Raw genomic sequence first — 281,134 nt, forward strand, 5'->3', positions numbered from 1 at the left:
ATGTAAAGAGTAAGGCCCCTAGAAAGGTATTGTATAGGTGAATTATAGCTAAAGAGAGACAGAGAGAGGTTTGTCTGTGTGTTTTATATATTAAATTTGCATACATATATAAAATATTTTAAAATTATATATATATAAAACACATACACATGTATTATCTTCCAATTAAGTTTGTGTTGTCTCTACTTTGCCTTCGAAATCTATTTTTTTCTCTTTATTCTCTTTTACCACTCTGATCCCTTTTTTTCTGTTTGATTTCTCCATCTTTTCCTATACGTCAATTACTGTGCCTTCAGCAATATCTTTCTTTCCTCTTTGTGCTGCTTTCAGTTGGTCTTCGTTTCGATTGTTCTTTATTGTCTCAATATATTGTCCCTTAGTTCTCTTAATTTATGGAGGTCATCATTTCACTGAAATTTTTTTGCTAACACTTTATTGTGCCTTTTTTCTGTTGAGTGTTAAGTGCCTTTTTTTTCCTCACTCCTTTCAGTTTTAAATGCATAGATCTTTTGTGGGTCCTGGAATGCTTCCTTTCCAACTGGTGCTCACTTTTAATGAGATGAGCATCCTCTGGGGCTGCCATTTACAGGAGGTATTCTGGGAGGAAGGACCCGGGGCATATTCAGGTGGGTTGGAATTCTCATTATGGTACAAGGCTGTGTGAATAATTCTTTTAAACATCAATTCAAAAAAGCCAACAAAGATCACTGCAGAGTGGCTCACAAATCACAGGTTCTCTACTTTCTTTGCCTTACCAACAAAATGATGCCAATGGGCAACAAAATGCTATCAACGTGACTGGGCCACAGGGTGCCCAGATATTCGCTCAAACACTATTCTGGATGTGTCTCTTTGGATGCTTCTGTATGAGATTAAAATCTGAATCTAAATTGTTACCCTTCCTAATGTGGGTAGGCCTATTTAGTCAGTTGAAGGCATAAATATAATACAAAGACTGAGTAAGTGGATAATCATCCTGCATGACTGTCTTTGAACTGGAACATTGGATTTTTGTTTTTATATTGCCCTCAGACTTTATCTAAAACATCTGCATGTTCTGGGTCTCAAGCCTGTGGTGTTTTGGATTGAAGCTACACCATCAAATCTTTGGATTCCTTGGGATGGAGTCTGGAACTAGAACATCGGCTCTCCAACTTACCATCTTGGGACTTGTTAGCCTCCCAGATTACATCAGCTGATTGTTAATAATAATAATTCTTTCTCTCTTATCTATCTATCTATCTATCTATCTATCTATCTATCTATCTATCCATCATCTATCATCTATCTATATATGTGTGTGTGTGTATAACCGAAAGGATATCTCTTTCTATATGTGTGTGTGTGTGTGTGTGTGTGTGTGTGTATAAGCTGAACTTCATCAAAATTTCAATGCATGAGACTTTGCACAAAACACTGCCAAGAGAATGAGAAGTCAAGCCACAGAGTAAGAATATGTTGGCAAAAGACATATTTGATAAAGGACTGTTACCAAAACTATACAAGAACTCTTAAAATTAACAATAAGAAACAACCCGGTTATAAAATGGGCCAGAGTGTTTAACAGATACATGACCAAAGCAGATATACAAATGGCAAATCAGCATATGAAAGATGTTCAACATTATATGTCATCAGGTAAGTTAAAATTTAAAAAAAATGAGATAACACTACACACCTATTCAAATGTTTAAAATCCAGAACACTGAGAATACCACATACTGGTGAAGATGTGGAACAACAGGAACTCTCATTCATTGCCTGTGGAAATACAAAATGACATGGCCACTTTGGGAGACAGTTTGGCAGTTTCTCCCAAAACTAAACCTACTTTTACCATACAATTGAGCTATTGAACTCATTAGTATTTACCCAAATGAATTGAAAGTATATGCCCACCTAGAAACCTGCACACAGATTGGTGTGGTTTGGATTTGTGTCCCCACCCAAATCTCATGTTGAATAGTAATCCCCGATGTTGGAGGAGGAGCCTGGTGGGAGGTGATTAGATGATGCGGGCAAACTTCCCCCCTTGTGTTCTCATGATAGTGAGTGAGTTCTCATGAGGTCTGGTTGTTTAAAAGTGTGTAGCACCTTCCCCTTCTCTCTCTCTTCCTTCTGCTGCAGTCATGTAAGATATGCCAGCTTCTCCTACACCTTCCACCATGATTATAAGTTTCCTGAGGCCTCTCCAGAAGCAGAGGCCTATAGAGCCTGTATAATTGTGAGCCAATTAAAACTTTTTACTTTATAAATTATCCAGTTTCAGGTATTTCTTTATAGCAGTGCGAGAACGGACTAATACACAGATATTTATAGTAGCTTTATTACCAATTGCCCAAACTAGTGTGAAAGGAAAATAAATCTTGGGATCCCCAAATCACTAAGCTAAAGGGAAAAGTCAAGCTGGGAACTGCTTAGGGCAACCTGCCTCCCATTCTATTCAAAGTCAACCGTCTGTATTCACTGAGATAGACGCATATCTGATTGCTTCCTTTGGAAAGACTAATAAGAAACTCAAAAGAATGCAACTATTTGCCTCTTAGCTACCTATAACCTGGAGGCCTCCCTCCCAGCTTCAAGTTGTCCCATATTTCACACTGAACCAATGTACCTTCTTACATATATTGATTGGTGTCTCAAGTCTCCCTAAAACGTATAAAACCAAGCTGTTCCCCAACCATCTTGGGCGCAGGTTGTCAGGACCTCCTGAGGCTGTGTCATGGTGTGCATCCTTAACTTTGGCAAAATAAACTTCCTAAATTGACTGAGACCTGTCTCATATATTTGGGGTTCACACTAGGAAGCAACCAATATGTCTTTTAGTAGGTGAGTAGTAAACAAACTGTGGCCTATCAAGACAATGGAATAATACTCAACACTAAAAAGAAACGAGCTGTCAAGCCATGAAAAGACATGTAGGAAATTTAGAGGCATGTTACCAAGTGAAAAAAGCCAATCTGTAAAGGCTACATATTGTATGATTCCTGTTAGATGGCATACTTTAGGCACAATTATGAAGACAGCAAAAAGATTATTGGCTGTTAGTGGGGAACGAAGGATGAATAGGCTTAGAATAGAGGATTTTTTAGGGTAGCAAAACTAACCTGTATGGTACAATAATAGATAAATGTCATAATACATTGTTCAAAATCCATAAAATGTACAAAACTAAGATCAAAACTAATCTGTATGATACAATGATGGTAGATAAATGTCATAATACTTTGTTCAAAATCCATAAAATGTACAACACTAAGAATGACCCCTAATGTAAACTATGAACTTTGGATAATAATGACATGCCAATGTAGCTTCGTTGGTTGCAACAAATGTACTGCTCTGTTTGGTGTTGTTCATGGGCAAAGCTATGAATTTGTTTGGGCAGGGGATATATGCTAAGTCTTTGTATCTTCTGGACAATTTTGTTGTGAACCTAAAACTGCTCTAAGTAATAAACATAATATACTTTGGCTGAGTCCCCAACCAAATCACATCTTGAATTGTAGTTTTCATAATCCCCATGTGTCATGGAAGGGACTCAGTGGGAAGTGATTGTATCATGGGAGTGGCTTACCCCATGCTGTTCTCGAGATAGTGAGTGAGTCTCATGATATCTGATGGTTTTATAAGCATCTGGCATTTCCCCTGCTTGCACTCATTCTCTCTCCTTCCGCCCTGTGAAGATGTGCCTTCCACCATGATTGTAAGTTTCCTGAGACCCTCCCCAGCCATGCAGAACTGTGAGTCAATTAAACCTCTTTTTTATATGAATTACCCAGTCTCAGATATTTATTCATAGCAGCAAAAGAAAGGACTAATACAGTAAATTGTTACCACAGAAAGTGGGGTGCTGCTATAATGATACCTGAAAATGTAGAAGTGACTTTGGAACTGGGTAATAGGCAGAGGTTGGAACAGTTTGGTGGGCTCAGAAGATACAAAAATGTGGGAAAGTTTGGAACTTTCTAGGGACTTGTTGAATGGCTTTAATCAAACTACTGACAGTGATATGAACAATGAAGTCCAGGCTGAGGTGGTCTCAGATAAAGATGAGGAACTTGTTGGGAACTGGAGTAAAGGCCACTCTTGCTATCACAAAGAGACTGGAGGCATTTTGACCCTGCCCTAGAGATCTGTGGAGCTTTAAACTTGAGAGAGACAATTTAGGGTATCTGGCAGAAGAAATTTTTAAGCAGCAAAGCATTCGAGAGGTGACAGAGCATATTTGGAAATTTTGCAGCCTGATGATGCAGTAGAAAAGAAAAACCCATTTTATAGGGAGAAATTCAAGCCCTCTACAGGAATTTGCGTAAGTAACAAGGAGGTGAAAGTTAATCACCAAGACAATGGGGAAAACGTCTCCAGGGCATGTCAGAGACCTTCACAGCAGCAGACCAAGAGGCCTAGGAGGGAACAATGGTTTCCTGGGCTGGGCCCAGGGTCCCCCTTCTCTATGCTGCCTTGGAACACGGTGCCCTGCATCCCAACTGCTTCAGCTCCAGCTGTGGCTAAAAAATGTCAAGGTACAGCTCAGGCCATTGTCTTAGAGGATGGAAGTACCAAACCTTGGTGGCTTCCATGTGGTGTTGAGTTCACAGAAGTCAAAAATTGAGGTTTGGGAACTTCTGCCTAGATTTCAGAGGGTGTATGGAAACACCTGGATGTCCAGGCAAAAATTTGCTGTAGGGGTGGAGCCCTCATGAAGAATCTCTGCTAGGGCAGTGTGGGAGGGAAATGTGGGGTTGGAGCCCCAACACAGAGTCCCCACTGAGGCACTGCCTAGTGGGGCTGTCAGAAGCGGGTTACCGTCCTCCGGACCTCATAATGGTAGATCCACTGATAGCTTGTACTTGTTAATTTGCCTGCTTTAATCATTCCACAATGTGTGTGTGTGTATACACATGTATAAACATCATATTGAACTTCATAAATTTATATTCTTACTTTTTCAGTTAAAATAACATTAATCTTAAAACAAAAAATTTTGTGGGTTTTGGCAAATGTATATCATTATTTCATCACTACAGTTGTTTCACTTATTCACCTTGCAAAGATCTATTTTCTTTACATACAATCTTTATTCAGTTTGTTGAAACTAGCCTGCTGGGATTTGTACTGAAATTATGTTGAATCTATACATCAAGTTAGAAAGCAATGACAGCTTAATAATATTGAGTCAATTCAATTAATAATATTGAATATGTAATACCCCTTAATTTACTCACCTCTTAGATTTCTTTAATCATTATTTAGTAGTTTCTACCTATAGCTTCTTTTCTATATATTTTGTCAGATTTATGCCTAAGTCCTTAATCTAATTGTGCTATTGTGAATAATATTGATTTTTAATTTCAAATTTCAGTTCTTTATTGCTGGTATATAAGAATGTACTTACTTTTTGGCCAGGTGTGGTGGCTTACACCTGTAATCCCAACACTTTGGGAGACTGAGGCAGGTAGATTGCTTGATTCCCAGAGTTCAAAACCAGCCTGGACAATATGGTGAAACCCCATCTATACAATAAATATAAAAAATCAGCCATGCATGGTGGCATGCACCTGTAGTCCCAACTACTTGTGTGGCTGAGGTGGGAGGCTCACTTGAACAAGGGAGGTTGAGGCTACAGTGAGCTATGATCATGCCACTGCACTCTAGCCTGGATAACAGAACAAAACCCTGTCTCAAAACACAAACAAAAATGAAACAAAACAAAACAAAAAAAGAATGTGCTTACTTTTTACAGTAACCTTTTTTAATGCAGTTTTGCCATCTTTGCTTATTATTTCCTGGAGGTTTTTGGTAGATTCTTTAGAATTTTCTACATAGATTATAATGTCATATGAGAATAAAAAGCTTTATTTCTTCATTTCTGTCTAACTTTTATTTCTTTTTCACATCTTCTTGATCTAGTTAGATTTCCAGTACATTATGAATAGCAGTGGGAGAGGATATGCTTGCCTTGTTCTTAGTCTAGGGGAAAAGGGTCCAATCTCTCAACATTAAGTGTGATGTTATTAGCTATGGAATTTCTCTAGACATTCTTTACCAAGTTTAGGAAGTTGTCTCTATTCTTTACTTTCTGAGAGTTAATTTTTTTTAACTTGAATGGGTGTTAGGTTGTGTTTTATACCTTTTTTGCATCAATTGTTGTAATCACTTGATTTTCCTTTTTTATTCCTTTGATGTAGTGGATTGCATTGATTGATTTTCAATGTTAAACTAGGCTTGCATATCTGAAATATATCCCACTTGTTCATAGTATATAATTCTTTATATACTTGGTTGGATTCAATTTGATAATATTTTCTTAAACATTTTTGTGTCTATGTTTATAATAGGTATTGATCTGTAGTTTTTCTTTCTTGAAATGTCTTTATCTAGTTTTAATGTAAGTGTTATACTGGACTCCATATGATGAATTAGAAAGTGCTGTCTTGCTTCTATTTTCTGAAAGAGATTGTAGAGTATTGTTGTCATCTCATTTTTTAAATGCTCCTAGAGTGAACCAATGAAAATATCTATCTCAATGCTTTCTTTATTGAAAGGTTATATATTATTAATTCAATTTATCTAAGAGGTATATGGATATTCTGACTGTCAATTTATCTTTGTGAGATATTTGGTATTTTGTGTCTTCAAGATTTAGCCCATTTAATCTAAGTTTACAATTTGTTTTTAATATGAAAGTCCTTTAAAATTTTAATTTTAATAGATGAATAATAATTGTACATCTTCATGAGGTACATAGTGATGTTTCTAGGCATATAATGTATAGTGATCAGATCAGGGTAATTAGCATATCCATCGTTTCAAACATTTAGCTTTTCTTTGTGTTGAGAACTTTCAATATCCTCCTTCCAGCTGTTTGAAACCATATACATTATTAACTATAGTCATCCTACGGTAGTATAGAACACTAGAACTTATTCCTTCAAAGCAGCTGTAATTTTACACCTTATAACAAGTCTGTCTCTATCCCACCCTTCCCCCACCCTTCCTGTCCTCTAGTATCCTCTGTCCTACTTTTCACTTCTCTAAGATCAAGTTTTTTAAGCTTCCACATATGAGCAAGAATGTGTGGTGTTAACTTTCTGTCCGTGGCTTACTTCACTTAAGATAATGTCTTCCAGTTCCATCCATGTTGTCATGAATGACAAGATTTGACTTTTTAATATGGCTGGATAGTATTCCATAGTGTATATATACCACATTTTCTTTATCCATTCATCTGTTGCTGGACACCTAGGTTGATTCCACATCTTGGCTATTGTGAATAGTGCTGCAATAAACATGAGGTTCAGATATCTATTCGATATCATGATTTCCTTTCCTTTGGATAAATTCTCAGTGGTGAGATTGCTGGATCATATAGTAGTTCTATTTGTAGTTGTTTTGGGAACCTCCATACTATTCTTCATAGTTGTTGTGGTGGTTTATATTCTCACCAGCAATGTAAAAGAGTTTTCTTTTCTCTGCCTCCTTGTCAGCTTTTGTTATTTTTTGTCTTTTTGATGATAGCCATCCTAACTGGGGTGAGATGATAGCTCATTGTAGTTTTGATTTGCATTTCCCTGTTGATTCGTGATGTTGAGCATTTTTTATATATTTGTTCGCCATTCATATGTCTTCTTTCGATAAATGTCTGTTCAGATCATTTGCCAATTTTTAAATTGAATTGTTTGCTGTTTTGCTGTCGAGATGTTTGAGTTCCTTATATATTCTGGATATTGTTGGATGAAGACTCAACAAATACTTTAGTCTCATTCTGTAGGTTGCCTTTTCACTCTGTTGATTGTTTCCTCTGCAGTACAGAAGCTTTTTAGTTTGATACAATCCCATTTGTTTATTTTTGCTTTCATTGCTTGTTCTGTTGCGGTCTTATTTATAAAATCTTTTCCCAGACCAATGTTATGAAGTGATTCCCTTATGTTTTCTTCTAGTAGTTTTATCATTTTGGGTCTTACATTTAGGTCTTTCATTCATTTTGAGTTGATTTTTATATAAAATGAGAGGTAGGACTCTAGTTTCATTCTTTCGCATATGGATGTTCAGTTTTCCCAGCATCATTTATTGAAAAGGCTGTTTTTCTCCCCAATGAGTGTTGTTGAAAACTTAGTCAAAAATCAGTTGGCTATAGAGGTGTAGATTAATTCCTGGGTTCTCTATTCTGTCCATTGGTCTCTGTGTCTGTTTTTATGCCAGTATCATGCTATTTTTGTTACTACAGCATTGTGATATATTTTGACATCTTGTAGTATAATAACTTCAGCTTCGTTCTTTTTGATCAGGATTGCTTTGGTTATTGGGCATGGGGTGGTGGTCTTTTGTGGTTCCATACAAATTTTAGAATTTTTTTCTATTTCTGGAAAGAACATCATTAATATTTTGACAGGGATTGCATTAATCTGTAGATTGCTTTGGGTAGTATTGTCATTTTAACAATATTAATTTTTCCATTCCATGAGCATGGGATATCTTTCCATTTGTTTGTATGTTCTTCAATTTATTTCATCAGAGTTTTGTGGTTTTCCTTGCAGAAGTTTCTCACCTCCTTGGTTAAATTTATTCCTGGAAATTTTATTTCATTTTTATAGTTATTGTAAATGGGATTGCCTTCTTGATTTTTTTAGCTAGTTTTGTTTTTGGGTATAGAAATGCTACTGGTATTTGTTTATTAATTTTGTATCCTGCCACTTTACTGAATTTGTTTATCAATTCTAAGCATTTTTGTAGTCTTTAGGTTTCTCTATATAAAATATTATGTCATCTGCAAACAGGGACAATTTGGCTTCCTCCTTTCCAGTTTGGATGCCTTTTATTTCTTTTTGTTGCCTAATTGCTCTGGCTAGGACTTCCAATACTATGTTGCATGAAAGTGGCAAGAGGACAACCTTGTCTTATTCCAGTTCTTAGAGGAAAAACTTTCAGCTTTTCCTTGTTTAGCAATATGTTAGCTATGGGTTTTCCTATATGGACTTTATTATATTGAGGTACTTTGCTTCTGTACCTAATTTATTAAGAGTTTTTATCATGAAGGGATGTTGAATTTTATCAAAAGTTTCTCTGCATCTGTTGAGATGATCATATGGTTTCTGTCCATTCTATTAATGTGATGTATGACATATATGCATATGTTGAACCATCCTTGCATTTCTGTGATAAATCCCACTTAATTATGGTGTATTCTCTTTTTGATGTGTTGTTGAATTTGGTTTGCTAGTGTTTTGTTGAGAATTTTTGCCTCTGTATTCATCAGGGATATTGGCCTTTAGTTTTCTTTTCCATGTTGTGTCCTTGTCTGGTTTTGATATCAGGATTATACTGGCCTTGTAGAATGAGTTAGGAAGAATTTCCTCTGCTTTAATTTTTTTGGAATAGTTTGAGAAGGGTTAATATAGAGACAAGTTTATAGCAATAAGTGCCTACATCAAAAAACTAGAAAGGTTTCAATAAACAACCTAATGTTGTACCTTGAGGAACTAGAAAAACAAGAAAGAACCAAACCCAAAATTAGTAGAAGGAAATAAATAATAAAGATCAGATCAGAAATAAACAAAAATGAGACTAAAAAATACCAAAGATCAAGGAAACAAAAAGCTGATAAACAAAATTGACAAACCATTAGCTAGACTAAGAAAAAAAGAGAGAAGATGCAAATAAATAAAATCAGAAATGAAAAAGGAGCCATCACAATGGACAACACAGAAATACAAAGGATCACTAGAGACTACTTATGAACAATTATATGCCAATAAATTTGAAAAACTAGAGGAAATGGGTAAATCCCTGGACACAAACAGTTACCAAGATTGAACTAAGAATAATTAGAAAACCTGAACAGATCAATAACAAGTAATGAGGTTGAATCAGTAATAAAAAGTATTCCAACAAAGAAAAATCTAGGAGCAGATAACCTTACTACTGAATTCTACTCAACATGTACAGAAGAATTAGTAACAATTCTTCTCAAACTAAGCTATCAAATTTCCAATAGAGTTGTTTGTAGTATTTCTTTGTTACATTTTTAATGCCCATGAACCATAAGATTTTAATTTTATTTAAACCTATATGGATAATTTTTAACCTCCTTTTGCTGTATTGTTATATTCTAGATAATTTTTCTTATCAATTATTTTCTTTTTCATTATTTCTCAAGGGTACATATATATGCGGTAAGATTGCTTAGATTTTGGAAGTCAGTCTTCACCTTTCTGCTGTCAGGAAAGTTCTGGGGAGAATGTGAGGAAGTGCCAATGTGAGAAACTTCCCATATTGCTGGGGGAACTTTTGGAGATGAACACAGTTGGATGCCAATACAGCAGGATCCAGAAACACCAGTATAATCCAAGAAAATTTCTTCAGTGATACAAGAATCTTAGAGTTAGGAAGATAATTGTCACTCATGGAGGTAACAAGTACTGAAGTGGCCTGGGGACAGGACAGGACCTTGAACCTTATTCTGAGTTTTCCCTTCTCCATTCATAGAAGTTAAACCAGGACAGTTCACACCAAAGAGAAGAATAGGACCATCTCTTCTGAGCAACATGGATTTGGTTTCTTTGGATCTCTATCAGAGCCTTAGGCTTGCTATCTGTGGATCTCTAACAGAGCCTTCTCCTATGAGAAGGAGGACATTTTTTTCTTCTACTGTCTTCACTCTTCAAGGAATAAGCATCTGAGTTTTGGCCTGAGTCTTTGAGCTCTTAATTTGACCAACTCGAATGTCTCCAACTTTTCCCTGTTGTGAAGATTCTTGTGATGCACATCTGTGTGCATACACCTTTCTGAATTTGTTCTATTTCCTCAGGATATATTTCTAGAAGTATAATTACGGTTCAGTGTATGCACATTTTAATTGTGCTTGATACATGTTGTCAGGCAAGTTTCTTGCTTATGAGGGCAATTATAATGATTAATCACATATCTGATTCTTTTGTCAAATAACTTGCTCTAGTTGGCCGAGAATATGTTTCTTAACTGGACAATTAGGCTGAGCCCTGGCGTAAGGGGAAAAGTGGTCCTGGAAACCAAGGCAGAGGGAATGGGATGCTAGTTCCTGGTATGGTCAGTTAAAACGGAGTGGACAATGCTGGTGGACCAGATGCCTCCCACTCCATTTGCCAAAAGTTCATATGGAATTTGATCTAGAAATACACTCTGAATGTCATGATACCAAGCTGAAGTTTGATGAACCTCTCTAAAGGAGGGGAGTTATGTGTATAAAGAATAGATTATCTTTTAAAAACAACTATTCACTTATCAGATAAAAAAGTTTAAGCCCAAAACTTTGGCCCCAAAGCAAGGCAAAGTAAAAGAATATATTGTATTATAAATCTGCTTTATTTAGCAATTGCAAACAGCGAAGAGCACAGAAATCATCACAGAGATACAGGCTTTGTACATCATAGGACTAGTCACTTGTGCTTTCATGGATACTGCCTGGGTGGGGGTTCACAACACTTATAAGTTAGAGAGTTTGAGAGCCAGTGGAAAGTAAGTGGAAGTTGTTCTGAAATAAGCCCCTGGCAATTTTCTGCAATGAAAAGGAGCAGAGGTCATTTTCTTATAATGCTCAGCCTCAGAGATAGAACACTGGAGGCAAGAAATTAATAATTTAGTAACAGTGAAGCTCCAGTGGTGATTACATCATGATGTAAAATCAGAGGTTGATCTGATGGTGAGCAATGGGTGCTCAGATGGTATAGAGAGAGAGAGAAGAAGTGAGGGCACTAAGCATCCATACCCAGCTCTACCTGGGACAGCAGGGGAGACTGGAGGCCAGGAGAGGAAAGGCAACCTGAGGAGAGGGCTCTGCAGCCAGAGAGGGGCCTGAGGACTGTGGGACCGAGAGCTAGCAGACGCACTTTAGTGCTTATAGCTCTTCCTGCTGGAGGAGGAGGTGGTGGTGTACTTGATGGTGGAACTGCCGCCTCCAACAGAGCTGAGGCCACCCCCAATGGCTCTGCCACTGCTGGAACTGAAGCCACCTCCAACGCCAAGACCACTGCCATAGGAGTAGCTGCTTCCTCCACCCAGGCCTAAGCCACTGCCGACACCACTGGCACCGCCATAGCCACTGGAGACGGTGGACTGCACCACAGCTGTGATGGGGAGGGGACAAGGACACAAGAAGCCATGGTGAGCTCATCCTGTCAGCCTGAGCCCAGTCAGAAGAGTGCGAGGGCAGGGGAGGAAGGCAAGCAAAGGTACTTACAGATGTTGACTTGTCCAACGCCTTCGCCATTCAGCCTGTGGAGAGGAACACAGGGAGGGTGAGACCTCAGAGAGCTCTTCCTTCCCTGGACCAGCGTGGGCAGCCTCGGTGGGTGGAAGAGTCCATGGGAAACTGCTCTTTTAGTTTTCTCTCAGGAAGAGCAATTATGGCCATGGGCAGTGCACCTTAAAGTTGTGCTCAGTGCCAGGAACCTTGAAGATGGACTCAGCTGTTGAAGGAGTTCGTGTCAGTTACCCACCTGCACTCCTCACCCTCCAGCAGCTTGCGGTAGGTGGCGATCTCCACGTCCAGGGCCAGCTTGACATTCATCAGCTCCTGGTACTCCTTCAGCAGCCGGGCCAGGTCCTGCTTGGCCTTCTGCAGGGCATCCTCCAGCCCTTCCAGCTTGTTCTTGGCATCCTTGAGGGCCATCTCCCCACGCTGCTCAGCATCAGCAATGGCGGCCTGCAGGTTGGCGCACTGGAAGAGGAAAGGAATAGAAGAAACTTGTCATCCGGTCTTCCAGAGGAGACTAAACCTGGCTGGTTATTTCCTAGTGAAGGGGCCAGGAGCCCAGAATTGATGGTGAATGAGCTCTGACTCTTCCTATCTATTGTTTTTTTTTTTATTTTGCAGTTTTTGTCCAGTCTGGTTCATTTGACAAAAACTCATAACCCTTTTTGTGAACCACTCTGTGGGAGAATGTGGATATTTACTAATGGGAGACACTGCAGTGGACACATACACTGGAAGAAATGTACCTGCTGGTTTGTTTGGAGTGTTGTCTCCACAGTCAAATCAAGACCACTTATGATTACCTCATATAGATGCCACACTAACATACACAAAATTAAGACCATCCTGAAGTGAGGTGATGAGTCTTCACATGAGACTGCTGAGACCTTGCCTTCCTCCCCCTCAGAATCTCTCATCTACTGTTCTTTGTCCTTTGCCCTTCCTCTACTCTCTCTTTCACCTTGAGTCTTGAGCAGATTTGAAACAATGTTCCTTGTGCTTTCTTATCTGCCCTTTTCTTTTTCAATTTGTTCCTTTGCAGTTTCCAAGTCAGTCTTCCTATGGAAATAAATCCAATTCCTCTAGACCAAGCTTGTCCAACCTACAGCCCACAGGCCACATGCAGCCCAGGATGGCTTTAAATGCAGCCCAACACAAATTCTTAAACTTTCTGAATACATTATGAGGGTTTTTTCTTTTTCTTTTTCTTTTTGAGACAGAGTTTTGCTCTGTCACCCAGGCTGGAGTGCAGTGGCGCGGTATCGACTCACTGCAACCTCCACCTCCCAGGCTCAAGCGATTCTCCTGCTTCAGTCTCCTGAGTAGCTGGGACTACAGGCACGCTCCACCATGCCCGGCTAATTTTTATGTATTTTTAATAGAGGCGGCGTTTCACCATGTTGGTCAGGCTTGTCTCTCACTCCTGACCTCATGATCCACTAGCCTCAGCCTCCCAAAGTGCTGGGATTACAGGCATGAGCCACTGGACAAGGCTGTATGTTTTGTTTTGTTTTGTTTTAGCTTATCAGCTATTGTTTGTATTAGTGTATTTTATGTGTGGCCCAAGATAGTTCTTCTTGTTCCACTGTGGTCCAGGGAAGCCAAAATACTGGACACTCCTGCTCTAAACCATGTTTTTGCAGCTCTGAGCATCGTGACTGGTTCTCTCATGTGTTTGTGTCATGCCATAGGTAGGATCTATGTCTCCTAAGCAGCAGGTACCCACTAAGGGTAGGAAATGATAGCCTCCTCTCCCTGGTTTTGATAAGTTCCAGGGGATTTTCCCTAATATAATGGTTGATGGCTGCCTGACGACCTGACAAGGAAATGCTTCTCTCCTCCATTGTCCCTCACCATACCTGCTTCTTGACGTGGTCGATCTCAGATCTCAGCCTCTGGATCATGCGGTTGATCTCAGCAATCTCCTGCTTGGTGTTGCGCAGGTCGTCCCCATGTCTGCCTGCTGTGACCTGCAGCTCCTCGTACTGCAGCCCAGAGGTGGAGAGAGAGACAGTGTCTACGGGTTCTTACCTGGGAGCGATGACTTTCACTTGTGTATCATGCATGTCATGAAGTGGACCTAAAGGCTTCTCCTCAAGAAACTTGAGGAAAAGTTGATATTATGTGGTTGGTGGATACTAAACACTGGAGTCACAGACCATCCTCATTATGGCACCACTGCCTGCCTAGTTTCTTTAGGGAGTAGAAATGTTCTGTACCAATTTCTAAAAGCCAGCAATCAGGGTGAAGCTAAATGCAGAGATGACTATGTCCTTGTCTATGGTAGCTTTCCTCCTGCATTGGGTTCTTTTTCCTTCTTGACTTGGGCATAAGTTCTGCAAATGTCTACTCTAATAGTGCAGAGTGCATGTCCTGTGAGAGGACCCCAGCTTCCTGTCAGGGGATGTCCCCAGTAAAGTCTGCAGTCCTCTGGTATTCAGGGATGGCACAGGGATTCCTCAGCGGCTGCCCACTCCCTGCTCACCTTGGTCTGGTACCAGGACTCAGCCTCAGCCCGGCTTCTCTGAGCAATCTCCTCATATTGGGCCTTGACCTCAGCGATGATGCTGTCCAGGTCCAGGTTGCGGTTGTTGTCCATGGACAGCACCACAGATGTGTCTGAGATGTGGGTCTGCATCTGGGACAGCTCCTGCAGAACAGAAGGTCATAAGATCAACTTCACTTCCGATATTTACAGAGATACCCAACCCTATACATCTTCTCCCCTTTGCAGACCCCATCAGAGTAAACAGAAGGATGGTGGAGATGCTTACTGCATCATACAAGGCTCTCAGGAAGTTGATCTCGTCTGTGAGAGTGTCTGCCTTGGCTTGCAGTTCAACCTTGTTCATGTAGGCAGCATCCACATCCTGGGGAAAGAGCCAACAACCTGGAGTTACCTGAGCTCACCTTTCCAATCTACCCATCTTCTAGTCTCCATGCCAATTCTCCTCTCCCAGGGGAGCGAGGACACAAAGCCACTTCTCTCCTTCTAAATGAATTTGAACCCCCGGCTTCATCTGCTCACCTTCTTCAGAGTCACAAATTCATTCTCTGCTGCTGTGCGCTTGTTGATTTCATCCTCATATCTACAGGAAGAAAGGCATGGGACACATTTGAGCCAGTGGGTAGGATGAAACAGAAAAGCAGCCTGGGATTCAACATTTTCCCGAATGGAATATATTCTAATTGGGCTTTCCTGCCACAGAGAGCCTAAGAGACGATTTTTGCTTCTGCTAAATTTGCCACTTCTTTAATCTCCCCATCCTCCCATAACCATCTGTGGTTCTTGCAGGTTTGCTCCTAGGGACTAATTTGTGCTCTTCATTTCCACGGACATGGGTTGTTAGGAATATTACCCCCTTCTGGCCCTGGTCACCCAATAGTCTTGAAGTGTGTGCTGCAGGAAACTGAGTCCATTTCTCCTGTTTAACTCACTTGTTCTTGAAGTCCTCCACCAGGTCCTGCATGCCTCTGAGCTCTGAGTCCAGGCGGCCCCGTTCCCCGACAATGCTGTCCAGCTGCCTCCTGAGGTTGTTGATGTACTGCTCGAACAACGGCTCCAGGTTCTGCCTCACAGTCTTGGTGCCCTGCTCCTGCAGCAGGGTCCACTTTGTTTCCAGAACCTTGTTCTGCTGCTCCAGGAACCGCACCTGAAAGAGAGACAAGATGATCATTTTCCAGGCAAGGGAAGGAAGAAAAAGTGTCTGGTATCCGGTTTCCTGGCAGGTCCGGGAGGTTCCCATGGTGCTGGGCTACTACAGTGCATGTAGAGAGGCTCAGGCTGAGCTCTGCTCCCCCAACCCCTTCTCCTTTGTACCCCACCAATCTCACTAGAGGAATTGTCCCACGGACCATTCAGGTGTTCTCACTCTCTAAGTTATTGGACATATTAATGAGTTTCAACATGTCTTTTCCTTCTTTTCCCAGCCAAAATTACAAACATAGTTATAAAATAGTATTCATCTGATAAATTTTACACAGTTTTTATTACTGATAGGACCTCAGTTAGAAGAGATGTTAAATGTTGCCCAATGATTTGATTCCCGTCTTATTTCCCATTTGTGCAAGTCTCTCCTCTAAAACATCCTGATGTTATGGTCATTCTTTGTTTTGAGGATTAATTAACATTTCCACATAACGTATAAACGTTTTAAGTCTTTTTTTTCTTAATCTAGCCAAAATATCCTTTCTTTTGTTTCCAATATTTTTTCCTCTTATCCAGACCCCAGAGTGTAATTTACCAGCCCGTGTACTCCTGGCATTTTCTTTGACGCTTCAAAGGGAAGAGTTAACCTACTCCATTCTCTGATGGCCTCATCTGTGCTTCAGGGTTATGAAAAGTTATGGTTCTCCCTAGGCAGGAGTGAGGGCCACTCCAGAGATCCCATGGGGGAGTGATGCCCATCCCTGCTGCTTGCTGGGCACCAGCAGCCATCTGCACTCTCTGCAGAGCTGGGCTGAGTCCTCTTCTCCCTCCCTCCTAGGTCTCCCTGGCAGGAAGGTGTTGCTCCTCTGGTCTGGGGACCCTGAAGTGCCCCATGGAGGGCATGGCACTGGCTCACCTTGTCGATGAAGGAGGCAAACTTGTTGTTGAGGGTCTTGATCTGTTCACGCTCCTCAGCCCGCACCCGCTGGATGGTGGGATCGATTTGCAGGTTGAGGGGAGTCAGGAGACTCTGGTTGACGGTGACCTCTTGGATGCCTCCAGGGGGGCACACAGGGAAGCCAGGGCCCCCAAAGCCACCAGCAAGGCCGGCTCCACCACCCAGACCAAAGCCAATGCCGGCTCCACCACCGAAACCAAATCCACTCCCGGCGCCACCAAAGCCATAGCTGCCTCCGGCTCTGCTGCCATAGCCGCCACTGATGGCACAGCTGCCCCCTCCAATGGAGATCCTCTTGGAGCCCCCCAGGCCATACAGACTGCGGCTGCCAAAGCCAGCTCCTCCACATGCACCACCCAGGCCACCACTGCCCCTGGAGCGGGACACGGAGACGCTGCTGAAGCCAGAGCGGCTGACCCCAGGGAGCCTGGCTGAGTTGGCACTGAAACCCCGGCGGCTGCTGCTGTGGCTCCTGATGGTGGTGGATGTGCTGGCCATGGTTCCAGGAGATGAGAGAGCTGAGGAGAGTGTGAGAGGCTGGAGGAGAGAGGGAAGAGAAGCAGGACTAGGAATCAGGCTCGGGGCAGCAGCTTATATATGGAGAGCATGGGCTGGGCCCAGTCCTGGAAGGTGAGCTTGCAGGTTGGGAAGGGCTGGGCTTTACCAACAGTGAGATCACACCCAGTTTCTAGAAAGGTATGAAATATGAAGATTGCTTTTTGGCTTCCTTTAGTCATAGAGAAATTCTCCTGCCTTCCAGCCTTGACTTGATCCTAACACAATAAGCCCGGGTATACATTCACTGAAGTCATGAGTTAGTCATGTCCTCAAACAAAGGAGACAAGGAGCTGATCTGTGATAATTGTCCCCTCCTTCTTCTTCATCAGACACTCCCTGTGTGCCCCCTTCCCACACAGGTTTTCTACTCCACTTGCACCAGCCTCACCCTCTGAGTGGGATCCTTCCTGAGGGCGTATGGGCATTTGCCCGATGGCCTGAGCAAGAAGTAGCCTGTTGTGTTTTTTCCACTGCATTTGGACCAGTTCTTCTGGAGCTCCTGGCTGTCCTCCCTTGTGTCCTGGACATAGGAACGGGGTCTGCTTTGGGGATCTAACCCTCCTTTGTCAGGCAAGAGGGACAGAGGAGTTGAGTCTTTACACTGTAGGAGCAACATTTGTTCTGTGTACTGTGTGATCACCTGCCCACATGCCGTTTACCTAAAATGAAGGGAGCAGACATTGCCCAGGGTGCTCAGAGACCTGACTTCTGCCAGGAGTTTCTTTCCATATCTGCACCTCTCTCTCCAGTGCTTGCTTTCCTATTGAGCTTAGTCTCATGTAAATCTGCCTTTCCAGTTGAAATTTATAGACACCTTCTCCCTGCTGTTTTGGAGCATTTACATAGAGCTTAATTTAAACAACGGAAAATGAGTGATATAAAAATCATTAAGGAATTCACTGGATTTTTATTCCCACAGATTTTGACATTTCTTAAGAATCAAGAGTCAGACAGTTTAATTGGGTGTGTAGGGAAAGTCAAGGGGCATATGGAAGCTGTGAATCATAAAATTGTGCCCTTACAAGTGTGATGATGTAACATGTCAATTCCACATTTTAATTTCTGATCTCAGTGCTTGAAATCTCAAATCCATATACACCTTCTGGGAGGGTGGGCAGGCTGACAAAGGTGAGTGTGCTTGGTTTACAGAGGAATGAGCTTCACTTCTCCAGTCCATGCATTAAGCACTGTGCATGAGGAGAATGGAGAGCAATCCTGGGCAATATTGTTCTGTGAGAACCTATGGATAAATGAGCAACCGCAGGAGGAAGAACAAACTCCCATGCTAAGAAGAGCCTCAGGAAAGCTCTTGTTACTATTTTAAAAGCAGTCCCATTTCTCCAACATTTGGAGGGGGGGACACAGCATCCAGGAGAACAGGGTGTTCCCTGTCTAAAGGAGGTGCTAACTCAGCGTCTGGCAAGAACGAGATACCTTCTCAAGACAACGGAAGCAGCTCCCCTCCCTCCACCCTGGTTGCACAATGGTTGACCAAGAATGTGCTTCCACCCAGTTCTGGGAAAGAAGTGTTCCTTCTGGTATGTGCTCCGACCCACTCTACTCTCTTGGGATAGAGGCTTTAGGCTTGGCATGAATGATGCTAGGATGGGTAAGAAGGGTTGGCAATTCAGGTGGGAGCTATATGCATTTACCCAGTGTCCTATGTCTGTGTCAATGTCCAATGTCCACGGCTGCTTTCACACTACAAAGACAGAGCTGAGTAGTTACAACAGAGATTGTATGCCCTGCAAAGCCTAAAATAGTCACTATTTGTCCCTTTAAAGAAAACATTTGCCAACCCCTGGTTAAGAGCATGGACTTTGGAGACAGAGGGCTCAGGTTCATGACCAAGCACCTGGGTGTCCCTCTGCACTTTCTTAAACCCTTTGTGCCTTGTTTTTACACCTGTAAACTGGGAGTGAACATAGCACCGGCCTCAAAGTGCTATTGTGAGGCTTCAGTGAGATAATTAATTGAAGGTCTTAGCAAGGCATCTGGCATATAATTTCTCACCGAAGGTAAGCTAATATTATCATAGGAAAGTATGAAGACATTTTGTATGTAGAGGCCCACAAGAAGCGTCAAGAACAGGGACACAAGTGCAGGGTATGTGTGTGGGGGAGGAGGGTGGTTCAGAGACCGGTAAGAGAAATGAAACCAACATTGCAGGCTTGTGCCACATTAGTAAGGACTTAGGAAGCCATGTATAGAGGTTTGCCCTGCTCCCAGATGCCACACAGAGCCGCAGAAGGCAGAAGAGCAACAGGATCAGAAGAGCAATTTGCAAGCTTGCAGCCACTCTGCTGAGCAGCAGCATGGGGCAGACAGAGCTCCGCCCAGTGGGGGAGGCAGCATGTTGTCTGAGTGATTGGAAGGAAAGGTGGTTGGAGAGAGGATCCAACCTCTGAGTTCTTGGCAGGAGCCCAGAAGACTGCTCTCCCTCTTATGGAGTCAGGTTCCCCTGCCCATCCTCTGCTGGGTCTCAGGCTGTTCTCTGGGGTACACACACAGGGGCAGCTGCTATTAACCAGCAGTGCCAACTGCATCAGTTCCTTTTTCACTAATGAGTTCCTGTCTTTTTAAGTGTGGGGGTGAACTCATCCCTGAATAAAATATGTAATGTAATTCATTTAGTCTATCAGAGGATGGTTTAACTTCAACATCTTATTCAATCTAGGCTTGGTGTGTGCATCAGACAGCACCAGCAATATAAAGTGCCATGTTTAATTTCCTGACACCAGTGTATCTCCTTTTGCTAAATTTATATGACATTCTCTTATATATCTACTAAGAGGTTTTTTAAAAAAATTCCCATTCCCAGCTGCCAGGCATGCTCTGGGAACCAAGTCCAGTGACCCCATAGAGTGAGGTCAGCTGGGAGGACTCATGAGAGGTGATGAAGGGCTTCTAAGACAGTGGAGGGGGAGTTAGAGAGGAGGGAATCCTGCTGCTGCCGGAAGATCTATTTCTGATTCCACTTCTTCCCAGGCCCCACCACCACTAAAAGGGGAAGTTTGCACCTGGCTCATTTGCCATTGATTGTCTATGTCTTTCTTTGTCCTGGTGTGGGAGGTGCCTGTTGTTCCTGGCCTGCTTTCAGACAGCTGCCCTAGGCTGGGCCCTGTTCTTTTCTCTCCTGTGAGTCCAGCCCTCTCTGCCTCTGAGTCTACCTCTGCCAGCGACCACCTATCCCAGGAGAGGGTCATGTTCATAGGCAGGCCACCCTATCTACCCTGGATGGTTATTCTCAGGTGAAACCTCTCTGGTGACCATGGCTCATGTCCCATGGTGGTGCCCAGAGGTGTTCTGTTTCCCTAGAAGAGCCGAGTGGGGAAGGCACAACCTTCATAAGAAGATTAGAACAAAGGGTGATGGTTCAGGCAACTATGTGAGAGAAACCAAAGCACGCAGGATGAGTAAGCAGGATGACAGCCAGCCTCCTCCCCAGGGGACAGCTGAACCCAGCCTCTTCCTTCTGCCGGGAGAGCCTCCCTTCAGGTGGGAGCTGTCTCTGATTGCCTTGGAATGCAGAATGCCTTTGTTCCAGGCCCAGGGATTAACCTGCACTCTTGAGTTGTTCCCAGTGTGGAGGGAGGACAGGAGGGAGCTCCTGAAGCCTGAGCTCATGGAAAGTCTGCCTCAAAGAGGATTTGCCTAGGCGTTCTGCCTCCCAGGGTGGAGTTGGCAGATGAGAATGAGGGAGAGGCTATTGTCATCATCATCAAAAGCTTTAAGATTCAGTGCCTAATCTTGCAAGCCACAATGCAGGATGATGCTGCTCAGAGGGAATCCCAGCGAGCCAGGCCTGTCCCTAGGGAGCACCCACTGAAAGAGAAATACTGGCAGCCACACGTGTAAGCAACATAGACAGAAGCACGAAGGCTAGTGTGAGATGTGCAGCCTTCTATGGTAGACCTAGTGGTTTAGAGAGTCTTGAATCCCTCAAAATTGTTTTACTTAGTAATCATGTTGTTTATGAATACTCAGTATGCACCTAGCTCTGGAGCTTCCCTTCTGTTTCTCAATTTTCACACACACAGTCCGTTTATTTTTTTTTATTTTTTTTTTGCAGAGAACATTGACAGCATTGCCTATCTGAACATGATCCATGAGTGGCTTTCTCTACAGCTGCAGGAAGTCTCACAACTCCATTTTCCAGCGGGATGGGGCTCTATCTCAGGTCAGTTGTGGAGTCCAGAGGTCACTGGAATAACATTTTGCACAGGCCAACCTGCCCTTAAAAGTGTGGTTCCTAAATCCCCAGATGTCACTCCATGTGACTTTCCCACTGAGGATACATCAAGAACCTCTTCCTCACAGACTTGAGGGATGGAGGGAAGCATTGTAGCTGCCACTTCAACCATCAAAAGTAGATTATATGCCTGGAACGGTGGCTCACGCCTGTAATCTCAGCACTTTGGGAGGTTGAGGCAGGTGGATTACTTGAGTCTAGGAGTTTGAGAGCAGCCTGGGCAACATAGTGAGACCACATCTCTACTCTCTACAAAAAGTACAAAAATTAATGGGGGATGGTGGTGCACACCTGTAATCCCAGCTGCTTGGGAGGCTGATGTGGGAGAATTGCTTGAGCCCGGGAACCAGAGGTTGCAGTGAGCTATGACCATGCCACTGCACTCCAGCCTGGGCAACAGAGCAAAACCCTGTGTCAAAAAAAAAAAAAAAGTGGATTTTGACAAGGAGCCTGGAGTGAACTGGAAACAATCATTAGCCTACAGGATTGATGCATGTTCTGTGCTTCGAGGGGCAAATATTGAGTGTTTGCACAATTACAGAAATTACTCTGATGGCTCTCTACACATTGAGTTTGACGCATGTTCATATAAAATGTAGTTACCGAGTGACATATTTTGCATGTGTCCAATCCGTCTTGACTCACCCTGTGCATGCTGGTACTGGGTAAGTAGGTGCACTTGGATGTTTACATCACTGGAAAGCGCACAACTGGGCTGGGCACTGACGGGCATATTTGGAAGAAGGGGACAACCTTTGGCTTTCCTGATCCGTGTGGGGACACTAGTTAGAGGAGGAAGAGCAGTGTGTATCTTATGAATGAGGCATTTTGATGATGGGAGGCAAGAAGGGAGGTTGGAAGTGCAGAGAAGTGCTTTCGGAAAGATGAGAAGGCGAGAAAGGGACAGGCTGCACAACAGGACAAGGCAGGAACCCTCCTCTGTGAGCAGGAGATAGTGTGCAGGTGAAGGACCAGGCTCTCCTTCTGTCACGTGGCTGAGGTCCTTGATAAGAACAGGGTTGAAGGGAGCCCTGCCAGCCTTCCAGAGAGACCGGTAAAAACTGCAAGAAGAGTTTCCAATGGACTGGTTTCCTTTTCTCTCCACTGCCTTCCCCAGTTCCCATCTCCCTTCTTATCCCATCTCCACTTTGAACTCTGGTTTCTACTTCCTCACTGCTGCAAGGCTCCCCTCACTACACAGTCTAATTTTTTTTAAGTATACTTGGGAAAAAATATTTCAACTATCCCCCAGTGACATACCCAGGGCCTGGCTTAAATAATGTAAAAGATAGGATGAAGTGAATTCTTACAGAGGGATGTCTCACTCCATCGGCCTTCTGGTCAAACACCCTTTATTTCAGGAAAATATCTGGTTAATTCAGGAAAATATTTCAGGGAAAATATCTGATTAATTATGAGGTAATAGGTAATTCCTCCACATTTGGAATGATCTGGAGTAATTCCCACCTATAAAATTTACTTTCAAATCATTTTACTCTTAGAGTACAAATACCCTAGAAAGCAAGCCAGTCTCCTCTGAGATTTCCTGGAATTTCCTGGCTGCTTCCATCTGTTAATCTTGTATAATTTCACTTTAAGCCTAGGGGCAGGATTAGCGACAGATCATTGATATTCTGGCAGAAGTCTGTGGAACTCATGTTGCAAGTGAGGCCTCAGGGGGATCTGATAAATTTAATTTCCTTCTCTTTTTCCTCTTCCCTTCCCTCAGCTGTTTCAGGGAAATAGCCTGAATTTTTCCAGATAGGCACAGAGGAACACACAACATGGCTAGGAAAGTCTGGACCTTGTGGCAGAAACTGTAGATTGGCTAATCCATCCACAAGGAGGTTCCATTCCTAACACACGTCTTTCTTTCCTATCTCCACTATAGAAAGAGGAAAAGTGAAATCTTCTTTCTCTCTTTATTTTTATTTTATTGCATATCATTTTATTTCATTTTTTAGAGATGGAGGTCTTTCCCTGTTCCACAGCTTGGCTTGAAGTGCAGTGGCACGGTCATAGCTCACTGCAGCCTCCAACTCCTGGGCTCAAGTGATCCTCTGGCCTTAGCCTCCCAAAGTGCTAGGATTAAAGAGAAGTTCCACCATGCCCAACCACTTTCTCTTTTTAAGAAAACAGTTTTGTTTATTGAGGTAGAATTTACATACAGTGAAATGTGTAGCTCTTAAGTACAGAGTTCAATCTATTTTGAAAAATCCATGCACCTCTATAAGTCACACCCTATCAAGGTATAGAATATTCCCATTACTCCAGAAAATTCTTTTGTGCACCTTCCCTATGAATCCCACTGCACCAAGCAAATACTGTTTTGATTTTTCCACCAAAGAATCATAGGGTGTATGCATACTGCACATGTGCCATTTATATACATGCTGTATGTGTCTGGCTTTTTTCACTCAACAAAATGTTTTTGAGATTCATCCAGGTTGTTGTTCGTATCAGTATTTCATGCTTTTTTACAGCTAAGTGGTGTGCTGCTGTATGAATATACCACAGTTTGCTTACTCATTCCTACAGATGAGTTCCTGGGATAGTTCCAGTTTGGGGTTACTGTGAATAAAGCAGTTATGAACATATTTGTGAATATTTCTGTGGGCAAATGTTTTCATTTTGCTTAAATAAATACCTAGAAATTGAATTGTGACATCAAGGGTCAATGTGTATTAGCTTTCCAAATTAATTGTACAATTTTTTAAAATAGACTTTATGAACAACTTCAGGTTCATAGCAAAATTTAACAGAGACTACAAAGAATTCTCATATAAACCCCACGCCCACACACACACATGCATAGCTTTCTCATTATCCACATCCCCCACCAGAGTGGCAGATTGGTTACAATTGGTGAATCTACATTGATGTGCCATTGTTATTCAAAGGTCATAGCTTACATTAGAGTCACTTTGGTTTTGTACATTCTATGGGTCTTTTAAAAATGTGTAATAACATATATCCACTGTGGCAGTTTGCCACGGTTACCATGGGACTGAACCAAGGGGGACGAACGTAGAAATGAAAACTTAAGACAGAGAAACTGTTTTAAAGAAGGAGTCCAGGGGAGAAGAGAGCTCCATGTTTCTAGTGAGCAAAGGCAGCCCGCTGAGCTTCCACAGCCCTTCGTATTTATTGTGTAGAAAGAGCAGGGAGGAGGAGGTAATGATTGGTCAGCTGCTTAATTGATCACAGGTTCACATTACTGTTAACAGGTGTCAATTATGCCTAATCACGAGAAACACTGCCAGCGTGACTGCCCTCAGCATTCCTTCTGGGTGGCAGATGCAGTTTGTCAGTTTGCCAACAACCTGCATTCATGAGACTAGTTTGCTGTTTACTCATACAGCCTCCGGTGGTATACTGAGTTGATCACGACCCTCACTCTTTCAGCCTGCAACAACCCACCATTATAGTATCATACACAATAGTTTCACTGCCCTAAAAATCCTCCTGTTCCACTTACTCATTCCTTCTTCCCCCCTAACCATTGGCAGCCACTGGGCTTTTTATGGTCTCCATAGTTTTGCCTTTTTCAAAATGTCATGTAGTTGGAATCATACAGTATGTAGCCTTTTCAGACTGGCCTCTTTCACTTAGCAATATGCATTTAAGGCTCCTCTATGCCTGTTCATGGCTTGATAGCTCATTTCTTTTTAGTGCTGAATAATGAAATTCTATTGTATGGATGTACCACAAATTGTCTATTTATTCAGCCAATTGTCTAAGCACCCATCTTGGTTGCTTCTAAGTTTTGAAAATTAGGAATAAAGTTGCTATTAATATATATGTGCAAATTTCTATGTGGGCATTAGTTTTCCATTTCTTTGGGTAAATATGAAGGAGTAAAACTGCTGGATTGTATGGCAAAAGTATGTTTACTCTTTTTTTTTTTGAGACAGAGTCTCGCTCTGTCACCCAGGCTGGAGTGCAGTGGCGCGATCTCGGCTCACTGCAATCTCCGCCTCCTGGGTTCAAGTAATTCTCCTGCTTCAGCCTCCTGAATAGCTGGGATTACAGGCAAGCGCCACCATGCGCGGCTGATTTTTGTATTTTTAGTAGAGACAGGATTTCACCATGTTGGTCAGGCTGGTCTCAAACTCCTGCTCTCGTGTTCCGCCCACCTCTGCCTCCCAAAGTGCTGGAATTACAGGAGTGAGTCACTGTGCCCGGCCAAGTATGTTTACTTTTGTACAAAACTACCAAACCGTCTTCCAAAGTGGCTATACCATTTTGCATTCCCATCAGTAATGAATAAGTGTTCCCATTGCTGCATATTTTCACCAGCACCTGGCATTGTCAGTGTTCTGGATTTTGGCTATTCTAATAGGCATGTTGTGATACTTCATTATTGTTTTAATTTGTATTTCTCTGATGACCTATGATGTTGAAAATCTTTCATATGCTTACTTACTATTTGTATTATCTTCATTGGTGATGTGTCTGTTAAAGAATTTGGTCCATTTTATAATCAGGTCGTTTCTTACCGTTAATTTTAAGAGTTATCTAATACATTGTAGTTTGAATAAGAGTCCTTTATCAGATATGTCTTTTGCTAATATTTTCTTCCAGTCTGTGGCTTGCCTTCTCATTTTGGCAGTGTGTTTTGCAGAGCAGATTTTAATTTTAATGAGGTCCAGCTTATCAATTATTCCTTTCATGGATCATGGCTTTGGTGTTGTATCTTAAAAGTCATCACCATACCCAAGGTCATCTAGGTTTTCTCCTATGTTATCTTCTAGGAGTTTCATAGCTTTGCATTTTACATTTAGGGCTATGATCCATTTTGAGTTAATTTTGTGGAAAGTGTAAAGTTTGTGTTGAGATTCATTTGCATGTGGGGTATTCAATTATTTCAATAGCATTTGTCTTTGCTCCCTCATATTGCTGTTGTTTCTTTGTCAAGGACCAGTTAACTATATTTGTGTGGGTCTAGTTCTGGCCTTCCTATCATGTTCCATTGACCTATTTGTCAACTCGTTCACCAACACAACATGGCCTTTATTACTGTAGTTCATTGTAAGTCTTGAAGTTAAGTATTGACAGTACTCTGACTTTGTTCTTCAATATTTTGTTGGGCCATTTTAGATCTTTTGCTTCTTCATAAAACTTTAGAATCCATTTTTTGGTCTACAGAAAATAACTTGCTGAGATTTTGATTGGGATTGCATTGAATCTGTAGATCAAGTTGGGAAGAACTGACATCTTGACAATATTGAATCTTCTTATCCATGAACGTGCAATATCTCTCAATTTATTTGGTTCTTTGATGTCTTTCATCAGAGCTTGTAGTTTTCCTTATGTAGATATGTATATATTTTGTTAGATTTATACCAACTATTTCATTTTTGGAGGTGCTAATATACGTAGTATCATGTTTTTTATTTCAAATTCCTATTGTTCTTTGCTAGTACATTGGAAAGTGATTGACTTTTTATATTAGCCTTGTATCATGCAACTTTGCTATAATCACTTGTAAGTTTGGGTAGTTTTTCATTGCATCTTTTTTTCTACATAGACAGTTATGTCATGTGATCAAAGTTTTATTTGTTCCCACCCAATTTGTATAACTTTCATTTCCTTTTCTTGTCTTATTTCATTAACTAGGACTTCCAGTTATTTTGAAAAGTAGTGATGAGAGGGGAAATCCTTGCCTTGTTCCTGATCTTAGCAGGAAAGCTTCTAGTTTCTCACCATTAAGTATAATCTTAGCACAGGTTTTCTGTAAATGTTCTTTATCAAGTTGTAAAATTTCCCCTCTCCTCCAAGCTTACTAAGAGTTTGCATTATAAATGGTGTTGGATTTTGTGAAATTGTTTTTCACAATACACCTATTGATATAATCATGTGTTTTTTTTTCTACGGCCTATTGTTGTGATTGATTACATTAACTGATGTTCAAATGTTGAACCAGTCTGTCATACGTGGAATAAATGTCACTTGGTCATGGTGTATAATTCTTTTATAATTCTTTTTATGCATTGTTGGATTTGATTTGCTAATATTTTATAGGGGATTTTTACAGCTATGCTTATGAGAGATAATGCTCTACAGTTTTCTGTTCTTGCAATATCTTTGTCTTGTTTTGGTATTAAGGTGATGCTGGCTTCATAGAATGAGTCAGAAAATGTTCTCTGTGTTCCTATCTTTGGAAAGAGATTATAGAGAATTGGTACAATTTCTCCTGTCAATGTTTGGTAGAATCCACCTGTGAACCCATCCAGGCCTGGATGGGTAAATAAATAACTTTTGGAAAGTTATTTACTATTGGTTCAATTTCTTTAGTCTATTTTTTCTTGTGTGAATTTTAGCAGATCATGTCTTTCAAAAAATTGGTTCATTTAATTTAGGTTATCATATTTGAGGATGTAGAGTTGTTTATAATATTTCTTCATTACCCTTTCAATCCCCATGGAATATATAGTGATGTCGATTTATTCATTTCTGATATTAGTAACTTTGTGTCCTTTCTATTGTTTTCTTAGCCTGGCTAGAAGCTTATCAATTTTACTGGTCTTTTCAAAGAAATCATTTTTGGTTCCATTAATTTTCTCTATTAATTTCCTGCTTTTAATTTCATTTATTTCTGCTCTAATCTGTATTACTTTTTTCTTCTACTTATTTTGAATTTAATTTCCTTCTTTTTTTCTAGGTTTCTAAGGTGGAATACATGCATTCAATATAAATTTCTCTCTAAACTCTATTTTTGTTGCATCCCATAAATTTTGGTGTCATATTTTCATTTTTATTTAGTTCAAAATATTTAAAAATGTATGTTCAGATTTCTTCCTTGACCCATGTGTTATTCAGAAGTTTGTTGTTTAATCTCCATGTATTTGGGGATTTTTTTTTTTTTTTTGAGATGGTCTCACTCTGTTGCCCAGGCTGGAGTGCAGTGGCGTGATCTCGGTTCACTGCAACCTCTGCCTCCTAGGTTCAAGCAATTCTCCTGCCTCAGCCTCCTGAGTAGCTGGGATTACAGGCATGTGCCACCACGTGCAGCTAATTTTTGTGTTTTTAGTAGAGATGGGGTTTCACCATGTTGGTCAGGCTGGTCTCTCACTCCTGATCTGGTGATCTGCCCATCTCAGCCTCCCAAAGTGCTGGAATTACAGGCATGAGCCAACATGCCTGGCCGTATTTGGGGATTTTTAAACTATCTTTCTGTTATTGATTTCTAGCTTACTTCTATTGTGGTCTGAGAGCATACATTGTATGATTTATATTTTTTAAAAAATTTTAAGGTATGTTTTATGGCCACAGTGTGAATGTTCTATGTGAGCTTGAGAAGAATGTGTATTCTGCTCTTGTTTGGTGAAGTGTTCTAAAGGTGTCAATTATATTGAGGTGATTGATGGTGTTTTTGAGTTCAACTATGTCCTTACTCATTTTCTAATAAAAAATCAATATAAATATTTTCTAATATAAAATAGTGTTGAAGTCTCTGATTAGAATAGTGGATTCCTCTGTTTCTCTACCCCATTATTCCATTGGTTTTTGCCTCACATATTTTGATGCTCTGTTGTTAAGCACGTACATATTACGGATAGTTATATCTTGGAATTAAGGATTATTATTGACACCTTTATCATTAGGTAATGCCCCTCTTTCTTACTGATAATTTTCCTTGCTATGAAGTCTGTCCTGTCCCAAATTAATACAGCTACTTCAGCTTTCTTTTAATTAGCATTAGCATGGTATGTCTTTTCTCCATCCCTTTACTTTTAATCATATATGTCTTTATATTTAAAAATGGGTTTGTTTTAGACAGCATACTGTTGGGTTTTGTTTTTTGATCCATTCTAACAATCTCTATCTTTAAGCTGGTGCATTTAGACCATCACCATTTAAAGTTATTATTGATATAGTTGGATTAATATCTACCATATTTCTTACTGTTTTCTAGTTATTGCTCTTGTTTTTCGTTCCTTTTTTGTCTCCCACTCTTTTTTCATCTTTTGTGGTTTTAACTGAGCATTTTATGATTCCATTTTCTCTCCTTTTTAGTATATCGGTTATACTTTTTTTTTTTTTTTTTACTTCTTTCAGTGGTTGCCCTAGAGTTTGCAATATACATTTACAACTAATCCAAGTCTACTTTCAAATAACACTATACTGCTTCATGGGTATTGCAAGTTCTTTGAAATAACCAAGTACAGTTGACCCTTGAACAACATGGGTTTGAACTGCATGGATCCACATATATGTAGAATTCACAAGATGCAATATCCAAGTATTATGAAGGGCCAACTTTTCTTTTCATGTAGAGGATCCTACAGGGCTGACAGTGGGACTTGCGTATGCCAGGATTTTGGTATATGTGCAGGGTCTTGGAATCAATCCCTGGCATATACCAAGGGGTGACCGTATCGCTAATTCCTCCCTCGCATCCTTTGTATCAATGCTGTCATTCATTTCACTTACACATAAAGTATAAACATTGAAGACATTGTTGCTATTATTATTTTGAACGAACATTTATCTGTTAGATCTTATTTCTTCTCTAATGCTTTTCCTTTCTTTATGTAGATCCGAGTTTCTGACCTATATAATTTTCCTTCTTGGTGAAGAGCTTCTTTTAACATTTCTTGCAAGGCAGGACTACTGGCAACATATTCTCTTCATTTTTGTTTGTCTTGAGAAAGTCTTTATTTTTTCTTCATTTTTGAAGGATAATTTAGCAAGATATAGAATTCCGTGTTGCTGTTTTCTCACCCAACAGTAAATATTTTACTCCAGTCTTTTCTTGCTTGCAAGGTTTCTGTGAGGAAGTGAGATTTAATTCTTATCTTTGTTCCACTATAGATAAGTTGTTTCCCCCCCAACCATGGCTTCTTTCAGGATTTTTGTTATCTTTCATTTTCTACAGTTTGAATATAATATACACAGGTATTTTTTTATGTCTGACACTAATTTTTGGAAATTCTCAGTCATTACTTTCTCCAATATTTATTATGTTGCTTTCTCTATTTCTTGTTCTAGTATTCCTTTTACACAAGTTACATCTTTCATAGTTTCCCCCACAGTTCTTGCATATTCTGTTCTTCTTTTCTCAGTCTTTTTTTATTTTTGCTTTTCAGTTGAGAAAGAACTGAAAAAACAGTTCTATTGACATACCCTCAAGCTCAGATTCTAATGTCAGCTGTGTCTAGTCTACTAATGAGCCCACAAAAGGCGTTCGTCATTTCTGTTATAATGTTTTTTATCTCTAGCATTTATTTTTTATTATTAGAATTTCTGTCTATCTGCTTTCATTACCCATCTGTTCTTGCATGTTGTGTACCTTGTTCATTTGTGCTCTTAGCTTGTTAATCATGGTTGTTTTAAATTCCCGATCTAATAATTCCAATATCCCTGCCATATCTGAGTGTGGTTCTGGTACTTGCTCTGTCTTTTCAAACTGTTTTCTACCTTGAAGTATGCTTTGTAATTTTTTTGTTGAAAATGGATGGAAGAAACTGATAAATAAGCTTTAGTAATGTAGTGATGAGGTATGAGGTGAGGGGAGGTATTCTATAGACCTATGAGTAGAATTAGGTCTCAGTCTTTTAGTGAGCCTGCGCCCCTTGGCTGTGAACTTCACAAGTGCTTCTGAGGCTTTTTTCACCTCTTTAAGTAGGGTCAGCATAGCTGGAGGGAGCTGGGGTTGGGTATTTCCCTTTCTCCAGCTAGACCAGGCTCTGATAAAACCTCAGCAGGGCTGCCTGTGGTTAAATAGTTGTTCCTGACGGCAGACTGCCTTAAGAACAGAATGCTCTGTCTATTTCAAAATGGTTCTTTGTCTGCTCCCCCTACTGGAAGCATGAGATTCTTCTCACATTTTCTCTGTGAGGACCTGGTGGAGCCCCTGGAGTAAAACTAAGTATGCTTCTCTAAGAGTGGGCTCCCCTGGAATTCTCAACACTCAAACTTATCCACACGGAGCCTCCGGCAATTTACCAATTATGGCTCAGGGTTTTCTACCCAAATACTGGTTCCTGTGGAGATTTCTGCTCATGGGTTACTACTCTGGTAAGTTGGGATTCTCTGTAATTGCTTCTTTAACTCTCCAGTTGGAAGGCAGTGGTTTGCCCTGTAATCTTAGTTCTCTGACAGATGAAGAAGAGTTGTTGCTTTTCATTTTTTCCATTTTTTACTTTTTGTTAGAATGTAGTGATGACTTTCAACCTCCTGAAGTGCCAGACCCCAAACTAAAAGTCCCTCTAGTCTCTCTTGCTCTTTAAATCAGAGCTGAGGTTTTCTACCCTTTGTTTCCCCTCTGTGCTGATACCTGTTCCACTGAGCTCCCATTGATCACCATCAAAAGATCAACGGTCATTATCACACAGACATGCAAACATCCTTCTCATGCTTCCATCTTATTACAGATACATGAGTCTGCTGTAATTCTGAGATGAAAATGACATATGCCACCCACTAAAAGCTGAAGCTCAATCTGGGTCCAGCTGCAGAGGAGCAGTCCTCTCTTCAATTCCCAACAGTCCTGCCCATCATAACTACACTCAGGAGTTCCCATCTGACAAATAAGTTGTCCTTATCTTCCCTTGCAGTGTCCCTGAATGGTGTGTGATGTACCTTCTGATGCAGTCTGCATTTCTGCACTGCTTTTCTTTGCTCTCTTTGCCTTCTTTTGTTCTGTTGAATAAAGGAGATTGAGAATATGAACTTTCTGTTAGATTGCCTTGCTGACCATGTGCTGGTTTAGAAACATTCTCATCCCACAAACATTCCTCATCTTTGAGGAACTGCCCCTCTCCACACCGACAACTCACCATGCTCCACACCCTACTCTGTCAGTCAGTGATTCTGGAGGACACTCTGGGTGGACGATCACCAATGTTGTATAAGCCCCAAAAGCTGTTAGGACAAGTTCCCGGTGTGCCAGGCAAAGTCTGTTCTCTTTCCCCAGCTGAAAAGCTCCAGGACAGCAGGCTACTGGCAGGATACCTCGCCAGCCTCGAGTAAAGGCCAGACCCTTACCCAGATCTGAGAGACCAACTAGATGCCAGTTGGCTTGAGACTTGGAGCAGGCATTGCCATCCCAGTCACTTGTGAATAGGGTTGTTCAGACAAAATAGAGAATGCCCAGTTAAATTTAAATTTCAGATAAACAACAAAAAATATACAGTAAGTATGTTCCACATGTTGCATGGAACATACTTATACTAAAAAAAATTATTTATTGTTTCTCTGAAATTCAATCTGAACGGCACATCCTGTATTTTTGTTTGCTAAATCTGGCAACCCTGCCTATGAAGTCATCCTGCCTTTATATGGAATCACAGACAAGGGCACAGGTTGTTTACTGGGCTACTGCTTTGGATTTCTCCTGTAAGGGGCAGACAATAGACAAGGACCAAGCTTAAGACCCTTCCTCCAAATCATCCGCATTAACTAACCCATAGGTTGCTTAGAAGTCTTGTTCAGTTTCTAAATATTTTTGAATTGTTGAGATATATTTCATTACTGCTTTCTAATTTAATATGCCATGATCGTGGAACATAGTCAGTATGTTTTCAATATTTTGAAGTGTATTGAGACTGTTTTATGGCTTAGCATATTACTTATCTTTGTGAATGTCCTTTGTGAGAAGAATGCTGTTGTGGGTACTGTTTTGTAGTTCTTTGTATATTCTGAATACAATTTCACATATATATAAAAATTATGTATATATATAATATTTATATATATTCAAAATTTTGCGGGGTTGTGGCTTACTGTTTTGCTCTCTTCATGTTGTTTTATGAACAAAGTTTATCAATTTTTTAAGGTAAGCTTTTTTCTATCCCATTTAAGAAATTTTTGCCTATCCTCACTCCATAAAGATATCTTCTGTTTTCTTCTGAATGAATTATTGTTTTACCTTTCACATACAGGACTATAATACAACTGAAAATGATTTTTATCTATGGGATGAAGTAGAAATCGTAATACATTTTTCCCATATAGACAGCCAACTAACCTTGCACCATTTATTGAAAAGACTATCCTTTTTCTATTGCACTGTAATAGTACCTTTGTTGTAAATCAATTGAGTCAATATGTAGTTTGCTTCTAGATTCTATATACTATCTCATAGGTCCATTTGTCAATCATTTCCCCAGCACCATACTTTCTTAATTACTACAACTTTATAATAAGTTTCAGTATCTGGAACTATAAGTCTTCCAACTTTATTCATCATTTTTTAAAATTTAATTTGATACTAAGTTCCGGGATACATGTGCAGGATCTGCCAGTTTGTTACATAAGTAAACATGTGCCGTGGTGGTTTACTGCATCTATCAACCCATCACCTAGGTTTTAAGCCCCGCATGCATTAGCTGTTTATCCTGATGCTCTCCCTTCCCCCAACCCCTTTGATAGGCCCCAGCATGTGTTGTTCCCCTCCCTGTCTCCATGTGTTCTCACTGTTCAGCTCCCACTTATAAGTGGGAACATGTGGTGTTTGGTTTTCTGTTCGTGCATTAGTTTGCTAAGGATAATGGCTTCCAGCTCCATCCATGTCCCTGCAAAGGACATGATTTCGTTTCTTTTTATGGCTCCATAGTATTCTGTGGTGTATACGTATCACATTTTCTTTTTCCAGTCTATCATTGATGGGCATTTGTGTTGGTTTCATGTCTTTGCTATTGTGAATAGTGCTGCAGTAAACATACACATGCATGTATCTTTATAATAGAATAATTTCTATTCCTTTGGGTATATACCCAGTAATGGGATTCCTGGGTCAAATGGTATTTTTGGTTCTAGATTTTGAAGACTCATCACACTGTCTTCCACAATGGTTGAACTAATTTACATTCCCACCAACAGTGTAAAAGCTGTTCTTCTTTTTTAGGGTTGTTTTGACTATTTTAGCTCCTTTTCATTTCCTGTCTTAGTTCATTTTGTGCTGCTATAATGGAATAGCTGAGTCTGGGTAGTTTAAAAAACCAAAAATTTATTTCTCACAGTTCCGGAGGCTGGGAAGTCCAGGATCAAGATACTGACAGGTTTGGTTGTCTAATGGGGGCTACATTCTTTGGAGGGGAGGAATGCTATCTCCTCAACTGGCAGAAGAGTAGAAGAGCAACCTAACTGAATCCTGTGTGAAGCTTCTGAACTCTGAAAGTCCCCATTTCTAAATATCATTACATTGGCAACATCCAAATTTTGGAGGCAATACATTCAAATCATAGCATTTCAACACAAATTTTAGAATAGATTTATCAATTTCCACAAAAAATCTGTGAAAATTTGATTGAAATTGCATTAAACCCATAGTTCAATTTGGAGAAATTGATGTATTTACAATATTAAGTTTTCCAATCCATGAAGATATCATATACCTTTGTTTATTAGGTCTTCTTTAATATTTTCAAAAGGATCATTTTAGTTTTTTGTCTTACACATCTTTGGTTAAGTTTATTTCTAGGTATTAGATTTTTTATGCTACTAAAAATATCTTTCAAATTTTGTTTTCTAACTGTTGTTTTCTAGTGTACAAAAGTATAATTGATATTTGTATATTGATTTTCTGGTGACCTTGATACATTCACTTATTAATTCTAGTAGTTTGTAGATTATTTTAATTTTCTATATATACAATTATGTCATATGTGATCGCCTGCAGTTTGCTTTTCTTCTGATCCAGAAGATGCTTATTTCTTTGTCTTGCCTTATTGCAATGGCTAAGATCTCCAGTATAAAGTTGAGTAATCATTGTGATAATAGTTATCCTTACCCCCTTTTTGTTCAATGGAAAAGTTTCATTTACTATTAAGTATAATATTTTTTGTTTTTTTGGGCGGCCATTTGATTTATCTCCCTTTATTCTATTCATTTTGTATATTACATGATTTTTTAAACATTAAACCATCTTGACTGCACTGATGCTTGACTGCTGACAACTTCTAAGCAAGCCCCTTGCCTCCCTTTCCTATTATGCTCATTATCTGGAAAAACTGATATGAAAACCGAGGTGTTCCTTCCTTTGGCAGTGATAGCAACTTCCAACTTCAAACCACATGCAGGCCCCACCCCTAATTACCATAAAAAACCTGATGCTATAAAAAACCCTGCTCACTCAAGCCACTTTTGGACCAGCTTGGAAGTCCTGCCTTGCTTTCCTCAGAAAGCCTTATTATTTGAGTTAAATATCCGTTCACCCCCTCTTGGAGTGTGTGGTGTGTGTGTGTGTGTGTGTGTGTGTGTGTGTGTGTGTGTGATGTCATCAGTCTCAACAGCTAAACGAAATTTTGTGTGGCTGTCCATCTTGCCTCTGGAAGGTGGTCATGACAATCAGCACTGTGAGCCTGCTAGATGTCTAGATGATGACTGCTTCCACCGGAGTCTTTTCTTTCTTGCTTTGGCTTCCAGTCTGGCTCTGCTGTCTTGCTCTGGGTTGCTGTGTGCTGACTAGGGGGCTCTTTGAGTTGTGTTGCTGCCTGCTGGCAAACTTGCCCTTTGAGCTGTGTTGCTTTGGGCTGCATTTGCTGAGTTCTGCTGAGCCTCTGTTACAGATTTAATTGACCCAAGTCAGAAGTTTCAAAAACTGGGATTTAAGGACAGGAGTATGGGATTGGGGGCCCTCTTAGGGAGGCCCTGAATCGTGTTCCTCAGCCCAGACCTGTCTGTATATACCGTATTGAATTGTATTTCTTGATTCCAGCATAAACTGGGACTGATGCTAAGCTAAGGGGAATGGCTCTTACCCCGTGACTACTGGTTGTGTGTCTCAAGCGGGTGCCGGCCCTCATTCTACGGAGTTTTCAGGGAAAAGACTGATATGTGGTCCCTTCTGGTGGTCACTCATGTGGAAGAAGAGCAGTTACTACGTGGCATGCTGAAGCCACGCTCCTAAAAACAGATGGCAGCCAGGCGCGGTGGCTCACGCCTGTAATCCCAGCACTTTGGGAGCCCACGGCAGGTGGATCACCTGAGGTCAGTAATTTGAGACCAGCCTGACCAACATGGAGAAACCCCGTCTCTACTAAAAACACAAAATTAGCCGGGCATGGTGGCGCATGCCTTTAATCCCAGCTCCTGGGAAGGCTGAGGCAGGAGAATCACTTGAACCTGGGAGGAGGAGGTTGTGGTGAGCCAAGCTTGCGCCATTACTCTCCAGCCTGGGCAACAATAGCAAAACTCTGTAGGAAAAAAAAAAAAAACAAAAAACCAGAGTGCTTACTAACTAGAGTCCTGTAAAATGTCTTGGCTGCTGTTGCTGCTGTTGCTCCTGTTGCCACCGCTGCCGCTGCCTATGCCTCTGTTACCAGAAAAGATCCTCATCCTCCGGGTTATAGGAGAAAACACACATGGCACAGCCAAAGGGTTAATTCAACTATTTCCATGGGGGAGGCCTCGAGCCCTGACAATACAGATTTGAGACTCCTTGGAGGAATAAATATATAAATATGGGCAGAGTAGAGAGAATTCCTCTCCTGCCAAATTATATTCAGAAACCACAAGAAAGATAGAGAGAGAGAGAGAAACCTGAAAACAGGGAGAAGAAACAAAAAATTAAAACAAAGATCCATAATTTGATACAATTGGAAATCCAAAATTGGCTAAAATAATTTATACATCTAAAAGATAAAAAGGTGTGCAGGCTGTCTTGGTGTCTCCACCACATAAATTCTGAATTTACTTTCACATTTGCTGACATACAATAATTGACAATTCTTCATGGTCTTAATCCATACTGAAGCTCAAATAATACTTATACCTGGGGATCCTATTAAATTTAAACAAGGTACCCCTGTAATCTTGGGGAAGTTAATGAACAAAAAATAGAGAACAAACAGGCATGCCTCACTTTAATTAGCAGAACTACTGACTTGCTTAAATTTCCCACGATCATAGCATCCTCTAACGTTTCCCACAATGGGCATGGACAGTCTAACCCAATAAGTCATAAATTAAAATTAAATCAAGTCCTTGGCATTTATAAATTGGTTTGGCAAAATGGGACACCATGGGCCTCCCCAAGCCCTAGTTAAAATAGTTAATATGCCCCAGTGTAAATTAAAACAGGACCTTTAAGGAGTGAAGCCCATTAAACAGGATCTATTTAGAGAAGGGTTGTTTATATCCATTATTTTTCCATCAACAACCTAATTTGGCCTATTTTTAAACTTGGGAAAAATGAATGGTGCCTCACAGTGGATTACCACAACCATAATGTCATGGTCATGCCTACTAAGGCTCCATACCCAATATTACTGAAATTATTGACTTATCCAATTGGCAGCTGGTAGATATTTCCTTCTTATGGATTTGGCTGTCAAATATTCTGTTGAATGCCCGTTGCAACAGCTTCTCAGTCACAACTCGCTTCACCACCAAGGCGGCATGACACAGCTTTCCCAGATACTCAGGGATTGCCTCAGCAGCCCTGCCATGACATGCAATTTTTGCAGTCAAGCTCTTAAATGCATCTGACTTTCTCCAGGAGTACAGATATGATTTACATTGCTGAATCCTCCTCCAAAGAGATGCATTTGATACACGCGTTCAGGACATATAGATACCAAGGAGCTCAGAAAAAAAGGGTTTGCCGTTGTCCCACAGGTCATGCAAAGTCCTGCCACATTAAATTTCAGAAATTATTTGGTAAACCAAGAGCTACTCCATCCCTGACACTGTCAAAAAATAGCTATTGAGCATCTTAGCGCCCACAATATTACAATAGGACCAACATCTTTTAGGTCTTTTGAGGTCCTGAAGGCAACATATTCTTCATTTACAAACTTTACTTAAGCCCAAATATGCTGCTACTTGCAAATCATCTCACCTTGCATAGGGCCCTCTTTAACAAAAGGCTCTAAAATCTGTCTAAATTGTAGTACAATGCACATGCCCGTTAATGCCCTCCAGAGACTCCTTCATTGCAGAGACTTTATAATCTCTGTGCTTCTTGGAGTCTCTGGGCCACCCCCAATAGCCACTTTCCCTTAAATGTTATCCCATTCTCCCTGTGAATCATCAAAAGAACCAATCACATCTGGGTAGACTGACCCTCATGGTATCTCTAGGCTGATTGTAAACCTAGAAAAAAAAAACAATTCTGCACACCAGCTTATATTATAAAAGCATTTTATTGAACACATTCTGGAGGTAGTTAGAACCAAAACAAAATTTGGGATTGGGGTGGGGATTCTGTTTTGATGATTTAGATTTGGGAAAACTTTGGGTTCTCGTGTCAGCAGGGGCCATGCTGTGGGAAACCTGAAGGCTGATTTGAAGCAGAATATAGAACTGCGGCACGGGAGACCAGGGGCTGGGAATGGGGCTCTCCTGGGAACCAAAGAATGTGGTTCTGCAATTGGCTTGGTCTAGACTACTCTCCAGAAAAGGATAAAACATGGCTTGAGCAACTGCCTAGAAGAGGCAATCTCCATGGGCTGGGTTGCTGCACTTGGAAGGCAGTGACTTGCAGCAGGTTCTTAGCTCTTGAAGCTCTTCCGGGAGGAGGAGGTGGTGGAGACAAATTTGACGCTGGAGCTGCTACCCCCGCCACTGCCAAAGCCCACCCCCAGCCCTCGGCCACTGCTTGCACTGAAGCCAGAGCCCCCCACACTGAGCCCACCACCTAGGCCGACACCCCCACTGCTGCTGGAGTAGTAGCTTCCACTGCTACCTCCGGCAAGACCTCCACCGAGGCCGCCGCCAAGACCTCCACCGAGGCCACCGCCATAGCCACTGCCACTGCCATATCCAGAGGAAACACTGCTTGTGACAACAGCTGCAGGGAAAGGAGGGAGGACTCAGTGAGACCATCTGCCAGGCTGATCCTGCATGGCCCATTTATTTGATCTGCTGGTGTTGGAGCACTCTACTGGACCCCCTTTACAGAGTAGCAAACAAGGCCCGGAAGAACTGTCATTTAATTAAGGTCCCTAAAAAAGTGGGTGAGTGTAAGAGGCAAGGTGCTAGGTACTGAGAGGAGCTAGGTACTGAGGGGAGCTAGGTACTACAGGGAGCTAGGTACTGAGGGGAGCTAGGTACTGAGGGGAGGAGCTAGGTACTGGGGGGAGCTAGGTACTAGGGACAAGGCAGGGGACAGGGTCCAAGAAGCATAGGATGCATGGCTTACCCTTTAAGAGATGAGACATAAGCCACATTGCTTCCTGTCCCAATCTGTCCTTCCCCTCCACCACCCACAACTTACTAAGTGTATTATTATAAATAACCATATGCTGGGATGGGAAAAGTTTGGATCTAGAAACAGCAGAATTCTGAGTTGGCACTAAATATATCCCATATTATTGTCGTTGTTAATGTCTGTTCAAAGCTACTTACAGATGTTGACTGGTCCAACTCCTTCTCCACTGAGTCTGAAAGGGGAAAAATTGAATTAAGGGTTAACAGCTCCCAAAAAGACAGCATTAGTCTATGTGGCTAACTCCCATCCTCATGATTCGAGTTCATTCCATAAGCCAGGAGTCTGTACACCCAAAAGCTGCTTAAGTTAAAGGAAGGGAGAACTCTCCAGAGGGATTTTCCAATGAAGAGGGATTGACCTAGAAACAAGTTGTTAGGAAAGAATTATAATTCACATTCTTCTCCACCCACTATGGGGAAAGTATAAGAGATTTGGAAAATGTGATTATGTCGAAAGCAGTTTTTGCCTTGTAGGAGTTACATTCTGTGAGAGAACTTGGCACGGACAGAAATTCCTCCAACAGAAAGTAGGCAATGGGCAATGTCAGAGGTTGAAGCAAACAGTAGTTTGACAATCCAAAGGTAGCTGAGTTTAACTCAGCTGGAGTAAACATGAAAGCCTTCCTGAAGGAAGGGGTACTGGAGGACAAGGGTGGATGGAGGTGGGCATGACATGGATATTGAGGTTGAGCAAAGGACGTGAGCAAAAGCAGAAAAGGCACAAGTGTCAAGAAGATTGCTGAGTTGCTCAGGTGCTTGGAGGACAGCCAGTGCCCAGGAACACCGGTGGGGGAAAAGAGACCAGAAAAGTGAGTTGAGGTCAGCTATATGGCCATGAGTCAGACTGAAATAGTGTTGATGATGTGTCATTATCACGCACAAGTCACTGATCTCATGTATGTGTGTTGTACACCCCACAGTAGAGCAGCTTCGCTTTATCAGCTGAAGGCCATCTTGAGTTCATGCTGTCTACTCACCTGCATTCCTCGCCCTCCAGCAGCTTGCGGTAAGTGGCGATCTCCACGTCCAGGGCCAGCTTGGTGTTCATGAGCTCCTGGTACTCACGCAGCAGCCGGGCCATGTCCTGCTTGGCCTTCTGCAGGGCCTCCTCCAGCTCGGCCAGCTTGTTCCTGGCATCCTTGAGGGCCAGCTCCCCACGCTGCTCGGCATCCGCAATGGCGTTCTGCAGATTGGCGCACTACAGATAGAAAGGAGGAGAGTGGGGTTGCTTGGGACCTGAGGTGTCTCCTTCTGAGTTTCTGGGTCAGACAAACCAAACTATCATGAATCCCAGAGAGAAACCAGTACATCGTGGGTGGCAGGACACTGAAACACTGGTACTGGATCTAGCTGCGTGTGTTTAGCAAAAGTAAAACAAAATAAAACAAAGTAGGTGTTTCTTTTAGAACTCAGGCCCCTTCCTTGCCCTCTTTCAATCTCACCCTACCTGTTTCTTGACATTGTCAATCTCGGCTCTCAGCCTCTGGATCATCCGGTTCATCTCAGAGATCTCATGCTTGGTGTTGCGGAGGTCATCGCCATGCCGGCCAGCTGTCTGCTGCAGCTCCTCATACTGATGCAGCCAGGAAAGAGGAAAGATTCTGTTTATATGAGAATGGGAAGAACTTTCCCAAAGTTCACAGGCAGTGAGTACTAAGTGGTGGCAAATAGTGTGGGGCTGGTTCAGGCTTTTCCAAGGCTGAGCTAGTCTAGTGCCTTTGCTCTCCTGGAGACACTGGTGTGAGATTCAGAGTGAGATTATTTCTCAGGTCCTTGGGTTTAGATGGAAATTGTCTACACAGCCATTCCTATAAAGCATCCCAATGGGCTTCAGCAGGTTCCAGGAGCCCCATTCTTAGTGTCGTCATGGCCTAGAATCCTAGACATGGGTGTGTCCCCTCACTCAGGAGACAGTCATCAGAGCACCCACCTTGGTCTGATACCAGGACTCGGCTTCTGTCCGGCTGCGGTTGGCAATCTCCTCATACTGGGCCTTGACCTCAGCGATGATGCTATCCAGGTCCAGGTTGCGGTTGTTGTCCATGGAGAGGACCACTGAGGTGTCAGAGACATGCGTCTGCATCTGGGACAGCTCCTGCAGGGAGATTTGGAGTCGGTCATCTGGTTCTGTGTTGTGTTATTTAATGTCAGTTCCATTCAAATCTTTCACTCATTGTGATATGACAACTTGAGGAAAAAAAACCCACCCATGTGAAAAATTTAGATAAGTTTCTTACCGCATCAAAGAACATCTTCATGAAGTTAATCTCATCCATCAGTGCATCAACCTTGGCCTCCAGCTCCACCTTGTTCATGTAGGCAGCATCTACATCCTGGGGAAACAGGGATGATTGGCACTGCACACACCGTCACCCTACTCAAGTGAGCTCCACGCTTAGAGAGCATAGCTGCAGGCTGCTGGTTCTCTCCCACCCACACGCACCTTCTTCAGCATCACAAACTCATTCTCAGCAGTGGTACGCTTGTTGATTTCATCCTCATACCTGGTGGTGAAAGGGATGGGAAGTGTTTGTCAGAGGATGAGCAACAGGTAAGGGGTCTTTATTATGCAGTCAACTGTAAGCCTACTTTTGCAGTGGGAAGGGGCTTCTCCTCATAGGCAGAGAGGGAGGGGACACTGGTAGCATGAACCTCTGGCCAAGGTCCCTCCCCATTTAAATACTGCTTTCTCTGTAACTGCCTACCATATAATAATTCTATTATTGCTCTAATTCAGTTGTTTCAAGCAGATTCCTGCAGAAAAGCTGTGCTGTTTCTCCCCAACTGCATTACCTAGTCAATTTCTCTAGTGTTCTTTTTTGAGCTTTCAGAGGCTTTAAAAAAAAAAAGAAAAGAAACAAAATTAAATCTAGCATCCTAGTTGCTGGTTCATAAGACTAAAGAAATTACTTGAGCCACCAAGCTGGGTTATGTCACCAGCTCCTGCTTTGAGACAAATCTATCCAAAGGCCCATGTACCGGGGAGGAAAGTCCCAGAGAGCAAGCCTTACATCAGGGCAGATTTCACCAGGTAGTGCCAAGGGCACAGAGCATGTTGCTCTGGCTGTTGACTAAGTTCCTTGCAGAGGGCCTGAGCCTGGGGCTGGAACTTTCTAAACATGAGCCTGGCTTGTGTATTTGTTTGTTTGTTTTAGTACTGGAGGTGTCCATGGAAGGTATATCCTCCCAGCCCCAAAGGAAGGCATGGTAGTAGACTAGTAACAAAGCCCATCTGGTACCAAGAAGACACCACCCTCCCCTGTGTCCACCCTCCACCCCAACTCACTTGTTCTTGAAGTCTTCCACCAGGTCCTGCATGTTTCTCAGCTCTGAGTCCAGGCGGCCCCGTTCCCCCACGATGCTGTCCAGCTGCCTCCTGAGGTTGTTGATGTACTGCTCGAACAACGGCTCCAGGTTCTGCCTCACAGTCTTGGTGCCCTGCTCCTGCAGCAGGGTCCACTTGGTGTCCAGAACCTTGTTCTGCTGCTCCAGGAACCGCACCTGGAGGGGAGCAGGGTTTGAAGATAGAGAAACTTGGATTTCATGTTCTATGATCAACTCACTAAGGTGCCTCCCACCTCTTTCCGTCCCTCTAAAGCTTTTCTGTGCACTGTGCCTGGCCCTGGGCCCCAGGAGGGGAGGTGCAGACTGAGGCACCCAAACTCACTTTTCCAGGGGGAGATAGGACACCTATCCAGGGCACAGAAAGCACTAGGAGTGCTGCTTGGAGTGTGTCCCGGCTCAGGGGTGGCTGCAAAGGCACTCAGGCTGCTGCCCATGCACTTGTCTACCTTCCTGTACAGTCAGCCCCTTTATATATGGCATGAAATTCATCTCTCTGTCCAACAGTTGTTAAGAGGCCCTTGTGAGCTAACCTCTGAATGGGAAGAAATAATTCTCCCTTCCCAGCTGCCAGTCTAATTCAGAACGTGTCCACAAATCCAGGGCACAGAAACAAACGGAAACACAGAACTGTACAACTATAAAAGTATTTGCACAAAGCCAAAACATCTTCCTTCTTTCTCTCTCTTTGGCATTTATTTCAGACCCACAGTGATTTTTTACAAAAGATCGTAGCTCACCTTGTCGATGAAGGAGGCAAACTTATTGTTGAGGGTCTTGATCTGCTCGCGCTCCTCGGTCCTCACCCTCTGGATGCTGGGGTCGATTTGCAGGTTGAGGGGAGTCAGGAGACTCTGGTTGACAGTGACCTCTTGGATACCTCCAGGAGGGCAGACAGGAAAGCCAGGGCCACCGAAGCCACCTCCAAAGCCAGCTCCGCCACCGAGCCCAAAGCCACCACCAGCTCCACCGCCGAAACCAAATCCACTACCGGCACCACCTCCAAAGCCATAGCCGCCTCCAGCACCAGCACCAAACCGGTTCCTGAAGCTGCCACCACTAGTGCTGATGGATATCCTCTTGGAGCCCCCCAGGTTGTAGAGGCTCCGGCTGCCATAGCCACCCACTCCACAAGCACCCGCAAGGCTGACCCTGCCGAAGCCACCACCACCGCCACCCCCGGACCGGGACACGGAGGTGAAGCTGGTGCGGGAGACAGACGGGGTGATGGCAGAGGCGGTGCTGAAGCTACGACTGCCCCCGCTCCGGAAGGACACACTTGACTGGCGAGACATGGTGGCTTGTTCCTGGTGGAGCAAGAGAACCAGGCACTAGTGGGTTGGGAGGTGCTGGAGAGAACAGAGCTCAGCAGGACGCAGAAGGTGGCTCTGTTACCCAGGAACGGTGATGCCCCCTTTTTATCCCTTCCAGAACTGGGCTGGGCGAGAGAGCTGTCGAGCTGTGAATGATTAAGTGGGCTGGGCATGCCTGGGGGGCAGCTGTGAGCTCACCGGTCACACCTGCACAGTGGTGTGGGGTGCAAACGCTTTCTTCCTGGCAGGCTCTGCTCAGTTAGAAATAACCTTGCCTTGCAGCACTGATCTCTTGGCAGCAAGTTGGTGACGCTGCTAGCAAGTATGTCTTCACCATAGAGGCTGGGGGCTGTGAGCAGCCCAAAAAGGATGCCAGGAACTGAGGGGGCATTGGCATGGCCAGTGTCCTGGGGACTCTTACAGGACCAGGAGTATTGACAACCATCCCAGTACGGTACATGCTGAGCACCTGCCCTTCCAGCTTGGGGAAGCTGTCCATCAGCGGGGGGCAAACGATTCCCCAGTGATCTGCTCTTACACTTTTCCAGGCAGCAGGTTGCTGCAGGGTTTTCCCCTCTGGGAAAGGCAATCTGTAGCCTTATATTCTTGGTTATGTGCTAGAGGGAAAATAGAGTTTCATCCTTTTCTGCACAATTTTTTTCTTAGGGAAGGCACAGCTATCCCAGAGCCCACTGGGCAGATCTGCCTGCAAGGTTTAGGCCAGAGAATGTGGGAAGCCCTCAGCGCCCCCTATAAACCACTTTGACCTCTTTAAGGCCAGGTTTATCCTTCCATAGCTCCTCCTAACTCAGCATTTTTTCTGCCCTTTGACCTTTTCCTTGCTCTTTGGCCTGGGCAGGACTCTGTGGGGGGTTTAGGAAACCCGGGGATCCCATGCAATCCCTTAAAAAAAAACCCTGAGACTCATGGGCTATAGCGTCTCTCTTTGGGGGTAGCTACTCTGCCGGTTCCCCAGCCCCCCAGGTGTGTTCCAGCAAGCTCTATTCCACTAGGGAAGAAATGAGTCATCGTATGTGTTGATACAGGCTGAAGGCCGCCACAAACACATACCTGCAGGAGCTTCTAATCTCATCAGGAACATGTTGAGAGTCTGACGGCCTGTTATAACGGCGAACCACCCTGTTCCAAGCAGCGGGACTTGCTCTGCTTTCTCTATGCTGTAGCCCACAGCCTCCTTCAGGGCCAAGGCAATGGAAAACGGGATTCTAAGTCTATGGATTGTCCTGCCAGAAAGGCTAGCCAGAGCAGGCCTGTGGGCCCAGGCAGCTGGCATGACAATCTGCCAGCTGCTTTAGGGAGGGCCCTTTGAGATCCCCTCTGCAAAACTTGTCTGGGGGGTTGTGGCACCAGGTGGAGGAAAGGGGGTTTCTGATGAGGTTTTAACACACGTCTGTTCTAAACCACACCCACTCTTTTTGGCAGCAGATCTGAGTGGGGCCACCTCTCTGCCGTCCCCCAAATAGAAGCAGGGCTCTCAGGCAGGACAGTGCTTGGGCTGTTCAGAGTTTCGGGGGCGCCCTGTGGCCCGAGGCTGGAGGTAGGAATGCAATGGGGATGGCTTCAAAGCCTCAGGGAGGAGGGGCTATATTCTCAAGAGTAGAAGAACAGGACCAGACCCAGGCTCAGGAATCTCTCACCAGGGCCTGCGGTTGGCCACAAGGAAGCCAAGGCAGTGGGAAAATGACTCCCTGGTGCTGAGGATCAGCTGAAACAGTGACTTCTCACCAGAGGGCTGCGATGAGCAAGCAGCTGACAGGTCAATCTCGGCAGACAGACCAATGGCCGGAGCCGGTCTTACAGGTCTTGAGCAAAATGGTTTGGGTGGCCTCCCTGGCTGGAGCATTTCTGAGACCCTCAGAGATGAATTGTGCTGAGCTCACCATTTTCACATTTGGTTGCTTTCTGGAGAACAGATGTGAGTGTCCTGGAGGCCTGAGACATACCAGGGGACCCTCGGCTCCTGATAGAACAGAACAGATCCAAGCCTGAAGCAAGTGTCTGAGGACTCGTAGTGGGATGCTCCTGCTCCACTCAAAGATCGATATCGGGGTATATCCCCACCACCACATACACTCACAGGTCCCGGGTACAGACCTCACTGCCCTCAGGGAAGCCCCACCCCTCCTGAGACACTGGGACATTCTCTTCTCCCCATTCATTCTCCTCCCAGCTGTGTTGTGAAGAAAGAGGACTTGGCAGAGCAGGAATGCGTTCTGGCTAGTCTGAGGATTGCTAGAGTGTGCCAAGCTCAGATCCATGTGCCAGGGACCAACGGTGAGTGTGTGGTGCTCCATGGGAGCAGGGAGCATGTGGGTGCTCCATGGGAGAAGCAGCAGCACTCTTCTATCCGAGCTTCGTGGGAATCCTCCCATGAGCAGGCAGGGCAGCCCCTCCCTCAATGCCAGACCTGGACAGGTATAAATAATGGAGCCGCTCCTGGTGGGGAGCCAGGCACCAGCACCACTGCAGCTCGGGAGAGTCCCACCCCAGCCTGGAATTTCACTGTGGCAGGAAGGGAGGGATTGTGTTAGGCTCACCAGGGAGCTTTCCTGCTGGGCACCCCACAGAGGCAGTTCCCAGGCTTGGTGGGACATGTTGCTCAGCTTCTCCTCTGGGTGCTGCTTTCCTTGTCAGCAGAAGACAGTGCAGGGCCCGCCCTGCTGCTCTCCCCATCAGAGAAAGGACAGTAAGCTGGCTGCCCTGACCTCTCTCGCAGAGCTGTGCAGGGAATGTAGGACCTGGTCAGCATTTCATACATGGAGAAGCCCTTCACAGACACCAGGGAGAGGGTGGTATCCATTCGTGGAACAAGGGTTAGGCAAATCCTGCCATCCCAGCCCAGGATTCCTTCTCCTCAGAGCCTCCACTCCAATCTGTAGGGCTTTAGTAGAAGATACATTTAATAGAGCATGATAAATAGAACATGTTCCATAAAACAGCATTTGTACATATCCTCTAAGTCCCCCCCAGCAGGGCAGTCTCCAAGGTTAGGGAACATCTCTGCATGGCCCACACCCTCAGCCCAGCCTTGGGCACTGGAAGTGTTCTGCAGATATTTTTTGGAGTGAATTGACAGACAGAAAATCCTCTTCCTCCGCTCCTTCCCCAGATTGTTATGTGAAGCCCACAATGGCAAGAACCTCAATTGCTTTTGCACCAACCTATATCTACACCAACCTATGTATAACAGAATGTATATACATTATATATATTCACATATATTTCTGTGAATCCTCCAGCCCTATGCTGAGTCTCAGAGTCTTGTCCATCTGATTTTGTCTCTCAGTCCGTGTCTACAGGATGAGTCTGTTGTCCCCTTCACACTGGGTATGCTCTGTGTTTAGGATTTAGGATTTAATCTAGCATTTAGGATTCTTTATTCCTTAGGCTTCCCTCCATCCTTCTTCTTCCCTCACCCTTATTCTGAGGGTGTTCTGCATCTGAGCCCACTAACAAGTAGCCTGCACGTGCCACCCCAGCCCCCAGGCCCCTCCAGGAGAGAAAGAAAGCTTTAGTGGCCTCAACTTTGCAGCCCTTCCACCTCACGCTTGTTCAGCACAAAAAGTGGGGAGCAATAGTTGAGGTGTGAGTCACCCTATTCATTGGGCTATGGTTGGCAGCCCCATCAGGGAGCCTGCAGCCAGATTCGCAGGATGGGGAAGGGCAGATGGAACAGCGGGCCAGCCCAAGATAGCTCTTCACAAAGCCCTAGCCTCAGGGGGAATTGAGGGAAGAATTTTCCTGCCTCCACCCAAAGCCAGCGGAATCTTGCCCCCATCCCAACCTGGGTCCCAGCTCTGGTCCTAGCTAGATTCTCAGAATCACAGGGCCCTGAGGGGAGTGGCCACTCTGGATCTGCAGAGCTGGACACACCACCCCCTCCCTCCTACAGCCCAATGTCTCTAGGGCTTTCAGACCCCAGTCTGAAAACCGGACTAGGTAGAAAGGCAAATGTCCAGACATAAAGCAACTGCTCAGCCTTGGCTCAGAGGGCCTTTGGAGGTGAGTCCCTGCTGCCATTATTGAGGTCATAGTGACAAGTTACCCCCTGGAGTTGAGTTTTTCTTGTGCACGGGCTTCGCACACATTGTGGGTCACAGCATAGGTGCAAAAGCATGTGGCACCACTCCAGACCATGTGTTGGTCCTGACCCAGTCCTTGGATGGGTCTGGGACCCTGAGCAAGTTGCCTAACCTCTCACTGCATAGTTTTGTCCAGTGCAGCTGGGAGAGAAGGGAGGGGCCTGGGCTCATTGGAGGGGCCATGCAAGCTGGAATTTTAATTTTGAGCTGGCTGGGGCTGAGCAGGAAGGGAGGGGCAGGCCTGCAGGGGGCTGTGGGGAGCAGCCTTGGCCCCCATCCCTTAGATTCAGCAGCCGATTGGCCCTGGCAGGAGAGGGTGCAGAGCAGAGCCCTCCGCTTCCCTCCAGCAGGCCCCTGCAAGTCTGAGGAATGTTCTTCCCTCGTATGAAAGGTGTTTTGCTCATGGCACACCAAACTCTTTGAAAATCCCCCTTGGTTGATTGAAACTATGGGCTGGAAATCAACAAATACTTTAATTAGTCAGAGGGACTAAAAAAGGATATACAGCAAAATCCTCTGCGCTTTGCTTTCTCATAGAGGGTGGTTTTATTTTTTAAATAAACACTTACGTAGGAGTGACCATGTGCCAGGCACTGCCCTGCACACTTTACATATATGAATATGAAACTAGAGCATGCAAAGAAGGGCTCTTAGCACTTCCTCAGCTTGGCTGTCCAATGTAGGTGTCAGTGTGTCCCATACTCTGGGGATTTGCAGCCTCCCTCTTCAGTGGAGAGGCAGAGACATGACTCATTTACACCAGGTTGTATCCCTGCAGCATCAGAGGTGCAGAAGGAAGCTTGCTGACATCCCCAACTCACCCACTGTTCCATTTCTCCCTGCTACTTTCTGTTCTCTCACCAGTAGCCACAACTGGGAACGGGGAGGCAGAGGAGACGCTACAGCTGCCCCCCTCCCCAAGTTTGTGTTTGGCTCAGGGCTTCCTGGTCCTGGGAGGGAGGGCAAGTGCCGGAGACAGAGCCTTATTCCATCTGGCTTTCCTGCTTTGGGTGAGCACTGATCATGGGTGGGGGGAAGGTGGGGTGAGTCAGGTGAGCTCTGATCATGGGTGGAGGGCAGGTGGGGTGAATCAGTACAGAAGGTGGTAATATGGTGAGGGAGAAAAGAAAGTAAATGACAGCATTGAGGCTGGAGCTGTTGCCTCTCCCAGGGCCACCCTCAGGAAATGCACTCGGCATCTGCACAGTCCTCAAGGCCATGGGACACCTTGCTGGCCCCAGTCCCACCGTCTATGTGAGACTGTGACCCTGTGTCCTTCCCCATTTCCTCCCTCAGACTCCAGGACACACTCGCAGCTCCCATCTTCATGTTCCGTGAGCACATGTGAACACTGACCTGCTCACTGTCCACTTGGACCAACGATCACTGTTGAGGGTTTGTGAAAACAGGTTAAGGCTTCTTCCAAGGGAGACGCAGTGCAAAAAGCAACTGAGACAAGAGAGCGTGCAGGAGTGTTTCAATTCATGCCAGTCATTGAATCAGGTCCTGTTCCACATGTGTGACTTGGCCAAGGCAGATGCCATGCACTGGACTTCTGGACTCTGGTTGTGTGACCCTGTACCCTTCCCCATTTCCTCCCTCAGACTCCAGGACTGCGAACAGGGCTGGGTCTCCTCTAGGATCTCCTTACCAGACCCAGGATGGTGGCCCACACCACTTGACAGTGACGGGTCACTGTGCAAGGGCCGGGTTAGGGAAGCTGGCCTGACTTGGTTTCAGAGAAAAAAACCAGCCCAGTGATCCATCCATAGAGGAACAGGCTGAGTTCAGGGAGGTGGAGCCTAACGCCAAGCCCTTGGCAAGGTGAGGTGAGAGCCAAGCCTGGGTCCTGGTCCTGTCCCACACGCTGTTGTTGCCCTGCACTGCCCATCTGGGCCTCAGCAAGAGCCTACTTGTCTCCCAGTCCAAGGCTGCACGTCTCAGTCCTCTTCAGAGAGCCATTTCCCGAGGGCTGTGTGCATGACAGGGCTGACAGGTGACTGTGATGGGTGAGGGTGTTTTTACTGCTCCCCACCCCTCCCCTGTCCAGAGCCCTCATGTCCAGGTGCTGGTCTGGGTCTTTCCAGGGAGCAGACTGGCCTTCAAGCCTAAGTTAGCACCGAAGCCTGTTCCTCCAAGGCATTTGTCTGCTCTAGGCCATGAGGTCCCACCAGTCTGCAGACGCTGATCGCCTCTACTCCAGTGGCTGATAATAAGGAGTTAGAATTCACACATGACTCCCTCTGCCCGTGCCCAGAGCCTCACAGTACTTAGCTGGGCCTCCAGTCAAACCCACATCCTCTGTAACAGTTGTCAAGGACTCCCACTATTTCTTGCTCATTCACAAGTCCCTGGTCCCCAGGGCCTTTCGGCCTCACCTCCACTCTCCAGCCAGGTGGATCCCTTCACAGCCTCAACCCCATGTCGGCCGGTTCCCGATTTAATGTTAGAGGGTCAGTGCTCAGTGCTGGTTCTGCCTGCTCCCTCCCTCCCTACACTGTGCCTCCCCACTCCCATCTTCTCTGGCACAAAACGTGAAACAAGGACCCAGATGCCTTCTCTGGCAGTCTCTTGCAAATGGGGGAGATGTGGAGATGTATCTGACGATTTCTAGGCAGCTTGTCTCTCTGAAGTTCTGGACTTTCATGATCCCCAAAAAGCTCACAGCATGGGATGAGCCTGAGCCCTCGATGTGCTCTGTGGCTTGGTGAAAGATGACAGCAATCACCACACTTGAGTGGCACTGACTGTGAGCCAGGCATGGTTCTGGATGTATCAACTCATTTACTCCTCACAGCCTCGTGGGGTGGGCCTAATATGATCCCTGTTTTGCAGATGAGGAAACTGATGCCCTGAGAGGGTAAGCAACTGGCAAGTGACAGAGCCTAGGTAAGAGCCCAGGCAAGGGTGTCTCCAAAAGCCCTTGTCATCACCATTGTGGGCACTTGGATTTTCAGTGCAGGACTTGTGATTTGACTCTGAAGAGGATGACTTCAGCAGAGGCCTCAACCTCCGGATAGTCTGTGAAGGCAGCAAACAGAGAGGGCCCCAGATACCACTCAGCAGTCAGTATACCATAACATCTTCCAGCAGCCCCAAGAGAGAGGGACCCCTGCCCTGGAGTATAGACAGGGGAGGTGCCCTTGGAGACCCCCTCCCTTCTCTGAACTGCCAGAACCCAGGGCAGGACCACTAAGACTCTGGGGCAAGACTCAGGGGATTGGGGTTCCCTATAAAATCCTATACAATGTCCTCAAGGGGGAAGCCTGGGGATCGCCTGACACCCATCTCCCTCCTACCCTGGCACTAGGCCCAGGGCAAAGCCCAGATGCTTCCTGGGGCAGTCCTTCCAGATGCATGAGACGTGGCTAACAACTGCTGATACTTCCTAATACCTTGGGAGTAGCCCAGTGTCTTGGCCCAAGCTTCAGCGATTCGCTCTATTCCTCCCCTCTCCAAACCCCACAACCGCTTATGGCCAAGACACTCAAACAGGGCCCTGCAACACTTTGTTCAGGATGAGCAGAGGCCATGATCAGGAGAGTATGAAATGGAATAACCCAGCCTGAGCATTATTTGGCATTTTGGATCCTTTGGGATGGGCCAAACCACCCTGTGGCCTCTTAGAGACTGACCAGCTCCTTGCATGAGGCTGCCCCACTTAGAAAAGAAATTAGCACCATTCACTGAGATATGTAGCCTCGTTGCTTTTGGTGATACTGGACCTGATTTCCTCCAGCCCTTCTTTGAAGTGAATGGATACTGAGTGCTTACTGTGTGCCTGACATTGTGCCAAAATGTAGCATGCGTTATCTTACTTACTATTCATCCATATTCATCCACAGGTGATCAGCACTACTATTTGTCCCGTTTTCTGAGCCTCAGAAAGGAACATGTCTTACCTAAGCTCATATGGATAATATTTGTCAAAACTGGAATTTGACCCCAGGTCTGGCTGCTCCTAGAGCTTATGCTCTCAATCAGCACATAAGGGGAATTGCTGAGGGGACCCTGAAGAGCCAGTATCCCCGTCAGCAACATCAGCAGCCCATATACTGAAGTCACGCAAATAGACATGCCACTTAAACAAAATGGTATGCTCCTCTGCAAACCAGCTTTGACACAGACCTGCCATGCCACCGCCCCTCCTAACCAGATCGCCACCTCTAAGCCCCAAGCCCTACCCAGGAAGAAATTCTGGGGGTACCACTAGGGTCATCAATGCCACAATGCCCCCTGCAAGATGTAGCTGCGAGCTCTCTGGGTCTGTGAGGCCCAAATGCTCTCCATCTCTACCCATCAGCCTTCCCAGGCAGGGCTGTGCCAAGGAGTGAACAAAAGCTCCATTCACCATGACCCTCTCCCCGCCCCCACCATGCCCTGCTTCCCTCCTCTCCCTGCTTCTCTCCTCAGCCACCTGCCCCAGGAGTCCCAGCCAGTTTCTCAATCTGCTCTGAGGCCTTGACCCAGCCATCAGCCTCCTCATCCCCAGGCCATCCTGGAAGGGAGGGCCTCAGTGTCCAGGGCTAGGGAGACACTCAGCAGCCACTGACGCCACGCAGCAGATGCCATGACCTGTCTAGGCCTCTCGGGCAGCTGACCTGGGCATCCCTGAGGGCTGGGCCCCCTCACTCTGGCGTCAGTCATGGCCTCCTGCAGGTTGGCACGCCACCCTCAGCAAAGAACAATAACACGTTATGGTCTGCAAGTCCTCAGGTACAACATGGCTCCATTGTTCTGAGTCTGGAAAATGATCTCACTCTCACCCTGAGAACCAAGGTTAGCCCCAGTCCTTCGGTGAAGCAGGGCCTTCCTTTGCCCAGGAATGCACAGTAGCTTCTTATTGGCCTTATGCTCAACAATTCGTTCTTCTGGGTCCCCCTTCCTCATCATCCCTCCTACCATCTATGATAGGTGGAATAATGATCCCCAAAGAAGACCCCATCTTAATCCCCAGAAACTGTACATCTGTTATGTTACATGGCAAAGAGACATTAAGGCTGAAGATAGCATGAAGGTTGCTAACCACCTGACCTTAAAATAGGGAGATTATTCTGGATCATCTGGGTGGGCCTAATATAATCCCAAATGTCCTTAAATGTGGAAGAGGGAAGCAGGAGATTGGAGTGACACCGTCTGGGGTGAACTTGATCCCCTGTTGCTGGCTTTGATGAAGGGAGGAGGGCCATGAGCCAGGGAATGTGGGCAACTTCTAGAAGCTGGACATGCAGGGAAGCAGACTCTACCCCAGAGTCTCCAGGAGAAGTCAGCACTGCCAGCATCTTGATTTTTGCCCAGAGAGACTGTGACCTCTAGATCCATCACATCTCAAATCTGTGCCGTCTTACCAGAGTTTAGGGTAACTTTACTACAGCAAGAACAAGAAACAATGTCTAGACACACCATCTCTATCTAGATTCGGCTGCAGCCAAGAGAGTCTTCTTTTTCTCTGCCACACTCTGGAGACCCTCTTCCACCTTCATGGTCTCCTCCCCTGGCCCTGCCTCCCAGCCCTGCCTGCCCTTCCTTCATCGTGAATTCTGCTCCTGGAAGCTCCCTCCAAAAGGTGGCCTCCTCCTGAGGACCGCTTTTCACCACACTTACTTGCCCACCCCACAGACCTCGCTGAGCACCACTGTGTAGCCGCAGGCATTGGACTAGGTCTATGGAATAAGTGAGCAGGCAGCCTTCACCATCCGCTGGAGAATCTGCCAGGACCCTCTGCGGGACGTGTGCTTTACTGACCCAGCGTCTCTATGTGTTTGAGGGTTTTGTCCACCGGTCTCAGATAGAAAGCTCACTGTGGATTTGGTCCCTGAGTCTACCTTCCTCAGTACCGACTTCCTCTCCCCATCCCTCCACATTGCTTTGCCCCAAGGCTTAGCAGGAGCTGTGCCCTGTGCTGACTGCCAGGCTTAGGTGCTCACTCTCTGGCTGAGGGGAGGAAGAACTGGTGCTGGAATTAGACCCACCCTTTGGCTACTCTTTGATAGCAGTGAGCCCTCAAATCCATGCCTGCTGCACCCAGAGGTCTGATGAAGCACATCCCACCTTCCCAGCCTTCTCCTGGTTTGTGGAGGGGATTGGTCTCCCAGCACCTCAGTGGCCTCATTTCCCAGGCAACTGGCTCCGCCCATTGCTGCTTTTGTCCACTTTTGGTTCTTCCCCCATTGCTGGCTGCTAGGTACAGGTTCTCACTCTGGAAAGACCAAGGAAGGCAAGATGGCAGCTTGCAGGGAATAGTCTGGTTGGTGAGGCATATGTCTGTCCTAGAATATGACACCATAACTGGGATTTCTCTGAGGTCGTTGCCCTGGCAGACAAATGTAGACATTTCCTGAGAGGCCCAGCTCCTGTGGGGAGGCAGTGAAAACCAGCCTGATGCACACCTTCCCCCCAGATAGTCCCAGAGGACTCAGCCTGAAAGAAATGGACCCTGTCCATCTTCCCAAGGCCCCATAGCCTTCTTAGTTGGCAGAGAACTGTGGCACCCTTTGTGTAGAATCTTGACAGAGTCTACTGATTGAGGAGAAGAGGGGCATGCCACATAGGTTTATCTCATCATGACCTCAGCAGGGAGCACAATCTAAAGACAAAGTATTTGATCTGAAAATAGCTTTGGGCTGCTCAGCAACTCTGTCCTGCACTTCACCCTACACCCTCGTGAGGGCTCCCACAGCCTGCACCCTCTCCACTCCCCTCCAAGAAATGAGCATGGCGGGTCCTAATGCTGGGGGACAGCTCTAGATGAAAGTGGAAGGGAAAGAGTAGACAAGACCTTGAGTTTCCTCCCTGAGGAAGCCAATCCAACATGGGAGTTCTAACCCCCAATCCTGGGGTTCACATTACCAAATTGAGCCCCACCTTGTGAGTCAGTGGGGCAGGTGCCTCCCAAGGCCTCCAGCGCCATGGATTACCTGCCTCGGTCAGGTTCTAGAGCCCAGCTTGGCCTTGGGCTGGGCAGCAAGTTGGCTCCAGGCTTCCTTCCTATCTGCTCAGGTCCAGCCTGCAGTTGTTTTCCATGGACAAGAATCCTAAGATGGCTGAGGCGGGCCGTTTCCAAAACCCTCCTGAGGGCTGAGGGCAGGAGCTTGTCAATCAGGCTTCAGAGTCTATACTCCCTGTTCCTATTCATCTTGCTCTGAAGCAGAATTGGCCTTTAACCAGCCTGGGAAGCATCTCTCTTCAGCACGTGGCTGGGCCCTAAGTGACACCGGCCGCCTGGTCGCAGACATGCTCCTCCACCTGCCTCTGAAAGCAGAGTGGCTGTGTCTCCCTTCCACCTCCCCTTCCTGGAGCACCACAGTTGCACTGTGCTTGCCGGGAGGCACCAGAGAAATGGAGCTCACCACATACGCACCAGACCCACCGTACAGCTGCTGGCGGTTCTCACGGCCAGCGTGTTCTTCGTCATTGTGAGTTGAAATCTGCCTCCCTCTAACATCCACTTCCCCATCGTTGTTCCGCTCTGTGGAGTTTCACAGAAGAGGATCAGACCCTCTTCCTCTTTGACAAGTATTTCTATGTTTGTGGACATTTCTTGGTCTCCCTTCTCCAACTCCAAGGATGCTGACTCCTAGGGAGAAGACATGGTTAAATCCTAGGCTGCTTACACCGGCAGCTTCCTGACCCAGCTCCTCACAGCCCTCAGGAGTGTCTGCAGCCCTTGCCACTAACGCAAGCCCAGTATGGCATTGCTGGCCTCTCCAGCGGTGCCCCTTCAGCCCTCTTTCACATTTATATGAGTCAAATATTTCCCAAGCTACGGTCATTCAGGGACCACCAACAGAAGTTTGCCTGTATCCACAAACCACTTGTCCTGTTATTTTCTTTAATACGTGTCTTGTTTAATTGGCTTACATATTGACCTAGTATATTTGTTTGATAAGGAAACTCTGTTAACTACTGACTTACATATTTTCTAATTACACCAAAATCATGCCATGACCATAACACAGGCTGTGCCATGCAACCTGAAGTGATTTTGTGTGCCTGCAGCAGCATACCCTTTCTTCCCAGGGAGCTCGGCTTTACCACATCTGCCCTCCCCTCTGCCCCTCCTCAAGCCTTGGCCCCAGACGACTTCTAACATAGCTCTGGGCTCCTCCTTTGAGTAAGTAGTTTTAGAGATAGACCTTTCTTGTTTCCTGGGTCCCTGTTCATTCTCCAGCCTGGAAGGCCAAGCCTTTCCCTTGCTCTCTGATCTCAGGCCTCTTCTCCCACCACACAAGGAACCTCTCCTGCAACACTTAGGAGAGGGCTGGGTTGTGGGGCCAGGGTTCATGCCTGGGCCGCCTTAAACCTCTGAGTGTCCAGCTGTGTGCCTGGATGAACACACACCCCTGATGCAGAGTCAGGGTGGCGTGGGGGAATCTCTGTAATGACACCATCGAGGGGCTGGAAACCACAAATGAGCACTTGGAAAGTTGTACTGCAGTCCTTAGAGGGTGAGAGGGTGAGTGTGGCAAACTGCAGCTTCTGACCAGGCCGTCAAAACAACAGGGGCTGTGGGAGGTTCAGCCTGGGTGTGTTGGGGAAGGGGGAGAAGGCTGTGGTGCCCCACCCTACCCCACCCCACCTGTGATAGGTGCTGCCTACAGAGAGATGCTGGGAACCACTCCTGCCGCCCTCTGGCAAGACCTGGGACAAATACCTGAAAAGCTTCTCACCCTAACGCACTTGGCTTCTCCCTGGGTCACTGGGTCACTGGGCCCCTTGCTTGGTTTTGACCGTCTCTGCAGTTCCTGCCCAGTCCCAAAGGCTGACTCCAGCTTCATCCTTTTCCCTCCCAGACCCTTACTGTTGGCCCCACACAGAGTACCCCTCCTCTCTGGAAGCCCTAAGGACCCTTGCTACTCCAGGACTTGGACCTGTGTCTTCAGGTGCTGGATCTGGGACAAAAGAGGGAGACAGTAAAATTTCTCTCTCCCTAGGTAGGAGAGAATATGGCCGGCCACTTCACCCTGGTGGCCCTAAGCATGTTTCATAGTCCCTCTGGCCCTAAATTTCCTTATTAATATAAATTGGTTGGGGGGGGGTTGCTAATAGGATTGTTGAGGATTTAATAAGAAATATCCTTAAAGAACGTAGCTCATGGCCTGACACACAGGAAACCCTCAATTAACTATAGCGATGATCACTATTCCCACCTTCAAGGTTTATCTCTGTGTTTATTTCCCATTCCCATTTCCTTGACGGGCTCTGCACCTCTCCTTTCCTATCCCGTCCTCCTGTCTTTTGACACCGGAAGCTTGGCCTGGGTACCTGGTTCTCCCCCAGTTGGTGTCCCAAGTGTGGGTGCTGTCTCCAAAGTCCCCTTAGACTTGGTCAAGAGGGGCCCCTGCCTTGGGCCTTCTAGTTGCCCTTGTTCCACAGAGTGAGGAGTCTGCAGGGCCAAGGGCCATGCTCATGGGGTCCACACTCCCCTTCTAGACCCGCTCAGCTACCTAAAACCCCAGCATTCCCTCCCCAGTGACTCCCAGCCCACGCTCAGGCCTGTCCTCTGGAGAGCAGACTGCCGGGTGCTGGGCACACCTCTAGGCTGTCTGCAGATTGTGGTTGTGTAGGCAAGGGAGCAAAGCCAGGGGTAGGAAGAGAAAGGGGCAGGCTGCAGGCCAGGAGCTGGGAATTCTCTCCATGCTGCCACATTCCAGAGTTCTGGAACTCTGACGAGTCCAAAATTAAAATCTCCAACTGAGCCTGGCCTACTGGGTCCGTCTGTGGGAGACTCAAACCTCTTGGTCCACTGGCCTGGAGACATTTTAGAAGTGGAGGCTTTGTCTCGGAGCATGGAGGGGATAGGCCTGCCTGGGCTCCCGGCCTGCTGACTGTGTTCTGCTTGACACCAGGCCAGCTGGGCTAAGCGTTCAGATGTAAAGAGGAAGCTGCTGGGGCCTCCTGACAGCAGATGCAAAGCTGAGGTACCCAAACACCTCGACCTTTCTCAGGGGCTCATGTAAGCAAATTGCTTTATCAGCTTTATCAGTTTTTACATTTTCCTTACGCATTTTCATAGAATTTGCCCCATATTCCATGCCATTTTCTCAGGACATCCTTTTGAGCATCCTGGACCCAACCGTCTTCATATAAGAAGAAAAATTTTAGTTTTGGTTTCATCCATGATTATCCTAGACCCAAACATTTAGAAATAAGTTGTTATATGGAATAGCCACCCGAAGGTGTGAGTTTGGGCATAAAAAGCACACATTGCATATATCCTTATCTGTATAGAGTCACGTGGACCTGATTCTGCCACCTTCTGGCTGCGTCACCTGGGGCAAGTTATTTAACGCCTCTAAGCCTCAGGTTCCCCATCTGTAATCTGAAGCCCTGGCCTAGTAGATCTCTAGATAAACTCTAACATCACTCCTACCCCTAAAACTCTGGTACTTACCCCCTTTACTCTTCCTTCTTTATTTTGCATTCAGCCCAGGGATCTCATCTTCCCAAAGCTTCTTTCATGTTCCTGCCCCTTTTACCTTCACAGTTCCTGACATTGGAGAAGGCAGTGTTTTAAAGCCCAGCTCCAATGCCCTTTAATCCAGAAAGCCACACTCTTCAGTCGCTACATTGGAAGACCCACCTTGGAGGCTGGACGGAAACCTGGGGGTTCACCCAGCTCAACCCCCTCATTTAACAGGAAGGGAAACTGAGGGCAAAATGAGGCAGTGACTTAGAGACAGAGCCAGGTCTGGAACCCAAATGCCCTTTAACCTTGCCACCTCTGGGATCCACAACCCTCAGGGCCACCATTTTAACTTGCACATATTATTATTACTGTGATCATCTGTGCTTCCTTAGAACCTTAATACCTCTGAGGGCCAGAATCACATTGTGTTCATTCTGTAGCCACCCTGTCCTGCGCCAACCCTCCAGCATCATCCCTGTACCAGATGGTACCTCAATAAGTGTCTGTTAAGTTTCACTAAACATAAATCCCATTTTGATCGTTGCAAAAAAACCACGTCTCATTTGAAGACCTCCCTGTGTTCTTATATCTGACTACTGTTGTGGTAGAGCAAACTGAAAGGGTTTGCAAAAGCCGATTGTTAAATTTTGAAGAACGTTGTGAGCTGTTATTAAACATAGCCATAATTCAAATTAAATTATGTAAAATTATAGTTAAATACATTGCATTAAAAACAAAGGGAAGAAATGTTTAAAACTCATCATTTTCTAATTTTATTATACTTTACTTTGATATATTATCAAAGTTCTTGTGGTTGTTGACATTTATTGAATCTACATGCAGAAATCCCCTACCATGGTGTTCACATCTCTTTCCAGCCTGTAATCAGTGACATCATGTTGGTAGCTTGAAATCACCTTTGTGGGAGAATTTACCCCAAGCGAACTGGCAAGCACTACAAATCAGAGCTTGGTTTATTGTTTGGTTGATTGTCTGGAGCTGCACAGCCTCACACAGCTGCCACTAGTTCCATGTGGCTAACTGAGCACTTGAAATGTGGCTAGTCCAAGCTTAGATATGTCATATGTACTGGATATTGAAGATTCAGAATGGAAGAAAAGAATGTAAAATATATCATCAAAAATGTTTATATTGATTATCTATTGAAAGAATAGTGTTTTCTATATATTATGTCAAATATATTAGAATTAATTTAGTCTATTCCTTAAATGTGGCTACTAGCAGATTTTAAATAATATCTGTGGCTTTCATTGCATTTCTACTGGACAGCTCTGGTCTAAATTTAATAAAGTGATGGGGAAAATGTTTATAACGTAGATTAAAATTAAAAGTATGTTGTGCCCATTGATAATAACATTATGAATAGCCAAAAAATACAAAATAATATCCCGGTATTTAAAACCCATTATCTGATTCAGCCAAAAAGTCACTCACATCATTGAGGAGCAAGTAAGTTCCAACATTCATCTTCATCATTTCACGTTCATCTTAACTGTGAAGATGAACATGGGAGCTAACATTCATGTGGGGGCTATGCTGGTTTGTTGGTTGCAGCCACTGGCCAGCCATGGGCATAAGAGTTTGTCAAAAGCCAACTGAAAGCATTCCATGAGGGTCACTTGGCTGTATCAAGTTTATAATAAAGAGTATTGTAGGGCTGGGCACGGTGGCTCACGCCTGTAATCCCAGCACTTTGGGAGGCCGAGGTGGGTGGATCATGAGGTCAGGAGATCGAGACCATCCTGGCTAACATGGTGAAACCCCATCTCTAATAAAAATACAAAAAATTAGCCGGGCGTGGTGGCGGGCGCCTATAGTCCCAGCTACTTGGGAGGCTGAGGCAGGAGAATGGCTTGAACCTGGGAGGCGGAGCTTGCAGTGAGCCGAGATGGTGCCACTGCACTCCATCCTGGGCAACAGAGCGAGCCTCCGTCTCAAAAAAAAAAAAAAAAAAAGACTTGTAGATTTTATTATTATTTGTAAACTGTATGCTACATATCTAATATAGCAGTAAAACTTCTAGTAAACTTATAACATAAACATAAATACACATTTACATGTATATATATTTGTATATATACACATCTATGCATTTTTTCAGAGAGCTGGTTGTTAGGCTCAGCAGCACACTTTAGTTACCAGCACACCACTGTCTCCACCCCTCTCGCTACCCTGTGAGCCCATTGCCCAGGCCCTGTCCTTTGTGGCACTGACAGCCTGTCCCTTCCCTTCCTTCATTTTCCAAATCCGCAGAGTCTCAGAGGTGTGGACTAGAGGTCCCTGCGCCTCCTCTTCCCCTCCTCCCTTTTTTCCACTTTGGACATCTTTTTCAGTCTATTCTCCACTCCACTGTCCTGCCTCCCATCCCAGTTTGTAGACACGTGCCCTGGATAGTCAACCACAGTGCCACAGAGATGTCATTCCCCAGGTTGGCACTCAGCCCCAGCCCTGCCTGCCTGCTCTTGCCCTTCGGTACTGGCTGCTGACAGGCCTGGCACTCAGGATGTCAGGTGGTGACTAGGTCTCCCACCTGTCTGCTAGTCTTTTCTAACCCCATCAAAGATAGCTCTGAAGCAAGACCAAGGGGTGCCTACATCACAGAGAGGGGAGTCTGTGCCAGTGAATGGTGTCCAGAGCACTGGGGACACAGCTCTGCGGCTCTGCAGGTTTCTTGTAATCGCCATCATCGCAAACACCTTGTGCAGCCTGCAGCAATTCTGCCATGAACACCACACACAAAAAACACTACACCACCCAAGCTGTGCCCACCAGGAACCTCCAGGATGCAGGGGACACATTGATCAAGACTTCCAAAGGTCGAGGAGGGGGTACTTGGGGGTAGAAGTAGCAATCCTGTTTAAAGTAAATCATGAACTTTGGAGCAAGGCATGGCCTTAGAAGGAGACTCCAAGAGTTCGGTTCAGGGAGAAGTACAGGGGAAAGTTCCACTGCAGTGGGGTGAGATGGAGAAGGAAGTTAGAGACTGAAGCTCTGATTAGTCCCCTGGAGGAGGCAACATTTCAGAAACGTGGTCTAAAATACACTGGTCTAGGGCACAAGAAGAAGGAGGAGGAGACAAGTACTCCCGCTGCTGGGAAATCGATTTAGGACTAGAGTCCCCAGTGAACCCCTAAAAATTACCCACAGTTTCTAGGGTAGGTATTATTGTATCTAATAATAGTAATCATTTATTGCTATAGCTAACATTTATTGAGCTCTTACTATGGGCCTGGGATTTTATGTCTCAAACAAAAAGATGCAAAGAAGTAGTTATTATTATTATTATTACTGTTATTGTTATTATTATCCTCACTTCTACAGAAGCGAAAAGAGACTCAAGAAGATTAAAGAACTTGCTAAGTGTGGCAGCCCTGCTGGAGGCTGGGCCCAGAGCCAGGCCCCTCACCCCTGCAAGGCATCGCTCCTGCAGGATCGTCGTCACCCTCATCATCGCCATCCTTGTTCCTGACAGGCAGGAGATCCTGGTATTTTTCTGTGTGCTTCCCCTTCTCCATCCCTTTTGGTGATTTTCTGAACATTGTGCAGTTGACAGTGTGGTCATATTCCCATCGTGTAGATGAGGACCCTGAGGTACAAAGAGGTGACATGGGAAATGCTGAGACAGGGCGCAGGTTTGATGTGTTTCTCAGTAGTCTGAAGCAATTGAGAAAAGTAAGTGCAATGCAGTAAATCTTTCATGGGGCTAGCTTGACTTTATCTAAAGGGCTGAGCTTAGTCTGAGAGAATGTCCTTCCTACTGTTAAATTGTCCTTTTCTTTTATGAAATGATGACGGTAGTGGGTGGTGATTGTTGCACTCTTAATGTCCAATTTTGGCAAAATAAAAGGCTGGCTCTCTGGAGCTCCAAATCAGCCCCAGCAGCTGATGTGAAATGCTGTTTGATGATGGTTGACTCCTAACGTCTGACTGTAGTGGTCTGGAGGCTCTGGGCCTGGCTCAGGGCTCCCTCACTGCACATCTCTTCCAGCCAAAGCATTTACCCAGGGACACCTACGCTGCTCACAAACATGAAGGATGCTCAAAGGTGTGGCCCTGCCACCTCCATCTGAGTTGGGAAAATGCCTTCCATTACCCCTGACCATGGATTAAGGGGTCTCAGATCCAGAGAGCCCTGAGGCTGAGCTGGACTTGCCTGGGAGGATGTGCAGAGGGAATGCCCCAGCCTTTCTGGCTTCAGAGGGTGCAGTGTCCCCACCAACTCTCTTTCCAAACCTGCCTCAGCCTGCATGGGGCCCCTTTCCCTGGTACTCACTTTGTTTGCTTTGGGGAGAAAATCGAGAAAGAATCTTCCCTCTACCCTCCCTTGTCCCAGCCATCCCTAAAGCAGTCCAGTGTTATGATTCATCCACCTTTTATTTGCTTCAAGGATTTTCCATGGCATCTCAGAGGCCCCTCTCTTCCCATTTGGCTGGATTCCAAGACCATTAAAGATCTATTCAAACAAACAAACAAAAAAATCTGGATCGAGTGAGGGCAGCTGGTTCCCATTTGGCTCAGCTGTGATCCTGAAGTTTCTGTGTTATGGTGTAGCCTTCATTTCTGGATCATCAGTGGATTTCTCTACCGCTTTCACTAGCACCAGCTGTGGACTGCAATTGTACTCTAGTCAAGTATGGAGGGAATAAGAAATAGTTATGGCAGAAACCTGGGCTTGAAAATGCATCTCTCCTTGAGCTGGCACTTTGAGAAGGCCACAACTGAATGAAGGGACATTAGAGAGTGAGCCTCAGGTCAGGCTGCAGGCCTGGGAAGGCCAAGGGTAGAGCCAGCTGGGAAGAGACAGTCCTCATTGCTGGCCATGGAGGGAGTGAGCTGTTGGGAGCAAGGGCCCGTGTGGCTGGAGGGTGAAGGTCAGATGTAAGGTAGAACTTTTCTAAAGCCAGGATGGGAGACAAGATGGCCATCTCCAGCCTGCTGGACCACCACACCAATGTCTGAAGAAAGGCCCGTGCCCGGAAGAGGCCACTTGCACGGCCAGCCCCATCTCCTCTCTCCCTCTCCAGAGCCTTCTTGCTGGTCTCAGGTTTCATTCTGATGGTTCTGCTCCCAGTTAACTCAGCTCAGGATAAGCTGTCCACCCCAGTCTGCTCCAACCTCTCTCCCTCCAAAGTCACGCCCACCCTCCACACCCCAGTTCCACCTCAGTCCACCACCTCCTCCCTCTCCCAACTCCTCCCTGTCCCCATTGCTTCCTGTGGGTCCCACACCTCCTGCATTGCTCTAGCCACCTCTGGACCAGGGCTTCAAGGAAGGCAAAAGTGGAGCTGAGTCCTAGGCACTGTCCAGACACCCCCAACACTGAGAGGATCCACCTCCACGGCCTGGAAGTGACAACAGGCCACAGCCTCTGCGGGCAGCATGCAGTAGGAAAGCCCAGGGAAAAGGGACCCAGCCAGTGCCTGGGACCCAGAGACATCAGGCTTTGGCTGATGGAATATGATAGAAGTGCCAACAGAAAATGGGCAGGGAGCCTGCAGGACATCAGGGGAGGGTGGAAAGGTGCAGCCGCAGGGGCACAGAGTTCCCATCCCGGGAGGCAGGGCAGTGGTGTGGAAAGAGTGTGGGTTATGGAGAGACAGACCTCACCGGATTCTGGCTCTGCAGCCCTGGGATTGGTATGTCTCTGCCTTGGGAATAATAACACCCACCTCAGAGGGATGATGAAGGAGCTGTGCCCAGCCTCCAGAGCCTGGCCCATGGAAGGTGCTCCACAAACATCAGCTTCCGTTTCCCCTGCCCAGTACTCTGGGTTTGAAGTGCAGGACAAGCCATGGGGGCGAGGCTCTGCAGATGGAGAGAAGGAGCTGAGCAGTGGCCAAGGCTGGGAGGCCTCCGCCACCTAGGCAAGACGCCCAGGTGCCATGGGAACCTGCTGCTCTCCTCAGCCCCAGAGGTGTCCTGAGGGTGCCAACCTCCATGTCTACAGCCGGCTTGACCCCCAGCAGCCCCTGGTGGTTCCCTCTCTGGGCTGCTGTATCTGGCTTGGACTGCTGCAGGCACCCTCCAGTTGGGTGTCCTGAGGACCGGCTCCTGTCAGTGTCCGCAGGGAAAGCCTGGAGTCAAAGCCCCATGGGGAGGAGAGATAGGCCATCAGCTCATGCTGAGTGCAAATGGGTGCCAGGCATGTGCTGGGAATATGAAGGTGAAGGCAATCCAGTCTCTGGTCACTGGCACTAGGATAGTTGCCAGAAAGGACCAGTAAGTCCTTTCTGTGGGAGTAACTGGAAGAGAGAAGGGCTCTCTCCCAAGTGGCAATTGTCAAGCATTGGGCCTTCACTGTCTGCACTTGAGGAAACAGACTCCATAGCGAACAAACTATGACTCCTCTCCTCATCTCCCATAGTCCTGCAATCACAGCCCCCTCTGTCTTTGGATGCCTTCTTCACCCCGGCCCCAGCCATGCAGCCCCGCCCCCAGGCTCCCTCTTGCACAAAGCGCTCCTGCTCAATGAAGCTGTCCAGTTGCTTGTAGTGCTGTCTTGGGCCAGTCTCTGTCTCCAGCCCAAGAGATCCTCCAGCATCTCCATCTCACCTTGGGATTGACCCACTGACATTTTGTTCCCACTGGTAAACTAAACGGAGCAATTCCTGCTATACAGTACAGAAGCCACCCCCCATCAGGACACCAGGGCCTTGTGAAGAGTCCCTGCAGCACTAGTCCTCTTCCACATTTACCCTGCGATGGCCTCTTCCTGGAACCTTCCAGCTGGGGGAAGCAGGCAGGTGGCAGCACTGCCAAGAACAAACTCCTGTCCAGACTTGCGAGCCGGAGGCCTGCACCCACTGTTCTCCCCGTGGCCCCCTAAAAGGCAGACAATACACAGGGTATCCTTGAGGTCTAGCCCAGGGTGGCTATAAATAGGCTGGGGCTCTGATCCTCAATTTTTTCATCTGTATAATGGCCGTAACAACAGTCCTTCACTCCCAGAGCTGTTCTTAGGCAATGGGCATGAAAATGCTTTTTAAACTGTAAAGCAACAGGTAGGCACCCATCAGAAGAAAAATATGCACTATCACTTCCTCCACTGGTGACCGTGGCAGACATTACTAATCGATCAAACCATTCTTTCCATCTGTATCTGGATGCCACCATAGCATCCCCCAAATCACAGTTTAGGCTGATGGCTCCCGGTTCTGGCTGCTCATTAGAACTCCGTTGCTGACTTTTAAAATACACCAGTCAGTGCTTAGGCCCTACTTCTGGTAGCCTTACTTAATTGGTTTGGAGTAGAGACTTAGACAGCAATATTTTTCTAAGTTCCTGGGTTATTTTTCAGCCTGTTTAAAGAACTACTACTCTTGGCAGCCATAACCAAATTACCATGTAGATTCACATGGTGGACACCTTGCCTGCTAGTCATTGTCATTATTTCCTTTCCTCAGAGCCCTCACTTGCTCCCAAAATTGTCCATCAAGCCCTGCCTTCTCATGCTGGAACCTGTCAAGCTGATAGCTCAGGCCCCTGCCATGGGCCCCAGTGCTGGGTTTCTGAGTCTCCTGCAGGAGGCTCCAGTCTCCAGCACTTGGTTTTGTGGCTCTAGAAAACAGACTCAGAACCCAGGATAACCCTGCCCACTCAGGAGAACTCTGTGAGCCCTGGGGCATAAAGGGAGTTCTTCCCTCCCTCCTCAAATCTGTGAGATAAACCAGCATCATCTAGAGAAGCCTCCACCTTCACATTTGAGAATCTAGCCATTTCTTTTAGCCTCTCAACTGGAAAGTTCTTTCTGCTATCCAACCTCGGTCCCTACTGTTGCAAAGGCAGGAGGCTAGCAAAGGCAGCAGGTGTGCATGGTGCCTTCACTGAGGAAATGGCAATGTCTGTGCCCAGTACTGAACACACACACACACACACACACATGCATGCACACACACACATGCCTCATCTTATCAATCAAGGACGCAAACATGTTGTTGAGTCTTATTCCACTTACCCACCTGCTAGATGACGGTGCTGACAGGTTGATGACAGCCAGGAGTCTCCGGCTCTGACCATCTCCTGGGCAGGGGCTTTTGAGCCTTGCCCTAAGCCCCAGTCACTACTCTAAATGTCCTAGATGTCAACTCAGACCATCCGTCCCTTCCTCCGGACCCTCTGTCTTCCTCTTCCATTATACTTGGTCTTCTTGCCCCAAACCTTCATCCTCTGATCCCCCTCCAGCCCAGCCCCAATACCAGGCCTCCCTGCTCCTTTATGAAACTGAAACCCTCTTCCTTCCCCCAGATGACGTCATTAGTGTGGCTACTGTGAGACTAGGTCGCTGCCCACTCACTGCAAAGACGTTGGCTTCCCACCCACCTGCAAATGCCCTGAGCCTCCTACACCTCCCCTCCCCACCCAAGACACAGAGCTGGCCTAGGGAATCTGTCTGTTCACTCTCCTTACACCCCTTACCAAGGCAGGACTGGCCATCACCATAGTGGTTCTGGAAGGTGGGATAGGAGTATGTCTGGGGCAGTGCCAACCCCCCAGTCACTGAAATTCATAGCCCACCCCCACCCCATGGTGGGACCCCAGCTCACTCCTCCCTACACCAGCCCCAACTTCCAAGACTTGTTACTTATCTTTCCATCTGAGAAGCCAAGAGTGTGGGACTCCCACCTGCTGACCCCCGCAGGAGGCCAGGCCTCTGAGCGGTGAGAAAAGGGCTGGACAAATGCAAATACCTGTGCACTAAGCCCACCTTCCAACGAGGAAAGGTGCAGTCTCAGAAAGAGGCAAGGTCAGGTCAGGAACACGACCATTTCTCTGTCACTGGACACAGTTTGTGCATGTCCATCTGCTGAAGCCTCCAGCCAGTACATGCACACGCTTTCTGGGCTTCTCCTTTCCTCCCTCCCTGCCCCTCCTCCCAGACCCTGCTCCACACCCCATTTGCCTCCTGAAAATTAACACAGACATATAGGCTGCATGGGCAATACACAGTGATGTACTTGTGTGTGTGTGTTTGTGCTTCATGCATTCATGAATGTACATGGTGCGCGCTCATGTGAGTGAATTGAGGTGCATGTGCATACTTTGAATACTCAGAGACCAAGCCATGAGATTGTGCTGTTTATTGAGGTTGCAACAGAGGAAGGCCATTAAGAATAAAGGAAAAGTGAACAGTGCCTGCTTTTCTCTGCTTCTGGGTGCAGGTGAGTGGAGAAAAAGGCCCTGAATTGCACTTGGTCCCACTCAGATTTGAGACTGAGCTAGATGTGGGGGTGGGGACTGGGCCACTCTTGGTTGTTTGTCCTTCAGTCCTCCTTTTCTTAAACACAGAGCCAGCTCCTGGCATAGGCAGGAACTATGCTAGGTCCCAGTGTGTGCGGGGCCTTGGGCAGAGACCCAGGGAGCCCAGCAGAGTAGTTAGCGACTGCGCTAGAGGCCGGGCAGAGGAGGAAAGCTGGCAGCCAGGACCTGGGCTGGTGGTGTAGCTGGGGGACCACAGCCAAGGAGTTAATAGGGTGTGTACAGGGAGGAATTTCACCAAGCTTGGTCATCCAGGCCTTCCCAGGATCAGGAAGACACAGGCTGGGAGAAGTGGGTGGCCAAGGCCAGTGCCAGGTGTATGGGAGCAGGACCAGCAGGGTGGAGATGGAGCTGAGAGTGGGCTGTGGGAAGTACAGTGTGGGATCCAGAGCCGGGTCATGGAATGAGGCGGGGCCCGGGGCAGTCTTCTCTACCGACTGGTTTTCTTGGAGGGTGCACTCAGGCTGGAACCCTTCCCTAGGGTGTCTTTGTAATCGTTGGCACTGCCCCGGCTCCTGCCCTCCCCGCCTCTCACGCTGCACACTCCAGAGATGCAGTTGCTGCTGTTGGCCACATAGCCACCGCTGACCATGCTGGGCCGGAAGCCATAGACACTGCCGCCACTGGTGCTGCTGATGATGGCTGCAGGAGGAGCCGAAGCCAACACCCACTCAGGCAGAGAGCTGGGGAGGCCTCCTTTTCCCCAGGGCAGACAGGGCTTTTCTTGGAGAAGCTGAGTGGGGAGGTGCACACCCGCTCCCTCTCCCTGGGGAGAATGTACCAAAGACAGCTTCCCTAATGCTCTGTCCTTGGCTTGTTCGGCTTATATCCAATCTGGCTGAGTCTTGCCCCATTAATGCTCAGAGGCCCTACTCCTTGGTCCAGGTACCAATACCCCTACCTGTCCTCCTGGACACCCACCCATTGCCCTTTCTATTAGCCTTTTTGCTAAACTTCCCAGCCTCTAACCTCTTCCTCCTGCTAGCTGTCCCACAGCAGGCATCTTTCCCAAGCTCTGGTTTAACTCTTTTAGCCCTGCTAAGCAATGCAGTGATCTGATACTGCCAGCTTGACCTCTAAGATCCCTCATTCTCTCATTCCCTCAGCCCTCCCTACTTCCCAAGCCCAAGTCTGGTTGCAGTTTGCAAACCTGACTCCCTAAGCCTCACACAGACCCATGCATCATTTTTCTACAACATAACCCTTGCTTTCCCATGACAATAGCTTTCCATTGCTGCCATCCCCTAGGAACAGAAAGTCAGAGGGATAAGAATAAAGGAGGCCTGGCCTGGGAGTCAGGAAAGCCGATTTTGGCCATGGCTCTGCCATCTGGCTTTGTGATCTCAGGCAAAGCTTTTCCCTCTCTGGTTCTTAGATCCCTCATCTGCACACAGAGGGTGTCACTAAGGTCCTTTCCAGGCTGCAGATTTTACAATTTTAGGTGAAAGTATACAAATACTTACAGATGCTGACAGGGGAGGGAAATTCTCCTGACATCCTATTAAGGAGAGAAATAAAATAAGAGGAGAAGAGAAGTCATCCAGCTCAGTCTCTTTAAAGCTACTGCCACCATCAGCCTTATGTGGGTTTTTGGACCCAACAGGCACCTGTGGAAATTCCAAAGCTTCTCTGATGCAAGCAGAGCCTGAGAAGTTTTGGAGACTACCCCCAAATCTTTGGGGTAACCAGACAACAACCCTAGTCAAACAATAGTTTACAAAAGGTGCACACGTAGGGGCAGTGTATCTACCTCCCACGTGTCAGGTCCACACACCAGCCTGCCATCCCTGTAGAGCCCTGGGGAAGCTGGGGTGGCTGCCCCGGCACACCCCCAACAAGCTGCACATGGACAGATCAGGAAGAGGGAACAAGAATGCCTAATAGAGTAATGGGGTTTTGCAGGGAGCAGGGCGGTGGTTGTTTCTAGTATGCCCAGGAAGAACGAGCAAATCTGCATAGCTTACTACATAGCATAGTGCCTGCCATGAAGCAAGCTCTCACAGTCTACTGAGTGGATACTCATGTCCACTCATGGTAGTATTGTTAATTACTGTGATTATTTCTATCCTCATCACCCCATCACTTCCTAAGAACTCATCTCTTCTGGATTGAGATGTGTTAGGCTTTCTCCTTTGGGTCTTCCCAAACCCCTGGGGCCCTCCTGTCTGGGCACGCCCCGCCCACCTGCACTCCTCGCTCTCCAGTAGCTTGCGATAGGTGGCGATCTCCATGTCCAGGGCCAGCTTCAGGCTCATGAGCTCCTGGTACTCGCGCAGCATCCGCGCCAGCTCCTCCTTGGCCTGGTGCAGGGCGCCCTCCAGCTCGTCCAGCTTGGCCCGGGCATCCTTCAGGGCGTTGTCTCCCCGCTGCTCAGCATCAGCGATGGCTGTCTCCAGGTTGGAAGCCTAAGGAAGGAATTGGTGAAGTCGAAAAATTTGGAGGAGCCACTGCAACCATCCACATCCAATCCCTCTGGGTCCTTAGAGTGGGGCAGAGTGGCCCGCCTCCACCCTACACACACCATCACACTTCCTTGCAGCAGAGCCCCTTCTGGGGCTGGCACCTCCCTCCTTAGCTCTAGCCCCATTCCCTGTGTTGGATGTGTGGGTGATGGAAATCATGCAGCCATGCCCTCCTGAGCGCCACTTTAGTTCAGCATAGAGACATTTATTCAGCCATATTGTGCCAAGGGCACGAAATGAATGACAGCAATACTCTTGAGTTGTTTAGGTCTGGGAGGAGAGATGGTCGAATATGCTGTGGCAGACGCAAAGGCAGCAGCTGCCCAGGAACAGGGCACCACAGTCGAGGGGGACAGGGAAGGACACACCCCGGGAGCAACCGTTATTTGCCAAGCACTTAGTGTATGCCAGCACCAGGCTCAATACTGTACATACCATTGACATAACTTAACGCATTTAGTCCTTGCAACACCCTGTGAAGTGAGCAGAAGTAACCTGTCCAAGATCACAAAGCAACTAAGTGTTAAAGCCCACAAAAGAATAGAAGGAGCACTGGACTAGGAGTCAGGAGACCTTGGTTCAGATCACAGCTCTGCCACTTACCAGCTGTGTAACCCCCTTATCCTCTCTGAGCCTCAGTTTCCTCATCTGTAACAACAGCGAGGGCAACTGTTGCCTCTCAGGGTCTTGGTGAGGATGAAGTGCGATAGAAGAATAGGTGCCGCTGCCATTGCTATCGTATATGTACATCTTGTGTCTCACCTACAAGCCGAGGCTGCATCCTATATTCCTGGGAGTAGTCCCTAGTCAATCCTTAACAATGCACCTTAATGGGTGCTCCCTGAGCCCATTTCTCCATCTCAGTCATTAACTCCACAGATGTTTATCAAGCTGCAACTATGTGCCAGGCACTGTGCTAGATGCTGGGGAAACAGGGTACAAAGCAGCCAGCTCCCTGCCCCCTTTCAGTCTAGTGGCAGTGTCAGTAATAACAGGAAGTGTGACAAATACAGGGAAGCACAGGTGCCAGGAGGGTACATCGCTGGGGGAAGGTCTTAGCCCAGTGCCGAGGAGGCTTTCTAAGGAGGGGCTTCGAGGCTGAGGTCCTTGGAGTGAGTCAGAGATGAGTAGCCCCCAGGGACGTCCTGCTCCAGGTGTTTGAGGCAGCGACCTCACTGGCCTTCTCTCTTCTCCCAGGCAGCGATCTGGGAGGCCCATGTTCTCAGCAGCTCATCTCCCCTCTACTCATGCTCCCCTGCACTTGACCACAGGCCAAGGCCAACGTGCTCTCACCTGCTTCTTCACGTTCTCGATCTCTGAGCGGATTCTCTGGATGAGCCGAGTGAGCTCCGAGATTTCATTCTTGGTGTTTTTGAGGTCGTCCCCATGCCTGCCAGCTGCCAGCTGAAGCTCTTGGAACTGGGGACCCCAAAGCACAGAGTCATGAGTGTGTCGTGGGAGTGCATGTATCTTGGGATCAGAACACAACAGACACTTACTGGGACACTGCTTCTATTCTGGGCACGATCTGTCTCCATCTGCTGCCCGCTGGCATCACCCTCCCTGGCCCCACCTCAGCCCAGCTCACCTTGGTCTGGTACAGGGCCTCAGCCTCGGCCTTACTCTTCAAGGCAATCTCCTCATACTGGGTGCGGACTTCGTCAATGATGCTGTCCAGGTCTAGGTTCCGGTTGTTGTCCATGGACAGGATGACAGACATGTCACTGATGTGGGACTGGATCTGAGTGATCTCCTGCAGGGGACACAGAAATGGTCTCTCGGCTCAACTGCTGTCGGAAGCCAACCACCACCCCCAAACAAGATGAGCAAATTCTGGTGATGCCATCTTGGAGGCTGGAACCCAAGGCTGCTGCCATCCAGGGCTGTGTGCTTTGCGGCAAAGCAAGTTCCCTGCTGGGCCCAGAGAGATTCCCACTGCCGTGGAGCAAGGGCCTGGCCGATTCCCTTCCCACTCAGAGTGTGCAGACCTAGGAGCCTCGCAAGTCTGATGCGGGAGATGGTTGGCTAACTGAGGGGTCTCACTGAGGGCTGGGGCCTCCATGTCTCCTGCAGCCCCTAGAATAGAGTTTAACCCACCAGCCTCCCCTAGATGAACCAAGTGGGCAGACAGACTTACGGCTTCAAAGAGACACCTGAAGAACTTGATCTCCTGGTCCATGGATTCCACCTTGGCCTGCAGTTCCACCTTATTGGCGTAAGCAGCATCCACATCCTGAAAGATGCCCCCACCATCCCCTGTCACTGCTGGTACAGCCAAAAAGGCAGCAGCCATCCCTGCCTGGGTTCCCTGAGTGAAGAAGGAGTCACTCTCTTCTCTTCACTTTGCCTTGGGAAAGGAGACAAAGGAGCAAAGGCCCAGCCCTACCCCACCCCACCCTGGGAATCTGTTCCCTCGGCAGGAATGAAGCGCCTGTGGTGTCTGAGCTGGGTCCCGGGGCTGCAGGGGAGCCCCTCAGTGTTGTCCTCTGTATTCTTCTCCGTGTTCAAACCACAGCTGCATTGGACATGCAGTCAGGTGTCCTCTCACTGGCACCCTCCCTGCCTTTTCATTCTTTTTTCTGGATAGTCTTTCATCAAGTTTTCTCTGCCTTCACCTTGCTCTTCCTGAATCAGTTCACCTTGAGGGGGGCTAACAGAGCACCTTGGCAGGCTCTGTTCCTCCAGGTCCCAGGCCAGCCCCCGGGACTCAGGGCCTGCCTTCCCCTCACCTTCTTGAGCAGCACAAACTCGTTCTCTGCTGCTGTCCGCTTGTTGATTTCCTCCTCATACCTGTGGGAATGGCGAGGGCTCATTGGTTAATATCTCACTGAAAGCCCTTGCTTTCACAGGGCAGCGTTGAGCAAGGAGCAGCGTGTCCATCAGAAGATACAGGTGCTGGGGGCCGCAGAGTACTGGGCAGGGGTAAGTGGGGGAAGGCTTCCTGGAGGAGGGAACATGCTAACCAGTTTGGAAGAATGAGACTGTTAAAGATCCAGCTTGGCAAACGAGGAAGGAGCACATGGAGCGAATGCCCTGTGGGACTCTCAGAGGAACCAGGATGTGAACTGCCCTCCCCAAATTTGAGTACAGCTTTACAAATGACAAAGCGCTCCAATCTGCATTTCCTCAGTTACCCTTGAGAGCAGTCTTGGAGCCAGATGCACTTAACCCTCCTCTTACATGGGAGGAGAACGTGAGTGGTTTCCCCAAACATTCCCTAAACCCAGAGCCAGAGATAACCCTCTGCCCACTGCCCAGCTCACTGGGCATTTGTCCTAAGAGTCAGGCCAGAGGCTGGAGGAGCAGAGAGCAAGTTCCAGAGTTTTGTTGGGGTGATTCTGCTTGATATGACCAAGAACAATGCCCTCCACTGACCTCCAAAGCATTTAAGCTGGGGTGACTGCCAGGGGTCCCTTGGAGGGACAAGGGCAGTTGTCCAGTTACAGGGGGACTCCTCCTGCTCACCTCTTCTTGTAGTCCTCCACTACGTCCCGCACATTCCTCAGCTCCGAGTCCAGCCTCACCCTGTCCCCAGACAGCGTCTCCAGCTGCTTCCGCAGGTTGCTGATGTAGCCCTCGAGGATGGGCTCCAGGTTGTTCTTGCAGTTGTTCAGGTCCAGCTGCTGCAGCAGCTCCCACTTGGTCTCCAGTACCTGGTTCTGCTGCTCCAGGAACCGCACCTGGAACCCAGATCCCAGAAACTGCTGAACCCTTGCAGTAATAGTCACACGTGTCTCTCACAGGGCATTGTGTAAAGCTTCTATCTGCATTTTCTCCTCAATAGAGCTGAAAGAGGTGGGCAAATCATTACCCTCTGCTATGGAGAGAAAACTGAGACACAGAGCAACTTCGGCTGTTTCCAAGGCCCAACAGTTTAAGAAGCGGTGGAGCCCGGAACTGAATCTAGACACATGTCCCTGTAACCCGTGCATGCAATCACCCAGCACCCTCCATGGTTGCACCAACTCAGGGCTTGGCTGTGATTGAAAATACCAGCAGAGAAGCCAGGATGGGTCCACCATTTTGGACAGGTTGACCATCCTGAAGAAAAGTCTGCTCTTCATTTCAGGGCATGTCAGAGCTCAGTAAGGCTTGGGCCAAGGGCTTCTAGGTATTTTAAATGCCTGGAGCAGGCACCAGCTTCATCTTTGCTTATAGCCCCTCCTCTCCCTCCTTGGTCCTGCTCCCCAGAACCATCTTCTCTGCAACAAGCATGGCACATGGAACATGATGGACAGATGGAGCTCCTGATCCCATTGTAGCCCCTCACTGAGGCAGGAAACTGGCCAGAAGGAGATGTCCATACACACCTCTTGTTTGGTTTTTGGGGATGGGGAGCACAGTTTTTAAAATGTGACTTCCCTTAATCTACATGAGCACAGCTACTGCTTGAATAAGGTTGTCTTCCCCAACATCAGAAACACAAGACATGGGAAAACTATCTAAGATTCAGTGTCAAGATAGAATTATTCCCCGAAAATTTGTCTCTAGCCCGTCTTCCAGCATTTGGTCTGGTTTAACCAATCCTGAATTTTTCATGTGATCTACGAGGCTGAGCATTAACCACAGAGTAAATCCTGCATCTGAGACACCACAATACACACCTGCACTACTGAACACATCTGGATGCCGAAAGGATTTACCCGTCTTCTCTGGCTGCCTGAGGTTAAGGGACTGATCTCTGGAGACTGAAATTATTTGGGAACTGTCCAAGCCTTTCAGCCTCCTTCCCCTCCCTCTGGGCAGACCATCTTTATAAACAGGATGTGACCCTCCTCATGTTCATCTTTCTTCCCATGTCTCCAGACTTTATCCTTCTGTAGGTTTTGACCAGCCGAGCCAAGAATCAATCAGTCCACTCCCATCACCCAGACCCCATCTCAGAACACTTTGATCTTGCAGATATGAAAAGGCTTAGAAGAATAAGAAGCCGCAGAGCCAGTCCTAGCCCCTGAGGCTGAGCCGAGGGCAGCAGGGACTCCTCCAGGCAGGAAGTCTGAGCTGCAGGAGCTGGCTAAGCTCTGATGGCCACATGACCGTCTCACCCATAGACTTTGTCCTGGGTTGACCCGTCCTTGGTGCCTGACTGCCACAGAGCCAACAGAACCCTCCAGTCTCCTCCTCTGGGTCTGGAGGCAAAAGGCTGAGGGTCCAGCCTCACCCTTCCCTTTCCCCAAATGACCCTGGGAATGCCATTTACCTCCATGCCTTCAGTGACTCATACGATAGGGATAATCATTTCTTCTCTGCCAGAAGTCAGGGGCCTATCTGGACTGTGTCATCTCTTCAGGTCTCTAGACACCTTTGATTCCTCCCCTGAGCTTCCCTCCCCCACATTCCAGAGATAAGAAATGAGAGTCACAATCACAATCATTTTTGGAGTATTTAGTGTGCGTCAGGCTTGTGACAAGATCTTCACCTGCATTTTCTTTTATAAGCCTGACAACAACCCCAAGACAGAAGTTATTATCTCCATTTTAGAGATGAGGAGATGGCAACACAGACAGGCAGATCACCTTCCCAGAGCCACTCAGCTGTGGCCAGCAGTGAGCACAAGAGCACCGTGGAGTCCCCTTCCCCAGTGCCCTCTTCTGCCTCTCAAGAAAGTCTTCAACTGACTGGAGCAAATGCCCAATCAGAGGGCCTGAAGCGGCCCCTTCCTGCTGCTCCTGATCCGCTGGGCAAGTGACCAGTGGGCAGGGCAGCATGCCAGGGGAGGAGGACAGCTTCCCTGCTTACTCTGGGCGAGACTGGCTCTCACAGGCCTTTTCTGCACACGGCCTGCAGGCCTAGCAATGGCACCAAGCTAGCCCTCAAGAGGAAGGACCACATCTCTTGCTGGGAGCCCTGAGAAGCCTCTGCCAGTAGAAATTGACCTGCCTCTGTTTTCTCTCTGGAAAGACAACACAGAGAACCTTACACAGGTCACCCTGTTGATGGGATGTACCTACCTTGTCCACAGTAAAGTCTTCCTCACATCTAACCTCAATCTCTCCTGCTGTAACAAAATCGTATGTTCCAAGAAGAGAAGAGGAGGGCTGTTCACAAGTTCCCCAGGCCCTAGAAGACCCACCTTGTCGATGAAGGAGGCGAACTTGTTGTTCAGAGCCTTGATCTGCTCTCGCTCCTGGGCACGCACTTTCTGGATCTCGGGGTCCAGCTCCACGTTGAGGGGGGCCAGGAGGCTCTCATTGACGGTAACCTGGTGGATGCCTCCAGGTGGGCATACAGTTGGGCACACAGGCCCCAGGGCCACACTGCCAAACATGCTTCCAGCAAAGCCACTGGCCCGGCCCCGGCCAAATCCATAGCCTCCACTCTTCCCGCTGCCACTGGCCACATTGAGGCTCCGGACACCCCCCAGGCTGTAGAGGCTCCGGCTGCCAAAGCCCCCACTGAGCCCTTTGCTCCCTGCCCGGAAGGAGGATGAGCTGCCCCCTGAGAGCACAGCTGAGCAGCCACTGAAGCCCCCCTTGGCGGCAGCTCCCGACTTGCAGGTGAATTGGCGGCTCATGTTGCTGGTGGAGACAAAGCTCAGATGCAGGAGGGAGGAAGGCAAAATCCCAAAAGGTTCTGCTGGTTGTAGTGAGGACTGGCAGGTGCCTTTATATGTGCTTGGCACTGGGGCTTGTGGATGGGCAGTCAAGAGCTTAATTCGTGGGTTTGGCTTGCCTGGGAGCAAGAAGTCATTTTCTCTATGCTGAGCTAGAGATCAAGCCCTCTCCACCTCTGAAACAACATGAAACCTTCAAATTGCTGGGCTTGCAAGCTTTGCTCATGTAATTTGGGTCTTATCTAATTAACCTGCTGTTATAGGGTAATTTGCCCCAGGCCCTGGCCTCTCCAGGGGGATGTCACTGGCACTGCACCATCCCTATCCTGATTAATCTTCTCTGGGTTGTTGGCTTCCTCCTGGGGATGCAGCAGGTGAAGACAGGATGGACTTTCCTGGATAGTTCAGGACACTGGGTAGAGTACTGGGGCCTCCAACTTCTGTTCTCCTCCTTCCTGGAAAGGGACTGATCAGGCATTACCTCTCCCCAGGCCTCCTGGAAACATAACCCATAGAGGGCAGCTGCTCTCACTCATGGGGTATTAGGAGGTGGAGTGACCCTCTCGCTAGCATGGGACAGAAGCAGCCCAGGCCAGAGCCAACCACGGGCACTATCCTCACTTCTCCCCCCTCAAACACCCATAATAAAGCAGGCTGGAGGCTTCAAACACTGGAGAAAATGAGGACGAGAAAAGGAGGATGGAGTTGGGGCAGGTGGCTGAGAAATTCAGGGACTTGACTGGAAGGAGGTACAGAGAAGACAAAGACAGAGGCTGGCCCATGGCCTGGAGGGTTATGGAGATTCCTGGGTGGTCCACTTCCTCATTTCTGTCTCTCCTCCAATGTGTATCTGCTAATAAGACTAGGAACAACTTGAGGACAGTAATCATCTGTTTAGAGTTCAAATAAAGAAGCTGTTATCAACATGAAACTTAACTCCTATTGCCTCTGTCCAGGCCCAAGTGAGCCAAGAACAAGGCTGGCTGAGCCCTCCCCAGGAGTGCAAGCCTCCAGGCAGGCTCAGACCAGAAAGACCCAATGGGGGCGACCCAGTAAGCACGATGTCATTCTACTCCAAACAGTCCTTTGATGCCAGCCCCAGAGACTCTGGCTGCAGCCCCTGCTTCCTAGCCACTGGCTCCTGTGTTGGGCCCCAGCTACTCCCATGATCGCCATTGCCACTGTGGCCCTATTCAACCCAAGGCAGCTCTGTCCCTGAAGATCACCCTTGCCCAGAGATCCCTGCTGGAGCCCCATGGGTGAACAGCAGCTCTTTGCTGGGTGGGGCACAGGAGGGAAGAAAATCTGGAGACAGGCTGGTTTGGGGCTCTCTCTCATATTGTTTAGGGGAAGAGCCTGGACTCCAGTCCCTCCCAATCCTCTGCATTCCTTCCTCTACTCTTGCCCCTGCCATTTTGTCTTCTTTGCTCTTACTGAAACTACCCGAATTTTCCTATCCCTGCCTTCTCTCTTTCTCACCTTCTCTCTCCATCCCTCCTCATCCCTCCCATCCATCTTCCCTCCATCCTTCCCTCTCAGCCTTTCGCCATCTCTTGTTCTGTCACTTCCCCATCCTGCTCTCCTCCAGGAGGTCTTCCTGCACCCACACAGGCCAGGTCTGAGCTCTCCTTACCTCCCTCCGCTCTGAACACATCCTTAGCATGTGCTGGTGGGGCTGCAACTCTGTGACAGCTCCCATGGGGATCCTCTGAAGCCATGTCACATGTCATCTTAGTTTTTCTTTGTAAGGCTAGCAGAGTCTTCTCCAGATTAGAGACCACCTAGTGCACTCTGAGATGGAGCAGGGACGCCCTCGTAGGGGCCTTCAGGTCCCCTCAAGCATGGAAATAAAGGACAATCTTGAGTTCCTTCAAGGGAAATTCTGGGCACCTTGCTAGCCTGGAGAAATAAATAAGCAACCTGACAAGCAAGAAGATAACAGTAGCCCAAAACAACAGCCACGAAAGCTGGAATCGTGGGATGTTTGGTTCCGCCATAGAAACTAAAGATAGCACCTTAACATATGTCCCAGAGTTGTTTGTCAGAAACCCAAACCCCACCAAAAGGGATGCCTGGGCACATAGACCTCAGATGAAGGGACACTGGGCACTGAGCTCTGACCACCACTCTTTGTTCTAAATTTCTTCCTGAGGGGCCTGAAGAATGTCACACCTACAAGCCAGAGCTAACACTCTTTTCTGCTGACCCCAAATTTTTAAACAAAGTTTCTCTTCCTTAACCAATTGCAAATCATAAAATCTTTGAATCTGTTTATGACCTGTGAGCTCCCACTTAAAAACATCCTGACCAAACACCGCATGTTCTCACTCATAAGTGGGAGTTGAACATTGAGAACACATGGACACAGAGAGGGAAACAACACACACCAGGGCCTGTTGGGGGGTGAGGGGTGAGGGGAGGGAACTTAGAGGATGGGTCAATAGGTGCAGCAAACCACCATGGCACATGTGTACCTATGAAACAAACCTGCACGTTCTGTACAGGTATCCTACTTTTTTTAAGAAGAAATAAAGAAAAAAAAGAAAGACATCCTGCCCTTTTAGGCCAAAGCCAATGTGTAGCCTTCATGTATTGAATTTCGCCTGTAACTTCTGCTCTGCTGAAATTTACCCCGCCTTTAAAGCCTCTAATCTTCACACCATCAGGGAGGTTGGGACTTCAGCATTAGCTGCCTGGTCCCTCTTGCTTGGTGCCCTGCAAATAAACGCCTTCCTTTCCACTGCTGCAAACCTCGGTGTAGATATCTGGTCTTCCTGGGCCGGGCAAGTGGACTCCAGTTTGGTTCTAGAACCCTTGCCTCCCTCCCACCCTTCCTTTCTTCCTTTGGTGGACTTCTACTGAGTGCCTGCTGTATGCTGGCACCATGCTCAGTGCTGGGGACACAGGAGTTGGTGGTGTACACTGAAGATTTGAAGGTTTTCTAGAGCTCTTGCTTGTGGTCCTCCATCTCTGGCTCTGAAAGCTGCATTTCTTGACATGCATGGCAGAGCCCTAGCCCAGCCTTTAGTGTCCCTGCCGCTGCTGCAGCCACCCCAACCCATCCCACAACCTCCTTCCTCGATGCCCCAGCCAAGGACATCTCACCCACTGGCCCCATCTTCGACTACCTCCAAAATTTTGCCAAGCTATTCTTATTCAGCCTGGAACCCCTTATCTCCCGATCTCCTCTGACCCCAATCCCACTGCTCTTCTGAACTCCTGCTTAAAACCCTGGATTTTGCAGTCTCCCCTCCCCAGCGTCCCGACTCCTCCGTCCCTTGACACCCATGTGCAGGTTGCTGTTTCCTAGGGCCTGGGTCCTGGGTCCTGGGTCCTGGGGAGGGTCCCATGTCCCAGTCAATTCCTCCTTCTGTGCCTTCCCTGAGAGCCCAGGACCAGCCTCTGAACATCCCCTCCCAGGTATGGGAGAATCAGTGAATAGCCCCTTGTTGGAGAAGCAACAAAACAGAGCGGAGTCAGGGCATCTTTAGGGGGCTTCTAGGCCTGTTGTCCACCTGGAGTGGCACCAGGTTGGAGCCTAGGCTGCTGCAGGGATCTGAATTCCATGCCACCACTCAGCCGCACAGTTTGCTCGGTCTCTCTAAGCCTCAACTTCCCCAGCTGTAAATGGGAAATAAACTCCTGGTGAGATAGTTGTGATGATAACCTGTTAATCCATAGAAAGTGCCTGCTTTATAAAATACATAATAAATGTTATCAACAACTAAAAGCAGAGAGCTCAGTAGAATTGGGGAATTGGCCTGTCCTCCCCTCTCTCCTTTCTCTCCTCTGGACCAGCACGTTCCCACGCAGTGTCATCTGATGTTGTAGGAAAGGGAGGGAGTGGGGTTCCCTCAGGCCCCAGGCTCAAAGAATCTGCCAACTCAGACCCTCCTTGATATTGGAAAATTTGCCATTAAAAATAAAAATTGTAGGCCGGGTGTGGTGGCTCATGCCTGTAATCTCAGCACTTTGGGAGGCCAAGGCAGGAGGATCACTTGAGATCAGGAGTTCAAGACCAGCCTGGCCAACATGGTGAAACCCCATCTCTACTAAAAATACAAAAAAAGAAATAGCCGGGTATGGTGGCTCGTGTCTGTAGTCCCAGCTACTCGGGAGACTGAGGCAGGAGAGTGGCGTTAACCCAGGAGGTGGAGCTTGCAGTGAGCCGAGATCGCACCGCTGCACTCCAGCCTGGACGACAGAGTGAGACCCCATCTCAAAAATAAATAAATAAATAAATAAAAATAACAGCCACCATCTAATAAGTGCTAGCCAAGTACAAAACTCAGTAGGAGGCACTTTACGAACATTATCTCAGATTTTTTGGTATTGATCTTTTATCAAATATTTATTGGGTACCTACCAAGTGCTGAGGGGGGCCATAAAAAGTTTCCTGCCCTCAAAGGATTTAGTCTCTGGGTCCCTCCAAATGCAAGCACCCCTGGGAGAAGAAGCTCATCAAGCTATTAACAAGTGGTTAACACCTTAGCATGAATTAGTTAGTCAGACACTGGCCATTAGGCATGAGACACCCAGTGTTGTTGATGAGGCCAGTGATAGAGGAGGAAGGAGAGTTGGGGACCTCCCACAGGAAGGGAGGGCCTAGGTGGGGCTCCTGAGGTGCCTGTGTTTTTCGGGAGGGAAAAAAGGAGAGACTGAAGGAAACCAGGACAGGGCCACAGCTCACTAGGGGGACTAAACCCCCAATCCCCCCAGTCCCGCTTTAACTGAGATCTGGGAAGATTTAGGGGTGGGAGGAGCCAGCACCCCTGCTTGGGGAGCCCTCTGGCCTGGTGGGGAGGCAGGATCTGAGCTGCCCGTCTGGCTCTGTTTTTCTTTCATGCCCTCCATGGGAGGGGTCTAGCTTTCCACATGAGAATTGAATTCTGAGCAATGTTTGGGCAGGCGTGGACATCTCTGGGCCAGTTATACCCATCTGTGAAACAGTCGGGGGAATGCGTCATATCAGAGGATCAAACCCCTAAGATACCAGGAACATCTGGCTTGGACATTCAAGAAAAAAATTAAATGGCATGTTACATTACATTTGTGTGGCTCTTGGTTTTATAGCCACATGTTTTATTTGGCTTACATGTATAATTTGTAAGTGTCTTTGTATTGTTGTTTCTGTGTCTGTGATCATGACCAGTTTGACACATTTGTGTGTGAACCCATGGCTCTAATTTGTATCTTGCTCTTTCCTCTCAGCACTCTTGGGTCGGATAAGTCTGGAGAGAGAAGACCTCCAAGAGCAGGGCAAGACAACCGAGTACAATATAAGAGGGTAGTTGCTGGGTGAGAGGAAAGGGGAATGCATAGATGTGGGGACACTAAACCTACAAGGGCTGCCTGGAGGATGGAGTTTGGATCCCAGTCTCTTAAGGGAAGAAGGCTTGGATGGACAGGCATGGAGGAATGAGGAAAACTGCCCTGGGTGGCAGAAGGCAGGTCATTTGTGAGGAAAAGACCCACCAGGCTGGAGCAATCATGAATAAAGGACGACTTTGCGGGGGGGGGACTCTGGATGCCAGGCTGTGCACATAATGGGGAGCCATTGAGGGCTACTGAGCCAGGGAGGGCATGAGCAATCCATGTTTGAGGCAGCAGAATCCAGGTGCTATGTGGACAGGGTTGGTGGGGGTGGAGAGAGGCTGGAGGCACCGAGAGAGGGGCAGGTGGTTCTCTGAGCAAATAATTGTCTCCAGAATTAGAGAGAATGAGCTGAGCTATTTGGATGACATCAGCCCAGGTCCTGCCAGCCCTCCTCAGCAGATGAACCCAGGAAATGAGCATGTCATCTATGGATCCCCCAGAAGCCCCCCTCCTGGCACCCCCTCATCTTTCAGTGGTTTCAGATAGGCAGGGTTTTCAGCCCCAGCCAGCCGGATGGAGCGCAGTGCCGGGGGCCTGGCCACAACCCACCATTCATTGGGGGGCAGGACAGCTGGTCAGCATTTTTGCAGCTGCCAAGGCTGAGGGTGTGCCCACCCCAGAGGAGCTGGGATATAAAGGATAGGAAGGCTGTCCTTCCAGGCATGGCTCCCCTCCCATTTTGCCATATTTCTGACAGAGAGGGTCATCTGGGGCTGCCCCTCTCCTCATTTCCTCCTCACTCAGCTCCGTGGCTGGGAGCACCTCCTTTGAGCCATGCTGCAGCCCCACGCCAAGCCTCTAGCGAAGTGCATGGACTTGAGACTCTGAGGACCCAGGTCCCAGTCTTGCCTTGGCCACTCATGAGCCGTGTGACTGTGGGCAGGTCTCTTACCTTCCTAAGCCTCTGTTTTCACATCTCTAAAAGAGGGGGTGCCAACACCTGCTCCACCTACTCCCCAAGGTGGTTGGGAGGCACCTTGTAAATAAGAATAATGGTGACAATGATAATAATAGCAGTGGTTAACACATATACAATGTGAGTGCTGTGAGGCATCCTTCTAAGCGCTTCACATATATTAATTCATTTAATTCTCACAACAGCCCTATGAGGTAGGTGCCATTATTGTCCCCACTTTACAGATGAAGATGCTGAGACACAGGAAGTTAGGCAGCTTACTCAAGAGAGTACTCAACCAGGATTTTTTTTTTTGAGATGGAGTCTCACTCTGTCACCCAGGCTGGAGTGCAGTGGCACGATCTCAGTTCACTGCAACCTCTGCCTCCAAGGTTCAAGCAATTCTCCTGCCTCAGCCTCCCGAGTAGCTGGGATTACAGGTGTGGGCCACCACACCGGGCTAATTTTTGTACTTTTAGAAGAGACAGGGTTTCACCACGTTGGCCAGGCTGGTCTCAAACTCCTGACCTCAAGTGATCCACCCACCTTGGCCTCCCAAAGTGCTGGGATTACAAGTGTGAACCACCAAGCTCAGCACTCAACCAGGATTTGAGCCAAGGTTCAAATACAGGCATGCTGGCTATAGTCTGTGCCCTTAGCCTCCACACCACCCTGGCTTTCTTGAGTACAAATGTCTAGTGCCCCTGCGTGTCCTATTCCCAGGTGAGCATGCCCACCTCTAACCCTCACCAGCTCTGGTCTCTGCTCTCTCCTGTCCCTCCAACACTTGAACCACAGTGTGAAAAGCTGAGCTCATCACTTTCTGTCCCTAATATACCCTCCCACCCCATCAGTGCCCACGCCCTCACTCACCCAGGTGCTCCGCACTCTCAAGAAGTCACCTGCCATCTCTTAAGGCAGTTGCTCTGCATCTATCACCACGGCATGGCCCAGGCTGCCCCTCATCCTCTCCCCTCTGGAATTCTGGCAGCAGCCTCTTGGGTGGTCCTCCTGCCAGCCCACCCTATAAGCCTCTGGTTTCCAGGATTGACATTTCATACACTCCTGTCTTCCTGTCACAACCCTCCAGCCAGCCACATCTGACCCCTCAGTCCCCTTTTCAGCCTTCTTTGCTCTTTTGGAGAAAATAGATGTGATTTCAGGACCTGGGTGAGGATGGGGTTGGGGATGCTTGTGAGGCCCTGACATGTTTCTTACGGGCAGCTTCCTTTTTCCTGATGTCATGCTCTGGGCTATTCTCCCAGCCTCCTGCCTACCAGGCAGGACATAGCTACTCCAAGAAGCCTCCCCTAAGCCCTTCCGAATTCCCCTGGTTTCCACCCCTTCCCTGTCAGGGTCAGGCTGCAGCTTTCTCCTGCTGCTCAGGTTCTGGGCGCATCCCTCCACCCCAAAATGACCAAAGGCTCCAGGGCTTAATGCATGAACTGTGAGCACTGCATGTCTTACCAGCTGACAGACATGTTCCAAGGCATATCAGAAGATGTGTGTGCACATCTGTATGTGAATGGCTGGGAGCAGAACAGGTGTCCAGCCATTATGAACATGGCTGTCCTGGTTGTCCATGGCTGACATCTCTGATTGGTTAGTGCCTGCTTGTACCAGCTGTTAAATGTTTTGCATCTTCCATAGACATCAGCTTTGTGAGCCTGCAGCCTCATGTCTATGCATGCGTACATGGGTTTCTGATGACATTGCACCTGATAATTGCTCCCATCTTCTATTAGCTGTTGCTTTCAGACCCCTGAGTCTCCATTATTCTCCATTAGTGGTTTCTAACAGGGAGCTGATTGTCCCTTTTTCATATATTTTCAATATATTCTTTTTCAATAATAGCCATGACGGGAGGGAGCAATGCAGTGACTCCCAGCTGGTGACCAAGTGAGGGAATCAAATTCATTCATTCATTCATTCAACAGCTCTGAGACCATGAAAGCAGGAGAAGTCATGACAGTTTAGACCTGAAAGAACATCCCTTCCCCAGGGCAGGAGGATGGCCAAGGTGACTTTTCAAGGTCACAGAGGATGGATTTCAATGAGACTTTCTCTACCAATGAACACAGATTACTCAGTTAAAGCCTCCTGCTACACTGAGTTTGGAACCTAGAGAGAATGGTTAGAAAAATCAGAAAATGGGAAGGTCAGAGGCAGAGGGAGAGGCATAGGAAGAAGCTGCAGGAAAGGGTGGATGAGGTCCCAGGACACAGTGCACAGACACTGATTGCCTTGTTCTTTTGCATTCAGTGATCCCATTTGACACTTACTAAGCAGCCTCTCTGTGCCAAGCGTTTACCACATACAGGGATAGAGGAAGACACCAGCCTGCCTTTGAGGACTTCTCAGTCCAGCAGATAGGTCTGCCATTGCAGAGCCTTGTAGGTTTCATTAAATCCCAGGTGGAGAGAAGATTCCAGTAGCAATTGGGTTTTGTGCTCACTTCAACTAATGAACCAAGATACAGTGAGTTTGGGAACTTAAGCAAGATTTTGGGTGTCCACTTAAAATCTTAATCCAAGTCACTGTGCAGAGGCCATGACCCTGACAGAGAAAAAGAAATATTGCAGTTTTTTGGCCTCAGATGCTTCAACTCAACAGGCATCAGCAAGAGCTATGAGAGCCACTTGAGGGCACTGAGTTGCTCTTCATAACCAAAGTCTGAGACTCAGGTGGTTAGTTAAGCAAGCACTTAATTAGCCGAGAGAGAGCCAGTGGTTGCCCTCAGCTGGGTGTAGCGGCCAAGTGTCAGAGACATGGTCAGCTCTTGGCTATCAGAAGTCCAGCTCCCCCAGGCTTGCCTTGGCCAGTCAAATGAGGGTAAGTAGTGTCTGTCCCCCTGCTGGTCATGGACAACTCTGTCTTTATGCCAGGTTGCTATTTGCCACACGGTAGGGAAGGCAGAGAGCAAAGTCCAGGGATACAGTTTCTCTGACCTTTTCCCTGCTGCACTCCCAAATTTTATTTTATTTTTTATTGGGGTAAGATTCACATAACATAAAATTAACTATTTAAAGTGAACAATTCAGTGGCATTTAGTATGTTCACAATGTTGTGCAACCATAACCTCAATCTAGTTCTAAAACATTGTCATTACCCCGAAAGAAAGCCCTGTGCCTACTAGCAGTCACCCCCATTTCCCCTTCCCCAACTCCTGCAACCACCAATTTGCTTTCCATCTGTATGAATTTACCTATTCTAGACCTTTCATATAAATGAAATTATATAATGTGTGGCTTTTTTTGTTTGGCTTCTTTCTCTTAGCATAATGTTTTTGAGATTCATCCACATTGTAGCACATATCACTGAGTCATTCCTTTTTATGGCTGAATGATATTCCACTGAAAGTATATACCACAGTTTTTTTTGTTTTTTTTTTTTTTCATTCATTGATGGACATTTGAGCTGTTTCCACCTTTGGCTATGGTGAATAGTGCTGCTGTGAATATGCATGTACATGTGTTTGTTTGAGAAACCTGGTTTTAATTTTTTTTTTTTTTTAATGAGACAGGGTCTTGTTCTGCCACCCAGGCTGAAGTGCAGTGGCACAATCACTGCTCACTGCAGCCTTGAACTCCCGGGCCCAAGTGGTCCTCCCAGCTCAGCCTCCCAAGTAGCTGGCACCACAGGCATGCATCACCATACCTAGCTTTTTTTTTCTTTAAGAGACAGGGTCTCCCTATCTCCCTTGCCCTGGGTTGCCCAAGGACAACCTCCCTTGCCCAGGTTGGTCTCAAACTCCTGGGTTCAAGCCGCCCCCCAGCCTTTGCCTCCAAAAGTGCTGGGATTACAGGGATGAGCCACTGGGCTCAGCCATGTTTTCAATTATTTTGGCTTTCTATCTAGGAGTGGAATTGCTGGGTCATATGGCAAATCTGTTTAACTCCTTGAGGAATTGCCAAACTTTTCCACAGTGGCTGAACCAGTTTACATTTCCAACAGTAATGTATGAATGTTCAAATTTCTCCATAATCTCACCACATTCATTATTTTCTGTTATTTTTATTATAAATCATCCTAGTGAGTATAAACTGGTGCCTAGTTATGATTTTGGTTTACATTTCCCTGATGAATAATTATGTTGAGCATCTTTTCCTGTGCTTCTTGGCCATTGTGTATCTTCTAAAGAAAGTTTATTAAAATTACTTGCTCATTTTTTAACTGAGTTGTTTGTTTTTTTTATTGTTGAGTTGCAAGAGTACTTTATATATTCTGGATACTAGACCCTTATCAGCTCTATGATTTTCCAATATTTTCTTTCATTTGGCAGGTTGTCTTTTCACTTTCTTGATAATGTCCCTTACTGTAAAGAAGTTTTTTAACTTTGAGGAAGTCCAATTTATCTAGTTTCTCTTGTGTTGCTTATGCTTTTGATGTCATATCTAAGAATTCATTGCCAAATCAAGGTCACAAAGATTTCCCTCTACATTTTTTCTAAGAGTTTTATGGTTTTAGCTCTTATATTTAGGTTGTTGATTCATTTTGATTAATTTTTGTATATGATGTAAAATAGAGATTCAACCTCATTCTCTGGCATGTGGATACCTCGCTGTCTCAGCACCATTTGTTGAAGAAGCTATTCTTTCCCTTATTGAATGGTCTTGGTACCCGTGTCAAAATGGCCATAACTGTAAATAATTGAAATTAACAATCACCTCTGGTCCTGCCTTCATGATTTCTCCTCTTGGGCTTCAGGGGACTCTGAGTCCAAAAGCAAGAGCACAGTCACTCCTGTGCACCTCTCAGCATCTTCATAATCCCAGATGGCAGAGAATCTCTCCATTTCTCAGGTGGATAAGCTGCAGCCAGAGAGGCTGCTCCTTCTGCCCACCTCAGCACTCTAGTAGAGGACACACTGTATCACATCTGCTTAGCCCTTCATCCCTGCATCCAGAGCCACGTTTGCGTGCAGCCATCACAGCCCAACAGCACCAGCTCAGGTGTGCCCAGTTGTCAGGGGCATGCTGCACAGCAGCCTTGAAAGAAGTGATTTCACGGAGGCTCATGTATTAATACTTCTCCAAATGCTATTTCAGGTTGTGGGTCTCATTCCCTCTCTCACCTCAGGCCCTCTTACTGGGTCCCTCACTGGGAATGTGGTCTTTTGGGAAAGACAGAGCATCAATGCTAGGAAGGGCCTTAAGGGTATCTGGTGCAAAGGCTCTTAACCGGTGGTTCATGACCCAGGGAATCCATGGATGGGCTGTGGGGATCTGTGAACCTCTGGACATGCAGTAGACCCTGTCCACATTTCAGGGGAAAGATCCATGGCTTTCATCAGCTCTCAAAATGTTCATGACTTACAAGGTTAAGAACCACTGTGTGTAACAGGTGACTGGTTAGTGGTAGAGCTAGAATGGAGCCTCCCACTCCCAGGGCACTAGTTCAGTATCCACAGTGGCAGCAGTGGTGACATCAGAGGGAGACATTTGGGCAGAAAGCCCAACACACTCTTGGGCTCTTGTGTTTCCCACGGTTTACTGCACCCTGGCACACACAGAAGAGGACCTCCTTAATACATGAAAGCCACAGGGAGGTGAATGGAGGCCACTACTTAGGCCAGAGTCCCCATCCTCCCAAGGCCTGTCCCCATTATCTTGAGGCCTGTAGAGGTGAACATCTTTGGGCACACCCATGACACAAGACAAATTTGAAAGCTGCTTAGACAGCTAGACTCTGCCGGCCACAGCTGAGGGACTTAGAAATCCACCCAGCCCCACTGCAGATTAAGCATCTCTAATCCAAAAGTCTGAAATCCAAAGTGCTCCAAAACTTTTGGAGCATTTTATTTAAAATTTGTACAAAATTATCTTTAGCCTACGCAGAAGGTATATATGAAACATAAATGAAGTTCATGTTTTGATTTGGGTTCCATCCCCGAAGTATCTCATTATGCACATGCAAACATTTCAAAATCCAAAGTCAGGAATGTTTCTGGTCCCAAGAATTTTGGATAAGGTATACCCAATCTGTATTGACTTTGGAAAATCTGAGATCTCCCACCCCCTACTAAATAAGCACATGAAAGCCTGTGTCCAAACTACTATGTTGCTGTGATTTAAATTCCCTCTCCAGGAGCCCATGTGTCCATCTTTCTGGTTATTTAATTAAACTCTCCTCCTCTTCCAGGAAGCCTTCCTTGCTTAGCCTCTCTATTCCAGTCCCTTACTAGCATTGCTGCCTTAGGCTGCCCTTCCCTGATTTACATGAGTGTGTATCTGTCTCTTCCAGCAGCCTGAGATTGCCTCCAGAGCAGCCTCATCTGAGTTGGCCTGCAGCTTCCCAGCAAGAGTCCTGCACGCTTGCTGGGGAGAAATGGAGGGTGGCACATCATCACTAGAGGGTGGAACATTTGGAAAGATTAACAGACTGACAGAAGCATACCTCTGACAACACTCAAGGACAACTTAATGAATATACAGCAGAAATTCAGAGTCTTTAATTCAAACAAAAGAGGAAATAGATGCTGCCATTCTTAGGAATATTTACACCCTGAGCCACGACATCTGGACTAGGCAGTAGCACTCAGCGACAGAAAAGCCAGCTCCACTCACTGAGCTCAGCTCATGGCACCAAAAATTGAGAGTCAGAAGCTATGTAGGACACAGCCCCAGAGAGACTGTGGAAGACAAATCACATACCCACAGTCCTGACAAAAGGCAATGTAATTACGCTGCCCTCATCAAAAAGAATGGTGACTTTGACAGCCCTTTTGTTAAAAAGGCAGTGACACACCACAGAAAAAGCATAGATCCTTGTGTCGGCCAGGCCTGACTCTGGCACATAGGTGGGTGACTGGGGCCAGTTCAGCAGCCTCTTGGGATCAGGCTCCCAGTCTGTTCCAAGGATGCTCATTGCATCTTCTTTGCAGGAATGGATGAGAACAGGAGGCAATATGTGTAGGGTGTCTGGCATCTAGTAGGTGCTTGACAAATGATGGTAGCTATTGCTGATAATGAAGGAGGTGGGTGGGTGACACAGGCTGGCAGAGAATCCCCAATACACCTTCACTTGGCTTTGTGGAGATGGGTGCAGCTGGTGGTCTACAGATGTACACGTGGTGTCCTAAATATTGGCGTCATCCTGCAAAGTTGTTTCTGATGGAGCAAGTAAAGGCTGTCTAACTTCTCACCACCTGCTTACAGGTCTCGTGTCACCCCACCATGCTGGCAGGGGATGTAAAACCTCTCAGACAGTAGCTAACTTGGCCTAAGCACAGAACAAACCAGCCCCTCCCCTGTCGTCTCCTGCTCCTTCCCTCTTTCTAGGGATGATCACAGCTTCCTTAGGGCCAAGAAGGTTATAATGGCTTGTGCCTCCAAAGCCTCCTGCCAGCCAAAGGCAGCGAGGAAAATGAGAAGTCGTTAGTCCACATGGGACCTAAGGAAACAGGGAAGGTGACTGTGTCAATCAGAGCTTGAAAGTAAAAGCTAAACCACGATGCAGACAGTTGAGTGTACTACAGACAGTTTTAAAACTCAGGGCCTGGGAACTTGGGTGTGGCAGACACCTTTGGGGGTGGCAAAGTCACCTCTTCTTCCAAGTGCTGAGGTGGGTGAGGCCATGGGTCTAGCGGGTGGCTTTCCTTGCTGGGATGCTGGCTGGGGTGCTCTTGCCCTGGGTGTCCTTGAGGTCTCCCCCTCGCGCCTCTGTGGTCTTGGTCTGCCCGCTCTGGGTGCTGCCAGAGCTGCCTGCCACAGCGCTGGCCCCAAGGTCAACACCCGCAGAGCTGGGGTGGTGGTAGCTGTAGCTGCTACTGCTGATGACAGCTGAGGAGGAGGGGCCAAGAGCAGGGGAGAGGAGCAGTGTCAATCAGCAGATAACAGCTATGGTAACGGCTGTCCCCAAGGGCTTCTCCACAACAACACCTCATTTAATCCGCAGAACCACCCTCAGTAGTCAAGAAGCACTACAGAGATGAACTGAGAGCCTATTACGGGCCGGACTTCGTGTGAGGTGAAGACCCCATCAGATAGATACAGTCCCTGCCCTCCTGGAAATGCTAGGAAAATCCATGTCCACCAACCCTTTCTCCAAATGACAACGTCCCAGGGGAGAAACAGGAAGGGAAAAGGGTGGGCATGACCTCAGTCACCATTTCACAGGATGAAAAGGGAGAACATTTCCTTTGAAGCCCAGAAACCTTCCCAAGACAGTAACAGAAGCTTCTTGGGAGGTGAGACAGTAAATGGAGGTGACATCACTTTGTCCCAGGGTCCCTGGCTTTCCCAACCCAAGGCATCTCTCAAGAATACTCACAGATGCTCACAGAGGATGGATTCTCACCAGACATCCTGTGAGACAGAAAGTTAGAGAAAGATAAAAACTCAGTGTCGAGATTCCACTAAACATCAATGGGCTCCTGCTTTTATACGTGCATCATTTAAACTCATCCTTATAACAACTTACGAAACTGACACTATCGCCTTCATCTTACAGATGAGAAAACAAGAGTCCTGGAGATACTAGATGATTTACCGAGACCACACCACTAGCATAGGATAAAGCCAATAATTAGCCCCTGCTGAAGAGCCAGTCATTAGCCCCAGGTCTGTCTGAGCCCCCGGTTCTCATCACAGCAGCACACGGCCATCTACGCTTCATGGCTCATGTCCAACAACCCCTTGCAGGAAGCTGCCTCTGAGTTCACGAAATCACCACATCTCTTGCTTGTATTGGCACTAACCATGTTGTTCTCCAGGTGGCCCCTCAGCCAGACAGGAGCCACACCCCAGTCCCTTCTCACACTTTCCCCTCCACCCCACCTACCTGCACTCCTCGCCCTCCAGCAGCTTGCGGTAGGTGGCAATCTCCATGTCCAGGGCCAGTTTCAGGCTCATGAGCTCCTGGTACTCGCGCAGCATCCGCGCCAGCTCCTCCTTGGCCTGGTGCAGGGCGCCCTCCAGCTCATCCAGCTTGGCCTGGGCATCCTTCAGGGCATTGTCTCCCCGCTGCTCAGCGTCAGCGATGGCCGTCTCCAGGCTGGCACGCTGAAGGGCAAAGAACAGAGAGACCATCAGAACAGAAAATTACATTTAGCTCATACCAGTTAAGTAGAACAATGCCCTCATTTTGCAGATGGGGCCCTAGGTGACAAGGAGTAAAAGCTGCAAAGCCAACACCAGAACTTTGTCTCTTCTATTTTCTATTGCAGAGGAGTATTCAAAGCTGTTATCACATGAAGCTGTGGAAGCAGTTGCATTTCAGGAGGTCAGGAAGAAATGTCGATGTTTGCAAAGTTAGATAGTGCCTGAGACCGGAGGCCACCAGTATCTACAGATTCAAAATACTACAGGTTCAGGAAAATCATGCCCGATCCCCTAGCAAGGCCAGCCCTGAGGATGAGACAGTATGCCACGGTCCCACTGTGATCAGATTCCTGCTGCAGGACCTCTCCCCATTGGGGATCCTTCTGATCTGTTAGCATCCAGATGAGTGTTTCTGGACTCCAGCACTCTGGGGAGAGTCTGTGTGAAGGCTCCCACATCTGGCCTTCCCTTAGAGCAGGAGGATAAGGCCCTAAATTATAGGCACAACCTCAGAAGCTGGACTCTGATGAACATCTGGGGGGCATTGCGATGCCTGTTGCTAACAGAGAGGGAGGAACTATGCTCATGGAATTTGTGAATCGGCCAAATGTAGAGTCGTAGAGTTGTCCCTGTGTTTGCCTGCAGAGCATGGAGGGTTGTGGGGGCACCAGAAGGAGAACAGGCTCAGATCTTTCCGCTGGTCAATTCTATCACTAGCAGAGCAGACCTGGTTCTCAGAGAGGTCACAGGAAGGATCCTCCAGCCTCCAATATCATCTCCCCACTGACGCAGTGTTTAAAATTTGCTGCTGTCAGGTAAGACAGGCCCCCCACCCCCACCCCCCCGCCCACTAACATGGAAGTAGTACCATGGCACAGGGCAAGGGAACCCAGGAGGGCTTCATCGACAGCTGTGTCCCTCAGTCAACAGACCATGCCCCACTCCGAGAGCAGGAACCTGGTGTGGCCAACAGAGGCGCCTGATGCATACCCTCTGCACCCCACACATGTTCCATGTCCAGTGGGAGGAGGAGACAGAGGGTCTGCCCTCAGAGGGGGCACCCAAAGGGGACATGGGGCAGGTTCATTGGACACAGAAAAAATCTGCAGAAGGGGAACCTGGGTTCTAATCCTAGCTCCATTCATTACCAGCTGGGGGCTCTGGGAAAGTCCCTTCCCCTTCCCAGCCCAGTTGCTTTATCTGCAAAATGAGGAGTCAGAGAAATAGGTTTGAGGCTCCTCCCAGTTCTGGGCGGGGTACCAGCTCTGATGGTAGGGTACCGAGGCAGGGTGGGAAAGGGAGACTGTGGGTGGCCGAGGGACCCCTAAGCCCAGCAGGGGATATTTGCTTGTTCCCAAAGGGCAGGCCCCATTTCCTCATCCCAGAGCCTGCTGTGGAGACCGGGAGTTCTTTGTGGGGCTGCTGCCCACCTGCTTCTTCACATTCCCGATCTCACACCGGATCCTCTGGATGAGCCGGTTCAGCTCCACCATCTCGCTCCTGGTGTGTTTCAGGTCGTCACCATGCCGACTGGCTGCCAGCTGCAGCTCCTGGATCTGGTTTCCCAGAGATAGGAAGTTGGTGATGAGACAAGGGCACTGGGGAAGGGTCCTGTAAATAAGCCACCCCTGCCACCCTGGCTGTCGGTGGGATTTAACGGAACTGAAGAGGAGTGCTGGGACAGGGTCCTGGGGGCCCAGGTAAGGGGTTTTCTCCCTGACAGCCCCAAACATAGTTCCATTACTCAGTTTACCCAAAGCATAGTTCCATTACTCAGAGCACTCCTCGCCTTCCATTTCCTTTTGAAAGTCTTCCCGTGGGGATCAGGAAAGAGCTACAGGCTTCTCCTTCTCTCACTCGCCCCCCACCAAATTCACCCATGGCTACACTCCCGCAAGTCTGTGATTCTCCCTCTGCCCTGTGGCAACATGCCCCCATTCCTATAAGTGTGTTTGTTTTACCACCTCACTTCTTTCACCTGCAACAGAGAGGAACAGGCAGTTCGTGGATGGAGGAAAGAAGTGAGGGATCCTCTCTGTTGCATATATTCAATCCATACCAGTTTCATGATTTATCTTTGATAACAAGCTCTGCTAAGAATTCCTTTTTTCCTTGAAGCCTTGGTTGGAACCTTTCTTTCATTCAGCATGCCCACAAAAGTATTCCTCACATTCACTGTGCAGGTGACCCCTCCCAGGAAGCGAAGGGCTGCTGTGGGAGGAGACCCATTCGGTGACCACCTTGGTCTGGTACAGGGCCTCGGCCTCGGCCTTGCTCTTCAGGGCGATCTCCTCATAATGCATGCGGACCTCAGCGATGATGCTGTCAAGGTCCAGGTCCCGGTTGTTGTCCATGGACAGGATGACAGAGGTCTCACTGGCGTGAGTCTGGATCTGAGCGATCTCCTGCATTGAGAGAGGAAGACAGATTCAGCAACCCCCTGGCTTCCCTCTTCTGCCCCATCAGTCTTCTGGGCCCATGGTCCCTGGCCCAATAGGCTGCTAGGATCCACGGGGACAAAGTAGGGGGAAGAAGTGCCCTCTGGGATGTGTCTGCAGAGCTGAGGGAGAGCAGCTAACAGCAGCAGGAACCCCTGCATATGGCAGATGCCCGCTGGCACATGCAGACGGGTGAATAATGCATTTTCCACAATTTCACAGAATCCAAGGCTCTGTGCTTTGTAAGACCTCACTGGGTTATCTTTTCCTGCCCGTGGGCAAGTCCACTATTGTATCAAGATCAATTTCCTCCTGTATGTATGGCCTCCAAGGACCAGCATCCTGCACTTCCATGGTCTCCTGGTGCAGGGTTTTGTACCTTTCTACCAAAACATCTTTCATTTTGTTGATCCTAAATCTCTCCTTTTGGTATCTCCCTGGAAGAGTCGGGAAGGAGGCAGGGTGAGGGTGGGGGGACAGGAGTGTCCTTACTGCATCATACAGACACTTGAGGAACTTGATTTCTTTGTCCAGTGAGTCCACTTTGGCCTGAAGCTCCACCTTGACTGCGTAGGCTGCATCTGCATCCTGCCAAGAGGCCCCAGAGTCATTGGGGGATGCAACCCTCATCCCACAGCTGCCCTGCCCAACTCCTGCCTCAAAGCCACCTGATTTTCTATTTTCTACCCACAAAGGAAAGCTCACTCAATATCAATTTCTTCTCAGGCTGCCTGAAGCTTTGGGAATAGGGAAAGGAGGATGGGGCAGCTCTGTTATGCCTGGAGAAAACAAAGCCCAGAGAGGTAGTAGGTTTCCTCAGGTCACACAGCAAGGTTGAGCTGGACCCGAGTTTCACAGTTCCCAGACCAGAATTCTGTCTGTCTCTGTCCATTTCCTGAGTGTGTGTCTTTCCTCTCCAACTCACTGGAGGCCAGGACTATGACTCCACCCTCACCAGGCACCAGCCCCCTCACCAGGCACCAGCCCCCTCCCCAGCCTCCTGGGCTGAAGTCCTGAGCAGAGTTGTTAAGATGGGGGTGCGAGAGACCCTAATAAGGAGGCTCCTCCCTCTCTTACCTTCTTAAGCACCACAAACTCATTCTCTGCTGTCGTGCGCCGGTTAATCTCCACTTCATATCTGCCAGCAGGGAGAGTAGATGGCCTTAGCCCCCTTAGCCAAGGAACTTTCTCTTCCTGCTGGCCAGGCAAATGTTTGGGATACAGGGTCCCTGCAGGGTCTCTGGGGTGAGCAGTAAGAGGCTAGTGACAGGAGTAAGATATCCCTGAGTTGCTTCACTTGTCTCCTAGTTTTTGCATGTTAGGAAAACACCCAGGTGCCTATTGGGCTCCCGACACCAGCAACTGAACATTTCAGTGGGTCAAGGAGCACAGGAACCGCTTCCTATCAACTAGGCAGGAAGTTATCATCAAAGAGGATAGGCCCTTCCCCCTAGCCAGAGAAAGGGATGTGAGCTCCTGACCCTGGTGCATACTCCCCCATCTCCTAAAAAATAATGGCACAGAGATCAGGTGAGCCCAGAGGCACGGGAAACATGGTCTGTGACCCTCGGGTGGAGCCTGCTCACCTCTTCTTATAGTCCTCCACCAGATCCCTCATGCTTCTCAGCTCCGAGTCCAGCCTCACCCTGTCCCCAGACAGTGTCTCCAGCTGCTTCCGCAGGTTGCTGATGTAGCCCTCAAGGATGGGCTCCAGGTTCTTCTTGCAGTTGTTCAGGTCCAGCTGCTGCAGCAGCTCCCACTTGGTTTCTAGAACCTGGTTCTGCTGCTCTAGGAAGCGTACCTGGAACCCAAATCAACAGACACCTGGAACCACAATGGGTGCAGTCATGCCCCCTGGACACACACCATTGACTCCCCAGGTTTGCCATAGATTGTTGTAGTCATTTTTGCTCATGTCTTGACTCTCCACCCTTGCCATTCCACACAAACTAGATCCTTTACAAGTGCTCATTTCCTAGCCTTCTGGACAAGGCATCACTGAGAACTCACTCAAGGAGTTTCCACAGCTTTCTTCTATTGCTCGGCCCTGGTCCCAGGAGATGTCCTTCCTTATGTCTCAACTAAGTGTCTCTTCCTGTACCATGAGCCCTTCCCTCTGAACACTGCTGGATTCTATTAGCCTTTCATGTTCTTGGAAGATCCAGCTGTCCTCAAGAAACTCATCACTTTTTTGTCAAGGAAGGGCTGCTCTTTACCCAGCTTCCCATCCTTCCCTGCAAAATCGCCAAAGAAGCCGATATATTCATGTATTCCTTTGTCCTCCGTGGCTCACAGACCTACTCTCCTTCCCTAATGGTGAGGAAGCCCTTCCTGAGGCCCAGCTGCACCTTTCCAGCCACAGTGTGCAGTCCATTCCCAGGCAGCAGGAAAACTGCTCAGGCCTCAGGGTGCGGCCTCATCCTCCTCCTATGAGACCCACCTTGTCAATGAAGGAGGCGAACTTGTCGTTCAGCACCTTGATCTGTTCCCGCTCCTGGGCGCGCACCTTCTGGATCTCAGGGTCCAGCTCCACGTTGAGGGGGGCCAAGAGGCTCTTGTTGACAGTGACCTGGTGGATGCCCCCAGGTGGGCACACAGACAAACATGCAGGCCCCAGGGCCACACTGCCAAACATACTGCCAGCAAAGCCACTGGCCCGGCCCCCTCCATACCCAGAGCCAGGCCTGAAGCCGTAACCTCCAGCCCGAACGCCGCCACCAGCCACATTGAAAGAAATACGCCGATTCCCTCCAAGGCTATAGAGGCTCCGACTGCCAAAGCCAGCGCCAGCCCCTCTGCCAGCTGCACAGTAAGAAGCCAGGCTACCCACAGCCTTCCTTGGCACCACTGCCGAATGCACACTGAAGTTGCCCTTGTCACCACTGGACTTGATGTTCAGTTGCCGACTCATGGTGGGAAAGGTTGAGTTGACAGAGCTGGAGAAAAGCAGTCTCCAAGGGGTAGAGAACACACTGATGGGGCACCCAGAGTGCTGCCTCCTTTTATCCCTGTTGAGCCCAGGACACCGGAAAAGGGCGTCTCTCCACTATCTCCTTTCCCCTGCTGATGGGCCAGGGGCCATGGGCAATTTGTAGAACAGAGATCTCCAAGCCCTTTGCAGCAACAAAGCTCTTCTGATAGCAAGTGGAATATGCTGCCCTTGCAGAGTGGAGTGGTCTAATTTGGAGTTTATCTGTGCTCCCTAATTAAGGACCTGAAGAGTTATCCCCTGAAGAGATCTCCTAGCTTTATTTTTCCAGTGCTACCTCCTTCTTGCTTAACCATCAGCAAGGAGCAGGGGAAATGCCTGGCTTTCCCCAGAGTAGACTCACCTGAAAAACCCCAGGTTTCTTCCCAAAAGAAACCATCTCTCTATTATAGGGTCTTGTGTGGAAGCTGGAATTTTTACCTCAGGGAAAAGAAGACATGGAAAGATGATTCTTCTTGGAAAGATGTCCTCAAAGATCTGGATCTGGGTAAGAAGCTCCAGGGTCCGTCCTTGGGCCATGCTAAGGACCACAGCTGTCTAGCAGTGAAGTGGACCCCAGGAAGGAAGAGGAATGACTCTGCAGCATCTGCATGCCCCCCTAGCAGGGATATTGTCTAGGGCCTTCTGTGTTGGGCAGGGCCTGGGTGGTGGTGACCTTGACATTGCCTTACAACCATGAGAACCTTTCCAGTCAGCTGCATTTCCTCCAGTTGGATTTTCTCTCCTGGATAAGATTATTTGTCCTACTCTAGGAAGTCAGGCAGGAGCTGGGATATTAGCCCCTGCACTCCCTGGGGAAACACCCTATGGCTGAAGTCACCAAGGAACAGGACCCCCTGAGTTTCACTCCCAGGTTCAGGGTGGGCTGTTCTGCCAGTTTCCTGGCAACTTCAGGGAGCACTCAATTTTCAAACAGGAAGTATCACTGCTTTATAGCTCAGGTAGTGTGGGTACAGTGCAATGTTAAAAAATTATTTCAGGGCTGGGCATGGTGGCTCACACCTGTAATCCCAGCACTTTGGGAGGCCAAGGAGGGCAGATTGCCTGAGGTCAGGAGTTTGAGTCCAGCCTGGCTAACATGGTGAAACCCCGCCTCTACTAAAAATACAAAAATCAGCCGAGCGCAGTGGTGCATGCCTGTAGTCGCAGCTACTCAAAAGACTGAAGTAGAAGAATCACTTGAACCTGGGAGGCAGAGGTTGCAGTGAGCCTAGATTGTGCCACTGCACTCCAGCCTGGGCAACAGAGCAAGACTCTGTCTCCAAAAAACAAAAAAAATTATTTCAAAGCTAGGTATCTGGCAGCTGCCCTCATGCAAGACTCTGACCACTTCCTATAACTAAACTGAGAACACTTGGCTTGTTTGGATCCAGCCGAGGGCAGAAGACAACTGCTCCCACTGCTGGGGAGGGAAAAGGAGAAGCTGACCTGGGCAGGGAGCGTGGAGCTTAGGCCTGGAAGCTGCCCCGGAAGAATTTCCCCTTCACAGGGTGTTTTCCTCTCAGCCCCTGAGGTAACGGTGGAAGGTCCTTCCCCAGGGACCCTGTCTCGGGGGGCTTTCCCGGCAGGGCCTAGCCCTACAGCACAGGAGCATGTAATCGAAGGGGTTGCTTGTGGTTTTCTAAGTCAGGTTGCAAGGGCAGCAGCAGGGGTGCCGCCAGATGCTGGGTTTGCCGCCCTCCTGTGCTGGAGTGTGCAAGACAAAAAATGGCGTGAGTTCCTTAACCTGGGGGTGACTGTCCTAGGGCCCCAGCCACCAAGAAGCCTGCAGACCAATGAGAGGAATCTACACAAAGAACTTAAAGTAGAGCCAAAGCTCTGGAATGACAGAAAAGCATTATGAACCACGAATCAGAGGTGCACTGAGGAATGGCTCATCTTGATTAGGGTTTTTGGGGATCTCCAGAAGCCAGGCTTATATTCCCAACAACGCCCACTACAGGTGCTGGCTCAGAGTAGTGGCTCAGAGGTAGTGGGGCTGGAAGTATTCCTTATGGCAGTAGTAGCAATAGTGGTAGTAACATCATTGTATAATAGTGATGGTAGTAACAGAAAGTGTTAACACTTATTCTTCACTTCACATGTGCCAGGCATGGGATGTCTACATGGGATGTCTCACTTAACCCTCTTTAACTAACTTCATTTACAGTTGAAGAAACAGAGGAACTTACCCATCTCACTCAACTAGTAAGTCAGAGCTGGGCCGGAATTCAAGTGCGTCTGGTTTCAAAGTGCATGTTCCTGACCATCGTGTTATGTGATAGAGATGGAAGTTAGTGGCAAAGATGCAAAGACATTGTGGTACATGTGGCAGGCATGGCAGCTGTGGGCTGGGGACCTTGTGCTTGTGTTTCTGTTGTTTTTGATTCAAGTGTGACATGAGGAGAAGGGGAGGTTGTTGCTGAACTAGGGGCTTGCAAAGGGTAGCTGCTCAAGATAAGACATCACTCTAGGTTCAGAGAGAAAATCAGCCACAGCAAGGATGGGCAGGGGGAAGGAAGAGACTTGCTTTCATGAGCGGCTGTTTTATTCTAGAATCACCAGCAGCTGGCCCTTCATTGCCCGGCTCCGAGGGGAAATAATCATAGTTCTGGCTAGCTGAGTCTTTGCGCCACCACTGCCTGGCTGACTATGAGCCCCAATCTGATAGGAACTTCAACGAAAAGGCATTTACAAAGCAGAAAAGGCATGAGGCTAGATCTTTGAGGCTGGAGAAGACTTAGGGTAAACAAAAGGCAGATATCCAGGTGCCCAGGGAAATGCAGCAGAATGAATGGGGTCCATCCACACTCAGAAGTGATGGGCTGGGGAGGGCCAGGACTAAGGCTAGGGGTCCTGGCACCCTTTGTATTCATTACAAAGGGTGCCCCTGTGGGCTGGGCCCTGTGCTGGAGGCTGGCCAGTAAGGGTTGCTGACAGCGGTGGTAATGATGGTGGCAGAGTGGCTGTGACGGAGAAGGAAAAGGTAGAGGCAGAGTAGAATTTCCTGACAACAGTGTTGTGATTGTGGCCACACAGAAGCAATCCTCCTAATTGGTTCCTAGGGAGCTTAATTGCAGGGGAATTGCCTTTGGCCTATGCAGTCAGATCCCTAGAGTTCCAGCCTTCACTGTTTCGGATACCCTTTAATTAGTAATCACACACCACGCCCTGGTCTTTGAGTTCATTGGACTAATGAGTGTCCCAAGTCCTGAAGAGATTATTTCATTAAATGCATATAAAACTGGGCATCTACTGTGTGTTCAGCTCTATGCTAGACAGGGGGAGATGTCTGAGACACTCTCTTTCTCTTTTAGGAAGTTAATTGAACTGGAGGACAAACAATATAAACATACAAAAGTTGTTTTGCTGTTGTTATTGCTGTAGTTTTAATTCTACATGCCTATATTGGATTATGTGCTTGAACAAGTAACTCAGACAAGCTGTTCATTGAAATTCTGATCTAAAAAAAAAAGAATTTAAAAAGTACATGAAAATCTACTTTTTGCTTACCCTAAATCTTCTCCATCCTTGAATTAAAAAGAAATGGAAAAATAGAATAAAAGAGAGGTTGGGCTCTCTGAGGTAGGGGTTGCTAACTGGAAGGTCGGCCAGATTGGGCAGGTGCATGGGGCATCCCTGAGACACCGAGAGGCCCAGGCGGATTATAAAGGAAGGCTCGACTTGGGAAGCAGAGATGGAGGCAGAGATGGCGGCGCAGGCCTAGACAGTTCCCTTCTCCCTGTAGACAGTGTGGCATCATGCGAGGGTCCTGAGGGGAAGCAGTTTCACAGGGCCAATGCTTTCCGTTAAGGAATAGGCTCTGTGTTGCAAGAGGAGGGCTGTGGAAGACACAGGTACCCCAGGGAACCCAAGGGAGCTGAGTCAATTGGGCCATAATCTCTCATCATCTTCCTGGAGGATAAGAATCCCCTTCTGCAGAGCACCTCACCAGAGGGAAATAAAAAGCAGCCCCGTGAAAAATCCCAATGGCCGTAACCATCATGTCTGTAGTTTGAAGATGAATAGTGAATGTCATTTTTCTCTAGCCCTTTGGCCTTTGACTGCTCCTGGGCACAGAACAACAGTTGAAGGACCCAAATTCTGTAGATCAAGGTCATTAAAGAAAAGAGAAAGAAGGCCAGGCATGGTGGCTCACACCTGTAATCCCAGCACTTTGGGTGGCCGAGGTGGGCAGATCACTTGAGGCCAGGAATTCCAGACCAGCCTGGCCAACATGGTGAAACCCCATCTCTAATAAAAATACAAAAATTAGCTGGGAGTGGTGGCACTGCCTGTAATCCCAGCTACTTGGGAGGCTGAGGCAGGAGAATCGTGTGAACCCAGGAGGCAGCGGTTGCAGTGAGCTGAGGTTGTGCCATTGCACTCCAGCCTGGGGCACAAGAGCGAAGCTCCATCTCAAAAAAAAAAAAAAAAAAAAAAAAGAGAGAGAAAGAAAAAAAGAAGCTTGAAGGATTCTTGAGCTAACTTTGTGGGGACAAGACCTGGGGACAAACCACAGCACCTTAGCACTGGAAAGGACCTGAAACTGAGTTCTCTGATTTCCCTTTGAAAATAAGCTAAGTGCAGAAACCTAATACCCTCTGCCTGTCTGAACCGGTTTGAAAGGAGCCTGTTTTTCCATGCTAGTCCAAAGTTAGCTAGCCCAGACAATAGAGTTCATCTGCTTTTTCCCCATGTGTCTCCCAAAACCCTTCACTTTCCTGACATTAAATTTTCTGTGCCAGGAGTCCGATGACAGATGGGATATGCACCAGAGACATGGGCAGAACCCACTGCTGCAATCCCAGGCTGTAGACATGGCTTGGGGCCTAGTTGGAGTGGGTGTGGAGAGTGAAGCAGAAAGCTCTGTGTTGGTGAGTGGGGGAAGAGGAAACTCTAGGCACAGAGGAATAGGAAAAGCGCCCCAGGCAAGATGATAGGGATTATCTAGATACTATTTTGTAGAGTACTCAACTATCCCAGTTTTCCTAGGGCTGAGAGGTTTTCCAGAATGTCCGACTTTCAGTGCTACAGAAGTTCTGGAAAGTTCTGCACTGTTCTGGAAAAAACTGGACCCTTGAAAACCAGAACGTCATTCACCATATTGGAGAGCTCTGAGTACCCGACTCTCCAGTGGACCCTAAGGATCACTGAAGTCACGTCTACCAAGCTTGTAAAACTTAAACACTCAAGCAATCCCTGGTCTGTCTCCATCCCTACTAGACCCCCTTTTCCCCTCACACACACTCTTGTTAAATGAATTCCTCAGATTATGAGAAGAAAGCAGGTGGCTGGATGGCATCAATTTTTTTTTAATTCCAATCCCTCTCACTCAATGCCTATTCTGCTACAGGCACTGTGCTGAGTGAAATCCCAGACAGGCAGTCAGCATGGTCAAAATTCCCATTTCTTGGTGTCATATTAGTGTAGAGCATATTGTGCAGTAAGCCTCTATTTATTAAACACTTAGCAGAGGATGTTTAGTGACCTGAAACCTGGCAGTTTCCTTATCACTGCTAGTCTTATGGAACTTTCTACCTGCACCTCTCGGGGTAAACGTGGGGGAGCTGCATCTCTGCAGACACCCTTCTCTGAGTCTAGGACCTTCCCCACGTCTTCCCAGCATGGGTGTCTCCCTCCTCTCTGCTGCAGCCCAGCTCAGGAGGGGCATGCTCCACCCTTCCCACCTGGAGAGAGAAACATCAGAGCAGTTTAACCAAGTGGTTGCAGGGCCATATGGTGCCTTTATGCCAATCATGAGAAAAAGGCACCCCTTCCTCTGGGCAGACGCAGCCCTTTCCCAGGGTGCATGGCTGGATTTCAGCCTCTACTTCCCCCGCACTGAGACTTAGTGCTCAGCACAACCTGCACGCCCCTCCAGGGCTGCCCTGGTAGCTTGCCTAAGTCTTGGGGATGGGCTCACGTTCCACAGATGAGTTGGAGCCTCTGGTCAGAGCTGTCCTCCTGCACAAAGGGTCATGGGAGCCTCCTGGCTTCCCCGAGTACTTGCCTCCTTCTCCAGGGCTGCCTGAGATCTGTCTGCCAGTTCCCAGGGTCTTTCCTCTCTGATCCCTGGGGAAAAGTGGTGGTCTCCCAGCTCCCTCATCACTGGAACCCCCAAGGGCTTGTCCACCAGGAACTCTGCCCCGCCTAGCTTTTCTCTGGCTTGGGGATCCGCGGACTACTGTTCATTGTTCCAGCCTGAGTATCCTTTTGTCTTCAGCACCTCCTGGATTGTCTCTCCAAGCTCCTCCATTCTTGGTTCTCTCCCTGCTCGGGCTCCTAAGGTTTTTATGATGGAACAGGCCCCTAGCCACTTACTGTAGATCAAACACTCTTTAGTTCTCTTTCTCTCCTCTTTTTTTTTTTTTTTTTAAAGAAAAGCTCTTTGAACTCTTTACGACTCTACCCACCACCTACCTAGTCATCACAGGGAACTTTTCTCAGCTCCAGTGCACATAGGTATGTGAAGACAAGCACTGTCTTGCCCTGGGAAGGACACATTTCTTCCATTTGTTCATTTTAAAATTCCACTAGGCCCCCATCTGGGCACTATTTAATCCATCTCCTTACCTCAGACCCCCTCCACCTCCCCTCCAGCCACTTCAGGAAGAAATTTATATTGTCTGACACCCCAACCCCCTTTATTACAGGATTCATTTTTGAAAGACAACAGGGAGGCTGGGGGAAATGCCTTAATCTTTTGATCTTCACTGTGAAGTTTGATGCTTGATCCACCTCTTCCTCTGCCCATTTGCAAAGCAAACAAGCAGGCTGTGCATTGGGCTGTAATTAAGCCACATCATCACTAATGACATGCTCTCTATCTCCCATCATCAGAGCATCATACAATCCATCCAAACAGGAAGGAGAAGCCCAGCCCTGCACCGTCCCTGGGGAGTGCTGGAGTGGTGGGTCAGGCCTGGGGTGGCAACTGCCTCCAGTGTGGAAGGAATGACCAGCTTCCCTCCCTGGGCCCACATCATATCTGAGCCTGCTGGGCCCTGGGGAAAGGTGTTAAGAAGGGACAGGAGAAGGGAAGAGATACCAGGCAGGGCAGAAGCACTAGGGGCCTGGACCACCATAGGCAATGTGGAAATTGGGAGGAAGAAACATAAAAGTAGCACATCAAGAAGAAATAGAAGAAGTGGAGACTTTAGAGAAAGGAGCTAGGGAAGGCTGGGTCAATGAGGAGGGGAAGTTGCTGCTGAGGGAAGGGCTAAAAACAGAGAGAATGGAGGATGAACCCCGAGGCTGGGGCAGGGGGCTGAAATGAGCCTTTCAGAGCTCCATGGGAGACACATCCATGCAGCCCCACCCTGCGGGTGGAAGGGATGGTTGGCCTGCTGGATACAGGGAACCTCTCACTGCTGTGGGGTGAGGGACCCTCAGCACCACCCCACCGATGCAGACCTGCCATGGAATTAGAGGCTTGGGTCCGTGGGGCCTAGGGCAGGCTTGACGCTGGCACCTGAGCCTCGGGGTCAGAGAGTGAGCTCCTCCATCTGGAGCCAAGACCACAGCCAGCCCCTTTGGAAAGTTCTATCCCCCTCTCCTACAGAAAAGGAGGCAGGAGATGTTGACACCAGGAGACCAAGTCTCCATCTTCCCATTGTCATGGGCCCCCGCTGAGGCAAGTGGTGTCTTATGCAGGGCTATCAGGTTGGACACACAGCTGTGGGTTCAGGAGGCAGGTTATGAAATAAGCCAGGAGTCTGCAGATCCAAGAGTTGGGGAGAATGACTCACATCATGGGGAAACCCGTCTGGAAGTGAGAACCGGTGAAAGCAGGTCCTGGGTCCTGGTGGCTCCTATTTCAGGGAAGAGGAACAGGGGCAGCGTGGAGCAAGGGTGGGGGCTGCATGTTTTAACAGGGGGCCAAGGAGAAGGCTCAGAGGAACCAGCAGCCCTTCCAGGAAGAGAGAACCTTCTGGAAATGGATGTGGGCTGGGAGGCTGGAGGAGAATGTAATGGGACTGGAACGGAGCCAGAAGCTAGCCTGGCAGGTGTGCCTCAGGTTCGACGAGGCTTGCTTTGCACTAGTCACTGTGCTAAGCTTTTTGCACATTTTAACTCATTTCATCCTCACACCAACCTGTCAGGTAAATACTCTTGTTTTTCCCACATTACAAGTGAGGAAAGAGAAATTGAGCAGAGAAACTGAGTTGCCCACATTGCAGTTATAACTGGGAAAAGAAACAAATCAACAAAAGGATTCAGATCCACACCTGGCCGACTGCAAAATGTGTGTACCTCCACACTGGACTTCTAAGGTCCCTTTCAGTCCTATATCCACCACGCTATGGTTCAGTTCCTGAGCTCGGAGCAGCTTTAATCTAGAACTTGAGCTGCATCTGGAGTTCCAGGAAGAAGAATCTGGAATCTCTCCTGGAGATGGACGAATTGGAAGCAAGAAGGAGGGATTTCGAGGATAAGCCCTCTAAGAGGGGCCTGCATCCAAACGGGGATGCAGCGTGGACGACTTACCGGGGAGGAGGGATGGACAAGCCAATGGCAGCTGGTTTGCAGGAGAGGAGGGACCCTCAACATCTCTGGTGCTCCTGGAAGCTTTGCTAAATGTGAATGTAAGAACTGAGGGGCAGTGCAGAACAATTGTCCTTTGTGTAGTTGCCACTCTATAGGTGGCAGAAGTGGCAGAGCCCCTGAGATGGAGATTGGAAACAGCTGGCAAAGGGCGGCTCAAACCCCAGAGCAGCTGCCAAATGGGACCTAAGCAGTCTTTAACAAGCTCCCTGTCTCCAACAATTCACATCCCTGTTACCGCCTCCTCCAGGAAGCCTTTCCAGATTGTGTTCCTCTCTCAGGCCTTTCTTCCTATGGAGCCCCCTGGCTGTGCCTTGCCAGTGCCTCCATGCCTGGCTCATCTACTGCCTGAGAAAGAAAGAGTTCTCAGAGGAGGGAGGGGTTTGCACACTGTGCAGGCAGGGCTTAGGAGAGGGGGTCTCAGCTGAGTCATGGGGGCCCTCACTCCAAGGACCTCTGGATCAGCACCAAGATTTTCAGGAAAAGCTGTCTGAAGGCCTCAGGTTCTCTAATAAGAGGTGTGGAGGTTCAGGCAGCAGGCAGCATCAGCCCCTGCCCCCTCCTCCTTCCTGTAAGAGGAGAGGCCAGAGAGGAGAGGAAGAGGAGACAGGAGTCAGACCCAGGCAACACAGAGGCTGGGGCCAGCCTGGGCATGCCAGGGAGTGAAACAGCATCCCCTCCCACTGGCAGCTCCGCGAGGGGCGCAGAGCCTGTCTAGGGTCATCCCACGCCCTCTCTGCTGTAGGGAAGTCTTTCCTCCAGAGTCACAGGGGTAGAAAGTGCAGTATCCAGGACCAATGGCAGAGGGCAGTGTGTGCACAAAATAGAGGCACCGAGGGTTTTTCCCCTGCTTGGAAATGAACAGCCAGTGAACAGATAGGAATGTATTTTAGTGAATGGACCCAGTGCCCTCCACCTTTCACTTAGCCCATCTCGGCCAGGTCTCTGGGCAAAGTCCTGCTGTTGGTCCACACCTCTCAGACATGAACCAGCCCACAGCCAGCAAACACAGACGTATGCTTTAAAAATACTAGTAATAACAGTGAGCATCTACAGGTGTCAGACTGTGTTCCAGGCACTGTTTTACTCCCCTTATCTCTTTTCCTATTCTCTGATCTCCTCTAAGGTGAGTTCTTTGAAAGGTAAGGAGGTGTCGAAGCCAGGAGCATAGACTCCAGAATCAGACTGGAATTCAGATCCTCCCATTTACTAACCAGGTGACATTTGGTTAGTTACTTAACTCCTCTGAGCTTCAATATCCTCACAAGTTAAATGGACATTATAATAATCGCATCTTATAAAAATAATACATGTCAGATTGTTGGGAGAATTAATTGAGTTACCAGCCATAAAGTGCTTACCAGAATGAGTGCTGAGAACAGTTTCTGGCAACAGAAAGCACTTCATAATGGCCAGCTTGTATTTATCTTCTTTTACAAGGGCAGGATCTTGCACTAGGCCACTACTGGCAATTAGAAGAGCTAGGATTCAAAGCTAGGTATATGACTCTTCTGCCACTATGCTAGGCCCAAGGGGACCATTTATCTGACAGTCCTGGCTTTGCCAGTTGTCCAAGGATCCACCTTAGTATTTATTTAGATCAAAAGTGTCCCAGTTTGAGTGACTGCCTGCACACAAATGCATATAAGACACAAATTTATTAACACAAATATGTCATATCACTTGCATACCAGACAATTGAGACATGGGTATGTTGTGTGTATATCCAGCTCTTTTTCCCAGGGAAGGTGGGCTAAACTAAGGCATGCATTCCCATGGTAAAAGTGCTGACTGCAAGCCGGACCCTGGAACAAGGGGATGTAGGGCATGGAGTGAGGGACAGACATGTGAGCAGCTGATATGACACCAGAAAAATAGAGTGCCGGCTTTAACACAGGCTCAGGACAGGGCTGTGAGTGTACAAGCCACTGGTCCAGCCCCGGCTGCTCACCAGTGGTGTGAACATGGACAGGTCACTCAGCCATCTGGGACTCGGTTTGCCTGCCTGTAGAATGGGGGTGTGGGGTAGGGAGGTGTTGGGCCACAGCTGTATTGATCCTTCTCATGTAATGCTTGAAGATGGATGGGTCCACCTGGAGGGACCAGGCACCACAGAAATGTGGGTGGTGGAGTCTCAGCCAGGCCACACAGGTGCGCAGGCTGTCCATCACGGGTAATGGACATCTGAGGTTGAGAAAATGATATGTGCAAAGGCCCTCAGGTGTGAAAAGTCTGGCCTGCATGGGGAAAGGCTGGAGAATAAGGTGGGAAACGACACGGGGGAGACAGGATCTCGGGCACTCTGAATGCCATCCTCAAACGAGGTTTGCACTTGAAAGATGGTCTCGCATTAAGGGTTTTTTTCAAATCAACTGTGCTAACTGACTCTGAGAAACAAACATTCTTGCAGAAACACACACATACACACACAAACATACACACACATACACATACACACACACGCAGAGCTAAAAGAGCATCCTTGAATCTCTCAGCTTCTTACTCCACTGAATTTTTCTTCATAGTAGTTAACACTGCTTGACTTCATATTATATATTGCTTTGGTAGGTGCATATTTTCACTCTCCCTCTATGGGGCCAGTGTCTGTGCCTATTTTGTTTATTCTGGTATTCCCAGTGCCTGAGCAATGCCTAGCTCACTAAATATTTGTTAATTGAGCACTATTTCATATACACCTTAGATAGAGAGGCTACAAGCATATATACACACAGGCCTTACATGTTAGGGTGAAAAGGAAGTTGGTTAAAAGAAGAGGAAGACAGGGCCATTGTGTGGGAGCAGGACTGGGGAGTGAGTGGTGGGTGGTGGAGAGTGAGACAGTGGGAGAATGAAGGGAAGACCACTCGCTACACAGACAGTGAGTGTGCTCAACCATGGGTGCTTTGAGAACCAGAGCAGGAAGCCATGAGGAAGCTCTAACATCTGTATCTATCATGGGGTAATGATGTCTTGCAGGGCTATTGTGCAGAATAGGTGGCACAGGGCACGTGAAGCAATGGGCCTGCCCGGCCCTGGCCTCAGTAATACATTTCAACTGTTTACAAGGATCAGCCCTCACCCAGTGCCTACCTGGCTAAAACCAGTGAAGAGCCACATGAGCCCAGAGTGAAGCAAGAATCAGATGAAGAAAAGTTAAGGCACTGCAGATGGTGACATCCTGGGCAACAGATTCAACTGAGAACCAAACAGATTTAATCATTTATTGCAGAAGAAGCAGAGGACTGGACACAATCCCAATCAGAAGATGAAGAGAGTCCCTTGGTAGTGAAGGCCCAAGAAAGGCATGGGGGCAGAGGGGCTTGTAGCTGGCCTTGGGGAAACATCCTGGGTAAGTGTTGTCTTTGCATTTCAGGCAATGACCCAACGAAACGGGACCAAGAAGGAGGCCACTGAGAGAGCTCCTGACTGGACTCCTTGCATCGAAGCATCACACCTTGAGGACAACAGGGAGAGGAAATGGGGTTGGGACTGTAGTGACAGACAAAGCATTTCTTGACTTGGAAAGGGAGCCCAGGGAAGGAGAGGGAGGAGACGGGTGAGTTGGGAAGCCTTCTGCTCACAGAGCCAACCACTTGTCCATCATCTGGAGGCCTTTTTGGTGGCACAGCTGCTCCCCGAGGTTTTGGCAAGGGGATCCTTGAGCTCACTGCCACAGCTGCCTTTGGTCTTGACGTCTGCAGCTGCAGTTTTGTAGCTATAACTGCTTGAGGCGCCAAAGCCCATGCTGAAGCCAGCCCCTCCTGCCCCAGCATTGGTGCTGCTGATGACGGCTGGAATGGATGAGAGAAGACCTCAGCCCCCGTCAGCTCTAGCCCCACGTCAGAGCCCCTTCTTGGGCATCTCGGGCCACCTCCTTTACTCTCGCCCGCAGTGGCTTCCTGCTGAGATGGATTCTCTCTGTTGTGTGTTTCAGTCTACTAAGAGATTTTTATCAGCACTGATCATACAGCTTCAGTTTTCATGCACTTAGCCTCACACATTTTACCTTTTCCTATTAGTGTGTGAATTTCCCCCATGGGCAAGACCAAATGAAGAGAGGCACTTCCCAGGGCCCATCTGGTGCTGCTGGTCTGCTGATGAGGAAAGGGGCCACTGAGGGCCCTGTCTCTCAGCACCACAGCATCTCCACACAGGCTCTCCAGCTTTTACAGCTGAGGACATGCTCTCATTCACTCATTCAACTATTCCATCTCATTCATTCATTCCATCACTCAACCCTTCAGGCCCCTCAATTCCCCTTAACTGCAATCTGAGGCCTTTGCTTTGGTCAACAGAAAAATAATGTCACAATTAAGCATCAATCGTTGGATGATACACTCATGAGTATCATTTGATCTTTCTATAGGTTGTACTTTTGTCTCTCATGATAGTCTTCTCCATCCACTGCTTCCCCTTAGTTACTACAGCCAGCTCCTTCCTTTTTCCCTTAAGTCTCCCCTGAGCCCCCTCTGTCATTCTGATTTCTCTTTTGTGTCATGAATTAAAGGGACTCGGACTTCTGGTAAGGTGACCAAGGGCAGAACTGAGATCTGCAGATACTTACAGATGCTCACAGAATTTGGATATTCGCCAGACATCCTGAAGAAGGAGAAGAAAAACAGGTAAATCCCCCATAAATAATCACCCCAACCACCTGGAAGTCACCTCTGTGAATAAGCCTCTCCACGCAGAATGTGCCTTCCCAAACCCATCCTAGCCTCCTTTCTTCCCACACATCCCAGTGCGACCCCCACCAAGAAATAGAAAACTGAGATGAAAATCTGCTGCAAGGAGTCAGCCCTCCATCAAGACCCTTTAGAACTGCTTGCTGTGTGGGATCATTAGGCCTCCACTTCCCTCTAGTCATGCCACTGTTCTTAGACGATTAAGAAGAATGAGCTTACCTCCCCATTGGAGCCCCAGGCTTTGCTGGAGCGACCTTGAACTTGGACAGCCCTTAGAGGCCATCTTGCTCCTCCCCCCACCCACAAAAATGCACCATGAACGGTCGGGGATGCTGTTTCTCAAACATTGCCGGCATTAATACCTCCTCTCCCACAGCCTTTGGGATTTTTTACAACTTGGTCTTTCTTGCTGTCTAACTTTGGCCTTCCTAATCATGTGACAAGCCCATTTGCTGTATGGTTTTACTTCAGTAGGACCTAAACAGGACCAAACTGTTTGCCTTGGAGCTTCCTACCAAAGCAGAGAGAAAACTGGTCCCGACACAAGGGTATCCGGCCCCTCACCTGCACTCCTCGCTCTCCAGCAGCTTGCGGTAGGTGGCGATCTCCATATCCAGGGCCAGCTTCAGGCTCACGAGCTCCTGGTACTCACGCAGCATCCGTGCCAGCTCCTCCTTGGCCTGGTGCAGGGCGCCCTCCAGCTCATCCAGCTTGGCCCGGGCATCTTTCAGGGCGCAGTCCCCCCGCTGTTCAGCGTCGGCGATGGCCGTCTCCAGATCGGCACACTGAGGGGCAAACAGATCCAGCACTTAAGAGTCAGAGCCCAGTTCTGAGATCTTGCTTGGACAACCTCCCCTTGTTTTGTCCTGACTGATGGCAACTGCTTGGAGATCCTCCTGGTTTATCCAACTTTGGCCATCCCTAGAGGTGAGTCTGTCCTTCCCCTAACTCCAGGCATGGTTCACCCTGGCTCATGCCTCTGCATCTGAAAGTAGAAAACCTTCACCTGGGAGGGAGGAGGGGAAGGCACGGAGAAAGAGGGCGGCCTGGGCACATGGCCCCTGCCCTCTCCCTCCTGGCCTGAAATATCAGCTGTAAGATTCTTATGTCAACTCTGAAAAAAAGTCTCTGAGCAGCTAGATTTCATTCAGCTCTGCAGTGTACAGGTTGTTTTAGGAGATCCCATAAATCATGGGGAAAACATGAGGGCTAATAAAGTTCCTATTAATAAATTGTCCTATAAACTTGCCACACTTAGAGTTTGGTCCCCAAATCCCAAAGAGAACTATGCTAAATGGCAACAGGCTTAGAAGATACCTTTACTTAACTGGGAACGGAAAACCAAACACCGCATGTTCTCACTTATAAGTGGGAGCTGAACAATGAGAACACATGGACACAGGGAGGGGAACAATGCACACTGGAGCCTGTTGGCAGGTGGAGGGAGATAGAACTTTAGGAAAAATAGCTAAAAAAAATAGCTAATGCATGCTGTGCTCAAGATGCATGGTTGATAGGTGATGGGTTGATAGGTGCAGCAAACCACCATGGCACACGTTTACCTATGTAACAAACCTGCACATCCCGTACATGTACCCTAGAACTTAAAACCAAAACTAAAATTAAAAATAAATAAATAAATAAAATAGACTGGGCACAGTGGCTCATGCCTGTAATCCCAGCACTTTGGGAGGCCAAGGCAGGTGGATCACCTGAGGTCAGGAGTTCAAGACCAGCTGGCCAACATGATGAAACCTCGTCTCTACTAAAAACACAAAAATTAGCCGGGAGTGATGGCACGCAGCTGCCTGTGGTCCCAGCTACTCGAGAGGCTGAGGCAGGAGAGTCACTTGAACCCAGGAGACAGAGGTTGCAGTGAGCCCAGATTGTGCCACAGAACTCCAGCCTGGGTGACAGAGGGAGAATCCATCTCAAATATATATATATATATTAATTAATTAATTAATTAAAGAAGATAGCTTTGCATAACTGCAGCTGGGGCTGTGTGCTTGCACTTATGTGAAAGCCCCCAGGGGGCTTCCTGAGCCCTTCAGTCTGGTATATGTTCCCTCAGCTAAGGTTTTGGTGGGAGCTGAGGTTTTCTTTCTGGGGTATGCCCATCTGTGGAGCCACATTTGCTTCACACCAAGGAAAGCAGCTGATCCAAGGCCAAATGGGCTCTAGAATATTGTCCAGCTGCCACCATCCTCCTCTGCTGGGCAGGCCCACAGCAGTGCCAATGCCCTCGTATTTTGGATGAGTGGCTCACAGCCTCAAGGAGATGCCTAGGACCCAGCCTTCTAACCACAGAAAACCCTGCCCCACCCTTGGGACTGTAGAAGTTTTAATCATTCATGGAGTGGCCACACACACTGTCACCTGAACTCATCAAACTGTCTTCTGTTCTTTTTTACTGACCAAGATCCCACACAGTGAACCTGGGGCAGAGGGACACCAAAAGCTTGGGTCTTGTGAACATGGCCCGAGTTGAGAGGACTTGAAATTTTAGCATCCTTTGAAACAAATGTCACATGAATGCTGAGGACACCAAATGCCAAGGAACTCTGCATGTGACATGGTGGCCTTCTTTGATGGAGGAGGCCAGAAGGGCAGGAAGCACCTTAGCTGAGGGCCCTCAAAAGGAGCCGCAATGGGGACTCAGCATTGCGAGGGATCCCCATTTGTTCCCCGCAGAGGGTATCTTCCCTGACCACCAAAGCAAGTCAGTTTCTGGTAATAACTTCGTCCAACCATAAACACATAGCATTTCATTAGTTAAACACTGTAGTAGAATACTGAGGGTAGCTTCAAACATCTGCGTTTTTTCTGCACTTATATAGCTCTTGATTAAACAAAAACAACTTAAGTTATTTAATGCTGGTCTTTCTTCTTCCCACTACCATGAGCACAGAGGAGTAGTGCGTGTGTGTGTGTCTGTGTGTGTGTGTGTACATGTGTAAGCATGCACCATGCGTGGTGAGAGATGGGGTGCAGGGGAGGGTAAGGAGATGGGACAACTTGACTTGCCTGGGAGCTGAGAGCCTTAAACCCTTGCACTGCTTTCACAAACTTGAGGACTCATGGGTTTGCTTGCTTTAGAGCCACAGATGTGGTTGCACGGGTACTACCTCCCAAAGAGGGGGACCTCGGTGCAGTGTCCTCCCCACAGCACAGCACTAGTGCAGGAAGGCCCCACGCTAGTGCAGGGCCCTGAGCCCGATCTGGGTTGTGGGGGCTGTGCCTCCTCCATTTTGTTCTAAAATCTCCTGCTGGATTCTCTCTCCTCCCACAAGGTATCATCATGGGAAACCTTCAAATGGCTCCCTTTTACCTCCTGCGTTAGGTCTAAACCCCAAGGCTTACCTATTCCTACCCAGTGGTGTACCCTGCTCCCTGCCACCCCTGCTGAGCAGCGAGCTGCCTGCCCCAGATAGGCAAGCCCACCTGCACACGTGCTGTGCACATCACTACCTAGGCCCATTGCTCCTGCGGGCTCCTTCACCTGCTCCTTCCCCTCTCCTGGTGTAATCCTACCTCCTGCAAAGCTTCCCTGGGGTCCTCATTCACCTCTCACCCCTCTGGGCTCCTGTAACACTTACCTACAGTGTGTAGGCTGCTTTATCCCTCCATATCTGTTCAGATCATCCTCTCCTGGTAAATTAGAGGAGGCCCTAAGGAGGGCACTGTGTTTTACCCTTTCTTCATATTCTGTCTGGCCCAGATTGTGACTCAATAAATACTGTTAGTGGATTAATTTCATAGAACCCACCTGCTTCTTCACATTCCCTATCTCTGAGCGGATCCTCTGGATCAGGCGGTTGAGCTCAGAGATTTCAGCCTTGGTGAGCTTGAGGTCATCCCCATGCTGGCCTGCTGTGACCTGCAGCTCCTGGATCTGAGGTTGGGTGACAAGAGAAGAGGAACACAAGGATCCTACTGAACTAGGGCAGGTCCCTTTTCTTCTGGACAGAAAGGATCCTGCCCTAGTTCAACAAGATCCTCAGGTTCTCAAACATGAGAGCCTTGGCAGAGTGTGAATTTCCTATCCTCATTTTGCCAAAGTGGAAACATGAAGATAAGACAATATATGTGAATTACCCATAGAAACTGTGTCAGAATCCTATCAGGGTTGTAGCTGGTGTGGCCTCAGCCAAGGGCCGTGATAGGAGAAGGGCTAAGCCCCATATATGTCCGCAAAACAAGCCAAGACTGTAGTTAATCTCCCTTACCCCTGGGGTGGCATTTCCGCAAGGCCCAACTTCAAGACAAAGGAGGTCTTGACTGAGCCCAAATACACACACACACACAAACACACGCACACACACGTACACATGCACACATACTGAGAGGGTGCTAGCTGTGGCCAGTGGGACTCAGCACACCTGGCACCAGCTCACCTTGGTCTGGTACAGGGTCTCAGCCTCGGCCTTGCTCTTTAGGGCAATCTCCTCGTACTGGGCACGGACCTCGGCAATGATGCTGTCCAGGTCCAGATCCCGGTTGTTGTCCATTGACAGGACGATGGACGTGTCGCTGATGTGGGACTGGATCTGAGTGATCTCCTGGGGACGGTTGGGGGAGGGGAGCTAGTTAAGGGGTACTCATGAGGAACCAGTTCTCTTGGTCCTCCCTGGGCAAATTCCTCACTGTCCCTCTGCCTTTCCTCAGCGTTTGAACTCTGCCTCAGCACCAGTGCCTGGCAGGCACGTGAAGAAGTGCCTTAGGCTTTCAGCCCCAAACGCTGAGACTCCTCTCTCCATTGCACACTCAGGAGCACTCCTGCACCCTTCTACATTCTCATCCTCAGAAACCAGCCACCGCCACCCTCCACCCATAGGACCAAGTCTGAACTCTTTACCTAGCATGTGAAGTCCCCTAGGGAGTCACTAGCACCAGTCCCTTCCCCAGGCCTCTGCGCCCTTCTTCATTCCTCATGCTTTAGCACAGGACAGGCTCCTGGACCTTCTATTTTTCTGCCCCCCTCAGCACCCACTGAAATCGTCCTCTTTCTCCTCTCTCTCCAAGAACCTTCACTGATGGCCCAGGCAGAACCCACCATTCCTTCCTCTGCTCTCTGAAAGCTCAGCTACGTGGTGTTTTCCTGCCAAGCTGTGAACTCCTGGAGGGCAAGAATCACTTCTTCTCTTTCACGGACTCCTCAAAACCTAGCTCATTGTTCAGCACCCAGTAGGGCCTTGGTGAATGTCAGGGGCACCAGGTTGAAAGCTTTCTCCCTCCCAATTCTTGGTCCACACCACCTTCCAGCCAGGGGCCAGAAACCTCTTGTTAAAGGAGCAGATCTCACAAGAGAGGTCAGCCAAGTCCTTACCCCTTCATAAAGGCACTTGAAGAATTTAATCTCATCTGTCAAGGAGTCCACCTTGGCCTGGAGCTCAACCTTATTCATGTAAGCAGCATCCACGTCCTGGGAGCACATGATAGTCAAGCCGCCCTGAGAGGGCCTCCCCTGCCCATCCCTCCCTCCCTGCCACAGGAAGCCTTGCTCTTTCCTCTCCCTTCACCCTGTGCTTCATGGGGGGCTCCCTGAGAGTCCCCTTCAGTCCCTGAGAGTAAACCAACTAACGTGCAGTGCAATGGCTACACCAGTAGTGCAGTAAAATGCCCAGATTTTAGACTGGCAAATTCTAGAAACAGCATGCATCCCAGGCAAGGGACTTGGAGGGAGGGGCTGGGAAGTTAGAGTGCCAGTCACCCCTGCCCAAGGGACTGAGTGACCTACAGGGCCCCTTTCCTCACCCTACAAGCATCATTGTGCCAGGTGGTCAGGTCTAGGCTTCTTCCAGCCCACCTGGCACCCCTCTTACCTTCTTGAGCACCACAAACTCATTCTCAGCAGCTGTGCGTCTGTTAATCTCCACCTCATACCTGCATGGGGCAAGACAATGAGGTAATTCAGTTCTGCAAACACTCACTGAACAGTTAGTGACCACCTCTGTGCTGAGAGCTGCAGGGTGGGGGTCTTCAAACTGGGATTCCCATACCCCTGGGGCACACATAACCTTGCTTAAGAGGATGCAGGCAAGGACATAGTTAAAGGAATCAATTTCCAGCTCCTTTGTGCCTGTGCATTCTGTCTTAAAACTACCTGCCTCAGAGAGCACCTGTGGTTGAGATGTCATGCAGACTCTACTGTCCCTCTCCCTGTCACAATTAGCCCCTCCCACATTATAGCAGAGGTGAAAAGACACTCCCTTCTGGCACATGGCATCTTAATACTGTGCAATGGCTCAGGGTGCAAAAACCTCCTAGGCACCAAACAAAAGCACCATTCTCACTTTCAAACTGTATGTTATACCTATTTCTTATACATATTTCTGTTCCAGGTGAAGCAGAAACAGAAGCAAGGTCTAAGACACAGAAATGTGGTTAGGACTGGGATGTTCTTAATACAGACATATTGTTGATTGGGGAGGTAAGAGTACTAACCATTTTATTTAAAGAGCTTACCTCTTCCATCCCTTATTATTCTCAAAGAATGCATTACAGGACATTTGTGAGAGTATGGTAACGAAATAGAGCATTGGTAAGAAATAATTAATGCTAAATGGATAAGCAAAATGTGGTGTATACATACAATGGGATATCATTCAGACTTAGAAAGAAAAAAAATTCTACAATATGCTACGACATGGATGAACCTTGAGGACCTTTTGCTAAGTGAAAGAAGCCAATCACAAAAAAGACAAATATTCCAAAAGACAAATGATCTCATTCATGTGAGATACTTAGAGTAGTCTAAGTCAGAGACAGAAAGTAGAATGGTGGGAGCCAGGGGCTAGGAAGAGGGGAGGGAAGAAATGAGGAATTAGTGTTAAGTGGGTATACAGTTCCCATTTCACTAGATGGAAAGCGTGTTCTGGAGGTGGACAGTGGTGATGGTTGCACAACATTATGAATGTATTTGATACCACTGAACCGTCCACTGAAAAATGGTTAAGATGGTAAATTTTGTTATATGTATTTTACCATAGTAAAACTTTGAAAAAAAGAATTAAGGCTAGATAGTAGCTTTTTTATTCATGTACTTAACATAAACAATCCTTTTCAGCTCTTCGCTCATTCCTAAGGCATGTCCCTGGAAGCCCCCTCCTCAAAAAGCACTGTTGAGTGTGGCAATTCCTCAAGGATCTAGAACTAGAAATACCATTTGACCCAGCCATCCCATTACCGGGTATATACTCAAAGGATTATAAATCATGCTACTATAAAGACACATGCACACATATGTTTTTTGTGGCACTATTCAGAATAGCAAAGACTTGGAATCAACCCAAATGTCCATCAGTGATAGACTGGATTAAGAAAATGCGGCACATCTACACCATGGAATACTATGCAGCCATAAAAAAGGATGAGTTCATATCCTTTGTAGGGACATGGATGAAGCTGGAAACCATCATTCTGAGCAACTATTGCAAGGACAGAAAACCAAACACCGCATGTTCTCACTCACAGGTAGGAATTGAACAATGAGAACACTTGGACACAGGAAGGGGAACACCACACACCGAGGCCTGTTGTGGGGTGGGGGGAGGGATAGCATTGGGAGAAACACCCAGTATAAATGATGAGTTAATGGGTGCAGCAAACCAACACAGCACATGTATACATATGTAGCAAACCTGCACGTTGTGCAAATGTACCCTAGAACTTAAAGTATAATAATTTAAAAAAAAAGCACTGTTGAATGGCTGAGCAGTGCAGGGTAGTGAAGGGAGCTATTTCAAATGTGACTGGGATGTTTTCTGAGGCTGCAGATCTTTCTAGTTATGCTATATAAAACACACAGAAAGCAGTTTATATGATTTATCCCAGATTCTGTGTCTTATTCAAAAGATAACTGAAACCTTTTAATCAAATTATGTCATGAAACAGCTATTTCTATTACAGTCAATCTTTATTTTATATTATCTTACAAAAAGATTAATAATGTCTACCCCCTCTTAATAAAAATAAGACATATGGTAGTTGCCGGACCAATTAATTTTTAGTAGTTTATATCTATTTCCTAAAATACATAGAAAACTTTTGACCAAGTGGGCTATCAAAATCAATGACATTAGCTGTAAATAATTTTACATTATTTACTTCTAGAGGCCAAACACCAGAGTTCAATACACACATTAAAAAGAAAAATAAGTTTTATAGCATTATTAACTTAAAAATAACTTATTATTTAAAAATATATTACAATGAATAATTAAAAGTTAAATCATTAAAAAGTACATATTGATTTCTCTTGTTTTATAACATAAATAGTTATATTAGTTATATTAAATCTAAATCATTTTAATCTTGAATGCTTTCAATAACCTATTATACAAGACATATTTCTTAGTTTATTCTGAGTGGATTTTATAACAGTCCCTAAAGTACAAATTCTTACTTTTACTTGAATTTAGAAATGAAGTCAGGATTTTTCTGATGAAAAGCAACTCATGTCTCTGATTTGAATATGAAAATTGGTTTTTCCAATGAAGCTAGAGGGCAGATATTTTCTATATAAATTGAATGAGGTAAATCTGCAGCTCCAGAGTTTCAAAAATGTGCCAGTGTGTGTATTCGTGTACAAAAACATGAGGCAGAATCACATTATTTTTTAAGGATAAAGAATTGGCATAGGTGTATTGAGTACTAACAATGTTTTATGTTTCCAGTTCTTTCTGATCCATTGGATTAAACGTGGTGCTCCTAAAGGACAGAATAAGTTGTATAAGCATGGCCATTTGATCAGTCTTGGTAAAGCCTTATTGAAAAATTTTCCAGAAATTTGGAAGATAATGACTTTACTGACTAGGAAACAAGTTCTTTTTGCAAGTCAGATGGTTTTTAATTTTTGCTTTCAAAAAAAGAAGGATTTGAATTGTCAGCTGACAGATGGTTAAACATGATCTTTAATGGTGAGTCATTATGTGATTTTGACATGTAATCATTCACCTAAGAAAATATGTGTTGAGTGTGGGGTACTTTGTAGGCACAAAACAAAACAAATATCCCTGCCCTTAAGAAGCAGAGAGAGACAAATAACAAACACAACAAATAAGTTGTGTCAATCATGCAGCATGTTAGAAACAGTAAGCACTATGGAAGAAAGAAAAAGCAGAAAAACTGGAAAGGCATTCCGAGAACTAAATAACACTGGGCTTGCAAAACTCCTTCCATTAAAATCTACTTCTATAATTAAAGTTTCCCAGCACTCACCTAAGAATGGAAAACACACAGGACTAGAATCCTATCTCAGCTCAATAAGAATCAATATTCATACATGGATAACTAAGCCACTTAGAAAAAAATCTGCCCCATTCAACTCATTAGGAAAAGTATTTTCAATTTTTTTTCATTTTTTATGTTTAATACTTATTTAACAAAATTAGCAATACATTTCGTTGTTTGGATAACTCAACCCAAAATAAGTCTTTTGACATTTAAAAACTTATGATCACAAAAGGTAAACTTTCTTTTTTTCTTTCTTTTTTTTTTTTTAGACAGAATCTTGCTCTGTCACCCAGACTGGAGTGCGGTGGCTTGATCTCAGCTCACTGCAACCTCTGCCTCCCAGGTTCAAGACATTCTAATGCCTCAGCCTCTGAGTAGCTGGGAACACAGACGCACGCCACCATGCCCGGCTAATTTTTTATATTTTTTGTAGAGACAGGGTTTCGCCATGTTGGCCAGCTGGCCTCGAACTCTTGAGCTCAAATGATCCACGTGCCTCAGCCTCCCGAAGTGCTGGGATTACAGGCCACAAGAAGTAAACTTTCTAAGGTTTCGAGATACATGCATATTTTGTGATAGGGTGATCAATAAAAGACTTAGAGGCATAAAAATATATTATAACAAAATTATGTGGGGAAAGTGGGATGAAAATTGGAGTCCAAACAGGAAAAGGATCAAGGTAAAAGTTATGATTTTTAAAGCAGAGCCCATTCATTGGCTTTTTAGATGAAGGGTGATGGGCGCTAACCTGCTGCAGCACCTGGATGCAATTGGGTACATCTCAATGAGTGATGTGGCTATTACAATTTTAAATGGGAACACACATAATACGTTTGAAATTACACCCTTTGAAACTACTTACACTTATGATTAAAAGGTTGTAGTTTCAATTTTTTAACTGTGAAATGTTTTAATTGTGAAGAGTTTTTTAAAATCATTTTAGAGAGCCTATGAGAAAAGCTTCAGCGTATACAATGATGCTTAAGACATATACACTGTGCATCTTCTAGAAACTCACAGTTTAACAGGAAGGCAAATGCACTGAAAATTCTAATTCAACAATGACATATGATTAGCATTTCTTATGATATATCATAAGAGAGATGCAAAAACCTGGCATGAGGACCCACAGGTGGAAGAGATGGGTGATAAAATCAGTTTTAAAATACTCCTAGTAAATGCAGCTAATATTTATTGTACCCCTTACTACATGCTAAACACTGTGCTAAATTCTTAGCACAAATTATTTCATTTAATCCCCACGACAGCCCTATGAAGTAGATTCTATTATTATTCCAATTTTATAGATGAGGCAAAAGACATGAAAATACTTGGCCAAGGTCAAAATGCTAGTTACTAGTGAAGCTAGGATTCAAATCCAAGCCTTCTGACATAGGGAAAACAATGCCTTACATTTGTGTAGCACTTGGATTCTTTTCAAAGCTGCTAATACACTACTGTCTGGCTGGCATTATCCTCTCAATAGCTCTTTTAGGTAGCAAGGCAAGTATCAGTATTTAGTTTTCATAAATACTAAAACTAAAGTTCACAGAGGACACAGAGACTCATCTGTGGTTGCTCAACTAGTTCATGGTGATTCAGGAGCACAAAGCCACTCCAGTCTGAAAGGCCCAGAGATAGCACTGCCCCTGGACGCCTCCATGTGGGACTTCAGGACTGTGTCTGGCAGCCCCCTGTTCTTTCCAGACCCTGCTTGCATCTCTAGTTGGGCTCCAGTTCCCATCTTAATTCCACCTATCTCAGTTCACACCATATTTGTTTCTTCTTGTTGGTGGCTATCTGAAACTGTTCTTTAAGCCTGTCCTCACAATCTGTGTGCTCTCTGAGGTCAGGGACCGTGTCTCCTCCTTCCTTAGGTTCTCCATGCAGGGCTTGGGCCAGGGTTCTGCTTTGAAGGAATTTCAGAATAGGGATGGGCAGGTAGATTGAATATGGAGCAAGAGAAAGAACTCAGCTCTGACGACCTCCAGCCACTTGAATTGTGGAAGAAGCCACCTGTCCCTAGAAATCCTGGCATCTGGAAGCAAACTTCCAAAATATCAGGTCACACTGAGCCTTGATTTATTACTGTCTCATATTCAGCTCAACTTGGAGGAGGACACAACCTCTGGTTCCATCTCATTCTCAATCATCCTCAAACATTCTCAATTATTCTCTTTAAAGCCAGGATTCAGCAGCACAGCCATGATTCAACATGGAATAAGTTTTTTAAATTCTTTTTTTTAGATTTAAAATTTGCCCTGGAATTGGTGGGGTGTCTTACATTCTGGGAACTGCCATGGAAAACTTCACTCAGGAGGAACTACAAAGGCATTTGGGTTGTCCATCTGGTTTTGATACAACTCTCTTTCCCCCATTCCTTCATTTTCAGTGCTAGAAATTGAGCACACATTTCCTCGACAGTTTGGAGAACCGGTGTAGGTAGATCTATTCTTTTCCTAGTTCCATTCTGTCTGGATGTTCCTCCCTCCCCCGGTATCAGCAAGGATCTCAGAAGCAAAAATGCCATCTCCAAACGAAAACCTCATTTGAAATCAGATCCTCCAGGGCCATATTCCCTGCCACTCACTCACCTCTTCTTGTAGTCCTCCACCAAATCCTGCATGTTCCTCAGCTCCGAATCCAGCCTCACCCCGTCCCCAGACAGCATCTCCAGCTGCTTCTGCAGGTTGCTGATGTAGCCCTCATAAATGGGCTCCAGGTTCTTCCTGCAGTTGTTCAAGTCCAGCTGCTGTAGGAGGTTCCACTTGGTCTCTAGCACCTGATTCTGCTGCTCCAGGAACCGCACCTGGAACCCAAAGGCAGTCATCGCCCAGAGTCCCCATGTTGTTGCCTCTCAAGAGTGGGGAAAGGGCCCCAAAAACCAGAGGCAGCCATCCTGGGGGACTGGGGGTAGGAGAAAACAAGGCTTATCCCGGGGTGGATTCAGCCGAGGGACATGCTCACCTGGATCTCCAAGACAAGAAATAGGACCCGGTCTATATGGAATCAGGAAGAGGGCTTAAGCAATGGTACCATCTGCCTCTGCCTCAGTGAGTTTTCATGAGACAGAGGTAGCTTCTCATGCTATAAATGCTGGTGTTTTCTGAGTAAAGAGAAATGGGGAGCAGGGGAGAAACAGGGACTGGGGAGTGACATTGGAAAGCACACTGGCATTTAGAGCGTTCCTCCTGTTGTGTAGCCTAAATTGCACTTGGTTTGTTCATTTCTTTGTTGTTCACAGCAAGTTACCACATCTTCACAAAGTTCCTTCATACTTGACCAGGGTGCACATTTTTAGACTCAATAACTCCAAGCCCTCTGCCACACACCAGCATTCCTCTTCTCACCTATCTTTCAGCTTGAGGGGCAGAAGGAAACATGCTAGGGAACAACAGACATAAAAGAGCAAGAGAATGCTCTGGCCTCTGGAATAGCTGCTGTGTTTCTTCCATGCAGACCTGTGCCCTCCCGCCACCTCAATTCCTCTTCCCTAGCATAGTGGTGACACTCGGTCCACCACCAACTGTCCTGTCCAAGGTGAGCTCATTTCTTAGCCTCCCATGTCTTAATATCCTCATCTGCAAGGCAGAACAACAACAGAATCATGGGTTGTGATTGTAAATGAGAATCACTTGGGACGGCACCATAAATGTCAGCTATTGTTATCAGGCTGTCCCCTTATCACTCACCGTCTAGACCTTCCATCCAGGTGGAGACAAGAGAAGTCCATTCCCTGTCTCCTCTCCACTCACTGGGGTCATTGCCTCAGAAGCTCCAGAGACAACTTCCCTATTACCCCAATTTCTGGATGCCCCACCCTCAGCACACACCTGTAACTTTACATGCACTCTTTCCAAGTGCCTCCTCAGCCTCACCCTTCAGTTTTCTGGCCCTTTTCTCTCACCTCCTCTATCATCTTCCTGGCTACACACTTACCCCACTCCTCAAGCACCAAGCACCATGTCCTGCAACGTCTCTTGGCCTCTGTTCCTAATGCCCTGCCCTGAATGTGGGTCCCATCTCCTCTTCTGATATTGGGAGCTCTCAAAGTGCCCATTCCTTGGACATCCTGACCCCTCCCTTCTCACAGTCTTGTCTCATGCAAGAAAGAAATGAAGGTCCTTGATACGTTTTGGCTGTGTCCCCACCCAAATCTCAACTTGAATTAAGTCTCCCAGAATTCCCACGTGTTGTGGGAGGGACCCAGGGGGGAGGTAAATGAATCATAGGGGCCGGTCTTTCTCCTGCTATTCTCCTAATAGTGAATAAGTATCACGAGATCTGATGCGTTTATCAGGGGTTTCCGTTTTTGCTTCTGCCTCATTTTTCTCTGGCCGCCGCCATATAAGACGTGACTTTGGCCTCCCGTTATGATTCTGAGACCTCCCCAGCCATGGAGAACTGTAAGTCCAATGAAACCTCTTTTTTTTTTTCCCAGTCTCGGGTATGTCTTTATCAGCAGCATGAAAATGGGCTAATACATCCTGTTTATTGGAAGTATGTGCCAGGCACTGTTCTGAGCACTTCGTAAACATCCCAATTAAGCCTCATCGCAACCCACTGGAGTAAGACCCATTATTGTGCCCATTTTACAAATGGAAAAGGGAGGCTCGGAGAGGTTATGACCCGCCCACGCTCCCACACAGCTCGCCAGTGGCAGAGCCAGCACCACTGTGCACATGCGCCCAACGCAGGGACAGGCCAATGCCCGAGGACTCACCTTGTCGATGAAGGAGGCGAACTTGTTGTTTAGCGCCTTGATCTGCTCCCGCTCCTGGGCGCGCACCCTCTGGATCTCGGGGTCCATCTCCACGTTGAGCGGGGCCAGGAGGCTCTTGTTGACGGTGACCTGAGGGATGCCCCCGGGTGGGCACACGGAGGGACACTTGGGCCCCAGCCCGGCGCTGCCGAAGGCGGTGCCCACGAAGCCGCCCAGGCGGCCGCCGCCCCGCCGTGCAGCAGCGCTGAGCGCCAGGCTTCGGCTGCCCCCAAGGCAGGAGAGGCTCTTGCTGCCAAAGGAGGCCGAGCCCTTGACCCGGGCCCGGAATGAGGCGGAGCTGCTGCCGATCCCGCCAGAGAGGACCGCGGAGCAACCGCTGAAGCCCAGGCGCTCCCCGCGGGGGAAATGGGTCAGTTGGCGGCTCATGGCTCGCAAGTACCGGTGCTGGCCGCGCGGGAGGCAGAAGGGGCGCAAACAGCCGCTGCGTTCTCGGCCCAGCTCGCCCCTTAAATAGCCTGGCTGGCTGGAGTCAGCCTAATTTGTATGTCGACAACACCTTTTAGATCCCTTGAGGCCTCTTGGGTTCTTCATGTAGGAAATTACCATGCACTCACCGAGATTTTTGTCTGTTCCACCGTGAACTCCCCATGAATCCCTGTAAAGTGACCCAGAACCCAGCATTTACTTGGCTCACCTCCTGCATTATCATGGCTTAGCGACCTTATCTCCACCTGCTGGCCTCCAATTACTGGGGTTATCACTCCCAAGATCACCCCTGGAAACTTCCAGTGGGGCTGACCCTCTGGGTGTGTGTCTGGGGAGACGGAGGTGTGTGAAGCAGAAGTCCAGGCTGCTTCTGCTTCAGAAGGCCATGAATAGAGTCAAGACTATCGCAGAAAATCATCCTTAGCCTGTCCTCCTCCTGCCTCCCAGGCTTCTGGATGAGGACAGCTCTGTCCCTTGTGCAAGAAGGAAGTTCAGAAGGAGGAGATTTTGGCCCCGTCTGCAGAGACCTCTCAGTCTGTTGGAGAAGGCAGGACACAGAGACCTCTGGTCACAAGTGTTGAGGGTTGACTTTGGACCAGAGCGAAAAGATTTCTCCACTAAGCATTTCTGGACTAAGAATGGGGACCATGCTATCTGGGAGGGAGGGAAGAAGGCCTGGGGAGGTGGTACAGGAAGACTCAGGCATGGTTTAGCAGATGGTGTTTCCTAAGGCTTTCGGTTGTTTTCATTTTTGTTTTCTTTTAATAGCAGAAGAGGCTTATTTATCCCATCCAGCAAACCTCTGCTCAGGTCATTTGCCACCCAGTCATTTCTGATTCAGCATCAAAATGTGATCAGTTATTAGGAAGAGGTCAAGACTCTTCAGATCTAAAACCAAGAACTAGATTCTAGAACTTCATTCCCTTTAAGCTACAGAGGCTCCTTCTTCCACCTAACCCGATTTCCTTTTCTCAAACTTAAGCTGCCTTCAAGTCTCCTCCTCTCTTAGCAACAGCTCTCCTGTTCCTCTGGCATGCAGGTGGGATTATTTCATTGCTCTTATTTCTTAAGCTGCCAGAGTCCTGGGTGTGTGTTCCATTTCCTCTATCAGATTGACAGGGCCCCCTGGATTCACCCTTCCCTCCTCTGCTCCCCCAGTGCTCAGCCCAGGCCTTGGCCAAAGGGACATTTAGGATGATTGTGAAACAGCAGAGTGCTTAGGGCAAGGCTTGTTACTGCACCTTCAGTGATACCCTGAAGGCTGGGTTCCCCTTGGGGACCTCATGGGTTGGTTAAATGGTACCTGGGGGTAATTGGCTGACATAGCCTCCACTGGGCCAATGACAGGACATAATAACAGCCGAAGCGTTTACTCCACGGGGAACAAAGTTGTGAGGGCATTGTTAAGCGCTGGAGATGGCACCGATCACAGATGAACAGATAACGGCATCTGGGTGTCCTAGGTGGGAGAGAGGGTGGGCTCTCAGTGCTGCCTCAGAGGAGGGGCTGTAGTCCCTTCCCTCTGAAGAGGAGAAGGGCAGTGTCAGTGTGGCTGGGTGACAGCAGACCCTTCAAGAAGATCAAGGTTATGTTTTTTATTATTACATGAGATTTTCCCTCTACCCCGTAATTTTAGCCAGTTTTTTTTCCACAAGCACAAAAATGAATTTATTTATTCCAGCCATTGAGAATAGAAAAGCAAGGAATGGATTACACTGAAAGAGGAGAATTTTTACGTAGGATTGACTGACAAAGGGTGTCTTTGAAATAATTTTTTTTTTCTTCCTAGAAATTTTCTAAGGAGTTGAGATATCCTGGGACCAGGGCTCTTCTGCCCAGGGTTAGGGAACTGTAAGATGACCTTTTCTCATCTTCCTATGAGGGGTTGACTGGCTGGATGAATAAGGAATTCCTCAACCCCTGAATCACCTTTATTACAGATCATGAGGAGACACAAGTGACACATGCAGATTTCAAAGGCCTCAGATGTGTGGGGATGTCAGCAGATCAAAGGGGGTTGAGGCCTGGGAGGAGGGGTTCTCATTGCCTCTGCCTCTGACAGCAGCTTACGGTGTCACCTCAGGCCTTGGTGACCACCTCTGTCATTAGTTCTTGGGTTAAAGCAACCCCTGGATTAGTAAACCAGACAAGGAACATTGCCCTTAGAAATCAGATCTTTACTACAAAAGACGGATGAAACCACTCTAGGCTGAGAATTGAAAATGCATTGCTGGTTAAACTGGGTCTCCTTGCCCTGTAACACTACTTCTTGGGAAGTTAATAGGTATCATGGGAAAAAAAGATATGGGAATGGATTCTGTGCTTGGTTTAAAAAAAAATGAAGCAGGCATCTTATTGCAGGACTTTCTAGGCCCATTAACATGCTTAGTGCTAGAGCAATTTTAGGGCAGTGAACTATTCTGTACAGTACTGTAATGATGACTACATGTCATTATACATTTGTCCAAACCCACAGACTTCCCAGTGAACACCAGTGTAAACCAGGGACTTGAGGTGATAATGCTGCATAAGTGTAAGTTCATCAGTTGTAACAAATGTACCCCTATGGTGGGAGATGTTGATAAGGAAGGAGGCTATGCATGTGTGGGGGTAAGGGGTAAATGGGAAACCCAAGTACCTTCCACTCTATTTTGCCGTAAACCTAAAACTGCTCTAATGAATAGTAAACAAATAAATGGATATATAGATGGGTGGGTGGGTAGATGGATGAATGGATGGACAGATGGATGGTATTAAACCATAATAACAGAAAAATGCATGATACTTTCTGTTGCACAAAAGGGTAATACAAAACTTAATGTTTTTCACACCTGATGGCTGAGAGGTGAACTTGTGAATGGGGCAGTGTCAGTGGGTTTTTTTTCTATTTTTTAATATTTCTGAATTTTCTAATATGAGCATATAATGCTTTTATAAATAAGTTATATTTTTCAAAAAAAAAAAAAACTAAAGATGAAAGGAGAGGGAAGTTGATTCTAGAATCGGAAATAAAGTACTGTTCTTGTCACACACAAAAAACCCCCACAAAACTCAGTGTTTTCCAAACCACTTTTTAGGCCATTGAGCCCTCTCTTTGGCCAGATACTTTATGGGGCCAGAGTTTCAAGGAATATACTTTAAGAAACACTAAACAAGATATCTCCACTTCACCATTAAATTGACTTAAATTTCCCAAATCTGAAGAGACTTACAATATCTCCCTAAAAACATGAAGGAGACCTAAATATAATAGGCAGGCTTATCTAGTTTATGGCAATATGGCCAGGGTTGTATTGTCCAAACCAAAGGGAGGTAGTTTGCATGGACTCCTGAGAGCATGGCCAGCATCATCCCTGCACTGGCCAAGGGAGAGAGAATTCTCAGCCTGGTGATGAGCATTGGGTATCTAGACTGAGCAAGGTGAGCCACAGACTGCCAGAGCTCACCAAATAACCTTGCTCTCCTCTCACTTCCCAGCCTCCTTTGCAGTTCTGGTGGGGCTTGGGGTCATGTGACTAGCACTGGCCAATGAAACATGAGTGGCATTGAAGTGTGTCATTTCTGGGGTAGGGCAGTAAGCAGGTCATGTGCCTCCTCCATCTCTTTTCCCCTGTCTGGTGACCTTGGAGTTCATGTGTCCCATGTGGCAGGGCTACAAGGCAGAAGAGCCTGGGTCCCTGAGACACCCAAAGGGAGAACCACACAGGGCAGCTGCCCTAACCTGCCTTGGACAGTGAGTGAGAAATAAATCTTTGCTGTGTTAAGTTAAGCTGCTCAGATGTCAGGGTTTGTCTCTTGAGGCTGTCAGCATTCATTATATGAACCCAAGCTTAGAAGTTAGATGGCAGAAATCTTACATAATAGCGAATGCTCTGTATCCTAAGTTCATGTTCTCAAACAATCTTCTGATCACTATCAGACATTCTCTACTTCCCTTCTCACTTCAGTTTCCTGACAGAATAGTCTATACCTAAAAACAATAGGGGCAGCCATTTATGGAGCACTTACTATGTGCTAGAAGAACTAAATAATTCTCGTACATTATTTCATTAAATTTAATTCTCATGACAACTCTATGAGGTAACTCCAATTATTAACCCCTTTGTACAGATGAGAAAACTGAGGCTTATGGAGCAGAAGTATCTTGCCTAAGTTACACAATTAGTAAGTGGCAAAGTCCTTCTGACTCAGGGTCCATCTGACACCCAAGGTGTTAACTTCTTTCTCAAGCTCTACAGGATAAAATCCCAGCTCTTAGCATACATGAAGGGGCCTCTCTTACACATCTGCTGCCTGCCTCACCAACTCTGGATGCCACTGCACCCTCCTTCTCCACCTACTGAGCCTCCTCCATCCTTACACTTCACACTCCAGCAACAGTCACCTATTTGTACCATGTTGGTGCCTCTGGCTACAAAGCCCACTTCCTCCTCTTGTCCACCTAGTAAATTCCTATCCATCCTCTAAAACCTCTACACATATTGCCTCCTCTGAGAGCTTTCCCTGACCTCCCTGAAGTTCCTGTCTCTCCTCTGTGCTGCCTCTGTGTCTTCTATTGTTGCTGATACCTCATGATGTGAGACACCATGTTACAGTTAGGTGTTTTATGGTTATGCCTCCATTAGGGACATGGACAAGATTTCTTCATCACAGTATCCCCAGCACTAGCACATGCCAGGCATATGATATATGCTTAATGAATATTTGTTGAACTGACTTTCTTCACTGGCTCTAAGAGTATAGTCCTGAGACTAATTATTCTGTCTGCCAGTTCTCCTTTGGGAAATAAGCTTGTGCTGTAATTTATGAGATGGTCTCTTTAAAGTCAGAATTTTTGAATTGCTTTACCAGCAGCTGTACACCTCTTTCGGTGAGCTAATTAAGTCAAACCAAAAATATGGAGGACACGCTTTTGTTTCCACTAACATTTATTAAGTATCAATTTTGTGCCAGTAATTGCACAAGACATCCTCGTGTTGTCTCATTTTAGCTTAACAACAATTTAGGGGCATTAGTCTTCCTGTTTTATAGCTAACGAAATGAGGTTCAAGAAGATTGAGAACTTTGTTCATTATTGCCACTTAGTTTCAGAGTCTAAATCTGAATTCAAAGCTATTGACTTGAAGTCTAGGATCCTCCCAGGAACCACAGGGACCTGTTCAGATGCAACGTGGTAGCCCCAACCTGAATGTGTGCTAGCCTCTCACTCGCTTTTGCATCCTGTTGCATCCTGATGGCATCATCATGGCCTGGGGATCTATGAGAAATCTCTGAGCATTTTCAAAACAAACATTTCCCCCCTGAGTTCCTCCCTGGGCCTCACTTCACGTCTCCCACGCTCACAGTGGTTGAGCCCTCCTCTGTCCTGCTCCATCTCCTCCTAGAGCAGAGACCCAGCCACATCCAGGTTGAGTCCTGTCAACCTAGGACTGACAGGCTTGTTACACTGGGCCCCACAGCTTTATGAAAAGAATCTGCAATTGTGTGTGTAACAGAGAGCCCCATTCTTAAACATATACGCATATGCACACACATATTCATACATACATAAACAAACTCATAGCCTGGGTGATCTCATATACAGATGTTTATGTATATACACATATACATAAACACCCGTGCTCAACTCAGTGGGAACTTTACTAAGGGCCAAGAGAACACGTGTCATTACCTCAAAGAGGAGTCTCTACATTTGGGCCTTTTCTTAGGGGACATGGAGCCATCATAATTCGACCTAGGCTACCTAGAACTGGCCTTCTGCTGCCTCTTGACCAGTTTTAAATCTTGACACCAGGCAAGTGTGGGCTCCTTCTCCCTGCCAATAACCCAAATGTTCTTAGAGATCCCCCATTCACTGGAGAATTGGCCTGAGAAAAGCAAGACTTAGAAGGTGATGGTGAGATCACTCAGGCTGAATAGGGTCTCTTTCACTCAGATCAAAAGATCCTTCCAGACTTCAGGTGCCCCAGGCTCCCATTCATTGACCACTCCACAGGCAGAAGACACATGGACTGAGATGAGGACTCCCTTAGGAGAGAGAATCAGCCTGACCCCACGTGGGCTTTATAAGTTTATTGGTAAGACACAGGAGCAGGGAGGTGAGGCCTAAACAAGGACAAGTACCCACAGATGAAGAGCACAAATCCCTTGGTTGGTAGAATTAGCCTCAAGGGGTACTCCTGGCTATGTAATATGCAGTGGCTATACAAGATACAACTTCCCACCAGGTGTTTTGCCTGAGCCAGTATTGCTCTAACATGAGAGAGTTCCTGCAGGTCTATCAGTAGATCTGAAAACTTGTGTACCCAGGGAGCACATGGCCAAATAGTTACTGAGACAGGGTATGAAAGAGCAGCACAGGCAGATTGGGGTTACCCTTGAGAGACAGCCTTCCTCTGCACAGGGACATGCAGGCAGAGAAAAGGCCAAGTCTTCTTCCAGAAGGGGAGGCTGAGTTAAAAGGCCTCTTTGGATGGAGGCAGAAAGATGGGCTCCAGCTCTCAAATCCTGATTCAACATTAACAAAGACTGAGGCAGAGAGGTCAAGGAGAAGGAGGAGAGGTCCACAGCAAAGCAAAGCAAGAAGGAGATGAGGACAAATGAGACAGAGGAATTTCCTAGAAGAGTCCGGAGCAGTCTGCCAGGGCAAGGCAGACTACTGGGAAATGGGCTGTGTTGCACTTTTATCTCATGGTTTTTTTGGTGGGTGAGCTTAGAGCTAAGGTCTTTCCCTGGGAGTCCCTGAATTCACTTGCACTCCCCAGCCTGGTCCTGGCTTCCCCACGGGGGCTACAGTTCCCACTGCCAGTGACACAGCCCCCAGGCAGCATGCTGTAGCCCCCGCTGACAGAGCTGGGCCAGTAGCCGTAGGTGCCAGCATTGCTGAATCCAAAGCCAGCCCCTGTGCCTGCCATCCCGGCCATGGAGCTGTTGATGACCGCTGCAGAGGAGGGAGGGACGAGTGATCAGTGTATATCCCAGGACAGAGGTGGCCTTAAGTCCCCCTCCAACCTCCCAGCCCCACTAGCTTAAATACCTCCTTCTTAAGCAAACACTTCCCATCAACCATGAACTTGGGTTCATTTGAGCAACTCAAGCGCGGGAAGAATAGCCCCAGTCCTGCAAGACTCCCAAGTCAGTCACCTTGTCATTCTATGAACAAACAGGAGTAGCAAGGGCTTTCCCCAGGGGACAGATGATGCTTGAGCATCAGATAAGCCAGCAGGTTCTTGCATTTAGCTTTACAATACCTTCTGAGTATTTTTCAAAAGAATTTCCTGATTGTTAAAATTAGGGAGTTTCTGCTGGTCCCACTATAAGAAAGAGACTGCCAAACCCTGTGGGGCCAGCATTAAACTGGCTTGCACAGTGGTCCACACACCAGTCTCCACTCCCATTGAGGAGGCACCACTCTGTGCTCAGTTTCCTTCATGCAGGAGAGCCGGTGTGGGGGTGACAGAAGAGGGGAGGGGCTGAGAGTTTCACCACAGCAGGCAGGAGATTGCTATGAAAGAGGCTAGTGTGCAGTATCAGAATGTCCTGGGCACTAGCTCCACCTGGAAGAAGTAGCTCTGAATGGGGAGGCCGCAGGTCTCAGCAAGGAAGGTGAGTATGTGACCAAGTGGTCAACAGGCAGAGCCAAGCTCTTCCTCAGGGGGCTGGGCGGTGGACACCCACCCACTTTGTGTTTGTTGATGGACTAAAAGTATTCCCTCAGAGTCATGAAATACTCACAAATGCTCACGGAGTTGGTATATTCTCCGGACATCCTGCAAGAGAGAAAAGCACAGGAGAGTCTGAATCACGTGGACTCCCATAGTGGCCCTCACTGCCTAAACACAGGCTGGGGATCCCCAGCCAGACCAGCTCAGCCTTCACGCACCCCACACTTGCCAGATGGCACTGGCTGCCCTTGCATGTCTCTAAGCCCTCCCTCTCGCTCCTCAATCTACTCTTCCCACTGCAGAGATGTGGAACCTGCAACTTTGGAACCCCCAACAACATTACCACCCCCAAGGTCCCTCCTGCAGGGTTTCTCTTGAACCCATTTCTTTACTACTGTGAGCAGCTGTCTGAATAAATACATATGTGGAAAGATCAGGATCAGGAGTTGCTACTAATGAACGAACTGTATGATTTTGGGGCAAGTGACTTCTCTCCAGGTCTCAGTTATAAAATGGTGCTTGGTTAGAACAGGGTTTTTCAAATGTTCATGCTTCGTGTGCCACCCTTCTGACTGTTGCTAGGACCATGTTTGACTTGTACTGTTAGATATTTAGTATTTTTAATTGACTCTGCCTTTTACGACAAAAGTGCATTTCTTTTAAAAAGAAGTTTTTTATCACCAGGGTAAATAGAAACCAGTATTATTACCTAACCAAATAAGAAAAAAAGTAGCAGTAAAAATAAATATAATGAAAAGAAAACAATTTAAAACTTTTGGGCTAAATAATGCTATTATTTTCCCAGAGATGCTGCACCTGAGATCTACTGTCTCTTTATCAATAGGGGATATTTGTAAGTGTCTGAGAGGTGTTTTTGTGTTTTGTCTGTTTGTTTGTTTGTTTGTTTGTTTGTTTTTGAGATGGAGTCTCATTCTGTCACCCAAGCTGGAGGACAGTAGCAGGATCTCAGCTCACTGCAACCTCAGCCTCCTGGGTTCAAGCGATTCTCCTGACTCAGCCTCCCAAGTAGCTAAGATTACAGGCATGCACCACCACATCCAGCTAACTTTTGTATTTTTAGTAGAGACGAGGTTTCTCCAATGTTGGCCAGGCTGGTCTCAAACTCCTGACCTCAGGTGATCCACCCGCCTCAGCCTCCCAAAGTGCTGGGATTACAGGCACGAACCACTGCGCCTGGCCATCTGAGAGGTGTTAAAGACACAACAGCACCCAGCTAAGACTTTCTCCAAAGAGTCAAAAGAGAACTGTAAAGGAAATTGCTGTCACATTATCTGGCAGGATGCTGTTTGAAACTATGCTTGTGGGTGAAGTAAACACATCGCCAGCTCGCCGCCCCCTCCCCCCCGCCCCCAACCACACTCTGGGAAACTTTAAGGTGGAGACTTGCAGTTTCTTCCAGTCCCTCGGTCCCACCCACCTGCACTCCTCGCCCTCCAGCAGCTTGCGGTAGGTGGCGATCTCAATATCCAGGGACAGCTTCACGCTCAAAAGCTCTTGGTACTCGCGCAGCATCCGTGCCAGCTCCTCCTTGGCCTGCTGCAGGGCGCCCTCCAGCTCATCCAGCTTGGCCCTGGCATCCTTGAGGGCACAGTCCCCCCGCTGCTCGGCGTCAGCGATGGCCGTCTCCAGGTTGGCACACTGGGGTCAGGAGGTAGCATTTCTCCCTGAGTTCCTCCCTGGGCCTCGCTTCACCTCTCCCATGCTCTCAATGGTTGAGCCCTCCTCTGTCCTGCCCCATGTCCTGGAGCAGAGACCCAGCCACATCCAGGTGGAGTCCTGTCAACCTGAGACTGAGAGGCTTGCTACGCTGGGCCCCACAGCTTTATGAAAATAATCTGCAATTGTTCCAAACTTCAGATGGGAGCTAAGGGTGAGGGATGAGAGCAGGACCTCCATTTGAAGAAGGGGATTCTGAAATGGATGCTCAAGAGAAGGAGGGGGCAGGGGGTGCTAAGCAGTTCACCCCTCCCTTAGGAGTGAGTAAGGAAGGCTCCAGTCCCCTTCACCTGCTTCTTCACACTCTCAATCTCCGAGCGCAGTCTTTGGATGAGACGGGTCAGCTCTGAGATCTCATTTTTGGTGTGTTTCAGGTCATCCCCATGCCGGCCGGCTGCTAGCTGCAGCTCCTGGAACTAGAGGAAAAGGAACCAAAGCAAGAACACTGACTCAGGGCTTGGCTGGGATCAGCCTGGTACAGAGACTGTGCCTGCACTTGCAGAGCCTGGCAGAGGTGGGTCCAGGTCCCCCGCCTCACCATGTCTATCAGCAGCCTCCCATTAAAGCATTGGGCCATTGCATTTGCTTGCCTTAAGCACAGCTGATCTCATGGATGGTTAGAATTGGCCATAAGGACTGTTGAATGTCCCAGACTCTCCATATGGCAACTTTATAACACACTACTCCAATTATGACGTTCCTCTGCCTATCGTCCTTCAAAGTCAAGGTCAAATTCAAACTCTTACATGGCATCCAGGGGCTCATTTCTTTCTGCCCTTGCCTAACACCTATCTGACTCCCAAGCTCGGCCAAACAGTCCCACACTTCCCCCAGATGTCCCACGTGTTCTTTTGTCTCTGAGTCTTTGCCTGAGCCTCTCCTCTGACCTGAAAAACCCTCCCCCATCCATCCTCCTTTTTCCCTAGCTAGCTCCAACTTAACCAGTGCAGAGTCCCTTCCTCCATGAGGCCTTCCGTGATGCCCTGGTTGGGTGCAATTCTATTCCGTTGCCACTGGCACACCAGTCCATAGGTCTCCCCACACTGTAGTGTATTGTGAACCTGTTTCCATGTGTTCTCCATCCGACCCAGAATGAATGGATGACAGAGACTTTTTCTTTTAACTTTGAATTCCCAGTACCTAGCATAGTGCCTAGTTGGTGCTCAAAAAAAGTCTGATGAATGAATGAGTGAGCCAATGAGCTGTCCATCTGTATTTTCTGTGACTCCCTCCCTTTGATACCTTAGCTGGGCCCCAGCCCACAGGCAGCTTTCCAGGGCTGGGATGGAGGGAGGGATTAGCATGGAGGAACATTTTGTGTGCATGATGGGGGTGGATTCAGCTATACCCCAAAACCACTAGCCATGAATTTTAGGTCATCTACTAATTCGGGATTATTTCTGTCTTTGTTGTCATCTATTAAACAGTCACAGAGAGTACATCAGTTCTACTCAGAATGTGGCTCAAGGGGAAAACAAAACAGGGACCCTTCAGCACTCTGGTGTACTGCTCTGTCTCTGTCACTGGGTGCTCCACCCCAGCATGGCCCAAGATTTAGGATTGTTCCTAAAGATGTCAAGTTATCCAGAAAGCAGAGAAGGCAGAAGGGCTTCTCTCTTCACTCCTTGTATTTTATCTTTGGTGCCAACCCTAAACAAGGGGCCTTCTCCTGCTTCTCCGCAAGGCTGTGTGAGCAGGATGCCTCCCCGTACACTGGTTCTGACACCAAGCAGCTTCATTCTGAGGCAAACAGATGAACATCTTCCTGCCACTCCTCTGTCAAGCCACACAAAGCCCTTAGAGTAAATGCTTCTTTCCCAGAGTCACCTTCTGATTTTCTGCCTAAATGCAGTGGAATTTGAAGTCAGTCACCTAGATTCTGATCCAGCTGCGTCACTTGTCAGCTATTGCCTTTGGTAAGTAGCTTGAACTCCCTGGGCCCTACGTTCTTTATCTTTAAAAAGGAATCATCAAAATAAGCAATAATAATACTGTTATGATTCTGGGCATTCCTGACCCTAGCTTGCAACACTAATGTGGAAGGCTTTGGGGACTGAAGAGTTGAGTTTGAACCTTTACCAAGAAGCCCTAGCCTATGTCTCCTAGACCTTGAAAGCCTCTCTCCTCCACCACTGCAGGCTAGCAAGGAGGCAGGGAGAGGGATGAGATAAGATCTCCCAAGAGTGTGGATTCCCTTGAGAAAGAGCCTGATAAACAGCAAGGAACAATCAGGAAGTTGCCATCTTGATCTGAGAAACCAAATTATCTAAAGAATCACTTCCCACCCACTACCATTAGGGGAGTTAAGATCTGAGGCCTCAAACTTCTGCTTTATCCTTGGAGTTAGACTTGAATGAAAAGGTAGAAATTACTTGATTCCAGATCACACTGAAGAGACCCCCTCATTTATGATAATTAGCGGGGGAGTTGAGATGCCAACTACTCATGTGGCTTCTCCCCTCCAGACAGAACTCTCTGCCTCCAGGGAGTGGTTTCTGACCTGCCCCACCTGGTCCTAGTTCCTCAGTCTGGACTCTGTTTACACCACATTCACCTGCACTCAGCTGAGTGCATCCTCCAGGGGTGCTGTTGATCTAAGTGGGTGCCAAGGACAGAGCTGTGTCTTCTCCTCCCCTTTGGCTTCCCCCAGTGCCCAGGAGAGTGCTGTGCTCCCAGCAAGCTATGGGCCACCACAGTGAGTCATGGGGCAGACAAGACAGAGTCTGGAGCAGAGGGCCCTGCATACTTCACTATGGGGAGTTTTGCGGCCTCACCTTGGTCTGGTACAGGGCCTCGGCCTCGGCCTTGCTCTTCCGGGCGATCTCCTCATACTGGGCACGGACCTCAGCAATGATGCTGTCCAGGTCCAGGTTCCGGTTGTTGTCCATGGACAGGATGATGGACGTGTCGCTGATGTGGGACTGGATCTGAGCAGTCTCCTGCAGGGGAAACAAGGAAGCATGAAATGCCTTCTGTGACCAGAGAAAGGTCCCAAGGTGATGGCCCTGTCCCAGAGGGATGGCCCTAGACCATCCCACACAGATGGAAGCTGCACTTCCCAAAGCTTGTAAGAACAGAGCTCACAGCCCAGAGGTTCCAATACCACATCTGAAAACTGCTGAATGGGTTTGAAGCAGCCCAGGAAGAAAACAGCCCATATGTCTGTCCCCTGAGACAGGACAGGAGTGGGGAAGGTGGAAGACAACAGCCTGGCTGCCACACATGGGACACTAAGGGGCACAGGAGCCCAGAAATGCTTGGCCAATAGGTTGAGGCTTGAAACCAGATGTACATAGAGAAGGCAGAAGGGGTATGAGGACTTCCTACCTCTATCCCTGGGGATTCCTGCCCAAGACCCCAGGAAACATCCCCAGCCACAGAGAGAAGAGAAGCAGGAATGAGAATATGCTTGGCTGAAGTTCAGTGGGAACCCTTTAAGGACTCTGTTTTCCTGGAGGAAGTGAAAGCAGGACATCCTCAGGGCAGTCAGGGATGGATGGGGCACCAGGATAGATGGCCACTCCCACCTTTGATCTACAAATTTCTCAGCACCCCAATGCTGGAGGTGCCCTGGACTGCTTAAGTTACAGATAAGTAAGAAACTGTTCATCACATATCTGTCCTTCCAGAAGACAGAGCCAGAGGTGGGGCAGGGGGAGCCTTACCCCCTCGTACAGACACTTGAAGAACTTGATTTCTCCATCCAGGGCATCCACCTTGGCCTGCAGCTCCACTTTGCTCGTGTAAGCTGCGTCCACGTCCTATGGAGAATCCAGATACCCCTGACCTCACCTTTCTTCAAGCCCAGACAGGCCTCTCCAGCGAACTGACACCTGCAGGCCCTGCCCTAGCTAGCTGCCCAGGACTTCAGATCCAAGGGGCAGGAACCGGCCTTCCAGCCACAACTTCACTGTCAGACTCACTGCGAAACCTGGGGCAAGTTTCTCATGCCTCTGGAACTCCTTCTGCCTCTATTTCTCAGAGAAGGGTGTGAGACTCTATACCCCACTCAGCCAGTCATTCAGCCAACAGAGGGAGGCAAGGACAGCCACGGCGATTTGCCAGAAACTAGCAGAGTTGGAAGGCAAACCTGCAGCCCCTCCCAAAGCCTGTCCTGTTCCCCAGCCAGAGGGGACATGAGTTGGGACTGACTATCCACATCTAGGTTCCTGTCCACAGACAAAGTACTGTGTGCTAAACCAACACCAGGTGTCCCAAAATGTCCCAAGCAGCAAGCCCTTCATCTCCTCCTTCAGCACTTTGGCTCCAGGCCCTTCTGCGGGGGGCTCAGACCTCAGCTGCTCCTCTCTCTTAGCCCAGCACCCACTGCTGGGGGACTGAAGGGAACCCATGCACCCTCCTCACCTTCTTAAGCACCACAAATTCATTCTCAGCAGTTGTGCGCTTGTTTATTTCTTCTTCATACCTGCAGGGAAAGCATCACAGGAAGCAGAGTGTGTGTCTGTGTGTGTGTGTATACGTTCTCATAGTGAAATGAGAAAAGAGATACCCATATTATATGCCTTTTAAGAGGTATTATTCTATACCTTTGCAAGTCCATCCCAACACACCAGGACTATTTGGCCAGAGTTGGAGGCCGGGTATGAAGTAACCTCCTCCTGAGCCTGGGTGGTTTGAGGTCTGATTTCCTCTGATGCCTGGGGAGTGAGTAGGTTCTTCCTCTTCCCACTCAGTATCTGAATCACAGAAGCATGCCAGCTACCCCTTTCAGCCATGATTCTTGTGTCAATCCTGCTGCCTGACAACCTACCAACAACTCCCCTCCATCCCTAGGCAGGGGTCCCAAGGAAGCCAGAACTATCTCCCAGGGGAGAAAGAAGGCACATGGCCCGTGTCCAGGACCGAAAGGCAATGAGAGAGGAAGCCCAACAGGAACTCCACCTCCTTCCCTGTGGCAGAGAGCAGCGGGTGGGTGGGGGGTGGTTCTTTGGAACTCAGGGGCACAGTGGTGAGCTTAGGAGCCAAGAGGCTGCGGCACACACAATACAGGCTCCCTTGAACAGGGAGCAGGAAGGAGCATGCCAAGGAGGGGATCACCTGCCAGGACAGCCCTGACGCTGCCCAAGAGGCTGGTTGTCCACTGTCTAGTCTGCCTCGTTGCCCATAGAAGGCTCTCATCTTGCTGGGACAGATGAACCCAATACCTCCAAGGCCAGAGGCAAACATCCCAGTGCCTGCTGGGAAAGCCTCACCCTGGGAGGCAGACCAGCCTGGAGTGGCGTCCTGCTCACCTCTTCTTGTAGTCCTCCACCACTTCGCGCACGCTCCTCAGCTCCGAGTCCAGCCTCACCCTGTCCCCAGACAGCGTCTCCAGCTGCTTCCGCAGGTTGCTGATGTAGCCCTCAAGGATGGGCTCCAGGTTATTCTTGCAGTTGTTCAGGTCCAGCTGCTGTAGCAGCTCCCACTTGGTCTCCAGCACCTGGTTCTGCTGCTCCAGGAACCGCACCTGGAACCCATGCCACACATACTTAAGCAATGTGGAGAGGGGATGTGAGAATTCCCTTCCTGGACAGGAACTGTGTTTTCTTATGCTACATTAGCTTTAAAAATGAGCCTCAGCCCTTAAAAACTGCCACCCATGCCACTCACACCCCCACTCCTTACCTAGGGTCCTTTATCTGACTGAAGTTCTCACTCTGAGGCAGCCCTTAAGGTTGGGAGGGGCACCAATGTCTTCATTTCCCTCTCAAACTATCAAGATCTAGATCTCCTGTCTCCTCTGCACTTATCCAAACCTGCCTGGACCGATGTCCATGTTCAGTCCAGGCCACCTCTCCAAGGCAGCCCCTTAGACACAAGCTGGCCTGTGCTAGCCTTCACACTGTCAGGCCTTCTGCTCGGGGTCTGGTGGCCCGTGCTCTGCCTAGTCTCTCCCTCCTTGTGCGTGGGCTCTCCCAGCCCAGCCAGAGGCAGATGTTCAGCTTATCTGGGGTCTCCGGCCCTCCTAAGTTGCTTTCATGTCTGAATCTCTACTATCTCAATCACAGCATTGTCCCAGCAGCAGAACAAGCATTCTCAAGTTGCAACCTACAAATATATCATTCCCTTGCTTAAAACCCTCAGGTGGTTCCACATCACCCTCAGGGTCAAGTCCATATTCCTTATCACACTCTTCATAATGTGCCCAGCCCTCCTGGCTTCCTTCTTTACTCATACAGTGATGTCGTAAACCGAAGGTCTCCCATTCCCCAGACAAGTTCTACCATGCTGCACGTGCTGTCTCCCTAGATTGCCTTTTCCCCACCTCCATCTGAAAACTCCTACTCATGCCTCACCACCCTACCTCACTGTCGCTCCGGGTGAGCTTCCCCTGCTCCTCTAAGCTTAGGAAGTCTCTGCTTCCCAATACCTTCCTACCACTTTGTTCCTCAGTGATTCTCAAACCTGAGTGTACATCAGCATCACCTGGAGAGCTTGTTAAAATGCAGGGTGCTGGGCCCTGCTGCAGAGTCTCTGATTCAGTTGCTCTGGGGTGGAGCCTGAGAGTGTGCATTCTAACAAGCGTCCAGGTGACGTTGCTGCTGCTGGTTCCAGGGCCACCTTTGAGAACCACTGCTCTAGGGCACCGTGACCTCCAGCTGCCTTGCCTCATAGGCTGTGTGTGTTACGGACTGAGTCTGAGCTTTCAGGGGACACAGGAGGAACAGCTGGGTCGCATGGCAGTCTAGATGCCCCAGGCTGTCAAGGGCATCTCCTTCGCCTAGCTTCTAAGTCTCACAGGCTGTCACTCTGCTACTTCTCAACTCAGAGACCGCTCTCATTGCTTCCTGGACACCTTCCTGGGCTAGGCTGCTGGCTCCTCTCACCCCTCCAACCCTGGTCCCTTGCCTCTGATGTCCAGGCTTTGTCCAGTTCCTCCCTGGGCTATGTCTGCATCCTGGGGAGGTGTCCTGCCTTCGTCTGCTTCAGACAGGGAGCACCCCAAGGACAATGAAGGCGGGGGAAGGAAGGGGCTCTACGGCATGAGCAAGCCTTATGGGCCCAGCACCTGGGGAGCTTTCAAGTTGTTTACCTGGTGTCTGATTTTGCTGGGAGAAAATGATTTCTTGCTCTCAGGCAAATTGAACCACAAATTAGGGCAGTGGCTCCCTCCTGAGTCCTTAAAAGGGGAGCCCAAGATCAGCTTTCTCCAGAAAGACCCACCTTGTCAATGAAGGAGGCGAACTTGTTGTTCAGCACCTTGATCTGCTCCCGCTCCTGGGCACGCACTTTCTGGATTTCAGGGTCCAGCTCCACGTTCAGGGGTGCCAGGAGGCTCTTGTTGATGGTGACCTGATGGATACCCCCGGGCGGGCACAACGACGGACACACGGACCCCAAGGCCACACTGCCAAACATGCTGCCAGCAAAGCCACTGGCCCGGCCCCGGCCAAATCCATAGCCTCCTGCCCACCCACTGCCACTGGCCACATTGAAAGAGATGCTCCGGGCACCCCCCAGGCTGTAAAGGCTCCGACTGCTGAAGCCTCCACTGAGCCCTTTGCCCCCTGCTCGGTAGGAGGATGAGCTGCCCCCTGAGAGCACAGCGGAGCAGCCGCTGAAGCCCCCCTTGGCAGCAGCTCCCGACTTGTAGGTGAATTGGCGGCTCATGGTGGGGAGGCCAGAAAGTGGGGATAAGATGCTGACCCTTAGCTGAGATGCAGTTCACCAGCCTGTGATCCTGGGCTCCCACTTTATAGGACTCAAGAGGGAGCCATGGGCCTAATTTGTGGGTTCAGTTTGCCTGGAAGCAAGAAATCATTTTCTCCCAGCAAAATCAGACACCAGGTAAATGACTTGAAAACTCCCAAAGTGCTAGTCTTGCAAGTCTTGCTCATGTAATTTGAGTTTTATCTAATGAACATGTGTAATTAGCATGGGCACATTATCCATAGAAAGATCTTAGGTGGGAGGTTTGTCGCAGTCTCAATTGCTGTTCCCCAGGGAGTGGTGGGGCCTGGGATTGTAGGGGTACAGAGGGGAGACCTTTAATTGACAGTGTCATCTGTTAGAAATCTCACAACCATGCCAGCATCAGATGGGCTGCTTCAGGGACCCTGGCTGAGCTGCTTTTATGTGGTTAAGAAGAGGCTGCTGCTGCCTGGCTTCCCAGAGTTCCTGGAGACAGGTTTGATGGCTGGCCAGGGCCATAGGAGAGGAGCACACTGGGAATCCAGGACCAGCCTCTGGCTGCCAGCCCCCTGCTGTGCCCTCCCAGGCAGCTCTCCTGCTCCTCTGTGCCAGCCGGGCTGCCCTGCTCACCTTCCTTTGCACACACTGACTTCTTTTTCCCTTTACCATCCCACTACCCTGACTCTTGACCTTGAAATTATGGTCATTGCACCATTCACGATGGCTGACACTGGTGCAGCACTTTACAGTGTAACAGAGCTCCTCACACAAGAAGCTCATTTAATCCACTTAGTCTGCATGGAGGGGAATGGTGATGATCCACATTACACAAATGGGGAAACCAAGGTTCAGATAATTGAGGATGTCATTCCTTTAGCAAACATTTAGTGAGTCCTTTCTTTGTGTGAATCCCAGAGAATGAAAATGCCCCCAAAAAGCACAGGCCCCAGCCTTGAGGACTCCCTTGGCTGGTCTTCTGACTCCACATTCAGAGCTATGCCCGCCTTATTCATTCGTCCATCTATCCGTCCAACCAGCCAGCCAGCCATCTACTTGTTCATTCATTTATCCATTCGTTTAACAGACTTCTCTTGAGGGCTGACTCTCTCCCAGGTACTGTGCTAGGCTCTTGGGTCCCGAATTATGAAGACCAAACCTAGCTCACAATTTTGGAGATGGGGAGGTAGGGGAAGACATTTGAATTTCATGGATCCTTGACATTGCCAAAGTATGTGACCCAAGAGTTTCCCAAATCCCAAATCCCAAATATATCCATAGTATAGAATTTCCTCCATAAAAACACAAGTATTTCACTAGCTGGAGTACTTGAATGAACAGTTGGCCCATCCTTCTTTTCTATTTCTGTATAGAGGTTATGATATGCCTCTAAAATTGTTGTACTAAGCAATTGCCAAATTCAACCTCCCCTCTGTTTTATACAATATGGTTGTTTTCTAGTTAAGAATAATCATTTTCTTTGATGTCTTCAATTTCACTAAAGGCAATGCCACTTGGAAGTCCTTTAATCTTTTTTAGCTAACATGAAGTTCTATTCCTTTTTTTCTTTTTTTTTTTTTTTTTTTTTGAGATGGCGTTTCACTCTTCTTGCCCAGGCTGGAGTGCAATAGCATGATCTCGGCTCATCGCAACCTCCACTTCCTGGGTTCAAGGGATTCTCCTGCCTCAGCCTCCTGAGTAGCTGGGATGCAACACCACGCCCGGCTAATTTTGTATTTCTAGTAGAAATGGGGTTTCTCCATATTGGTCAGGCTGGTCTCGGTCTCCCAACCTCAGGTGATCTGCCCGCCTCAGTCTCTCGAAGTGCTGGGATTACAGGCGTGAGCCACCGCACCTGACCCAAAGTTTCTATTCCTTTGTAAGTTTCTTTGTAAGGCACAAAGAAGACCAACAAAACTGCATTGTGATGAGAATGCTTAGTATTCCAGCCAGAATCACTCCCTAATTGGCTCATTTCAGCACACCAGCACTGGGGTGGAGGTGATTCAGGCCTGCATCTCAGCAAAACTACAAATTGCTGCATGTCACAGGCCCTGAGATAACCCCCAATGGCATTTATGCTGTGAATGCCAACTCTGCAGTATGGCGTGGATGTGCTTACGAGCAAACAGCCCCTCTCCTTATGGTTTTCACTTCCCCTCCCCTCCCTGGCCTTCTCATCTTGTGAACCTGCCACAGAGGCACTTCCGGAAACCTTCTCTGATCACTTTCCTAATCCAATCACACCTCTCTTCCCAGCCTCCCACATGTTGTTTGTTGTCCAAACAACAGCATCTATTATGTCAATTGTCTCTTCTAATTTGATGTCTCTACCTGTGTTCAGGAGGTATGTCAATCTTTCCTAACGGCCAGAAATTTTCCTGAGGACAAGATCCAGGTCCTATCCTCCCTTTGGTCCTCTCTACTCACTTCCCAGAACTCCAGTGGCAAAGGACTCTCAGGCAGTCATGGACTAGGCTAAAAAACTCTTAGGTGCCCTTTGAAATCATTCTCCCTAAGAACAGTATCCCTAGCACCTGTCATTGAAATGCCTCTAAGTGGGTTTTCACACAGTGAGCTCCTTATATTTCACATCCCTTATATTGCCCTCACCAGGGGAAACTCAATGCCAGATGAACCCAATTACCAAGTCAGCCCCACTTCCCACAGTGGGGCTGTCCTGCCATTAGCCTCTGCCCAGACACTAGGGCAAGAGTTTCTGATGGTTTCAGAAAAGAGAGAAAGAAAGGGGGGGGGGGGGAGAGAGAAAGAGAGAGAGAGACAGGCAGGAAATCAACTTTCTGTCACCCCCAGGGGCAATCAAATAAATATTGTGAAATCAGTATTCCCTATGTGGATATTCCACAACTAGAAAGATGAAGTAGACATACTTTTCCCTTCTTCACAAACATAAGAAGACTCTGAAGCGTAGAGAAGAAGGCACACCAACAGGGACCTCAGGACCCAGTGAAAGACATGATGATTATTTCTCTAGGTTTTCTATTTGTCTCCTATATTCCAGACTTGGGGCAGAAGAAGGCAGGAATCTGGAAAGGCTCAGATTTTTAAAGATTAAACAAAAGCTTGATCTCTGTAGCCACATCATCAGGAAAGGGGCAGCCTAGCAAGATGGAAAACTTACAGAGAATAATCACTCTATTCCATCTCAACACACAGAAAATACTATGGTTTCACCTACACCCACATCAGCAAAAGCTGAGTGTGAGGCCTAGACCTTCACACTCACCAGGCTATAATGAGGTGCCCCAACTGCCCCCTCCCCCAGCAGTTAGATGGAATCAGGGAAGTCCAAGAAAGAAGCCGGGATTCCATCCCCACCAGGAGGTAACAAGTGCCTGACCCACTTGGTACCAGTGGAGACCATGTGGGGAGCCCAGACTTCCACCCTCACCTGGCAATAACAAGGTAGCATCCACACCCTTTCCCCTGCAAGGACAATGTCAGAAGAAGGCAGCCAAAACAGAAGATTTAAACAATATCCAGAATCTCATAATAGTACCAAAATGTCCAAATGTTTATTTAAAAAATCACTCATTGTGCCAAGAACAAGGAAGTCCTCAAATTGAATGAAAAAAAAAGACGATTGATAGATGCCAATACTTAGATGACAAAGTTGTTAAAATTATCTGACAAAGATTTCAAAGCAGCCACAATAAACATGCTTAAATGAACAACTAAGAACATGCTAAATAGATGACAAATTAGACAGTTTCAACAAAGAAATTTAAAAACCAGAAGAACTAAATGAAAGTTTTATTTATTTTTTATTTTTTTATAAACATCCCCAACTTGCTTGTTTTATTGGAGAAGAGGACATGGAATAAACATCTGGGATGTGAGTCTGGGAAGAACCCCCTCTCCTCCCCATATATGCCTACTGCCCCAAACTAAAAATAACCAACTCTGGGAGAGCAGCTGAGACAGCAACTGGGGGCAGAAGAAGGAGACACGGAACTGGAGGGCAGTGGTGAAGAGACCACACGTGTGCTGGGAGGGCCCAGAGGCAGTGACAGCATGAACAGTGCAAGTACAAGTCTCTGTGCCTTCCCTGGGGTTGTGTATAAATATATAGAAATGAGGCCTTCTATCCCATTTCTCTCCCTTCCGCTCCTTGCTGCCTGCCACAGTCCCAGCTCCTCTTTCCACACGAGGGCGAAGGGAAGTGGAGGATGAACAAGTCATCACTGAATTGCGATCAGACCCACATCCATCAGCTTCTGGATCTTTAAATGGAAGTTTTAGAACTAAGAAATATAATAATCAAAATAAAAAACTCAATGGATACACGTAACAGGAGAATAAAAGGCCAGAGGAAAGAATCAGTGAACTGGAAGAGAGGACAATAAAAATTACCCAATCTGAATAATAAAGAGAACTGAACAACAGACTGAAGAAGAATAAAATGAACCAAGTCTCAGGATCAGGGAGACTCTAACAAAAGATCTAACAGTCAAGTCACTGGGGTTCAGAAGGAAAGGAAAAGAAGTATTGCTGAAAAATAACTCAAAGAAATAAGGAATAAAAATTCCCCAAATTTGGCAAAAGACGTAAACCCACAGATTCAGGAAGCTGAGCAAACCCTAAACAGAATAAACCCAAAGAAATTCATACCTAGACATATTATAGTCAGAATTCTGAAAACTACAAATAAAAACCTGAAAGCAGCTAAAGAGAAACAATGCTTTACCTTTAGGGAAAAAACAATTTGAAGGACAGAAGATTTCTCATCATAAACTATGGAGGCTAGCAGGGAGTGGCATAGTTTTCAAGTGCTGAAAGCAAAGAACTGTTGATGCAGAATTCAGTGCCCAGTAAAAATATCCTTCAGGAATGAAGACAAAATGAAAACATTCTCAGATGAAGAAAAACTAAGAATGTGTTTCCAGCAGGCCTACCCTAAAAGAATGGCTAAAGTAAGTTCTCTAAACAGAAAGAAAATGATAAAAGAAGACAACTTGAAACATTAGGAAGGAGGAAAAAACATGATAATTTTTAAAAAATAAGTTAATACAATAGACTTTCCTTCTCTTGAATTTCCTATAAATTATGTTCAATGGTTGAGGCAAAAATTCTAACACTGTCTGATGTGATTCTAAATGTATTTAGATGAAATATTTAAGAAATTATATTATAAATGAGAGACGGTAAAGGAATATAAAGAGGTAAGGATTCTTCAACTGATAAAATAATGATAGCAATAGACTGTGATAAGTTATGTATATATAATAAAATACTCAGCAGCACTAAAAATGCTATACAAAAACGTTTACTAAAAGACACAATACATAAATCAAAATGGATTCTTAAAAATGTTCAAGTAACCAACAGGACAGTAGGAGAAAAACATAAATAGAAAAAAGAGAACAATTAGAAAACAAAAATTTAAATGGCAGCTTAAGCCCTAATATATCAATAATTATGTTAAATATAAATGGCCTAAATGTACCAATTAAAAGACAGAGATTGGCGGAGTATATTTTAAAACATGAACCAACTATATGCTATCTCCAAAAACTTATCTCAACTATAAGTGTCTAGATTAACATCAGATAAAGTATACTTCAAAGCAAAAAAATTATGAGACAGAGAGAGACAGTGTATAATTTAAAAAGACCAATTCACCAAGAAGAAATAGTGATTTAGTAAGAAGACATTCCTAATGTTTATACACCAAACAAAAGAGTTGCAAAATATGTGAATGAAAGACTGATGGAACTAAAATATTAGATAGACAAATCCACAATTATAGTTAAGGACTCCAATATTCCTTTCTCACAGTCAATAGAACAATTAGCAAGAATATTATCAAGGATATAAAAGAACTTAACAGTACCATCAACCAACAGGATCTAATTGATATTTATAAACATTCTACCTAACAAAAGCAGAATAAATATTCTATTCAAGTGCCCACAGGACATATACCAAGATAGGCCATACTCTGGGATATAAAATAAACCTCAACAAGTTGTAAATAACTTAAACCATACAGAGTATGTTCTCTAGCCAAAATAAATAAACTGAATGTAAACAAAGGAAAGATAACAGGATCTATCCAAACACTTATTAACTAAACAATATACATCTAAATAACTCATGGGTTGAAGAGGAAGTCTCAAAAGAAAATTTTTAAAGCACATTATTTGCAAATACATTCACATTTGGAGGTAATGGGAGTTAGGACTTTAACATATCTTTTTTGGAGAATGCAATTCAACCCATAACAGAAACAAAAAGCACAAGCGACAACAAAACAAAAAAAAAAAATAGATAAATTGGACCTCAACTAGTTTCTGACAGAGTCAAAAATAATTCAGTGGAAGAAAGTTAGCCTTTTCAACAAATGATGCTGAAGTAATTATATACAAATAGGCAAAACAAAAATAAAACAAAAAATCTTGATTTAAGTTTCATATTTTGCACAAAAATTAACTCAAAATAGATCACAGACTTAATTGACTATAAAATGTAAAACTATAGAACTTTTAGAAAAACAATAGGGGAAATCCTCAAGATAAAGGGTAGGTAAAGAGGTGTTAGATTTGACATCAAAAGCATAATCCATATAAGGAAAAATCTACTGGACTTCATCAAAATTAAAAACTTTGTACTGCAAAAGACCTTGTTAAGGAGGATGAGAAGACAAGCAATGGACTAGGAAAAATTATTTGCAGACCACATATTCAGCATAGGACTAGGATCTAGAATACATAATGAACTCTCAGAACTCAACAACAAAAGAACAAGCAATTGCATTAGAAAATGGGCAAAAACATCACAAGACTTTCACTGAATAGTTCATACCGATGGCAAATAAGCACACAAAATGAAATTCAACATTAGAGAAATACAAATTTAAGCCACAATGAGATATTACTCAACACCTATCAGAATGGCTTAAATAAGACTTAGTGGCAACACTACATGCTGGCAAGGACCCAGAGAAACTAGAGCACTCATATATTGCTAATGAGAATGTAAAATGGCACAGCCACTCTGGAAAACAGTTTAGCAGTTTTTAAAGAACCAAACAAGCAACTCTCATACATCCCAGCAATTACAAACCTGATCATTTATCCCAGAGAAATGAAATCTATGTTCACACAAAAACCTGTATGCAAACATTTATAGCAGCTTTATTTGTAATAGCCAAAAAATGCAAACAATCCAGGTGCCCTTCAATGGGTGGCAAACCGTGGTACATTCATGTCATAGAGTACTACTCAGCAATGAAAAGAAATAAACTATCACTACATGCAATGACCCATGTGAATCTCTAAAGAATTATACTGAGTAAAAAAAAAAATCCTCAGGGATTGTATGATTTGTATATTGTATGATTCCATTTATGTAATACTCTCAAAAAGATTCCATTTATATAACATTCTTGAAATACAGAAATGGGGAACAGATTAGTAATTGCTTGGGGGTTAAACAGTGTCACAGGAGAGAAGTGGGTGTGTCCAAATGAGGACAACATGAGGGAAATTTGTGATGATGGTAAAGTTCTGTATCTTAATTGTATAAATGTCAATATCCTGGTTGTGATATGCGATAGTACATCTTGCAATGTTTACTGAGCACATTAATAAATTAAGCATGTATATGACAGGTACTGTTCTGAGCACACTAATCTTCAAAATAACCCCATCAAGAAGGTTCAGTTAACACACAGTTTATGGATAAGAAAACTGAAGCACAGAAGGTTAAGTTACTTGCACAAGGTCACATAGCTAGAACCAGGACTGGAAGCCAGGCAGCCCACTGCAGAGTCCATCCTTTTAACCACTACTGCCTGAGATCTTTCTAAAATCCCTACTTTCCCTGACCCTGAGATTCTTATTGAAAAGGTCTGGGTCAGGTCTTGAGCTTGGAGAGTTTCTTAAACTTCCTCATATTGTTTTCATCAGAGCCTGAACCCACTCTCAGGAGTTGTGCCTTTTAACAGCACAATCAGGAGCAAGATACCACAACTCGTATCCCTCTGACCAGAGCTTAGTTTCATGGCCATAGTTATTTTCAAGGGAGGCTGGGAAATGTCATCTTTGGGTGGCTGGCCATGTGCTCATCTAAATTTCTACTTCTGTGAAAGGAGAAAGGATAAGGGGCGGGGTGGGGAGGCACCCAGCAGGCTCAGCTATGCTCTGCCTGCTAGGTAAGCAAGCATTCTTGCCATTGTGTCTAATAGTCCACTGCTCAAAGCTGCAGCATGGAGTCCAAATCTGGGAAGGCAACGCAGCCATAGGATGACCAACATTTTCCATTTGCCTGGGCTTATTGGGTTCTCAGGATGTAGGACTTTCAGTTTTAAAACTAGGAAAGTTCCAGGCAAACAGGAACAAGGTGGCCACTCTACCCGGAAGGGCTCTCTTGTCCTGATCTTGCCCCACCCACCTGTCCTGCCACATCTCTCTGCAAGCTCCACCAGACTGCAGTTTCTTATGCTCTTGTCAATCTCCTTTTCTTTCATTTGACCATTTCAACCATTTATGGTGCACCTACTTATGTGCCCAGCACTGCTCTGTTCACAGTAGATACAGCACCTCTACTTAAACACTCCCTTCCCCTTGGCTAACTCTTCATCTTTCAGGTTTCAGGTTTCAGCTTTGAGAAATCTTCATCAAGGAAGTCTCCCTTATCCTCCTAATCTGGGTCTCTTGTTCCTGAGATGCTCTTCCCAAGATAGCATCTGTCTCACTATACTGTGCACCTTCACTTACCTGCTTCCCAGTAGCCAGAAGTCTTGATCACCCTTTTGTATTAGTGTTGAGAACAATCTGGCACATAAATGGTTGTTGAATGAATGCATGCTGCCTCTTCAGAAGTGTAGGAGTGGCTCAAAGGCAGGACCTGTGCACCATTATCCCTGGCTATCTTCCTCCCCTTGCTGCTCAAAACAGAGCTCACAGCAGGGAACTTTTGACAAGACCTGCCTTCCAATACAACACCTCTGGACTCCAAGTGCAGTGCTGGACTGGAAACTGCCTTCTGAGCAAAGCAGGAGACGAAACAGGAGAGTTGCCCTTGTGACCCAAGCCCCCAGGCTGCTTTTCCCACTCCACACCCTCTGGCCATTTAGTTACCTGATAATAGTCCTCCTAGCAATAATGATAGCAACACTATTACCCTGCAATTAGCCAATAATAACACCAGCTTGGCCACCAAACAAGGCTCAAGGCCTGAAGTTATTGCTGTAAAAACGGAAGCTGAGTTTTCCTAATAGAGAGAGGAAACAAGGGTCCTTTGTGCCAACCTTCCAAAGCCAAACAGGAATAGCACCCCTTCCAGTGTTCCCTCCTGTCAGCACAGACAGCCAAGCAAGGATAGAACAGAATGAACATGTGTGTGTGTGTGTGTGCACATGTGCACATGTGTGCCTTGCAGGATGGCAATCTGGGGGTAGTGAACAATACTCAGGGAAGATCTTATTAGTGAATATTTTTAAAGTTTCCAAACAGAATAAATTCCCCATGAAGTTTATTGGAGAGGTGTGGGAGAGAGGGTAAGGTGGGAGTGGGCAACCCTTTAAACAAAACACAGGATGCAAGATCTCCTTCATAAACTGGAGGGCTCCAGGGCTCTAGTCACACCCCTCATAGCCCAGCAGGTCACACTGGACATCATTTCAAACTAGACTCTGCCTGAAGTATGGCCCTTATGATGGATTTGCTTCTGCTATGTTTTTATACTCATTCCGGCAGAAGGGGAGACACCTGAACCCAGCCCACCCTCAGGTTGCTCTCCAGGTGGATAATCCACCTGGCTTTCTCAGGGAATGGGGTGGGGCCGGGCTGGCACACTTTCACCCTCCCAGTCCCCATAGATCTTCCTCTCTCCTCCTCCCTTTTGTGGCCACCCAGGGTCTACGAATCCGTGGAAGGCAGAGAGTCCCTCTGCCTTAGAATAGGTCATAGGAGGCCTTGTAAAATGAAACAAAAACAACTTCTTGCTAAACATGGTTGCAGATAATCAGTACCATGGCTGACATCCACTAAGGTGGATAACTGAGAATTGATAGTAATCATGTTTCAAAAGGTGTTTATGCATGCCCTTACTTCAGTACCAGAGATAGGAGAAGAGCTCTTGCTTCTGCATCACAGAAGGAGACAGTGTGGGCTAAGAGCACTACGAGCCTGCAGGGAGAGACAAGGGAGAAGGTGACTGACACCAAAGGCCCACTGAGAGGGGCTTTCTTCTGGGGCCTGGCATTTGGATGCATGAGGGAGAAAAGAAAAAGAATTTGTTTTGACCCAAAAGCCCATCTCCACATTGCCATAGAAGACAAAAAGGTGGGGGTAGAGCCAGAGCAGGTATGCGTGCTCAGGCAGACAGATACCAGGAGAGAGCAGGGCCAGAAGATTGGCCTTTGCCTCTGGGAGGGAGACCCACAGGTTTCTGTGCCCTGAGTTGGAGACCTGGACTCTCATTAAACTTGACTCCTCATCTCCCAAGTCAGGACCAGCATGTGCAGGATTCCTAGCTTGAGGTCTGGACCCTCCAGCTGGCCCCCAAGGACCTGGCAGCCCTGGACACGAACCTGGATGCTGCACCAGATCCTCAGGGGATGGTGCCCCCTCTCAGGAAGTCTCTGTTCCCTGAGCAAAAGCCAGACACAGTGGCCTGAGAGCTGAAACAGTGCTTGACACCACAGCTGTGGGGAGACAGCTCTGTGCACCCCCACACCCCTTCTACATCCCTGAATATCCATCTCACACAGCATTGAGGGGCACCTTCTTGAAGTGTCCCATGAAGGAACAGTGGCCAGGGCTCCCACACCACCCACTGTCTGGGCCATGTGTCCACCACAGGCAGCAAGGGCCCTGAAGGCAGGGTCTCCCCTTCCCCCACGTGGATGCAGCGTGAGTTTCTACACGGAAGAGGAACCCTGCAGCTCCTATACTGTGGAGGAGGAACCTCCACAGGGCCACGGACAAATAGTGACCTGCCCAAGGCCACACAGCCAATGCCTACAGAGCAAGTTCAGGGCCCCAGGGCCCCAGCTGCCTGGCCAAAGGCTCCTTCCTTTTACTCTCAGGAAAAGGGAAGGTTGGATCCTGACCGCACAGCAAATCCACCCCCACCTATGTAGAGCAGTTCATGTTGTTGGTGACTTCTCTAGATTGCCTGTTCGCATGAAAACAGAATAATCAGTAGATCCTCTCACGGGGCTCAGAGGAGAACAACGTCAGAGGAAAGGATACCTCAAGTCTGCTTCATAATTCATAATTCAATCTCAGCTGGGAATCGCATCAACTCCTGTATAGAGTAACAAGAGCAGCCCTTCTCAATCTGTTCCCCTTGCTCACCCTCCCAACCCACAGTCGCCTCATGGCCACTGTTCCTAGACTTGCACAAACACTCACACTCTCCCAGGCCCCTCAACCTGTATGCCTTCCACCCTTTCCAAGCCCGGGATCAATACAGCCGTGCCTGGACCAGGTGAAACCAAGGAAAACTATAACTTGTCTCCCAGCCTTTCTCAACAGCAGGGAAATCCCCACCCTTTTCCCTCTTGTTCAAGTGAGGGAAAGTCTAGAGGGTAAAGCAGTGCAGCATACAGGGCCAGGATCAGTGCTCATCACGTGCACCCTGGTCAAAGGCCCTGACTGGACAGCACTGCTGAACGAAGCCTGAGGCACATTTCAGGAATGAATGAGTTAATCAATTGCCTATCATACAGATGGGAAGGTTGACAGAGTGCCTGCCACGACGGAGTGCAGTGAGGACCCTTGCCTATCCTGTCTCCTCTGGGTCACCCACCTGCACGCCTGGCCCTCCAGGGCCACCTTGATGCTCATCAGCTCCTGGTACTCACAGAGCAGCTGGTCCAGCCTCCACCTCAGCCAGCTTGTCCTGGGCATCTCCGATGGCTACCTTGCCCTTCTGCTCTGCCTCCAGGATGGTGTCTTGCAGGGCAGCACTGTGCCGAGGGCCAACAGTAGGCAGTGAGTGGATCACGAGAGACCAGGTACCTTCCTGCACCCACCTATGCTTGTCTCTTCTCCACCCTCTTTCCCACCCTTATTGTGGGAAATGTGAGAATATAGAAAAATTGGAAAAAAAATCTATCTTAACCCCACTCTCCCCCCTCCAAAGGCTACCACTGCTGAGTTGGGGTCCCATCTGTTTCCTGAGGTTGGTGATTTCTGCCTGAAGTCTCTGGGTGGCTCAGTTCAGCTCATCGACCTCCATCTAAATGGCTTTGAGGTCCTCACCCTTCCTCCTGTCAGTGACCTGGAGCTTCTGGTACAGGAAGTGGGGGAAGGCAAGAGTGAAAAGATAGCACAGAGAGAGTGAAAGCAGGGCTCCTAACCCCAGATCTCTAAGCCTCGGTCAACCAAGACTTTTATGTCCTGGCCAGGCTGGTCACTGTGGCCAAAACCAACACACAGAGGAGACATATTCCTGTCTGCTAGGAATGTATAGTCCAGCTGAGAAAACAAAACAGTCCTATGTAACATACTTACGTAACTATCAAAGATCACCTAGCCAGTTCCTAGACAATAATATGGAATGCTCTGTCCCAGTCAGATCTTGATGAAAGAGATAGTAACATAGACAATCCATAGTGGGAGGAAGATATCCACTATTTTATGTGTGGACCTAGAAGCGTTATTTCTACCAAAGAACCACCTTAAATCATTTTCCACCCAGATGAGTATTAGGAACGTCAGGCTTCCCAGAGATGGGCTTCCATGCACTGTGGAGGTGGGAAGGCATTGGGGAGCCAGTGGAGGCAGAAGGAAGCCAGCCTGAGTTGAAATATTGGCCAGCACAATGTGTGGAATGAGGAGCTGACTGCACTGGTGTGAAGGCTGCTTGGTGTTTCTCAATGCACCTGAGTCTGCAGAGTTGAGACGGCTCCCCTGACCCAGGACCAGCAAGACCCCAGGAAGCCAGAGCCCCAGTAACTTCCAGTGGCCTAGCCGAAGCCTTTCACCAGATGTATGAGGTTAGGCAACCCTTCCAGCCACAGGGCGAATGGAGCAGGTCAACCCTGCATGCAGGATACTTCTCTGGGTGACCTTGGACCGACCCAGTCCTCCCTGCTCTCTCACTTGTAGTTCTCAAGAATAACTGCAGGATGTTCTGGGAATGCAGCATGCTGAGATAAAGGGGTCAGAGCAGCTGGGGTGCTGTTCTGGTTTCCCCTAGAAACACAGTGTCCTTCAATGCTTTAGCCCAGCACATCACATTCCCTTGGGGTATAAGACTCTGGGCAGGCTGCTTTTCAGGGTTCCTTAGCTGTAGTGTAAGTGGGATACATGACTCCATCCACTCTGGGCAGCTTTTCTAGGCTTTGGGGACCCACTCAACATGAATCCTGGGCTTCTGTTGTTCTTTGCTGTCTGGAAGCAATAAATATTTTTCCTGTAACTTGTTGCATGTGAGTGTGGTCTGCCTCGCTGGACTCAGACAAGTTAGTAACCTCTGGACAGTGAGCCTGCTTCACAAACCCCTGTTGGTGGAGGGAGGGGATCCTTCAACTTCCCTGGGCACAACCCAATGCAGAACACTTCTCTGGGTCCTCACCTTGGTCTGGTACAGGGCCTCGGCCTCAGCCTCAACCTTGCACCTTCAAATAATCTCCTTTCACTGCACCTTGACCTCAGAGAGGATGCGGACAGGTCCAGGTGCTTGTTGCTGTCCATGGAGGGCCCCACGCTAGTGTCACTGATGGTCTGCTGCACCTGGGCCAGCTCCTATGCAGCAGGGCAAGGGTTACTCCTCAGGAAACAGTCTCTCACCTTTTGGGGCTCTCAGAGCTACATCAAGCTTTCTCCTTCTTCAGTTCTCCAAGCATCCCAGGCCCCCAGGGAGCTTGGACCCCAGACTTACGGCAGCATAGAAGGCTTGGAAGAATTAAACCTCCTGCTTCAGACATCCGCCTTAGCACTGGGGTCAACCTGGACCAAGCAGGTGCTGTCGACATCCTGAAAGAAAGGAGGCAATGGGCCCCTTCAGGTTGGTCTGGGAGACTTCTACATGCACTGTCAGGATGCCAGAGGGAGAGTAGCATGGACAGGGCAAGCACAGAGGGAAGGTCAGTTCCCGTCTCAAAACCAGCAGAGTGGGTTTGCAGCCTGAACAGTGATAGCCTTAAGAAAACAGGACTTTAAGCCAGAATAAAAGGAGAGGCCTTCATTCTCATTGTTTCTCACAGGCTTGCACTTAGCCGCTGCTGACTTGGAGGTTAACTGGGCTCAGGGATTATTTATAGCTGAGGAAACCAAGCCCAGTGCAGAGCAGAGTGAATTAAGATGCTAGGATTAAGAACAGGAGTGTGGTAAATCCAGCTGCCTCTCAGCACCACAAAGTCATTTTCAGCATTTGTCCAGTTGTTGATTTCTGCTTCATATCTGGTGGGATTTAGTAGACAAGAAGACTGTTGGCTGGGCACGGTGTCTCATGCCTGTAATCCCAACACTTTGGGAGGCCAAGGCGGCAGATCACCTGAGGTCAGGAGATCGAGACCAACTTGGCCAACATGACGAAACCCTGTCTGTACTAAAAATACAAAAATTAGCCAGGCATAGTGGCAAGTGCCTGTAATCCCAGCTACTCCGGAGGCTGAGGCAGGAGAATCTCTTGAATTGGGGAGGCAGGGGTTGCAGTGAGCCAAAATCGTGCCACTGCATTCTAGCCTGGGGGATATAGCAAGACTCTGTCTCAAAAAAAAAAAAAGAAGATTGTTATGTCTGCAGATAGTCCCTTTTCCCTGTATTTCTTACACCCCTGAATGCACATCCACAAGAAATAGATTCACAAAAAGAAAACAAACAGAAAGATATCCCAAGGATTCCTGGCTGGAGAGGCTAATTCTCTGCCATTGCACTTCTTTCAGACCGAGATCTGGGACCGAATACCAGCTGTCCTACCAACCTCAGGCTCACTCACTTCCTCTTGTATTTCTCCATCGAGTCCTGAGTGTTCTTGAGCTCTACTTCCTGCCTGGTTTTCTCTGCCATGACCTGGGCCACCTGCTTCCTGAGGTTGCTGATGTAGCCCTCGAAGATGAGCTCTGGGCTAGTGGTGCAGCAGTAGCTGCCATCTAGCTGCCATCCAGCTGCCATCCAGCTGCCACAGCAGCTCCCAGTTGGTTTGCAACACCTGGTTCTGCTGCTCCAGGAACTGTACCTGGAAATAGGAACTTGAAAGGCTCAGCCCCAGAGGACAGCCATAGAGGACTTCAGAAGTCCCTGCTGGCCTGGCAAGAGTGACAAGTGATTCCAGTGTGGCATTAATTCCCACAGGCTGTGACAGAAGTAGTTTAACCCTATTATTTGCTGAGGCTCAGACACAGTCTCCTGGGGGAGGCTTGGAGAACATGAAAAACAAAGTGTGCGCCTTTCACCAGGGCCAGTTTCTAGAGATAGGGACTAAAGTGGTTGGCCTCAGATAATCTGGACCTGCACTGTCCAATACCGTAGCCACAGGCTACATTTCCATCACGGCAAACAGGCCTTTTCCGAACGTCCCTCAAGTTATCCAGCTCCGGCTTTCTAACCTCCAAGCATGGGCACTCACTTTGTCAATGAAGAAGGAAAACTTGTTGAGTTTCTTGATCTGCTCCTGCTCCTACTACTTTACCTCCTAGACCTCAGTGTCAATCATCACATCCAGAGACTCCAACAAGCTTTGGTTTATCACAACTTCCTGGATGCCTCCAGGGCAGACCAGAGAACCTACAGACCCATGCTCCCCAAAACCACTGTCAAGACCAAAGCCCTCCTTGCTAGGCTTCCCACCCCAAACTGTCCACCTCCATAGCTCCTTTGTCTGCCTCCATGGTCCCGGCCTCCAGCCATGATGATGGAGATGCTCTTTCTCCCCGCAGGGCTAACGAGACTCCAGCTGCTATAACCGCCTGGCTCAGCATAGCCTTGGCTTCGTGCCCCTCTGTGCTGTTCCACAAGAGTGGCAGCCTCTGCCAAGGCTGTGCTGCTCGTCTCTGGCACCCTCCCAGCAGCATGACCCAGCCACTACCAAAGCCTGTGCTCTGGCACCTCAAGCATACACCTGCCTGCTCACAGTGACTCCAAGGCAGTGAGTGACATAGAGAGGTGGGAAGAAGGTGTCTCCATGTTTCCCTGCCAGAATGCTGAGGTGTCACCTTATACCTCTCCTGGAGCTGGCAGTGGGCCAAAGACAAATTCATGGGTTTGGCTACCCTGACACTAAAAGTGACAAAAAAATAAATACAGCCTTCTACTTGGGAACAGTCAGTCTAGTAACTATTGCTTAGTTAGCAGGGTTTTCTTATTATGGTCTACCTGTCAACTATCTGCTGACCTAGGCAATATGAGGTGTGTATGATTATGCCCAAAAAGCTATCAGGTCGGGTATTTTCTGAGATTGTTGCTATTTCAGCACTTTTAGTTTCTACCAGAGTGATATTAAAACCAGAGATACATCTTCCTAAAGCTTTAGGACAGAGACACTGATGAATTAGAAACTGATATCTGTAAAGGAAAGTGATTTAGAGACACATACTAAATGGAATTTTCTACAGTTGGTGAGAGTTACTTCCACCTCCCTACCAAAAATATACACAGTATCCTGTATATATTTTCCCAAAACAAGTGTCCAAAAAAGGGATTAGGAGTTAACTGTGTCCACCAATGAAATATTACATAACTAATAAAAATTACTGGGCTTATGCAAACCAAAAAATTCTGTTTTAATGTTAAGTGGGAAAAGGAAAAATCAAAATTGAATAATCAATATGACCACTAAATCCTAGGCACAGAAAAGAAGGCCTAGGATAAGACTGGAGGTATAGGATGAGCAGAGAAATATTGTTTAACTGACTAAAGCTAAATACTTTAGAAAAGCATGTTCAAAAAGAAAATACATCAAAGTGTTAACAGTAGTTGTTTTGTGTAGTGGTGAATTTTTTAAATTTTCTATATTTCTATTTTTCCAAGATTAAAATAATAAGCAGGTATAATTTTTACAACAGAAGCAATCAAGCCCCATAAGGCTTCAAACTCCTCTATGGGGAGGTGAAGCAGGTCTTCTTTTAGAAACTGTGATATATATATATATATTGGAATACTACTCAGCCACAAAAAGGAATGAATTGACAACATTTGCAGGATGGGACTGGAGACTACTATTCTAAGTGAAGTAACTCAGGAATGGAAAACCAAACATTGTATGTTCTCACTCAGAAGTGGGAGCTAAGCTGTGAGGATGCAAAGGCATAAGAATGACACACAGAATTTGGGGACCCAGGGGGAAAGGGTGTGAAGGGGGTGAGGGATAAAGGACTACAAATCAGGTTCAGTGTATACTGCTTGGGTGATGGGTGCACCAATATCTCACAAATAACCACTAAAGAACTTATTCGTGTAAGCAAATACCACCTGTTCCTCAAAAACCTATGGAAATAAATTTTTTTTTTTTTTTAACATTCAAGCAGGCCAAGAACATTGGGTCCTTCTTTCGGTCACTCCATAACTATTTGGCCAGCTGCCTGAGAGAATATTCTGGGCTCAGGATTCTCTTTGTATATGTTTTATCCAGGTCAGAGAAGTGCAGACTTACTCTTGTCTTGGGCCCCTCCTTCTCTTCTTTCCCCTGAGTCCGCATACCTGTAAAGTCACCTGTGAGATGACACGCGTGCCTGGCAGGGCCCAACAGCCCCTCTCAGCTAGTCTCCTTCTCTGGATCCAGGTGAGAAGCAGAGGTGTCTTCCCCATGCTATGATCCTGTACCCTTCCTGCTTAGCCAGGCCCTACCCTGCGGTCCCACCCACTGTCTGAGTGCCCCTAACCCGGCCACTGGGGAGAGAGTCAGGCAAAGGAAGAACACGTGGTAGGATATGTGGTGGAAATGATGTGAAATGCAAGAGCCATAGCCGTGGTTTCCAATGCCAGCTCTACCACTTCCTAGTTTTGTGATTGTGGACTTTTCAGCCTTAGCTTTGCTATCTGTCAAATGTGGTGATAATGACACCTGTCCTTGCTACATAACCAAGGTGTTATACAAACTGTTCGGGGTTGGCGGGGGTGGGGGGGCAGTGGAAATAAATGTTAGTTTTTACCACTGAAATTTTACAAAGATAAATGTTTAAGTCCACATCTTTTCCCAGCAGCAGCAACAGCAACAGCAACAGCACGGGTATCATGTATTGCCCGATTATTGTGTTTCACAACTGTAAGTGCTTTACAAAGATAATCTCCTTTAATCTCCACAACAGTACTATGAGGCAGCCACTGTTATTATCTTCATTTTTTTAGTAGTGAAAACTGAGGTTTAAAAGATGAAGCACTTTGCCCAAATGACGCAACTAGTTAAGAATTAGAAACAGGATTTGAACCAAGGCCAACTGATTCAAGAGCTCAATACAGAAATATTGAGTTGGGCCCATAAATGCTGAGGAGACATGAATTGGGACCCCTGCTTGGAGGTAGTGCACTTTGAGCAGGTTTCAGGGGAAGAGAGGAAGCAGGGAGAGGGCAGTCTTATCAGGGATGAGGTGGGAGCCTCACTAGCCCCACTAAAGAGAGTTGAGAAAGAGGTCTTAGCAGGGGTCACAGAAAACCAGAAGGGGGAGAGTGAGACCAAGGTGACAGGACAGGCCAAGGCTAACGAGATTAACTATGACAAAAGTGACAGGAGGAGGGTGGGTGCCCAGGCCGAGACAGAATATAATTGTACAGTCTCCACTATTTCTTTTCTCCTCCTTTTCAGGCAATTCTGGGATTCTAGTGAAAGTCATCACCTTCTTAAAAATTTCTGATAATTTTTCTTGAGTACTCTGCATATTTGACCCCAGATAAACTTCTGTCAAGGTCATGAACTTGAGAAAGTGTTCTTCTATCTCTTAGGAAATTTCCAGTCTAAATAGGCAAAGCAAAAGTCTGCTATAAGGAGTCCCCAAGCCCTCTCTCTGCTCCCAGCCTCCCCGTGCGTCCTGGAACCCTCTCCTGTGCACACTCCGGCCCCAGCTGTTTCAGCAGGCTGCTGGCTTCATTTTCCTTAAGACCCTGAACAGAAACCTGTGGTTGCTTCTAATGCTCTGCCACGATGGCTACTTGAAAAAAATAAATCTTTTTAGTTTTTGTAAAAGAAATACATGCTTTGTACAAAAACTCAAACAATAGAACACAGTATAAGAGCACAGTGTAAAAGTTCATTCTTTTCACACTTTGTCACTCTGTCTCGTCTCAGGGCTACTGCTAGCCTATAGAGTGCATTCGTGACTATTAGACAAAGATGTTCCTTCCTCCAGACAGATAAAAAAATATTTAATGAAATGGCAAGTTGAATCCAGCAATGTATAAAAAGGTTAATATTTGGGAGGCCGAGGCAGACAGATCACGAAATCAAGAGATCGAGACCATCCTGGCCAATATGATGAAACCTCTTCTCTAATAAAAATACAAAAATTAGCTGGGCATGGTGGCACATGCCTGTAGTCCCAGTTACTCAAGAAGCTGAAGTAAGAGAATCACTTGAACCTGGGAGGCGGAGGTTGCAGTGAGCCAAGATTGTGCCACTGTACTCCAGCATGACAACAGAGCAAGACTTCATCTCAAAAAAAATAAATAAATAATAATAATAATAATAATAATATAGCATGACCAAATGGAGTTTATTCCAGGAATACAAGATTAATTTAACATTTGAAAATTAATCAATGAAATTCACTATATTAACAGAATGAGGGAGAAAAGTTATATGATCATCTGAATGTTGAAAAGTATTTGAAAAAAATCAATGTTCACTCAAGATAAAAACACCCAGTACACTGGGAGTATAGGGAAACTTCCTGAACTTGCCCATCTAACCAAACAAACAAATTTTAAAAATGCTTACATTTAATATTATAGACAATGGTGAAGAAAAATAAACGTTTCCCTCCAAGATTAGGGAAAAGGGAAGGATGGCAACTCTTGCTGCCCCCATTCAATATTGCTCTGAAGATCCTAGCCAGACCAATGAGGGGAAATAAACAATAGCAAACAGTTTGGAGAGGAGAAGTCAAAATCATCTTTATTCATAGACAACATAATTATGTACATACAGAATCCTAAGGAATCTACAAAATAACTAGTAGAAGTGACAAATGAATTTAGCATGCTCACAAGAAACAAGGCCAGTTTTTAAAACTGTGCTTCCATATATGAGCAAGGAGCAAATAACAAATTAAAATTTTTAAATACCACTTGTAATAGCATGAAAACATGAAATACTTAGAGATAAATTTAACAAAACATATGTAAGACCTGTACGCTGAAAACTGTGACACACTGATGAGAAAAATTAAAGAAGACCTAAAGCAATGGAGAGAGGTACTATGTTCATAGACTGAAAGACTCAAGATACTTAAAATGCCAATTCTCCCCAAACTGACCTATTGATTCAACATCATTTCAATTAAAACCCAGCAGTATTTCCTGATAGAAACTTACAAGCTGATACTAAACTTTATACTCAAATTCAAAAATTCAATCCCATATAATTTTTTAAAAGAATAAGAAAATCAGAGGTATTATACTAGCTTATTTCAAGACTGATTCAAGCCACCATATCAATACTGTATGTTAGAAGTGTTTCACAGATACATTAATCAACAGAATAAAGAATCCAAAAACAGACCCACACATATGTCTCCATTGATATTTGACAAAGTTGCCAAGGTAGTTCAACAAGTAAACAATAGTCTTTTGAACAACTGGTGCCCAAACAACTGGATATTTACTTGGGGGAATAAAATGAACTTGGACCCTTACCTTAGACCATACCCCAATGGCCACTTAAAATGGGGTATAGACAATGTAAACACTAGAATTATAAAACTTCTAGGATAAAAGTTTGTATTGTAGGAGAAAATGTTTGTGACCATTAGGTAAGCAAAGATTTCTTAAGACACCAAAAGTCCAAACTATAAAGAAAATTTGATAAATTAGAATTAATCAATATTAGAAAATTCTGCTGCTTGTAAGATGCCATTAAGAAAATGACAAGAAAATCCACACACTGAGTGAAAATATTGACAATACATATACCTGACAAATGACTGTTATCCAGAGTATATAAAGAACTCCTGCAACTATGTATGTCAAACTGCCCAATAAAAACTTTCACAAGATTTGGACAGACCTTTCCTAAAACATGTACAAACGCCCAATAAGAACCAAAAAAAGACACTGCACATCACAAGTCATCAGGAAAATGCCATTAAAACTACAAAGAGATAACATGCACACCCTGTAGAATGAAAAAGACTGGCAATGCCCAGTGTTGGAGAGGAGGTACATCAACCCTAAGAAATCCTAGAATAGGCAAAACCAGTCAGTGGTATCGACAAGGAGATCAAAAGTTGGCTGGGGGCATAGGGTAACTCATTGGAGTAGTGGAAATCTTCTATATAAGTATTGTGATAGAGGTTATAAGGATGTATACATTTGTTTAAAAATATTGAGGTATATGCTTAAAATGTAATACAATGCATTTTCTTATTTATAAGTGAATCCTCATTAAAGTTGACTTTAAAATAAACAGCATGCACATTCGAATGTGATCTGTAGTAAATTTTAATTTACTGGAGTTCAACAATGCATTAGATTAACTCAGCGTTCTGCACTTTGAACTACAGCTTCCCCTGCCATCTATCTTTCAATGGAAAGTAATCAGAAATTTCAAGTCTAATTAGTTACAAATATCATTACCATTTACACCCATCTATCTGTATAAATCAAGATTTTCTCAATACAGAAATATGTTGACTAATAAGATACCTTTGGATTTTCTACATATGCAATCACATCATATATTAATAAATCAGTTTTATTTCTTTCTTCCTATCTGTAGGATTTTATTTATTTTTCTTGCATTATTGCACTATTTAGGAATCCCAGTACGATGCTGAATAGGAGTAGTGACAGCAAATACGCTTGCTTGTTCCCAAGAAATGCTTGTGGGAAAAGCATTGACTTTCACCATTAAGTATGTTAGCCATGGGTTTTTACAGATGCCCTTTATCAGGCTAACGAAGTTCCCTTCTACTCCTAGTTTAAGAATCTGTTGTTGTTGTTGTTGTTTTTGTTTGTTTGTTTGTTTTTACCATGGAGGGTGTTGAATTTTGTCAAATGTTTTGTATCTATTGATACAGTCTTATGTTTTTTTCTTCTATGTCAATATGGTGAATACATTAATTCTTTGAATGTTGAGCAAGCTTTTTATTTCTGGGATACATTTTAAACATATACCTCACTATTTTTAAACAATATTTTTAAACACATGGTCATGATGTATTATCCTTTTTATATCTTTCTAGATTGAATTTGCTCATATCTTGCTGATAATTTTTGAATATATATATATATATATATATATATATATATATATATATCCATGAGGGATTTGTTCTTTAGTTTCTTCCATTAATGCTGGCCTTATAAAACAAGATGGAAGGTGTTTCTTCTTCCATCTTCTGAAACAGTTCGTGCAGAATTGTTATTACTCTTTAATTAATCCCACCTATCTGCCAGTGCCTGGATATAAAGTTATCTCATCCATGAGGTCTTCTCCGGTCCCAAAATACTGCCTGTAACTTACAATAATAATAATAATGTAACCTACAGTACTGCATGCTTATGATGGCACAGGTCCTACAGAATAAACATTTATCATTGATTTCAGTGTGTAAACCTCCAGCAATCCTCTGAGGAAGCTGTTGTTGCTACCTGTTTACAAATGAGTAAAGAAAGGCTCAGAGTTGTTAAATAACTTGCCCAGGGTCACACATTCTTTTATCTGATCATCAACTTTTCATTTAGTGCCTACTAAATTCCAAGGTGCCAGCAACTGAGCCCACCCCAGAGCCCGCTCCCTTAGCATGTCCATCAGTGCTTTCCAAACCATGGCCCTTGTGTCACCAGCATCAGAATCACCTAGGAGGTTGTTAAAAATGCAGATTTCTAGACTCCTCTGTAGTGGAAACTCAGGGAGAAGGAGGGGATGCTGGAACAAAGAATATGTATTTTTAGTAAGGGCCGCTTAATGAAATTAATGCACACTACTACATTCTGCCTTATGTTAATAGCTGTTTGCAAATTTCTCATTCTTCCCCTACTAGACCATAAATCCCTGACAGGACGCACTGTCTTATAAGTCTTGATACGCCCACGTAGCCACATGCACAACCTTGCCCACAGTCATTGTCCAACAGGCATTTACTGAACTAGAATGAAAACCACTTTGAGCTTCACATGCTCACACCTATTCACAAAGGGTCTCTCTGGATATCCTGACAGTGTCCCAAATCCCCTGTTGGGCTGAAAGGCTTTAGGAGTAAGCACTGGCTGACCCGGTAGCACAGACAGGGTTCTTTTCATCAGAGCTGGAAGGATCTGTAGAAACAATCTTGGCCACTGAAAGTCCTTAAAGTGAGGCAGAAATTGAGCCAAGAGAGGAGAAAGGACTTGCCCAGTGTCACGCAACAGTTCCCACAAAGATGAGGATCAGCATTGAAGTCTCCTCACTCCCAGGGCACTCCTTCCCCACTTCACAGCAAGAAAAGGAGGCAGGAGTGTTCCATTTAGGTGGGCTTCCTGGAGGAGGTGAGCTGTCCTGAAGGAGGTGAAATGTCCAAAGGAATTTCCTTTCAAATGACAGGAAAGAAAGAATTTGGTGAGGAAGAGAAAAAGGGTTTATTTGAATTCATACTAAAACTCACAGGCAGAGAAAGGGAGGGAACCACAAGAGGGAGGATGTCCCAAATATTCTGCAACATCATCAGAACGGAAATGTTTAACCCAGTTCCCTATGGAAATCGAGCTCGTAAAACCCTTCTGCCTGTGCCTGTCTCCTTTTTGAAGCCCAGGACCTGACAAGTCAATTACCAAATTTGGTGGAGGAGCAGCAGAGGGCCCTGGTGGGAGGGTGTGGCCCAGATTCTGGGCTACTCTACACTTCGGAGGGAAAGGAGGGTCCCTCTCCAGAGGTAGCCCCTCTCTCCAATACCTGCTTAGAGCTTGATTTCTGTCACGCCTCAGGCCTGGGTCCCTCTGAGTTAATGTACAAGGCTAATTTTACTACTGGAGTCCAGCAAGAAAGTAGCATATATATGATCTGGAAACCAGAAGGGCTGTGTCTCAGGTGGGGAAGGGATGGGGAACTGGAAACGATAGAAGGAGCTAGAGGTTCAGACCACTGAAAGTCTCAAGAATTAAGGCCGGGTGCAGTGGCTCACGCCTGTGATCCCAGCACTTTGGAAGGCTGAGGCAGGCAGATCACTTGAGGTCAGGAATTCGAGACCAGCCTGGGCAACATGGTAAAACGCCGTCTCTACCAAAAATACAAAAATTAGATAGGCATGGTGGTGCATGTCTGTAATCCCAGCTACTCGGGAGGCTGAGGCATGAGAATCACTTGAGCCGGGAGGCGGAGTTTGCAGTGAGCTGAGATCATGCCACTGCACTCCAGCCTGGGCAACAGAGTGAGACTCCATCTCAAAAAAAAAAAAAATAGAATTAAGGCTCCCCTGGGAATAAATCTGCCACCTTACCTGCCTCACCTCTTTTCCCCTCAGAAAGTTATTAGAATGGATTGCTATTCCCAAAGCCTTTTAAAAAATGAATAAATTGGGAGTGGGAGACCTGGTTTCTGTGTCCACCCTGGGCCTTACCTTTTTCCTCACCTAAGTGAAAAGTTCAAATACACTGATTACCAAAGCTCCTGTCCAGCCTCAAATGTCTGGGACCAAGTCCCTGTTAAAGGTTGTGTTCATGTCTACACTATGTACATACCCGAAAACAGCCAGCTCCTCACACCACTTCTTCCCAACCTGCACCCTCTCCCCACAGACCTCTCCCCACGACTGAGGCCTGGGTGGTTCTCAGGGACCTTCTCTGATCAGCGGATCACTTTAGAATGCTCAGCCTGGAGTCTTGCCACCTTGCCACCTGCAGCCTTCAGAGCTGTTCCTGCAGCACCCTCATACCTGGGTCCTGGCTGGTCTGGAGGCAAGTGAATGCATCTGTTCTCTATTAGAGCCGTCCCTGCAACCTCTGGGAACAGGAAGACGGTCACAGACTCAACTAAGGACTCTCCAAGGTTTTAAAGCTGGGGTGGAGTGGGAGAAAAAAGGACCCTCCAGGAGTGGTTCTGAGTGGCTTTAAGCCACAGCTACTATAACCAAACGCCACATACAGAAAGCTAAGCTGACCTAGCCTGAGCCACCAACTCCCATTTGGGCAACTCTGGCCTGTCTAACACCAACCCCAAGCATGCCCAATCCCACCTGCCCAACCATTCCTGAACTCCCTGGAAGCCCTGCTCAGGTGACATGGCCTTCCTGAGGAAGGGGCTGAAGGCATCTTCACACCCACAGGAGAAGGCCAACCTGATGGCAACATCCATGCGACAGGCCCCGGGGGCTGCGGTGAGAGAGGAGAGAAGGGCTTGTTTGCTGAGTGTGGTGGGACTCCGCTGACAGGAGGGGTGTCCTGTGAAAATAGAAGTGGCTGTTTTGGAGGCCACTTTAGAGTCCTCCAGACTCTTCCCAGGTATCCTCCTCCAGGCTTGCTCAGAGCCCCCGCAGAGACAGAGGCCAGGACCTACATCAGGCTGAGGAAGGTCTGCCTTGGAAGCTCGGAGCTTGGAAACTCACCACGATGGTGCCAGGGGCTCAGCGGTTTTGCCCTGAGGAGAAGTGATCCCGGGCCAAAGCCTTTGTGGAAAAGGGAGAGGGCAGTCTGTGGGAAATGCTCAGGAAGAATGGGTTTTTCTAGAAAAGAGACTCTTCCACAAATCTACCTGTCCACCTCCCGGCAATGCCATGGCCCTCAAGTCTGGTAAATACTTTCTGAGAACCACACACCCATCCCCAGGCTCCCATTCATCCAGAGGCTGGCGCCTGGGCTTCCCTCAGGGAGGCACGCTCCTCACCCAGGAGCCCCTCCTTAATGCCCAAACCTCCCTTGTCCATGGCTGCCCACTTCCACCAAGGTTTGACATCACGCAGACAGCACATGATATGAATTGCAAATGAGGTTTATTATGAAGACCCCCAGACCACAGCACTTCCGAAAGCAGAGTGGACAAGAGGAGCTATATACACAGAAACACATTTCCCCCCAGCACTGCCAGGCTTAGAGATGAAATCCCTGGATGGGCCTGGGTCCTCAACAGAATACACATCTGGAAAATGGGCAATGCAAAGAGGCATGGTGGGGGCGGGAATGGGCATGGCTAGAAGCACAAACCTAGACAGCACAGATTCCGCCCCAGAACACAGAGGCGTCACTGGCTCTAACTAACTGGTTTGGAGAGAAGATCTTTCAAAAACTGTATGTGGACATTCTTTTCCCTCAAAGTGCCATCAGAGATAAATGACAAAAATTTAACTTGCTGCCAGTTAGAGGTACAGAGACAGGCTTCTACATTCTGGAGTGGGAGAGTCTGGGTTGGGAGAGTCGGTGGTGGTGGGGGCTCATCTTTATCTAAAAGAGAAGGTCACGCTGGAACCAAAAGCTTCACCTGAGCTACCCTTTACAGAGCTAGAACCCCCACCTCCAGAGCCATATCCTCCTCCAGAGCTGGAGCCTCCTCTAGAGCCACCTCCAGAGCTGTGTTTTCCACCTCCAGAGCCATATCCTCCTCCAGAGATGGACCCTCCCTTAGAGCCACCACCAGATCCGTATCTTCCTCCAGAACCACCGCCAGAGCCATATCCTCCTCCAGAGATAGAACCTCCTCCTCCACTACCGCCTCTGGAGCCAGACTGTCGGCCTCCAGAGCCATAACTGCTGCTTCCAGAGCTGTATCCTCCTCCGGAACTGGACCCTCTACCTCCAGAACCTCCAAAGGCAGCCTTGGATGCCACATTTGATGAAATGGTGCTGCTTGTCACAGCTGCAGAGAGAGGTGGTGTTACCACAGAGATTATGACTGCCTCTCCCTGCCTCCACCTGACACAACACCCCATGGAACAGGACCACACCCCATTACTTACACACAGTCACATTGCTGCTGAGGTCTCCAGACATCCTGTAAGGGAGAGAGAAAAAACAAGTTGTGGTGGAACACTTAGGTTCTGTATGCATGTTGTTTTACCACTTCCACCCGCAAATGTGCAGTTTAGCCTCTCTAAGCAGCCACCAGGGCTTACACACCCCACTTTCTTCTATGCTGCCAGGTCACACAATGACGACAGACCCCCTTCCATTTATGCACAACCTTGCATGTCAATCCCTCTCAATTTTTGCTCTGATAAAAAATGAACAGTTGCGTGGTTGATCCAAGGTCACTGAAAAGCAAATTCACTTCCTACTTTGCAACCCATTTGTGTATTTAAATCCATCTTGGAGAGTCTGTTATTCAGAATCCATGCCACATCAGAAATTATACAATGAGGCTGCCTGTGAACATTCAGTTCAGAAAGAACTGTGACTCTGTAGAGCCTCCCCATTCCTCTCTTCTTCCCACCCTCTTCAGCTTCAACTGAAAACTTTCCCACTTCCTCTTACAAGCTGGGCATAGGAGGCATTGCCTCTAGACAGGGACAGAGCAACCTCCTGAAGAAAGCCACTCCCTGTTTGTCATGCTGGCTTGCTGATGGCCTGGGGTAGCTTTTCCCCTTCCAATTGCTTCAGCCAGATTAAGTCACCCAAGATGCTGATAATACGGACAAAGGTCTCAGACTACAGAGGAAGCAAAGGGTGCCTCTTTGAAAGTTAGCAAATGGTTCCATTTGTCACTCCAGAAACCTGCAAAGAACTGGGGCTGGCACCTGCTCCGGTCAGCACGTCCCCACCAGTCAGCACATTCCGAGACATCATCTCCCCCATTCTGGGTCACCCGGTGGAGGGCACAGAAGCCACTCACCCTATGGACCTAGAGACCAAAGTTTCAGACTGTCTAGGACTAACCTGTTTTCCCATGATTTTGTTTTCTCTTTCAGAAAAGACCAGGATGTTTAACTTACTGCTTAGTTTAATTTAATGTGCCTTATGCATCATTTCATGTTGATAAATGTGTAACTCTCCAATCATGCTTTATGTCCTGAGTTTCTGCTTGGGGAACACAGAGAATGTCAGTTCTCAGTTGTCAGGAGGGCCTGCCCCATTCTCTGCTTTCCCTGTCTTTGCCTCCAGCCCTGGCTCTGGGAGAGATGAGAGGAAGGGCCAGGGTCCCCTTCTCCCTTCCCAGTGCCCTCACCTGCACTCCTCGCCCTCCAGCAGTTTGCGGTAGGTGGCGATCTCCACATCTAGGGCCAGCTTCACGTTCATCAGCTCCTGGTAGTCACGCAGCAGCCGCGCCAAGTCCTCCTTGGCCTGCTGCAGGGCCTCCTCCAGGTCATTCAACTTGTTCCTGGCATCCTTGAGGGCATGCTCCCCACGCTGCTCGGCATCTGCGATGGCATCTTGCACATTCTTACACTATGACAGAAGGACAGAGAATGGATTCTGCCTGACGGAGGCGGACAGAGAGCAGAGGTGTTCGAAGTGCAGGAAGCCAGAACCACTGGCCCTGGGAGTGTTAGGTCCCCTCTGGAGTTTAGTCGCAAACAACTGTGCTAAGACTTGCCGCTGTCTCTGGCACATCTTCTTCCCATGTCACCGTTGATGACACCCTTTGGCTTTCCCCATAGTGCCCTTTGATCCTCACATCACAGGGCCTGAATCATGATCCCATTTTACAGATGGAAATGAAAACATTTGAAATGGTCTGCTTGGCAAAGCTTCTGCTGCTGATGGAATCCACTCTCTGCCTCTACCTTTTCTATTCCAAAGCTAACGTCCAGCCCCAGGCCAGCTGCCCTCAATACTCACTGCCCCTCTATGAAACCAGTCGGCTGGTGCTCAGGGCCTGTGCTGAGCACAAACGGGAAGCTCCATCGGCAATCTGCAGCAAATCAATCAAACTAACGTTTGCTCTATTTGTTATGACTCCCTTTTCCTCATATAAACAAGTGAGCACAATTCTTTCCCTTCGATAATCCTTACTTTGGAATGTCTATTAGAGCACTCTAAGAATTGTTATAATAAGCCATAAATTATGTTAAGCTGGGGAATTTGGGATCGATACATGCTAGAGTGCAATATCTCAGTGTCTCTCATCTCTCACATGCACACTCACACACAACCACACTCTCACGCACACCCAGAGACAACCTCCCGCCCCTCGCTGGACAGGGCTGGGCCTCACCTGCTTCTTCACATGTGCGATCTCCCCCTGCAGCCTCTGGATCACGCGGTTCAGCTCGCTGATCTCTATCTTGATCTCTTTCAGGCTGTCTCCATGTCTCCCGACAGTCACCTGGAGCTCCTCATACTGATATGGGGAGAAGAGGACAGTTTGCAAGGAAGTTCCAGCCTGGCTCACATTCCAGACTGACTGGAGTGAAGGAGAGCTGGTTACTGGTCCAGGGAGGGTCAACCCAGCTAAATGTCATGGCTGCATTCATGAGAGGTAGGGACTGTCTCACATGCCCAAAAGGACTTGGTGCCATTCTCAACATCCTTTCTTGGGAATGGTGCCCAACTACCATTAAACAAAAAACCAATAACCTTACTGTACACTTTCCAGCTGGGGGTGCAACCCAGCTCATGGCAGGGAGCTGTGGCTCTTCCTACATTCCCTCTACTTGCCTTGCTGTGGTACAGGGCCTCCGCTTCTTCCTTGCTCCTCTGGGCGATCTCCTCATACTGGGCCTTGACCTCGGCGATGATGCTATCCAAGTCCAGGTTGCGGCTGTTGTCCATGGAGAGGATGACGTTGGTGTCAGTGACACTCTGATGTATCTGGGATATCTCCTACAACACACAGGAAGGTCTGGTCATGACATCCTGCCATAGCTACAGGCAGACAGGAGGCCTCTGTCTCCCAGCATAAGGGAAACGCAGACCCTCAGACTAAGCATACACTAGGTGGGATGAAAATCATGTAACCGTCTACTCCTGGGCCTCTCCCAAGGTTGTCCTGAGAATTGTAGTGAGAGGCACCTGTATTTCTGAGCCTCCTAGTTAACATTCAGCACTTAAGCCAGTTATGGTAAGTGCCCCCAGACAGAAGCTTGTCCATGGCAAATACCTTAAATGGACTTCCTGTTTCAGAAATCATCTGTGCACCCTTGGGTTGGGGAGGGGGATAGGAGACAAATGCATTTTGACCTCTGAAGTACAGTAGGCACAGGAATGGGCACAGGGCTTGTCTCTTCCCCAGGGGAAATGGACATCTGGGGAATGGAGGGAGGGGAAGCTGTCCTGGTGTTTCCTGAACCTTATTCCCATAACATCGGAGGAGAAAATTCCTCACCCACAAGACCTATGCTATGAAAGCCCCCCCAGTGGCCTGGAATGATGGCAGATTGAAGTCAGCTGGTCCATAAACCCCACTTCTGCCACTTTTTCACCAAGCAGAAAGGACTTTCATTTGGTGAGAAGGGTGGGAAGTAAGGGACTGTCCCGGAGCAGCCTCCTTACCGCATCATAGAGAACTTTCAGAAACTCAATTTCCTGGTTCAGCAGGTCCACCTTGGACTGCAACTCCACCTTTATCATGTAGGCATTGTCCACGTCCTGCAAGAAAGGTTGAGGCCTCTGGTGTATGGTTCCCTGTACAGGCCTCTTCCTCTCTCTGCCACTCCCCTCTACTCAGTCCCTGCTGGCTCCTCTCTAAAATCCCAGGCTCCCCAACCTGATCCCTGTCCCCATGGGACTTCTTTTGTCGTGCAGTTTACCATACACCTCTGCCAGGGACTTCATGCCTACGTCCATGGCTCACAGCCCTCAGGACCATCAGAGCCTCGAGATGACCAAGCTTTGCCAACCAGCCCCTCTCTCCTGCTTGAGACACTGTGTGTTTCTACAACAGGATACGATGTTCTTTGTGGGTTTCCACAGTCCTCAGCTCTCTCATCCCGTCTGTCCATCTCACCTCTCCGAAATTTCCCCAGAATATACACCAAAGGCCCTGCAGGACCCAGCAGGAGAACCCTTGCTTTTGGCCTACAACCTCAAACCTTTGTCAGCACAACCAACAGCAACTTTAAGCAGGCATTCTAAGGGAAGTCCCATTCCTTCCTCAGCTCTTTAGAAGGAGAATACAAAGAGATTTTTGTGTTTGCATTTATCATGATTCAGTAGAGGCTTTAAGTGGGTTACTACTGGGAAGCACTCTACCAAAAATGCAGAACAGCTTTGAAAACTGTATCCAGAAGCTTGACCTACAGAGACAATTTTGTTTGCAAGAGAATGTGCCATGGGTCTCACTCCTTTCTCTGGCTGCTGCTTTTGCACTCACAGTTGATTTCCAAACTGGCTGCTTAGACACAATGGGGCTGTGAAGCACTCCTATCCCCACCCCCAGCCAAGACATTCTCTCGCTCACCTTTTTAAGCGTCACAAAATCATTCTCAGCAGCTGTGCGCTTATTGATTTCATCCTCATACCTATTGGGACACAGATGTTACAGCAGTTAGATTAGTTCCCCTTCATTTTTTTTCTTTTCCTTTTATACTGGATTCACCCCAAATGCCCCATTCTCTGGGAATATTACACACTTTTTAAATATCTAAATTGAAACTAAGATTTCCAAACTAAAGATATATTTTTATAAACTAACTCTCAAACATACAAAAGACAAAAATGATCTCTAAAGTCTCACTGTCTTCCTCACAAATAATCAACAAAGATACATATGCCTCTCCCCATTACCACCACAAATGCAACTGGGAGATGAATGGCTTTCCAGGGAGTGATCAAATGGCTCAGTGCAATGTTTATCTCCACTCAGCGTTTCACTCTGCCACCTACTTCTTCTTATAATCCTCCACAAGATCCTGCATGTTATTCAGCTCTGAATTCTGTGATGTTCTTTCTGCAGTGAGCCCATCCAGATATCTCTTGAGGCTGTCGATATACCCCTGGAAGATGGGCTCCAGGTTGATGGGGCGGGTGCCAACATTCATTTGTTGTAGCAGCTCCCATTTGGTCTGTAACACCTGGTTCTGCTGCTCCAAGAACCGCACCTGCCATGACCAGAAGGAGAGCACATGAGTTCTAGATCATCCTTCACACCAAGCAAGCCACGCTGGCCAGGGGCAGCTCAGGTGCTGCTTCAGGACCTCGAGAAGTGTCTGAGGCTGGATGCCGAGTCATGACTGGCAGAGCTTCTGAGCTCCCTGCTTTCGCCCCTGGAAAGTCCCACAGACTCCTAATGCTACATCCGGCTCTCTCCACGCAGAGGAGACTCTTTGCTGCTTCACTGCTCACTGGTTTGTTTGCAGCTGCTCCCAATACTCTAGACCATTTCCCTCCCCGCATCCTGGTTGAATTTCCAGCCAAGATCCCATAAATTCTGGGGAAAACCGAAAGCAGCCATCTGCTGGCACTGCTCGCAAGGGTGCTGAGTATGAGAGTCCCAGAGGGCAGGGCTCCTCAGCCTGATTTTTAAGAGCCTTGTAAATCCCTGCCTATTTCAAGGCAGATAAACCAAGACAGGTTCGTCTGCCTTGAAATAGGAGAAAAGCCAGTAACACTCCGAAGTGACACCAATAAAGACTTTATGGATCACAAAACTGAGAACGCTTCTCTTGAAGGCAGGAATTTCCTGCATTCCCAAGCAGATATTTCAGGTTCAGCTTCCCAGAGTTTAGTAATCACTGCTAAGGAAGGAAACACTATCTCAGAAGACGATGGCTTCCAAAACCTGCTGCTCCAGTGGCCTGTCCCAAGGATCAGTTCAATACTTGCCTATATCCATTTTTTATGGTTTTCAGAATTTTCCATAAATATTATTTATATGGACTGTAACAATAAGGTCAAAGGGACAAATGCTTCCTAAGTGCAGGCTGTTATGGGAAATGTAACCCACAAAGCTGGCGTCTTTTCCATCTGGAAACCGCAAATGACCCAGGCTACTGCGGTACACCACTGGCTCCTAAGAAATACAAATCTGTGCCATTTTCTTTTTGGTTGGCTCTGGAAGTGAAGTGGCCTGAGCATCAGTGGGAGCCGTCTTCTCCAGAGTCACCTTGTCAATGAAGGAGGCAAATTTGTTGTTGAGAGTTTTGATCTGCTCACGCTCTTGGGCCTTCACATTCTGGATCTCTGGGTCAACTTTCACGTTGAGAGGCTGCAGGAGGCTCTGGTTGACAGAGACTTCGTGGATGCCACCAGGGTATCCTCCAGGCCCAAAGCCACCAGGACCCCCTAAACCTCCAACACCACCAGGGCCCCCAAAACCTCCAAAGCGGCCTCCACCAAAGCCGCCTCCACCGAAACCACCACCACTGAAGCCGCTGCCACCTCCAAAGCTGCTGCCGCCTCCAAAACCACCTCCTCTGCCACCAAATCCACCAGCGGCGCCAAAGCCACCACCTCCTCCAGCCACACTAATGGAGATGCTCTTGGTCCCTCCAAGGCCAACAAGACTCCGACTGCCAAAGCCGCCTCCACCGAAGCCCCCGCCACCACCACCATGGCGGCTCAAGCAGGAGAAGCTGGAAGTTGATCTCCGGCTTCCACCAGACACCACAGCTGAGCCGCTGCTGAAGCCCCGGAATCCTCCTCCACCTCCTCCTCTTCCTCGAGATTTGCAAGAGATCTGACAACTCATGATGCCTTTGTCCAGGGAGGAAAGTCACAGGCTCTTGAGAAGAGTCAAGGCTGGAGACTCAACTGTGCTGCTGGGAGGCTTTCAGGGTCCCCTTATATACCTGCCAACTAGGTGTTGTGTACATGGGTGTGGATCCACTTATACGTGGGTTTGGTCTGCCTGGGAGCTATTCCTGGTGCGTGATTATCAAGCTAATAGCCATTAAAAATCTACTAATCAGCTCCATCCCAGAACTTGCTTTGATTGCAAACTTCTGTTTATCTGGGCATCTGTCATGCAATTTGATTTTTGTAAAATCATCAAAAGAGGAGATCAGGGTTTGGGTTTCTCAATCTGGAAAAGGACCTTCTGCAGAATGCTGCTCCCTGTTCTGGACCTGCCCAAGGGAAGTCAGCTACCACCCATGCTTGTGCAGGCTCACCACCCCAGTTCAACAATGAAAGGGATGGTGGGTTTAGAGACTGCAAGAGCCCCTCAATGCCAGCCTTGTAGTTCTCTTGTAGTTTCCCTCTTTCCCAGAAAGAGCCCCAACTAGTGCAGGGGAGACTGCAAAGGTCTTAAATGACCTTAAATGCTAATTGGAAATCGACCTCCTCTTACAGAAAGTAATTGGCCTCGGATACTGCAAAAGAGGTGTCGATTTTCAAAATATCTTGGCTCTTTTCTTCCCATGCCACACCAAAAATACACAATAACTAGGCACCGAATAGAGATTTTTTATAACCATGATGGTTTGTATAACCATCAACTGTCCCTTGTCTACATGAACACCCAGAGGTTGAGAGGTATGAGAAAAGTTTCGCTGTTTCTGGACCTGTGTGATGCGGGACACCAAGTGAAAGTTTGCAAACCAAGATCCAAGTGTATATTGATTCAGTCAGTCAGTAATCACGTATTGCCTGGTGATCCTGGGAAGTGATTAGGAAGTCAGGCTCTTCAATGACATCCACAGATGCTTGAGGATAAGAAGACCATCCAGCCTGCACAGAGCACTCACACTTAAACTCAACCACTTCCTCTGTCCATGTGGCCAACTATGTGGGAGAGGTTCTTGGAGTAATAAAACTGAATTTAGTCAGAAATTCTGGGTTTGAGTCCCAGTTTTGCTATTTATTGGCTGTGAGGCCTTGAATGAAACCCTGAGGCTCTGTGGTCCCAGCTATAAAATGGGAAATTCGTATGAAGTGTTTTGAAAACCACCGTGCACAATAAAATGTCAGTATCATTATTGTTTGGGGTGAGACAAAGATAATTCCTTTTCCTTTCCCCCTTGCCATGTTACTGTCTTCTGGCTACTATGAACATGCACTCTCCACAGGCATCATAAATTACAGAACCAGGTGGTTCAGATCCTAGTACCAAGTTATCACAAAATAATGTAAAAAACATAAGTTTGAGGTCAAATCCCAATTTTCTTGTATCTTAGTTAAATGACCTCAGATAATCCATAATCCTCTTCAAGCCTCAGTTTCCTCATCTATAAAAAGTGAACAAGAATAATAAGAATATGGCTACTGTGAAAACAGAACAATACACACATGTGCTAAACACAGTTCCTAGTTCATAGCAGAAACTCAATAAATGCTATTCACCCTTCTGCATCTTCCCCGCCAAGTTTCCAATCCTGTCTTAACTACTATTCAAGGTATTTAATTTGCAGTAAAAGAATGCTGAAGGAAACAAAGCTACATGTCTCCTCAATTATTTTTTCCAATCTGGTTTGCATAATTATAATCATGCAAACAAATCATGAAGCTAACAGCTTTGGAGACAGTCTCAATCCAAAGCAAAATGTGTCATTATCTACAGATATCTGAGCAATGCCCTAGTCGTCCCTTACTCCACCATGACTGTGCTCACACTATGGCAGCTTCAGGGGGGTCTTAATGCCTCTATGAAGGAAATTGAGCCAGATTTGTGCTAGGCACCCAATCTGCATGTTTTACTGCATTTTAATTCTGCCCTCACACCCTGGTCTCCCTCCCCACTCTCTCCACTGAACATCTTCTCCTTCTAGACCCATTCACCAATTTTTGAAAGTCAAGTTGAAAGAGTCCTCCTACTCTTTTGAAATGTGGAGACTAGAATTAATGCAATTTGAATATTATGTAACATTTTATTTCTATATTTTTAAATTTTCAACTTTTACATAATCTCAATGTGCTTTCCTAGATAATATGCTTTGCATTCTTTAAGAGAGTGAAATGGAAGTTAAGAATCTTGGTCTGGTTGTGATTTTGCCTCTACGCAACTGGTATCCTCAATTTCTTCATCTATAAAATAGGAATATTTATCCTGAATCCCTACTGTCCCACAAGGACATCGAGCTATTGCTGCAAAGAGTGTTAAGCTTCACTGTCTCTGAGAAGAGAACAGGAATCCTATAGAACAAAATCCTTCTTCCTGTTCCCCACTTTTTCTTTCAACAAACTGCCAGCAAGTCCAAGATCCTAAATGCTTCTCCTCATAGTGTTTCAAAAGCTCGTCTATTGGCCAGTGGGGCAGAAAAAATGAGCCCCCAGTATTAAGCAGAGAAGGGGTTAACTGTCTAGCCAACAGGAAATAAATGCTCAACCTAGTGTGGATGCTAACACCAGAGTCTCCAGGTAAGAATTCATTTCCCTCTCTTCTGTTCTCCTTTAGCAGTGGCGTATCTACCTGCCTTACAGCCTCATCATCACAGTCCTCCCTGTGTGACAATGAACCATGTCCCAGGACTTCTGTAGGGTAGAGGCAAGGTCATATTTATCTTTAACCCAAACCTTTATCCCCTCAGCACAGAGAATCACTTGAAGAATAAGCCTGTATTCCAAAAAAATCATTTCTCTGGTTTTTGGTTTGGAATTGCAGGTGTTTCCAGATGTGTGCATGTGATGCTGGCAATGCTTGAAGTCTTCGCAGCCTTTCATGGACCTGTTGCCTAAAGGTCCCACTTGGAGTTGTCTCAGGTTTCTGTCTCAGCCCTGATCAGGGTTCTCTCCTCCAGCCAGTGAGTTTAGTCTCTCCTTCCCAAAGACTCAGTGCATCAGCTGGAGACGGCTGCTGAGCCCTCGGGGCATCTGGCTCCTACCACCTTGGAATGGAAACCAAGAGTTTGGGTTTAAGAAAACCGAACCAAAACAAACAAAAAAAAAACCCTCCTCTTCCAGCCCCTGCTGCTGGGCTCAGGCTGCTCAAGAGGACCAAAATCCTTAGAGAGTCCAATAACGTCATGAAAGAAGTTAGGAAGACAGAGAGGCGAGTCAGCAGGAGGCTGGAACAAGCTGAGCAGCAGGTCAGCTGGAAGCAGAAGCCTCCATGGGCAGCGGCTGCCTGGCCTCTGCATGGGCTGCTGGCTCCGGGTACCTTCCATCAGAGCGCCCAGGTGCTGCTCCAAGGAGCTCTGCAGCTCCCATGGCTCCCAGAAAAGAAGGGACAGGAGGCTGACAGACACCCAGCAGGAGAGACTTGCTCAACACCTCCCTCCAGGGCATTCCTTCATAAATGATCATTTTAAAACTGCCTACTCAGTCTCTCTTCCCAGCCCCTGACCCAGTTCTCCATTTTGGCCCAGGCTCCCCTCCTTTCTTACCTAACATCTCCTTTTCAGTTTTTTTTTTTTTTTCGATCGGCCCCTTTTCTTACAGCGAGACAGGTAGCTGTTTGATTTTCAGGTGCTCTGGCCAAACTGGTTATGACTGAGGAGCCAGGCTGGCAGGCAGCCACGTCCACCCTGAGCATGAAGCACCAAACATTCCCACTGTACAGAGCCCATTCTGGAACGAGGAGATTCCAGGACACACACGGCAGGCTTATCAGGAAAGCAGGATGTGTCCTCTGCTCAGAAACAATGCTGGCCCCAGAAGCAGAAGAGGAGAGAGGGCAGGGACACTGCCCAGTGCACAGCAGGGACCCTACACATGTTGGTTGAACAAGACAGCTGTCTAGCAAGAGGATATGAGCCATCAGCGCCTAGCACAGAGCGAGTCACCTCCTTTCCCATAGCCAAGGCCATGTCATGTATAGGTCTAATTTTCCAAATGGACCCCAGAATATCTGACCCAGAAAATGGCAAGTGACACAGTTCAGCTTTATTCTCAGTGGGATCAGTCTCCAGTTGAATTAGCTCTGCTGTATGCCATAGGCTACTGCAACTCCCGGGGGCCTGGGCCTTGTTTGCTAAACTGTGGTCTAGTTAATGATACTAGTGTGACATGTGGCTGTGTGTTCCCAACTACAGCAAGTCTTCATTCACACAGAGAAAGCCTCAAAGGGTCGTCTGTGAAAAGCTCTTGCCCTTCCCAGGTGCAGTCCTCACTCCAGCCGAACTGTTTCCCCGGACCACGTTCTCCTTCTGCTCTTGCACTGATATTCATATTTTGTCCATGATCTGTGTAGCCACACAAATGTGGAAGGACAAGACAGCTGTGAAATACTCCATCCCATCCTGGTCATGATTTCAGAAAAATGGAGTCGCTGTAATCATACCACTCACGCCACCCTCACAGTGCAGACTTCTCCAGGTTTCACCAGATTTAATGCTGCCCCCTTCTTACCCAACTTCTCCATCTAGAGGAGCCTTCCAACTAATGCTATATTGTGCTGCTGCCACTGACAGCTGGAATTCACTTTGGATGCCTCCACCTGGGCATTCGCCAGTTCTTCAGCAGCAGCCTGTGCCATGCACCACAGGAAGCTCTAAGAGACATCCCAGCCCTCACCTGCTCTCCCACACCAGCCCCACCTCTCTGTCCCATCACTGAGAGCTGCCGCCACCCCCTTGTGAGCTCTTTCAAGGCTTCCTGCATTTGTTCGGATAGAGATCATTGCAGAAGAAGGCAGGTGGGAAAACATCCCCCCACCAAAAAATCAGAGAGAGAGTAAGCATGAAAGTTAATTGAATTTTATAAGACCAAATTCAAGAGACTCCTGCTCCTCTTTCTAGCAACAAAGGTTTTAGACACACCGTCAGACTGTGGGTGCTGGGATGCCTCACGTTGGAAGCAAAGGCCAAAGGCTTGATTCTGAATGACCTGATTGCTCCAGGGATTTTTATGAAGCAAAGAAAAAAAGGAAAATAAAACTGCTCAAAATTCTCTGGACGGCTTTTTTTTTCCACCACAGGCTCTTCTTTAAAAGCCTTTCAATTCTAAAAAAGCAGGTGGAATCATTGCTAATTAAGCAATTAATGTTTAACAGAGCTAGTATAGTCATTCATGTGAGATTATTAAATTTACGACCTGAATTATATTTTTATGAGCCATAGGCACAATTCATAGTCCATTGGGTATTCAAAGAAGTATATTAGTCTCTATTTAGAAGTACATTTATAAGGGAAGCCATGTGATAAACTGGGAGGAATGTGTTTAGGAGTGAAGGTTGGGTTCCTCTGCCAGAAGCCAGCCCTGTCACCTTGGCATGTCACCTCCCTTGCTGGGTCCCCCTTTCCTCCCCTGTGGACTGAGGGATTTGAAAACCAACAGGAACAGGGTGACTCCTAGATAAGGAGGTAGAGGACATGCATTCCTGTGGCCAACTGCCTCCAGAACCTAAGGAACCTCAGCTTTTCTGAGCCTTGATTTTCTCATCTGTAAAGTGGAGGCGCCGGGCTACACCGATTCCTTCCATTTCAGACATCAGTTTGTGCTTTAAATGGACACAATAGCTAAAGCCCTGAGAGCAGATGCAAACTCTGGGAAAGCGTAGAGACAAAATGTGCAGACACAGACCCTGCTTTCGGTTATTTTCTCACCAAGAGATGAAGGAAGAAATGGCAGCAGTAAAGTAGACAAAGGGAAGCCAGAGAGGAGAGAGAAGGGCAAACAGGTACGCTGCAGCTGAATAGGAGGGTTTGCCATCAGGCAGGAGCTGCCATCAGTCAGGGCCCAAAAGGCACGAGTTCATTATATCTTGATTCCCCAACTGTAAGCTCCTTAGGGGCTTATATCTCTTGTTTTTCTCAAGGATACCAAGAAGTAGAGTAGATCCATAAATAACTGTCTCTTTGAAATAACCTCTCACCATTTCCAAAAGCTAAACAAAGTTTCTCAGATCCTGGTCCGTTGCTTCTCCTTTAATTCTTTCTCTTCCCTTGGGCTCGGCATACCCGGGGCAGGCAGAACCTTACCTCCTCTTCTGGAGCTCCATGTCAAGCACTAGGGAAAGTTTTGTGGAAAGTTTGCCTGGGTTTGGAGGGGGCTCTGGGTGTGTAAAATCTCCAGGTTCTCTCCCCTCCCTTGGGTGGGCATTGCTTTGCTGCTCCTGGCTCATGCCTAGACACCCTGCCTCGTTTGGGTTTGCATGCTTCAGGCTGTGTCTCTCCCACTCAGATCAAGACCAAAGATGCCAATCTCATTGGCTCTCCAATAAGACCCTTTGGAAGTCTGTATGGTTCTGCATGGACCCGCCTTCCCCACCAGGCCTCCACATGGGCACTCAGCTGGCACTTACACACTACAGCCTATATGCTGGGGGCTTCCCAGGACCCCTCTTTCAGGAGAGGCTCCAGACACCCACTCCTTCTGGTCAGGAGTCCTCTGGAGGCCCATTAATATATCCATGAACTCAGCTCGCTGTCCATATATTGGAAGACCAGATGTTGCCTGCACTTCTCTCTGTACAGGGATTAACTCCATGCCATTCATACTATTAGGGAGAAATAAGGTTTTTCTGGTAAGGAAAAGAGAGGTGATAGTGACAGAATTTTAGAATGGGGACATGATGGCAGGCTTGTCTGGGCAAATCCATGAAACCAGATTACTGCCAACATTTTCCACTGCCTGGTCCTGTGCAGACACTAATCATCAAGACACACGCAGAGGCCTTTGCAGTGTCTGATGTTCTGGGTTTCTGCTCAGGCCCAAAGGGGTAGAGACGTGAGTGGGCAAGCACAAAAGAGGGGAGGGCTGCTGTGGGGGTGGCGGTGGGCCAAGGAGGAGTTGGCAGGGGCAGTATAGTAGACTATCATACTGAATGTGAGGAAAAGGGGATCCTCCCTCCTCCCATGTCCCAGGGAGTTCATGTCACCCACTAGAAAGGCCAGGGAACGTGAGGATCCTTCCCCACCACTCGGAGTGTGAATACAATGGGCAGCCTCTTCGGTGTGGCATTGCCAAGACAGCAGAGAACTATCTGGGGCCTTGTTAATACCCAGTTTCAGAGGCCCTCATCCTGCTCTCTCTGGGGACAGAGGCATGGACACAGACTGCCATGTGTGGTACTGAGCCCAGATACAGCCAGAGCAGGAAGGTTGGGCAGGGGGCCCTTGCCCTGCCTATACCCAGGATCCCTGCACTCAGGCAGTGGGCAGTGAAGGGTAAATGGAGGAGGTGGGCTGAGGACTTGCCATCCGCATAGTACAGGAGTCCCCAGCCTCCCTGGGGACGAGATCTTGGCAGTGTGGGAAGGCTGGGGGACAGAGAGCTTGGCCTCCTGGGGGCTGTTTAAGGGAAGACACCTGGCGGGAGCCACCAAGAGAGTGAATCTGCCTGGAAGGAAGGAGGGGAGCCAGTAAGGAAGCACAAAATGCGAGCACCCGTCCTGCTGCCAGTCTCTAATGCTGCTGGAAGGCATGGCAGGGCGCCTGCACAGCGTTTTACAGCTCCACACCCTTGGGATTTGATCTCTTATTCACCAGCCACCCTCCTCTAGTTTCCACCTCTGCTTCTCTTCTTCCCTAGACCAGCAGCCAGGAGATCAAGCTCAGCTGGGTCCCAGGAGCCCTCCGCATCTTCCGAACCCTTGCTCTTGCAGGAGCTTTCTAGACTCCCTCACCCACCTAACAGCCTTGTTGCCTGGCATCCTGGCCCTTCTTGGGGACACCTGCTTTCCAAACAGCAAAACAAGGAGCATCATACTAGAGCAGGTTGGCTGTTTACATTACCTTGGGAAAGCAGACTTTGCCTTTGTCCTAAAACCCAAACGATCGTCTGTCAAGGGGTGAGCAGGCTCCCCCTGGTTCCTCTGAGAGCTAGAGGAAAGAGCACTGCCAGGCAAGGGAGGGGCAGGACTGGGGTGAGACCTGATGATGAGGTTGGGAGACGCCAGTTTATGTTTCCTCACTGGTGTTTCAGCAGCAGCGCATGGCACTCAGCTCTTTGCCTGGCATTGATGGGGAGCAGCAGGCCCTGCCAGAGATGACCAGGGTCCCTTCAAAGGACCAGGGGGCACAGCTCCTCATCACTCTCCCCAGGCTGATGGAAGGAAAGAGGACTGAGAAGGAAGCTTCTGAGGCCAGGTTCAAGGCAGACCTGCCCTGCTCTACCCTGGTGGAAAACCCAGGCTTTCCAACACTGGGCTGTTGGGCCCTCTGCCTGTCCCCTGAGTCTTTTCTTTGCCTTCTGTCCTCATATAAAAAGTGACTACAGTATCCCAAGAGAAAACATTGAGAGGGATCTTCTGTTTAGGAAGAAAAGCTGAGTAATGTAATTAAAAGTAATAGCCAAAACCACAATAATTTTTGCACCAACCTAATATCACAATTAATTATCCTTGCATGGTGCCTTGTAACAAGCAAAGGCCGCCTGTGTACTGGTTAAGGACATGGATTTGTCCAACACACCTGGGTTGAATCCCAGCCCCACCACTTATTGGCCTCTTGGCCTTGGAAATGTTACCTACCCTTTTGTGGCCTCCATTTCCTCATCTGTAAAGTGGTGGTAACAGTAGAGTTGACCTTTTAACAACCGAATGGTTAGGGGGCATGACCCCTCTTGCAGTTGAAAATTCAATATAACTTTTGACTACCTAAAAACTTGACTACTATTAGCCTACTGCTCACCAGAGGCCTTATTGATAACATAAGCAGTCAACATATATTTTGTTTGTTTTATATATATGTTATTGCTGTATTCTCACAATAAAGTAAGCTAGAGAAAAGAAAATGTTGTTAAGAAAATCATAAGGAGAGAAAACACGTTTACAGTACTGTACTGTATCTATCAATACCATAAGCTTACATCATGTGTTTGCAAGATGAATTATCTATCATGTCAGAAATGGCAGGCAACTGCAGCTGCAGACCTCAATCTACGGTACATATCAAGCAATTCAGCTTTTTTTTTTGTAATGTCATGGTTTTTCTCTGCTTCTTGGGAGCACTTCCAGCATCACTAGTGCCACTCTGCATGGGTCCCATGGTGTTATTCAAGGTTTACTGTAAAGCACTAAACATGATGAAAAATATGCGAGAACCTCCAGAGATCACTTTTTACTGCTATAAGCAATTTACTGGGGGAGCTAATTGCTCTTGTGGAGATGACTAGCATCACACAGTGTTTTAATGGCAATACCTGAGATCACTGAAGTAGCAACAGGAGGTGGCTACAAAATGATTACAGTAGCACATATGTATCACAGTTAATTTTAAGCAGTTATGATTTAATAATGCACCTTTACAGTTGCTTACATTTCTCTTGACTTTGGCACTATGTAGAGTCCGTGTGTGCACACATTTTGATAAATTTTAACTTTTCATAACAGATTTGTGTATATTTTATGGGAGTAAGTGATAAAATAGACTAGTATCTACATATATTTTATGCATTTATGACATGCCTAACTTTTTTTTAATTTTTTTATGTTTCTAGGATACAAGTTCATCTTCAAGTTTTTTCAAATTGTCACAAATCTCCAAAAATTTTTCCAACATATTTACTGAAAAAGAATTCACATATAAGTGGAGTGGTGCAGTTCAAATCTGGGTTGTTCACAGGTCAACAGTAGTACTTCAGAGTTGCTGTGAAATAAGTGATTTATGTGACACAGCACAATTTCTAGCACAAAGCAAATATTTCTCCTTTCGCATTATCTGTAGAAGTTATAGTAAGTGTCTAGAACTTCCAACATTACGTCGATTTTATGTTATTGCCACAATCTCCTAGCCTGCATCTTGCCACCTGATCATGCACCTCTTTCCTTAGCTTACAAGCCCACCCTAACCCTATGCCCTGGAGCTCCCCCGCTGTCTCCGGTCCTGCTCCCAACTGGTGGTCCGCTGCTCCCTGCTCAGGCACTAAGTGGCCATTCATTACAAGGCCAGTGGCCATGGATTTAGGATATAAGCCCTCCCTTCATGAATGGGTATTTCTTTTAAAAGAATGAAGCATAGGACCCCACTTTGGCCCCCAAGGAAGCAGTCCTTCCTGCGTACCCAGGCTGCACCGCTGCTCGTTGGCCCCATCCCACTCCCACCCTTGGGTGCCTTCTCAAGGAAGAGCAGCAGTGCTGATGATCGCTCCCTTCATGTATTACTTCAGGTCCCTGTTGCATGTGTCATTTCACTTTGACACTCTCCCTCTGAAGTAATTAGGGCAAATGTTATCTCATTTCACACATGACCAAACTGAGCCTCTGAGAGAGTGAAGAGACCTGCCTGAGATCACAAGACGAGTGGTGATAAGGCTTGGCCCAACGTACTCAGAAACCACATCCTTCTGGGAGCCCCACTTCTGCCCTCCCCACCCTCATTCACCTAATTCCCTGTTCCCAATGCAAAGATTGAGTGAGAGTGCTCTGCCCTCCTACAGGTTCTCCACCCTACTCTGGTATCTGTGCTAACAGCTCAAAGACATGGTAGAAACCATTGTGGCTGACATCTTCATTTCTAAGATGAAGACACTGAGTTCAGAGCTTGTCAAGGCCTCATGAATAAAGGGTAACAGAGCAGGAGCCCAGCCCCGCAGCTCCTCCACCTCGCCACACCAGCCTGACAGCACTGAATTTCAGAGCCAGAAAAGGCCTCAGGTAGACCAAAGTCAGGGGCTTAATAAATACTGCAGTCAACGCTCAATTACCCATAATAATGGAAAATAGGAAGCAAATAGGAGTTGTGTCCTTTACAACTTCTAAATCTGTCATTGCCACACTTCCCCCAGGGCTGTTAAGGCATCAGACCAACTGCTCCTCCTATTCACATCCCTGCAGATGGCCAGGAAAGGAGCTAATAGGGTGGTTACAGGGGCAAGATGGTCCAATCCTTGTTTTATCAGACTCCTAGTAACCACAGCTTGATGACTGTCCTGCTATAGGACAGACTGCATTTGCCCAGGTCCTGCCAGCTGTGCACCCCTCCATGGTGCCACATGGCAGGTCAGAAGTGCCAATGAGGTGGCATGAGGCTCCTGCCACACCACCTTTCCTCAAAGCCTTATGTCTTCATCATGGAAACCTTGTTTATCCATTACCAAGCCAAGAGAGAGGATTACTGAGAAGAAGGCAGCCAAAAACAGGGCACTCCCTTTGGAACCCAGCGGGGTTTCTCCGATCCCAAGCACACCTTAGTAGTTAGCACAGTGTGAATGAAGACAACCAAATGTTCATCTGTGAATGCTAATAATGAATGGTTACAACTACAGGATCAGCTTGTTCTTCCTTCAGGGACATGGAGGCAGATATCATGTTCTCCATTTGCCTAAAATGCTCTTCCAGCTCCACCAGGTGTAGAACAGAAGGAAATCAACTGTGCTGGCATTAGCAGAAACTTAAGACTGATAACAAGAGGGACTAACCAACTACTCCATTGCATACAGAGTAGGAATGTGGAGGGTAGGAATGTCTGGGTTGTTGGGTCTGGAAAGCTAAGCTAAGAACCTGCCTTGCCACACACTTTCCCACTGTCCATATAATTGAGGTTAATTAAGGACCTAGAGCTAGGGAAGGGGCAAGATGGCCTCACCTCAGACCTTGTCTCATGCACACCTCTGCATGCAGACAGGTGACTACAAGCCAAGATGGAGCTTGCCTCACGGGATCTTCTTCCCAAACAAGAGTTCCCTTGCATTGGAACTGGTAACATCCCCAGGGATCCCACCTACTTCACCCAAATTACCATCAACCCACCCTCCAAGACCCAACTCAACTCAGATGTTCTCTCCCCTTGACTGATGACCCTGGTGTGATGTGGCCCCCTCCTTCCTGTATTCCTCCAGTGCTTACTCTGTCCAGTTCATTGACCAACAAAAACTCACTAATCACTGCAGTAGAATACACATTCTGCTGCATCCTCAGGATGAAAAGGTAAAGAAGACACAGTCCTTGTCCTCAAGAAATTCATTATTCCATAGGCACTCATTTCTGTGGAGTAAATATACCTACCATGGTTGATCTCAAGCAATCAACACGGTGTTACTGAACATGGAGTTAGGAACAAAAGCAGGCAATTGGCTTTCATAAGCTGGTGCGGGAGGGTTCCAGGACACCGCTGGACATCATATGCCAGAAGCAAGGAAACATAAATGGAAAAGTGAGGCAGGAGTCAAGGAAGGAGGAACTATGAACTGGCTTTTAAAGGATGAATTCGAGTCTACACACAGAAAAGGGAGAAAGGAACTCCAGGAAAATGGAGAGACATTTGCAAAGACCTAACAGCATAAACATGTGTAAAAGTTTGGTGTATTTGGAGAATGACAGTACCCTCTCCCCTAAGCCTGACCCAGATGAGAAACTGGTTGACACTCAACCTCTAACAGATGCCCATGACAGGTGTCCTGTGCACGTTCTCAGCCGGGACTCTGATGGCCCTGCCACCTGCCTCCAGCCTGCCTCCATCCAGCTCACCCCAACAGGGCCCGGCCTCTGTCCCATGCAACCTCAGGAGAATCTTCTCTATGTCTGTAGGTGTCTGGGCAAAGGACAGCTGTCTTGAGGAGAAATCATACCAAACAAGGTTTTAAACTAAGGTCAGATGTCCTCATGCATGTTTAATCATCCTGTTCTATATTTGGTGACCTTAAGGACAGGTCTTAAAGAGATGACACCCAGTCTTCTATCCCAAAGGCCACTCGTCCCAAGGGCATAGCTGGCAGCACCTGTCTATGGCTGTGGCTGAATTTCGACGGCCCTTTGCTCATCTCCCTAGTAAAAAGTAAGGCACTTGCTGAAGTCAAGAATCCCAGGGCATCCCTAGAAAGACCTCAGAGGCGAGGCCATCCTGACTTAGCTTTCCCTGTCCAGTTCTCCTAGGACCTACTGTTGTGACATCCACTTTCGCCCCATCAGAAATTCTCCACTGGTGAAGCATGTGATAGACTATATTCCCACCCCACCCAGGGACCCCACTTAGGAGAACTGCTACCCCCTGAGGTCTTTCCTAAGAGATTGGGCCCTAAATCCTCCCAGTCCCTATCCGCTCACCTTGCTAGTTACTTGTCTCGCTAGGTAGGTATGGTCACCAAGGGCCCTCCCTGGCCCAGGATTGGTCAGACATAGCTACTCCTGATGGCCAGTTGAACTCAGCCTGCCAGAGACAGCTCCATTATAACCCCTTTACCGAAGGAAATATGGTCTAGGCAGGTGAAAAGACACCCAGTAGAGCCAATAAATGCACATTTCAGACCTTTGAATGTGCTTTTCTAGGACAACATTCCTCACCCAAGGGGCCCAAAATGAAGGACCCCATGTGTTGTTTTGTTGCGGGATTCTTAACCCATTTTGTCGGAAATAATCAGAAATAAATAAGGCATGCCCCCCACCCACTCACCCATTTAGGACAACACAAATCATTGGAACAGACATACTTGCAGCTACCTATATTATGTTATTAATGCCAGGACACAGGCAGGCAAAATGGGATGGGAACACAAAAGAATGTTTTTTTCCCCACGGGAGAGAGAAGGAGTCACAGAAGTTCTGGCATTTAGCTGGACCTTGAAGAAAATGTTAATGATCAATATTAAAATACATGCTAATAATTATACTTACTTTCTGGTTACAGCTGCATTCATTCATCTTTACGTAGGAAGAGGGTCTAGAATGGAAAGGGAAACTTAATAGTTCTTAGTTGAGGTGAATTTTCTGTTCATTTTAATTTTCTTTCATATGGTTACTATGCTGTTTGTGCAATTTTTCAGTAAGGATAAAAAATACATCCTAGTAATTTCATTTGGACTATTTCCCACCCCTCCCCTTTAAACATCCTTATGAGGTGGCTGAAGACATAGCTCCTTCAAAGCTGGAAAATTTCTAAAGCTATAAGGAACTGCATGGCAACCGGGCATGATGGCACATGCCTGTAGTCCCAGCTACTCGGGAGGCTGAGGCAGGTGGGCTGCATGTGCAGCCTCAGGCTGGCCTCTCCTTCATGACAGACCCCCGCCTGTCAACACCCCCACAGGGTGTACACAACAGGAAATTGACCAGGATTGAACCAAATCCACCATAAACAACCCCTGCTCAAGAACTGAACTCCAATATTTTTTAACTGAACAAACATAAATGTTCACCAAAACACCTATAAGATCAGCTCAAACCAGAACCAAACCTTTATGCTTTTTAAAATAACTGCTCAAAATATTCTGGGAGTTGAGTCTGGGAATCTTGGGAAGGAAAAAAAAAAGAGAAAGAAGAATCTGGAGGACTTGTAAGGAGAATGGGGAAAGAAGGCAGCCTTGGGATCTCCAGGTTGGAAGTGGTCCAATTTCCGAACCAGGGCTGGACTCTCTGCTCAAGTGCCCTTGCCTTGGGAAAGACCCTTCTACTTGTTTCTCCAAGTCAGCTTAACTCCTCTCACAAGACAGCTCCTGCACTGTGGGGCAACTGGGCCGGGGTGAAAGTTCTTCTTTAGAGTGACTCCTGTAACTTCCAAGCAAGAAGAGGCTGACTCTCTTCCCTACAAACTATGGTGTGGTTTATCTTCATTGAAAGTGACCATTGGCCAGGTACAGTAGTTCACGCCTGTAATCCTAGCACTTTGGGAGGCCAAGGCTGGTAGATCACTTGAGCTCAGAAGTTCATGATAAGCCCATCTCTAAAAAACATGGAAAACCCCATCTCTAAAAAAGAACAAAAATTGGCTAGGTGTGGTGGCGTGTGCCTGTAGTCTCAGCTACTTGGAATGCTGAGGTGGGAGGATCGCCTGCACCCAGGGAGGTTGAGGCTGCAGTGAGCTGAGATTGTGCCACCACACTCCAGCCTGAGCAACAGAACAGCACCCTGTCTCAAAAAAAAAAAAAAAGAGGAAAGGAAGAAAGAAAGAAAGAAAGAAAGAAAGAAAGAAAGAAAGAAAGAAAGAAAGAAAGAAAGAAAAAGGAGGGAAGGGGAGGAGAGGGAAGGGGAGGGGAGGGGAGGGAAGGGAAGGGAAGGGAAGGGAAGGGAAGGGAAGGGGGGAGGAAGGAAGGAAGGAAAGAAAGAAGGAAGGAAGGAAGGAAAGAAAGAAGGAAGGAAGGAAGGAAAGAAAGAAAGAAATCATCACACCCCACCCTCAGCCGTCTTCCTTGATCTTTTTTCCAGTCCTTTCTCTGCTCTAGTTTTTGCCTCTGTGCTCACATTAGCTTTTCAATGGGTCACTTTAACTTCCAAGATGCTCAGGACTGAGCTCAACACCCAGAGAAAAGAGCTTTCTCCCACGATCAAAGATTCTCTGTATCAGGAAGGATTTAGCTGCTTCCTTATGTCTTTGCAACTTGTGAACAGAATCAAGAGAAGTCTTTTTGTTTCTATTTTTCCCAGTAAGCTTTCTGAAATATCCAAAGGATGTAATCTTCATCCTCACCCTCCCTGGGAGCCGCTGCGTTGTGGTGACCATCACAGGTACCATCATTGCATGTAGAGAAGCCTTTGTACCAGCAGAGGACACTCCATACTGCCTAGAGAGAATACGCAGGGCCTATTGACAGATTGGAAATCGGGCGTGGGCCCCTGGGAGGGGTGGGGATAAACCCGCATGAACTTGGGAAGGTCGCAAGTTGACTAAGACTGCGCCATATTTCTGATAATGGATTGGCAGGGAGTGTCAGGTTCCCTCCAGCAGATATGGGAGTGGCAAACACGGTGACACAGAGCATCCCAGGGCATTCTGAGGATCCAACCTTTCAACAAACAAATAAATTTGCTGGCACCGCCCAGACATCTCGTGGGCATCTTCACTCTCCCTTTCACCCAGCACAAGGCTCCAGCCCACTGCGGCTCCAAGAGGCAACTTTAGAGACCACGTTTCTGGCCTCTAACTGTAGTCAGACTATTATCCATGCCCCCTTCACCAGGGAAGGGGCCTATAGTGCCACTTCCTCCCCGCCACCTACCCAAATCTGGACCCTATTTCTAGACTCGTCTCAACTTGCAGCTCCTCCACGACTCACATTGACTTCTCCTCCTAGCTGCTGATGGAAATGGGCTGGCCTCTTGGTTTCCAAGACAACATGCTCCCTCACTTCTCTCATCCTCAATGATGGCTCCTTTGGACTCAACTGATTGCCCTTTCATTGTCTAATCTTTAGGCATAATGGTCCCTGGGTTCTGTTATTGATGACCTCCTCTCTTTAAAAAAAAAAAAAAGGAGAGAGAGAATAAGTTACTTTAATGGCAAATAAAACTGAAATTAATGGAGAATTAGTTACACAATTCAGGGGTCCATATAATCTACTCTCAGGTGGAAATATATGCTTTCCACAACGCTTCCCCACAACACACACACACACGCACACACACACACAAACACATATACAAACAAGTACAGTTGAAAATAGGTGCCTATTCTCCCTGGATGCTCTAAAAATGTCCCCAGCCACAAAAATGTCCTAAAGCAGCAATATTGTCTAGAGATCTTTTAGAAATCTGTGGATGCATTTTTTTTGCTTGTCACTGTGACATGGGGAGCTGTTACTGGCATGTAATTACCAGAATCCAAATTATGCTAGGCCTCCTGCCCAGCTTTCGAGTGCGCCATAACGTATAATGGTTGAACCCAGAACCCAACTGTGTATCACATAGAGATGCAGAGTTTCAGCACAGTTTTCAGATACACTGAGTGGTTGAAAAATACAACTACTGTATAAATAGAGAGAAGATCATATTTCTTTTCATCAGAAGCTTATAAGAGTTTTTGTTTGTTTTTTGTTTTTTTGTTTTGTTTTGTTTTTTACCTTTTTGGGAAATTGTGTCATCATTAGCAAAACTACCAGAGTTTTAAAGTTGCCCATAGACGTCCTACATCCACTTGCATTTGTAACTGGTTTAATGCATGGTGATTTTACCTATAGGCACAAATATCTGACTGCTTCATTATGTCTTCCATTGCAGTTCCACCTAAGATCTTACAGGTTGAAATATAGTATGATATTATACCTTTTTTTTCCTTTTCTGTCTCCTTTATACTACAGTGGGGATTTTTTAAAATTCTGTGTTATCACAATATAACTATGCCTTTCTTTCTCTTCCTAACAGTAAAGGGTGTTACTTTAATTTTTGCTATAAGACAAGAGACATGAGACTGATACCTTTAGAACTGCAATTTAAATAAAGAATATTCTTTTCAAAAGAAAGTTTTATCAATATCCATAAAGTCCCTGTTAAAATTTTCACACCAGTTTTTGATAGAACTGGGCAGTTGTGTGAGACTTCCTCATGGTCCCTCCAAGGGACAAACAGAAGGTCCCCATTCCAATGAAGTCTTTCCTGGACTTCCTAAAATTCCAAGAATGCTACAGGCTCCAGCTCAAGACCATCATTTGGAATTCTCTCTCCCAAAGTGCTAGAGAACAGAACAGCCCCTGAGGCCAGTGAAGACTACCCATGGGGAGGAGTTGGGATAGCAGAGTTGAGCTGAGCTAGGATTAGGATCTGAGAGGCAAGGGGTCCAGGGAGAATTGCTGGATTCAGCTGTTCTCCACAGACCTTCAGTGGTTGTCTTAGGCCTGGAGTTGTTGGAGAGAAGGCAGTTAGTGTGTGGGAATGGGAAAAGGTGGGAAGTCTGTTCTTCTCTAGAATTAGATGAATCCCCAAGCTGTGTTAGAGATGTGGCTGTGTAAGAGCCACACAGTTATTGAAAAAAGAAAAAAAAAATTGATCAGTTGTGGAAGGAAGACTGGCTGGCCACTGAATTGATGGCTGCAATGTTGTGGCCATTCAACAAAGAAGCATGGTGCAGAGGGAGCCCCATTGACCAACCTGCTGAAGGTGACATTCTGTCCTTCTAACTGTGCTGCTATGGGGGAGGCACATGGATCTAGACCCAGGGAGAAGAGGTGCCTGCAGGTATCTTAAAGTAAGGACAAAATGCGGGAATTGGTAGGGTGTGGTGGCTCACCCCTGTAATCCTAGCACTTTGAAAGGCTGAGGTGGGTGGATCACCTGAGGTCAGGAGTTCATGACTAGCCTAGCCAACATGGTGAAACCCTGCCTCTACTAAAAATACAAAAATTAGCCAGGCATTGTGGCGGGTGCCTGTAGTCCCAGCTACTTGGAAGGCTCAGGCAGGAGAATCACTTGAACCCAGGAGGCGGAGGTTGCAGTGAGCTGAGATCGCGCCATTGCACTCCAGCCTGGGTGACGAGAGCGAGACTTTGTCTCCAAAAAAAAAAAAAAGAAAAATCCAGGAATTGGGTCACAGGTTGTAATGTATGGACAGAAGCCACAGTCAGATTCCAAAAGGCCTATCTGCTGAAGAATATGCAATTCAAATCCCATCTGGGTGAAGATGATCAAGTCGACTGCAGTGGGAAGGCCAGAGTAGCAAGACATCTGGAAAAGAGAATTAACATATATGTATATTTTTGCCTGAATGTTCATACATACCTTTTGAAGGACACCCAAGAAACTGAGGGGAGTGGTTGCCACAGAGAAAGGGAACTCATGGCAGGGGACAGGAGAACTTTAACCCCACGTTCGCCCTTGTAGATTGCCCTCCTGCTGAGTATTGTTACCAGGATAAGCACCAAGCATCAAACACACACTAGACCACCTAGGGATGGAAGAGTACAATCTAAGGTTCGGGGAGGTCACCAGTAGATCTGGGGATCTCAGTAGCTTTGGTGGATGGCCTCTGAGGAATTCTGACCAGCTTCATGTCTGTTAAACTTTGTCCACTTGAGCAAGTTTCTCCCATTTACTTCCGGTTTTCCTTCCAGGGAGTATCAGTAATTCTTCTGCTCCTTCTTCCTGAGTTATCTGATGATTTATTCTACCCTCCAAATGCTGATGACTCTTTGGTTTACACCTTTAGCCCCATTCATTACAAGGATAAAGCAGATGCACTTGCTACGTAACTCAGCATCTTTCCCCACAAGCCCTCTTGCTAGATTCTTTGTTACTACCCAGACCAGGAATGTGGACTCTCCTCTTTGCCTCACCCAACCGCATCCTCATCCAATCTATCACCAAGTCCTAATGATATAGCAACTAACTATCTCTGTAATGCATATTCTCATTTCTGACCTTCTACTACTTCTAAGGGCTGGAATTAAAGTGCAAGTCCCTATCGTCTTTTGTCTTCACCTTTGCAATAGTCTCTTAAGTCTTCCTGCCTCCAATATGGACCTCTCCAATCTGCCCTGGCTGACTTTTCCAAAACACCAATCTGACCATGACACTCTCCTATTAAGTACTTTTACCAGTTCCTCCTCACCTATGACAGCTGTTTCTGACATAAAATTCCTGAGGGAAAAAGACATTTCCATAAATAGATCTCCCATCAGCAGACCAGATTTCTTAGGGAATACTTGGAAACAAGACAAGCTGTGGTCCATACCCAATTCCTACTCCACTAGCAGTAAGACAACCCCTTTCCCTTCCACTGGACCAGTACATAGTAGGTCTAATAATAGATATGAAAACCCCATCTGAGAACTTGTGACCCAGAAGCCAAAGTCCAGACTCCATAGAATGCCAACAAGGCCCTTCTTGATTGGATCTGGATATCTTTTCCGCATCATTTCTTGTCACTAATTCCATGCTTCTTCAGATGCTTAACTACTTCATGAAATTTCACTCTTCTATGTCCTTATCTATATGATTCCCTCTGCCTTGAAGATCCTCGTCTGCCTGAAAAACTCTGATTCATTCTTTAAAGCCCTGCCAAGCATCACTTTCAATCATCTGTGTTCCTGTATATCTATTTCTGTGTCTTGGATGTATCTCTACCATTGCTACCACCCAGGTCTCTAGGCTCTCTGAAAGCAAGAACCATGTCTCACTCATCATCATCTCCCCAACGCCCAGTTCCTCATACATAGTATTTGTGCAGAAAATGTTTTTTGAACAGAACTGAATCCAGAGTCTTCCTTTATCGTCTTTCTAATGTGGATGCATTTTGGCGTTTGGTCTAACTCAATTTACTTCTTCACTATATACTGACTTACACAGGGTTTTCATTTAATCCTTGTAACCTTACAAGCCTTGGTAAGTTTCCCTGCAAATTGTATTTTTCTCTGTTTCATGACCTTCCCATAAAAACTCGAGTCCAAAGAAGATAAACAGGAGTATCCCCAGTACTGAAATGTGACTAAATAAAGTTGTAACCTAAGAAAGTATGTAGAAAATCTGGGCCAGAGTATAAGAACACATCACTGTTCATTCAGTAGCGTCCCTGGGAAAGAGGTGCTATATCTGTTGACCCCAGAGGTCAGCTCTTCTGTGAAGGAGAGTGAATCATCTCCCTCAAGGCCACCTAACTCTCATTGTTCTAAATCCACAGATCAAGCCAGCTCTTGTCAGTACTTTAGTTTCCCAGATCTCTTGATAACAGGATGGTATTTCAGTCACTGGAAGTATGTGTTTCCCCACAAGCTAATGCTGGACATTCTGGTTGACACATCCTTCATCTCTTGTGTGTTTGGTTCCCATAAATCAGTACTCAGGAGCAGATTCAACTTTGGGTGCACTAACAAATCAATTTCCTGTCCCTGCAGAGCTGTCACTGAGCCACAGTGACCATATCAAGGTACTTCCCTCCATGGAGGCCCTGAGCAGCCAGCTGCCTTTTACTTTTTTGTCACTCCCTTTTTAATTCTTTTAGCTACTCTGTATAACACATTCACAATTCACAAAGGTTTTCACGTTATATTTCTTTTCCTCTTGATGTCTAGAGGAAAATATTCTCATTCCCATTTCTCCTACAAGACAACTTAGGCTCAGGATGGCCAAGTCACATCCAAAGATCCACACATCTTATAAGCTATAGATGCCTTTTCTTTGCCTGCCCTTTAAATAGTACAGTTCCTTGTTCTTTCTACTCTACCATAGTGCCTTTCAAATTCTGACATTAGTCTGAATGGAAATGGACATGGTGGTGTTTCATCCAGCTAAACCCACTGCTGGACTCACTCTGACAGTGACAGCAGGGGAATTTCCATAGGGAAGTGCCCGGAACCATCCCAAAATGGAGCCAGGTGGGATTCCAAAAAACAAAGCACTAAACACCAGGGTGATCAGTGTGCAGTATTTAAAAGGAGGACTAAAGGTTCAGAGTGAAGTGCAGCATTCTCACGGTGGACAGGGACATGAGGGATGTTCTAGCTGGGTATGTCTGCAGTTAAGGAGTCAGGTTATGGAATTTCATAGACGAGTTTAAGGAATTTGGCTCAGGGCGAAGGCTAGTTTCTGTGTGTTTAACAAAAGGGCTATTTCCCAGTGTTTCCCAGCAACAACTAAACAGCTTTGTCAGTGCCTGAGAATGCCCGAGACCCAGCTTTGCTTCAAGCCTGCAAAGGAAAGCATGCAGCTGGCCAAGTGATGGAGTAGACAAGGCACACTGTGTTTCCCGGTCAGGACACAGAAAGACAGCAGGGGACACTGGGGTCCCTACAGAAGGGATAACTGAGAAGGAAGAATAGAGCTCACCTGAGTTGTGTTTGCATAATACATGTGTGATCTATCCTCTCCTTATTCCATTAGCCCTGTGGGACTCTGGAGCTAAGAAGACTTTTCCTAATTGGAAACTAAGGAAATTGATCCTCAGAGAAGTTGACTGCTTTTTTCACGTTCAGAGAACCATTACAAAAATTTTGGTAACTTGCTTCTTTGAGCAAGCATCTACTGAGCTGTATGGAGTCCCACAAGCAATGTTACGTCATCATCATCATCATCATCATCATCACCATTATCATTAAAACTGGCACTTATTTAGTGCTTGCTGTGTGCTCAGCCCTGTGTATTCATCTTATTCAATCCTCACACTATTCCCACAAGGAAGGCATTATCATCCCCAATTTAGACATACTAAAACTGAGGTGCAGAGATGTCTGTAACTTGCACTGTATTACAGAACTAGTAAATGGTGATGGTAAGATTCAAACCCAAGCATATCTGAGTTCAACTGTCCATGCTTCTGGCCACTATGCTATCCTGTTGTACAACTTCACAAGTATGAGCTATGTGTCAACAAGGGAACTTCTTAGATTATGCAGAGCTTTGGGTGGTGGCACAAAAAGAGAAGGGAAATGGAATATCCAACTCTCTATTACCACTCTTAGTTCTTGAACTCCCCAGGCCAAAGTCTGTATTCTGGCTCCAGTAACTGCTGACCCTATATTACTCATGCCCCTCCTTACTGGCTGTTCCACGTGAAGAATTACTTTTTCATGCAATACTTTCCCTTCTTCTCAATGCCACACCTCTTCCTCCCAACCTGCTTGCTCACTGCCCTTTTCAAGAAAGCCTTCTCAAATGAACAAAACCTGTCACCCGGTCTCTCCATTTCTCCATGACATCCCCACCATCTGGGAAAGTGCTTGCTCTCTCTGTGATTCCAGTCTGGTGAAATGTTGCCTGGTTGGCCTCTGCATTTTTCTCATGTTTGTGTGCATGACTTTCCCATATGCCATGTGGCTCTAGTGTCTTCTTTTACCTCACAAAACACCCATCCAGGTTAGACAGTGCCGTAAACAAGGGCGATCGAGACATGGAGAATTTCAAATGCAGTTTATTGCAGCAAAACAAGGAAATGGGGAGTTTAAGACCTCTCCACAAAAGAAAAACAACTTGCTTACACCTTATGTACAAAACCAAAACAGCACAGAGATAAGATGCTAAGGAGCTGTCCACACCCTGGGTCTAACTGGTCCTACTCTGGCTGGCTTAAGGAGGTGCTTTGAAATGTCATGTGGGTGGTGGTCACTGCTGAACTGTTTCTCAGGGAAAGAACAAAGCAGGGTCATAGCCAGGGGACTGAGATTGCCACTGATCTGAAAACTTCATTGGGAAACAGCAGAAAAGAAAGAGCTGGGGGAATAGGATGAGCTAGTGTAACTAACCATAGCTCTTTTCTCCGGTAAGGCTGGGACAAATCGACCTCGGTCTTGCCAAGCATATTTGTTAGTGATGCTGGGGGAGAACTAGAGCTAATGAAACAGAGGGCATCTCTTTATCTGGTTACTCCGGAATAAGTGGTAGAAACAAACTTCACGCTGGAACTGCCACCAGAGGACTTGACACCCCCAGAGCTGGATCCCCGGCCTCCTATGGAGCCTCCAGAGCTCCCGCCGCCAGAGCCCCGGCCGCCAGAGCTGCCGCCGCCGCCGCCTCCAGAGCCACCTCTGTAGCCCCCACTGCTGCTTCCGGAGCCGTAGCTGCCATGGCCGCCGCCGCCACCTCCAGAGCCATAGCTGCCACCTCCGGAGCCGTAGCTGCTACCTCCGGAGCCATAGCTGCCACGGCCGCCGCCGCCGCCACCTCCAGAACCATAGCTACCACCTCCGGAGCCATAGCTGCTACCTCCAGAGCCGTAGCCACCGCCGCCACCTCCTCGGCTGCCACCTCCACTGATGGTGGTGTGGCTTGTGCTCACAGCTGCAAGAGGAAGCTCAGTTATTTTCAACCTCAACTCCGTTTCCAGCCCAACAAAGCCTGCACATGCCCCTGAGAAATCGACTTGTACTTACACACACTCACGTTCGGGGCACATTCTCCAGACATCCTGTAGGAGAAAATAAGAAAATTCCTCAGGACACTCCAGCTTCCCAAACCGCTTCCCCATTCCCCGCTCCACCACCTTGAAGACTTTCCCCATCTGGGTCTTCTCCAATGCACTTAATCTGAAACTTAATCCAATCCCCTCTGGCCTCCCAGACCTGTCATTTTTTCTCAGCAAGAGTACAAACACGGAGAAATTCCCATATAAACGAGACAAGAGCCTTGCAGCCAATGAAGGCCCCCTCTAAAGATGCCGACTTTAGGCCAGCTGCCATCTGAGGCAGCCCAGATAAAGAATAATTTGCTCCACCTCAAAGCTCTTTCTAGATATGTTACAGCCCTAGAAGAAAAAAATAAACAGCTTGGGACTCCAGCTCCCAAAGTAAAACTAGGTCCTTCCTCCTGCTCCGTGTACTTTTCATTTCCCCATACCCAGCACAAGCTGCAATCAGATGGCTGCATCTTCAACAACAATCAGCTTGCAAGGAAGGAAGACCATGAGAAGAGGTTCGACTCCCAGCGTCCCTTCCTCACCTGCTTTCTTCTCCCTCCAGGAGGGTCCTGTAGGTGGCAATCTCCAGATCCAGGGCCAGCTTTGTGTTCATCAGCTCCTGGTAGTCGCGCAGCAGGCGGGCCAGGTCTTCCTTGGCCTGCTGCAGGGCATCCTCCAGGTCATTCAGCTTGTTCTTGGCATCCTTGAGGGCATTCTCGCCACGCTGCTCTGCATCACTGATGGACTGCTGCAAGTTGGAGATCTGAAAAAGAATATGACACCCTCTCATAATATGCATTCCCCACTAGGCCTCCTCATCCCAATTGGTCTCCCCACTCCAGTGAGGCCAATAATGAGTCCAACAGAACCACTTGGCCTTAAGTCATCTCACACCCACCTCCAGATAACACATCACCATGTTGACTTCCTTAAAAGACCTTAGGGATAACTCAACAGCCTCTCTTGGCCCTGAGTCAAGGCTCCTACAACCCTTACAGACTTGACATTCTTCTAAACACCTACTCTAAAACCTCCTGGCTGCCCTTCCTCTCACTCCCCAACTCTTAAGTCCACTTTGGGTCATAGGCTAGATCACTCACATTGACCATCCCATCTTTCTCTACTAGGCCATTCTCACAGATTTCCCTAAAGAGAACCCAGCATGATGGCTGCATTCTGGAAACTAGCATAGTCACAAAAGGAACCAGGGATAATAATGTAGCCTTGGGATGAATTGCAAGATTCAAAACTAGGAAAGCACTCGCCCTTTACCTGAGGGTTACCCCCATTCCATACAGCTGAGTGGTAGAAGGAGAAAGCACATACCTGCTTCTTGACATTGTCGATTTCAGATCTAAGTCTCTGGATCACACGATTCAGCTCAGAAATTTCTATCTTTGAATTTCTCACACTATCCCCATGTCTGCCAGCAGTGATCTGCAGCTCTTCATACTAAAGATGGTAGATAGCGTTTGTTAAATGTAGGCAGAACTCAGCATGGCACAGGCACACATACATGAGATAACACAGGATAGCAAGACAAGCCATTTCAGGGAAACTGGCTAGGCTTTCAGCCCACTCACCTTGCTCTGGTACAAGGACTCGGCCTCAGCTTTGCTCTTCTGGGCTATATCCTCGTACTGGGCCTTGACCTCAGCAATGATGCTGTCCAGGTCGAGACTGCGGTTGTTGTCCATAGAGAGGATGACATTAGTTTCACTGATTTGAGTCTGCATCTGAGACAACTCCTGCAAGACATAATAGGTTAGTGACTCTTACAGCACTAAAACAAAAAACAACTTAGACAGAGAAAGCAGTCAGAAAATAAAAGATAAATATCTATTCTTCTGAATCGTTGTGGGTTCAGGCTTAAAAACTCTCCATTTAGATAAACTTGGTTGAAACTGGAAGACTTACTGCTTGGTAGAGTGCTGTAAGGAAATCAATTTCCTGCTGCAAGTTGTCAAGTTTGGCCTGAAGGTCCACCTTGGTCATATAAGCACCATCCACATCCTAGAGGAACAAGGGACATCATGAAGGCACATTCTCTCCAGGGCAGGTCCCTCTCATTACCTGTGAGGGGATTCTCCAAGCAAAAAAAGGAGCTTTGGGTCTACTCCACTCCTTTTTGCCCCAGGTAAATCACAGTTCCCTAACTGTCCCACCCCCGGATAGCACCATCAAGGGAGTGTGCCTGGCTTGCTGAGAATCTGCCACTCCACTTACTATGTAAGGTGCTGGGAAATATGGAGAAGCCAAGTGCCTGGATCAGTCCAGGTCCATGATGATGTGAAAATATAGCCCCACTCCATATACTCCCCAGGTCTACTACCTGGCTCTCCATATCATGGCTGCTTTCTGCTTAGTAATTGGAGACCCTCTTCCCTTATTTATTTCAAATGTGAGTTCCGTCCTACAGAATTTGCTTACCTTCTTGATGGTCACAAATTCATTCTCTGCATTTGTCCGCTTGTTGATTTCATCCTCATACCTGCAGGAAAGCAGAAACAATTAGGAGATTCAGAGGTGGTAAGACCTGAAGTCCAGCATTCTAAACTAAAGGTGGCATTGCCTATCACTGCCTTTCTATTATGAACCTAGGACATATTGGCCACTACTTTCTACTGAGCAATAAAACCACTAGACTATTTCCATCTCCTGAGAAAATGAAGATTTCTGAAAATGTCAAACTGATGTGCCTCTAACCTAAGAAAAGACATAGCTACATGCTGCTTCATGATCTTAGCTTATTACTTTCTGGAACTCTTTTACAGCAAAAGTTAAGAACTGCCCAGACAGGGTCCCTTACTTGTTCCGGTAATCCTCCACCATGTCCTGCATGTTCTTCAGTTCCGAATCCAACCGAGATTGATCACTCTTCAGTTGGTCCACTCTCCTTCGGAGATTGTTGATGAATGACTCAAAGTAGGGCTCTAAATTATGGGTTCTAGTGGAGGTATCTACCTGCTGCAGCAGCTCCCATTTTGTTTGCAGTACCTGGTTCTGCTGCTCCAGGAACCTCACCTAAAAACACAAGACCCCTTTACTCCTGATGCATAAATGGAGTCTCATAGCCATGGAGAACTGTGCCTCATTTGGAAAAGAACCTCAATTCCTATCTTCTGACCATGACAGAGAAATAGGAAGAAGATGATCAAGTTAATATCATCTGCATAATAAAACCCAACTTGTTAATTCAGAGAGGGCTTGGAAGGGAGTAACTAAACAAATACCAATAGCAAAGCGCATACAGAATTATTGCAATTATGTTTTGAAATAGGTGCATGGTATTTAAGAGATTTGCCTTCCAAAATTTTGTTAGGTATATTACCATAAAAACTGGTTTGCATCCCCAGGACACACACACATTTCAAAAGTATATCAGGAAAATTCAAAATTGGATTTGAAATTTGTTGTGGATAACCTTGGATTGGCACTATTAATGATTAAGCAAAAAATTAAAAAAATGGTTTATCTGAGTTTTTTAGAGCTGATTTTTGGAGATATTAGTATAAAAAAACTCTAGCCTCATCCAGTACCAATGTAAAATTATTAGAAGGCAGAGCTCCCCTCTGACAGCAAAAGATGTTTGGCACTGACTGACCACATGTTTTCTGCTACAATAACACTCTATACTATGTTCACACTCAACTCCCTTTCTATGGTTAGGAAGACCTTTCCAGGGTTCTCACTTGCACCCTGGAAAGTTCAGTTAGCCCCATTTCTATTATCTTCATTCAACAGATATGAGTCCCAATTCCGCTCAAGAGCTGAATAAAAAGCACTTAAATGTTAATGTCACACTGACCCACCTTTAGGTCGACCACGAACCCTTTGTCAAAGAGAGAGTCATTAACACCATTCACAAGCATACATCTAACATATCTCCTAGGAGACCATTCCACAAAACATCCTTTTAATCATGTAAACATGGAAACTTGAGGTTCAAACCTACTGTGTTTTGACTGCACCAATCCCAAGTGGACCAGCGGCAGCCCTACCAGTGCAATGAGAGAGAAACTCACCTTGTCAATGAAGGAGGCAAATTGGTTGTTGAGTGACTTGATTTGCTCCCTTTCTCGAGACTTCACCTTTTGGATCTCAGGGTCAATCTCCACATTGAGGGGCTGAAGAAGGCTCTGGTTGATAGTGACTTCTTGTATGCCACCAGGAGGGCAGACAGGACCATAACCACCCCCATATCCACCACCCCCAAAGCCACCTCCACCAAAACCACCACCACCACTGCCAAAACCACCAAAGCCACCACCCCCAATGCCACCTCCACCAAAGCCACCACCACCAAAGCCACCACCACCAAAGCCACCACCACCATAACCACCACCAAAGCCACTACCACGTCCACCTCCTCTAGCCACACTTATGGAGATGCTTTTACTGCCACCAAGGTTAACAAGACTCCGACTTCCAAATCCACCACCAGCACCAAAGCTACCACCACCACCACCACAGCTTGAAAATCTCCCACCACCTCCTCCACTGCGGCGTGTGGAGCTGCTGGTGGTCCTGCGCTGGTAGTTGATGATCCCAGCAGAGCCAGAGCTGAAGCCCCCTCCACTTCGGTACCCAGACCTGGAACTAAACTGTCGACTCATGTTGACTTAGAGAAAAGTAGGAGCAAGGTAGAGTAAGGGAAGGAGCTAAACACTCCTCTACCCCAAGCATAGAGACTTCCCCTTATATACAGGGAAGAAATTGGGCTTGGTCTTCTAGAGTCAGCGGAGATGCAGTGCCTGTCAAGGGTTTGGCTTGCCTGCAGCCATACAAGATTTTTACGAGCCTCAACAATACGATAAACACTACACACCTAGCTCCCAGGATGGGCTCTCAAAATTGCTGTGCATGCAAGATTGGTTCATGTGGTAATTATTTTATCACACAAGATCTTCCTTCAAGCATTTGTGGCTTTGGGAAAACAGGACCCCACATCTGATACCTGGTGTTTCTTGGTAGGATTTCATAACCCCCATCAAAAAGGCATGAAAGTTTCTATTCTCACCTTGCCTTTGTGAGCTACCAAGCACACTCTCTTACCATGCACAGCAGGTGCAATTCCCCGTGCTTGGATCTCAGAAGGAGCTCTCTGGCCCATTTCTAAGATCTTCTTTCCAAACTCCAGAGCTCACTCAGTTACAACCTGACAAAGAGAAAGGGCTTTAATAACTAAAAAATTAAAAGGTCTTTCATAAATATAAGCTTTATAAATATACCACAGTGATTAATTAAAGGAAGAGAAGCTGTCATTGAACAAGATGGATGAGTGGGTGGTCTGGAAGAACCAGAAGGGAGAGACATTTTTTTTCTCTGTTTCTCAGTTATTCCTTTTCTTGTTTCTTTTCTTCAAAGATAGAGCAGGAGACAGACACCAGCAATAGAAAACAGGTAGCAATGGATAGCATGCAAACGCCCTTGAGTGAAAAAGCCCACAGAGCAGTGAGACGAGTAAATAGAAGCTCTAGGACATTTTGTAAAGCACAGGGGTGGAGGTGAGGCTTGATAGGTGATTCAAGCCTCACACTGGACTGCAAAGAGAGAGAGATAAATGCAGATTTGGAAGGGAAGACAATGAGAGGTGTCTGGAGAGCCTTATATGAGAAGTTTAAATTGTTTCTGGAGGTGATAATAATGATAATACCTAACATGTATCAAAAACTGACCATGTACCAGGCACTGTTCTACGTAGCACATATGTATTAACTTGCTTAATTTTCACAACTTTGAGATAGATGCTATTTTTCTCCCCATTTGTAAAATGAGGAAGCAGAGACACAGGGGTTGAATAACGTGATCAAGTCTACACAGTTGGTAAGTGGGGTGCCTGCGATTTGAAGCAAGAATACCTAGCTATCATGTGCAAGATCCTAAACAGCATGTTGTACGACAGCACAGCAGCCGAATTCAAGTCATTCTGCCTGCTGTGTGTAAAGCCAGACAGCACAGGAAGCGCCCCACCACAGAGAGCTCTGAGGGCAGAAGGCCTGTTTTATCACTCTGAGTCCTTGGCTCCTGGCACATGCAAGTCTTGGAAAATGTTTCTTCAATTCACACTGAGAAGGAGATTTTGGTGGCACAGAGTTTAGTGAGGAGATTTTACTTCCATCCAAGTGCAAGAGTACCCAGCATGCATTGCAATGGACCAGGAAACCTCAGGGGTCTTCCTGGAGAGCAGCACTTGATCAATATCAGTGGATAATAGTGGCACTGAGATCTGGACACACTAGAAGCCCAAGCAGACTTTCATTCGAAGACTTCTTAGAAGCCTGGCATGGTCCCCGGGCCTGCACATAAACACAGAATTGAAGACTCAAAGGGGAGAAGCCAGCTCTAACTTCAGCTGGCTCCAAGTAACTCTGTAAGTGGCAAACCATAGATGTACATGGGAAGTCTCCACTATGGTGTGCAAGATCTATGGGAGAAAGGGAGTCTGTGAAGATCATCTGGTCCCATTACTCTGTGGCTCTGAATCGGGCTGGCTGTGTCGGTCCTCTCCATTGCACTCCGCTATTGAACCTTGTCCCTCTTCTCCTCCCAGTTTTTGCCCTATACCCTCCTCCAGAAAGTGCCCCTCACCGCTCCCCTGCTACTCCTCTCCCTCGCCATCACTGTGGCACTGCTGTCTGGGACTCTGTCCTAGCACTAAAATCCTTCGGCTGCTAAACCAACCATCTCTTTAGGGAATGAGTAATTCAGGTCTTGTTAGGAACAATGGAGACTGGGACAGTCTTGGCATGGTAATGACTGTTGCCTAATCATTTTCTGACAAGCAATCAAAATTATTTTAGTTCAGCATACTCCCTCATGAGACATATTGTTCTGCACAATCGATTCCTTCTAGCATTTTGGAGGGGTGTGAGTATGTGTGTGCACACATGTTTGTGTGCACACATGTTTGTGTGCATGTGTGTGCCAGCCAAAAACAGACCTTGGCAGTGATCCACACTCCCATCTTTGAACTAAGAAACTGACATACAGAAAAATCAAAGGTTTGAATGAATGGTCAGGGAATTGGTAGACAACTTAGCTGCAAAACATACCCCAGGTGCTCCTGTGAGAAGGGAGAAATGCAGGACTAGCAGGAATAAGTGCCATAAACCTCACCATAGCTTACATTTGCACAGCTCACCCCACCAAACACATATGCAAAGAGCATCCCACAAGAGCCCTGAGAACTAGGCAATCAAGCTGTTCTCAACCCATTTCATGAAACAGAAAACTGATTCTCAGAGATTAAGTGGCTTCCTCTAGACACTCCGGCTAGGAAAAGACACATCTGGAAGCAGAATCTGGGTTTTCTGATTTCAATTCAAGTGACATTCCTCCCTGAACCGGGAAGAGGCTCAAAGACAGGCAAGTGGAACTGGGCCCTATAAACAAGTACACAGAGAATTACAGAATGTTCTCATCCATGGGGCCTCAAAGGTCACATCATCTAACCTGCCTCACAGAGAAGTGAGAGCACAGGCCCAAAAAAGTAAAAAAAAAAAAAAAAAAAAAAAAAAGTGTCCAAGTCATAAGTCAATTCCTGAGACTCTTCCAATTGTTGAATCAAACTCCTTTTCTTTTTCCACTGCCCACTTTCGAGGCAGCCCAACAGAGCTGGAGCTGCAGTGCTGCCAGACCAGGCCCGTCATCTCCTGTGATGTCCCCAGGATCAGTGTGGGTGTGTGGGATATGAAGAACCACATGCAGGAAAGGTGTGAGCCACACACTCTCTCCTGGCTTACTTATGTACTGTGCATTTATGAAATAAAGACAAAATGAGAAAGAAAGAGACACTAACATCTACAGGCAGCAACTATGCTGTTAGGAGCCACATTGCATTTAAATACCACACAAAGTCTGCGTCGTGGGAGCTCTTAGCCCCATTTTAAAGAAAAGGCATCTTAGGTTTATAGAGGTTGAAATATGTGCCCAAAGTCATCCAGCAGGTAACTGACAAGCCACGCTTGCCTCACTCCAGAGTCCAAGCCCGCCGCATCACATGGGCTCCTTCTGTCATTGGCCTGCTCTCACCACCAGCACCACCTACATCTTACCCTGCTCACCCACTCCCCCGGCCTCACGCCTTGACCCCTTCACTCTCGTGCTTTGCCCAGACTGATCAACCCTCTTCTTCCCTTTCCATCCCTGTTCCTCTCTGTCTTCCAAGCCCACTTCTACTCTTCTCTTTTCTGAAAGGTCTTCTGGTTGCCTCGGCAACTTGCCACAAATCCCTACCCATAGTCAAGCTCTGGGGCACCAAAGATCTCAATTCCTGAGCATTTGGTCCTGAATCTGTTTTTGGTCCATCAGGGCTTGTGGGCAAATGCCTTCATCTCTCGCTCAAGCAGGCAGCAGACAGGTCCAGATCTCATCTCCTCCAGGGAGTTTTCCTCAGTCCACATCGGGCAAGTGCTCTATTGGTCTCTTTTTCCAAGCTCGGCTGCTGCCAGACTTAGTACATATTGATGCATTTGTTGGCTCATTTTCATGCATGTGCTTGTGTGTTTCCTGGCCCCTCAATCACTCTGGAAGCCTTTGGAAAGCAAGACTAAGTCCCCTGTGTCTTTTGATGTCCTCCCAGCATCCCACATGGCCCCTTATACTTGAGAGTTACCCCAGCGGTGCTGGATGACAGAGCACCAAAACACCCCCACCCAAGGACTCACACACACAACCCAGAACTGATCATTGAGATGAGGCTGCCAGGGGCTGGCTGTGGGGCATGGGCAGGAGCAGGTGTGGTGATGTTTTGAGAGCTTTTGTGGGATGGGACCAAGAAAAGAGTGAAGAAAGACATGCAGTGACAAGCCACCCAGCCCTGAGGGACTCCACCAGGGACATGGGACAGGGAAATCCCAGGGGAGTGAGGAAAATTGAGGCCTGGGTGGAGTGAAGAGAAATCACAGACAATGGGGAGGCGGGGCGAGATGTTGAAAGCAGCCAGGCAGCAGAGGAGGGGCCAAGGCTTCTTATGCAGGAGGGAGAGCTGCAGACAGAGGGGCAGCCCTATTTAGGATGGACAGCAAAGAAGGAGGTCCTCAGGAGTCACTCACTAGCAAGGCTGGAGCAGAGCAGAGGCCAGGAAGGAGGAAACCAAAGATGAACATGGAGGAGAGAGGCGGTGGGGCCCATCTTGCTCTGTGCCATGGAGGCTGCCAGGCCTGGGCTCCGCTCCTGATTCTGCACTGCTCTAGGCAGGTCACTGACCCTCTCTGAGCCTAAGTTTCCTTCCTCTGTAAAAAGGAGGCTCTATGTACCTTCCAGGGAAACTGAAGCATAGTAGAGTATAGATAAAGAAAAAAGGAGCCAGGCGTGGCGGCTCACGCCTGTAATCCCAGCACTTTGGGAGGTAGAGGTGGGCGGATCACGAGACCAGGAGATCGAGACCATCCTGGCTAACAAGGTGAAACCCCGTCTCCACTAAAAATACAAAAAAAATTAGCCCAGTGTGGTGGCAGGCGCCTGTAGTCCCAGCTACTCGGGAGGCTGAGGCAGGAGAATGGCGTGAACCCAGGAGACGGAGCTTGCAGTGAGCCGAGATCTCGCCACTGAACTCCAGCCTGGGCTACTGAGCGAGACTCCATCTCAAAAAAGGAAAAAAGGAAAGATTTTTCCCTCACTCTTGCATTTGAGAGAACCCAGAAGCTGATATAATAACCAGAAAAAAAAAAACAAACTTTAGAACAAGCCCCTGATTTACTGGAAACAGTGAAAAGGCTGGAACAGGACATTTAAGCCCTTGACATGGGCCCATTTCCTCATCTTGTGAGAGAAAGCCTTAAGAAGTCCACGGACTTGCCCTGGGAAAGCTAGGGGGCATCACATGGAAGAAGGGATCACAGGTGCATCACCGGGCTCACCTGAGGCTGGAGGGAGCTGGGGCCAGATGCGAGGAGCCTTTGCCCTCACTGCAGAGTGCCTGCTCTGCAGGGGGAGCACAAACACTGAGGGCTGAGCACACAGGGGCAGGTGTGGAGGTCAGAATGCACACTTAGAGCCCCCTGGAAGCCCTTCCAGGCTTGGGATTGGGCCACTCGGAGCCCGTCCTCCATGCTAGAAAACCTCCCAATACCCCAAATTCCCAGCCAGCCCTTCAACAGAGCATTGATCAGCCTGAAGACATCCCATTTCCCAGACTGATCGGAAAGCTGATAAAACCAGGGCAACCTTGAAGAGGGACCTTCAAGCTCAGTGTAATGCCCAGTAATTTGCTGGACTTTTTTCCCTGGGACCAAATTAACCAGCAAATGGCTCATTAATTTGAAGATGCATTCTGGGCCAAAAGGCTGGGTAATTGAAAAGAGATGACATTCTCAAGAGACTCTTCCTCAGACCAGGAACTTTCCCAGCCCAGAAACGCACACCTTGTCTAAGGTCAGATGCAGTTAGAATTTTACTGAGTCAATGATTGCTCCTCCAGTTAACCATGTCCTCAGATCAAAATCTCTGTGGATGAGAAGCTGGTGGAACTAAATTTATATTTCCAGAGTGCCCCACCCTGCCACCCTGCCTCTCAGAGCAAAGAGCAGCTGGCAGACTTTCCCTGGGACTCTCACCAACCCGGGTGTTTGCTCCCTCCTGCCAGCCTCTTGGTTTATTGATGAATGAGCCTGCTTGGCTCTCCCTCTGAGTATCTGCCTTGTGGGAATAGCATTGATTAGGGGCAGGGATGGAGCACTCCATGGTCCCTAGAAGGACTGCAGACCCCCACACCTGGTCTCCGCACTCCCAGGTGAGTGGGACTCAGGTGAGATAATGCATGTGTGGGCATTTCCTACATGGTTTATAGAATTGCTTGTTGTTTTCACTGGGGTGAGCTGAAAGTGAGAGACATTTTCTCCTGATGGGATTTCTCATTGTCTCTGATGGAAATATTGTCTATTTCAGGAAATCTCTTCAGTGTCTTAGTGCTAGTCCTCCTTGTTTAGGTCCCTAAAGTTACTCTCTCTTTCCCTGAACATCGAATTAAGACTTCTCATTTAGACGTTGAGATGCCTTCTTTGACCAACTCCTCTCCTTTCTGTCCTTTATTTCTCCTGCCCCTGCCTTGTGGAATCTCTATTCCAATATTCTTCAGATTCAGGCACATGATTCCCTCCATCTGTCCCCCAGGCCTCCATGACAGGACAAAATCAAGAATTCGGAAGAGATAAGTCAGGGCCACATTTTCTGGGACAATCTCAACTTGTTCCCAAGAGAGGAGGGAAAGGAGAGCTGTGGTTGGCCTTATCCTTGCGTGTTTTCTCAGAGCCAACGTGGATCCCATTAGAGTATCACACATGCATGATCCCAGGGATAATCAAACTCACACCCTGTAATAGACCCTGTGCTGCCAGAAAACTTAGCCTCATTTAACAGTTCTGGCTAGGGCCTTTGGCTTCTTTGTGACTTTAGCTTTCACTGGCACCTGACCTTATTCTTCCCATATAACACAGAGAGTAGAATTTTTTTTCTCAGGTTTCGCCATGTGAACTCTTAGTACAGCAAAGATGTGAGATGCCTCCATACACATATCCCCACCCATCTCCACTCCCGCCCTCAACGTCCTGCCAAACGGTTAGCCAATCTCTGCTTGAAACTTGATCACTCCCCAGGTAGCCTCTCCCATGTCAGGATCATAGAAAGGTGCTTCTTATATTGAGCCGAATATGTTGTAGCTTCCTGAAGCGATATTGATGGAATTTGGATATGGGATTCATTGGAATAGGACAGCAACCCATATGAATAAAACATTGTGTTCCCAGGCATGCCCCTCCAGAAGTCTTTGGGGAGGATGTGGCAGCTAACTGCAAACATCATATCAACCCATAGTGATAAGACACTCTGTTTCCATGCACACCCCTCTATTCTCTCTGAGAAGTTTCTCCCCATCTCATCTATCCTGGCAGCAAGCCTGTCAGAGGACAGGCAGAAAAGGGAAAGGCAGGCAGAGAGCCTGCCCACATGTGGAGGAGAAGCCCACCTTTCAGGGGACATGTGACAGCTAACTGCAAAGACACTGCCTATCTGGGTCATCAGCTTGAGTCAGCCACCCTTCCTGTGGTCCCACGGAAGCCTTTCAAATCTTTGCAGTTAGCTGCCACATCTCCCCCAGAGACTGCTCTCCTGGCCTTTCACCGGCATTCCTGTGATCGGGCTTCTGATTCCCCACCACCACTGTCCTGGTCACCTTCCTCTGAGTAGGCTCCTATTTATTACAGTTCTTGGAGCTCAGAGTCCCCACAGTGATCTGACTCCAGAAGAGCCTAAACAAGCTCTAGACGTGACTCTCTTCCTGATTCCCAAGGCTGCCTCCAGCAGCTGCCACACCTTCTGACTCACGTCTCCTCACCTGCCAGCTGGACACTCAAAGTCATGTTTACGCCCACTGCTCTCCATCCATGTCTTCCCTTCCTAGTCCGTGTGCTCCTGGCTCTTGGCTGCTCTTGGCTCTTGGCTGCAAGTGTGGGGCACTGCATCTGTCTGCTCCCTCTCTGCTTCCCTTCAGACAGCCTCTCTGCCCATTTCTCCCTTTCCTACCCATCTCCTGACAGGCCTGCTGCCAGGACAGGTGAGATGGGGAGAAACTTCTCAGACAGAATGGAGGGGTGTGCCTGGGAACACAGTGTCTTATCAATATGGGTTCCTGTCATATTCGAATGAATCCCATATCCAAATTTCATCAAAGTCCCTCCAGGGAATTAGAAAGTAGATCACATCTTTTATGTGATTCTTTTACATGGACTCAGAACTACCACATAGGATGAGGTGATGGCTTAACTTGCTCCATTATGGAATTTCTGCATCTCTGCTTCCCTCAAGGCATCAATTGAAGATGTCTCTGCCCATGACCCCACTCAGTTTGTGGGCCTCAGCCCCTTTCTTCCCTAGCTCAGTTTCTCCTGTCCAGCTGCTCCTTCTCACCCCCACACTCTCTCTTATTTTGAGTCTCTGAGCAGACTATCCCCCTGTTTGGAGGGCCCTTCCCTCATCTCCCCACCCACACCTCTCTTCCTTGGCCCTGTTCCATATCCCAGTCCTCCAGGAGTCTGTTGGAACCAAACGTCCCTTCCCCAGCACTGGCACCTGTCGTAAGTCCCACTGTTCCTGTTTTGGGGGGTCTGCCTGTGTCCTCAGGATAGGCCTTGCTTCCACTCTCAGGCTAGGAGGTCCTTAGAAGCACACTCAGATTTCTCTTCTCTCTGAATCGTCCCTCCCCCATAATATGTCATTTAGTTGTGAGCAACTTAAGAGTCAGAAACATGTTCATTCAACATTGCATTCCCAGTGCCTAAGCCACTGCCTGCCACACAGTAGGAGCTTAATAAGTGCTCATTGAACAAATGTATAATTGACTTTTGGATGATCAGCCACTTTAAGGATTAATAAGATTATGTCTGTAAGATTCTTCAAGACTGTGTATTACTTGTACAATAAAAAATAAGAAGAAATTTTAACTTCCCAAATATAAATAATTTCAGAGGTCTGCAGAAATTTTTAAAGAAATAGCCCAGGTACCACGCCTCACACCTGTAATCCCAGCAATGTGGGAAGCCAAGGTGGGAGGATCACCTGAGCCCAGGAGTTCAAGACCAGCCTTGGAAACATGGTGAGACCCCATCTTTATTTAGAAGAAAGAAGAAAAAGAGGAGAAGATGAAGATGAAGATGGAAGAATGAGAAGGAGAAGGAGAAGAAGAAGAAGGAGGAGGAGAGGAGGAGGAGGAAGAGGAGGAGGAGGGAAGAAGAAGAAGAGGAGGAGGAGGGAGGAGGAGGAGGGAGTAGGGGGAGGAGGAGGGAGGAGGAGGAGGAAGAGGAGGAAGGAGAAGAAGAGGAGGGAGAAGAGGAGGAAGGCAAAGGAGAAGAAGGAGAAGAAGAAGAAGAAATAATGCATCTCCTGACCAAACAGCAATTTGAGATCACAGAAAAATTTATTATAGAAATACCAGAAATGCTGCCCCTTGACAGTACAACTTTGAACCAGGAAATGATGAAGTCACAAGAACAGCCTAAGAGACCCACACTGAGCCCATCCAATGCCCCAAGAGAATCATGGACTTGGAAGTTGTGTTAGGACTCAGCTAGCAAGTGAAGGTGACTCCAGATCATAGAAGCAAAGCTACATTCCCTCTCTCAAGGCCTGATACTTTCCTCTTCCTGCCCTCTCCAGCACATCTCAAGCCTCTTACATAAGATTCAAAATTAAGAGTCATATTCTCACAAAGGGCTCACAGCTACAGAGAACAGAAGGCAGGAGGGACTAGAGAGGTCTGGGAAAGGGCATTAAAATGCCTTGCAAAAAAATGGGCAGCTTCCTGACTGACTTGGGGTTGGAACCCTTCCAAGACCCAAGTCAGATCCTCAGACTCCTCAGGCCCGAGGCACCTGGATGGAACAGAGCTGGGCTTCACATGCCCACCCAATGGGGCAATTCTCAGAGTGGTTATGATGCAGAGCTTAGGAAGGGTCAGGCTTCAAAAGAATGGAGCTGTCAGGAGGAAACAGGACAGAAGCAGAACTTGCTTGTCTGTTCATCAACTCCTGCATCCACTGCTAAAACAGGCTTCCTTTGGGTAAGGATTCATGACCCTATGCCCTCTGAAATACTTCCACCTTGAGTTGTTTACACAGGGGAGAATGCTTCCTGAAACAGAGGTTCAGAATCAGGACAGTGATGCCTTACAGATATCTGGTGTGGGCAGCAAATCTATACTATCCATCAACATGAGTGTATGAGGCTATGGACCAAGAGGCAGGAATAGGCCGCTGGTGCAGAGGTTTTCCTTACCAAGCTAGCTTGCCCTGCAATCAGCAACTTCCCCCAAAGGGATCATTATGTGGTCCCCAGCAGGGCAGGGGGGCGTGGATTCTTGTTCACAGAGCAGCCCAGGTACAGCAAAGGGAGCTTGGGGTTGAGATACCAACTCTCCATTATGCGCCTTGTCGATGCTCTCTACAGGCTGTTTCTGTTTCCCTCCATTGCTAAACTAGATGCCTGGTATCTTTTAGCACTGGGGATTAATACTTAGCTGCAGTGGCTTGAACTGGGGCATAAGGGCATTCTACTTGGAGGCAGAGGAATGATAACAATGACTTCTCCCTACCTTGCCAACTCACGCAGCCTCTGCCTCTAACTGGAATGTTTGTGCTCACCCTGGGCTACCGATCTTCCAAAAAGGTGGGAGCAGGAACAGCAGCAGGGCCAGCAGAGCGGGGTCTGAGTGAGAATGTGCCTAGCTGTGAATCTGACTGCAAGCCAGTGCCCTCCAAAGAGAGATCTGCTGTTTGGACTTATCCACCCTGCTTCCCCCATTAGAGTCGAATTTATTGGCAAAATTGCTGAGACCCATTAAGAAAAGTGAATGAGAGGGGATCAGGAAGGGCGTGGAGGGGAGGAGTTTGAGGAGAGGGCGGTGAGGGGCAGGCGTGATGTGTGGCAGAAACGAGGCCTCTACTCCAAGATCCGCCTGTGGGAGGTGTTGGTGGAGGTCTGGATGATCTGCACGCGCGAGGATCCGCGGCCGCTTCTGCCGCTCCCTCCGTAGCTCCCGCCACCGCCGCCGCAGCCGCTGCCATAACCGCCTCCACTCCTGCCTCGTGCCCCGCCTCCGCGGTAGCTTCTTCCGCCGCCATAGCCCCCACCGCTGCCGCCGCCGTAGCCTCCTGAGCCGTAGCTGCCGCCGCCTCCCGCGCCGCCGTTGACGCTCACCTGGCTGTTCTGCACGGCTGTGGGTAGGGGACAGTGCACACGGGGTCAGAGGGACCGGGCAAGGCCCCCACCTGCACCCGCCCCTGCACCTGCAGCCTCCTCCATCCTCGATCACCCGTGGCATCGACTTGCAAACCCCATACATTGAAAATTGAAAGTGTTCCTACTTGAAAAGTATTCTTCATACTACAAAGGGATGCCAGGGTTCCTCTCAGCAACACACTTACATTGTTTATTGAATATGTACCCTAAAGAGTTCTAGCCGCTGCTGATTCCTCCTAGGCATCATTTAATAAAAAGGCATCATAACAATTAAGATAAGCAGACCTGAAATCATAACCATTTATTTCAAATGAATTCTTCCAGGCTTTGCCATTACACTTGCTTACTTTGGTGTCTATTGCACAGGACTGGAAGCTAAAATGCCAGACTTTCCGTTCTCTGCTGGCCACCTCCTGGCCCTCCCTCCACCCAGCACCACCAGCCTCTCTCTGCCCCTGGGCTCTGCTACTTACAGATGCTCACATGGCTCTGCAGCTCTCCTGACATCCTGTAAAACCAAAGCACACGGTCAGCCAGACCCACAGGGCCTGAGGAGAGAAGGCTGTGGCCCACAGACATCTGGATCAGAGGTGTCCCCAAGCCTTAGGGAAATGTGTGTGCATGAGCAGAGGTCAGGAAGCCAGTGGGGCAGAGAGAAATTTCAGGGTTTTCATGAAGCCTTTTAGCATTGGGGGTGAATACCCAGCTGCAGAGGCTTGGATTGGGGTATAAGGACATTCTACTTGGAGGTGGAGGAATGATAACAATGACTTCTCCCTATGTGAAGAGGCTTGTCCATTCACACAGCCTCTGCCTCTAATTGGAATGTTTCTGCTCACCCTGGGCTACCAATCTTCCCAAAAAGGTGGGGCTTATCTTTTCTCCAAATAGCCAGTCCCACAGCTTCATGGGTGCATCTCAAGCCTTAGCCCCAGAAACACAGCTGCCAGACCCACCTGCTCTCCTCGCCCTCCAGCAGCTGGCGGTAGGTGGCGATCTCCACATCCAGGGACAGCTTGACCCCCAGCATGGCCTGGTAGTCACGCAGCAGCCGGGCCAGCTCCTCCTTGGACTGCTGCAGGGCCTCCTCCAGGTCCTGCAGCTTCTGCCACGCATCCTGGAGGGCCTGCTCGCCTCTCTCCTCAGCATCCGAAATGAGTGACTGCATCTGTTCAATCTGCTCCAGAGACAGTTGGAGACCATTTAATGGTTAAGTTTCCAGAGCTCGATCTGGCAGGGCATTGTAGGAGGTGCAGGGCTTGGTCAGCCCTCCCTAAGCACCCGTCCCACCTGCTTCTTCACGTTGCTGATCTCTGCCTGCAGCCTCTGGACGGTGCGGTTGAGCTCTGCAATCTCCATCTTGCTGTTCTTCAGGTCGTCTCCATGTCTCCCTGCCGTGATCTGGAGCTCCTGGTACTGGGGCCAAAGGCAGCATCATAGTCAGCATGTGCTGCCCACCACAAGCCCCTCCAGGAGGGAGTAGGTCTGGGCTGCTCTCCCCTGGGAGATTCCCACCCACCTTGCACTGTGGTCACCCCTACATGCATACTCACAGCTATACCAAACCTCCCTCACCCAGGCTGCAAACACATGTATACATGCACACACTCACACTATCCCAAGCCTCCCGCATTCCCACCAGTCTCTGGGCAGACTCTCATCCCAGCCAGACAAACCTGCTTTGTGATGCCCTTTCTACCACCTTTTCACACATCTAAGCCTTCACGTTGGTCCTTACCCACACTGAGACCCCCTCACTCTTTCCACCCACCATATAGCTTCCCACCCTTTTCCAGGATGATCTCCCTAGCAGTCAAGCAGGACCTCATGTCCTCAGAGGCCCTCCATTGGCTCCACGTTCAGTCTCATTTCCCCTCCATCTCTGTTTCTGTCTCTGTATTGCCCCATTAGTCAGAACTCCACCCCCAGGACAGGGCTCTGAAGTGGGTAGGAGAAGCATCGACTCAAGGGAATCTGCACTCTGCTATTTTTCACTGTTGGCCATCTGCTTCCTAGTCTAATGTCGAAATCCATTCCACCCCAGAACACTGTGCAGGACCGTGGGACAGAGGTCAGCCAGGATTGGAGTTGGCCACAGATCATCCTCAAAGCCAGTCATCAATGCTAGTTGTTCAGAATTTAGTGACTGGACTGTCAGCCACGCCCTTTCAACCAGAGGCTTCACCATCCAAAAAGATCCAGGTCAGTTTATGGAAAAGAAGTAACCAAAGATGTGCCCAACAACTTAGCCACAAAGGAGTTGATCTAATAAGGGAGGGTGTAGTCTAACAATATAATACCAGGCTGTTAAAAATGCGGCAGGTTATTTAGTGTCACAGAAAAGTATCCATATGTGTTAAGTAAAAGAGAAAGTATAGCCTGGCCAACATGGCAAAACCCTGCCACTACTAAAAATACAAAAATTAGCTTGGTGTAGTGGCGCGTGCCTGTAATCCCAGCTACTCAGGAGGCTGAGGCAGGAGAATCACTTGGACCCAGGAGGCGGAGTTTGTAGTGAACTGATATCAGGCCACTGCACTCCAGCCTGGGAGATAGAGTGAGTTTCCATCTCAAAAAAAAAAAAAAGTAAAAAAAATATATTTTAATAGATACCATTATGAAAAAAGAATAAAAATCATTCTAGTGGTGAGGGGAATGGGTTTGTAGACACAAACCCAATTTTAATTAAGCTCTGGCTCTGCCATTTACTAGCTACAAGGCATTAGGGAAATTAAGTAATCTCACACACTACTATCTATTATAAAATGGTGATAACGAAATTCTTACCTCATTGGTTGTTGTAAGGACTGAATGAAATAATAATAAATAAGTAAAGCACTTTGTGCAGTGCCTAACACATATGAGTTCTCAATAAACATTATTGGGTTTTTGCAAAAGTAATTGCAGTTCTCGTCATTACTTTTAATGGCGAGAACCGCAATCACTTTTCCACTAGCCTAATAGCGACAAAGAACTGGTAGAAGAGATATTAACATATTAATAGCGGTAGTGAGAGATGGGTAATCTTTACATGTAATTTCTAGAATTTGTATAACAAACACATTTTACTTCAGAAATAAGAGAAAGACAATGCAATAAGAGAAAGACAATTCTGGGAAGAATCTGTTTTTCTGGGCACCAGATCTGGGGGCCACGCCCACCTTGGTCTGGTACAGGGCTTCGGCCTCGTCCTTGCTCCTCTGTGCAATCAGTTCATACTGGGTCCGCACTGCATCGATGATGCTGTCCAGGTCCAGGGAACGGTTATTGTCCATGGACAGGATGACGTTGGTGTCGCTGATGTGAGTCTGCACCTGAGACAGCTCCTGCGAGGCATGGCGCACAGGCTGACTCCTTCCATTCTCCTCTGGGGGCCTCAGTTTTCCTCTGCTGCTCCCTCAAGGCTCTCGGGGGAAGCCAGAAGCCTGGGCCAGGTAGTCTTGGGAAAAGCTCTTGGAATTGTTGTGTGCAATGAGAGATAATAGGGAGAGTCTTAACTGCCTCCAGGGAGAAGGAAGGAGCCTAAACCTGGAGCGTTCAGATACCATCTCCCCATCACACTTCTCCTGCAGCTGCCACTCTGCCTTGCTCTGACTTGGCCACCATAGTGAGCTGGGCTCCTTGGCAGGCATGCCTCTTCCTTGAAACCACATGAGTACTCCGAGGCAGTAGAATGGACTCTAGTTAAGGAGTCACTTGGACTCACTTTTGAGTCTTGGCTGTACCATTGACTAGCTAGGTAATGAAGCAAGTAATTTAACCCCTCAGTGCCTCAGTTTTCCCATCTGTAGAATGGAGATACCCATAACATAAACTTCTAACACAGCATCTGGCCCAGAGCACGTACCCCCAAGTTAGACACAGGCAAAAGAGGGCCGGGTGGTGGAGTGTTTGATCCCCCATCACTAAGGTCAGGTTCCACTCCCTTTGAGACTCACACTGTCACCTCCCACAGAGTTTCCTAACAGCTCCATCAACTCCCCAGAATTAATGAAGATTTCTGGTTGGTTTTGCCCCTTATATGTCTGGGTGATTTCCCAGACAGATTGGAAGCCATGAACCAGGGACACATTCGCCTCCACCTAACTCAGGATTCTCCCAGCCTTCCATCTTCATTACCCCGACCTGGGGATTCTGAGGATTGGGGTGGAGAGGATGGCTGACTCCAGGCCCACAGAGTTGGGGTACCTGGGGAGATGAGTCCCTAGTGGGACCCTAGTGTTGGGTTTCAGGCCTCCCCTCTTACAGCCCATACTCCTTGTGAGATGTGAGAAAAGAAAGGAGGTTCTTATAAAGGCTTAACTCACCGTCAAAAATAAATATTTCAAGAAATTGACCTCCCCAGTCAGAGTGTCCACCCTGGACTCCAGGTCCACTTTGCTCACATAAGCAGCATCCACATCCTGAATAGCAGGCAGAAACAGTTTGACTTTATTGCCCAGGCATTGCCTGCCACCAGCTCACTGGCTGGCTCAGGCGAGTGGCAGAGCCACTCTAGGTTTATTTCCTTACTTAAAAAATTCATCACCGCACTCGAATAAGGGACCCACAAGTCCTGGCTTTCCTGGCCAGAAGGAGATGTGACACCAACCTCCACATCCCAGTCAGTCACAACCAACACCCCAGGTCCTTCCTTAGGTCCCAAGGCTACAGGTAACTGACACTCAAAAGCTGTCATTTCACTTCATTTCACTTTCAGGACCCCAGAGAGATACGAACTCAAGGCTTCCTGAAGAGTCATTATCAGTGTCAGTTCCAATGTAAGGGCCCCGCATTCAGGCATCATACACAGCAAGCCGGCCGTAGAGGCCACCCTGCCGTTGTCACAGAGCATCCCATAGGGATTCCTCACTCCCCTCAGCCTCCTGGGTCCACAGCCACCCTCAGGACTCCCCTTTCCCTCACCTTCTTCAGGACGACAAAGTCATTCTCGCTGCCAGTCCTCTTGTTGATTTCATCCTCATACCTGTCAGGCGAGGCAAAGGAGCACAGAAAGGCTGCAGGCTGACCTTGGCTCCCTGAGGTCCCTCCTTACAGCAGAAAGCTTGGAATTCCCCAAACATTTGCTGTCCTGGGTTCAGAGAACCCTGCTCAAGGTGCTGGCTGTCCATTCCCAGAGGCTGGCACTCTCATGGATGAGGGCAGAGCCAACTCCTAGGTCTGTGGGCCAACAGAGGGGACCCCGGGCCAACATGGAAAACCCAGAGCCACAGAGAAGGTCCCTGGAATGTCTATTTTTATTTTGATGTTTTACCTTTGTAAATGTGTCAAACTCATTCATTCCTTAAAACTGAGAACATGAAATAACAACCACTTTTACTAAATATTTTTGAAGAGAAAAAATTTAATCTACATTTCTGTACCCCACCCCCCACCAGCACCTCCAGTGTGGATTTCACTTTTCCCTCGTTGATTCACACACACTTGGATCTCTACTGGCACGACACAGTAAGCATGCCAAGGTGATGGGAGAGAAGCACCCTGCACCCCACATGGGGAAGAAGAGGGAGGGAGAGGCTCTGCTGCCTGCACGGCTCAGGAGCAGCTGATCTGGAATTCGACAACTCCCGTCACCCCTACTGTTTATAGTCATAATAACAAGGGTTTATTGACTGCTAGGGGTGTACAGCCACAATACTAAGAACTTATTAAGCATCATTTCATTCAAACCAGCAGTTCTCAAAGTGTGGTCCCCAATCCACAAGCATCAGCATCACTTGGAAACATGTTAGAAGTACAAACACTCTTGCTGCATCCCATATCTGCTGAATCAAAAACTCAGGGGGCAGAGCCCAGCAATCTGATTCCAGCAAACAGATGCATGCTCAAGTCTGAGAACCACAGATCTACCCACAACAATCCAACAAGGAAGGTTCTTGCTATTCCCACATTACTAATGTGAACACTAGAAACTTAAAAAGATGAATTTGTAAGCAGCTAGTAAGTGGCAGAGGCCACACTGGAAATCAGGCTTACTTGGTTTCAACATCCATGAAGCTATCCTGCCCCTCCCCACCCAATGCAATTGACAGCTGGCTGCCAATATCATTCTACCCGGGTTGCCACATACAAAACAGTGCCTCCTGCAGTTGTGCAGTGCAGAGCCTGCATGCCCCGCCCCCCACCCTTACACACAAACACTGAAGCCGAATGTCTTGCCCCTGTGACCAGTTTCCGGCCATGCTTCTCCCCTGTTTTGCCCTGCCTGGAGTCTCACTTGCTCTTGTAGTCCTCCACGACATCCTGCATGCTCCTGACCTCCGCGTTCTGGCGCATCTGCTCCGCACTGAGCAAATCCACCTGCCTCCGCAGGTCACCGATGTAGTTCTCCAAGAGGGGCTCCAGGTTGTTGGTTCCAGTTGAGGTGTTCACCTGCTGCAGCAACTCCCATTTTGTTTGTAGCACCTGGTTCTGCTGCTCCAGGAATCGCACCTAAGAGCAAGAGACCCCAGTCCACCCCAGGCCATGGATCAGAGCAGCTCCCCCATAAGTAGGAGCATCCATACCCCCTCAACACATCCAGACCTCAGAGAATCAGGATGGCTCCTCCAAGGGTCAGAGAGCTTCCTTTTCTCGGGATTGAGACACACAGAGGGCAATGTGGTTTCTGACTGCCAATGGCTGTAAGGTCAACTTGCCTAAAATTGACACTAAGCTCACTCTGGTTTTGAAGGTAAATCACCTCCTTCATTTACATCATAGAGCACTCACCCTCCACACTCAATTTATCCATGCCAACGTAAGGAAATGGTGTTTCGGAGCATCTGAGACACTGATGACCCCAAGGTTCCTTTCTCTTTGTGGTCAAAATGCATTATGTGATAGAGGAGAGGAAGAAAGAAAAAGAGAGAAGGATCAATTTGGCTTAGAACATTAAACTAATTCCTGAGCACACTTGCTTGGGTGCCCCTGCCCTGCAGCCACCACCACCTCTGCTGTCTGCCGGGATGTTTGTCAGGAAAGTAACTCATTTAAATGCTTTTATAATGCAGACAGAATTTTTAAGGCAAATGTCCTCATTTTTTAAAAGTCTAATGCATTCAAGTGCCCCAAAGTGAGGACTTTGGGTTGTCAGGTGTTTGAGAACTACCCACTTGCTATTTCCCGGGAAATGGAGAGTGGACATCACCCAATATTTTCACCACCTCTTCTCCCAAAACTGTGGATATGGAGGTAAGATGCGGGGCCCAGGGAGGCGGCTGGCTGTGCAAAGTGTGCGGCTTGTCCTTGGCATGGTAATGACCAGCCTCCACCTTTCCTCAGCCAGGTAGACACTGTGGAGCCTCTGCTCCAGTGCCCTGATAGCAGCAGTGATGCTGCCTCCAGACTTTGCTCGGCCGCATGCAGGCGCACACGCCCAAAAACACACACCCTCCAGAATCCTGCTTCCTCCTCTGGGCACCATGTAAAGGGGCAAACCCACTGCTTTGTGTGGTCAGAACGGAACCCTGAAGACACTCCCCTACCACGTGACACTAGTGAGGGTCCTCCAAATCCCCCGGCCCTTGAGACTCCGCCCCTCTGAGGGGCCAACCCTGGTTAGCTCCCTTTGGATTCTGACTCTAGGCTGGAAAATGTTTGCAGACAACACAACCTCCCATGGCTCATTTTTGCTCACCTTATCAAAGCAAGAGATTAGGCAAGCAGCTCTCCCAGGCTTGTCAGCACAGCTCACAACACCGTGAGAAATTCCTGCCACTCTCTATTTTTACTCTGTGGTGGCACTCCCAGGGAGTGAAGAAATCAATTCAGGACTCATTCACTGCACTCAGTGGCAGTGGCATTGTGGGGACCAAAAGAAAGAATCCTGTGGTCCCATGGAGAGTCTCCACATAAAACAATGAGGGAGCAGTGACACAACTCTGGGTGCTCTGGCTTTAGCCCAGGTACCCATCCGCAATATCCAGGAGCTCATAGAAGACACTGTGGTTCTCATCAGGCCACCCAAACTGCAAAGGCAGAGTCTGGATGCAGGGAGTGCCTTAACCACTAGAACAATCAGTAAAAGCCACTGTGTTTTTCCCCAGGTTCCCCAAAACACTCCTGGTCTGTGTCCCACCAGCAAAACTCAAGGGCAGCTCAGCTAGCACCGATGGAATGAGGCATGCTGCTGAGCAACCTTCTCGCCCACCCTCTGCTTCAGTGCTCCTCCCCTGCACAGGGACCTCCCAGTGCCCTCAGCACCCCAGGTCTCCTCAACTCTTTGCCCAGCAAACTCCTGCTCATCCTTTAGACCTCAGCTGAGGTGGCATCCCACCAGTGTGTCCCCTTTGCAGCCCCTTGTTCCTTGCCTTTCTAGATCTGTTGAGACTTGCAGTCATGTGACAGTGTGTGAGCATCTCTCTCCCGGGCTGCACTGGACCCCATGAGGGCAGGCCTATGTCTACTTTGTTCTCCAGGGGACACAGTGGACCCATGGACACACAATGCCCAACACGGAGAAGACAAAAAGTGTCATGCACTCATGAAGTGCAAAAGGTTTTAGAACTGCCTGCTGGTGTGGGCTATCCAGGCCACTCACCACTCTTAGCATAGAGGTCCAAGGGTCAGCTGATCAAGGCCAGGCCAGTGTCCCAGGGGTAAGAGCTGAAACCCTCCTTTCCTTTCTGAGGCCCTGTCCCCTTGTCATTGGTTCTAGAAAGCCTTTGGCTCCATTTCCACTCTCTGAGCGTCCAGCACTGACCCCTGAGGGGCTGACCCAATTTGTCATCCGGTTTCTATTTATTGAGCAATTCTCATATGTCAGGCACTATTCTGGGTGCTAGGGATTTGGTAATAAAAAAAACAGGCAAAATCCCTGCTTTCCAGGAGTTTGCATTCTATTTAGAGAGATTACTATAAAGAAATAATCATGTAAAAAATACAGTGCCTCAGATGGCTGCAGGGACTATGGAGTCACACAGGGCCGGGGCATAGGAACACTGAAGTGGTGGTCAGGGAAGGCCCCACTGAAACTGTGGCATCTGAGCAAAGACCCACAGAAGGTGAGGGAGGAAGGTGGGCCTCTCTCTCGGGGGAAGAGTTCCATGCAGAGGGAATGGTAGGTGCAAAGACCTTGAGACAGAACTGAGCCTTGGATGCTGGTGAGCAAGAAGAGAGCAGGAGAGGAGGCAGAGGGGCACAGGAGGCTGCAGACAACAATGAGTTGGAAGCCTGGGGGCTGTTTTCCAGGCCTCACTCTGCTTACTAGCCATTGTATCCCGAAAGCTGTTCCACCCAGTGAGGGCAACGTGGCCTGATTCCACAAATGCAAGTGTGGGCTTAGCAGCAGCTGCGGGTTGAAGGGCAAGTAATATAGGGCCTTGTAGGACTTGGGCTTTTCTTTCAGTCGAGACAAGAAGCCACTGGAGGATTCAAATGGAGGAGTGTCGTGACATGCTTTTAAAGGATGGCTCTGCTGTGGTGTCAAGTATAGGCTATACAGGGTCAAGGGTGAAAGCAGGAAGACCAGTTTGGAAAGCAGAGTCAGAAGTCACCTGTCATAGAAGCCTTCTTCCTTCCAGCCAGGCCACAGCCCACCTGGCTGAGAAGCCTCTCCTCATAGTCATCATAGGCCATGCCCTTCGAAGGACAGGAGGCCCAGGTCTCTTGCACCCTAGCCTCTGCCCACTGCCCTATGCCATGCAACTGGACAGACCCTGTTCATGGCAGGGGCCATAATCAGATGAGCCTCAGGAGGTCAGTTGCCAGCGGCCTGTGGTCATTTCCCAGCCCTTTCTCCTCCCTGCTCCTCTCTTGGCCCAGCCGTGACCTCCGAGTAGTGACTCCTTGCTCCAGTGAAACCCTCTAACCCCTGCCTTTGCCTGAAGCGTGGTGATACTCAGCCAAATTTCCCACGCAGCATGATCGGAAGCCACGGGAGCACGCTGCTGTGTTGCGCTCCTCTTCGGCAGCCTCTGGGCCTCAGCACTCTCACCCTCCTCCGCCCGCTCACACACTGTCCCATCCCCAGCATCTGCTCAGATATCAGAGGCCTGCCCTGCCACCCAGTATGGCCTCTAGCCACAGCTACCCTGCAGTCAGGCCACAGGTCAAGCTCTGGCCTCAGCACTGAACTCCCGTGGGGACTGAGGGAAAGTCACTGAGTGTGCAAGCGGCCTTGGTGCTCTGTGGGGCTTCCCACTGCATCCCTGAAGGCAAAGTTCCTCCTGGGGAGGTGCTAGTGGCCGCTGTGCCTCGACCTCCAGACAAAAGGAGATGCTGGAGGGAGGTCTTCACCATGGCGAGTTCTCCAGCCTCTGCTGCTGCTTTGGACCTAATCTGAAGTTTCAACAGGGAACTAGGGACAGGGGCTTCTGTGTCTCCATCTGGCCCATCCTTGGCCCTTGATGAGCCAAAAGGGGAAACTCAGACAGAACCCTACATTGCATGCTATTGACTTTAGCCCCAAGAGATACCCACCACCAGGGCATTCACCATGCCCTGCCTGCTTCTCCTGCCCTGGCTCTGTGGCTTCATCTCCACTTCTCTCCTCCACCCCTTGGTATCCCATTTTCTCCAGGAATTGTAACTGTTTGAAATTCCCTAAACGCGTCACGCTTTCATGCCTCCTGGTCCTTCTGCCTGAAAATCCCCTCTGCCCTGAGAACCCATTTAACTCGTGCTCACTTCGGCAGCACATATACTAAAATTAGAACCCATTTAACTTTTCATCCGCCTTCCAGACTCAGCAAGCAGAGCTCATGACACCCTCCTTTGAGCTACCATGGCCCAGAGAGTACTACCCCTATTGACACACTTCACATACACTGTAGTAATTCTCTCCCCTTTAGACGTGGGCTCCTTGATGGCAGGACCTGTGTCCTAGTCACCTGTAGCACCTGGCACGATGTCTGGCCTATCATAGATTCTTAGAAAATATTTGTGGGCTAGATGGGTGGATGGATGCATGAGTGGATAGTTGAATGGATTGATGGATGAGTGAATGAACAGATGAACACGTGTGTGTGTGTGCATGTGTGTGTGTGTGTGTATAAATGGATTGTGTGGATGGGTGGGTGGATGGATGGATGGACGGAAGGGTGGATAGTTGGGTGGATTGATGAATAAGTGAATGGATGGATGTGTGTGTGTGTGTGTGTGTGTGTGTTTGTGTGTGTGTGTATAAATGGATTGTGTGGATGGGGATGGATAGATGGGTGCATGGGTGGATGGGTGGATGGAAAGTGAATAATTATGAATGAGAATGAGGGTACTACACCATGTATCTGTTGAGTATTTTAACACTGCTTATCTCCTTTCCTGCCAAAAGGAAAAGATGGAATTAAATCCCTGCAAGAAGACAAATTGAAGCCCAAATGGGTAAATGATTTTCTAAGGTCCCAGGTCAAGCTGAAACAGCACGATGTGGTGAGAGGTGGTAAGGTGTAATCTCTCTCAGTCATTTGGTCAGTGACCAATGACCCTCCCTGCCCCTGAGGTGCTCACCTTGTCAATGAAGGAGGCAAACTTGTTGTTGAGAACCATAATCTGCTCCCGCTCCTGGGTCTTGATCCTCTGAATTTCAGGGTCCACCTCCAGGTGAAGTGGCTCTAGGAGGCTCTGGTTAATGGTCACCTCTTGGATGCCCCCAGGAGGACAATAAGGACCAAAGCCCCCAAGCCCAAAATTGCTAGTCCCAAATCCAGCACCCCCAAAACCACCTCCTCCAAAGCCACCAGCCCCGGTGCTGCCAACCCCAAAGCCTCTGCCCCCTCCAAATCCCCCTACTCCCCCACCCTGGCAGAAACCACTGGTGCTCCTCCCCATTAGATTAATGGAGATGCTTCTACTGCCACCCAGATTGTAGAGGCTCCTAGAGCCAAACCCCCTTCCATGGATCCCATATCCACCACCACCACACCTCCCTCGAGCATAACACACAGAACCCACTGCCGGACTCCCACCACCAGAGCCTGCAGAAGAGCTGGTACTATAAACCCGCCTGCTCATTGAACTAAACGCGGACTGAGAACTAAATTGGTGGCTCATGTTTGCTGGAGCATCCAGAGAAGCAGGCAAGAGAAAGAGCCTGGCAGGAAGGAGGCAGAGACCAGAGAGGAAAGGAGCTCTGACTCCTTTGAAAAGATCTGGCTCCGGCTCTATATATATACACACACACACACATTACTGGGCTGGGCACCTTTACAATCCTGAAAGGGGAGTATTAATGTTTAGTTTGCCTGCCAGCAACATCTGTTTAAAACCTCACACCTGTGAGTTGCAGAAATCAGATTGCAGACAAACTTCCCCAACTCGATCATTTATCATTCATCTCTTGCCATTTAGAGATCAGAATGCAAGAATCTCTCAGGATCTCATTGCTGGAAACTTCTATACAGATTCTCCCCAAATCATCAGTTCATCTCTTCCTAAGAAACTCCACCATCGAGTTGTTTGTTTCTGGGATGTGCCTGGGAGATCTGGGGCAAAGTTAGATGGTGTTTAGAGACCTCAGGACCATAGCTGGGACAGAGGTGGAAACACTTTCTGTCACAGCATCGTCCTGGTGGGGCAAAAGTTTTGTTCCAATCTCCCCACACACTGCTTCTGCTCCCTGCAGTTATCATCACCATGAGCACCCAAAATTTTATCACATGGAAGTGCAATATTGTGGTCACTGAGTACAAGTGGAGGCCCACAGATTCTGCCCAAGGTCATTCACATTGTGTGCTGCTTGATAAGCCTCAGACTTCTCAAACACAAAACCACACAAGGTACTTCAGCACCAAAAGTCTGTGGTTATAGATTTGTTGAGCATCTACCAGTACCTAATATTGTCTTCTAGACCAGAAGACAAACCATCCCTAACTATCTCTCTTTCTGTTTTATCATTTCCGGTTCTTTATAGACAATACTTTTGTAAAATAGAATTAAAGGAATTACCTCCTAAAGATAATTTTTTAAAAAAGATATACAAAATGCAAGCCCAAATTTTTTTTATTTTTAGATTCAGCAAACAAAACATTGTTTAACTGCTAAAAATAGCAACAATAATAATAATTTTCTAAATGGTTACTCTCAAATTCTGTGCTTACCACAAGGCAATAGCAAAGCACGGTAGACCAGCACTAATCTGTGCTCACCCTCTGAGAAGCACGTCCCAGACAGCATCCTGGGGAAAAGCTCATTCAGTGAGCATCAGTGTCCGCCAACAAAAAAATGTGCGTTTTCCCTCTGGACTCAAATAGCTGTGGCTTTCATCCAAAATGTAATAATAATTTTTTTAACTTGGGGAAAAACTCTCCAGCCTTAGAAAAATGGCTAAGCGATGGCTTGCCCAATTGGATACAATTATTTTAAATCATCTTGTTGGAGACTCTGCAGCAGAACCGGCAACCACTTGTGATACTATGTACCATATTAAAGGGAAAGGGCAGACTACATGATGGAGTCTGCGCTGTGAACTCATAAGAATTAAGAATGCAGAAGGCCGGGTGCAATAGCTCACTCCTGTAATCCCAGCACTGTGGGAGGCCAAGGCAAGCAGATCACTTGAGCCCAGGAGTTCAAAACCAGCCTGGCCAATATGGCGAAACCCCATCTCTACTGAAAATACAAAAAATTAACCAGGTGTGGTAGCACACTCCTGTAGTCCCAGCTCCCACGGGTCAGGGGGGCTGAGGTAGGAGGATCACTTGAGCCTGGGAGGTCAAGGCTGCAGTGAGCCCTTATCGTGCCACTGCACTCCAGCCTGGGCAAGAGAATGAGACCCTCTCTCAAAAAAAAAAAAAAAAATGCAGATAAGACAGACTTTGTGAGTAACTAGAAAGTGAGTTGATTTATTTAGAGACTGTGGGAGGAGTTTTCCTAGGTTCTTTTGTTTGTTTGCTTATTTTTTTGAGACAGAGTCTTGCACTGTTGCCCTGGCTGGAGTGCAGTGGCACAATCTTGGCTCGCTGCAACCTCTGCCTCCTGGGTTCAAGCGATTCTCCTGTCTCAGCCTCCTGAGTAACTGGGATTGCAGGTGCCTACCACCACGCCTGGCTAATTTTTTGTATTTTTAATAAAGACAGGGTTTCACCATATTGGCCAGCCTGGTCTAGAACTCCTGACCTCAGGTGATCCACCTGCCTCAGCCTCCCAAAGTGCTGGGATTACAGGCGTGAGCTACTGTGCCCGGCTGAATTTTCCTGGTGTTTTAAATGTCCTTTTTCTTTATGTTCATTGCAATAAATATTTTTTGCTCACGCCTTTAATCCCAGCACTTTTGGAAGCCAAGGCAGGCGGATCACCTGAGGTTAGGAGTTCGAGACCAGCCTGACCAACATGGAGAATGCCATCTCTACTAAAAATACAAAAAATTAGCCGGGCATGGTGGCACATCTGTAATCCCAGCCACTTGGGAGGCTGAGGCAGTAGAATCACTTGAACCCAAGAGGCAGAGGTTGTGGTGAGCCGAGATTGCACCATTGCACTCTAGCCTGGGCAACAAGAGTGAAACTCCACCTCAAAAAAAAAAAGAAAGTTGTGGCAGAAATCCCAATAGAGGTGGGGAAGAACAGGTGGTAGAAACAAGAGCACTGTGGGGGCGCCGCAGTGAAAAGTCATCCTGGTACAGGGAAATGCTCCAAGGGCAATTCCAAGCTTCCACACCCTCTTCTCATGAACCTCTGCATTCCGTACATGGTATCTGTTCAGTGGGTCATCCAGGAGACACTGTGTGATAGAGGAGACAATGAGCCTGAAATTTATAGGCAGAAGCTCTGCTGCTTGCTGGTTGTGTCTAGAGCCTCAGACACTTAAGGAACCTAGAGCCTCTCAGACACTTAAGGAACCAAAGTGTCTATTTCTCAAGGATTCAAAGCTATATATAAGTCATGTGGGGAGAAAAAAGCAGAGCACTGGAATCACTAAACAAGCAGAAATAGCTGCTCACAGATCCTGGTGGGATGACAGCTGTCCTGCTTTGCCTAGGATTTTCAGTACTTAAACCAAGATATACCTGGGCAAATCAGAACAGTTGGTCACCCTAGTCCTAGGCACCTATGGTCCACACAGCCATACTCCTAACCCTAAGGTAAGAGAGGGAAGCCAGGGCCTAGCCTCCAGCACAGAGTGACAAGGAGAGAACCAGTAGAAGCAGAGGAAGGAAAGAGAGGTGAAGCTAGGGAAAGGGGTGGGTTCATGTGAGAAAGCTGCCTGAAGACCAGGATTCTGAGTCAGATATCAGAGGAGAGGCAGAAAGAACAGAGCAGGGGGAAGAAGTAGGGGTCTGGCTGAGAAAATGGGGGCTGATAGGAGAAGGGACAGTAAGTACCAGACAGGAAACAGCAGTGGTGTGGCGAACAGATCCTTGAGTTGGGCATCTTGAAACCCAGCTCTGACTCCTGGCTCCGCCCCCTCCTAGCCCCATGGCTGGGACACTTGACTCCTTGAACCTCAGTTTCCTGACCTCTAAAATAAAGAAAATAGTAACCAGGCGGGCACAGTGGCTCACACCTGTAATCCCAGCACTTTTGGAGGCAGAGGTGGGTGGCTCACCTGAGGTCAGGAGTTTTGAGACCAGCCTGGCCAACATAGTGAAACCTCGTCTCTACTAAAAACACAAAAATATATAATCCCAGCTACTTCGGAGGCTGAGGCAGGAGAATCGCTTGAACCTGGGAGGTAGGGGTTGCAGTGAGCCGAGATGGCGCCACTGTGCTCCAGCCTGGGCAACAGAGGGAGACTCTGTCTCAAAATATATATATATATAAAATAACAGCTTTGTAGAGTGATAGTAATGAATGGCTATGAACAAATATGGAAGAGCACTTTGCAAGCCCCAAGGAGTCACACAAGTGAGGTTCTGTTCCCCAACCCCTCCCTGTGAACCCACCTCTCTCTCCGGCTGCACCACTCACTTTCAACCCCACCTCCTCCTCATGAAGAATACACATAATTAACCCCTTCGCATCTGTCTCTACTGCCACCTAAACAAACAGGAAGCTCCTTGCTGTTGGGACAAGACTTCATGGACCAGGAGCCCCTTTCTTCCTGCAACTGCTGGGCAGAGTGGGCCAATAACAAAGGCCTTCATGACTGAGCTAAAGTAAAGAGACGTGGACAGCTTAGAGAACCAAGAGCTTGGGCCCCACAATTAAGTGCCCCTGGAGTTAAAGCCCAGCTCCCCCCATGTACCAGTTTTATGATTGAACTAATCACTGAGTTCCCTGAACGCTATTCATCTGACCCTTAAATAGAGCACTTGAAGACAACAAATATTTTAAAAGGCTTGCTCTTACGAGAGGTGTTATTGTGTGGCTGTGGCTACAGCATTGAGACCTATGAATGCGATGAGAGTTTTTAGAAAGACAGGCAGCTGGAAAAGGCTTCACAGAAGCAAAGGCAAGCTCAAGCTAACCTCGAAGGATGTACTGTAGGCCAGTGAGAGGGTGCTCTGTTGTAGGGACTGGGACTGGGAAGGACCAGAGAAACTGCTCGTGCCAAGGCCTAGAGAAAGGAACGGGCATGTGAGGGGGTGGGATGGGGGAGCCATGAAGAGGCCCCCTTGCCTCGAGGGAGCAACTGGGAAACCCTGAGGCCTGAGTTTGGCTTCGGTCACAGAGGGCTCCAGCAATGTCTTTGAGTGGAATTTGTTCAGCACTCGCCCAGGTTTCTATATACTGTCATGCTGAATGTGAAAATATTCCATTGTGATAACATAAAAAAGGAAGTCCCGGACAGCAGAGTTTAGGAAGCTTCTTTGATCTCTGTCTATGATCAGCTTTCAGCATTCAATGCCAACATTGTCATCTACCTCCCGTCAGCTGATGGCCCCTGCTGGGCTGTTGTCATCCCTTGAAGGGCTTGGGAGGGGAGGAGGGACACACCCACTAACTGAGCTTTTGGTGGAGGGTGATAGCTATGCTCTACTTCCTCAGAAGAAAAAAAAATGACTTAAAGTGAAGCACGAGAGATTTTGCTTGTCTCAAAGGAAGTGTTTCAACTCAGATCAATATTAGTGGGTAAATAATGTTCCTAGGACGAATCACTACCCCTAAAAGAAACTCCTCAGCTGGTTAGACTGCAGAGAGCAGCGGTTTCTAAACTGGCTCACACTGGAATCACCTAGAAAGCTTCAAAATCGCTGGTGCCTGGGCCCACACCTAAGGAGTAGAGTTTAATTGGTCTGGGGCTATGGTCTGGACTTTAGAATTTTTAAAAGGTGGTTTTAATGTGCAGCAAGTTTGGAGACCACTGACCTGGAGGAAACAGGACAAATGAAACAGCCTCTTTAGATTCCATTCAGTCTAAGGACACAGATAGGAGTAACAATCATTATCATAATAGTGAACTTCACCAGGTGATTTCCATGGACCATGCACTGTGCTGTCTATAACATGGAAGGTCTCGTGAAATCTAAATACCAACATCATAAGGAAGATATTCTTACTATGTTCATTTTGCAAATGGAGAAAGTGAGACTTGGAAAGAGAATCTTGTCAAAGAATACACTAATGAAAATAGTGGAATGGAGATTTGAACCCGCGCATTCCCACTTCAGAACCTACATGTATTGCAGAAGAGATGGGGTCGTTGGAGAGAGATGTGCCCGCTTCCTCCTCTCCCCACCTGCCACCTTAAAAGGAAAGTGGGAAGTTAGTTGAAGGCTGCAGCTCACCCAGCCCATCTCCCAGTTACTGAAACCCAGGGCTGCCAAGAAGGTGAGGCCCAGAGCAACTATCAGCCACCTGGATCACAGTTCCAGACAGCAGCGGGAAGCAGGGTTCAGAAGAGCTGCTGGCATGACCAGCAGGAGCAGCTCCCAAAGCTCTATCCCCCACCTCACCCTACATTTCCCAGGGTCTGGAGGTGGATATCACAGAGGTGTGTCAGGGGCGTGGGGCTGGAAAAAGGAAGGGAGAGAGACTCTCACTCACCAGTCCCCACCAAGAAGAGAGTGGAGAGCTGCAGCCCCGGTCTAGGAATGGGGGCCTTTAACCTCCTTGAAATGAGAGCCTTTTGACCTGTCGTCAGCACAGGGGAGGCAGTGATGTGACACATATCGGAGAGAAACCTATTGGAGCTGAATAGAAGCTGCTAGACTTGGCTTCCCCACCCTTGGCCCACTCTTCTTCCTGCGTAACAGCATCACAGCCAAACATATGATGGACGGTATCAGCCCAGTCCTTCATTTTACAAGGAAGAAATGGGTACAAAGACAGGGACTTGGCCAAAGTTACCCAAAAAAGTTGGTGGTGCAGATAGAATGAGAACTTGGCTACCCTCCCCCGAATTCAGAAAGAATAAGGAGGCCTATGTGAAATTCCCAGGTGCCTCTGTGCTCCTGCAGCCTGGGAGAGATGACTATATGGGGCGTTCCACCTTCAATCTCTAACAAGCCTGCACGCAGGCATGAGAAGGTGGTGCCAGGCACACAGGAACATCCCTGGTGAATCCTCTGATTTCTGGGTTGGGGTGTGTGTTTGGGGCAACACCTAGGGCCTTAAGCTCCTACTGAGGCCCAAAACTAGCCTGGACACCACTTTGACATCCCTTTAACTAGAATCTCAGTGTCTGCCTAGAGCATAAGAATCGGGCAGTCTCCTTCCTTCTCGGCAAACCCAATAGGTGCTTTTGGGCCTGGATATTGTCTAGAGGCCTCACTAAGGGCAGCTTGCAAATTCCCACGGCAAAGGTCCAGAGACAATATTGTGCCAAGCGTGTCAAAGCTCTTCCATCCAACATACTGGAAGTCATGACTATTTATACAATCATTTATTTATTTATTTATACAACCATTTATTTGTTTATAATTCACCCAGGCTGAAATGCTCACTGCAACCTCCACCTCCCGGGTTCAAGTGATTCTTGTGCCTCAGCCTGGCAACTCTTTTGTCTCTGAAGCAAAGGGAGCAGCTAGGCAGGTGTGGCCCCAAAGGAAAATAAGGCTACAGGTTAGACTTGGATTGAATTCCAAAAGAAACAGTGAGGTCCCAGCGGAGGAATGGTGCTGTCTGGGCAGAGAATGCTTCTATATGTTGGATCAAAGAGGACGGGCCAGTCTCAAGGTTACAGGGGTAGTTAGTGGTGGGGTGGGACCAGCATTCCAAGTCCCTGAGGGTAATATGAGACCTGCCATCAATTCCAGGTTCGTGTCTCACTTGACCATGATGGGAGAGATTACAGTGCTTTATAACCATAAGGAATTTGCAGTGTATTATTCTCTTCATTTAAAGAATAGACAGGTTCCTGAAACACTGGCCATAATTAGTAATGACCTTTTATTGAGCTCTTACAATGTGCCAAGAATTAAACAGATGACATGATTCCATCCACACAACTGCATTTTACTGATGACTTTTGGGTGAGGGGTCTGGAGGGTGGCTCAAGGTCACACACTCCTGGTAAGGAGTGGGCCCAGATTACACCTAGCAGCTGGGTTCCAAAGCCTGAGAGTTTCTTGCTGTACTATCTTATCTTCTGCTTTATGGGGCAATTTAGGAGGGCTTTGAGGTTAGGCCTTCTGGAGTTTGAATCCTGGTGCCATCCCTTCTAGTTACATGACCTTGGATAAGTTCATTCATCTCTCTGCGCTTTCATTTCCTCTTTTGTGAAGCAGAGGCCATAACACTGCCTACCTCACAGGGCTGTGAAGATTAGATGGGTTAATTCAGAAAAAGCTCAGCACATGTCAGGCAAATAACAAGAGATCATCTACTTTAGCAATTATTACATTATTACAAAAGTAAATTTCTATTAACCAAACTGCATTTTCCATCCAGCTTCCCTTAAATTAGAAAGTCACCATAAGCAGGAAACTGTGGCCCTGTAATATATTGTAAATCATATAAAAGATGCAGACAAGCTTTTCTTTAATCATCTATTTAAAGGAAGATGGCAATTTATTGATGAGTTTGAAACAAGCCAAAAGTATCTCCTCTGTCATTAAGCTAAAGGGCAATCTCTCCAAGCTGCATTCACTGCTTAGGAGGCACATGTGGGTTTGCTTTTTCTTGTTCATTTAGAGAATTTGTTCACCATAGAGAAAATTTCATAATAACTGAAATTTTGTACCCTTTAAGCAACATCTCCCCATTTCTCCCACCCCTACTTCCAACTCCTGGCAACCACCCTTCAACTCCATTTCTATGAGTTTGACTGTCTTAGATTACACATATAGTGAGATTCTAAGGTATTTGTCTTTTTTTTTTTTTTTTTTTTTTTGAGACAGGGCAGGGTTTGGCTCTGTCGCCCAGGCTGAAATATTCACTGCAACCTCCACCTCCCGGGTTCGAGAGATTCTCATGCCTCAACCTCCCAAGTAGCTGGGATCACAGGCATGTGCCACCACGCCCAGCTAAAATATTTGTCTTTCAATGTCTGGCTTATTTCACTTAGCATCATGTCCTCCATTTTTCTATGTTGTTCCAAATGACAAGATTTCCTCCTTTGTATGGCTAAATAATATCCCTTTGTGTATATATTCTACATTTTCTTTGTCCATTTATCCATCAACAGACACTTAGGTTGATTTCATATCTTGGCTATTGTGGATAAAACTGCAGTAAACATGAAGGTGCAGATATCTCTTCAAGATAGTGATTTAATTTCCCTTGGATATATACTCAGACGTGGAGTTGCTGGGTCATATGGTAGTTCCATTTTTAATGTTTTGAGGAACCTCCATACTGTTTTCCATCATGGCTGTACTGTACAAACTTACCTTCCCACCCACAGTGTACAAGTGTTCAACATCACTAACCATCAGAGAAACGCAGATCAAAACCACGATGAGACATTACTTCACAACTGTTACGATGGCTATATCAAAAAGATAAAGGATAAGAGTGAGGGCGTGGAGATAATAGCAAAGACTTGGAACCAACCCAAATGTCCATCAAAGATAGACTGGATTAAGAAAATGTGGCACATATACACCATGGAATACTATGCAGCCATAAAAAAGGATGAGTTCATGTCCTTTGTAGGGACATGGATGAAGCTAGAAACCATCATTCTCAGCAAACTATTGCAAGGACAGAAAACCAAACACCACGTGTTCTCACTCATAGGTGGGAATTGAACAATGAGAACACTTGGACACAGGATGGGGAACGTCACACACCAGGGCCTGTCATGTGGTAGGGGGAGGGAGGAGGGATAGCATTAGGAGATATACCTAATGTAAATGACGAGCTAACGGGTGCAGCACACCAACATGGCACATGTATACACATGTAACAAACCTGCACATTGTGCACATGTACCCTAGAATTTAAAGTATAATAATAATAAAAAAGAAAAAAAGAATGAGGGCGTGGAGAAAAGAGAATCCTTGGACAGTGGGCTTGTTTTTGAGAGGTGAAGCCATAGCCCCTCCCAGTGCAAACTGCAGTGGACAGTCCCCAGGCTTCCTGCTCTCTGATTTAGACTATCCCAGATAAGTGCTTCACCCTACAGCAGGAACATTCTCTGTTGAAGCTGTAGTTATGTGTTGTTTTTCTAGTGTGGTGAGCCTTTGGCTATCCCTCTTGGCTTTTTGTGTACTTAGCTAAGAGTTTCTCTGATCTGTTATCAAGGAGAATTGTCTCTTTCTTGCTTTCTCTGACAACCTTTCTCAGTCCCCCACACTAGTGAGCATTTTACCAGGAAGGCCACCATGCACGTATGCCTTTGCATGTTTGCTTATGTTTTACTTCTCCCACTCACATGCCCTAATTTGCAAGGGGCCCCCACATCCGGCACCAAACCTCTGTTTTATCCAAGTATTCCTGGATCTGCCTGTATTCTGTGCTCTCATCTGGGGTAGGGGTAGGGATGAGGGTGGAGGTGACCTGTTACCAAACCATTTGAAGTTCTTTGTTCTCATAACTGTCAATATTTGAAGGCTCCGCCCCACATCATATCAAACATGTTAACATACATCCCTGGCATATATAACTTTTGCCATAAAACATTTGAATTTTTATAATTGCTTTTGAAAATGTTTGACTACCAGCAACTCCTTTGATTATAATTAGCTGTGATTACTGGATAATTTCATACATATTTCGAATTACTAGAAAAACAAGGAAATCTAACCTACGACTTTTTTCAAATAAAATGAAATGTTTATGAATTCAAATCTGAACAATTAGGAAGGTTGATGTATGTCATCCATAGTATCTCTTGGGTGAAAAGGCCCTGCCCCTCCAGCCTGGGAACTCTCAGTACTTCCTCCCCAGGGTCCCCCTCCCAGCTCAGACCAGAGCTGTGTGTGTGAAAGGGACTGTGAATGACCCACTGGCCACAAAGAAAGTCTCAATGACCTGGAAACCAGAATAAAAATTCTACCATGATGTCTGAAGCACAACGCACTTTATCGAAGATTGTACAGAACAGAGAATTCCTTTCTTGAAGCCAAGACGGGAAATCAAAGTACCAGCAGGAAGTGGTGACCGGGGAGGCCCTGCCTACAGGGAGGGGAATGGGCCGATTGGAACTGTCCCATAAGGCAGTGGGACATTGGCGGGGGTGAGGGCACCTTCAGGGCACAAGTGGTGACATGGGGGCCCAGCTCCTGGCCACTGCCTTGTGTGGGTGGATGTTTTTTCAGATTCTGTTTGTTTGTTTAGAGATAGGGTCTCGCTCACTTGCCCAGGCTGGAGTGCAGTGGTGCCATGCTAGCTCAATGCAGCCTCGAACTCCTGGGCTCAAGTGACCCTCCCGCCTCCGCCTCCCAAAGTGCCGGGATTACAGGCATGAGCCGCCGAGTCCGCCGTTGAGGGTTTACCGCCTACTCATCCTTCGCGGCAACTTTCGGGCTGCTGCGATGCCAGCAGTCTGGGAAGGTGGGGCTCCGGGGCACAGGTCAGAAGCAGCGGAGGGAAGGGGCCCCGCGGGGGTGCGGGGGAGCTCAGAGCGGGGCGTGCCGGAGGGCGAAGGGGACTGGGGTCCGAGGACGCCCCTGGCGCGGGGTTCAGAATTTGTGGCGGGACCGCCAGCTCTAGGAGGAGCTTTGTTCTCTCTGGCGGCGCTGCTGCCGCCGCCGCCGCCACCCCGGCTGACGGCGCAGGAGTCCCGGAGCCAGAGAAGCCCCCCGAGCACCGCGGAGCTCCCGCCCAAGCCCCAGCCGCTGCGGCCCCGGCTACCGCCGCGGGCCCGGGCTCCGACTCCTCCTCCCAGGGCGCAGCCGCCGCCAGTGCTGCTGTGGCCAGTCTCTGCAAAGACGGTCGGGGTCAGGGAGCCTGGCAGTGTCCGCCCGGCACGCCAGCCCCTCCCACAGTCCCGAGCCGCAGGTCTTCCCGGGGTGACGCCCCGCCGAGATCCGGCAAGGCGTGGGGAGGACAGGCTTCAAGGAGGGGAGGGGAGGTTGGTTCCTCCAAAACAGCCACCAACAGCTCTTCCAGCCTGCAGGCCTGATGGCCTCGCACCAGCGCTGGCACATGGCTTGAGAAACTGCATTCCGAGGCCTCCAGCCCCTTCCCGGAGAAAGAACCCAATACTCACCTAGGATCACGGAACTCTGGCACCTCCCAGACACCCTGTGAGGAAAACCAGAGAGTTCGCTCAGTTCCTCCCTCTCCTTAAACGGCCTTCCTTAGGTCAACAGCAAGGAGAGCCTTGGTCACCCCACCCCCATTCCCTCCTGATTGATGTAGAGAGTGAGAAATAAGCTGGACGGGTGCTCAGAAAATCATAAAACACATTCTTCTTTCTATTGGGTAAGGTTAAAGTGTTACTCTTTCCACTGACATCTCCCAAAGGGATACAGACCAGAGGATACAGAACATTTCTGGACCCACCCATCCTCTCCACCTCCTCAGGATACTCTTCATTTAGCAAATGCTGTTTGAACCCACATGGGACAGAGCCCTATACCCATGTGCCAGTGTACGGGAACACACTCTTCAAAAACTTGCAGTTAAGGCATTAATAAAGAAATGGTCTAGAAATAACATTTATGTCTATGACCCTTCATCTTCGCAGACATACACTGTATAGCTAAAACATAGGACGTTATTCCAGGTAAGGCGCTAACGTGTTCATATGGCATAGGAAGCACAGCTTTCTTGGTGTGACAGCATCTCCCAGCCCTGAACAAGAGGCTGTGCCTGCCAATGGCCACCGCCACCTCCCACAGAACGCACAGCTCCCACACCTGGCAGCACGCTCAGGCAGGAAAGCCCCAGGCCTCTGGCCTCCTGGGAACCAGACGGACTCTCACCTGCATTCCTCGCCCTCCAGGAGGGTCCGGTAGGTGGCGATCTCCACGTCCAGGGCCAGCTTGGCATTCATCAGCGCCTGGTACGCACAAAGCAGCAGGGCCAGGTCCTCTTTGGCCTGCCGCAGTCCAGACTTGATGTCCTGAAGCTTGGCATTGGTGTCCTTGAGGGCCACCTCCTAGCGCTGCTCTGCATCAGCGATGGTCATCTGCAGCTTGGCGTTCTTAGTGTGGGGAGCCAGGAGTCCAATTTAGATTCGAATGTCATTCACTGACGGCCCGTCCTGTGTGCTTGGTGCTTGCACGTGTGTTACCTGATGTTGGGCAAGTGAGGAAACCCCAGGCACAGGGGTTAAAGGCTATGCAGCTGGTCAGCAGAGAAGCCTGGGCTGGGATCTAGGTCCTAGCACACCAGGGAGTGGGATTAGAAACACCTGGCTTTAAGGGGCTATACCAACTCAGGAGGAGCCAGACCCTTCCTGTGCCTCTCTCCTTTTTTATGGGAAATAACTGAGCATCTTCTGAAAACTTCCCTCCTCCAGGAAGTCTTCATGAATTATCAGAGAAACCTTCTCTCTGCCTTAGCCCATCTAGATGTGGGCTTCCTTGGCTACTCCCCGAATTCAGTCTTCAACAGTCAACTTCTTTCTCCAACCACCTAATCATGTCTTTACTCAGTTTCTATCCCATATCAACCTTCAAGCTCCAGGGAAGCAGAAACTAAATCCACGTAACAATCTTAGTTCAGCGCTAGCCCAGCACATCACCCAGGAAATCTTAGTGTACGTGAGTGGGGGCATGATTTTGCTTTGCGTAGGTGCTAGGCCTGAGTGTCATGATGGAAGCATAAGCCCACAGCCCTGGTCATGTTCTTTTCCTCCTCATCCCCACCTGCTTCTTGATGCTCTCGATCTCCACCCACAGCCTCTGGGTCATCCTGTTGAGCTCCATGATCTCATTCTTGGTGTTCCTCAGGTCATCCCCATGCCTGCTGGCCGTGGTCTGCTGCTCCCCCAACTGTGTCCAGAAAAGTCACATTTTCAGAAAAGGGGTCTTATGGCTCACCTGCTTCAACACCTTCATACCACAAATGGAAAAACCAGAGCACAGTCGTATACAGACCCAGTGCTCTCTCCCCACACCAGAAGCCCTGTCTTCCAGAACAGTAGCTACTGTCTGTTGAGCTGTCGCTGTGCACCAGACCCTCTGTTTTATCTCATTCATCCTCACAACAACTTGATGAGAAAGGCATTATTATCCCCACCTTATACAAAAGGAAAACTGAGACTCAGATTGCCTGAGTTCCATGACCAAAGTCATCCAGCTATGGAGTGACAGTGTGGGCACTTGAATGCAAACATCCCAGATGCTGGAGCCAGCTTCTTTCTTAACCAGCAGAAAACCCAGGGGAAGAGTCAAATGTAGATGGACCAACTCTGTCTCATTCAGATTTGGGGAATGGGAGGGAAATGTACAGAATTCCCTGGGCCTGTGGAGTTAGACTTTGCTCATCCCCCTCCCTTGGCTGTTCCAGATACCAGCTTCAACACCTCAGTGTGATCAGAAGCGCAAGTAGATGCAGAGCCTTTGTGGAGGAGAAATGGAAGAGTTTCTAACACGAAATAACAATAAAGGGGATGCAGCAAGAAAGATTTAGGTTAAGAATTTTTCAGCCTTGGCGCTATTGACATTTTGGGCATGATAGTTCTTTTTGCAGAGGCTGGCATCCTGTGCATTATAAGATGTTTACAGCATCCCTGGCCTCTACCCACTAGATGCCAGTTAGTACCCCCACCCCACTTTTAGGTATGACAATCAAAAATGCCTGCAGATATTTCCAAATGTCCCATGGGGGAAAATCGTACCTTCCCCACTCTCTGTTGAGAAGCACTGGGTTAGAGCAAAGTCAGAGCTTTCTGACTGGGAAGAAAGCTCTCTGTTAATAAGACCAGACCAGTGGGAAGATGAGGTAACTGCCAAATGGAGGTGTGGGAAGAATGGCTTGGAGGCAGGGTCTGCCCTCCTGTGTGGACTGTCTAGGCAGATTGATGGGGGAGCAAGATTCTCCAAAGCTACATGATGCTGTCACCCATCTTGGTCTGGTACAGGGCCTCGGCCTCGGCCTAGCTCCTCTGGGCAATCTCCTCATACGGGGTGCAGACCTTGGCAACGATACTGTCCAGGTCCAGGCAGCGGTTTTTGTCCATGGAAAGAACCACAGACGTGTCGCTGGTGTCTGACTGCATCTGGGACAGCTCCCACAGGGCCAAGCAAACATGCCCCCTCCTGAGCAGACCCACACTAGGCTTCCCAACAGAGCTCGGGAAGCCACCAGCTCAGGAGAGGGGTGCTCAGGACTGAGGGACCACCACTAGAGGCTTTTCTGGAAGGCAATGGCCACTTCTACAACAGAAGAAAGAAGGTGAGGACGCAGAGGTTCGAATGGTGCAGGTAGAGAACAGAACTACCCACAAAGGTGGGCCAGTGTCTCTCTGGTCGGGACAGACAGACTCACAGTCCTGCTGGACTTCTAAATGCCCTCTCCTCTAGGAGGCAGGGCAGGTGAGTCCCGAGGAATGGCAATGAGGAGAGACTTCCAGCATCGTAGAGGGCTTTCAGGAAGTTCATCTCGCCTATCATCCTCTCCACGTTGGCCTCCAGCTCCACTTTGGTCATGTGGGCAGCATCGACATCCTGGGAGATAATTCAGTCACTGTCTCCACAACCTGTGGCTCTGTCCAGTCCTGCATACTATGGAAAGGGGCAGGAAGAAGGGGCCATGGGGCCCTGCCCCTGGGAGCTCCCACTCAGGGAAAAGGAGACCCCATCCAGGCACAGGCAGCTGCACCCTAACATTGCTAAACCAAGTACTCTGCAGGCTGGGCTGGTGAACGCACACCAGGGAAGGGCACAAAGAGACTATAAGGTGAGAGGAAGAATGAAGTCTGGGGCTGGGGCCCTTACACTGAGACCAGGGGAGAAGAATATGTGAGGAAGGGGGTCTGAGGGAGAATTTAAATTTGCCACACTCAAAGTCTCTCTCTTTAAATAGCTCCTGGGAATGCACTCCTAATAGAAAAAAGAAAGAAATTATTTCTTCCTTTGGTCCATTTTGTAATCACAACTTAAGGCCTAATCAGGTTCATAAACTCTGCATGCCCATCAGGAAAGGACTTGGCAAAAGGCTGCTGGGACCTTCACACCCTTCAACAGGTGTGGGCAGGGAGCTGCGGGGGCCTGAACCCTGTCTGGCCTCCTCCCTCTTCCTGGCCCTCACTTGCAGGGCCTACAAGAAGTCCTCAGATCAACAGCACTAAGCTTCTGCCTCCCCTCCACTCTCAAACCACTCAGGTTAGCAGGGCTTTGGGGTGGGAAGCTGGGAAGAGGCCCCTCACCTTCTTCAGGACCACAAAGTCATTCTCTGCAGCTGTGCACTTGCTGACCTCATCTTCATACCTGTGAGAAAAAGGTCACCTGTGGTCTGCCTTCTCTCAGTCATCCCCATGGACCCAGAGCACATCCCATGAATCACATGGATTCAGGGCTTCTTGTCCCACCAGTTTAGCCCAAGGCCTGCATCTTTCCAATGTATGGCCTTCTGGGTTCAGGTAAGACCCAGTTCATTCTACAGACATTTACTAGCACTTAATATGTGCCAGGCACCACTTAATAATGATGATGATGATAATTGGACAGTGAAGTAGATACCCCTTCCTTATACTATTCTGATTGATCCTAGAAGGCTTTCTGGAGAAATTTTGATTTTTTTCAACTATTTATGGGACCAGAGGGAGATGGCTGAGCTGCCAAGAGCTTTCAGGGGAATTTTCTGGTGCCAACTCTGTGTACAGCAAGTACAGTAGCACCATGGGCTCTCCATAGGTACTTAGTGAGTATTCTACAGCAGATGCAGTCTCCAGAAAGATGTTTACAATCCTGGGTACACTGCACTCAGGCGGGAATTAGAGAAAACCACAGAGAAATGTCTCTCAAGCTGACCTTTTCCCAAGAAGGATCCTAGATGCAACTGAGCCCTGCATTTAAACTTAACCACTGGCTAAAGATGTCTCAAACTTTTATTTGCTATGAGACATTTCTGCACAAAATTCAAGGCTAGCCATATAAGCAGGGGAGTAACTATCAATCAACTGGTCATTCAACAAACATTTGCAGAGCACCAAGCAAGTGTCAGGCCTTATACTAGACACTCAGGATTCCAAGATCTCAGAAGGCCCCTTTGAGGATGATAAGGGCTACTGCTGAGACCTTGGGCAGCCAAACCCACTTGCTGTGGCGCAGCTGCATTTTCAGCATCACTTTCTGTTTTTCTGTAAACAAATTTTTTTTGAGACAGGTTCTCACTCTGTTGCCCAGGCTGGAGTGCAGTGGCGTGATCTTGGCTCACTGCAACCTCTGCCTCTTGGGCTCAGGCGATTCTCCCTCCTCAGCCCCCCAAGTAGCTAAGACTACAGGTGTGCACCACCATGCCTGGCTAATTTTTGTATTTTTTGTAGAGACAGGGTCTCACTATGTTGCCCAGGCTGGTCTCAAACTCCTGGACTCAAGTAGTCCACCTGCCTCAGACTCCCAGAGTGCTAGGATTACGGGCGTGAACTAACGCACCCGGCCTCTGTAAATAAATTCATCCAGACACCCAGATGTCTGCCAGGAACCAGCTAGGTACCTCTAGAAGGTCACTTAACTTTCAAGAGCTTCACCTCTAAAAAGGTGTGATGTTCCAATGTTAAGACTAACTTCTTCATCTTTGCCCAGGACACATATGAAAATGGGACCCCGCAAAGAATCACTACAAGCCCTTTCTGTGAGGCCTACTATTACCCCAGGGTCACAAAGAGATCTCCACACATTGTGCCCCAAGAGTACTGATGACACTCTCAGCAGCTAACCAAGCCCAGACACCACACAGTCACCACTGTCATTGCCATGGTTTCCCTTGCATGGAATGTCCAGAACGCAGACACCCCCATAAACCATTCATTCAGCCAGGCCCTTGCACGTATACGTGCAAACAAGCCTCACATGCCGTCAACATTTGCAGTTCCTCACACTAAAATCATCCTATGAGAAGCACCTAGGAGGAGGTGCCCCTTAACCCTCATCTCACGTCACAAAGCTGATGGCAGGTTGACTCATCCCTCAAATACAAATTCAGCTTGGGCAGAGTCATCCTCTCTTTCAAAGACGAGCAGCTTGCAAATCCTCTGAGATGGAGGGGGAGTTCTGCGTTTGGGTTTCAGAAGGCAATGGTTAGGAGACATCAATGATGGCAGCCAGCAGTCCCCAGAGCAGCAGCCTCAGCAGCCCCTCTGAGGAGACGAGGGACGGGGCACACAGAGGGATGGCACCTCCATCCAGGGAGGGGCTACAGCGTTTTCCTCACCTGTTGCTGCTGTAAGCAGGCCCACTACTGCTGAGATACCACAGAGGGCTTGACATATTGGGTGAACCCACAACTCCTTCCTCAGACTCATAAGGAGAAGAGGGAAAAAAAAGACCAACACAACTGAGCCAGATTTCCTCACTGTCTAGCTGGCTTGAGATGGGCTCACCTGTCGATGAAGGAGGCAAACGTTGTTGAGGGTCTTGATCTGCTCCCGCTTCTGGGCCTTTACTTGCCCAAACTTAAGGTCAGTCTCCTGGAGGGGCTGAAGAAGGCTCTGGTTGACAGTCACTTCCTGGATTCCACCCAGGAAGCCACCCAGATCACTGAGGTCACGGAGGCCACCAAAGCCACCAGGACCACCAAAGCTTCCAGAACCACCAAAGCCACCAGCTCCTCTGCAGAAACCCCTGGCTCCTCCTCTGAAGCCTCCAATTCCTCCGCCAAAGCCCCCAGCTCTTCCACCAAAGCTTCCACCCATCCCTCTTCCACCACCTCCAAAACCACTGCCTCCAAAACATCCCCCACCAGGCCCCCCGAACCCACCAGCCCCGCTGAACCCACTAGCCCAGGTGCCACCTCCAGCCACACTGATAGGGATCGTCTTCTTCCCCCCAAGGCCATGGAGACTCTGGCTGCAGAAACCTCCCCCCATCATGGCACAGGCAGCAGACCCACCCACCACCAGCCCTTCCTGAGCTGGAGGCAAAGGAGGACATGATGGAGCTGATCCAGCTGTGGCCTGACACCACTGCTAAGTGGCTGCTGAAGGTCTGGCAGTAGGCCCCACCAGAAGACCTGCAGGGCTGCTGGCTGTAGCTTATCTGGCGACTCATGGCAGACAGCAAGGTCTTCCAAAGGAAGGGTGGGCTCAGAAGGCTGGAGGAAACTCAGAAGCCTTCTGAAGTTCTGGGATGGGGATGGCCCTTATGTAGAGCCTGGGAGCTTGGCTGGCTGATGGTGCCAGCCACCTAACTGAGGTATTAGCAGCTTTGGTTTGCCTGGCAGCAAGAGGTCGAGTTCAAAATATGCAACACACCTTGATAATCCCTCCAAATTTCCAAATTACTTTGTTTTCCCAGGGTTACTTCCCTGAAATAACCTTAAATTGGGAGAGGAACAATCCTGTAGGGCTGGACACAACCCTTAATCCCCAAGAGATCTATGACCCCATGCTGAGAGTGACAGGTCAGCACTTCTCTGCCCCTCAGCCACTCAGCCAGACCAGCCAGCCTCAGGAGGTTCCCAGGATGGGTGCACAGCCCCAGTGGGGGCAGGACCCCAGGCAAGGACTCCAAGGAAGAAAGGAGAGGACGGGGGAGGGCTGTGAAGGTGACGTTGTGGCTGACAAGGAGAAGGAAGTTGCAACAGAAGTTCAAGAATGCACAGCAGCTGCCTCTAGGACCTCATCCTTCAGGGAGGAGGTGCACATATGAATGCACAAAGAGCAAGTTCTCAGCCACAGGGACACCTAGAACTGGGTTCTAAGGGGCCTTGGAGGGAGAGCTGCAGGGGAGGAGAGAGGAATCAGTCTGACAAGGACAGGAATGAGCATGGCTGGAGAAGAAGTCAAGGTCACTGCCAAGTGCCCTAGGAGAGGGTGAGCAGAGAGAGGGGCTGAGGCCAGCCTGGGCAGGGTAGAGAGAATGGACCACTTGGGCCAGGCCAGAAAAACCATCAGCTTTTCCTCTTCCAAACTTGTACAACAAAAATGAATCCAGGATTCCCAAGACCCTCTTCCTTCAGTTCACGTGAGACACCACCCCCACCACCTAGGAAGCTCAGATCCTCACCAGTAAAATTTCAGAATAACAAGGGCTTCTTCTTAAGTCTGTTAGGGGCATAATATTTGGAAGAAGTTCTGTGTGACATGAAATGTTACTCACTTTTGTAACATTTACCTCTACTTACCTTTGGCAGCAAAGACTACCTTTGATGACACCAATCCTGACAGCACAAACCAAGGCTGGAAATGAGCCTCTGCAAAGGCCAGCCCCTTTTAAAATGACCTTTGCCTTTTCCTCTTCTAATCTAACCTCCAATTCCCTCTGATCCGTGCTCATCCAAGAACCCTTCTCTCATTGATCTCACCTTCTCCCCTTTGCTCAGACCTGACTTCCTAGCCACTCAGCACCTCCTTCTTCCCTTGCCAGCTCACTGGAGGGAGGGCCAGTTCAAACCAGTGACCTGCCAAACCTCAGGGAAGCCCCTATTCCTCTCCATCAAGTCACGAAAGACCCTCAAGTAAAGTGGAAGAGAATGAACTCGGTGGAGAGAGAGAGAAGCAAAACACACCATAAATTCACACCAACACACACACACACACACACACACACACACACAAACAGACATCACAGAACCACAGGCATGCCCACAAGGATGGACACGCTCATCACAAATCCCTGCCCAGGGCACTCTTCCCCATGCAGCCCTTCGTGCCACAGGTAGACATCGTCCTCACCACCTTCAAAACCTTGGTGCCTACCCCATCCCCCAGGGCCCTGATTCTTGCTCAAAGCTCCTTGCTGACCTAAGAAACCAAGATATGGCAGCTGGATCCAAATAGGGGCACAGACTGAGAGGAGACCCAGGTCCCAACTCAACTCAGCCACTGAGTCTTCCCCTTGCCAGGCCTCAGTTTCCTCCTCTGCACAATGAGGGCTTCAGACTTGAGTAGAGGATTCACGTTGGACCTACTGAAGCCCCAGGGTTCAAATGAGGTATGAGTGGGAGAAAGGGATGCAGTGGGCAGTGTTCTGGTCTCATCACCACTGCCACCCTGACACCTCCATGCTGATCTCTGAAATGAAAGACTCTGCTGTTTAAAAACAATTTGGAAACTCCTGGGCCCATTGCCCTCTGGATCACTTCCCGTGCTGATGGTGGGGCTCAGCAACATAACATAAAACCGCTGTCTTTGCTCACATATGGGGCGGATCCTGACTCCAAAATCCAAGTCATGTTTTGGTTTCCAAGTGTGGCCTATGCTTTTGTCAAGAGAGGCCCCAGGAGCAAATGAGAAAAGGTGTCCCACCATCCTCCTGTCCCCCACTTGCCATTTGTAAATCCTTGCTATTGAAGGGGAACTCTGCAGAACAATTCACTGGTTTCCACCCCTTGGCCACTGCCAATGACCTGGCCCAGTCTGAATACGCAAAGAAGTCAGTTTGCATTTTAACATCAAGAACAAATCCCAAAGAGATTAGGGTGGAAGTTGGGGCTCTAATGAGGACCCATCCCAAATCCCTTCATTAGCAGTGGCAAATCCCACCAATCCCCCACACCTGCAAACTAGAAAAGTCCAGCTATTCTCCTCTGTTGCCTCTTCAAAAAAATTAGAGTGCACTGCTAGCCAGGGAGTCGCCAACCCTAGAATTAAACCATACGGGCCTTTCCTGGGGATGAGGGCACAGAGGCCCCAGGAGAGACACTGAGCCCTGCCCTCCCTCCTCTCCGTGGCCATGGCTATGCCTCCCAGGCTGGCACCTGACCGAGGCCCCTCTGCTCTGGGGCAGCAGTGCCCTCACCAGTGGAGTCCAAGGGCAGAGGAACAACCGCATCTGCCATTGTTCCTGCCATGAGGCAGTCCCAGCTTCTCAGGGAAATGGGGCCCTCAAATGCAGCACCCAGGGCTGAGGCCAGAGCTTGACAGTACATGGCATGGCAGTTGGCAGATGATGCTGGGCCAGGGAGGGCAAGTGGGGAGAGCAGAGTTGGGACAGAGTTGTGTGTGTGGGAGGCTTCAAGGGGAGCACATGGATGGGGCCCTGGGGCAGATTGGGCATGAGCCAGGAGGAGTTCAGCTCTGGTTCCCTGGGCAGACTGTCCCACTCTGTGCCCTGCAGTCAAAGGGGAATCTGTTCCATAAGAAATTGTTGGTTTTGTTTTGTTTTGTTTAAATGGAGTCTCACTCTATCACCCCGGCTAGAGTGCAGTGGTGTGATCTCCGCTCACTACAACCTCTGCCTCCTGGGTTCAATTGATTCTCTTGCCTAGGCCTCCCAAGTAGCTGGGACTACAGGCAGCCACCACCATGCCTGGCTAATTTTTGTAATTTTGTAGAGATGGGATTTCGCCATATTGGCCAGGCTAGTCTCAAACTCCTGACCTCGGTTATCCACCTGCCTTGGCCTCCCAAAGCGCTGGGATTAGAGGTGTGAACCACCGGGCCTGGCCAGAAACTGTTCTTCAATACCAGGTGACCTCTGAGCTGAGTCTCATTGAAGAGGGCCAGCCTCATGGCATCTGAAACTTAGGAAAAAAGGTCTTGGGCCAGGCAGCTGCAGCTCGAAACTTGGCCCAGCCCAGAAGGAGAAGGCCCAGGGAGTGAGGCAGCCTCTTCAATGTGCGCAGACCTACCTACCCCAGGAGGCGGGCAGAACAATGCCATGGAAAGCACCCTGGATAAAGGCAAGAGCCCCAAGTTCCAGTCTCCAGGCTCCTCTGGGCCTCCTTTTAGCCCATTGTAAAGTAGAGCTGATAAACCTCTTCTCTGCCTGTTGAGCCTCTACTCCTGAGCCCATCAAGGGCCAGGTGAGTGAAGTACAAAAAGGGCCTTATAAACTAGAAAGCAGGAGCGCCTTGGGAACTGAGGGATCACAGCGGCAGCAGGGAGTCAGGCCGTAGAATGCTAGCCAGGTAGCAGGCTCTAAATTGACACTTATAGACTTTTTCAACCTTCATGGCAACCCTCTAGCTCTTTTTTTACAGATGAGGGAAACTGAGGCTAAGGAGTTAAACAACTTTTCCAGGGGCCCACAGCCAATAAGTGGCAGAGCCAAGCCTCCAGTTCAGTTTCTGTCCCAGCCTGGAGCACATGCTACGGACTGAGGCATATACGACTCAGAGCTCTGGAAAGGCTCCTTGTGCAGGCACTGGCAGGATGTTCTGTGTCTGTCCCTTCCTTCTGTGTCTGTAAGTTCTCAGCTTACAGAACAAGCCCTGACTCTGAGCAATTGACCTGTATTTGATCATGTTTGCAAAGTGGTGTGGAATTGATAGAAAAGGCACAAACAGGACTCCGTGCTTCTCTAAGCATAGTCCTTAGAAGGGCACTTTGCATGGTTTTCCCAGCAAAGGGGATGGTTTGTGCTGCCCCAGCTTGCTCCTTCCTCAGCAGGATCAAGGGTGTGATTATGCAAGCTGATGGGCCAGGAGAGGGCCACAGTCTAGACCTAAAACCATTTCCCTTCCACCCTAAGCCAACTCATTTAGGAACCAGCCAAAGTCCCAGCCCCAACACGATGCCTCATATGACCAGCCTGGCCCCCTGAGCTCTCCTGGCCTCAAGCTCCTGGGACACTCATTGTCCCTATGGTGTCTATAAGTCAAAGAAAAATATCCTTACTTCTCAACCAGTGTAGAAGCCATGGGAGGGCAGGCCCCATACCCGGCACATACACCCACCCAGCTCCCAGCCAAACTTATACAATTCAGAAAGTTCTTGGTTCCTAAAAAAGCCAAGCCATAGCCTCACACGTGTACATGACACTTAATAGTATCTGGCATTTGTGGAGTGTCTTGAACTTGTTAAAGTCCTTTCATTTATCTACCCTGACAGACCAATGGGCAAACATGCCACACACAGACACACACCCTCTGTGACTCACAGACAAAATACTTTCATACAACCTGTAGCCCCAAATGAAAATGACAAAAGCATTAAGCATGAAGTAGGTTTAAAACTGATGCAGTCAGAAAGTAGAAGCCATCTCAACCCAACCACTGGCTCTGGTTTCTGCCAAGAAGCATGAAAATTGGAGCAGGGATCTAGAGTCAGGCATAATGGGTGCTCCTGCGTTCTGTTCAGAGAATCCAAGAAGGAGTGTCCAGAAGGGTTTCCCCTAGAACTTCATTCCCTCTAAGAGATGCAACATTGACCAGTATCCATTTAGTCATCTCTCCAAACATTTATTCAATCACTCAGCAATGATTCGTGGAGCACTTGCTTGTGTCAGCAGAAGGCTTCCCAGTAGAAGACAATGACACACAAAATACAGTTCATGGTCTGGGGGAGCCTACAGTTTTGTTGAAGGAAGTACCAGGCATGTAAATAACACCTTAGAGCACATTGGAGTCAGCGTTATTGACAGTAGATCAAAGTACTAAGGTGTGAGAGGAAGAAAGGCTATTGAAGGCATCATAGAGGAGGTAATTTTGAGTAGCGTACTGAGGGAGGGGTCGGAGTGGGCCCAGTGGGTGGACAATTCAAAAAAGACACCACTGGTAGAGAGAGGGAAATCTAATGTGGTGGGGGAAGTATTGGTAAGGCATCCCACATGTTCAGTATAGGCGTCATAATGGAGGAGGAGAGATGATGGGGAAGGAGCTGAAGGTGTAGGTTGAAACTGATTGCATTGGTCTCTTTGTGCTATGCTGCAGATTTGGGACTTTGCTCTGTGGGCAGCTACACATCAGGACCACTGGGCAGCTTTTAAAAATCCAGATCCTGAAGCCCTACTTCTGGTCTCCTGAATCAGAATCAGGGAGCATGGCCCGGGCACCTGGATTTTTTTAAAGCTCCAGTTTGCTTTAATTCTGATGGACTAATTCCCAGAATGTAAGCAATTTTACTAAAGGAGAAAATGTCCCCATTTTTATAAAAGGCTAGGGGAAGGGTAAGAGAGAGTCACTTGTCTTCACACAGGACATAGAGTTGGATCTAGTCCAAGGGCTGAGCCAAGCACTCAGCTCTAGATACAGGTACAAATGCTGCTGATTGGGAAGCGCCACTTACCAATCAGCAGGGACTCCAAGGGGCAGGCACCTTTGGAGCACATCATTAAGAACATGAAAAGGCAGGGAGAGGTGGGAGGGATAGCATTAGGAGATATACCTAATGTTAAATAACGAGTTAATGGGTGCAGCACGCCAACATGGCACATGTATATATATGTAACTAACCTGCACGTTGTGCACATGTACCCTAAAACTTAAAGTATAATAAAAATAAAAAATAAAAAATAAATAAAAAGAAATTCTACATATATACATTTAAAAAAAAAAAGAACATGAAAAGGCAAACCGCAGACTGGGACAAAATTTATATTTGCAACACATATGCCTGAAGGGTCTCAGAAAGATTACAATGAGCCAGGGAAGCCAGACACAAAGGAGTACATTCTACATGATGGCATTCCTATGAAGCCCTAAACACAGCAAAACTAACCTATAGTGACATAAAGCAAGCCTCAGCCTGGTGCTGGGGATTGGCAGGGGATTGACTGCAAAGGGGCATGAAGAGCATTTTGGAAGATATTCTATATTTTGGTTGCAGTTGTGGTCACGCAGGGATTTACATTTGTCAAAACTCATGGAACTGTACTCTGAAAATGGGTGCATTGTTACTGTATACAAATTATGTCTCAATGAAGTTTTTTAAAAGGGGACAAGAAAAAGAGACAGGAAGGACAGGATACACATGTTCAAGACAGCATGAGCTCTGAGCTGTTCTTTGGAATAGCTGTTCCTGGGAATAGGATTTGTATGTCCTGCATTTGTGTGTCCCGATATACACTAGACTGTAAGTTCCTTAAGGGGGCATCCATGTTATAGTCATCTCTGTGGCCACCGCCCCCATGGTACATGGGCCAGATTGGTGCTAGATGAAATTTGAATAAATGTATGAGTGAAACTAGAGTAGGCAAACTCACCCAGGAACAATATGCAACATGAAAAGAACAGAGCAAAAAAGAAAGAACCCAGGGAAACACCTATTTTTTAATATTTTTCAATATTTTTCATTTTATTTTTAACTATAGAATATTTCAATCATACTGAAAACAATAGAGCAAACACCTGTGTGTTCACCACCAAGATTAAGTAGATTTATATGTCTTTTCATGTTTTAAATGAAATGTTATAAAACCCCCAGTGTGAAAGGCCAAAGAGTAGAGATTTTAGAAGAAATCAGAGAATGTCTCCATGGCCTTGAGAGCATAGAGCAGGATTCTTAAACAGGACACAAAAACACCACAAGAAAGAAAAATATGATGAATTAGAAGAAGTAAATTTTGAATAAGTAATTCTGCTTGTCAAGTAGCTTAATTAAGAGAGTGCAAATATCCCCCCCAGAGTGGGAGAAGATATTCATAATTTACGCATCTGACAAAGGACTCATATCCAGAACATATAAAGAACCGCTATAAATTAGTAAGAAAAAGACAGACAACCCCACCGATAGAAAAATGTTCAAAAGACGGGACCAAAGAGGTATCCAAATGGGCAATACACATGTGAAAATGAGCTCTACGTCATTAGCCACTATGGGACATGCAAATTAAAACCACAAAGATACATAACAGTCCCCATCCAGAAAAGCTAAAATTCAAAAGAAAGAAAATAGCTAGTGTCAGTAAGAACTGCCCTGCCTTCCTGGAGCTACTTTGGGAACTGTCTGGAGTATCTACTACAGCTGAACGTATGCATACCCTATGAACAGCAACGCCACTGCTGGGTACACACAAAGACACGGAGTGCATACGTGATTCCCCAAGGGCCATGTACGAGAATGCTCAGAGCAGCTTTGTTCCTAATAGCCTAAAGCAATCTCCTCGTACTGGGCGTGGACCTCAGCAATGATACTCTCCAGGTCCAGGTGCCAATTGTTGTCCAGGGAGAGGATGACGGACATGTCATTTGATTCCGACAGTAGTTGGTTATACTCCTGCAGACACAAAGACAATTCTGCTTACATCTAATGGACAGGCCCCTACCACAAACCCCCAAAGTTAGCTTTTTAGTGATGCCACTAAAAAACACGATGACCAAGATGCAGGCCGAAATCTCAGCCAGCAGGCTAAAGAATGAAAAGGCGTCTGTCTTCTAATCCTACTGCAGGATGCATGCATCTCTTTGTCCAGGTACCTTGGATTGGGGAGGAGACTCTAAGAATGTTATCCATAGGCACTGGCAATCATAGATGTGGGGGACACAGAAAAGGGGGAAGAAAAAAGAAAGGGAGTTAGAATATTTGATAGATAAATAGTTTCAAAGGTCTCAGAATCTGAGTAGATGGTGTGGTAATAAATGTGAAGGAAAAAAAGCAATGAATGAAAAAAAAATAGGGCTTAAGAGAATCACTCATATCTTAAACATATATTGGGAAGGAAGGGGGCCTTACAGCCTCAGAGAGGGGCTGCAGGAAGTTGATCTCATCCATCAGGCTCTCCACTTTCACCTCCAGGTCCACTTTGGCCACCTGGGGAGGGAGAACACCAGAACAGCAATTGGCATATTTTCATTTGCTTAAAGCCTGTACTGGTCCATAATTACAGCAGACCAGTGATGGGCATATTCTCATTTGCTTAAAGCCTATACTTGTCCGTAATGGTTATGAAGGGAAGTGGAAACCACTTTTACCCTGGTCATTAAACTTAGGTTAAGAGTGGCTTGAGGATGGCGACAGCTCCACGACGTTGAGGCCGCATTGGGCAGTTCAGACTCCGGGTGATGACAGGAGAGTTGGCTGACAAAAAGGACCATGATGCATCACCTTCCAAGGAGGAAAGGAAGCGATCATGGACTCCTGACAGAGAGCAAGATAGAGACCAGAACTGGAAGTCTTCCCCATCTAAAGATAGGAAGCAGCATTATTCAAGGAACAGACATCGAGGAGGCAGCCATTCTTGCTTTCGTTCTCGTTCCAAATCTGCAGAAAAAGAACAACGGCACGAAGAACAAGAATGAGATAAGGAGAGGGATTGGAATAAGAAGGACCAATATCAAGACAATGATGGGCACAGATGGGACAAGGACCAGAAACGATCCAGTTTCTCCTGGCCGAGGAAAAGACTTTAAATCTCGGAAGGATGGAGACTCTAAGAAGGATGAAGAGGATGAACATGGTGATAAGAAGCCTAAGGCCCAGCTGTTATCCCTGGAGGAACTTCTGGCCAAGAAAAAGGCTAAGGAAGAAGCTGAGGTTAAGCCCAAGTTCCTCTCCAAAGCAGAACAAGAGGCTGAAGCTCTAAAGCAACGGCAGCAGGAGGTGGAAGAGCAGCAGAGGATGCTTGTAGAGGAGAGGAAGAAAAGGAAACAGTTCCAAGACTTGGGCAGGAAGATGTTGGAAGATTCTCAGTAATGGGAACATAGGGAACACAGGGAGAGGATGGAGCCAGAGACCAGTGGAAATGAGGATGAGAAAGGGCAGCAGAAGATACGGGAAGAGAAGGATAAGAGCAAAGAACTGCATGCCATTAAGGAGCATTACCTGGGTGGCATCAAAAAGCGGCACCAAACAAGACATCTCAATGACCGAAAGTTTGTTTTTGAGGGGGATGCATCTGAGGATACATCCATTGACTACAACCCCCTGTACAAAGAACGGCACCAGGTGCAGTTGTTAGGGCAAGGTTTCATTACAGGCATTGACCTCAAGAGCAGTCACGTTTCTGTGGAGACCTAATGGAAAAGAGGCGAACCCTGAAAGAAAAGGAGCAGGAGGAGGCAAGACTCTGCAAACTTCATAAGAAGGAAGCCAAGTGCGCTGGGATGATCGTCATTGGTCTCAGAAAAAGTTAGATGAGATGACGGACAGGGACTGGTGGCTCTTCCGTGAGGGCTACAGCATCACCACCAAAGGTGGCAAGATCCCCAATCCCATCCGATCCTGGAAAGAGTCTTCTCTGCTGCCACACATCTTGGAGGTCATTGATAAGTGTGGCTACAAGGAATCAACACCTATCCAGCGTCAGGCAATTCCCTTTGGGCTACAGAATCGTGACATCATTGGTGTGGCTGAGACTGGCCGCAGCAAGACAACAGCCTTCCTCATCCCACTGCTAGTCTAGATCACCACACTTCCCAAAATTGACAGGATCGAAGAGTCAGACTAAGGCCCTTATGCCATCATCCTGGCTCCCACCCATGAGTTGGCTCAACAGATTGAGGAAGAGACCGTCAAGTTTGGGAAGCTGCTAGATATCCAACTGTGGCTGTCATTGGTGGCATCTCCAGAGAAGACTGGGGCTTCAGGCTGCTCATGGGTTGTGAGATTGTGATCGCCACCCCTGGGCATTTGATTGATGTGCTGGAGAATCGCTACCTGGTGCTGAGCTGCTGTACCTACGTGGTTCTGGATGAGGCAGATAGGATGATTGACGTGGGCTTCGAGCCAGATGTCCAGAAGATCCTGGAGCACATGCCTGTCAGCAATCAGAAGCCAGACACGATGAGTCTGAGGACCCTGAGAAGATGCTGGCCAACTTTGAGTCAGGAAAACGTTAAGTACCATCAAAGTCATGTTCATGGCCACCAAGCCCCCAGCAGTGGAGTGTCTGGCCAGGAGCTATCTTCGGCGACCTGCTGTGGTGTACCTTGACCCCGCAGGCAAGCCCCATGAGCGTGTGGAACAGGTCTTCCTCATGTCAGAGTCAGAAAAGAGGAAAAAGCTGCTGGAAATCTTGAAGCAAGGCTTTGACCCAGCCATCACTATTTTTGTCAACCAGAAGAAGGGCTGCGACGTGTTGGCCAAATCCCTGGAGAAGATGGGGTACAATGCCTGTACACTGCACGGTGGAAAAGGCCAGGAGCAGCGAGAGTTTGCATTGTCCAACCTCAAGCCTGGGGCCAAGGATGTCTTGGTGACTACAGATGTGGCTGGTCATGGTATTGACATCCAAGATGTGTCTATGGTTGTCAACTATGATATGGCCAAAAATATTGACGATTACATCCACCGCATTGGCCGCATGGGACAAGCAGGCAAGAGTGGGGTGGCCATCACCTTCCTCACAAAAGAGGACTCTGCAGTTTTCTACGAGCTGAAGCAAGCCATCCTGGAAAGCCCAGTGTCTTCCTGTCCCCCCAAACTAGCCAATCACCCAGATGCCCAGCATAAGCCAGGCACCATCCTCACCAAGAAGCGCCGGGGAGAGACCATCTTTGCCTGACACAGCATTCTTCCTGTTCACTGAGGGCATTTCCAAAGCTGCCTCATGCCTGTTCTTCAGAACCCTCACATCCCTTTTTCCAGGTCCTCACTCTTGGGTTATGGAGGCTTAGGAAAACAATCCGACTCCCTAGCCCAGACCCTCAGGTCGGGAAGCCTGCATGTGGGGCTGCAAAAGGAGAAGACGATGCTGTAGGAGGCAGGGAGAGCAAATTACCACAGCTTTTTGGCCCAGCTCTGCCCTTCTTTGCTTTGGGATTGCACTGGGCCATAAGCTCATGCCAGGCTATGGGGGCAGCCAGTTGGCATTGCTCCCCAGACTGAACAGAAACCTGGCTGTCTGATGGGACCTCCTTTGGCACAGACTTGACTGTGTAAGTGTATAAACTGCAGCAGCATCGTTGCCCTAGATGCCCCAGGAGACCTGGCACCATGAGGATTATGGACAGTGGAATCTTACTGTCATCTGGACAGCCGTTTTCCTGTTTGGATGGTAAAGGAAGTTGAGAACCTTTAGACCTGTGCACAGCCCTGCACCAAGGAGTGCTGTGTGCTCTAGGCATCCCTTCCCCAGGGGATTTTCTAAGTAGATGGGGGGACAGGGTGAACTGACTGTGTCCTTTGTCACTGAATGAAATCTCTGTTTTCTATTCTCTGAGAAGATGTTTGTATGTTCTGAGAATAAATATATGAATATTTTTAAAAAGTGACTTGAAAATGAGATGCAGGAATTAAAGAGAGTTCTTACGTATGACACTAATGCCTCATCGCAGCAGGAAAGTGGCATTATATTCCAAAGAGCTCAAAGCAATTTGGCAACTGATGAGCCCTTATAAGCTCTGGAAGCCCTCAGACACAGGAGCCAATAAAAAAGATGGCAGAATTTCTGCCTTTGAAAGAGATAGATGAGACACCAGTGATGGAGGACCTGTAAGTGTTCATGTGACCCTGGGGCATGTTCTCCCGGGAAGTCTCTCAGTCTCAGGGAGAGCCTCCATATCTCTCTGTCTCTTCATCACTTTTTGCCCCCATCACCCAGGACCCTCTGGCACTGATCTAATCATGAAGGAAGCAGAGTGTGACATTTGAGAAGTGACCAGGCTGGCAGCATTGACAAAGTCCTGGAACGTTGGGAAGTCTCATAGGCACGATGGGAATTTGGCTGACCCCTGAGGAGCACTGTTCAACCTGGCTTTGGCAGCTGTAGCCCCAATCCCAGTCCCCATCCAGCCCCCATCCTTGCTCACCTACTTGAGAAGCACCAAGTCCTTCTCAGCTGCTGCACGCTTGCTCCGCTCTTCACAGTACCTGCAAGAGGAACAGCGTGGGTCAGCTGCAGCTGTACCAGAGGGCTGTACTAGGAGAGGTCCCTGGCCAGTCCAGCTCAGGGGTGAGCCAAGCAGAAATCTCTCTGAGTCATAGGGATCCATGAAGCCCTGAGTCCTCCCAGCCCTTCTCAGCACTGGCATAAATGTTCAGGATGTTGGTGATGGAGGTAAAAGCGTGAGAGCTTGTCCTCCTCCAAGCCCAGCTACACTGCATGGAATGCAGTCTCCATTCTCCCACCTGCTCCTCATGCTCCCATATGGCTCCCCATCTCCCACACTGAGGCCTGGGCCCCTCCCACAGCCCTGGAGTCTTTCAGTGTTCCTCAGTCAGCACTGAAGTTAATGTCCCTTCCAGTCCCACAGGGTGGGAACCCCCAGAGAGCACCCCTGAGCTTCTCTTTCCCGGGCCCCTCACTCAGTCCAGGCCCTACACCACAGCCACGATGACTGAGGGCCCCACTCTTCTGCCTCTGCCACACTAATGCAGTCAGCTACCCCAGCCACAGGGCCCTATGGGAACAACCGGCCCCATGAGCTCCACATGTACAGCTATAGCCCCAGCACCAAGCACAGGGCCAGCACAGAGTAGACATTTAATACCTTTCATTATTATGTCCTTCGTAGTTCATGTCATTCAGTAATAATAAAACCAGCATTATTAACAAGCTATTTGGTTGATGAGCCTTTCATTAGTATTAACTAATTAATTAATAAGGTGTCACTATTTGCCAGGCACTGTTTGAACAGCATATATTAAATTATTTAGCTGTCAAACAAACTTTTAAGGTAGGTACAGTTATCACCCCCGTGTTACAAATGAAGAAACTGAGGCACAGATTGGTTAAATAAATTACCTATGATTGTGCAGTTAGAAAGAGACATAGTCAAGCTTAAACTCGGGCAGTCTGGCTGCAGAGCTTTTGCTCATACAGACAGTGCTGCATGGCAGGTCCACCAATGAGCCCCGTCAAGTGCTTTCCTTATCCATATTGCCCCAGCTCCTTGTTGATGCCCACAGAGGCCAGATGACCTTCACGTTCTGGGCACCTGAGCCTCACCACCGGGTGCACTGCCTCTCACCTCCTCTTGTATGCCTCCCCGAGCGCCTGCATGGTGCCCAGCTCCCCCTCCAGCCGACCCCGCTCCATCAGTAGCTTGTCAAGGTGAGCCTGGAGGCAGCCAATGTAGGATTCAAAGAAGGGCTGCAGGTCATTGGAGGTGGCCATTTGCTCCTACAGGAAGCATCACTTGGTCTCCAGCACCTTGTTCTGCTGCTCCAGCAACCGTACCTGTGATCAACCATGGAGGAGAGGGTTATGCTCTGTCCAGTCCCTGGCTCAGGAGCAGACCTGGTCTCCAAATCCAGGCCTCCCATGCCTGGGATCCCAGGGGGTCTCAGGGCCTCTGACCCTCTCCAACCTCAGACACTCACCTTGTCAATGAAAGAGGAAAATTTGTTGTTGAGGGTCTTGATCTGTTCCTTCTCTTGGGTCTTCACCTCAATCTAGGCGTCAGTCCCCATGTTCAGGGGCTACCAGAGGCTCTGGTTGATGGTCACCTCCTGGATGCCAAAGGGAAAGGCCCCCAAACCTCCAAAGCCTGAGGCTCCTCAAGGCTGTCCTCCAAAGCCACCAGGTCTCCCTCCAATGCTGAAGGAGCTTCCTCCAAAGCCACTTTTCATTCCCCTTCCTTCAGCCCCACACAGACTGCTTCCCAAGGTGCCCCAGCACCCCTGTGCCCTGCCCCCAGCACCCCTGTGCCCTGCCCCCAGCACCCCTGTGACCTGCCCCCAGCCTGGGCGGCACCTCCAGCAACCCTCAGTGAGATCTTTCTCCCTGCAAAGCTGTACAGACTCCTGCTGCCAAAGGTGCCCCCTGTCACGGCATAGGCCGCAGCAGCACTGCCTCCCCCAGAACATGAGGCTGACGGATCTGATGGCACCACCATGGCTCTAGCCAGACACCAGGATGGCAGAGTGGCCACTCAAGCCCTGGGTGGCCTGGGAGGTCCTGCTGGACTGCTGGCTCATCATTTTCTCTGGATGCAGGAAGATGTCCTGGTTCAGAAAACCTGAGGAAAGAGCACTTTCTGATGCAAGGAGAGAGGTGGCCCTTTTTATAAGTCCCAGTGGATTGGCTCACTAATTTGACAATTTCCTGAGCTTGATTTTCTAGCCAAAACAGGTCAATGCCTCAAATCCCAAACACATCTTGGTCCTAACCCTGGAGCCACCAGTTGCTTTGATTTTTCTCTGACATTGGCCTCATTTTTCCTTCACCAGATCCAAGGCAGAAAAACACTTAGGCTCCCTACAATGGATGGGCTGCTTCCTACTGGAACCTAGCCCCAAACATCAGGGCATTTGCTGTAATTAGGTGATTTTCCATGCTCCTCCTGTCTCCGGTGACCTGAGTCATTAACTTCTGCCAGTCAGATCCCAGCTCTTAAAACATAAAATATTCACAGGAGACCTTGTCTCAGTTAATTGTGCAGTGTGGTCCTGAAAGAAAGCCCTTCAGCTCTCCCGGGAACCACATCCACTGCGGTGGGGTCCTCGGGATGCAGGGGCCATCAAGAGTCTCTAAGGTAATGTTTTCCCTTTTTGTCCTGAGGAAGTGACTCTCCTTACCTCTGGACAGTGCCTAGCCTGCAAGAACAGGACTCTCTGCCCTGCAGGGGCTTTACCTGCAATCATCTCATGCCTGGGTAGTTCAGAGTAAAGCCTAACTCCCGCCCAGACCATCAAATGAATGCACTGTACGTTCTAGGCTGCTCCTCTCTGCAGCTCGTCGTCCTGGCATCTCCAGCTATCAGCAGAGAGGGTAGCTCCTCTCTGCAGCTGGTCCTCCTTCATCTCTCCATCCTCTGTGTCCTTTCCCCTGCTCTGGCTGTGCCCTGGGCTTTTATGGACCTCAGAGGGGAGGAAGTGTGTGCTGATTGGTCCATGGGCTGCCCCAAGGAGGTACCACAAGTCCCCACTCCAGTTGGCGGGATTGGCCGACCGTTCCCCAGCCTTCAGGCCCTCCCTGACCTGAAGTTGCTTATCAGCTTAAGGAGATTTGGGGCTGAGACGATGGGGTTTTCTAGATATACAATCATGTCATCTGCAAGCAGGGACAATTTGATTTCCTCTTTTCCTAATTGAATACCCTTTATTTCCTTCTCCTGCCTGATTGCCCTGGCCAGAACTTCCAACACTATGTTGAATAGTAGTGGTGAGAGAGGGCATCCCTCTTGTGCCAGTTTTCAAAGGGAATGCTTCCAGTTTTTGCCCATTCAGTATGATATTGGCTGTGGGTTTGTCATAAACAGCTCTTATTATTTTGAGATACATCCCATCAATACCTAATTTATTGAGAGATTTTAGCATGAATGGTTGTTGAATTTTGTCAAAGGCCTTTTCTGCATCTGTTGAGATAATCAAAACCACAATGAGATACCATCTCACACCAGTTAGAATGGCGATCATTAAAAAGTCAGGAAACAACAGGTGCTGGAGAGGATGTGGAGAAATAGGAACACTTTTACACTGTTGGTGGGACTGTAAACTAGTTCAACCATTGTGGAAGTCAGTGTGGCGATTCCTCAGGGATCTAGAACTAGAAATACCATTTGACCCAGCCATCCCATTACTGGGTATATACTCAAAGGATTATAAATCATGCTGCTATAAAGACACATGCACACGTATGTTTATTGCGGCACTATTCACAATAGCAAAGACTTGGAACCAACCCAAATGTCCAACAATGATAGACTGGATTAAGAAAATGTGGCACATATACACCATGGAATACTATGCAGCCATAAAAAATGATGAGTTCGTGTCCTTTGTAGGGACATGGATGAAACTGGAAACCATCATTCTCAGCAAACTATCGCAAGGACAAAAAACCAAACACCGCATGTTCTCACTCATTGGTGGGAATTGAACAGTGAGAACACTTGGACACAGGAAGGGGAACATCACACACAGGGGCCTGTCGTCGGGGGGTGGGGAGGGGGGAGGGATAGCATTATGAGGTATACCCAATGTAAATGATGAGTTAATGGGTGCAGCACACCAACATGGCACATGGATACATAAGTAACAAACCTGCACGTTGTGCACATGTGCCCTAAAACTTAAAGTATAATTTTTTAAAAATTGTCATGACTGGGAAAGGGGTGCTACTGACATAAATAAATAAAAACTTGCTTTAAAAAAAAAAGACAAGACTATAGGGACAGAGAACAGATCTGTGGTTGCCAGAGGTTAGGGGTGGGGGTAGTGAACAACTATAAAAAATAGCACGAGGGGGTTTTGGGAGGTGATGAAATTGTTTACACCCTGATTGTGGGAGTGGGTACATAAATCTATACATGTATAACTGTGTTAAAATTCATGGAACTGGAGACAGGGCGCATTGCCTCATGCCTGTAATCCCAGCACTTTGGGAGGCTGGGAGAGAATCACTCAAGCCCAGGAGTTCAAGACCAGTCTAAGCAACGTAGCAAAATCCCATCTTTACAAAAAATACAAAACTTAGCCAGGCCTGGTGGCGTGCACCTGTAGTTCCAGCTACTCAGGAGGCTGAAGCGGGAGGATCACCTGAGCCCAGGAGGTTAAAGTTGCAGTGAGCCATGATTCTGCCACAACATCCTAGCCTGGGCGATTGAGTGAGACCTTGTCTCAAAAGAAAAAGTATATATGTAACTATACACCCAAAAAGTCCATTTTAATGTATTAAAAGCTTTTTTTTTTTTTTTTTTGAGACATAGTCTCACTCTGTAGCCCAGGCTGGAGTGCAGTGGCGCGATCTGGGCTCACTGCAAGCTCCACCTCCTGGGTTCATGCCATTCTCCTGCCTCAGCCTCCTGAGTAGTTGGGACTACAGGCACCTGCCATCATGCCCGGCTAATTTTTTGGTATTTTTAGTAGAGATGGAGTTTCACCATGTTAGCCAGGATGGTCTCGATCTCCTGACCTCGTGATCCACCAGCCTTGGCCTCCCAAAGTGCTGGGATTACAGGCGTGAGCCACCGCGCCTGGCGATAAATTCTTTTAAATATGGACAAAGGATGGAGAAACATGTTAAACAATATCACACTGTGGGGAGGAAAAAATCACTAACTTAGGATGCTAACTCTACACACAGATGACCAGGTTTCTTCAACAAATAAATTACAAGAAACAAGAAGAAGAATGGGAATCCACACATATCCACCAATTACAATGTATGAACATTGTTTAGACCCTGATGCAAGCCAGCAATTTTAATGAAAACATTCCTGAGACATGAGGGGAAATGTGAAACCTGACTGGATATTTGATCATATTAAATAATTAATGTTTATCTTGTTAAGGGCGATAAGGTTATAATGTGGTTATATTATTCAAAGAGTCCTTATCTTTTACAAAAACTTATAAAATATTTATGAATGAAATAATATGATGTCTGAGATTTGCTCCACCATCTAGAGGCATGGAATGGGTAGAAATGAAATAAGATGAGTTTATTGTTGAGGTGGGTGATGGGTACACAGGTGTTTATTACACTATTCTACTTTGATGTTTGCTTGACATTTTCCATAAGAAAGTTTTTGTTTATTCCAATTTTTTGTGCACACAAAAAAAGAAAGTTTTTGAAGAGCCACCTTGCCTTAGATAATTATGACACCTTTCTTTCCTAATATGAATAAGCAGTTTTTACTGTAAATAGCAGTTTCTTTTTCCAGTACACGCAAATAAGGACATCTTTGCATGTAGTTCAAATATATAGCTTGCCTGAATCTAGTAAGAGTAACAAGTAAGTTGGATGGCAGGGTCAGAATCCAAAAACAATTTGACAGTTTGAAGCTTGAGCCAAAACTAATAAGAAAGATTTAACAGAGATTAATGTAAGACCCCACATGTGCATTCAAGCAAAGCAGCTGCACAGTTCCCCATGGGGAGATAAGGTTTCACAATGGCTTACATAAAGTCATGCCAGCTTAAGGTGAGTCAGTGGCAGAAAGCAGCTGCCAAAATTACCTGCAAGGTCAGAGGATGCACAAAGACAAGCTCTGTGCCCACCCTTTTCCTGAACTAGTCAGGCTTCACCTGAAGGGTTTGGTTCTAGGCACCTGGAAGATGTCTATGGGAGAGCACTGAGGATGGCTGGGGGCATCCCCCAGCTGAGAGGAGATGAAAGTGTCCCACCTGGAGAAGGACCCTGATAAAGGGGGAACCTTCCTTAAACATTTGTAGACTCTCGTGCGCAAAGGGATTTAGGGTTGTTACCTATAGCCACAGGAAAACTTGGACCAATTAGTGGAATTTACATGGTAAGACTCAGCTTAACCTTCTCTGTGAGAGGAAGAGGATTTCCCCACCACAGCAGGGTGGGCTACCACTGTAGACAATGTTTTAGAGAGGACATAGGTATCTAAATGGAGGCTCCTCTTGATGGCTTCTGAAGTCACTTCTAGTCTTGAGAGTCTTATTCCTCAGAAATCAACTAACAGTGGTAACCCTAGAAATAATGATAGCAATATCTCCCATTTATTGTGTACTTATCTTTTTCTAGGAGCTGTGCCAAGCTCTAGCATGCCTTATGTCATTTAATCAGTCCATCAGTCAGCAAGTGCTTACTGAGTGCACATTTCCTGCTCAGTATTGTGTAACACAGAAACACTATATGACACAGTTGCTTTCCTTAAAGAATTTAGAATAGAGTTGCTAATCAAAATTTGTGTAAGTATAGTACAATATCAGTATGAACATCTTTTGTCTTATAAAGTGTTTTTTACATATATTACTTCATGTGTTCTTCAACACATCCCAGAGAGGAAGATATTCTTTTTATTACCACATTAATGAATAATAATACTTAATGTTTTAAATCATTCTCCTCCTCTGGAAGTGTCCAGTTTCTAATGTGGCTCAGCATGAACCTAGCCTCAATCAAGAGAAGACTAGCTTCTTAGACTTTTTTATTTTTATATCCCTGTCATCACAATAATGAGGGAGTTAACTTAAAATAACAATCCATGTTAAAATAGGAAGAAAATATAATACTCTAATCACCAATGACAAATACTTTCCAGCAGCAGGAGGCAGAAAGGAAAACATGCCAATATTCATACGTTTTATTATTCATAAAGACTTAGAGGCAAATTATTTTGGTCTTGGTTTTATGGGGAATATAACAAAATAGACAAAGTCTGAGACTATTTTAAAGTCGGGCTCTGGACCAAATATTTACCTGATCTTAGACAGAAAATTTGTATGCCCAAATGCAAATCGTCAGAGCTGAAGCAGGGAATGGGGAGAGTTGAGTTTGGAGGAAGTGACTACAGTGTCAGCCTCCTGAAATAGAAAAGGCCACCGGATACCTGGGCCAGATTTCAGCACCAAGGACAGAGCACCGCTTCCTGGACGGCGTCTAAAGACTCAAAGGCCTCTCACTAAAGTAACGCTGTGCCGTTGAAGACCAGAAACACACCCCACACACACACACACTGTCTTGAAGAAACAAAACTACACCTATGTTATTAATATAGCGTGGGAGTGACAAGCATGGACTCCGGGGCTCAATTGCCTATGTTCACACACTGGCTCTACCACTTGCTAACTGTAACCTGTGACACAATGTGACCTTCACGTCTCTATACCTCCTTTTCCACATCTGCAAAATAAGGATAATCATACCCACCTCATAGTGATGGCAGCGGCTGCAGCAGGGAGGCACAGCTAGGGCTGCACACTCCATGGAGCCAGTGGGAGCCCCACCTCTTCTGAGTTGGGGCGGGACCTCCCCAGGTGATGCTGCAGCCATCCAAATTGCAGCTGCAGACCCAGTCCTCCTGTTCTAAGGAGAAAGCAGAAGCCCCGCCCTCCTCGTCAGGGCTACAGCCCCCCAAAATGTGGCTGTGGATCGGAGCCTCCCTGTGCTCTTTAGAGGTCCAGGAGTAGGCAGGGTCTGCCTTCCTGGGTGCAGCAGCAGCTGCCTGATCTACAGCAGCAGACCTGGGTCTCCCACTCTGCAGAGGAGGCAGGAGCCAGGCACAAGCAGGAGCCCCGCCCCTTCCAAGTTGGTGGGGCAGAAGCTCCCCAGGTACAGCTGCCACTGCCCTCCCAGGAGCAGGACCTGGGCATCTCTGCAGCGTGCACCCTCAGAGGCCCGGGAAGGGCCCCCCCTCCAGTCCCTGCTGCTTCAGGGGGTGTCTGCTTCCGCTGCCTGGCCTCTCTCCTCTCCTGGTGCCTGCTCTGATCTCCAAGCAGGGTTGGGCCTGAGCCCCAGGGCCATGAATGGCAGTGGGAGGCAGGCAGATTACTGGGTGGAAAAGAGCAGTCCCCGGTAAGTTCTCACCTTCAGGTCAGGGAGGGCCTGAAGGCTGGGGAACGGTCAGCCAATCCCGCCAACTGGAGTGGGGACTTGTGGTACCTCCTTGGGGCAGCCCATGGACCAATCAGCACACACTTCCTCCCCTCTGAGGTCCATAAAAGCCCAGGGAACAGCCAGAGCAGGGGAAAGGACACAGAGGATGGAGAGATGAGGGAGGACCAGCTGCAGAGAGGAGCTACCCTCTCTGCTGATAGCTAGAAATGCCAGGACGACGAGCTGCAGAGAGGAGCAGCGCTCTCTGCTGAGAGCTTCAGAGACTTGTGGAGATGACGTCCCGACAGAAAGGAGCCACCCTTTCCAGGGCCTCCTCTCTGCTGAGAGCTGCACACTCTACATGGTACAACTTGCCCACAGAGGGGAGCTACCCACTGTGGGTCACTTCTGAGCTGTTGTAACACTCAATGAACTCCTCTTCATCTTGTTCACCTTCCACTTGTCTGTACACCTATCTCTTCCTGGACACAGGACAAGAACTTGGGTAAAGGTGCCACCAGCCACAGAGGTTTCTGGCCAGAAAAGTGACACCCCAAGGATCCCATAACAGTAAGATCATTGTGAAGATTAGGTGAGTTATATTGAAGTTCTCAGAACAATTTCTGGCAGGTAGTAATTATGTATATAACTAGGTAGTATATATTTGCTTCATTTATTGGTTTTCCATAACCTTGAGATCTCAGTATGCGGAGGAAAAGGGCATGTGAAGTGTTGTGGCAAAGTCTTGCTGGGGAGAGGATTGGCTTCTCTTGAATAATAAGGAAGGAAGATACATGGGCAGTGTCTGACCACATTTTCCCACCACCTTGGCCCAAAAACCTCAAGGGGAGCAGTGAGGAAGGCCCTGAAGAGACCCAGGCTGGGCACTGAAGTGACAGTTGACTGTCACTGAGCCATTTGGAGCTCTTGGCAAGGACCACTGAGGCCTCTGCAAGAAGTATGCCAGCCTCAGGGTGTGGGCTGCCCTAGGGTGGATCCAGAAAGAGGGAAGCATATCACTGCAATTAGGCCAATTATCTGACCCAGGTTGCTTAACCCCAAAGACTCCCTCAGTGCTCTCATTCTCTTCTCATCTCTCGCTCAGTCCACACACAACTGCTACCATAACTTTCTGCAGTCTTTTTATCACCCTCCAATTCAGAAGGCACAATGGGTCTCTATTGTTCTACAAAACTTAGAGCCAAAATGCAGCATAACATATTACAATTTGATGGAGAAAAAAAAACAGAGCTGAAAGAAGGAAAGGCAGAGTTTCTATATAAGACAACATAAAGGTGAGCCAGACACAGTAGCTCACATCTGTAATCCCAGCACTTTGGGAGGGCAAGGCAGGCAGATCACAAGTTCAGGAGTTCAAGACCAGCCTGGCCAAATAGTGAAACCCCGTGTCTACTAAAAATACAAAAAATTAGCCTGGCATGGTGGCGAGTGCCTGCAATCCCAGCTACTTGGAAGGCTGAGGCAGGAGAATTGCTTAAACCCAGGAGGTGGAGGTTGCAGTGAGCCGAGATCACACCACTGCACTGCAGCCTGGGTAACAGAGATCTGAGAAAGAGATATAGTAAGAGAGAAAGAAAGAAAGAGAGACGGAAAGAAAGAAGAAAGAAAGAAAGAAAGAAAGAAAGAAAGAAAGAAAGAAAGAAAGAAAGAAAGAAAGAAAGAAAGAAAAGAAAGAAACAAAGAAACAAAGAGAGAAAAAGGAAGAAGAAAAAGAAAGAAAGAAAGATAGAAAGAAGAAAAAGAAAGAAAGAGAAGGGAAGGGAGGAAGGAAGGAAGGAAGAAGGAAAGAAAGAAAGAAAGAAAGAAAGAAAGAAAGAGAGAGAGAGAGAGAGAAAGAAAGAAAGAAAGAAAGAAAGAAAGAAAGAAAGAAAGAAAGAAAGAAAGAAAGAAAGAGAGAGAGAGAGAGAGAAAGAAAGAAAGAAAGGAAAAGAAAGAAAGAAAGAAAGAAGGCAATAGTGGCTTGGCTCAGGTCTAACCCCCTAGCTTGACAGTGTATTTCTGGGTCCCTTCTTGGCTTGGCTTTGAACATCCAAGGGGATGGGATTGTGGTGTCACTAACTCTGAGGAGAAAGGAGTTATTACAGAGGAGTGGCAAAGGTCAGGGGGACTTTCTGTAGTCATGAATTAGGTCTCAGGCTCAGTATGTGGTGCAGGAGCACTGGCCACTGCTGGTGGTGGTCTGCACAATCCTGGCTAAGGAGGATGGGGATGAACTGCCAAGTCTGGGATTCTGATCCATGGAGAGACTTGTGCTTCTGAACTAGACATCCTTCCCAATAGCCATGGAGTTAATACCCCCTTGGAGACCCTGGGTACCTCTGTTGCTCCAGTCGCCACTGCTGGAGCTGCTACTATCCCCCATACTAATGTTTTTGCTGCTAGAAGTGTGGTTGACCACAGCTGCAATGAGAATGGACTGCTCAGTCACAGTCTGTCTTCCTAAATGCCCATTGCATGCCAATCCCTGTCTGAGAAATGAGTGGTCAAGGAAAGCCACAGAGGAAAGACTTGTGAAAAGACACTACAAAAAAAAGACCAAAAAAAAAAAAAAGAGAGAGAGAGAGAGACAATGCTCCTATGGGCCTTCCCTGTCTGAGGGAGGCCCAGGACATACACTGGATGGGACATCAGATAAAGCCTACCTAAATATGACTTATGTGTCTCTCCCTTGTGCCCCTGCCTTTGTGTTACTCTAGGGACAAGGCTGTAGAAGACAATTCTAGGGTTTAAAAGCTAATACAAAGCCACGAGAAATCATCTAAAATGATAGAAAAGAAGTGCACAGCATAATCACAGATACACACTGGATGCTGGCACTCCCCAGACATCCTATTCAGGAACAAAATAAATATCACAGAAAGGTTATGGTGAAATTACCCAGGTGGGACAAGCTCTTTTTGGAATTAGCCCCTGGGATGCCAGGATACAATGATATGAGCTCCAGCATCAGCGATTGAGTTTAGACATGAGAAGGGACTTCCCTGAGATTCTAGGATGGGGAATGCAAAGAATAGAAATGTAATATGTCTCTGGATACATGCCTCTGCCATTACCTTGGCCTCAGTTACTGCATGGGCAAAACTGGGATAACATGGCTCTTCAGCAGTGTGTGTGATGAGTAAATCAAGCTGGGTAGAGTGCCCCGCACATTCCCCATTCCATATCAGAAGTGACACAGCTCCTATTTGCATCATCCTTCTGGGCCCATGGACACCACCCGCATCCAGGCGCAGGTGTCTTTTTTTTTGAGATGGGGCCTTTCTCTGTCACCCAGGCTGGAATGCAGTGGTGCAATCACGCCTCCCTACAGCCTCACACTCCTGAGCTCAAGTGATCCTCCTCCCTCAGCCTCTCGAGTAGCTGGTACTGCAGGCACATACCACCATGCCTGGCTAATTTTGTATTATTTTTTGTAAAGATGGGGTCTCATTATGTTGTCCAGGTTGTTCTGGAGTTCCTGGCCTCAAGTGATCCTGCCCCAGCCTTCCAAAGCACTAAGATTACAGGCGTGAGGCACCACACCTAGCTGGCCGGGTATCTTTTCCAGAGCACTGCACAGACTCCAACTGTCCAATGTTAACATTAACAAAGAAGGGAAGGTGGGGAAGAGCAACTGGTTCTGAGGAAAATGGAAACTCCAGCTTAAAGTGTAGGGACAGCAGGCTGTTAGGACTACCTGGTACTCATCTTTGTATTCTCCACCACACCAGGATTCACTGACATTTGCCTTTCGGTGCACTATATGTCTATTAGGAGGCAGGCTCTTAGTGTTCTGCTCTAGCAAATATTATAAAAGTTGTATCTCTGAGCCCAAAGAGAGAGTGCTGAGCAGTACAGTCCACTTCATCGAGCACTTGTTGAGCCCTTCCTTTGTCCCCTGCCACTGTGTTAGAGCCTCCGTATACCAAGGGGAAGGAAATGCAGAGACAAAAATCACTGTAACACAGTATAGCTAACCAAAGGACCACATAATCCTGTGAAATGGGTTTCTCAAGTTGGGTTCTGTGCCTTGACCAGAGAGTGCCTACGCTGCCGTACTCCTCGCCCTCCAACATCTTCTGGTAGGTGGCGGTCTCCACATCCAGCCCAGCTTGATGTTCAGCAGCTCTTGGTAGTCACACGGAAGATGAGCCTGGTCCTCCCTGGCCTGCTGCAGGGCATCTCTGAGCTCTGCCAACTTGGCCTGGGCATCCTTGAGGGTCAGCATCGCCCCCTGCTCCATGCTGCTCAGTGTCAGCAATTGCCACCTCCAGGTTAGCATTCCGAAGCAGGAGGAGGAAGTGCACTGAGTCCCTGGATCCAACTGCATATGTAGCAGGTGAACACAGGTCTCCATCTTTCCCGTTAGTGAAAATCTTTAATCTGTGTGCTATGTGGCTGGTGATGCTAACTTCTGCTCATAGCATTCACATCCATATAAAATAAACCATACTGGGAAACTCCAATGATTGTCGAGCCTTTACCCAGAGATAGTGGTCACCTGCTTCCCACCTCTTGGGAAGGAATAATCCATGTTCTGAGATCCCAGAAACTCAATGCCACATAGTTTATGAAGTTTTGGGGACCATGTCTACCAGATTGAGAGAAGATCATTCTGCCTTTAAGTTGATGGATGTAAGTTAAGACAGCGTAAAGTCCTTGTTCTATGTGGTACCACTTGGCAAGCCCAGTTGCAAAAGGTCCCAATCAGGAGTCTGAAAAGCTGCCCTACCTGCTAGGTCCAGGTGGCTCCTCTGGCATCCCAGGACACCACTTTCATCAGAGCCATAATCCTGGGCTTTGAGGAACTGCCCCCACCTGCTTGTTGATGTTCTCAATCTCTGCCTGCAGCCTGTGGATCATCCTGCTGAGCTCCGCAATCTCATTTTTGGTGCTCCTCAAGTCATCATCATGTCTTCTGGCTGTGGTCTACAGCTCCCCAGGCTACAGCTGGGTGAACAGAGAGAGCAGGTAGGGAAAGATTATCCCTGACCCTGAAACATGTGTATGAAAAGGGCAATAGAATCAATCCAGAAAGTCCTAATTCACATAAAGCCCACCAGGCACGTAGAGTGGAAAGAATCACTTAACTGAAACTCACAGTTGCCCTTAAAGATATCGGGTAGTCAAATGAAAAGCACTATAAGGACTCTACAAGTTTATGGGGCTGGGCACAGTGGCTGACACCTGTAATTCCAGATACTTGGGAGACCAGGGCGGGTAGATCACTTGGGGTCAAAAGTTCAAGACCAGCCTAGCCAATATGGTGAAATGCTGTCTCTACTAAAAACACAAAAATTATCTGGGCATACAGGTGCAAGCCTATAATCCCAGCTACTCAGGAGGCTGAGGCAGGAGAATCGCTTGAAACTAGGAGGCAGAGAGGTTGCAGTGAGCCGAGATTGTGCCACTGCAGTCCAGCCTGGGCAACAGAGTGAGTGAGACTCCATCTCAAAAAAAAAAAAAAGATTCTGCAAGTTATGGAAATTTGTGAAAGAAATTTCAATAGGTTTCCTAGTGAATAAAATATGTATTCTCTGGGATGGTGCCAGAAAGGCTGGAGGTAAAGTTCAGAAGCCCTGGAAAAGGCTGGTGGGGTCCAGATTGATCCAATGATCCTTATTTACCTTGGTCTGGTACAGGGTCTGGGCCTTGGCCTTGCTCTTCTAAGCCATCTCCTCATACTAGGCCTTGACCTTGGCAATGATGCTGTTGAGGTCCAGGTGCCAGTTATTATCCACAGATAGGACCACAGACATATCACTGGATTGCGACAGGCCTGGTTATACTCCTACAAGCACAGAGGGGCACACCACTGGGCAGTTGTAACCATCTCTCTAGGATGCCCTGAACCGACCATCCATTGGCTCAGGAATGTTATGAGGTCGAAAAAACTAAATCTGTTTTTATTGCCCAGACAGCCCATGCAGGTGACTCTGGATGTTTCCTAGGTGGCCAAACTGAAGGAGTTTCAGCTGGCACACGGGTTCCCGCCAACCGAGCATTTAAAAATAAGCAGCAGGGGATGCTAGGGAACAGAGTGTGTCCCTCAAGACGACCAACTCTCATCAGTTCCAGTTGGTCCACACCGGCAGAAGCGATTTTGGAGTTTGCTTTGATGAGGAAAATGCTTTCCCTGAGTAGTCCCTGCGGTATTTCTCCAACTCTGTGACTGAAACGCTGTCTGCTTTTCTCTAACCGTGACAGGAAGTCAAGGGGAAACCGTGGGATTCAAAGGTTTGAAGTACTTCCTCGCGTACTGCTAAAGGAGTCGACCACACCAAAATGAGTCTACGTGATGCTAGTGGGGGACATAAGAGATCAAGAGATAGACGAAGGTCAAGTGACAGATCACGAGATTCATCTCATGAAAGAACAGAGTCTCAACTCACTCCTTGTATTAGAAATGTGACTTCTCCAACACGACAGCACCATGTTGAACAAGAAAAAGACTGCAGTTCCTCTCGTCCAAGCAGTCTGCGTCCTCAAAAAGCATCCCCAATTGGTTCCATTAGCAGTGCTGGGAACAGCAGCAGAAACAGTAGTCAGTCAAGTTCAGGTGGTAGCTGTAAGACATCTGGGGAGATGGTGTTTGTATATGAAAATGCAAAAGAAGGAGCTCAATATAAGAATGTCAGAACGAGTGACACTAATAGTGGATAACACTAGATTTGTTGTAGACCCATCCATTTTTACTGCACAGCCAAATACAATGTTGGGCAAGATGTTTGGATCTGGCCGAGAACATAACTTTACACGACCCAATAAGAAAGAAGAGTATGAGGTGGCAGAGGGGATTGGTTCCACTGTGTTTTGAGCTATTCCGGATTACTATAAAACAGGAATAATCCATTGTCCTGATGGCATATCTATTCCTGAAGTGAGAGAAGCATGTGACTGTCTTTGTATCTCTTTTGAATATAGTACTGTTAAATGTAGAGATCTCAGTGCCCTAATGCATGAGTTATCAAATGATGGTGCTCATAGACAATTTGAATTTTATCTGGAAGAAATGATCCTCCCTCTCATGGTAGCTAGTGCCCGGAGTGGGGAACGGGAATGTCATATAGTGGTACTTACAGATGATGATGTGGTTGATTGGGATGAAGAATATCCACCACAGATGGATATTCACAAATTATTTATAGCACAAGAATATTCACAAATTATTTATAGCACAAAATTATATAGATTTTTCAAGTACATTGAAAACAGAGATGTGGCCAAGTCAGTTTTGAAGGAGAGGGGTCTTAAGAAGATTAGATTGGGAATAGAAGGTTATCCTACCTACAAAGAAAAAGTAAAGAAAAGGCCTGGAGGCCACCCAGAAGTTATCTACAACTATGTCCAAAGACCCTTTATTTGAATGTCCTGGGAGAAGGAGGAAGGAAAGAGTCGGCATGTAGACTTTCAGTGTGTAAAGAGTAAATCTATCACCAACCTTGCAGCAGCTGTGGCAGACATTCCCCAGGACCAGCTGGTAGTCATGCACCCAACTCCACAAGTGGATGAGCTGGATATTCTCCCTATCCATCTGCCTTCTGGCAACGGTGGCCTTGATCCGATCCTGATGCACAGAATCCAGTGCTGTAATGCTGATGTTCCTTGAAACCATAACATGCTACTCTTCACAGTGACCTTGTACTCTCCTCATTCTGCAATGCAAGGCCACTCTTCTTCATTGAGATGCACATAACAATGCTTAGGATGTTGCAGTGTAGGCTTTTTCAAGACCAAAGGTAGCTGAATGGTTTTTTTAAATGAGTACAACTCTAGGATTTTGAAGTTCCAGTTATATAAATGTATTTGTTTACCAGTAGGTTTGTGAAATTTGTTCTTTGTATGGCAGACTGTCCTTTTTCACACATCTAGGTCTTTTCAAAAGTGGTGGAAATTGGCAGCTGGGGTACTTTCAGTTTGGATTGATATTCACCACACCCCAGATAAAATGCAGAGTATTATAGAGTTGCACTTTATAGATGGTGGTTAAATGGAAATGTTCAAGCCATTTTATAGTTGTGATGCACAATATAATTTAAGTGCTTCTGTCAAAGTATTCCTCCAGTAAAATTTGTATAGTTTGCTGCCCTTGATGAGCAAAAAGTATTTATCTTGGACGTACCCGAATGATCTGGATGAGATTTAATGCTCATATCTTATCAGTTCAGTTATCTCCAGGGCTGTTTCACCCTTTAGAGTGAGTCATATGCAGAGAGTGTGAATGTCAGAGGTGGTTTATTATCCAGTCTGCCTTACCCTTAATCTGTTCACAGATATTTATTTACTTATGCTTTTTTTTTCTCAAGAGTTATGGGATAGGAAAATGAAGTGTTTGCTCTTCATTTACTAAATGATTATAAACTTCAATTTTTCGTCAAAATAAAATTCCATTGTTTTAATGTTTCTGACCAAATTTACAACCACCTTGAAAAAAAACGAAAGAAAAAAGAGAAAACTAAATCTTAGTGAAGAGAAAGGAAAGTAACAAGAGACAGTAACCCAGAGAAGCCAGGCAGCAGAAAATCATCCAGCAGACAATAAAGGGTTACCCATAACTCTCCTCTTGGCCACTCTTCATATATTCCCCTTGGGATGCTGTGGACATAGGGATTCTAAAAGCCTGAACTGCCAATGCTAGGTACCCTGAGCCTTGGGAAGGACAAGAGGGAGGAAGTAAGCAATATGGGGAAGGGGGCTGTAAAATTGAAGAAATGATGGAAGAATATGGATCGTGATGGGAAACACTTTGCAAATGTTTCCTGAAAATAGATTTCACAAAGGAAGCAGAATCCCCAGAATCAAGCAAGACTTGACACCCTACATGTGGCTTCAGTCCTAGAAGAAATAATAAAGGTCCTCGCAGCTTCATAGAGGCTCTCAGACTGGCCAGACTCTCTGTTTTGATTTCCAAGTCCACTTTGGTCATGTAAGAAAGATCCACCTCCTGAAGATAATCAGCCTTATTTGCTTCAATATTACTCTCATTTGATAACATCAGCAGCATGTTTACATGGTTACAGGAGCAAAAATCACAAAAAAAGAAAAAAAAAACACACAGTACCCTTGCAGTAGAGAAAGAGGTTTGACAATTGAGCTCAATATTAGAGAAGGCACGTTATTATTAATTTCTATAACCTGGATGATTATAATGGTAATTATCTACAGTTCAATAGTGAACTGGTGTAATGAAGGGCTCAAAGCAGTTTGGCAACTGGCGAGCAAAACACACTTTGGAGGGATGTTAACTCCGGAAAGAAAACCCTGGGGCAGAGGCTCAGCATTGAGACTGGCACTGTCCTAGGTTTTGGCCATCAGCAACAGCAACACTTGGAATTCCTGTTCTGGAGAAAGTATTATCCAGCCTCACAGCCCTGAGAAGGCACCACCATTCCTCACTTTCTTGGCTCCATCTCCTCTCTTCATAGCTCCACTGCCCTGCTCACCTTCTTCAGAACCATGAAGTCATTATCAGCCTCTGAGTACTTGTTAAATTCATCCTCATACCTACCAGGAAGAAAAGAAATAAGGCTCAGGTGGCAGCAGAGCCAAGGTTATATGCACAGATGTGCAGAGAAAGGTGTTTATCCCAGGAGTTGGAAGCTCAGCTGGGGCAGGGTTGATGGTGAATATTCTCTGGATAACATGCCAGTGGGTGGCATGGGTTATTAGAATGGTAGGATTTTTTTTTCTTTGAGACGGAGTCTTGCTCGGTCACCAGGCTGGAGTGCAGTGGCACGATCTTGGCTCACTGCAACCTCCACCTTCCAGGTTCAAGCGATTCCCCTGCCTCAGCCTCCCAAGTAGCTGGGACTACAGGCGCATACCACCACGCCCAGCTAATTTTTTGTATTTTAGTGGAGATGGGGTTTCACCATGTTGGCCAGGATGGTCTTGATCTCCTGACCTCATGATCCGCCTGCCTCGGCCTCCCAAAGTACTAGGATTATAGGCGTGAGCCATCGCAGCTGGCCAAATGGTAGGATCTTTAAGAGCACAAATGGTACCCCATTTCCAACACTCCCAGACACTGAAACTAGAAGGAGATAAAACATGTAATGGAACTGGCACACAGCCCTTGCTGTCCCTGGGTGGCACATTCATATAGGTCTCTGGATTCTCCGCTGCTGGAAATCACCCAAGTCCTCATGAGCCAGGGCCAATGCTCAATCCCAAGGCCATTTTCCCCTTGAATCTGCCCCCAAAACTCCCAGCTCCATCTGTGTCCTGAGTATGCATCCTGCCCTCAACATCAGATCAGGAACAGGGCTCCTTCCTGTCTTGGCCCCCGCTTGAAGCTCCCTCACCACCCAAGACAAACACATTTTCTAACTGGTCCTCTCCTTGGTTATACATTGGAACCACCTGGAACTCAATAAAAGCTACCAAAGCCTGGCTCCCATGCCCAGAAATCCTGATTTAATGGGTTACAAGTGCAAATTTGTAAAGCTCCCAAAGTGATCTAGTAAACAGCAAAATGTGCAATCCATTTTTGCTAAATGATGGAGTGCCTGAATATCTGTCCCTGTTTACTGGGGAGCAACTAAGATGCCCATGTCTGAGACATATGTCTCATTCTCCTTGGCACCAACACAAAATATCAACAGAGGGCAGACCCTCCTTTCATCAGTGCCCTTTCCAGACACCTCATCTTGTGGCCTACAGACTCAGAGGTCATGAGAACACACAGGAACTCTCCAGTTGGAAAACCCACACACCACCTGACCTGCAACATGGTCACCCCAGTGACTGTCCACCAGGCACCTCCATCACTTACCTCCTCTTGTACTCCTCCACGAGTGCCTGCATGGTGCCCAGCTCCCCATCCAGCAGGCTCTGTTCCATCAGTAGCTTGTCCAGGTAGGCTTGGAGGCAGCCAATGTAGGACTCCAAGAAGGGCTGCAGGTCATTGGCACTAGCCTTGGCCGTCTACTGCAGGAGACACCACTTGGTCTCCAGAACCTTGTTCTGCTGCTCCAGGAACCGCACCTGTGATCAACCATGTTGGAGAGGGTCATGGTCTGTCCAGTCCCCAGCTCAGGAGCAGATCTGCCCCCCAAACCCAGGCCACCCATGCCAAGGCCCCAAAGGCTCTCAGGACCACAGGCTCTCCCCCACCTCAGACACTCACCTTGTCAACAAAGGAAGCAAATTTGTTGAGGGTCTTCCTTGGTCTTTACCTTCTCAATCTAGGGGTCAATCCCCACATTCAGGGGCTGCAGGGAGCTCTGGTTGATGGTCACCTCCTAGATGCCAAAGAGAAAGGCCCCCGAACCCCCAAAGCCCCAGGCTCCAACAGGAGCTCCTCCAAAGCTGCCAGGTCTCCTCCAATACTGAAGGAGATTCCTCTAAAGCCACTTATTGTGCCCTTTCCTTCTGCCCCACACAGGCTGCCCTCAAAGACACCTCAGCACCCCCATGCCCTGCCCTAGCCTGGATGGCACCTCCAGCCACCCTCAGTGAGATCTTCTTGCTCCCCCCAAGGCTGTACAGACTACTGCTGCCAAAGGTGTCCCCTAACATGACACTGGCCTCAGTGGCACTGCTCTTCCCAGAGTATGAGGCCAACTGGAACCTGGTGGAACTGCCATGGCTCTGGCCAGACACAAGGAAGGCAGAGTGGCTGCAGGAGACACAGGCAGCCTGGGAGGCCCTGCTGGACTACTGGCTCATCATTTTCTCTGGATGCAGGAAATGTCCTTATTCAGAAGCCTCAGAGGAAAGGCACAGGGGGAAGGGTGGCCCCTTTTATAGGTCCAGTGGATTGATTTATTCATTTGACAATTTCCTGGGTTTCATTATCTGGCTGAAACTAATCCCCATAGCAACTTCCTGTACTGTAATCCTGAAATCTCCATTTCAGATCTTTCCTATAATTAATCCTACATAGACTTCCTGCAGGAACAAACCCAGGCCCTCCCTTGCTAAGTGAGCTTGGTTCCTGCCAGACATGGCCCAGCCCCAACCCCAGCACCCTGGGCACTGGCTTCTCAGGAGGCAGCAGGTCCAATAAGGTGAGTTGGTGGCTTTTTCATTCCACCTTAACCCTGGGCGTCCACTCCTGTCATTCTGCTGTCTGCCTCTCAGAATGAACAAGGCTCACCCGGGAATCTGGAAAGAGTTGAGAGGATCAAATGAAAGGGTAGTTTCCTCCTAATTTTAGCACCTCCAAGTCTCACACCATGTGTGTCCATGGAACTCCCCAGAGAGTTTGTCCCTGGGTCTGCAACACAACCTGCACTCTCACTATTCTAGCCAGGGAGAGGGGGATTCAGCCAGAATATCCCAGGCTGAGCCAGGGGTCTGAATGAATGGACTGGATACTTGAAGGCATTCATTCATCTGAGACTGAGCAATGCTCACCATTCTGGTGACCAAGAGAGTTCCTAACATCCCCTCTGTCTGCCTGTGGCTCCCTGGGTGGCTCTGTTGATTCTGTTTTTCAACCTGCTGCCCAGGGAGCCTCATGTCACTCATCTCACATCCCGTGCCCAGTCTCTTCCACTTTCAAACATGCCCCCTTAGTCCCCTTTTCAGGCCCCTGTGTATTCTGCTGCCTGCATTCCCTTCCTGCCTCTCCCCTGCAGTGAGGGCTGCACCCTTGTCCACCTGACAACAGATGCCATGATGACAGGATCCTCTCTGCCTGGTTCTCCAGGGCTCCCCATTGCCTAGCACAGTGCCTGGCCCATGGTAGGCTCCCAGATTTTGTGGGATCAGCAACTATTCGGTTCCTCCTGCTTATAGCATTGTCCTCTGTGTGGGTAGTTGTGTGTCCCGCCTCCACTGTCATGCTGGAGAAGAAAAGTCTTGGCCCTCCAGACAGCCTTCTACCCAATCATCTCCTGCCCCAAACCCAGGACAGGAGCCTGTATGCATGAACTTAAGATGGGGTTTTGAGATACAGACTGACTAAATCAGCTGCCACTTGTAGGAGTGGCTGCCCTCTCTGCTAAACATGCCCACCTGTGTACCAAGCCCATGTTAAGCACATGGGAAATGCAGCCAAATCATCCAACTGGAGGGAAAAGAGACCCAGCTGATTGGAAGGTCTTGAATCTCACCTCACACCCTCACATTTTCTCAGCCCCTAGAAGCCCCTAACATACCAGCTTGGATGCTTCTCTTGGCAGCCTGACACCCTCAGGGGCCTGGGTAGAGGCTGAAGATTATCCTCAAAATAAACAAAAGAGAGGCAATTTTATTAAGAATTCTAACCGGGGGTAACAGCAACAGTCATCCTGGCTATAAGGAGAGAGGATCTGAATCCAGTGGTTTCTGGTGAGCACAGGCCAAGAAAAAATTTACGCTACAGTAACGGGGGTGCTAGAAGGCCTTCCCTGCAGAGAGGCCAGAGAGCTGGGCACTCCAAGCTGCCATGCCATTGCCTCTGGAGGGAAGAGAAGTTTTGACTGGGTTTCAGGGGTAGGTTCACTGCCAACTGACCCTGTGCACGAGGATAAACAACTTGATGACCGAGAAGCTTCTAGTTACAGTTTATTAAAATTAAAATAAAAATAAAGATCATGCTCAGGTTGCCCTGGAGGCTGCAGTTCTTTCCACCTCTGGTAGGTGCTTATACCAGGCTTAGAACAGACACATTCTTTGGCACCACCACATCAACAGGAATCTAATGTTGTCCTTGCCTCTGTAGACAGCACCACAGGAGTAGGTCATGGGATGGCAAGTCAGCTCTCAAAGACTTTGGGAAGGGCACTCATTGCAAGACACACAAGACAACATGGGAGCTAAAGTTTAAGCAAACCCAGTTCTGTTCCATTTATTGAATAGCTTCTTGATCATATAACAAGAAGTTTACAGGAAGGAGGAAATGTGTTCTGTTAATACCCAGAAAGCAAACAGCCTGACACTGTCACCCAGAGCATGAGGCAGACACGGATGGGACCAGAAACAGCCACGTGACTATTGCAGTTGCAGGAGGGGATTGAAATGGGAACTGTGGAGGGCGGTTAGTCAAGGAAGACTTCCCAGAGAAGGTATCTTGAGGTGAGCTGATGGAGATGATAAAGAGTATCCCATGTTGCGGGCGTAAAGAGACTTGCAGAAACCCATCTGTGCAGCAAATATTACGCTTCATTTGAGGCAAGATCATCAAAGGCTGCTGAAGGCTACAAAGCAGAGCGTGGTATATCCACAAATGCAGGGATATGTACCAGCCTGACCCATTGAGTGGGAAGAATTTATGCTGTTTCTGACAGCCTGGCAAACTGCAGTGGGTCATGAGTTTGGATGTGGCTCACTGCTCCCCAAAGATCACCCAGAGTCTCTAGTCTCTCTTTGCTCCCATCCACCCCTGCCAACATGATCTTATGCAAGTACCATTTTCAAAATGTCACTCTCCTACCCAAAAGTTGACTAGCCTGCCTCTTCTAGCAGAACGATCTCCTCTTTTGACCTTAAATGCCCTCCCCTTTCCCTTTTTCTTTCCTCCAT

At 47.4% G+C, this 281,134-nt stretch overlaps 9 protein-coding genes, 1 long non-coding RNA gene and 6 pseudogenes across 24 annotated transcripts, besides 11 other annotated features; 3 read left to right on the forward strand and 13 right to left on the reverse strand.

Moving 5' to 3' along the window:
• KRT6A (keratin 6A) lies at nt 11,325-17,406 on the reverse strand. Its single transcript, NM_005554.4, has 9 exons — nt 16,798-17,406; nt 15,671-15,885; nt 15,261-15,321; nt 15,007-15,102; nt 14,718-14,882; nt 14,092-14,217; nt 12,477-12,697; nt 12,218-12,252; nt 11,325-12,104 (listed from the first exon to the last, which is right to left on the reverse strand). Exons 1-9 carry the CDS (start codon nt 17,335-17,337, stop codon nt 11,869-11,871), a joined length of 1,695 nt encoding a protein of 564 aa, NP_005545.1. The 5' UTR covers nt 17,338-17,406; the 3' UTR covers nt 11,325-11,868.
• On the reverse strand, nt 38,724-44,543 carry KRT5 (keratin 5). Its single transcript, NM_000424.4, has 9 exons — nt 43,891-44,543; nt 43,095-43,309; nt 42,252-42,312; nt 42,046-42,141; nt 41,739-41,903; nt 41,256-41,381; nt 40,786-41,006; nt 39,947-39,981; nt 38,724-39,389 (listed from the first exon to the last, which is right to left on the reverse strand). Exons 1-9 carry the CDS (start codon nt 44,443-44,445, stop codon nt 39,091-39,093), a joined length of 1,773 nt encoding a protein of 590 aa, NP_000415.2. The 5' UTR covers nt 44,446-44,543; the 3' UTR covers nt 38,724-39,090.
• Nucleotides 40,222-41,421: an enhancer, noted in NCBI's record as "BRD4-independent group 4 enhancer chr12:52909857-52911056 (GRCh37/hg19 assembly coordinates)". NCBI's record gives its function as "activates an origin of replication core promoter dependent on BRD2, P300/CBP, MED14 and CDK7 cofactors, and independent of BRD4, by STARR-seq in HCT116 cells {active_cell/tissue: HCT116}" and the evidence as "EXISTENCE:reporter gene assay evidence [ECO:0000049][PMID:35650434]".
• Nucleotides 42,431-43,630: an enhancer, noted in NCBI's record as "BRD4-independent group 4 enhancer chr12:52912066-52913265 (GRCh37/hg19 assembly coordinates)". NCBI's record gives its function as "activates an origin of replication core promoter dependent on BRD2, P300/CBP, MED14 and CDK7 cofactors, and independent of BRD4, by STARR-seq in HCT116 cells {active_cell/tissue: HCT116}" and the evidence as "EXISTENCE:reporter gene assay evidence [ECO:0000049][PMID:35650434]".
• Nucleotides 46,450-47,415: an enhancer, noted in NCBI's record as "H3K4me1 hESC enhancer chr12:52916085-52917050 (GRCh37/hg19 assembly coordinates)". NCBI's record gives its function as "activates a minimal SCP1, AML or CMV promoter by ChIP-STARR-seq in naive H9 embryonic stem cells {active_cell/tissue: H9 hESC(naive)}" and the evidence as "EXISTENCE:reporter gene assay evidence [ECO:0000049][PMID:30033119]".
• Nucleotides 68,058-77,294, reverse strand: KRT71 (keratin 71). 4 transcript variants are annotated; one of them, XM_017018749.2, is made up of 10 exons: nt 77,169-77,294; nt 76,786-77,113; nt 74,178-74,392; nt 73,442-73,502; nt 72,850-72,945; nt 72,301-72,465; nt 72,006-72,131; nt 70,435-70,655; nt 69,714-69,748; nt 68,058-68,892 (listed from the first exon to the last, which is right to left on the reverse strand). In XM_017018749.2, exons 2-10 carry the CDS (start codon nt 76,978-76,980, stop codon nt 68,681-68,683), a joined length of 1,326 nt encoding a protein of 441 aa, XP_016874238.1. In that variant the 5' UTR covers nt 76,981-77,113; nt 77,169-77,294; the 3' UTR covers nt 68,058-68,680. The 4 variants fall into 4 exon arrangements, with proteins under 4 accessions (XP_016874238.1, NP_258259.1, XP_047284153.1 ...); NM_033448.3 differs by having other exon boundaries at nt 76,786-77,294; XM_047428197.1 differs by lacking the exon at nt 72,006-72,131 and having other exon boundaries at nt 76,786-77,294.
• Nucleotides 71,814-72,315: an enhancer, noted in NCBI's record as "H3K4me1 hESC enhancer chr12:52941449-52941950 (GRCh37/hg19 assembly coordinates)". NCBI's record gives its function as "activates a minimal SCP1, AML or CMV promoter by ChIP-STARR-seq in primed H9 embryonic stem cells {active_cell/tissue: H9 hESC(primed)}" and the evidence as "EXISTENCE:reporter gene assay evidence [ECO:0000049][PMID:30033119]".
• Nucleotides 72,316-72,815: an enhancer, noted in NCBI's record as "H3K4me1 hESC enhancer chr12:52941951-52942450 (GRCh37/hg19 assembly coordinates)". NCBI's record gives its function as "activates a minimal SCP1, AML or CMV promoter by ChIP-STARR-seq in primed H9 embryonic stem cells {active_cell/tissue: H9 hESC(primed)}" and the evidence as "EXISTENCE:reporter gene assay evidence [ECO:0000049][PMID:30033119]".
• KRT74 (keratin 74) lies at nt 89,931-97,992 on the reverse strand. The gene is made up of 9 exons (NM_175053.4): nt 97,456-97,992; nt 96,602-96,816; nt 96,093-96,153; nt 95,508-95,603; nt 94,818-94,982; nt 94,008-94,133; nt 92,318-92,538; nt 91,808-91,842; nt 89,931-91,317 (listed from the first exon to the last, which is right to left on the reverse strand). The coding sequence occupies exons 1-9, from the start codon at nt 97,924-97,926 to the stop codon at nt 91,118-91,120; spliced, it is 1,590 nt and encodes a 529-aa protein (NP_778223.2). The 5' UTR covers nt 97,927-97,992; the 3' UTR covers nt 89,931-91,117.
• Nucleotides 96,417-96,586: an enhancer, noted in NCBI's record as "experimental_29072 CRE fragment used in MPRA reporter constructs". NCBI's record gives its function as "activates a minimal promoter by MPRAs in K562 erythroleukemia cells, with activity observed for both the introgressed and non-introgressed 12:52966137 variant alleles {active_cell/tissue: K562}" and the evidence as "EXISTENCE:reporter gene assay evidence [ECO:0000049][PMID:34662402]".
• Nucleotides 109,187-109,356: an enhancer, noted in NCBI's record as "experimental_29100 CRE fragment used in MPRA reporter constructs". NCBI's record gives its function as "activates a minimal promoter by MPRAs in K562 erythroleukemia cells, with activity observed for the introgressed 12:52978907 or rs614984 variant allele {active_cell/tissue: K562}" and the evidence as "EXISTENCE:reporter gene assay evidence [ECO:0000049][PMID:34662402]".
• Nucleotide 109,272: a transcriptional cis regulatory region, noted in NCBI's record as "Neanderthal adaptively introgressed variant 12:52978907 (GRCh37/hg19 assembly coordinates) or rs614984 in the experimental_29100 CRE". NCBI's record gives its function as "modulates activity of the experimental_29100 enhancer by MPRAs in K562 erythroleukemia cells {active_cell/tissue: K562}" and the evidence as "EXISTENCE:reporter gene assay evidence [ECO:0000049][PMID:34662402]".
• Nucleotides 109,738-127,102, reverse strand: KRT72 (keratin 72). 9 transcript variants are annotated; one of them, XM_047428323.1, is made up of 12 exons: nt 126,965-127,102; nt 125,176-125,304; nt 123,420-123,451; nt 123,047-123,261; nt 117,041-117,101; nt 116,545-116,640; nt 115,613-115,777; nt 114,985-115,110; nt 111,780-112,000; nt 111,095-111,129; nt 110,112-110,321; nt 109,738-109,984 (listed from the first exon to the last, which is right to left on the reverse strand). In XM_047428323.1, the coding sequence occupies exons 1-11, from the start codon at nt 127,011-127,013 to the stop codon at nt 110,131-110,133; spliced, it is 1,320 nt and encodes a 439-aa protein (XP_047284279.1). In that variant the 5' UTR covers nt 127,014-127,102; the 3' UTR covers nt 109,738-109,984; nt 110,112-110,130. The 9 variants fall into 9 exon arrangements, with proteins under 9 accessions (XP_047284279.1, XP_047284278.1, XP_047284277.1 ...); XM_047428322.1 differs by lacking the exon at nt 123,420-123,451 and adding an exon at nt 125,790-125,830; XM_047428321.1 differs by lacking the exon at nt 126,965-127,102 and adding an exon at nt 125,790-125,944.
• Nucleotides 113,561-113,730: an enhancer, noted in NCBI's record as "experimental_29110 CRE fragment used in MPRA reporter constructs". NCBI's record gives its function as "activates a minimal promoter by MPRAs in K562 erythroleukemia cells, with activity observed for the non-introgressed 12:52983281 variant allele {active_cell/tissue: K562}" and the evidence as "EXISTENCE:reporter gene assay evidence [ECO:0000049][PMID:34662402]".
• Nucleotides 131,719-154,910, reverse strand: KRT73 (keratin 73). Of its 2 annotated transcripts, XM_047428761.1 has the most exons (11): nt 154,814-154,910; nt 154,473-154,632; nt 142,227-153,968; nt 140,315-140,529; nt 139,428-139,488; nt 138,728-138,823; nt 137,837-138,001; nt 135,353-135,478; nt 134,764-134,984; nt 133,396-133,430; nt 131,719-132,601 (listed from the first exon to the last, which is right to left on the reverse strand). In XM_047428761.1, the coding sequence occupies exons 3-11, from the start codon at nt 142,671-142,673 to the stop codon at nt 132,345-132,347; spliced, it is 1,623 nt and encodes a 540-aa protein (XP_047284717.1). In that variant the 5' UTR covers nt 142,674-153,968; nt 154,473-154,632; nt 154,814-154,910; the 3' UTR covers nt 131,719-132,344. The 2 variants fall into 2 exon arrangements, with proteins under 2 accessions (XP_047284717.1, NP_778238.1); NM_175068.3 differs by lacking the exons at nt 154,473-154,632; nt 154,814-154,910 and having other exon boundaries at nt 142,227-142,708.
• On the forward strand, nt 134,000-139,454 carry KRT73-AS1 (KRT73 antisense RNA 1). Its single transcript, NR_126005.1, has 3 exons — nt 134,000-135,576; nt 136,490-136,978; nt 137,713-139,454. It is a non-coding gene; the product is annotated as a KRT73 antisense RNA 1 (long non-coding RNA).
• KRT128P (keratin 128, pseudogene) lies at nt 157,015-158,605 on the reverse strand (annotated as a pseudogene).
• On the reverse strand, nt 168,707-176,360 carry KRT2 (keratin 2). Its single transcript, NM_000423.3, has 9 exons — nt 175,707-176,360; nt 174,488-174,702; nt 174,063-174,123; nt 173,156-173,251; nt 172,322-172,486; nt 171,879-172,004; nt 170,889-171,109; nt 169,684-169,718; nt 168,707-169,583 (listed from the first exon to the last, which is right to left on the reverse strand). Exons 1-9 carry the CDS (start codon nt 176,289-176,291, stop codon nt 169,168-169,170), a joined length of 1,920 nt encoding a protein of 639 aa, NP_000414.2. The 5' UTR covers nt 176,292-176,360; the 3' UTR covers nt 168,707-169,167.
• On the reverse strand, nt 198,885-204,556 carry KRT1 (keratin 1). Its single transcript, NM_006121.4, has 9 exons — nt 203,907-204,556; nt 202,691-202,905; nt 202,312-202,372; nt 201,799-201,894; nt 201,465-201,629; nt 201,208-201,333; nt 200,424-200,644; nt 199,859-199,893; nt 198,885-199,766 (listed from the first exon to the last, which is right to left on the reverse strand). The coding sequence occupies exons 1-9, from the start codon at nt 204,495-204,497 to the stop codon at nt 199,342-199,344; spliced, it is 1,935 nt and encodes a 644-aa protein (NP_006112.3). The 5' UTR covers nt 204,498-204,556; the 3' UTR covers nt 198,885-199,341.
• Nucleotides 199,049-199,549: an enhancer, noted in NCBI's record as "H3K4me1 hESC enhancer chr12:53068684-53069184 (GRCh37/hg19 assembly coordinates)". NCBI's record gives its function as "activates a minimal SCP1, AML or CMV promoter by ChIP-STARR-seq in naive H9 embryonic stem cells {active_cell/tissue: H9 hESC(naive)}" and the evidence as "EXISTENCE:reporter gene assay evidence [ECO:0000049][PMID:30033119]".
• On the reverse strand, nt 213,775-227,673 carry KRT77 (keratin 77). 3 transcript variants are annotated; one of them, NM_175078.3, is made up of 9 exons: nt 227,041-227,673; nt 221,831-222,045; nt 220,519-220,579; nt 219,921-220,016; nt 218,775-218,939; nt 216,904-217,029; nt 216,570-216,790; nt 216,087-216,121; nt 213,775-215,588 (listed from the first exon to the last, which is right to left on the reverse strand). In NM_175078.3, the coding sequence occupies exons 1-9, from the start codon at nt 227,581-227,583 to the stop codon at nt 215,314-215,316; spliced, it is 1,737 nt and encodes a 578-aa protein (NP_778253.2). In that variant the 5' UTR covers nt 227,584-227,673; the 3' UTR covers nt 213,775-215,313. The 3 variants fall into 3 exon arrangements, with proteins under 3 accessions (NP_778253.2, XP_011536590.1, XP_011536591.1); XM_011538288.3 differs by lacking the exon at nt 227,041-227,673 and adding an exon at nt 222,325-222,653; XM_011538289.3 differs by lacking the exons at nt 213,775-215,588; nt 216,087-216,121; nt 216,570-216,790; nt 216,904-217,029 and having other exon boundaries at nt 218,888-219,065.
• Nucleotides 225,746-225,915: an enhancer, noted in NCBI's record as "experimental_29208 CRE fragment used in MPRA reporter constructs". NCBI's record gives its function as "activates a minimal promoter by MPRAs in K562 erythroleukemia cells, with activity observed for the introgressed 12:53095466 variant allele {active_cell/tissue: K562}" and the evidence as "EXISTENCE:reporter gene assay evidence [ECO:0000049][PMID:34662402]".
• Nucleotides 238,287-245,952, reverse strand: KRT126P (keratin 126, pseudogene; annotated as a pseudogene).
• On the forward strand, nt 254,519-257,211 carry LOC400036 (DEAD-box helicase 23 pseudogene; annotated as a pseudogene).
• On the reverse strand, nt 259,436-260,120 carry KRT125P (keratin 125, pseudogene; annotated as a pseudogene).
• Nucleotides 272,908-274,473, forward strand: BTBD10P1 (BTB domain containing 10 pseudogene 1; annotated as a pseudogene).
• Nucleotides 277,460-278,197, reverse strand: KRT127P (keratin 127, pseudogene; annotated as a pseudogene).

This window comes from Homo sapiens, chromosome 12 (genome assembly GCF_000001405.40).
Source record: "Homo sapiens chromosome 12, GRCh38.p14 Primary Assembly".
Taxonomy (NCBI): Eukaryota; Metazoa; Chordata; class Mammalia; order Primates; family Hominidae; genus Homo; species Homo sapiens.

What these genes read in the sequence shown, in the direction of transcription:
- KRT72 (NM_001146225.2), bottom strand. Translation starts at nt 125,601, where the DNA reads ATGAGCCGCCAACTGACCCATTTCCCCCGCGGGGAGCGCCTGGGCTTC. An exon ending in AGTTTGTGGTGCTCAAGAAG is followed by an intron (nt 116,641 to 117,040) that starts GTAAGAGGGGTG and finishes ATGTGCTCCCAG; the next exon opens with GACGTGGATGCTGCTTACAT. An exon ending in AGACCCTGTACCAGACCAAG is followed by an intron (nt 115,111 to 115,612) that starts GTGAGCTGGTGC and finishes ACCCAACCTCAG; the next exon opens with ATCCAGGAGCTGCAGGTCAC.
- KRT73 (XM_047428761.1), bottom strand. Translation starts at nt 142,673, where the DNA reads ATGAGCCGCCAATTCACCTACAAGTCGGGAGCTGCTGCCAAGGGGGGC. An exon ending in AATTTGTGGTGCTTAAGAAG is followed by an intron (nt 138,824 to 139,427) that starts GTGAGGAGGGTG and finishes GATTCTCCATAG; the next exon opens with GACGTGGACGCAGCTTACAC. An exon ending in AGGCCCTGTACCAGACCAAG is followed by an intron (nt 135,479 to 137,836) that starts GTGAGGCCGCAA and finishes CTTTTCCTCTAG; the next exon opens with TTCCAGGAGCTGCAGCTAGC.
- KRT6A (NM_005554.4), bottom strand. Translation starts at nt 17,337, where the DNA reads ATGGCCAGCACATCCACCACCATCAGGAGCCACAGCAGCAGCCGCCGG. An exon ending in TTGCCTCCTTCATCGACAAG is followed by an intron (nt 15,886 to 16,797) that starts GTGAGCCAGTGC and finishes TCTCTCTTTCAG; the next exon opens with GTGCGGTTCCTGGAGCAGCA. An exon ending in CTGGAGGGTGAGGAGTGCAG is followed by an intron (nt 12,253 to 12,476) that starts GTGGGTAACTGA and finishes TCCTCTCCACAG; the next exon opens with GCTGAATGGCGAAGGCGTTG.
- KRT2 (NM_000423.3), bottom strand. Translation starts at nt 176,291, where the DNA reads ATGAGTTGTCAGATCTCTTGCAAATCTCGAGGAAGAGGAGGAGGTGGA. An exon ending in TTGCCTCCTTCATTGACAAG is followed by an intron (nt 174,703 to 175,706) that starts GTGACTCTGGAG and finishes TGGTCATGGCAG; the next exon opens with GTGCGGTTCTTGGAGCAGCA. An exon ending in TGAAAGTTCTCTATGATGCG is followed by an intron (nt 172,487 to 173,155) that starts GTAAGGAGGCTG and finishes TGTGTGTTGTAG; the next exon opens with GAGATATCCCAGATACATCA.
- KRT5 (NM_000424.4), bottom strand. Translation starts at nt 44,445, where the DNA reads ATGTCTCGCCAGTCAAGTGTGTCCTTCCGGAGCGGGGGCAGTCGTAGC. An exon ending in AGTTTGTGATGCTGAAGAAG is followed by an intron (nt 42,142 to 42,251) that starts GTGCGTGTGGGT and finishes CTGTTTCCCCAG; the next exon opens with GATGTAGATGCTGCCTACAT. An exon ending in TGAAGATGTTCTTTGATGCG is followed by an intron (nt 41,904 to 42,045) that starts GTAAGAAACTTA and finishes ATCTCCCTGCAG; the next exon opens with GAGCTGTCCCAGATGCAGAC.
- KRT1 (NM_006121.4), bottom strand. Translation starts at nt 204,497, where the DNA reads ATGAGTCGACAGTTTAGTTCCAGGTCTGGGTACCGAAGTGGAGGGGGC. An exon ending in TCGACAATGTCAAGAAGCAG is followed by an intron (nt 200,645 to 201,207) that starts GTATGTGCTTTC and finishes ATTCTTTTTCAG; the next exon opens with ATCTCCAACTTGCAGCAGTC. An exon ending in TGCCCCGAACGTGAGTGTGT is followed by an intron (nt 199,767 to 199,858) that starts GTAAGTACAAGT and finishes TTCCTCTTGCAG; the next exon opens with CTGTGAGCACAAGCCACACC.
- KRT74 (NM_175053.4), bottom strand. Translation starts at nt 97,926, where the DNA reads ATGAGTCGGCAACTGAACATCAAGTCCAGTGGTGACAAGGGCAACTTC. An exon ending in TCGCCTCCTTCATTGACAAG is followed by an intron (nt 96,817 to 97,455) that starts GTGGGTCTCATA and finishes TTTGGGTTCCAG; the next exon opens with GTACGCTTCCTAGAGCAGCA. An exon ending in AGTTTGTGGTGCTTAAGAAG is followed by an intron (nt 95,604 to 96,092) that starts GTAAGAGAGGGA and finishes GCCTCTTGGCAG; the next exon opens with GATGCAGATGCAGCCTACGC.
- KRT71 (NM_033448.3), bottom strand. Translation starts at nt 77,226, where the DNA reads ATGAGCCGCCAATTCACCTGCAAGTCGGGAGCTGCCGCCAAGGGGGGC. An exon ending in AGTTTGTGCTGCTCAAGAAG is followed by an intron (nt 72,946 to 73,441) that starts GTGAGGGGAAGG and finishes GGCATCTTTCAG; the next exon opens with GATGTGGATGCTGCTTACGC. An exon ending in AGGCCCTGTACCAGACCAAG is followed by an intron (nt 72,132 to 72,300) that starts GTGAGCTGGGCT and finishes TGGGGTCCCCAG; the next exon opens with TTCCAAGAGCTTCAGCTGGC.
- KRT77 (NM_175078.3), bottom strand. Translation starts at nt 227,583, where the DNA reads ATGAGCCACCAATTTAGTTCTCAGTCCGCGTTTAGTTCAATGAGCAGG. An exon ending in GTGGAGGACTACAAGAGCAA is followed by an intron (nt 220,580 to 221,830) that starts GTGAGACTCCAG and finishes CTCGCCTGACAG; the next exon opens with GTATGAGGATGAAATCAACA. An exon ending in TGAAATATTTATTTTTGACG is followed by an intron (nt 218,940 to 219,920) that starts GTGAGTTAAGCC and finishes CATGCCTCGCAG; the next exon opens with GAGCTGTCTCAGGTGCAGAC.